Genomic DNA, 238,428 nt, shown 5'->3' with positions numbered 1-238,428 from the left:
AGAACTGGCAGTAAATAAAAGTCAAGATGAGAATCAATAGCTTGTAAAAGAGAAAAGGAACATCAAAGGAAATGCAAGAATACAGAGTGGGAGAAGGTAAAAAACCTCCACTTTCTTCTTACAGAAACTAAATTTGTAGAGGTTTGGGCTTAATCCAAGGCTGAAAGAAAACTGTAACACAGCTATCACCGATTTCACCACCCTTTGGATCAGGTCCTCTTTTTTTTTATTTTTATTTTTTATTTTAATTCAAACTTCCTGTGCATACTTGTGAAATAATACATGTGATACCTTTGGAAAGGACCAACAGTAAATCCCCACTTTCCTCCCAAGTTATCAGCATAGCAAAACCAGGCTGAACGGGCTCAACTATACCACGGAGACAGCTCCTAAAACAGCAGTTCACACATCTCAGCTCTGGGTTCTCTTCTGATACTGAGGACCTGTAGCACAAAGCGGGGTCCCTTCTTTGCAGTTCAGTGGTAATTGCAATTAAATGGAAGGTTGGCAATGAAAGCAAACACGGTAATGGAGTTAATTTTAGCAAACCACTAATGAGCAATACACCAGCCTCCTTTTTTACCCTTATGGCCAACCTCCTAATGTGTCTTCTCTTGCTTTATTGAAATCATTAACAACTAACCCGCTGTCCTCCTTTTGGAAAACACATTTCTTCCAGATTCTGCTCCACAGGGATCTGAAAGAGCTTTTCCAATCAACAATTCATTGAATGAAGTCTCCAGAAATCTCCTGTTGTCCTTTCCATCCTGAGCTGACCTTGAGCTATTTAAACCTAGATGGATTTCAACTCCATAGTCCCACCAGCCTACAGATCCTCCTCCCCGCCCTCCACCTGGGATAAGAGAGGCTTTTCAGAACACGTTAGAGGAGGTCTGCTAAATGATGCATTGAAAAGAGCTGGAGGGAAAAACAACTTTATCATCTTGTGGCTTGAGCAGAAGGGGATGGGGTTCCTCAGTGCTTTAAAAGATAATGAAAAAAAGAAAAATCCAGGCAGAGAGCAATGCAAAAGGGAGAATTAATACTTTTTGACGGATGAATAAAAATGGGTTCAACAGAGAACAAGGACCCAAGAGAGTCCTAGGCACTGCGTGTTCAGATTAATGCAAATTTGATTCTAGTACAACTTTTCCTTGGAAGACAAAAGGGTAAAGGGGTTCAGGAGAAAAGCTCGGTCCAGCTGCTGAGGAGATATACTGTGAAGGAGCCCCAGAGTGAGACACTGGAGAAGTTCCTGTTCAGAACTTAGATCCAGCAAGCTAAACAGTAGAAGTTCTTCTGGTGGTTGAGGCTGTGGTTCATTCAGTGGTCCCTTAATTGAATTAAAGTTTAGCGTTTTTGATATGCACTCTGGTACAGATGTTTGTAGTAGATGCAAGATGGGAACAAATGCAATAGCTCATGAATGTGGTATATCCTTGCAGCTGCTCACAGTCTCCAAGCAGCGGCAGGAATTTCAGTGGTGGGTCTGCGTATGCTGCCAGAGCTCCAAGGGAAGGGGCTATATGTTTTCATCATTTGGTGTGAATACCAGTGAGCAACTTTCACTAATGCCATTGCATTCCTCCAAAACTACTGTCTCTGCCAAAACAAGAAGAGCAATTTATCCACAAACGATCAACATCTGAAAAGTTGCCAAATGCTCCACACAAGGTCACAATGCCAGCCGGACTCTATTACTGTGAGACAAGAGATCACAGAGAGCAGAAGCTGTTCCATGTGCTTGCATTAAGGATCACGATTTGCGTAACCCTGTGTGATGGATCACAGGAGGAGACACTATTGAAAGGACAGGAGATCAAAAGGGGCAAAACAGGACAAACCTTCCCAGCAGCATCCTCCCGTGCTGAGCAGTTACTCCCTCCGTCCTTGGAAACATGCAGTTACATTACTTAAAAAGAGTCAGGTCAGCATTTCTCAGTGGGGCAAGCCTCCTTAGTTCAGACATTTCTCAAGCGCTCATTTATTCAGATCTTTGCCCTGCTGGAATAACAACTAGCAGAAGAACAGATTCTGCTCCTGTACGACTCTGTGTCTGGAGCTATTCAGTTGCTTTAGAAATCTCAGGAATTAAATGCAAATATTCAAGGAAATCTCAAGATAGTGTGGCACCCTACCTCCAGCCCTCCTCCAGGAGATGCTGATTTCCATTGTTCTGGGTCAGTGTGCTTTTGTATATGATGAATATTTATATAATAACATATATTAAAAGCCAAAGGTAATAACTGTGCAAGAAATGATGAAAGTACAGTGCCGGGTACAGTAAGCCAAGGCAGCAATGCCATTATACACCCGCTTCCTTATTCCCCTGCTAAAAACATAAGTATTTTAAATCTTAGTGGGTGTGAAAATTAAGGAACTAACAAATTTGCAGAGCTCGCAAAGGCACGAGCAGTGTAAACTCCTGTCGTACAATTCAACACAATTATAGTTCAGCAGTCTGAAAGGTTATAAATCCCTGTACAGCTGTGCCAGTGCCTCTGAATCATATCCTGCCACAGCACGGTTATTCCACAAAGCTCTGCCCACATACTACAATTTTTGCCTGCAAGTAGCCTGCTGGCTGTGAAGTCCTTTCAGAGCTCTGCCCGCTCAGCCCACACCTTCGCAAGAGCATCATATTTGGTTCGCATTCGTCGCTACATCCCCTCACACCTTGTTAATGGAGTCACTCTCTACACCTCTTTCCCAGCTCCCTCATGTTTCTGGGGGTGCCAACCCTCATCCAGCACAAGACATCAAAATATCCAGTGAATCCCAAGCAGTGTTTTCCAGGTTTTCACAATGTTTTCCTGTACTGTGCATTTATCTAAGCTCATGAGGCTCTCCTTCTATCATACAGTCTTTAAAAACCGTATACCAACCACTGCCTAACAGGACAACCCTCGCACAAGTTCACCTTGCACAGGAGCTGTTTTCTGGTCACTCATGCAGACAATCCTCCTCTATCTACGCATTTCACATGGCATCAGGCAATTTATTCACAAAACCAATGACTTGAAGACTGGGACTTTGCCCAGTAGGAGTGAGAAACAACAAACCTCGCTCAGTCACATTGCTGCAAACACCCCTGAAGCAGAAGCAGTAAATTTTTGCCTCAAGCCCTTCTGGTCACAAGTTTGTATATATTAAACAGCATCACTGGACAGTGCCCAGCAACTTAATAGGCAGTTATATTTCCTGAAATTGACTGTCATGTCTCCTCTAGCACCACAGCTACCAAAGGCCGCAGGTCTTTGATCATAGGAGACAGATCATATGATCACAAGATCACATGATCAATAGATCATTGGAGGCCACAGGTCAGGTGCGTGCCCACCTCAGGCCTCCACGTCCCACCTCAGAGCCCAGCGCTCTTACCCGGATCCCGAGCAGCTCCTCCCGCCAACTCTGCGCCGTCACCCTGCAGGGAAAAAAACCTCCCTTGCTCCTCTCCTCAGGGTCGATGGCTTCTGACAGAAGAGGAAGGCTGAGGGGAGCCACTCTGCACCACAACGCCACGCGGCAGAAACACCCCCAAAACTGAAGGTGATTTTTCGGTTTAGTTTGGGTTTTTTTTTCCGAAGGCTTCACCTTGCCCTTTCCAACATGGTGCGGAACTGCTGCCCTGAGGGTGCCAGGAGAGGGGGCGGCCCGTGGGGAGAGCCATTTTCGGCCCATCAGCGCACGGGGCCACGCAGCCCCGCCGGGCCCTACACATTCCGTCGCCACCGCTGGCGGCACGCGCTGCCCGCCGGCCCCGCGTGCCCCCTCGCCCCGCCCACTTGCCGCACGGCGCAGGCGCACGCCCCGCCTCCGTCACGCGCAGCAGCGTGTCCGCCATGTTTAGAGCGGAAGATGGCGGCCTGTGAGGAAAGGGGGTGCGGGATCAGGCCGGGAGCTGAAAAAGCGGTCACTGGTGGTGGTAGGAGCACATGTGCCCTCGTGGGACGGTGCAGGTAGGCTGTCAGGCGCAGGTATTCTGGCAGACGTTGGTTTTTTTACCTCAGCTAGGCGCTCTCCTTCCCTTTTGGCACCCTGGCCTAGCTCACACCTTTGTCCCTGAAATGGCTTCTCCTGGCTTGGGGGGGCCTCTCCCCTTCTAGACTGCATCCCCCGGGGTGTCCGGGAAGCACTGGGGAAGTCAGGGTGCTGTGAGGATGCCCCACGGAGGGGGCACGCCAGAAGATGGGGTGGATGGAGTTACCAATTGTGGTGCTATTTGTAATCAGCTGCACCCTGTCTGGTGAACAAATGGCATCTCATTTGCAAAGCTTTTGCTGTGTTCTCTCATTAGCATAAGTATTGTTTTCCATTATCTGTGGTAATTCACATTAAACTAATGCAAATTCATCTGTCATCTGAATGTATCTGAGTAAAGGGCAACTGTGAATTCAATTAGTGCCTATTTGCCCCTCTTCTGCTTAGCAACTGGAGGTGCATGGTTTCCTGTGGAAGTTGCCTGTTGGTGTGGCTTGAATCCTGCCAAACCTGGCTGTTGTGGAAGCAGACTTGTATCTGTTTGCTACATCAAATTTGAAGTTTGGATGTCAATACTGATAGCATTAGTAATTCTGACTTCCAAGGTGACTTGGCTTTTACTGTGACTCCTTGGCCTATGATAAGTGGTGTTTTTTATCCTTACCCTGACTTGATCGTTTTAAGAAGCCACGGTATGTCTAGTAGTTTGAAACTGATTGCTATTTAAGGTTAGTTTGGATGGTTAGAAGGGAAAATAGTAGTCCTAGTTCTCTCTGTAGACTACATTGAATATAAGAAATTGAGCTCTCTTGTCCACATGTTGTATGGACATCCAGTTTCATGTAACGTTTTTGTAACTGCGGGAATCTAGTCCTGGAAAACAACCTTTTTTTTTTTTTTTTTTCCCCTCAAAAGAATTCCCTCAGTTTTACACTATAGTTCTTTGTGCTTTACCCAGGACAGTTAAATTTGCTGGTAAGTTGTTACCATGGTTCTCTCAGTACTGTTGGCCTGCCAGTGTTGTGGAGGAGACCCCTTGTTCTTCCAGAAAGGGGAATTTAAATGCTGCATTTTGTTGAGTGCTAGAGGATGTGCCTAGACAATAATTGCTGCTGAAATGCATTATCAGGTCATACTGTGCTGTAGGGAGAAGGTGATGGCAGTGGAGTTGCCCGATACTTCCCCTTCTGGATGCTCTGAATTGGATGGGGTGGGAGCTGTAAGGGTAAACAAAGAGTCCACAAAGTACTTTCTTTCACCACAACCACCCGGGCTATAATTCTCCAGGGTGCGTACTCTATAAATTCCCTTTCACTGCTGGCATGTTAATGGCACTTGGGGAGATGTCACTTCAAAACTAAAATGAGCGATGACACACCGAGCAGCAGAAGGTAAATGGCTTTTAACTGGATAACGTGTCAGTTAAAGGCTAAATTATTTCCCTGCTGTCACTTCCCTTTACTTTGCCGGCTTATGTTATTGGCCGTTACTGACAATGGCTGAGAGAAGTGATGCCCTTGGCCCTGGGACATGCTGATTACCTTTGTAGCTATCTGTTTATGGTGGAATAACAGGCAGATGGAGCTGAAATCAACTTCCATTCTTTTCTCTAGGATACACAGAAGTGACTTGTACAGCGAGATGCTCACTACTTATGCAGCAATATCTTTCACTAGCAATCAGGTGTTTGCGGTGTCTCCTAGACAGATTTGCCAGGAAATGGACCTTTCCAGAGCGTGGTGAGTGTTTCTGGTCCAGGGTCATTGTTTGGGCCTTCTAGCCCAAGAAGAAATATATAGGTCTAAATATAGGTCTGCATAGTTCTACTACTCTTGTGGGAGTAGTACTTTAGAGGCAAGATGTACGCCCAGATATTCCTGTGGGACATGAGAATGGGAAAGGGACCCCTGACTTCTTGAGACTGGATGTTGGGGCTTATAGATGGTGATAATTGGAATCTGTTGTGCTAGGTGCTAAGATGTCTAAGGCAAAGGTAAATATTGCTGCTTTACAATTTTACTGGGAGGTTGAGGGGAAATTTATGTGTGCAAGTCTCAGTGAATTATATGGGTGAGTCATTACATGAAGGTAAGTGGTAAAAGCAGCATTAGATGCTATAAAACTGGCTGAAACCAGAAAGTTAAAGAAATTCTGGAAATTAATATATTACTTATACACTGGTCTTAGTATTGAAAAAGCTATAGTTTCTCAGCAGGCTAATTGTTATTAAGTAGCATCAGAGTGGAAGAATTGATCTTTGGGTTACAAACCAGCAAAACCAGAACTTTGGCCTTTTATTGTGTGGGTCTGATTTGAAAGTTGCCCCTGCAGAAATAGCCCTGTGGTTCTGCTTACAGCATTGATACCAGGTGGACACAGTTTGTAGGAGATTATTTTCTCACTTCCAGATGTTTTGAGATCTGCAAATCAAACCAACCCTTTTCTAGATCATCATCCTTGGTAGTAAAGGTTCTGCAGGGCAAATTAGAGTTTTATCTATACTTCAAAGTTTTGTTGAGATTTAGGAGACTTCTTATTGCTCTCCTATATTTGAGCAAATTCTGAAGTGGCCATAAGTTAAAGGTACTAAACTCAGTTAGCGTTTTTGTCAAGCTTTAGTGGATCTTATTTGGAGTTAGACTAGGTAATGATGACTCTGCTCTTACCCAGTTTAGGACCGGAGTCTTCCATCCTTTCTTTTAAATGCCTTTATGGGAGGTAGATGAGAAAAAGCCCAGTGAAGGAGTATTGTCGTGTAGCAAAGAAACTTAAAATGCTTTGAGTGTGTTTCATGTGCCCATTGAGAACCAAAGATCCCTGAGCATCAGAGTCCAGCTTAGGAACCTGGATCAAACAGGAGGTATTCAGAGCTACTTCAAATGCTTGGAATGTGGCAGAAGTCTTTTAAGTTCATTAGCCAACACTTGGAAAACCAGATGGTTTCTTTGTAACAGAACCCTGAACATAACAGGAAAATGGAATGTGTTTCTCTTTTAGCTGGAGTAAAGAATCTTAAAAATGCTTTGCATGTGTGCTAAATAAATAAATTTAAAAATGAACCTTCTGGCCAATCATGGTTTAGCTACCCTGCAATTAAACAAATCCACAAACTGGCAACGCATTTACATCTCATTAAGGGGAGGCAAATGCAGCAACTGCATGAAAATTTAGAAATTAGACACAATTACTATGTTGGCTGGAGGCAGGAGGGGGGAACATTATTGAGGGAGGTTTTTAAGAGAAGTTTGATGGTTTCTTAATTGGCTGCTGCCTCCCCAGTCCCACCCAGCTCTGCTGTTTAAATGAATTTTTCAAAAAAGAATCATTGATGCTCTGCCTATCTCTGCAATACAGCATCCCTGAGGAGTTAATGAAGCAAGACCTGCAGAGGTCTGCCAGGGAGCCGCAAACCTCTAGGGCTCTCCCGTGGCATGGAACTGGGCAGGCCTCCCAGGCACCAGGGGACAAGCCTCTGCTGGCACTTTTCATGGGGTTTGCAGAGATGTGGCTCAGACACACTGACCCTTTTGGCTCTTGCTGTGCTCTGCAGCTGCATCCATTCACATGATCAGTTGTTTTGAAGGGCTGATATTCTTAGAATTGTAGTGCAGCACTCATCAAAGGTAGGGGGTGCCTTTCCATTCACTTTAATGGCTGCAGTATTTGGCTGATACCAGTGGTGATGTCTGCTAGTACAGAGGTATTTATTGTCTTTGTACAGCATCCTTCCTCTTTCCTTGTCTCCAGCAGTTGCCTAGTTCTGCTGTGTATTTCTTAAGAGGTGCCAAGTTCCTTCCTCCTGAGGTGGCTGTATTTCTTGGGAACTGATATAGTGTGTGTGCGTGCATGGTTTCTTGAATAGGTGCATGCATTAATAACACAAATAACAAATGCTAAGTTGTAATTATGCACAATAACTGGGAATAAGGACCATCTCGGGCATCACTTCTGGGAGCAGGATCTAGGCTTTCCTGGGGAGTGTCTAGACCACTGGATTCAGGGCCCTTTCCACAATAATACTAATTAGCCATAAGACTGGTGGTAGGATGCCCACTGGAAGGTAGAAAGTTTTGGAAAATAAAACCACAAGGATTTTCAAAAGGAACAGTGAGGCAGAAGGGATGTTCTTTTGGTTTTGGGTTTTGTTGGTTGTTTTTTTTAACCTTCTTGCACTGAGGCAGGGATGGGTCTGTCCATGGGTGGTACTCTACCCTGTGGCTGTATTTCTGCAAAGCTTGAAAAGCACCAGTGATGCTGTTCCAGATCAGTGCAAATGAAAGGTTGCTGTAAATAAGTTCAGCCCACTCAAGGGAATTGCAAAGGGGTGAGGAATGAAAAAGTCTGTTACTGCCAATCACCAAGTCCACCTTGTCCGCTTGTTTAATAGCCCTATTAAATATAGCAAGTGTAAATCTTACAAATTGCCTTGAAAAGGATTCAGCTACTTCCAAAATGAAAGCATATATTTTAGATATATGACTTGTGCTTCAGATCCATAAATAAGAAGCTAGTATGTCTTGAAGTTACAGGTAAATGCTACTTAGGTATTTCTTTGTAGTTTTGGAAGATGTGAGGTCTGTGCCTTTCCTTTCTGAAACATATAGTCCCTTAGCACAGTTTTCTATGTGGCTTCAGCAGCAAAATCCAAGTTGGCACAACTGAAACAAGTTAATCGGGGAATGAATAGAAAGTCCTACAGGCTGGCTCATACCCCGCATACCAATTGATACAGTTTGTCTGGTGCAGGGGAAGACAAAGAAAGAAAGGTTTTTCCACATGTCCTCAGTTGATCCCTTGAAAAAATGGAAGCAGTGCAAATGTAAAAATAAGAATTAAAAAAAACTTTGTAACTTTGTTTAAATTGGAAGCTTTTAAAAAATATCACCAGTGAGGTTCAATGGACGGTAAGCAGCTTAAAGTTTGTGTTATCAACATTAATATGCAACCTGCACTATGCTTGTGTTTTTTTCCCCTCAGTATTTCTTCGAGTATCTTGTTGGTTGGGTTTTTTCCCTTGAAAGTACTTTGAAATGTGCAAGCTCTGTGATAGCTGAGGTATCTCTGATCCATTAGATCTGTCATTTTGCTGGGCACTGTGACACTGAGGAGAAGCTTTATCATTAACATAAGAATCGATGAATGGTGTTGAACTGGTGAATTGATAAGGAATTAATGACATTGTGTCGAGGGACTACTGATGAAGGGTGTAGGGGTCTATAGGGAATTTATATGTTCTGCAGTAGTAATGCAGGGGCCTGTATGTGCAGCCGTGAACAAGTTCAGAGTTGAAGACAGTTCCCGTGGCATAAATCATCAAACTGTCATTGAGTTCAGTAGTATTTTACTTCTGAAGTATGCATAGCCTTGATATGAATAACTGATGTAGGTGAGGTGTGTGGTTAAACTATGCTTTGGCTGAAATGTAGGTGTCATTTAGAGGGCTATAAAAGCTCTCTGAAGTCCGCCTTTTACGATCCCTGCCGTATTGCTCTGTAGCTCTTTTCCATGCAGCACACAGCAGAGGAAAGGCATACAACTGACCAGAAAAGCACCCTGGTCTGACACCACTGTAGTCTGTATCCCAGCCAACTACCCTAGTGCCTTTCTGCCTTCTTAAAGATGATCTGTAAGGTCCCTTCCAACTCCAAGCATTCTATGTAAAAATGGGACATTGCTTGTTCGTAAGGTTACTAGGAAGGGTTAATACAGATAATGCTTCAGAATGTGGCTTCTGCTTTTGGCGGCTGATGGGGTTTTATTTTAATTTTTATTATGAAGATGTCTTGCTTAGGCAATGAGAAGTGTGCTCCAGCTGTTCCCATCTTGCCAATTCATACTGCTCTTTCCTGAACATGGATCACAAGGATCTTGGGAATAATTCATACAAATGTCTCTTAGCTTACCCAAGAGAGAAGCAATTTTAGCTGGGACAGAGTACAATCCATTTTACCCTGGTGTTGAATACAGGGAAGGCTAGCTGCCATTACTCTGATTTTCTTTTTTTTTTGCAAATACTCAAATACTACAGTGATGTGTGGAAAGATGACATTGAAAGATAGATGTAAGGATATAAGTCAAAACCTCAGGTGTAGTGGCATGCGGACTCCGTGGAAACTGCTTGAAGCTGTCATTCCCTAATGGGGCAAACCAAGAGTTTCACATAAGCAAATCTGAGCAACTCTAAGAATGAGATCAGGTTTTAGTCTTTCTGTTTCAGATGTCACAGTACAACTGGATTATAAACCCTGAGCTCATGCTTTTGGCAGCAATTGATATTGCTGAAAGTGTCATATATCTAAACAAGTTGGAATGGGAGCGTTTTCTTGGTCTTTTCTGAGCACTCCGGTGCCTTGCTCTTAGGAAGAAAGCAGCAGTTGTCTCCTTGCCACCTTATTTTTTTGTGTAGTGAAACAAATGTTATGAAATGGATACAAGTAGGTGTAATTCTCTTGTGGATTCCATCTTTTACTTACTTGCAATAATTGCCTGACTGTGCCAGCATTAGATCTGGAAATCCTGCTGTGCCGGGTGCAGTTTATGAAGAGTGGGGGAGGAATTGCGAGAACAAATTAAAACTAATCTCATCTCCTAAAATATTTGATTACACAAACCCAATTTATTATGCAGAGCTGCCCTTTTAAACACGTGCAAGCTGGTAAGGCAAGCAGGGTTGTACAAAAAGAAAAGAATAAGCACAACAAAACAACAACCCAAGATTTGTTCTACAGGAAAACAACTATCTTCTGTTAATCTACTGTAGTAGTAGCTCAGAAGTCTGCCCTAACCTTGCTGTCAGTTAGTATGCTTAGTATACTCAGGGGAAAGGATTCTCTTCTAAACTGGAGTCCTTGCAGTGTGCTCTGTGGTATCTTGTGACTGAGGAATCTCTGACGTTACCACTTTCCCATACCTCAGATGGAGTGGCAAGTTGCCAAAGTGTTTGGACTGGAGTTTAGATAGCTTTCCACAGCGAGTAACCAAGAGCCTGTAGTTCTGGAGTGGGTGAGTTTCTCCCTAAGATGTAAAGAACACAGATAAATTGTCCACACGGTGTTTGTCTGCTGGTTGTTCACCCAAGCCTCTAATTTGTGTGTCTCAGGATGAAAGAGCTATTTTGAAGCGTTTCTGTTGTAAAACTAGTCATTGCCGTATGCCTTGTTTTAACTGAGCTTGGAGCTTTGATGCCTTGGGTAACCCAGAAGCAAAGATTCACTGAAGGCTGTGATCTGTGATTCTGTATGTTTCCCTCCCAAATACTGCTTTATTCTGTAAGGAAACGAGGTTTCTCCAAAGATGGTTTCAAATGAGTAGAGGTTATTTATGCTTCCTTTTGTCTCCCTCTCGGTTTGAGCAGAGGTGAGAGGTTCTGTTTGGTAAGTGGTCCAGTAGCTGCTGTGGAACAATGGGGAAGTAAATTCCATGCTGGAATTCAGCAGCCCCTCCAATCAATGTGCTTTCCAATTAATTTCTCTGTGTAAGCAGGACTTCTGAAAACAGTGTGCTGCTGTTAGCTCTGGCTTTAATTTATTTTGAAAAATGCGTAATTATCAAGCTGTGAGCAAATTGCCATTCCTTTCACCTGGCTCCTTTCAGAACTCATTCGCATTCAGAGGAGCCATTGATTAATGAACAGAGCAACAGAGGACAAGGATGATCCAATGCAGCCACAGGCTATGAGCTGCATACAGCAGAAGTAGTGCTTCAGGAGAACGTATATTAGGGCCTGTGTTGCAAATCACAAGATGAGGCAATACAACCCCTCATTGTGGTAAAATACAAGAATCAGGTCTTAGGAGATGCACTTCTTTTCCATTCCCACGCTTAGGCAGTGCACAAGCAAAAGTGAGGCCTGCTCCTTAGACCCTACACGTGCTGTGATTATGTGTTAAGTGGTCCTAGCACATGACCAAATGCAGATGACAAGCCCATGTTAAATTTTAATTTTCTTAAGGGAGGAAAACATTAAAACCCAACAGTTCTTATGTGGCAAGGACGTTCTGTGCTACAGTGCAGCAATGAATGGGATAGTTGTAGCTTCTACATTCAAAAAAACCAAAGACTTCTTCCTCAGGCATGCTTCTGTAGAGCCCTTTTTAGTGTCCCCTTTTTTCTTGGCTGTGCCTCTTCCGCACTTGTGGAACAAAGAGGAGCTGTCTGGTAGTCTTCTGTGTTGCTATGTATAATGATGTTCTGTGTCAGTCTAAGTGACATAGGTGTACCTGTGAGGCTCATTCTGTATTCCTGCTTCTAGAGGTTTATATGTGGCTGTTGTGCAACTTCCTTTGGTCTCATAAAGTTAGGTTCAGAGGCAGCTGTGTAAGGGACACTGAGCTGGTGGATTTTGTTCCTCTTCAATATGAAAACTACACATCTTTCACTTCCATTAAGTTTTCAGTGACTCTCTCAATCTTTTCTTCCAGCTTCCATCCCTGACCTTATTAGAATGACAGTCAGAATGCCATTGGGTGTCATCTGCACATCAGCTAGCAGATGTGAATTTGCAAGAGTGGAGATGGACAAAAGTGTGTTTCTTCTGGAGTGCAGGTTAGTATCACTTAAACATTGATACAAGCTACTGATTGAGTACAAGTCAGCAGCCATGTTATATCCCTTCTGCCTTGTCCTCTTCACCCTTGATCATCTCGGGTGTCACTCACTGTAGGTTTGCACAGATCCTTTTCTAGCAAAGAGAAGTTTAGACCTGTGTGTTTATGTGGTGCCGTGTGCCGTCCCTAAAGGAGCGGTAGTTGCAATGGTGATTTGATGTGATGTGAAAATACCTAACTGCTGGAAGACAGGCAGTCCTCCAGATCTTTCTTTTAGAGCTCACTGAACAGCTATCTGTTACTGGTAAGTTCAGAGCACTATTAAGCCAGGCTGGACTGAAGTTGTTTAATATGGAGGGGAAAAAAAATCATATGTGCATCTTTACCTAGTCCCCTATGCCTATATTTTTCCTTTGCTTTGGCATTGTTCATTTGTTCGGGGCAGAGCAAATGTGTTTTCGTTATGGGTTGTGGTTCTTTTTAACTTCCCTGGGCTAAACTGTAGAAGCACTGAGAACGCAAAGCTTTTAGTAAGCCTTCGCCAGAATTCGGGGCTTTGCAGGATTGGACTATGATCCTTCTTACTTGTTGGAGACTTTATGGCTTCCTGTTTCTGCAAGAGTTAAGAACTGTGTGTTAATATAAACAGGTTCTGACTTAATAGCCCTCTAGGCTGAGCAAGCTGTAAGCTGATACCATGAGAAGTAGGATATCAGCTTCAAAAAGGGGAGGGATACTTTATTGAGTTTGCAGTGAAAAAGAAAAAAGAAAAGCCTAGCGTCTGAGACTGGCAGTTTCTTAGAACCCTGCTACAATCCATTTAACAAATTGTTTCTTCTGTATCTTCACCCTAGTTGTTATTATTATGCCTGTTATCTGATGGTTATTTAATCTATATTTTGTAATTACTTCCATTCTGTCTTTCACTCCAACATACATTCATTTTCTTGTTGCACTAATGCAGTGACCTACATTATCCAAGCTGTAGAAGTCAATTATGCTGCCTGTGATTTTTCAAGTGGCGTTTAGCAAATAGGTTTGTGCATTATCCGCCCGTTACCTGGTTTCTGTCAGGAGCCAGTTTTTCTCAGGCACCTCTTAAAAGCATCTCTGGATATACAACTGCTCTTCTAGATTTGGGTGCAAATTGCACTGTTGCAGTGCTGAGGAGGAATAGAGAATGTCCTGCTGTCTCATATTGGCAATAACGAACATACATTGTACTTTGGAAGCGAAGCATTGCATCAGTTGTCTGTTTCTCACTGTGAATTGGGAATATATTGTTCCAACCTACTGTATTGTGTTCTGTGCAGGTTTCACACTGTACTTGAGTGTGTGGATTTTGCATCTCTGACGTTTAATATCAGGCTTTAATTTAAAAACATGTTTGTGATTTTTGATAGGTAAGGAGGTATCACCGTTACCAAACGGATTGTAAAATCATCTGTACCTAACAGACGAAGAGTTCCCAAGGGGCGAGTGGGTGGGGAGGGTTGTTTGTTTCTTAATCAAGCTTCACTCATCAATGCCTGAAGCTTCTCTGCATATAGATCTTCACCCTCCATGCATTTCTCTGGCTTCCTGTTACAATATTGAGATGTGAGCACATTACAGATGAAGTTTAGAGCCCATGTTAATAAGCTCTCCAGGCCTGTGCTAATTTTGTAGTAGAAGAAAAGGAGGTATCAGAGGGAATTTGTTAGATAGAGGTGCAATCGTTCTAAAACTCTTGGCTCTTCCCTAGTACGAAGGCTGATTGCTTTATTACTTCAAATCACAAGATGGCTTACAGCAGTAGCCCTGTAGCATCACTTGTCAAAGGACCCATAAGCTGTTTGACATATTCATGCGCACACGCGTCCTGATTTAGATATGCAGGTATTGTGTATGTCAGTCACATACACACTCAGACGTGCATATGTATGCACGCATTCTCCTAGGGACATGTTTTCACAGGGGCAAGACATGCAAAGATGAAGTTTTAAACTTGTGCACAAATACTTACTCAAATGGGTGTGCTGTACTTCAAAACAAATAGGCATCAGGCAGACATTGATGTATATGTTCGTTGACTGACATACTCAAGAGATGTACGTTGGTCTTCAAGCATTTGCTGACAGTAGGTATAGACATGTATAGTCATGTGGTGTCCACTAAACACTGACATACACGCATTTGTGCTTTTGGGCAGACATGAACGCAGGCGAAAGGCTAACATACTGTCACCTTGCCTGGAGGTACCAGAACAAAACTGGCATTTAACAATTGGCTTTGAGGTTGATTGCAGGAAGGTGTTTTTATCACTACCATGTGATATTAGTGTTTCGTAACAGTTTGTGACGGTTGGATTACTGTGGGATAAGCCTCATCTGGGACACAGGACTGGCTGTGCCTGCATTCTCTTTTCATTAGATTCCATTGTGGCATTCTTAACTCCTCCACTATGGTTGCTGTGTTTGTTACGGCACCTTTACCATGAGCTGTATACGTGTGCAGTTTATTCTGCCTCTCAATAATAAGCTTCAGGCTGCAAATACTATCGTTCTTGGGATGGTGCTTATGATGGATTGCTTTTTTATAGTTAAATGTGGAAAATTTCTTGGGAGAATTTGTCCTTTCCCCATTGTTGTTTTTTTTTTTTTTCCCCTTACCTCCTTATACATTGTCTGTGCAGAAAGTTTAAAGTTGAAGAAGTGGTTTCCTGAAAGCAGTGCAGCTCATCAAGGACTTGTAGTGAGGTTTTTGTTTTAAATGAGGGAAATGTGTGGCTTTTTTTTCCTCAGGCATTTAGGTATGGAGCTAGTTGTCAGCATGCTGCTGGAATTTCCAATACTGAGAGCCCAGCCTAAGTACCAACTGATTTAGCTTCCCTTTTTCCCCCCCTTACAATGCCTTCTGTTAAAAGCAGCTGTTATTCCTTCATTAAAGATAGAGAATTAAGGCAGAGAAAAATTAAATTACTTGCCCAAGGTCACTAGCAGAAGTAGGAACAGAATGGAGGTCTTGCAATTCTAAGCTCAGTGCTTTAATTGCAAGCTCAGATCTAAAGGTTAACATTTGTGTGTTATTTTTTTTTTTTTTGGCGGGGTGGTGGTGTCTGAGGTTCTTGGTGGAGCATTCTGGGTGGATTGTGAGCTAGTTTGCATCTGGCTCCATTTTGATACCTGTTTTTTTCATTATAGCAGTTTCTAGAGTGGTTTGGAAACACGATTATTTTAGGAAGTTACAAATTAATATAAGAATAACCAGAAGGACCCCATGAAATCATGAATATAGCTGGGGAGTAAAAATAAATAAGTACATTTTAGCATCATTTTTGAGCTTGTGTTCTCTCTTGTAACTCTTGTCAGGGCTTGAATGTGTGCCTGGGGCTGGCTAGCTGCAGACAACAAGGGGGAAGGTTTAATAGCTCGTCTGTAAATGTGAGAGTGTCTTGTCACTGGGTTTCCACAGATTGGTTTGGATGACTGTAAATGTCTGAATTCTAATATGTGCTCACTGGGAGGTGTTTAGCAATCAGTATCCTTAGTGCTGTAAGCCCAGCTGGGAAGACAAACCTGCATAGGAGCTAATGCTACAGAAAAAAGATCTCTATTTCAAGAACCATAACAGCAAATTTGATTTCCACTAGCCTAGTGTTTATAGATTGGTATTCTCTCCTCAACAGGAAGCCAATCTGAGCTTTCACAGGGCTCCTGCTGGAAGAAATCAAATAGCAAATTCATGCAAGGTTTGCAGTAGCAAAAGGGCAGGTAAGGATGTAACTGGTTGTGCTAGTGGGAGGTGAGAGAAATAAGAGATATGGGAGAATGGCTCAGCAGGGGAGGAGGAACAAGTTGCTGTCAGCCTCACTGCACTTTTACGAACTCATGGAAAATGCTGCGGTCTACTCTGAGTCACCTTACCTGAACCAGGTGGTCTTTGTTTGATGGAGAGTGGGCTTTTTGCCTGCTGTCTAGGGAAGATAAGGGAAAGACAAAGCCGGAGTGCTTGAAGAAGTTACGTTCGTGAAATCATTGTTTCGGCATTCCCCAGTACAGAGACGAGCTAATTCTACCCAAAGTGAAAGTTTTTACCAAAATAGCTCCCTGCATATTTTTATTGACTTGAGAATGGGGAACAGTTGACTTTGATGTTGACTTTTCTTGCTACTCATTCACTGGAGCTGGCTGCCAAAGGAAACTAGGATACACAGAAGGATGATAGGCAGCCAAGTCTTATCTCAGCAATGGCAGCCAGGTTGCTTTCGTAGAGTGTTCTGGAAAAGCAGGACATATGTCCATTACCCCGCTGTGGACAAAGCAGATATTCCCACCCATGTGTAGATTCCCAGTAAGGCAAGCCATTGTTATCGAGAACTAAATCCTTTGACGCCCTTTAACAGATGCAGGGACTTTTCTTATAATAGGACTTGAACGTGGCCAGAGGCACGTATGCAATTATGAAACTCTTAGCAAATGCTGCAAGCTGATTTTGAGTACTAGTTAAATGAACATTTTCAAACCAAACCTGAGGGAAGCATACTTATCACAAGATATTTGGTACTTCATACTAAGACTCTTTCTTTTTACTTAAGATCAATTTTTCCGGGGCGCAGGGGGGAAATGCTCACTGGCCCAACAGAATAATTACATATTTCCTCCAAATCCTCCTGTATAAAAGGAAGGGAAAAATAGGTATGATGTACTAGGAAAAAGATGCATGCTTATAACAGATGAGAACTGTACTTCACAGAAAATGGCCCTTTGACAATGTATCTTTGTGAAAATGACGTCTTTGACTGCAAATCTTTTGTGCTTTTTGTTCTGAAACTGCAACCTTGAAAAAATGTAATCAAAACTTGCTTATTGGGTAAAAGGCATTCAGTGAAGGGGGGGTGGGTGGTGGAAATCAAGGAAAAAATTAAGTACTTTAGTGCTGGGGGAGGGCAGAAGGGTGAATGGATTGCTGCTCCTGTAGGAGTTACTGAATAAATAAATCATTAAGAGTACTAAGACTGTTTCCTCAGAACTACCATGACCTTTACTAGTGTATCTTGATCAGGTTGCTGTAAGTGACACCATAGGGAGCAGTTTGGCTTGCTGCAAAGCTGTTTGCCTACGGGGTGACTAAGCACTGGGCATTTTCAGTCTGGTCTTGCTGGATAGGTGTGCATTTATACTTTTATGTGTATTGTTAAACTAGTATTATATATATATATAATAGTACTTAGTGTTGTAATAAGTGCTATACAGAAAGTGTAGCAGATGTGGGACTGAGGCCCAGGAAGACTTAAACACAATGCCTCTTTTTGTGCTGTTACTTGAAAAATCCAACATTTTACCTATCTGTCCTGAGACTGGGGCAGATGCTTAACTACAAGACTGCATTCTTTATGTAGTGTTATATCAATACTATGTTATTGTTGCATTATTCATCTGTCTCTTTGGTGAGCTGTAAATTGCACTGGCCACCTTCCCTCCTCTCAGAGGCTGGTGTTCCCTGTTTTCTCATGTATTAATCTTATCTACATGAAAAGAAGCGTCTTCAGCTGTCACTTGTGGAACTGAAAGCTGGAAAGAAACTCCATGGTATTCTGCAGTATTCTGGGTATTCTGATGATACCTGTCACTTAATTGCTCAAAAATTTGACTAGAATTCCTTGTCTGGTTAACATAGCATTGGTACACTTTTAGCTTGTTTGAAAGCTGGTGAGGTGACTTGGCAGAGCAGAGGAGGAGTTGCTTTCAGCAAGGTCATCTTTGGAAGGAGTACTGAGCAAATAAGATCTAGGAATAATGAGACATCGAATCATCTTCCTAATTGCTTCCTCCATCTACGCAAAAACAGAGCTAACAAAGAACTTCCAAAATAAGTATTAATGCTACTCTTAGGTTTTCTGGAGGTAAAGATTAACATTGTCTTTCTTTTATAAGCAGTCACTCTTCTACAGACTCTCAGAAGTCTGGATGGTAAGTAAAGTTGATGGAAGACGTGATAGATTTGGCTCTCAATTCATGTGATGCTCGGAAGTACCCTGTGGACCTTTGTACTGGATGGGGACAGAATTTCAGGGGATTTGCTCTCGTGTAGCCAGTAATAAAGCAACAGCCTCGCTTCTGATTATTGAGATTCCGTTTGGCAAGAGTGAGTATATTTATACAAAAGGTGCCATCAAAACATTGTTACCATTTGAAATCAATACGGTTTGGAGCTTGTTTTTTAGTAATAATAAAAGAATAATTACGTGGACCTTTATTTTGGAAGAAAAAAAAGCCACAAAAAACCTTCCATTACAAAAGCTAAATGAGATAAATAACCGCTGACAGAGCAAGAAGGCGATCTCACTAAATTGAATCCAGTCAATTTTAACATTCACCAGCGCTAGAGGCAATTTTAGATAGAGTGTAAACGTAATGGAAAAAACATATTCCTGAAGCTGACTTACAGAACTCTGTATTTGGACCTTTAATGATGATAAATCAGTGATCTAGAAAATAAAATCCCTTTCCTATTAACCAGATGGGCACACAAATTCTTCTCAGGCTTTGAGATGTAGGCACCCAAAACTTTCAATTAAGGTTTCACATCCCACTACCTTATAATTATAAGTAATTAAATTGGAACATAGTGCAGACACACATATATAAACTATCTTTCTCTTGCTTTTTCTCTCTATAAAATAATGTCTGTCTGCTGATTGATACAATTCTTTAACTCAGCTGAGAGATTCTCTGGTAACATCATAAGAGATGCACTGAAGCAGAACTCTGAAATTGAATTACAACCTTTGTATTGAGTCAAAGAGTAAAGTTATGATTATGAGGTCCTGCCTCTGCTGTTTCTTCCTTCTGAGCTCAACTTTCACAGGCTTTTTTTGTGCCCTGATGAGGCTTCTTATCTCTAGTACCATCCGGTGCAAGTGTCCTGCTAGCTGCCTGGCAGGGAGGGAGGAAGGACTTGGGGGAGCTTGGGATGAGTGGAAATTCTCCTGAGTGACTTCACTGCTGTAGCATTCAATGAGGTTACAGTAATCCAAACTTCATGCCAGCTTTGGGAAAAAATAGCTTCCATTTAGTTGTGTATTGCTAGGCTGGGTACAGGGTAATGGCTGAGAGGTGGCAGTAGGATCCTGATTTTGCTTTAGAAGTATCAGCATCTTGGAAAAACAAGTGGCAACTGAACAGCTTAATGATGTGTAGCTAGACTTGCCCACCGGCCCATTAGGAGAATTAGTGGATTTAAATGTTTTTGGTTTCTCAAACATACTAATTTGAAAAATGCCAACATTTTCCAAAGGCGTAAATGCTGTGTGTACTACACATATGTAACATTGAGTGTTTTAATCTGACAATTGCAAAGGATTCTCCATGTATCTAGAATGGAACCAGCTGACCCACCTAAAGGATTTTGGCGATGCTGAAGTAAAAGACATAAGTCAATTTCTGTGAAAACATGAGAAAGTTTTGCAAGGTGCACTGGTTTTACATGGCATCTCATGATGGTTTACCTAAAATGCAGTGATTATTCCCTGGGCATTTCAGTACTGCTGTGCTTAATGCAGTGGGCAAGATATTTGCTCCTGGAAAATGTTTATTCTGGATGACCTGTGTGTACATAACCAGACAACGGAGAACACGCAAAGAAGGCACAGCTACAGAAATTGTGATTCCAGTAGGCCGGAGTTGTTGAGGTCTTGGCTTAAACATTAAGAGAAAAATAGCAGGGGAAATGGGAACTTGAGGTGATCGAAGAATGTCGAAACTCTCTGGAAATAAGAGGGACAACACTGTCTTTTAGACATTCCTTTCTTTTCTGCTTTGTAGTACACTTAAGCTTCCGCATGTTTGATGATATGAATGATTAAAGTAGGGTACAAACTCATGTTTCATAATAGTGACTGTCATAACTCTTCCTGTGTGTAATGACAGTGGGATTACGTTCTAGTTTTGTTTTCAAATATGTAAATAATGCTTATCCTTATGACTAGAAGGTTAACTTCATGACAACATAACAGCCTTGGATATTATTCTTAATGAAGTGCTATTAAACTCTAGATATTTAACTACATCATATTTATGTTGTAATTATTCCTACTTTGCTCGATGCATTTCCTGTTACATAAATTAGTGGCAATTTCAAAAAAGCTAAAACAAATGCATTGTATACTGTAATTGTTGGGTAATTACAGTGTAATTATATGGTTATGAAATATGGTCCAGTATAACTTTTTTCTTGTTTTGGCTTTTTTTTTTTTCTCTCCACTGCCCACAAGGTTCCTGAACAGACTTCAAGACCATGCCATACTCTTTTAAGGCAGAGGGCCTTTGAATACCAGAAGTGTTGAATCATGGCTTCCTCTGGATTAATCATCATGGTTAATTGACTTCAGCACTCAAGAGATCATAGATCTGATGAAAGCTTTTCAGGGCCTGGGGCTTTGGTGGCTTTTGCTTTCTAATGAAATGCTGTCATCTTCCTTCTGTCACAAGACTTGCTGCACATTTTCACTGATATTTACCTGTTTATAAGAATTCTATGGGGATTTTATTATCTGTGTCTCGTGACCCTCTGTCACGTTTGACCAAGTTGTCTGAAATCTATTTGGAGACTCAAAGATGTGGATTAAGACATAAAACCACAGTAAAAGCTTAATTGTTGTTTTCACGGGAAACAAGGCTAAAAATGTGTGTTCTTTAAATAAAGCCGTAGGCACAAGAGTCTATTTATACTGATTTTTATTACCTGTTCTAAAACTTTATTTTAGTGCAACTTCAGGGGGAAAAAAAAAAGTTCTAATCTGACCCTGTACCAATTAGGCTAATGGAATTACTAATGAAGTAAAAATATTTGCTTTAGTCCGTGTGCTCAGAGGCATGTTTACAGGTATACACTTGTTCTCTTTCTTTAAATTGGGTTCTGTAGGTGCTTGACAGAATTTCAATATGAAATACTTTGTCTCCCCCAGATATTTCTTTACCATAAAACACTGTCCTGTGAAACCTTCACAGTGCCTCTTTAAACAGCTTTTTTCTTTCTTCTCTTCATCATTGGACAGAATGTTCCTTTTTATGTGCCCCGCAGTGTTCAGAACCTGCTGGAGAACTATTTCTGTGCATCTTGCAGACTGTAACTGCTGTGAATATGGAAGGAGCTCCCTGTGTGCCTCCCAGATGCCTTAACTAAAGGGACAGGCCTCCCTTTATTCTGGAAGCCTGGCTTTGGTAGGCATGGGGGTTATGTCTGTGCTGGTGTTCAAGTCCAGAAGATCAGACAGGGCATACACATTGGAAGGGCTAAGCCTCTAAGATGGTCCAATAAATGTTACTGCACTGTAACCATGAAGATAAGCTTGCAGCGTCTTTAGGCTTTAGTTGATGCATTATCTGGTTAATCATGAAAACTGGCTAGTGGAATTAGGTTTTTTCCAAGTCTAGACAGGAATACCCATAGTCAAATTTTTATAGGGCTGTCAGTCCAAGCTTTGATGTTCTAATTCTACACATACAGAATCCTGGGGAAAAAAAACCCTATTTTGGAAGCAGTCAGGCATGAAAAGCAAAAGGTTGTTGTATCTGAGCTAATAGGAGAGACCTAATACAGAAAGCTGATAGTTCAGGCTGTTAACTTCTGATGCTGTATACAGAAACACATCCTGAATTTCTGTTCCCCAATATGTTTTCACATACGGTTGTAATTTACATGACACTTTTGTAAACGCCTTCTACACCGCTTCTTCAGGTTTCTTTAGCTATTTGTTTTACTGTCTTTTGACAGGCAAGCATTGAGACGTTTCTTCTGTTCACCAAGCTGTCTTTCCCACGATGGAGCAGGACACTGGGCCTCTCGTGTCATAGGAGCTCTGGCTGCTGTATTGCAGTAGAAGAGCCTGTGGGCTGCTCTGGGTTACAAACTACTTCGCTTCCTACAGCTGTAAAGCTCTCAAGCCAGGAGCTTTACTTGTTTTAATGGCAGCTCAAAATTTTCTCATGCCAGAATCTGTACCTCTTCTTTTTAAACTGTGTGAACGACACAAAGTGCTTGACTACTACAAAACACTTTGAGAAATCTTGGCTTTTCTAGATCTGAACAGGGGAGGTTAGAGTCACATTTCTTTTTATTTTTCTTTTAATTTCTCTCATACTTTTTTTTAATGGATAAAATTGTTTGGGGCCTTATTCTCTTGGTTTCTAAACATCAGGTGTACTTGGGAATGGGCTGGATAACAAAATAATCCTATTCTGTATTGATTGAGCCATAGTTACTTTATCTATGTCTCTCATGGGAGTGAATCTAGCAGAAATATTTCCCTCAAAGCCTTATGTTAGCGGACACAAATAAACTAATAAATCACATTGTTCTGATGACCAGCTGACTGTAACATTTCAGTAATGATTAAGTGGAGATGCACTTAATATCCAGATCTCTTTACCTATAATTTCGTTGTGATTACCATATCAGTCAGTTATTTCTCAGAGTCGTTACATCTTGGCTTTGATGCTGTCTGATCTGGCTTTTGGAGAACACGGCCGACTTCAGAGAGATTGTTTTGCTTGAGCGATGATTTGAGCAACAAGAAAGTCATGCTACAGTGACTCACGGACACTCATGCTTGACCTGGTCTGTACTGGGCATTGAATTAGGCTCAGTAAAGGTTTTCCCTGGTACAAACTGACAGGACAGTAGTGGATCAGTGGGGGAAGGTCTAGCCTTCCTAAAAAGCACTGGCAAGGGACTATTTCTTACACCGCTATGTTGAATGATTGCCTGTGTGTGCCATAGCGTGATGCATCTTCGTGCTGCTGTACTTGGACAAGTGGGTGGAGCTATATAAAGCATACTTGGACTTTAATCCAGAAATCAAGGAAAATAGCGAGAGGCCTTTGAGCACACAAGATAATGGGGGCCCAGCTAGGAAACAAGCCCAAGTACGCTGATTCTCAAGCTAGAGCATTGCCGTCAGACATCTACCCCTTTCCTGGTTTTATGTACAAGCCGCATGCCCACCCTGCTGATTTCTTTAACAAAAAAAACAACACCCAAACCACAATGCAGTGTAGATTCTTATTCATGTTAGGAGCTTTTTGTGTATTAAGAAAGGAAATGTCTGTAGTCAGTGCAATACAAAGGATTAGCAGTGCTTTAGCCCTGTGCAATCTCTAAGCAGCTGTGAATGATGAAGTACAAAATGAAAAGCACGAGTACCTTCCCAGGACAGTTCCTGCAGCAACGAGGTGGCCTCTTCCAGTGAACAGCTGAAGCATCTGTGGTGCAAATGAAAAAAGTCTTTCTACTGACATGATTTGATCCTGCATGTCTGTTCCTGTAGCTTTTATTAAAAAAGAGAAAAACATAAGCTTGGAAGCTAACTTCAGCAAAGGCAAGAAAATTTCCACTCTGTCTGTAATTCCAAACCTGCCTGCTGAACAGCAATTAGAGATATTTTTACAATAAAATTTCCCCGTCATGTGGATGTCCAGATGGGCAGGCTTTTCTTCCCCTGATGCTTAATGTAAATTAGAGTAGGGAACTGGTAGGCAAAGCTCATGGGTTCCATTTCCAACTTTACCACGTATTCCCTGTGTGACCTATGAGTAACAGTTATTTGAGCTTATGCTTTGTTTGTAAAATTGAGATAATTATATTTTTCCTCAGGGGGGAGCTGTGCTGAGGAATAAATCAGACAGTTGAAAGCAGGGTAGGAGAAACTTCACAAAATTCTGAATGCTACGCTGATTCCCTCAGCCATTTCTAATGCTTTTAAGTTATGAACATGGTGTTGCACAAACCCGATAACCCATGCGAGTTTATAATTTAAAGGTTTAATAATGCAAAGACTTAGGGATTTAATGGGAAAACGCATAGTTAATGTTAAGCTTGCTCCTAAGCCTTTGCAGGGTGGAGTGCAAAAAGACACAGAGGGTAAGAATGGTCTGTAAAATGATTAAGTAGTTGGTGGGGTAATAATGGACTTTGGCTAGTTTCACTTGCAAAGGTGTTTGTTTCTATTTCCAATATGGTTTGAGAAGATACAACTGAAAATGCTACTGTCTAAATTTATCCCATATTGTAATAAACTGGAACATGTAGATTCAGAATCTGGTGCCTTGAGCTTTCTCTGAACTTAGTGGAAAAAGAGAGAGAGATGTGCAGAGCAAAACTCGTCCCATCTGAAGTCTCTGGTTATGTATGGAAGGAGCCTGGAGTAATTAAGATGCTAATGTGGTCACCTCAGGGAACTGCTGCAACTAAGGAGTGATAAATGCAAGGCGATATCTATAAAATAACAGGCTCTTTTCTCTTTTAATCACTTTGGTAAAGGCAAGTGACTGTTAGAAGCCAACGCAAAACACCTAGGAAGAGAATATATGCATGAGGTAGGAAGCAGGCACAACGCTATTAATGGAAGGGTCACATCATATTCAGAGACACAGGCTGCCATTCCCCTACTTGTCAAAAAGAGAAAATATTGGAGGAAGGTCATCAATGGCACAAGGGCGATTACATGCAATTTGTATTGCAAGCCTGTGAAAGCTGAGTGTTAGCTAGCCTATCCTTGGGTTTTTGAAAGCCCCCTTTAGTCCTTGAATTAGAAACAACAACAAAAAACCCTTACAGATGCGTGCACGCATGCACAAACACACACACTCACTCCTTTCACCAGCATTGAAGGAAATCTTTTACGTCTTTTAATGAGTCTCTTAAAATGTGCCTGCGCTTCTTTATTTCTTTGGCCTCATAAGGGTAGAAGCCAAGAGAGATATTTCATCATTCATGTGCCATGAATAAAACAGCCGTGGAAGTGGAATTCTTTTTCCAGAAAAGCACTTGTTTAATCATATTCTGCTAAACTGGACAAACTGTGTAAGACGGGGAAGTTCTGAGTGTAGCAGGAACACAGGATTGCTGCAGAGGTGTGTGATACAGCCCCCAGCTGCTTTTCACCCCTATCTGATGGATTTTCTCTTCAAAGAAAGTAAAGCTTTGAAAATCCCTTCCTACAGAACTCACCTGCTGTGCTCTAGCTTTTAATGAGCTGCACGACAGATCGGAAGGAGGTCCCTCGTGAGCATTTTCCCACTGCTCACTCGCACACAGTGAGCGGGATTCTACCTCTTAAGGAAACAGGTATTTTCCTACAGGCTATAGCAGGGCTGCCTTCCCTGAACCTCCCTCTCTCTCTCATGTTTTAAATTTGATAAATTCAGCCACAGTGTGTATATTTATACAGTCAGTGTATAAATATACCTTGACTTCCATACAACCTCTCTTTATCTCCAGAGATCTAGGCCCCTTAAACAAAATATTATTCTTTGCCAGTGGCACATAAGCATCAATGTACAGAATTTTTCATAAATAGAGCCTTCCCAAGGGCTGCATTATTGATTTACTTTTGACCTACCACAGCACTAGCGTCATGATCAGAAAAGGCTACTCTCAAATTGGGGAGTTCTGGTTTTCCTTTAACTTCATTATAAAAACATTCACTCTTTCTGAGGTCTGTAATAAAGCAGCCTACCTCTGCCAGAGATAAATTTTGTTTATGATCTGTGTCTCTGATAATTGAGACCCGAATGCCAGAAAGTCATAAAAAGTTCCCTCTGGTCATGAAGTTCCCTCTAGTTTGTTTTTCTTGCACTAATAATCTTCTCTTTCCCACATTTTTCTCCCTGTTAACTACAGCACATTGTATTATCCAGTCCCTGCAAGAAGCTCTAACTGTCCTTCTGTATCTCATGAGTTGTTAGGACTGCATTTCATTAACCGTAATAAACCAACATGCAGTGTTTACCGGAATAACAACACATTGTACAGGCGGAGATAAGCTCCTGTCAGGAAGTGTCGATAAAGCACAAGCAATTCCACTGCTTGTTCTTTATGTTTCTGACATTGTTGGTGGAATTTCAATTTTGTATCCTGCAAATGCAAGCAGTGCCTGTGATAGTTATGTGCTACTGAGATAGCACCCGGAGACTTCCGAGTAGAGAAGCATCCTTCTTTGTATTTCCTTGTCTGTAAAGGCAGCAGTCAGGGAGAACAGCCTTGCAGTGCTGTACGAAAGAAACCAATGCCACACAGAACTCAGAATTTAAAAGAGCTACAGCGAGGTATTGAGAGTGCAATAACAAAAAAATGGGAATAACTTGGAGAAGGGGCTCTAAGAGCTAAACTGATAGCAGTGAATGGTGAACAAATCATACTCTGTAGTGAGAGTAACTCGTCTTTTTCAGTAGAGATTCATCCATAACAAGCACAAAATTGCTTTTGAGGTTTGGAAATAGGCAAAACGTTCGGCAGCACCTATATTCAGGGTGCAACATTCTCAGTACATGAGTATTGAAAGTAAGTTAATCAAACTGAACAGAGGCTTGCACAAGTTTCGCTGTGTTTCTGTTTCAGTTCACACTGCGTGAAGGGGAGCATAATCCTGCTAGATTATGGTCCGGAATAAATTTCACTTCAGCTGGAGATTCTCATTACTTTTGCTCATGATTTTATTACTTGTAGTATATAAAGAAGTTTTAGCACTGAGGAAAGACTGGCTGCGCCAGCGGCTGTGAGAACACAGTTGTTGCCTCAAAGCATTTTTATGTGAGTTCTCCCATAGTCCTCTCTCAAGCCATAGATACTTAAATCAAGTCGTGGAACCATTTTATCACTTAACACAACTTTTTCAAATCTCAGAAATAGCTGTTTTCATATTAACATATTGCTACTGCTCGTGTAACTCAGAATATGTTAGTCTCTCTCTTATCTTGGAGATTAGCATATGTTGGGTAGGGAGGATATTAATTCATTCCTTTATTTGCCTCAGAAACAATGGAGTGAGTCTTATGTTTTCCTTGGAGCCTGGAAAATTTTATGAGGTTTAGGGGTTCTTCAGCAGATGGTAGAGGCAGATAATGCCTTTTTATGCACTGTTGTGGATCTGAAGTTTTCTAGGTCCTTGTCCTCTCCTGCTGGCCTGTCTCATATGTCATATGAATCTTTGGAGTGCTGGAGAATTACTGGTGGAAAGCGCATGTCAGATTAGGACTAGTTTACACTTTGTGCAAGACTCTTCTATCAAGGGGATGAAAATATAAAATTCCTCTGAGATTTGCTATTACCCTCTCCTGACTCTCTAGGCCTTCTGCCTGTCCCTGCGCAGCAGTGATTGTTCTGAGCATTAATGGTACGTTGAGGACAAAACTCATACCATCCTTTTTTTTTTTCATATTCTAACCATGTAATCAGCTGGAGTTCTGCTTCAAAGGAGAAAACTGTGGAAATATCAGCTGGTTTCTTTGCTGTCAGCCCCTCTCTATCAGGATATTTTATGCTGTTTGTCAGCATGGTTTCTAAACACCTGTGGCCTTAAGCTTTGAAGGAGTCCAGCCTCTCCTAAAATTGCTCATGCTTCATGTGGTATAGTTTGCATTATTTACGCAGTGGACTTTTCCTTAAGATTGAGAGTCATAGGTGATGCAAAGGTAAGGGGACTTCCAGTTTTAATCTCCTCTTCATCAGCATGCTGTTTATAGAGGCAAAGTGTATCTCCATCAATCTTCCTTACAAGTCCCCTTTGCTTTGCTCTTTGGACCATACCCTAGGGCATAAAATAGTGTGGAGCATTATGTATTTTGTGCACTAATAAGCAAAAGAAAAATAGAAAAAAGTAGCAACAACCTGTGCAATAATTTGTTCCAGCATGTGCTGTAACATTATTAGCTGATTCCTTTGGAAAATTACCACCAGTACAGCTTTTCTGACTTGCACATGTATAATGTATAAATGGAGCCATCAAAGTTTAATGCACCCTTAGCAATGTACTTCCTTACACTGCTTGTGACATGCGTTTCATTTTTTTGTCTCAACAGTTTATCATACTCTGTGTGACACCAGTGCAATATAATGAAGTGCAACTCAGCTATGCCATCCGCAGAGGTAATTTTTTTTCCTCTTGTTCACTTTTCTGCCATGACATGCAATACTCGTTGATGGGGATTTTTGCAGTCTTATGTAGTCAGGTGGCCTCTCTGGATTTATCCTTAGTACTACAGTAGTGCCTACAGGCCCTAAGCAAGGTCCAGTTTTCTTCTCTCCTAAGCCTTCATAATCACAAACACACACAGAGCGCAGTCTTTGCCCTAAGGAGGCTGTGATTTACACAGACTGAACTAAGGAATGCAAAGGTGAAGTTACAATACACAACAACAATAGATGAACAAAAATGAGCCTGGATATTTTATTATCGGGATCTTCTGCGACCACTAGATCAAACTTTGTCTGAATTTTTCTTAGTATAAAAATAAGAGAGAATGAATCTGAATTGATGATAAGCAGAGAGAAGTAGGAGAGATTAACAGCACAATACGAAGGCACCTAGGTGAGAGAAACACAAGGGTGGACTTCGGCTTAGATTTAGATTTCTGACAGAGGCATTTGCAGAAAGCTGAATACCATGAATTAGCGACATGTTTGCCTTACGATTAGAAGCCAGTGTGGCAGATTAATTCTCAAAGCTGCAGTCTTTACATTTCAGGAATACATTCATCCATCTCCGGAGAGTGCACAGTTGCTTCTGTATATGTAGCAAGGACATGCAGAGAAAAAGGAAGAGATGCAGAAGGTTCCGTTTTGAGAGTCCACAGCTGGGTAGTGGAAAATTATGACTCAGCCACAGCCTCAGGAAAACCTGCATTTCCAGCATAACTATGAGAAATCTGTGGTTTTTCACACCTTTTGCCTGGAAGTCAGTAGTTATATGGTTTTACCTGTGAAATGAAACTCTAGGAAGAGGAAATCTAAGGAAGAGAAAAAAATAAGTGGGTATGTGAAAAGACATGCCTCTGCTTTGCAGCATCCAGAAGCTTGGACTGCTGAGCTATGTTGAATAACCGGGCCGTTTACAGAGGGAGATGGTCATTATCTGTGGGTTCTGTTGGTTTCAAAATTACCACTTTCAGTATAAATGTCAGGGATCACCAACGGATGACTGCATGACTTTAGATGTTTATCCTGTTAAATTAAACACATTACATTTAGCATCTTCCTGAAACATAACGTGTGTGTTAACTTATATTGTTGGGTCAATATTTTCTTTTTAGGCTAACATCTCCAACAGGAACTCTAGGCACTGTGATAATTATATTGAGATTTTGAGCCATGTGTTTTTGGATTAAACTAGTCATTGTCTTCATAGATTTCCGTACTTTCTTCTCTCTTGCAAAGAATTATGTTCTGCTGCAGCTCAAGAGCTCTTTCTGTAATGTCAAGTTCCTTTATATATTCAACCCCTGCGAGAGTTCACAGCACTACTAATTTTTTCTACAAGGCAGCAGGTTTTGATTTAATAATTCCAATGTGGATTTATTCCAGGATAATCCAATGGCTTTTCAAAATGGAACCGCACTATGTCCATACAGCGTGGCTTCCTGCCTTTCTTTGCTGCCCTCCTGTTGGCTGGAATCCTGCTGCTTTGTGCCGCAGACCTCGTATCGTTTGCCAGCTCAGAGTCAGATTTTGGAAGCAAGAAGAACTGAGTTCTCCTCCCACTGCTGTCGTGACGTTATGAGCACAAGCAGTAGGTAACCTTCATTGCTGATGGGTACATTTCATGCTGCTCTTCTTAAATTTGTGTGAACTGTTAGATTTTCGGTTGCTTTTTTGGCTATTCTTTTAGCTTACCCTCATTCTGTTTACTTCATTCCTTTAGGCCCACTGGTAAAGTGGTAACAGGAGGAATATTTGCACAGATTAATAAGTGGTGAAACTGCTGTGGATCCATGGGTGCTAGTTTATACAGGGGACTTAATAACTAAGCTGCTCACAAGAAATAGCAAGCCTTGGAGGCAGTAGCAACCAAAAATAGTTGATGAAGAGGAGTTAAGAGAGGGAAAGAGGAGGACAAAATGATTCCCTTTGTAAGCAGATCCATCAGTAGGCCTGAATCTGGTTTGGAGGCTGCCACCCAAGGGCAAACGGCTCTGTAGGCTGCAAAAGTGCTAGCTGTGCCAGGAAACAGCAATACCTCCATGATGTGTGAGATGAGAGAATGGAAAGTAGGAAAAACCTTTCTTCCTCCTCTTCCCCGCTGCCCATTATTCATTTTAAACATTAACCTTTTAGGGAAGTAGAAAACAATCACGTATACTGGAATGAAAAATTGGTTTGGTCTTTTCTGTAATGGCTTTCTCAGCTCCAAGAAAACATGAAAGTTAATTTTTAAAACAAAGCCAGAACAAAGAAAGGCTGGGAATAAGAGGAGTGTGAGATGGGTTTTTTCCTTTCCTTCAGCACTTACTGGGCAACAGAAGGATCAGAAAGATCAGATCAAACTCAGAACCACAAAGCACTTGATTAACGTGGGGAGAAGAGTAGACTTTTCCCCGTAGGGAGAAGAGTAAACTAAACCAAGAAAACAGTTATTTCATTTTCAGGTTCCTTTTTATTGAGGTAAGTAATGGTTATACTCTTTCCTCTTAGTGTTGTCAGAGCACCTCTCCAGTCATCTCTTGCATATTTAGCAGCAGAAAGGAGAAGGAGAAAGGGGTGAAATTTATAGAACATGCCATTAATTACTGCTTACCCTTCTGTTTTGATGCCAGCAAGTGATGTATTTCTAATAGGCATGCACCACAGGCACGGTAAACAGGCAACAAGCCTGAAACAGGCTCAGTGCTGGAACAAAAATTTTCAGCTAAAAAACAACCCCAACAAAACTGTCAGAAGTTGTTTCATCAGAAGTCAAATAAATTCAGTTTATGACCTTTGTTTATGTCTTTGTTCACTTTCACTGATATGGTCACAGATTTTAGTTTAGTCGGGGGAAGCTGTGGTGTTTAGGTCTTGGGAGATGCACAGCACAAGGTGTAGCTGACTAATGCCTGGAAGAGTTAAATGCCATTAGAGAAGTGATCACAGATGGAAAGAAAAATAGAGGCAGTACAAATCTGGGCCATGTGCCTTTCAAGAGATAGAAGCTTAAATTTGAAATGGGTGGCATGGTTTGAAAAGAAATGCTGAGCGCATAACAATGCTCCTTGAGGTTATGGAGGAGAAATCAGGGCATTTATTTAGAATTTAACTATAGTGATTTAGGCTTGTTTTTTGCAAATCTTGGATTTGAGGTATTACCAGTTGCAGGGAGGAGAGGTTCACGTCCTGTCAGAGGAGATCCAGTGTAAGGGGACAGAGCCAGGTCAGTGCAAAGTAAACATTGAATAAGTGCATTTTCCTGAAAAAGCTCTTAAATTACTCAGGTACCTAACACTACCGTTTTGAAGCAATTTAAGCACTTGAGAGTTAGTCACATGTTTTTGGAATGTTATTTGAGTGACTTACACAGCAAACCAGTAAACCTAAAAGAAGCTCCATATTTGCATTTTGTGTTTTACTTACCTACTCTGTTTCCTGTGTTACAAATTTGGGCTGACAGCATCCAGGTGCTCCTGCAGAGAAAAAGCAGGCCTGTTTCTTCAAGGATTTTCTCTGTCCTGGAAATCCATGAAGAGCTATCCTGCTGTAATACACTCAAGCCTTTGGAAGGCTATTAAATTGAATGGGTGGGTATGGGAGGTGAGTTCTATTTCACTCATCAAAACTGATTCATTTATAGTGTTGCCTCTGGGAAGTACCTCCGTTCCATCATGGATCTTCTTGCTATGAGTCTCTGTAGAGTGTAAGTATTAGTATTTTATTATCTTGGGTGTGAGATATAGGAGATCAGGGCACCGAGATTTCCTTCTTTGTTTTGCTGTCAGGATATGCTTTGCGTAAACGTTTGCCCTGTACCTTTGAAAGCAATGCATTTTCCCTCCCTGAAGGAAACTGTAAGGTTTAAGTAAATAGGCACTTAAAGCAAGGTTTATGATTTATGGTTGGACTTGATGATCTTAAAGATCTTTTCTAGCCTAAATGGTTCTGTGATTGGACTGAACTCAGAAAGCTTGGGACCACAGACCTGCTCTTTGGTAGGCTTTCTGGGTGAGCAGTTCATGCAGAATACCTCTACGTCAGAAGCAGCTTTAGGTTCCTAAGTAGGAGATAGGGCTGAACCATCCTAGCACATGTGGCCCTCAGTCTTGTCTCTATTCCCTTATCATCTGCTCCCTGTGCAGTTCATTGAGAAATTTTCCAGAAGCATCTGTCCTATAAACTTGGTGCTTCTGGCTCCCTCTGTGGATTTCTGAAGTTTCTTCCCACCTTTCCCTAAGGACACAGCCTAAGTATGCATATGCAACACACTCTGGCCCTTATCTCAGCTGGGGCTGGTATGTTTTGCTCAAGGACTTAAAGATCCTTAAGGAGGACAACATGCCAAGTCAAAAAATAAATTGTTAAATTGTACATAATAGGTGACTGTTGGACTGCCATAATCTGACTAAAGGACTGTGCAGTAGAGAAAGGAACTTTGATCCCTGCTGGCTTATTATCAGATTATAGAAGCTCACCACTATGCTATTTGGAGTCTGTTCTTGCTTTCTTTCGTCGAGCCTGCTGCAAAATGGAGGTCCTTAACCCTACCCAGGGGAAAAGAGACACCACCATACCCTGGTTTGCATGTACGTTAATGACAGGCCTCTTTTTTCACACATGTCCTTAAAGAAATGCATAGGCCAGTAGGATAACAAGTAGGCTGCAGACTGAAGTATGTACACTATTGTTTCCGTTCCCCTACAGAGAGATGCTTATTCTGGGCAGAGATATTTCATCTACCATTTCATACATAGTTCCTTTTGACACCTCATGGCATGTTTCACAGGTGCTTAGATGTCACAGAGTGGATAGGAACGTTCTAATGGTAAAGCTGAAAGAGTGCAGAAAGTCAAGGTTTGTACCTCTGCGTTTTTGAAACTTTTCACCAGACGTTTTCTGTTCCAATGAGATAAGTAGAGAGCCTTCCATTTAGAGTGATGAGCAGCTTTGTTCTTTTGAAGCTAACTCAGGTTCCAGAATTAGTCTGTGGGACGGGAAGAAAAGAGTTATAAGTCACACGTTCAGCCAACAGTATAATTAAGCTAGGAAGACTGAAATCATATGTTGATGGGTATGAGTAAGTGTCAAAAGATTTTTTGTATCCATGTGCTAGACATCATTTGCTTCAGCTTTTCAATGTCTTATCCACTGTAAAAGGTATAACTTATAATTCTCTGTCTTGGAAACTCTACATACACAGAAGGTTTCTTCATCATCTGTTTTTTTTGAAGAAGCAATCCTGATTCATTGTCTGTTCTCACAAGTCAAGGAGGATTGTACAAACTAGGGTTGCTTATGCCAAAAGCGACGACAGCAGCAGTGGCTCGACAGCCTGTGAAATACACCCAAGAGGGGTATTCTCTTCTCTTAGCCAGTTGGCTGAGACTCGGCCGTGGGATCTGGGTTAAGCTACAGGTATTACTGCCACAGCAGCAGGTACTCGGCAGACCAGCTCCCCACAGATTCAGTAAGTGCTGGAAATAAATACCTTCTTCAGCAAATGTAACTGACTTAAGATCATCCTATCTATTGTGACAATACAGTTGGTGCCACTTCTCCAAGGCAGCTAACAGCTATTACAAGCAAATAATACCAGTGCATCTCCTTTGCAGAGCCTGGTTTCACTGGGATCTTTGGCAGAAGAAGATAAGGCTGTCGGTGTGTTACTGTTCTGTTAACTGTGTGCAACTTGTAATTGGCAGCTCCCTCATTGTCTAGATGAGCATTTCTGCTACCGCTTGTTTGTGTTTTATGAATGTTGCTAAGTATTTAGTAGAGACACCGCATCCCTTTACACATATTCTGTAATTATATTTTGACTTCAGTTACGCAGCAGGAGGTGGTGCAGTGTCATATAGGCTGGAGTCACAGAAATTTAGAGCAAGGCTTCTTTTAGATGAGACACTTGATTAGTTCCTGTCCTCATTCTTTTCTCCTGAATTCCACAAGGACCTGCACCTACAAGCACAAGAAGCTGTTTTACCAGTACCGTCGCAGCAGAGCAAATCTTTGCTTAGTAAGTTTGCCTGTTCTGTTTGCAGTCATGAGTTGCAAGTGCTGCAGTGAGAACTCGATGGTTATTTCATTGATTAAGAAGCACAACACAAACCAAGGCTTGCCAAAAGCGTAGTCAGGAGCACAGTGACCCCTCTTAGCCTATATGTGTAATATTAAGCGCCTCATATAGATGCAGATAGTTCGTAATTTAGCTGTGAGTATTCAGTGTCTAGGCCATCGCCCCAGGCACGCACTTTCCTGACCACAGATGTGGTGGCCAGTTACTAAGCGTCCTTTAGAGTGACTTGTTAATATTAAACCAAAACAGCACTGCACAGTACTTTACCAGCCGTACATAGCCTGAAAGCAGAGTTTCTCATAAAGGCAAGGGGAATCAGTTAAAATATATGTTTCAGGAGTCTTAAGAAGTTGCTTATTGATGGGTGTGAATGCCAGAGAGTTTATTCACTGAGCTTGTAGCATGGAGCACCTCAGTTCCAGTTTCTGTACTTCATTCTTAGCTTATTCTCACGTTGTATAAAATCTAGTATTACTCTTGCACTCTCATAGGCGTATTTATAAAGCCTGTGTTCTGCCTGGCTGTCTGTGCCAAAGGTCTCTGATGGACCAGGACCTTGAGCAGAGCCAGGAAAAGACTCTAAGTGTGAGAAGCTAGGTAAAATAAATGGCCTTTTGTGTTTCCCTGCAGGTTTTCTCCTTGCCAATTTGTAGACCTATAAAGCAAGTTACTGTATATAGTTGGCTGATATAACTATGAAAATTTGTTAGAGAATGGCAACATGTGTTTTGCTTAGTGCTTTAAAAACTCCACATTAGCTGTGCTCTGGGATAAGCTTCACTGCTTTTTGGTGGTATAAAAACTATCTTTTGCCTAGCAGTTAGCTTTTAGGAGACTTATTATGTTCATTTGCCCTGAAATTCTGGATTTGAACAGTGTCCCGTGCCAGATCTTTCTGGCAGTCGGTATCTGTGCTCAGGCAGACCAAAATTGCCTGGGCTTTTCCCTCTTTCTTCTTGTCCCATCGTTTCTCGCATTCTTGGTTCTGTGCCCTCTGCAGTTGGCTCCCTATTTTGTTCAGTACAGTCTTTCTGCTCAGTGGTGGCTGGTTCAGCCTCCTGCCCTTTAGGTTTCTCAACAGCATCGATTCCTTTCTTGCTAAGATTTCCACCCTATTTTTGGTTCTTTCAGAAGGGGATGAAGAAAACCAGGAAAAGCCCAGTGCTTATTCCTTCCAGTGCTAGAATATGCTGGCTAATTGAAAGGGAAAAAAAACCAAGTACTTTGCAGTTGCTCTACAGCAGAGCCCAGTTAAACAGATATATGGTGTTCATAACTATTAGCTTTTTGCAGTCACTATCATGCTGATTTACTGCATTTCTAAAACAGTTTCTGGTTTAAGCAGGCAGCATCAGTAATTGGATTTTTTCAAGAGGTCTTTTTTCTGAGATTCTGTTCACAAAGCAACAAGATGTCTATCTTGTGCTGCAGGATCACGCAGAAGAAAGGAATCATGCTGGGTCTTCTTTCTATCAGAATATTTTCATACAGTTAGGCAGATGAATTTCAAAAAGTTTAATATCTTGCTTCAGCAGTTAGGCAGGACAAATGCATGCAAGCTAATAAGATTACTCGTGCACTGTAAATGCAGTTTCTGTATTACTAATAATTTTAAGGGGTGGTGCCTGTTCACAGGAATGGAGTCCTATGGAACATCTCTTCAGTCTCCAACAGCTTGTGATTAATGTGCATGATATTTTCTACAGCTACATAGTGGCTTTGCTTTTCTTTTAGTATGCTAATGCTGAAAATAAAATAAATGCTGATGTTTTTTTAAATCAGATAACTTTGGGTGTATTTTGATCCAAATAGTAGCAAAGAGTGTTCTTTAACACAACTGGTTTTTTTATTGTCCACATGAAGATATGGGTGAATGCAAGAGGTTCAAACACATCTAAGAGAGTACTCACATTGTTAGCTTCTAGTCATTTGAATAGTCAACAAACAGAAAACAAATCTACGCTGGATTATTTTCCCTACACTAAGAGGCTAAAACATTTGCCTCAGACCTACCTCCAGTGCACCTGATCCAGGTTAGCCCTTGGATTTGCTGGTTAATTGATCAAAGCTCATTTGCTGTGATTTGCCCAGCAAAGAATAACATTATCTTTCTATCAGCTGAAACATGTAGCAGATAACGGATTTTAAATCAGTTTACCAAAGCCTCAACTCTTGGGTTTTCACTGAAGTTCTAGAATCAAAGCTTTTCCCTATTGCTGTGGAGCTCTGGCTGTGATATTCCATCACCAGCATTGCTTCTTTTTACAGAGAGCATATTAAAAAAAACCCAATTACCAGCAAATATAAAACATAGTGCCCCTATTTATAAACCTGCTTTTCCAGATGGATCTCTACAGGAAGCACTAAGCACAGCAGCAAATACCTGTCTTTCAATGCATTCCCTTAAAAATAAACAATCAAACCTATATTTGAAGAACTGACGAAGAAACAAGTAACTACAGGAAAAGCCCTTCTCAGTAAAGGAAGAAGAGAAGGCAGAAGAAAAAGCAAAAACATTTTCTTAACAGCAAACAGGGAAAGCTGTTCAGCACTCCTCAATTCAGCGTAAAAGCCTTTGCAACTTCAGGCTGTCCTCGAATAGAGCTCGGTAGCCACCTTTAGCATCTTTGCCACCTCCTCACAGTGAGTTCCACCTAATGATTTTTTCACTATACACTGTTGAGACATATCCAGAGCTACAGCACTGAACTGTTGTGTTGAATTGTGCAATGAGATTGATTGTGAAGAATTTCAGTTAAAAGAAAGGTTTTCAAAACTTCCCCAGTGTGGGGGAATGTTAACAGCCTAATGAATCAGGGCGATAATTCTGACACAGGGTGGTCCACTGTGTGTCTAATTTTATGTAGGAGATTCTTGCACACTACTACCTGCTGAATTCAGAGCTCGGTTACACCAAGCATACTCCTCTAGTGTGAGCAAGTTACAGTGTAGATGGGCACATTATTCAAAAGTTGGGAAGGAAACACAAGAAGAGTTTACACACAGTGCAGATCAGGGGCAGGAGAACAAACAGGATCATGTCCTCCAGATATCCAGTTCACACAGTCACTGGCTGTTGCTACCAAATTGTGATAGTGAAATAATGCATGGCACTTCAGGAAGGTAAAAATCTCTCAAGGTTTTGTCTTAAAGCGAAAGCCTAGGATAGCATTCTGATAATCTATTCTATTCTGGTAAATCTTTTGAGAGATTTAAACAAAGTTTCTCACTTGATAACTGGGGAAATCACAGGCTGCTTGTTGTGTGATCTCCTTTGCTCAGGTATATGTTGAATATTGAAGCACATTTGCAAATAAAAAATAGGGTTCCTCCTGAATTTTTAATGAACTGTAATGGATGGTCACAGAAAGTGTTCTCAGTTGTGCTCTAGAGGCAATGGCAAAAGTTAAGTGGGATGAAAGGAGTCAGCTGAGATGCTCTGCAAGCACAGTCCTCACAATCCTCTGCTTGGCAGCAGAAAGACCATCTCAGAAATAGAGCTCAACGCTTCAAATCTTCTCTTTCCACAGTCATTTTAGACAATAAGACAGATTCAGAGCTGGTTTATTTCCATGACTTTTCCTTATGATTCAGTGCTCCCTTGTTCAGGGCCCCCACTCAATCAAGATAGGAAACCTGCCTCAAAAAAAAAAAAAGACACCTCTGCATTAAAAATCCCAACCAAAACACAAAAACAAAGCAAGAAAAAGTGAATAAGTATATGGAACCTGCCTTAAAACAAACAAACAAAAAAACCCAAAGCACCTCTCTGCCTTAACAAAAAAAAAAAAAAGACACCTCCCTGCCTTAGGGATGGGGAAAAGAGACCTAATCAACAAAACATTGAAACCAGCCTGTAAAGAAAAACAAGACACAACTTCATGCCTTAAAAAAAAAAGAGACCTAGTCAATAATATATGGCACCTGCCTTTAATAAAGACACCTCCCTCCCTTTAAAAAAAAAAAAAAAAAAAAGAAACCTTATGAATACATGTAGCCTGCTTTTACAAAACAAAAAAGACACCTGATCAGTACGTGGAAACTACCTTCAGGGAAAAAAAAACCCCAACATATTTCTCTGCTTTACAAAAAAGAAACCCTTCTCTGTCTTTAAAAAAAAAAAAGCCTAATCACTATATGGAACCTGCCTTGAGAAAAAACAAAAGGGGGTGGGGGGAAGGACACCTCCCTGGCTTAACAAAAAACAAAACCAAAAAGAGACCGAATCACTAACGTGGGGCACCTGCCTTTAAAAAAACACACCTCACTGCCTTTCAAAAAAAAAAAAAAGACACCAATTCTACAATATGTGGAAACTGCCTTAAGAAAAAAAAAAAAAAAGACATCCAATAAATATATGGAACATGCTCTAAAAAAAAGACATCTCTGTGCTTTGTAAAGAAAAAAAAAGGAAAAGAAGACTCCCTGTTGTTTGTTTTCTTTTTAAAAGATCAACAATATGTGGAACCTGCCTTAAAAAAGAATAAATATATTAAAATATATAATCAATGTATGTAACCTGCCTTACTGCCTTTAAAAAAAAAGATACCTCCCTGCCCTAAAAAAAAAAAGCCTAATAAATACTTCTTCCCTTAAAAAAAAACAACACAGCTGATCAGTGTATGGAAACTGGTTTCAAAAAACCAAAAAAGATAACCTGTGTGCCTTAAAAAAGAGACACCCCTCTGCCTTGGGAAAAAAAAAAAAAGAAAAAGTGCGTCCTAGTCAACAATACATGGAACCTGCATTAAAAAAAAGAAAAGCCTAGTCACTATATAGAACCTGCTGTGGGGAAAAAAAAAAAAAAAGGAGGAAAAAGCTCACCCCCCCGCCCTAAAAAAAAAAAAAAAAAAAAAGCCTCATCACTCTGTACACTCCACTCTGTACACTCTATAGAACCTCCTGTCTGAAGAAAAAAAAAAAAAGAAAAAAAAAGGAAAAAAGTTCACCTCTGCCTTGGGGGGGGGAAAAAAAGCCTAATCACTGTGTAGAGCTTGCTTTGGGGGGGGGAAAAAAAAAAGCTCACCTCCCTACCCTAAAAAAAAAAAAAAAAAAAAGCCTCATCACTCTATAGAACCTGCTTTGGGGGAAAAAAAAAGAGAAAAAAGCTCACCTCCCTGCCCTAAAAAAAAAAAAAAAAAAAGCCTAATCACTATATAGAACTTGCTTTGGGGGGGGAAAAAAAAAAAGAAAAAAGCCTCATTACTCCATAGAACCTGCTGTGGGGAAAAAAAAAAAAGAAAAAAGCCTCATCACTCTATAGAACCTGCTGTGGCGAAAAAAAAAAAAGAAAAAGCTCACCTCCCTGCCCTAAAAAAAAAAAAAAAGCCTAATCACTATATAGAACTTGCTTTGGGGGAAAAAAAAAAAAAGAAAAAAGCTCACCTCCCTGCCTTAAAAAAAAAAAAAAGCCTCACACTATATAGAACCTGCTTTGGGGTGAAAAAGAAAAAAGCCTCATCACTCTATAGAACCTGCTGTGGGGAAAAAAAAAAAAGAAAAAAAGCTCACCTCCCTGCCTTAAAAAAAAAAAAAAAGGCTAATTACTATATGGAACCTGCCTTGGGAAAAAAAAAAACCAAAGAGGAAAAAAAAGGCGTCTGATTGGTATATGGAAACTGCCTTAAAAAAAAAACCCAACAATAAATGTATGGACCCCCCCCAAAGACACATATTCAACAATATGTGGAATCTTCCTTAGTAAAAAAAAATAAAAAATCCACTAAATATATGGAACCTGCCTAGAAAAAAAAAAAAAGCCAAAGCAATAGATGGAACCTGCCAAAGTGTGTGTGGGGTGTGATTTTGGGGTCCCCCTGATGAGTAGCAGTGGTTTTGGACTTGTGTGTTTGGGTGAGCATCCTTTCCTGCACGGGCTGCGTCACGCAGACGGTAAAGCTGCTGGCAGCGCCCGGCCCCAGTACCCGAGGTGGCCGGGGGCTTGTGTTAGCCCTGTGTGGCCTGGCAGACAGTGTCCATTAGTGGCACCGTCCCAGGGCGCTCACAAAGTGCACGTGGACATAAATCTGTCCATAAAAGATCCCACCTTCCAAAGTGCTTGTTGCAGTTGGGACACTAGTGGATAGCTTTGACACCTATAATAATAAATGTGCTAGTCCTTCTGGGGGGCTCTTTGCTTTAAAAACTTCCTGTAACATTTTTTGGGGGGATCTGAAGATTACACGAAGCAAATGTTATCCTTATTATAGGTCATTAGCAACCAAGGAATTCTTTTTGCGTGAGAAGAGGCAGTGCACCAGATGGTGCTTCTGGGCACGTGGTGAAAAACAGCTGCTTTCCTACTTATTTATTTCTCTGCTTGCACAGCTAACTGCTTTTGATTAAGGTAGAGGTATGGAAAGAGATATGCTGTAACTATTTTTTCAGTTTGAATCTTGTGGCAAGAGAAGCACCCTGAGCTTGTTAAACATGATGTTAGCAAGAACATCGATACAGTGATTGACAAAACCAAAGTGCGTTGGTGCCCCTGCTCACCTTACCTAAGCTGGGGATGCACCTCGCAAGATAAGAAACACTGAGGCAAAATGCTAAACTTTGGCTTCTAGAAGGGAAAGAGCTGAAGGAGAAAGAGAAAAATGGGGAGTTTCCTCCTTCCATTCATTATGGTCCAGCTGGGAGTAGGGTGAAGCTTCTCATTAAGGCCTAAAAGCTGTAGGTTTTTTCATCAGCAGCAAGGGAAGGGTTGCAGTTAGGAGCAGCACAGCTACCTTAGGCAGTTTGGAGGAGGCTGATAGTTTCACGAGCTCAGGCTGTTGGCTCATTAGCTTTCCTGGCAGACGTGCTCACCCTCCCTGCTTCTCCAGGGCAGGCTGGGATGCTTCTAGCACGGCCTCTGCAGCCCACTCCTCCCCTTTGCCTACAAGTCAGCTCGCCCTTTATTTCAGCCCCCAGGAGAATTTTGGTTATCTTTAGCAGAACAAGGTTTAGCATTCTGGGGTGCCTTTCCTCTTTGTTAGTGCAAATGTGCTTAGGTGAGTTCTAAGACATGTATAGGAGCCACGTAGCTGGCACACAGCTAAATCACTCAAACTAAAGACCATTCTGCAGTCTTGGTTACTTTTTCTTAGACCGTGCTTTGCTCTCTCTTCAGCAGGCAGCCACATTGTAGCCAGAGCGGAGTTTTCTTGCTGCTCCTGACCTGCAGGGAGCCCTCCCAGTTCTCCGTAGCATTCCCTGCAGCTGTGGGTGGGTAGAGGCAGCCCGTTTTCCCCCCCTCCCTTATCCCCCTTTCAGCTGTAGTCAACGCTTCATTTGAGGCAGTGAAACTAGCTTTTATTGACTTACAAGTACAAAAATATACACAAAGCAATTGCTTCAAATAACAAAACAAGAGCCCCTTGTTTACCAACCTTCCCCCACACCACCCACTATTACCGTTATTCATTTATAAACATCTGGTGGTTTTATAGTGTATTTATTTAGTTTGATAATACTAATGCACTTATCTCGCTCCATCAGGCAGAGCAAGTTATTAAAAGCAGGGGAAAGGAAGTCAAGTAATGGTAGGAAGATACAAATTTGTACATTGCACCTTTGCCGAGTTTCACAAAGGAAGCTATTCCAGACAAACCCCCAGTGAGCAGCAGAGAAAGACAAGCCAAACAGAAATCTCACAAGTTGTTTGCTAAGGGAACAGAGACATTTAATCTCCCCTTTCTTCAACTTCCAGAGGGAATGCCCTCTGTACTCCCCCCAGGCTTGTAAGACAGCCAGAACTATACAGCATACTATACAGCAGGCATACAGTTTAAAGATGACAAAAAAATATTTTCTTCTTATTCTATACAAGTCACACTTTCCTTATCAGTCTTTTTTTGAGGGTACCGTACTGGGCACTTGATAATCCTTTTGCAGTCCATAGGAAGTCTCACTCTTGGCTAGTAGTTTCATCGGGCTTAACTTTAGCTTTTTCTGCTGGGGACTTGAGTCTCTTCAGCCACCTGCAGAGAGGGCTTGGCCTGCACAGCTTGGCCCTCGGTCTCCTGCGTACCACAGAGTTGCCTTCCACCATTGCCTGGTCAGTCACCGCATCTTCTGTGCCTCTGGCTCCTGTCTCTACACTGCTCTGCAGAGGCAAGTCAGTTGTTGCCACTCCTGTGTCTCCTCTGGCTTGCTGAGCTACCGCAGGTCTGTCCTGAGTTGGAGCACAAGTTTGTCTGTCTGGACTCAGAGTTGCAGCGGGCTTGTTTTCAGGCTCCTCTGACTGTTCTGTGGAAGGCTGGGCCTCACCAAGGTCTTGCAGCTCTGTACTTCTCACCATTATCTGTGCCACAGGCAGAGAACATGAGGCTTCTTCACTTTCCTTAACTACATCTTTGTTCTGCATTCCTGCAGCAGCATCTTCTGATTTCTCCTTTGGAGGATGATTCACACAGCTCCACAACACAGCCCCCAGGGCTGCTGGGGCAGTAGGGAGATCAGCTGCTGTGTTGTCTTGCACAGTTCCCAGCCTTTCAGACTTCCTGGACTTTCTACAGCAATATCTCTTGTGACTGATTTCATTCCCCATGATGAAGATGTGCAGCAATAATCCTGCTGGCAGCCTTCTCCAGGGAACCTTGAGGCTTTGGGATACTGAATGAGCCTGTAACGAACGAAGCCTTTACTTAAAAGCAGTCACAGAGCCAAGTTTCATCCTTGTTACTGAGCTGATAGACCACTCCTGGGCCAACCATCACACCTGTGAGATAGTAAGAAATTCATTAGGCTCCACACCCAAGCCCTGTGTAAGAACACATTTGCTGCTCTGGCCCACTTTTCTGAGGAGCATATAGATAAGAAAGTGTTTAAAACTTGATGTGAAAATTTCTTTCCATTCCCCCAGACTGTCACAAAGCTTCAAAACATGGATTCGTTGTTATCTATATCTGGAGCAAGAACAGGAATGGGACTTTGGGTCCTCCCGTGGCTAAGCACTGTTACCATCTCATTTTTATTTTGACCAGGAAAGCGCCCCCCTGAAATGGAAATCAGATACGCATTTCATTTCAGAGCGGGTCGGACACAAGGTGCAGGATTTATTGGTTTTAAGTCAGTCTCAGTTCAAGGGACAGTCTTTTTCAGTCTTTTGATATCACTAAGAGCATTTAGGAAGTCAGTTACTCACCATGACTCTCGGCCAATACTGCACTTTACAGTTATTAGTTTATATTACCAAAGTAAATACCATTTAGGTCTCCTCTTATTTCCAAGACCATTTATTAATTGTAGCAAGAAGTTCACATTTAGCCAGGGCAGCCATTCATAGGTAGGATATGGAAGGAGGGAGAAAGGAAATGCAAAACGTCTCCTTATTGAGAGATGAGAAACAGGTGGATTTCAGGCCCTTTGGCCATTATTTTATCAGTCATTTACTCAGTTTTACTCGGCAATGACATCACTTCAAACTCAAATAATAATAAGGGACAATCTCTTTTGAATGCAGTTATGTTTATATCTCAAGTTATGTTTATAGAGTGCCATTTTAAAACTACAGCTAGTAGTAGTGTGTTAGAAAACAGATTAACTACTTCGCAGAGAAAGAGCAGAAGAAAATGGTGTCAAAAAGTGAAAGAGGGACCCACATACAATATTAATTTCTTTTGAAATCTATGTCATGCAGATTAACTGTCATTGCTAGAAAGAGCCAAATGCAATTTAAACTCATAATATAATTAAATATAATTAAGTAGCAATAGAAGTGCCCTGTTTCTGGCAAATACTACAAAGTAAACATTACTTAAACCATTACCAGCATCACAACTTCTCAGCCTTTGTTTCTTATTCAGGGTGGTAAGGTCTTGCTCTTAAATACTGCAGCTGGTGACACCAAAACCCGTTTCCCCACAAGTCACAGATCATTAGTTCCCTTGAAGTTCTGTTTCACTACAAATCCTGTGCCACTTTTTATAGTTAAATATTTAAAGTAAAATAGAGCTGCCACACGACATGATATGACTACAGATGATTCTGCGGAAAGCTTAACCATCACAATGTAGAATAAGAGGAGCTACAGAAAAACAGATCTATAATTTAGGGATTACAGTTTTTACAGTGAAGCTAATGGATCCAGAGCAGTTTTGCTGCACTGTTTGAGCTGCTTTTATGGGTAGAATCTGTAAAAATGTGTGATTCCATGCCGATTAGGCACTCACAAGACTGCGTGAACTTAATCACTTAAAACTACATACTTGTAAGAACAGAAAAGCAGGAAAGAATAACCCAGCCACCTCTACTGTGGGACAAAAACCAGCATATGAAAAGACAGAGAGATGCTGTTTGATACCAAAGCTAGAAAGAGAACAGCTTACAAATAAATTAATGTTTTGTCAGGTTGACTTTTCAGAGTAAGCAATTGCTGTATCAACAGCAATGATTTTGTGTCAATGAGTAGAGCAGGGAAACGTTTCATGTGGTTTTGGTAGAGAAGAATAATGCTAGGAGAGAAGAGGAAAATAATAGTTTATTCTCTGGTATATTTACATGTGTTAGATGTTGTCATCACTACAGCAGTGGTTCAAAATACGACAATTGACATTCTATTGCCGTTGTCTCAAGAGAAGTTTTATTTATAGAGATAAAGATGGAAATATTCATTACCCTAAGTACAGACACACCAGTTATTTTTTATATGTAGTAAAATTGTTTCCCTTTCCTCATCTGGACATTTCATACTGTAATGTTTCTGTGCGTTGCTGTTAGCCCCACACTCTTGCTGCAAGCAGAATTTTGTTCAAAACCAGCTCAGAGAGAAGAAAGCCTAACTACAGTTTTGCCAAAACCCAAAGATAGAGCTCTATTCTTCTAGAGAAGTCAAACAAGACCCCCTAAAAATAAGGAGCAAATATCCCTCCTTCCCAAAAGGAAAATACCAAACACCCCAACTTGTGTCATGCAGTGCCCTCACTCACTTCCAAAGGCAATGTCCCCAAGCTGCTCCCAGCACAGAGCTTGTTATAGAGCAGAGGGACCTTAAATAGGGCAGGACAGTAACACTGAATTGCTTCCCACCGAAACCTAATGGTTAATTAATGTTCTCTTACACCATCTCCGCTGCCTACAAATAAAAGATGCGGAAATGTTCATGCTCCATGTTTACGAGACATCATTTCATGATTCACATCGTAGGTTTCTGTGCATTTAGATATTACCTTCTTTTTTTCCCCGAGGTGTTTATACAGAACTGAAGGGAAATGTGGTAGAGTGTACCTTTCTGCAAAGTGAGAATAACAACCAGTGTCGTAGACTGAGCAACAGCCACACAATAGGCTTTAGGAAAAATACTGTGTAGTTTAGGTATGTTACACTGAGGATTGTGGGCACGGTACGTCTTCCTCATGTGCAGAAATAGCAGATCTCGGGTGCTTTTCATCTGTTGTGAGGTGTTGCTGGCTGCACGCATTCTGCAGCAAAGGAGGCAGAGCTGGCTGAGGCTTTGTGATCCTGTTTTCTCCGGTTGAAGAGTGCTTTCTGTCGGGAAGGGTGTTTTGGCTGGCTTTTGCTTCAGAACTCTTCTAACTTTCACATGGTGGTTGGTTTTGGTTGTCAGATTTTGTGGCTTTAAATCTGAGCCTCTTACATGTTCTGGAGAGAGAAGTGTGTAAGGAAGCAAGGAAAATATTTTGTTTCTGAAAGCCAGGAAGGAATACAGTATCTAAGGTGAAACAAAAATGTTTTGTGTTGACCAAAAATATTGACTAACAGTTGCAGCCTTGGGTAAGGGAAATGTTTATTTTTTCACCAGCTCTTTTCAGAGCTTTTTACTAAGTTGTGTAAGCAGTTTAAACAGTCCGGGAGAAACAGGCTTACTGTGATTAAGACGGTGATGACTTTTTACAAAGGTGCTTCAAAAGGAAGAGAAACATACACTGGAGTTCCTTGCAGCACAAGCAGAGAGCAGATGTTAGGCTCCTAAAAATCCCTGGGTTTTTCTTGCTGTGTAGGTTTCTGTGGCCAGGTGGTATTTTCAAGGTTGCCTGCTGAGTGACAAAAAGACTTACTTATAACAGTTAAACACAAAGATTCTTAGCATTTTCAGAAAGCCAAAAATTACATTACAATCCACACCATCCACAAGACAGTTATGTGAATTGGCAATGTTACTTTATGCTTGTTTGCAGTGATTCATAGTCGATATACTAGTCAAAGAGTTTGCTGCTTATCATCTTAAGAGGGCAGCCTGGAGCCTGGGAACAGAGCTGAGTTATATTCACACCGCTGCATTGTTAATAAATTCTCAAATTAGAACTTGCCTGAAAAAGTGAGACAAACCAGCAGTAAAAGGTGTAACTTGCCTTCCCTCATCAGTGACAAGGAGAGTTTAGTGCTCGTGAAGCGGAGTCACGGATGGCTTGTAGACGTGCTGTGCTAGACGGTACAATTGTTCTGCTGTTATAGAATGATCTTTCCCTGTTCTAAGGGTAGGAATAGCAGTTTAAAAGCATTAAAGTGCTTTCATAACTTAAATCCTATTCTCACAGGAGTCGCATTTGAAAGTTTAGCCTTGTATCTTTATTTTCAGCAGAGTCAGAATACAGTGAGCCCAGTTAGTATTAATAGATTTGCAAAGAAATCATCAGGAGACAAGTAGCTTTCATTCTGAGGCCAGCAATATCAATATTCAGCATTTTACCCAAGTACTTTACAAGATGAAAAGGGCAAAAACTTCAGTTTTGACATTAGAGTCCATGCAAATATCAGAAATGAGGTACAGTCTCCTCTGATGTAGACAATTAAAGTCATTAGAATTGCCAAAGCAAAATCTTCCCCAACTGTAATTTTGGGTAGGTTAAATCAGGACAATGCAAACCGGGACATCTTGAGAGTAAAGCCTGGCTTTACAGTGCTTGGTGCACATCTGAAAAACCCCAAAAATTATGATCAAGCAAAGCATCAGAACTGGAACAGATAGGTTGTAAGTGGAATTGCAGCTATTGTTCTTATTGACCAAGGAACATTTTACATTGCAAACATTCAGCTAGTTGTAAATGAAGACAGGGCATTGCAAAAACTTCTTTCCCCAAATTCTCGCAGTATTACATCTGATGGAAGGTTATTCCCTTCTGCCAGGATTTTTCAGAGAAAGGAAGGCAGGATTACTCCTTTTTCAGAGCATGAGCAGAATGTCTGGGATTCAGATTGTAGGTTCGTTTCCCAGATTTAGTAATTTGATTTAAAGGCTAAAATTCAAGTGGGGCTGAAGCCACATCCGTTCATGCAAATTGGTGATCACCTAACATCACGTGATGTCGAGCGACAGGTTAACAGCTGTACAGCAGTCAGTCTGAAGTAGGCTTGTATTTAGGGATAATATTTGGGAAACTACAGCCTGCAGTATTATTCTGCACAGTACCATTTGGGGTGAAAATTGATCCCTGTCACCCATTTGTTTCAGTGTGTCAGCAACAGTGACATGTAATTATACATTTTATTGCAACTCTAGATTAGACCGATACCTTCAGCCTCAGCTACCTATTACCACCAGTCACAGGGGGAATAAGAGTTGCTGAGTCGCTCGTAACAGGGTTTCCTGATGAGCAGTGAGATGCAAGCATTTACTAAATCACAAGCATAAAATGCAAAGACAAGCTTATTTTAAAAATAAATGATTCTTTAATGTGAGAATGCAAAAATATACTTCTGCCAGAGACAGATCTTTGCTGCAAGTTTTCTGAAATGCCTGACCAAACCAGGTGACTGAATGTCACCCGAGAATCTTTTGATGTGATTGTCATCACTTCCATGATCCTTTGCTGTGAATATACACAAACAAACCTCTATCTACTTTTTGCCTTAATCTGTCCCTGATAATTTCTTCCTTTCTGGCATTTAGCACTTTCCCAGCATAAGAAGAATATATGTCCCTTCCTTTCCAGTTAAACTGTGGTTCTTTTATTGAATATTTCACTGCTTTCTACACACTTTCTGCCACCTTGTCAAACATCCATTGGTTTTCCCAGCAACTGCAAAACAGGGAGCAGGTGACAATACCAACCTTTTGAAAATACTTAGCAGTTAATTACACTTGCTGATCTGAATATCTAAGATAGAGGCAGAATGATGCCCAGAAGCTTTAGTTGCTCTTTGCTAGCATTGTTTCTTTTTCCATGATTTCCTCAGGCCTCCTCGCTCTCCTGGCATTGCTAAAGGAGGAGCCTGCCCACCCACTAATTGTTAAATCTAAATTCTGTGTAAGGAGGGCATAGATACTCTTCCAGACTAACAGCAGCAGCAGCAGCTTTGTTACAGGCAACCAAACCCGGGGCAGCTTGTCAACTTAATCAACTGATGTCGGTGCCTTTGGGATGTTGAGTAACAGCCAAGAGGAAGGAACATGCTCGGTGTTATTTGAGTGACAGGGAAAGAGAAATTTCTATGAACAGGGTCTCCATTCAGATTTGGTTGTAAGGGAAAATATATTAAGGCAGTCTGGTTTAAGACGATAGGGTTGCAGCGTGGCAGCCCGGTCCTTTGATTCAAAGGAGATCTTTTTAAGGGTACGCTATCTTCCTGATGTGATTAAGCACATAAAGATAGTAAAACCAATCATCCTTTAAATAGCTGCATGGCTATCAAAATCCTCATATCCTGACTTGCCTTTAACTATTTTTTTTTTTTTTTTTCATCCTATGAACACTGTTACTATAGGAAGCACGCAAGAACACACGAGCTGGAAATGGTTTCCTTAGGGGGGATCTTACTTTCCTTCTCATTGTAGTTTTCCAGCTGTCTAGTACAAATCATTATTTCACTTTTAAATCCCCACGAGCTCTAGCAGAACAATTTGGTGTAAAACCCTTCTTTTGTTGAAGCAGGGAAAAGAATTAGGCTATATTATTCTTCTGGTTCTCCTCAGCACCACATCAATTGTAAATTCAGTGACAGTTCTCAACTATCCAGGATTGACAGGAAGACTCCCCTCTATTTAGGAGCTGTGTGATTAGAGACCAGCATTGTATGTATAGTGGCCTGAAATTTATTTATTACTTGCAGCAAAACAAGCACCAGAACTTTCTCTTGTTGGTTGCAGTCTGGAGACAACTCCTATCTGAGCTAGTTCACTGCCATTCAACAAGCACAAGCCAAAAGCAGGTGGCCATTAATAAAACAACATCTCATAGTAACAAGTGTTAAAATGCTCGCATTTATTGATTCCAATTGCACCCCAGACTCCACTGTCCACAGAGCATTACAACACAGTCAGTTTCAAATCATAGTGACAGTCAGAGTGGGGTGTACAGACAAGTGTAATTAATGTATCTGGCTTATTTGTCAGAGAAGACTTAACCCTGTGCAGTCACAGAGGGAGATCATTGTGAAGTGCATAGCCCTAGCCAGGGTATGGTGCATGCGGAAGAAAAAAAAAGGACGAGTCATCTACATAAATATACTTTTTGTACCGAGGTACACTTAGCTCATGCCCATACCCCCTCCCCCAGGAGAGAAGGAATGGAATTGGTGCCACTTGCAGAAGACAATATACCAGCTTTAACTTTAGTATCGCTTTTCAAAGCGGGCTTTACCAACACCCTGCTTTCTGGGTCCGTCAGAGGACAGGCACCCACTAGCATCTTAGTCCCTTGCAGGATCAAGGCAGCAGGTTCATCACTTGGCTGCAGACAAACCCTCAGTCCGCTCAGTGGTTGCTGCGCCAGATTCCATGTGCTCTTTCAGCGCTCCTCTGGTTTTCCCCCATTGCTAGCTTTGATCTCCTTATCCTGCAGAGCAGCCTGGGTTTCTGACAGACAGCATGGGCGCTCTTTTGATGTCTGCCCATCATCACAGACCTCAGCCATTTCTTCAGCTTGCTCTGGTTTAAAGGCATTTTCTTCCATATCTTCAGTAACAGGAACCTCTGAATGTTGTTCCAGCTGGAGATCAGGTGGAGCTTTAGCAGCACAGTCTACTTCCTCTTCTACTGCCTGCTCTTCCGCAGATCTCTGCGCATCTGTAACGCCCTCTCTTGTCTCTGTAGCTTTCAAAGGCAGCTCCGACTCTGACTCCTCCATGGCACACACAGCAGCTGGGGAGTCAGCTGCCTTCTGCACAGGCTCTTCCTGGGGAGTCTTTCCAACACAAGTTTCCTCTGAAGCACACACAACTCCAGCCTCTTGCTCTGCACCACTCAGCAGCTCGGACTCCGCTGTAGCAGACTGAACCTTGCCAGGTCCACCTTGGACATCTGCAGACATGTGGACTTCAGCCTTTACTGTACTCTGTGTAAGAGATGTCACTTCATGATCCTCACAGCTGAGTTGCTTGTTGGATATACAGCTGCCAGCAGGATGCAGAACAGCTTCAGTCTTTCTGCTCTCTTGGGGGCTTCTGACGGCAGCCTGGGCTGCTTCTTTTGTCCGTTCAGCAAGTTGCTGGTGCTGCATCACCTCTGTACTAGGCTTGGCTTCAGGGTCCTGTGACACCTCAACATCTTGCACATCTCTAGCGGTCACAGAGCCCGGGGCCTCAGTATGTTGTGCTCTTAGAGATGCAGCCTGTTCTCCTGTCTCCCATTGAGCCTGGGCAGCAGATTCACTTTCAGGAGTGTCCCACACCAGTTTTGCAGCAGGAGGTTCAGGGCCTTTTGGAGTCCTACCTATACGTGCTGAATGAAAATGATTCTCCCCAGTCCACGTTGATGCATCACAGAACATACGTACGGTCTCTAATGGCTTTTTTCCTTTGGCTTTATAAAAAACAACTCTCTTAGGAAATACACGGATCCTCTTGTTCTTCCCAAAAATACCTCCCATTGCCAGAGATGAAACGAGCAACTCAACTAACTGCCTTCTTCTGGAGAGGCTGCACCCCGCTACGAATTGGGCACTGCCTGAAGATGAGTAGGGAGCTCTGTCTCTTAACAAAGAGGTGGCTTCACACCTGCAAGACACGTAAATTTATTAGCCCATATGCATTTGGGGGAGTTAGCTGTCCAGTTCTCACATAGTAGTAGCTGTAGAGCATTGTCAGAGATCACAGAAATGAACTAAACACAAGTGGAATTGCACATGGCTGGGGGGGGGGGGCACAGAAATAACAGTCTGAGGAAGAAGGAAACAGAGACCACCTGTAAATCACTTTCAGCAGGACGCCAGTAGGTTTCTGTTATACTACAGACTTGTGCCAGATTTGTTAGACTCCAGTCAAGGAAGCGTTAGACTGTCAGTGAGATATGGGAGCAGGAGGGGAGAGAAGCAAGGCAGGCAGAAAATAAAATCAAAAAATTAAAAAAACCCCTTACAATTCATGAGCTAGATACACACTGGGTTACTCCTTAATAAGGCCATCAAGAGAAGACTGCAAGATGCACAAGGCAAATGAAGAAGTGAAAGAACATTTCCCAGCACAAAACTCACTCTTGAGAGCTGAGTAGCAACGCCTGCCTTAAACACTTACACAAGTTAACAACAGCAAAATTACACATACTCCGAGAGACCCGGGCTCTGAAGGTGTGCATAAATTAAAAGAAAGAACCCATACCATAAAAATCAAAGAGCAAGCCAGCTGATAGACTCACAGACTGCACAAAACCATACCATTATCACCCCTCACCCAAAGAGGCACAGCCCCTCTTACCAGCACAACTCCACAGTCCCCACCAAACACCCAACACCTGCAAGACAAAGCCCCCAGCCTAGTGTTAAATAGGAGGAGGGGGTCACACGCAATCTCTTCCCCCTTTGACTCCCAACATTAGTTCCAGCAGGTTGTGAAGTTCCGTTACACTCTTATTTTCTATTTTTCCCAGCCATTTTATAGCCTTTGGAAACAGCATACGGCTTGTACTTCCTAAGTGAGGTTGATACGTGATGAGCTTCATTGTGACCATTTGATAATTGGCATTGACTACTTAAAATAAAGCTAAAGATTAATACGGTGCAGTCATGGACAAGGAAAACTGACCATTATTTATAACTGGCGATGCTGAGTAGCAGAATAAGAGCCGTCTTGCAGGCTATGTGTGAATAGTCCTTTAATTTACAGATGATGTTACTGAAATTGTAGTCTCACGTATTATTTTATATTGAGCAGTTAGGGGTGAAAAATTATCCCCCTTTCCACTTTTGTGCTGTCTTCAACTGGTTGAGTCGTGCAATTAGCTATTTTACAGTGGCTGCAGATTATTTTAATGTTTCCAGCCACAGCTGATCACCCTCAGTTGGCGTTAACATGACTGTGTCGCCCTGGTTATGTTTACTGACTGGAAGTGAGTTGTAACGTTAAATAGGTCACACGGGCAAAACACAAAAGCAAATGTCCATTAAAAACAAACTAATCCCAGAGACATGAGCGTAAAGGCAGATCCTAAATATCCACTGCCAACAGCAATGGATCTGAACAAAACCCCAAAAGATCAAAATAGCCGGATTCCTGGCTGATTTTTTTTTACATAAAACCCTCTCGAACCGACATTTTTTGATGCCAAATCTGGTTCAGCGTCCTACACGTTGCCTAGCTGCTGTGATTCCCTTAATGCAGAAGACACAGAAGGAGCTTTTGGCGAGGAAGTTCCGTGTGTGCAGCCAGTTCTGGGACCGTAACATGAGAACATCCACGTCTTGCCTTTTAATGCGGTCCAACATCTGTTCTGCACGATAATAAACATCCCGGTGGCTGCACCGACCACATATTTACACCGGCTGTAAGGGTTTCACAACAGCTTTTCAAAAGCCCTTTTTTGTGTATTTCCTATTGGGCTCGAGTGTGACTGAAATACACGGGCAGGGCGCGATTTCTTTGACTGTTGGAAACTTCTCTGGAATTAATCCCTGATTTTGACGCGTGAGATACACAGATGACAATATGTAGAGACTGTCACAGATCAGTGGCTGAGAAACTCTGGTGCCTCGAGGGACACCGGTGCTTTGCAAAACAGTGTAACTGGAAGGAAACGATGCGCCTGCAGCTCACCACTTGCTTCTGCATGGCTGAATGTTACTCATTGCATCCCACAAGGTTTTGCAAGTGTATTTCCAAATGCGCAGAAGCCGATGTGCTATCTGCCAAGAGACACAGCTAAATCATAAAGGGCACAGAACGAAAGAAACCAGTAAATCGGTTAAAAATTGAGGAGAGATTTTTGAGATCCTACCCTATGTTAAAAGTGCACACCTTTGTTTTGAAAACATTAAAAGAACTTTTGAGTTCGGTTGTTGATTGTGAGAGGTAAATTACTACTGCAAATGTTGTAGATACTTATTTCAGCATTCTGTACAACGGGAAGATGCTTAGTCACCAGCTCATCACTAGGGGGTGGGACTATTTCTGAGATTCAACGTTTAGAATTTCTTACGCTCGTATCATTGTGAAAAATTGAGACATTTAATAACAGAGTCCTTCTTACACCCATTTCAAACCATATGGAAATTCTCTTGCATGTGAGACACTACAGAAGATGGCAATGTAACGCACGGAAGGGGAGGAAGGAAAAATCTTACTGTCAGAGCAATCGCATCTTCTCTCTTGATTATGTTTAGTATTTGTTCCAAAAGCCTTTTCTAATCTCTGCTACTTTGATATGTTTAAAAGGGCTGTTGCAAAAAAACACACTTCATTTTTTGACAAATAAAAAAGAAAAAAAATCCAAGCCCTTACCAAGAGCTTGGCTGAGATGTCAGCTCGGAATTGTGTTGCATGATGGAATGCTGTACAACAGGACCCTTACAAAGCCTTTTAGACGGCATCATTGCTTATAAGGCGCACGCTGCAGTCAGTTCGGGACATCAGTCTTTGTGGTTTGGGTTTTTTTATCGCGCAGAGTTCAAGCTGCTCCCTCTTACTAGAACTGTCTCTTCCTCCCAACGCACAGGGCAGGGCCGCTCAGTACATTTAGTGTGGCATCCAGCTACGTTGGACGATCTGCCCAGGGGCTTCTCTCATCCATCACACAAGTGACGTTACGAGAGAATGACAGGCTGCGTTTGAAAAATTTCCTCTTCAAAGAATGAGAAGAGCTTCCCAACACCAAGCTCTGCGGCGCGACTGGGATGCCAGCACTTAGCTTTTCCAGATGGTGCACAACAGGAACTTTACTGGAGAGTTTCCGCCTTCCCCTTCCACATGCCCGAGGCTTCAAACGAGTAAGAAACATTTCCTGTCGCACAGCTACTTCTTATAAACCCGCTTAACAGAATCAACTTATTAGCCCATAAATGTGATAATCTGATTTCTCTTAGGGTTGCTTACTCAAGCCTCTCGCCTGCCTGAAGTGAGGTTTTGTTACTGGGGGGGGAGGGCCAGCAGAAAGAATTGCCATTAACTTGCCCAGCTCCCTGCGAGGCAGCCCTTAGACACAAGCGTTAACAGCGAGGGCTGGGGGACTCCAGGCAGAACGAATCAAGTAAGACACACAAGTTTAAAAAGATGAGTCTTCAGTAAGCTTGGCAGAAGTGTTTATTTAAGTTTCCCTCCTTCTTTTAGGCCCGAGAATCACCATAAAGACGGCCCACCTGAGGAACAAAAATGGTTTACTGGCTCAGAGAAGCCTTTTAAAGGAACAGAAGGTATTACAGACACCTCTTTCTTTGTAGCTTACGGACTCATAAATGAAGGACGATTTGTTTGGCAAGTCTAACTTACGGGACCCTTGGTCAGCCTAAGTGCAGTTGGAAGGCTGGCAGACAAAGTGTTTAAAAAAATACAGGCTATCCCTTTACCAAAACGATTTCCTCAAAGCATTAAGTTTCACCCCCAGCATCACTTGACACACTTAAGCCTCACCTTTCAGCTCTCTGCAAGCAAAACAGATGAAGAGGCACCAGCATATACTTTGTCTGGTAGTTTTCCCCCCCCGCCAGCATCCTTTCAAGTCCTGTTCCTCGAGCACGAGATAATGTGTAAGAGAGCTCCCGTCTGCCATCATCCCCCCATCCCACACACACCTGGGCACTTTGTACAGTCCCAGAGTTTGATAGAAGGGTTTTTCCAAAGGACTCGGTCACTATTTCTCCTTTGAAGCGTACAGAAAAGAGTGCAAAGTAGTTTCAGTCATGTTCTCTGCTCTCATTAACACTCAACAATTAAAACATATTCAGTATGGGGTTTTGCCATGATCTTAAAATATTTTATTGGTAGTATAAAGTTAGGAACAGTAAAAGTCAGTAGATTTAAGCTGCAATACACCGACTTAATGTATTCTGATCAAGACTACATTTTTTAACCTCTGCATTAGTAGTACAGACTACGTGAACAATTCCATTATTACAAAAGATACAAAGAACAAACCAGAATTAGCATTTCATCACCTTCCTGTGAAAGTATTTGTTCAATATTGACAGTAAACCAGGGACTATCAATTGTACAAGAGACATACGCAGGGAGGTAGTTCAAATATTTGGTTATTTCGAGGTAGCAAGAGCAGTGGCTGTTAGCCTCACAGAAAACATCTGACTGTGCTCGATTAGAGGAGCATTTGTCTACTCCGCTCCCAGACTCTTAAGACTAAGAGATGAAACCTCACATCACCATACCACACTGGGGGAATGCAGTGCCCAACATTACTTCAATGAAATCACAGTTTAAGTGAATCAGTTCTCTCCCAGTAAGGCACGATCTCCTGAAAAAAAAAAAAACAAAAACACAAAACACCAAACAAAAACCAAACAGATACTGAAAATAGTAAGAAACATAACTATGACTAAGTGCCAATTCAGGAGAATATCCGGAAAGGTCTACAGCGTACTTCACATATCTGTTTAGCAAGACTGTTCTCTAAAGTCTGGGACATATTTTGCAAAATCCTGAGTTAGTTACTTCTCATAGCTGAAATTCCTAAAGGCAGGTGCATCATCCTTGCCACTGAACCACATACTGGGCACCAAGCTATTCGATCCTGCAGTCTCTGAAGCTTCAACATTTTCAGTCTCTGTTTCTCCACTACTCCCAGGCACTTTGGGTAGCAAGAGTGCCACATTTGGGAAGTCAGCTTCTTGCTTTACAGGTATCTGAACACAAGTCAGCGGTTCTCCTGGAAGCTCTATTGTTTGTTGCATGATCCTGTGCTGTGGCTTTGCCTCACTTGCTGCAGTTCCTGCATCACATTCCGTGCTCTCTTCATTTTCCAGGTCACCAAGGTCTCCATCGCTTGACTGGCATGAAACCTCACTCAGTTCCGCAGGCTCCACATAGCATAGGCTCTCCATCTCCGGTGCAACTGGCACACCGGCCTGGGTCTCTTGCGGTAAGTAGTCAAGCAGCTGGTCTGCTAGGACTAGAGATTCCCCTTCTGGATACAGGGACTCACAAGGCGTAGACGAATTAGGGTACCTCTCAGCCATACCACTCGCTACAGTTTCCAGAGGACCCACTGCCTCCCTGTACATACCCTGCACAGTCAGTAGAGACGCTGTATCTGCCAGACACGTAAGCTCAGCCCTCTCAGTGGATTGAGGACTTATCTCAGCAAGCGTAGCCATGGCTGTCTCCTCCATGTGCTCAGCAGAAAGGTAGGTCTCCGTCTCCTCTGCCGTCTGTGCAGCACATAGCAGCAGGTTCCTTCCTATGAGACCCTCGCCAGTCTCTGCAGGAGGCTTGATCTCACAGCCTTGGCAAGCTGCAGTTTCACCTGTGATTTCTAGGAAGTTGAGAATATTTCTTTCTTGAAAAGTTGTTCCAGTACATGGGTTACCATCGCTGCCGGCCTCCACCTCTTCATCAGGCTGCCCTTTGCCTGCAACAAGGTTGGCATCCTGAGCTGTCTGTGCAAGAGGTTGGGCCTCAGAAGCACAAAGAACAGGTTTTATTTTCTCCTCTGTGTTACCTTCTGTCTCTCTTTCTTGCTTGTTGTCTAATTGGGTTGGGACTTCAGCTTCTCCTTCGGTCTGCCCATCTGCAGGAGCCACCGAGAAGTCCGTGGAGTCCCAGGCTGCCTCCCACTCCTTAGTCATTCCCATGGGATCTACCGCAGAGAAGGTCTCCCCGTTCTCCTCTGCAGCATCAGCTGATGGCTGTTGGTCCTGGCTCAGAGACTGCACCTCTTCAGAGTGTTGTTTAGAGACTTCCAGGGCTGGTGGGGACGGCTGTGTATCAACACATACCAATGTTTGCCCTGAGGTCTTCAAAATAGGCTTGGTCTCGCTGGTGTCTTCATTTGCTTCGTCCACCTTCCGTTTTCTACATGTCCCACAAGTCACACAGCAGAGGCGCGTGCTAAAACTGCTCCCCATGTTGTCACTCAGCAGAACCTGCAAGAAGGAACAACGGTATCTTGTAACTGTTTCTCAGCAGTGTTTCCTTGTATAGCAAAGGCTTAGCTCCTCCAGAGGTCTGCACGCTTGCAGACAGACTGCAGGGTCCTGCACAAAAGGACGGGCCACCCTTTACATCAGACACCAAACCAAGTTTCATACACCAGAGAACATCTTCCTACCACACCTTGGGCGAGTGCCACTAAGGTAGAAGTGACAGAAGCCCCACTGTACAGTCAGCCAGGTCAACGGTAAGAGATTTGCAGTGCTAAGGCAGTTCAGAACGCCACACTTAATCGAGGATTCACAGTGGTCAGACATGTTGATTAATTGGCAAGGCAGCAACGAACACCAAGGAATAGCTGGTGTTAATTCTGTCAAGTAACATAGTTCAGGTGCAGCGTGTTCACAGGGGCAACTCCTTCAACTTGAAGGGGAAACAGAGTTTACACTTTCAGCTGTAATTCCTACAAAATAACAACAAAACCAACCCAGCAAACAGTCTTTGTTAATTAGGATAAAATAATTCAACTTGGATAACGTTTCCAGCACTTGAAAAAAACCCCACATGCTACCATTTTAGGACCCAGTGTGAGCTAAAACCCACCCAGGATGATACCAACCTCTTCAAATTTCCACATTTCCCCAGTACATTTGATCTAACAGCAGATGCCATCATTGACATACTAAAACTAGAGATCTGGATAAAAGACCTTGGATTAAAATTGTTACTTACCAGCCTGCAACAAAAAAACCCAACAGAACACACCAAAAACCTCCCAAGTACCCTTTGGGCCTCAAGCTCAAGTTAAATAGTGCTGAGGGGTCACACAAAACCACTTCCCCCAGCTCTTTGAGTGTCAGTTCCCCGAATCTTCAGTTCCCCCCCCATTCCCAGTCCCTTCTGGGAACAGCTGTTACGGTTACAGCCTTTATTTTACAGCTGAAGGTGTTTTATTGGCCATTTGGTGTTGCTTTTTATCAGAGGATAAAGTAAAAATAAAACACAGCTTCTGTTTATTGCAAACCAGTGATCACTAGCAATATCCTGTAACAACAGGCCGTCGTAAGAGTGGTTTTTGAGGAGCGGGATGTGGTGGGCATTTGGGATTCTCCTCGGCTCCATCTGCTGTAGGCAGAGGGAGCGACTGCCGAAGCGCTGCTGGCTTCGCTACGGTGGGAATGGGGTTGGATGTCCTTGAAACTGGTCTGTGGCACCCGTCCCCTTGCATCGTTAGTAGGCTCCGAAATATTAGTCCAAGGCTGAGGCCTGGATGAAATGGAAGGGCCGACTTTGAGTAACGATACAGACGGGAGTAGCGGCAGCCCTCCTTGTACTCAAGATCCAACAGCCGATGCAAGAAGAATAAATAAAGTTTTCCTTCTGGATGTTTCTATTTCCTAAATAGGTCCCTGTGTTTTGCGATGCCCCGAGGTGTGACTGCAGACACTCAGAAACCGTTTGAGGGCTTTTCTTCACCTCAGTGCTCAGGAAGTTTGAAATCGGGGTTATGGCTGCATTTTCAGCCCGTGTGGAATTTTTTCTTTGCTGTGACATCTATTGCCTGCCAAGAAAAAAAGGCCAAATCTGTGTCTGCAAGTGTTAGTCGTGTCCTTGGAGATCTTACCTGAATTCCACGCCCTCGCTAAGTGAGGAGAGAGCGCCCCCAAGGCTTTTATAGGGCTCTTCCTCACATACTTCTCTGCATTTTGATAGTTCTTTTGCTTAGCGAGGAACACAAAGACCCCGAGAGTGAACCTGACCGGGCTCTGCAAAGTGCTGGGTTGACGCTTCCTTTCCCCCCTTGTCCCTCAGGGCAGCCCCTTGTCTTTTAATAGTTAAACTGCCAGGGGTTTCTTGGGGGGGGGCACAGATTCCACCTCGTCTTGTACTTCTCTCTACCTCCACAAGGTGTCAGAGACGGTTCTGGAGGGACAGGCCTTACCCGGGCCAAAGCCAGCACGTGTTGATACATTCACACTAAATAGTTGCTAAAATAATTAACACAAAAGGTAGCTTTTTATTTATGGTTCGCCCTCGGTCTTGAGTAGTAGGGGAGGGACACGATGGGTAAGCGACCTTTTCCAGTGGCAGATAAGTAGGAGACGAGGAGACAGAAATATTTGTCTTTGGAAGGGGTTTTTTTGTCAGCTTCTAGCTCTTTCAGCAGTTCGCGCAGCCTGTCAGGGGGTCCGTCGCCTACGTTCAATAATTCTCTTCACCTTTACCACCGGTAAGCCAGGCTGGGGCCAAATTCGGGGAAATGTAGCTGCGGCCCCGGCCCCGCCCCGCCCCGCCCCGCCCCGCCCGCACAAACACCGCCCCCGGGCCTAAACACCGCCCCTGACGCCCGAACCCCGCCCAATCCCCGCCCTAACGTCCAGTCCCCGCCCCTGACGTCCGAACCCCGCCCAATCCCCGCCCCTGACGTCCGAACCCCGACCAATCCCCGCCCCTGACGCCCAATCCCCGCCCCGACGCCCGAACCCCCTCCAATCCCCGCCCCGACGCCCGGTCCCCCGCCCCTGACGCCTAGTTGACACCCGAACCCCGCCCCTGACGCCCGAACCCCCTCCAATCCCCGCCCCTGACGTCGAGCCCCCGCCCCTGACGCCCAGTTCCCGCCCAATCCCCGCCCCTAACGTCCAGTCCCCGCCCCTGACGCCCGGTCCCCCGCCCCTGACGCCTAGTTCCCGCCCAATCCCCACCCCGACACCCAGTCCCCCGCCCCTGACGCCTAGTTGTCACCCGAACCCCGCCCCTGACGCCCAGTTCCCGCCCAATCCCCACCCCTGACACCCGAACCCAGCCCGGTCCCCGCCCCTGACACCCGAACCCCGCCCCCGACACCACTGACACCCCCGCCCACACAGCACCCTTTGCCCCTTCCCAGCATTCTAAACGAGGCCAAGCTGAGGGCCCATGATTTCAGTTTGTGACATGGAGCAGGCACAGGACAGGTACCCTGTACGAGAGAACCCCCCCACACCTATTTATATGCCCAGCATTGTCACACAGATCATCATGTCCTACATACATTATACGTGTCCTGCAGATGCACCGCTGTCCTATGGCAGCCCTCAGTATAGGTATAGTTTTATTACAACCATTTTGTTGCACTGTTGACACAGGACACTGTCTAGTGCAGTGACCAAAACAGCAGTTAAACAAACATTTCGTTTCCCAGAAAACAGCAAAATTCTTCATTATACTCTATTTGTTCCCCACCCTTTCAGTTTTATAGCAGCAACACACAGAGCTCTTCAATCAACTGTACCAATATCCAAATACAGGAGACAGGTCTCAGCTCAAGCAAAGCAGCTTCTGGTGAGTAGATCAAGAATTATTTCTTAGCCACAGATGAACAGAACCTCATCCACATATTTGAGCCACTTCTCAGAGTCCGGTTCCTTTGGGAAAGGTCAAAGGGCAGAACAGCTGGTCAATCAGTCACTTCTATTATGACACTCAAGACACTGGTCTGGAGAGCCATGGCAGGAGAAGAGCATCAAGCTTGAACCTCCTCAGCAGGCTGTTTCATGGACATGTGAAGGAAATAATGCACAGATTCTCCATGGGTTGTATCTGGGGAACAATAAGGGAAACCCTGATTTTTGTGCCCAGAGACTTACAACCACAGTACCAAGACCCACAACTTGGTTTGTATAAAGGTTAACATTTGTTACACAAGACTGACAGTGCAAATATTTTGTAAGAGAACACGGGCTTTCCCTTTGGAGGGTAAGTAACAGTACCAGAACTCACCTACTCCAACACATCAAAACTGCTTTAACAACATGCTTTGACAACATATTTTGGCAGGTATTTAATTACAGCAGTGTTTCACCAGGCATTGCATTTCCCATTCATTGTTTCACTAGCAGGTGGCACAGGAACCTACACCACACCAAGCAAATAGAACAACTCCACACCACATCATCTGCTGGCAGCGAAACACCAAGCCCAAGCAGTCCCTGCTTTCAGCATAAACCCAGACAAGCCACAAACCCCGTGCCCAAAGCTCAGCCCACCACCTCCCCACGTGTCCTGGAACAGCATTTCCATTTTCTCCTCACAACATTCCTTCTTAGAGCATGCCAGAGAACATTTAACACCAATTAAAAATATTTTATATCTATGTGCTTGTGACTTGTATTTAAATACTGTAACTTTGGTTTAAGAGTCTTGAGATGTTAGAACAGTAAAATACACAAAAAAGGTCTCATTTTACATGTTTTCTTCGTCTCTATGCATACTCTTGGATATACAGCATCGGAGAAAGAGACACACCCTGTTTGGTAGAGACTAATGTATTCATCTTGGAAAAGCTTAATTATTTGACTCACCAGATGAGCTATGAGGGGATGCATTGCCAGGTCAGAGCACTCGCACAGGCCCACAGTGCTCAGACATCGGTGCCAAAAGTCACCCGCAGCTGGCCACCAGGTACTGGCTGAACAGCACTGTCCCACTTCACAAAATTTGAGTGCCCTGTCACCTGAGAGCAGACCTGCTCTAACAGCACATTAAGAGATAACAACAGACTCAATATCCCCAAGCAGGGCCCAGTCACCTGCCAGTGACCTGCAGCTGAACTCCAGTCCACCAGGCTGCTACAGGCACTGCGAGGTGGGTGTATCAGCAGAGAACCAGCTCCCAGCACTTCCCACACTTCTCACTCAACCTCTTCCTTCAAGTATGTCCATGTGTACTGAATTTAGTGACCACCATCAGTATTCCAGAGCTTTCAACACAGAGAGAAAAAGAGACCAAGAGCTTGATTTAACTGCAAATCAAACCCCATTCCTAGCCTTTGCTGTAACATGTCTGCCCAGCAGACACTTAGCACTTGAGCTCTGTTCACATTTTAATAGATGAGAACAAGATTCTGCATTTGGTATCTAATTAGCTCACATCAGACCCTGTTTCTCATTCCTTTCTAATAACTCTATTCAAGTCTCCATGGTTTTGCATACAGGGAAGCTAAGGTAGCTCACTTAAAACTGTTCCAAGAACGAACAGAGCTTGGAAGCTGAGACTGACTGGAGGAGCAAGCAGTAGTTAAAGCAGATATTGCTATCTCTTTAGATCAATGACAGTTATGGGTGAAAAAGTTGGTTTTCTCCAGAAAACTTGAAGCGCATCCCCCACCTAAGAATGGACAAAGCATAAAGAGGGTTAGCAAACAGAAGAAACAGCTATCAAGACAGTTTAGCAGCACAGTAAGTGAAAAGTATTTTTTTAAAAAAGAATCAGAGTGCAGCAGGAATGAAACTTCAGAGAGCACATGGTTCAAAAAGCTTTCAAGAATCCATGTTACAAACATCTTTTCCTTTTCAAGTTAGTGTGTCCAAGTGTCAGTTTGACAATCTCAATTAGAGAACAAGATGCCTTTTCACCTTATTACAGTTATTATCAAGGACACTGTTGTTCAGTCACTGCAAACAGACCACTGTAATTGCAGGAGAGCTGCATTAGCTCAGCTTTTAGACTGCTCTTTCCCCCCCTCATCCATTACCCAATTGGAACCCTTAAGTCTAGTTACAGCATCACAGAAAAAAAAATTACTGTCTTGTAACTGGATGACTGAGACAGGTTGAAACCCCTCAAACCAGAGTGCCAGCTACAGGGCTCAGGTTTCCTCAGGTCCTGCACTGGTTTTCATGACACTGAATCTAATAACAGCCTTCATACAGCTGCATTTACATTAAAGCTCCAAGAACTGTAGAATATTCAAGTGTCTATAACCAAATCTCTGTAATATAGGGCTTGATGCATTAAGGAACTTCGCTGATGGTCTGGAAATATTGCACATAAACTATTTATTAACTCAGTCATATCTTCAGATTTCAACAGACACTTTTAGTATTTACAGTTTCCCAGAAGGCAGTTACTCATGTAATAATACAGACAGAACAGAATCAGTCCAGTTACAATATACATCTGCTAGGAGGAAGTTGCTCGAGTCACTAGAGAGATCACCCACTACAGGCAAGTGACATTGATAAGGCCATTTAAGAGCAAAAACAGGCATACCTGCCATCATCCAGGAAGTACCTCCACATGCAGCACACAGAAGGACAACATATTGCTAAGGGAAAAACCCAGCCTGCAGTTAGACACAAAAGATTAGACAGTTTCTATGAAATTGCCCTTCTCTTCCAAAAATCAGAAAGTTTAAGTAGGCATGGCAAGTCAGGTGCTGAGACACTGTTAGGTGACACCCATCATCTTTGGAACACATCAACCTGAAGCAGAATAAGCTCAGTCTTTCCTACTGCATGGCCTGCAATAGAAACAGAAATACAGCCTACACATCTCAGACCAGCAGAGTACATAGTTTCATAGAAAGTTCCATCTGCCCATTTTACCCCCAAACTTTTCTACGAAAACTTATCAGCACAGTGACCCCTCTTTTCTCAAAGGCTGCAGCTTGCTGTTCAGACATCAGCAGCACTTGTAAGAAGTATCACTGTCAGAAGATGTCTTTTGCTCACCAGTCGAAATCCACAAAGAGCAGGTCTCAATCTGGTAAAGAAGCTATTACCTTCCAACTGTGTGTTGGATAGAAGACATCATGGGAAAACATATACAACAGCATGAACATTTAAATACTATGGGGCATAATAAGCCACATAAAAATCTGATGTCTGAGATGGGATAACATGCTAATAATTATATTGAACATAACTGACTCATTTACTACAACTGGGATAGTCTCATAATTGTTAGGGAAACTGTCTCTGGAGAACAATTGCAGACACCTATCAAGATCCTCCTCACACAGGATGTTGGCAGCAATACAAGTCACCACCTACCAATGCAGTTTCTAAATCTGTTTGGGAACTACACATCCTACTGCTGACAATAAAGGAACTGCTAAATAATAAAAAAGCCTAACTGCATTTATTTATTTCTCACTAATTACCCTTGTTTCTATCCAACACTGATGGCAGTCCATCAGCATTTGTTCATTCAGTACAGCATTCCACGAAGTCCAGACTTGACAATAGACTCCTCCCTATGCATTATGGCGCTCAGTTTAAATATAATTTATTGCATAGAGCATGAATGGTTATATGGATGAATTTATCTTACAGCTCTCCAGCTCACTCTTGATTTCCCAACCCACTAAAACTGCACCTGTAATCATTGCAACAGGCCATTAGTTTAGAAAATAATCTGTTTACATAATTCAGCATCCCAAGCCAGCTTCCACATGCATGCAGGACAAGGACACGTTCTGACCAAAACTCCTACTGAGCTCCTTTACATCCATAGCTCAAGCTCTCAGCAAGACAGAACCTCACAGAATCAGAAACACATTAAAATCATTTTGGGGGTTGAGAAGAGCTTGAACTACCTGTACAGTTATAGCCACAACTAGAGCAGCTCAACTACCAGTGTGGTCACAGTGTTACAACCTAAATCCAATTAAGAGGTACTTCCATGAAGACAATGAGGTAATGCACTGCTAAAAGGTACAGAGTGGGAACTGGACAGCCCCCACCCCCGGCCCAAGGCACCACCCCCCGCCCCCTCATCTTTATAATAATCATTTTAAATGCCTTTTTACGCTCCTTTTTTCCATAACTTCAGTTCACTCTGACCTTCCACGCCCGAAAGCCATTTTGTAATTCACACACCACCAGTGTCTTCATTCTTATTCCTGGCAAGACCATGTCCCTCACTATCATGTAAATGAGCCTCCCTGGAGCTGTTAACCATTATTATACATCATGGTAGTTGCATTACTCTCTCAGCACTACAAATGCAGTCCAGGACTCAATTGCTATTCACAGATGAGCGAAGTATATAGTGCATTTATTTAAACTATGGCTGCTTAAGGTATAGAGCCTCCATCATTTGTGCATACACTTATGAAGTACCTTGAAAGAAAAAGTGTAGGTCTACACCAGTAATGATGTCCTTCAAAAGCCAATTTAAGTTTGTCAATAAATGCCACTTTTATTCAACATTCATCTCAATTAAGTAGTTTTTCATAGCAGCTCTTCTGCAATATGAACACACTGTTCTTTACCATTGCTAAAGGACTTCAAGTACCTAAATTCTGACTCCTAAGACATCTGAAAGGTCAAGAAAAAAAATTAAGGTCTCCCTCTGAAGTCTTCTGTTTGGAGCCTTCTGTAGTCACCCTCTCTGCTGGCTTCCCTTCCCAGCAAGGATTCTCCAGTTCTAAGTGCACTGAGTGTCAAATGCTTTCAGTGTGACAGCTGTACACCTATGATCTAACATCTGCATCCTACTCTTTAAAAACTTTATTTAGCCTACACCTGAATGTATTCTCATAGTAACATCCTTACACTGATAAAAACATCAGGAAACCACTCTGATTCAAAACAGTAAAAAGGGAGAAGTGGCAAGCCAAAGGTTTCCCTATCCCTCCAAATCTTCTATCTGGATGAGAACAAAATTCAACTTGAACTTGATGGTCCTGTATTGTCACAGCCAGTATTTCTCATGTTGTACTTGATGCCTACAGCCATCTGAGTCTAAACCTTGGGATTGTTGTCCATCTTCCATGATAGTACGATAGTCATCATTAAAGCTACTAACATGCAGGAAAAAAATTGTTATGAACTACAAAGAGTTCAACATTCCTAGCACTTAGGCTTGCAGCCCATCACAAGCTTTCTCAGCACACCGAGAGGTTCTTGTCTGGGCAAGCATAAAGAAGGAGGAGTCCATATTAAGACAAGGTTGCAACTGCTCTCCAGCATACGCTTTGCCCAGTAATTGCCCTATTAAATGATCACAAGATAAACATCAAATCATTTGTACAACACCTCACCAGGTCACCAAATATTTAGTACTAGACACAATTTTGTGGTCAGTCACCTACTAATCATGCTTTTAAAAACCCTGAACTAGCAGCAAGTTTTAGCATTCAGTCACCATTCTACAGCCTGTTCTACCCCAAGAGCAAGGGGTAACAGTTATATCCCAGAAAAGGCCCCAACTCTCCAGCCACCAATCCAGCAAGCACCTAAACCATCTGTGACAAAAATCTAAATTCCCTCACTATAGCAAGGCAGTCCAAAAGAAAAGGCCGTTCTATCAGCCATTTCAGACTGTTCTCTGCATCTCTGTAAAAACCTTTACATATTTGTTGCAGTTTCAGTCACACAGGGAGCAGAAAGTTACATGCAGAAAGCCTCTCAACTCCTCTACAGGACCAAGACTTCATTAAAAAGCTCCATTAAAAGCTCTGCAAAAATCACTAATCTGTATTCAAACTGTGAACTGAGACACAAGGGCATAAGCTTATCATGCACAGGAATACATTGTTAGGCCAAGCATTTGGGAATTTCCCAATTTATAACTTCTAAAAACTATGCATATAGTCTGGTGAGTGAGATTCAAGAGCCTCACTATTTTTGACTGGATTTACATGGAACACTCAGCATCTACAATAACAAAACCAGAATTAAGAAGGAAAAGCAACTCCACCAAACTCAGACTCCCAAGTTTTAAGAAAAGGAGCTCTGTCACATTGCCCACACACTGGAGCAGACCGAGGCCACAGCAGCTGTCTGAAAGCAGAGCTGCATAGATGGCAAGCTGGTTTTGAGTAAATAGAAAAGGGCAACTATGTAAACAAAAAATCTGCAATGTGCAAAACCTTTCATTTGTGGATTGTCAGAAGTCATGTTACATTCTTAGTCACCACCACAACATAATCCCTTTCTGACAGAAAGCCAGGTAATTTCATTTTATTTCTGGGGATCAGAACAGTCAGTACACATGTTTACATCTAGTTTCATTTTCCCCTCAACAGCACAGCCTCTAAGCAATAGCTGTCCCACCTGTGACCCCTAGTGCAACTTGATCCGTGTGTTCCTTGACTAGATACAGTTAGACTATTAACTGCAACAGTATCTGAGCTCGTCAACTACCACCTCCTTGAAGAGCTAATACCCTTCCTTATATCTCTGTGCAAAGAGTCATTGATTAGGCAAGAACACTTCTCACTGAGCTCCAGCTGCCAGTGCTATTAGGAGTAAATAATTTCAGTTGATGTGTTCCATCAGCAACAGGACTTGCCTTTGTGCTTCCTTCATCTCCAACTCTCTACATGCAAGCAACAAGATAAAACTTCTGAGGAGACTGAAAGGTTTCTTGTATATATTTACATACCTTACAGCACATCCTTTGCATTCAGCTGGTTAATATGAATTCACTGCTCATGAAAGCAAAACAACCTGCAATAGAGCACCTCATGACCCATTTTTCACCCGTGCAGACACCCATCCCTGGCATTTATCATACCTCATTCAATAGCAAGTCTCAAACGAAGTGACAGAAGCCGTCTCTTTCACAGCCCCTCCTCTCACAGCTCCAAAAGCAGCATCTCAGGGTAAATGAAAAGCTGATCAAGAGGCTGTAAGATGTAATTTTTGACAGTCAAAGAAACCTCACTCCCTGCAGCAACAGCTGCAAAAAAAGAGGGCACAAATCAGCATAGAACTCATTTATTTGGTAGAAAGTGATCCCTGCATTACACAAGAGCTTTATCTATTCAAGCCTATTATTCTAGTGCACTTTTCCCTTCCTTACAGCTGGAAGTGCACCTTCCAATTCAAGGACTTCCTGTCCAATAAAAGTATGTAGTATTGTGCAAATGTATATAGTCTAATTATGCACAACATGCAACTCTTCTTTAATATAAAACTTGATTTTCCTTGCTGGATAAAACTGGTACTAGCTTTTTATCCTACAGGGTGTATTGATTTTGCAGCTTGATGTATGGCTTGACTAGCATATATTAATCAAATGCAAGGTCCGTTTTTAGGATGTCAGTTGCCTCTTCTCCAACACAGTAATTGCTTGCACCACATAATGCTGTCAGTCTGAACACAGGCTAGTTGCTTAGCACGAATGCCCAAGGCTTATGAAGTATTACATTTCTACATAGGTATACATTATTAGTTTTAATGCACATTTAGAACAGAAGAGACTTTCAACTTTTACCAAAAAAGCCTCAATTACAGCCTACATAGAGAACAGGTAGAGTTACTGTCATGACAAAACCTTTGATCTCAGTTCCAGGCCTATCAGTCTAATTACATTTGAAGATGACACAGGAAAAATCCACTTCATAAGCTATTTCACAAAGGGACTCCATCATCTTGTAGCTTGAAGAACCAAAATAAGTTTTCTTGCAAACTTCACTCCTCAACACAAGTAGAGCTTAAGCAAGACCTTAACAGGTGTGTTAAATTCACAGAATTAGAAGAATAAAGCCTTGAATAGCTGCTGTCCCTATTAATACTTGGAACACACTTTTTCATTACCAAACTGGTATTTGCCAATTTCAGTATCCTACCTTATGTCTCAGATAAGGTTTGTAACACTCAGATCTTTGAACAGTCCTCTCACACCTGCACTCAAACCAATTATCTTCTAACAAGGTAGTAAATCACTTAACTTCCTTAAGCTAAGAAGATTTCATTTTACTGAACTTTCACTTTTCTCACCCCTCTTTCCTGGGTTTTGATATTAAATTCAATCTCTAACAGCTCTAAAAATGAAGGAATACAAAAGTTTTCCATTATTCTGCTTCTAGGTTATGCTCTTTCTGCATTTATGTGAAGTTAAGATTTCCTTCCCTCAGTTGCACTGAAATAGAGAAAAATCACCTACAAGAAGCATATGCTGACTTTTAACTAACACAACTAAAATACCAATGGATTACTTGCTTTCTTTCCTGGACCATAAGACCCTTATGTCTTTCACTCTTCTGCCTAACTCAGCATTATTAATTCTCAATCTCATCAACCTGCCTTAGCAGATAATTGTTAGTAAAATTTGCATTTTTCCTTTCTCATGTTAGGTTCAGCTCATCTTGAGGCATATCTATTTTTCCCTCCATCAGAACTGCTCCACCTACTAAATCTACTGCCATATAAGAGGGCTATCTCCCACTGAACAAGAGTCCTCCATTACCTTTATACAGTAACAAAGTAAGCATGCACTACCAGTTTCATGCACCCACACATAAGCTATTTGCTTATCCACCCCCTCGTTCAGCTGATTAACCTGGAATCCTGAGTAGTCTTCAAATAACCAAGACTTCCCCTTTTCACAAAGGGGAAGGAACTTATTATCTCAGACCTGAAAAAATATACCAGACACATTAAATAGGTCAGCAAGGCAAAATAACAAAGACACAAATATTCATACCATACAGATAACAGTTAGCACTTAACTGAAAAAAAAAATTTTCTTAATTTGCTAAGCGTTTTTAAGACGCTCCCCCTTTACTGTCCTTTACAGAAAAAGCCAGCCCAGGTGGACCGATTTGAAGCACAGCCCACACCACCAGCCTAGGTGCTCCAAATTACCTCTGCATAACCTTTTACCTCCTCACTTGCACTACCCACACCCCCCCAACCAAAAAGAGCAATTGTTAAGTATGAAAATAGCAGTCAAGAAAAAAACATACAATAAAAAAAAAAGCTTTAAAACTGAAAAAGGAAAATTTCGTAACTACTATTTCCATAAAGCGCCCCCTTCTAAGCTCTCGCCTCACCGGGACTAACGTACCCACCATCCCCGCCCCCTCACCAAACCGAGGCTCCGCACTGAAGGGAACACCTGCACCCGCGGCCCTTTTAAAGCGCCCCGCGCGCATGCGCAGTGGCGCCGGACCGCCCACCTTCCAGAAGGTTCCGGGGAGCCGGAAGTGACCCCTCCCTCCTCGGCCCCGCGCGGGTATAAATACCGCAGTTGAGGGCGCGCTGCATAAGATGGCGGATGTAGTAGCGGTCGAGGGGTGAGTGGCGGTGACTGGGGTTGTTTTCGTGCTTAGTAAAACTGTGTTCTCCTGTTTCTGGGTTGTTTTCGACGACCGCGAGAAATACTGGTCAGCAACATAACTTGTATTATCTTAGTAAAGTGACGTGCTATTTTCTGACAAAGCTTAATGCTATTGTAGCTGTGTTTCTGGACTGGGTCTATGTTATATACAAATAGCACTCTTTAGTTCCTTATGCTTATAGCTTTTTTTGAGGCTGTGTGAGTTGAGTTGAGTCCTTAGTTGACTTTTGCTTAGTAGTTTTAATTATGTATTGGGCTTGTGCATTTGTTCTATATATTTTTAGAGGTCTGAAAATGTATACTTTCTTAGTGCCTTTAGCTAAATGAAGCCTCTGCTTGGAGATACCAGGTTTTCTTTAACAATTAAATACAAAATAGATTAAGTGTGAGCTAAAGGATACACCTGTGTGCAATTTAAAGGATAGTTGCAGGTGAGGAGTATTGGGATTAGGAGTCAAAATACATGCCTGATGCTATTAAAAATGTCTGTGAATCTCTAGTTTCTTCAATGCAAAGGTCTGGGATCTTTTCAGATAAATACGCTTAAAAAAACAAAACCTGAAGAGCAGAATTTCTCCAATAATTTTAAAGACACATTTGTGTGTGCCTTTAGTAAACAGTCTATATAGCTTTGCCTGTAACTTGTAGCAGGAGAATTCAATTATGTATTTAGAGGTGTTTCAGTCAAGTCACTGCAGTATTTTAGCAGTGCTCTGTAACAAACTGGATGCTTTTTGCTGTGTGTAATCAGTTGTAAACCATGTAGGGACTGATTTTGTCTCTTTAGCTAAGCCCTTCATGAACCAAGCCTGGAGGCTGAAGAGATGTCATGTTGAAGGCTTGAAGACAGCAGCTAAGTGGAAAAGAAATCTGTCTATACTTCTATCAACAAAAATACAGCCTTCTTCCACATTTCTGATGTTTAAAAGAAAGCAACTTAACTGTTGGGTTTGCCTCTGTTTTTAAAAGCATAGCTGATGGTTTCATTGCACTAAACCAAAATGTTAGTGGTGAAATTCTGGCAAACTTACTTTTGATTTAAAAGTGGTAACTTAACTTATGTTGTTAACTTGAAGTTTTTTGTTTCTGTGGAACTATAGCCAAACCTAGCAACAACTTTGATATCTTCTATGTTTTCACCTGTACTACAGTGCTTTATTTCTGTTCAGTGAATCAAGAATTTTAAGAAGGTGGAATGAACTGCCCTCGTCATCCTCTGACAGCACTGACAAGAACTGCCACTTACTCAGCCTACTTCCTAAAGCTGTTGCTTCCAGGTATGTTGAATTCAAAGCTCTGTGTATCTTATGGCACATATTCACCACATTTGGGCTTTTTGGAGGTCCTTGGGCTCCCAAGTTTTTGATGTTCATTAAGTGAAGCAATGCTCCCAGATGTGCACTGAGTTGCTCTGAGTGTCTGGTCCATCACATTCATAAAGTATACCAGGACTCACTAGAAAAGATGCTACTGGAAAGCGAAGGTATTACTGTTGTCATAAAGTTGATGTTAGTACATTGTGTGTCCTAGCAGAATGCCCTGTGTTAGTGTAAAGTGACTTTGTGATTTTTACCACCCTTAAAAGACTTCAGTTTTACAGCTGCTCTGTCCTCGCTTATAAAGTATATTGATCCAGTAACATCACATCTTGACTCTTTAGCTGGCAACTGGAAGTTGCTGTAGCAATCCAGTAGATTAGCGTGAGTACAGGCAGAAGTAGGAATTGCTGTTTGGCCTGGCAAGTGGCTGATGGAAGTGTTTATGTGGGTGTGTCATGATGACAGAATACCATTTACTTCAGTCAGGGCTGCTTGCCTGTATACGTTTAAACTTGTGTTTGCTAAGCATGTTTTACCTGGAAGAATTCCTGATTTTTTTGTTATGAGTATGCATCTGCTACTGAAGAGTGGCGATTTTTGGAAAGGAGAAGAGTTATTACTTAAAACATCTTGAAAATGAAAGAATGTTAGGAAAGGGAGACTTGATTTGAGAAATTTTAACTGAGAAATACTAGGAAGATATTTGAAGTCTTAACAGAATATTGTTGAGCTTTGTTTCATGCTGTACTTCCACAATGAGGGCTTGCTTCATTGGGTGCAGACTTGTAATACCACTTGCCATATAATTCCTGGCTTTCTTCTGCCCCTCAAGACAGTTCCAGTTTCTATTTGATGGGATAGTATGTGCAGTAGTGAGAAGTTAACAGTTGTTTCCAGCAGAATCATTTTGATACCTGTTGTATCTGTTGTCCATCTTGCTATAGAAGTCTTTTTGTGGTTGGAAAACACAGATTGCAAATCTGAGCCTCTTCTAAAGCATTGACTGAGACTTTTAAGATGTTTTCAGTGTATCTGCACATCACTTGTCAGGCATTAGTGGTGTCTTGATTCAGTGTGTGGTGAAACCTTCAAACTTGTAGTTCATCTGTGTCCTTTAGTTGCCAGTAAAACATGGCCCAGAGCATGAAGCATGTCACACAGTGGCAAGTTTTGAGAAGTGCTGTTAATCTCAAGGTGTCTTCTAACCTCCCTGAGAAGAGCAGGGTGGGACCTGATTTGAGGTCTGCTTCTCTGTCCAAGTATTCATTTCAAAGGTAAAGATAATTGTCTGAATATCACCAGGTTCAGCAGTTTAGCTGCTTTCCCATGAGACCATTATTGGAAGGGAGGACACAACTGGGCCCTTAACAGTGTTCATTTGAGGGCACCTTCCTTGTATTTTTAGAAAGCAGTTGAGGGTGGTGGTGGGGAAAAGACATCTTTGTCATCCTGGATATTTCTGCTGCCTGGTGTAAGCTATACCCCAGGATAGCTGTGTTCTGCTCCTGCTGGCTACTAGCAGAAGTGTAGCAGGCCATAACTAGACCATCCCTTCATGCCTAATAGCTGAATGCTGATGGGGCCCTACCTGAGCTGGTGCTGGAAGAAGAAACAATAAAGGTGTTTTGCAGCACCTCTAGGCTTATTTGAGAGATTCATGTTTTCATGTGCTTTAATATTGCTAAAAGGACGTGAAACTCTAGCTGAGTCTTGGTCTTAGTTTTGTGTCTGAGAGCACTGGGTTGAATTAGGTACTTCTGCCTTTAAAAAAAAAAAGGAGTTGTCCTAGCTAGAGCTGTCAACAGTGCTGAAGTCAAGACAGGTCAAAAGCTAACAGGATTGCACAGTGTACTTCTGCAAGAATAGCATTAGTGGCTGCTTGCCAGCTGTGACACCCTGCCAGACAACTTGCATTACTGGTCCTGGTACATGCTATGACACATGCTAATGCCTGTAATGTTGCCTGCAAAGGGCAGCAAACTGTAGTCTCCTTGGGAAAAGGAGATGGGAATGTGGAAGGTCTGCCAGACAGAAGGCACTGCTGACAACTCTGAATTGACTGTGGAGATATATAAAACAAGCCAGGTAATGTTGGGCAGAAATCACTGGTCTTTGTTTTAATTTGTGTTGCTATGTACATAGAGGGACCATGTAGGTTAAAATGGTCTTGTCTCTACATCAGCTTTGTATTGCTGTGAACTTAGAGGCAAATTTTAAGATGGAGCAGAAATGGTGATACTAGATGCCTTATAGATGAAAAAGCTCAACTATTGGATCTCAGAACCTCTTCAGCAGGGAGGCTGCCAGCCTCCTCTGCCTTTCTTCTGAGGAGTTATGGTGTATTGTTAAGTTGGCTGGGAGACCTAGTGCTGCTGTGGCTGCCAATCCCTGAAATAAATTTGTGGTGTCAGGCTGGTATGGTCCTTCTGCCTGTGTTAGTTGGGGGGCTTAAAAAGAAATAACTCTTTCAGTTGATGAGTGCCTGAATAAGCCAACTGCTTTACAAGTGAACAGCAGTCATCAACATTGCCTTTGTACTGTATTTCATTAATTGGATTGTATAAAAATCCTATAATTTGCAAGGTCTCTTCCTACTAGGGTTCTTTGTTTTTCAGCTTTTTTGTGTTCTTTTCTGAAACTGTAATATGCTGTGGTAATTTAGATCCCTTCTTTTGACCTGACCTCATGATAGCTAAATTCTTACAAGGATTTACATGAGATGAAGTGGATGGAAAGTATATTCTGATACATTAATGTGGCCTTTTCTTAATTCTTACTCCTTTTGAATTTGAAAGAACTAATTGATGAAGTACTTAGTCGGCAGTGGTCTTTCAGAAAATAGCTAGCATTGCCTACTACATGCTGAAATGCATTGTCTCAATGTTGCAAGAACAAAAATGCCAGTCTCCTTGTTAGCTAGGTCAAGTGATCACAAGTAGTTTCTAGACATAAATGGAGAACTGCAGATGTGACACCTTCATTATTATTCACACAAACCTGTCTTTCCTTCTGCTCAACATTTAATGGTCCAGTAGGCAGGACAGTAGCATCCTTGAAAGAAGGCAGTGTCATCCCAGCCCTCCATTCTTCATGCTCTGTTGAAGTGTTTCTGTTAATAGACAGGACAAGGGCTCCTGTCCCAGTCTCTTGCTCTCATTAGCATGCTTTTAGTTTTTTCAACAGAGCTGGCTGATGTGCTCATCAGACCTTGAAGGAGTTGTTCTGTGTCAGATGCAAGATGTGAGTATAAACATGAGATATGCCTTAAACTAATAAAAGAATTCTCACAGGGATGATGGTGAAAAACAGCTGAAGATATGTTGGTGTCCCTGCCTTGTATACTGGAGAGATGACCCTTCTCATGATGTTTTTGCTAGGATGAAGGACTTATTGGTGCTTCTCAGACAGAGTGAATGATCCCCTCTTCAGTTGTTCATTTTAGTGGCAATGGAGAGGCCTGCTGTTTGAGATCAGAACAGCAGAAATGACAAAGCACTGTTGTGGAGGTAGAAAGACTTAAAGATCATCTGTAGCAATTCCTGTTGTTTATCTTTTTATGTGGAGAGAGGGGAAATGTTCAATATTGGCAGTGGTGCAGAAGCATGAAAAGGAATTGCTGTGAACACTTTATTGTGGTGATCTTAATCCAAGGATCATAGAACATTATCCAAAGGTGAATTAGTGATATGTCTGTTTATAGCTAGCTGAGGAGCCAAATATGATGCTATGACCCTGTGTCTGTACGGAAAAGGACTGGTAATATTGCTAGTTTTGAAGCGAGTGTAAGGACTAGCCTGCTATTTAAGAATAATTTGGTGACATAGTGCTTTCTCTGTGTCTGCTATTGGTCAAAGCACTTAAGTTTTAAAAACAAAATCAAGTTGTAGATGAGGGCAGGCAGGAGGTCTCTTCATTATAAGGCTTTGTTTAGGAGCTGCAAGTCTGGTGAAATTGTAGATCCCTTGTTTTCACTCAAATGATGGGCATGTACTCTCACACTGATCTATGTACCAATTAATGCATTTGTTTGCAGTGAATGGCTAAAACAGATGGGTGGCTGAGATGAAAACAGTAACTGCATCAGAGTGAGCTTTTATTTAGACTATATGAAAAAAAAATATGGGGCAAACTAGTCATTTGCTATGTGGACAAGCCTTTTAGTTCTGCTGGTACATGAAAGTATGTTTCTGCTCCATAGCTGCCAAATGTGGGATGTGTGCCTAACTTGCTAGGGGTATATAATATGGATATATCTAGGCTTTGAATTATACTTGATTCTACAAGTAGCCTCCTTGAAACCCTTGTGATAAGCCACAAGATGAAAGCTCTGCTCTCTGGGAATTTTGCTTCCTTGAGAAGATTTTGTGATGAGGGAAGTGTGTGAGTCCTAGGATGAGAAGACAAAATATACTAAGCTGGTCTATTTTTAACATGGCCTTATATGTCTTATAATACCTTTTAGAAAGATAGAGCCAGTTGAAATCTTTCTATTGGGCAAAAAGAATCTCATAGTTTCATAAACTTATTTGCTGATCTAGTTGGAAATGATCAGAACATCCAATACAGTGGAAAAATGACCCCATGAGTTTCAAAAGAGCTCAAAGATCGTGCTGAAAAGGACCTTTCCCCTTTTACTGGTTCTTGGACAATTTCCTCCCTTTGGTTAAGATGTGTGTCTCTCCTTAATCATTGCATGTTGCCAGCATGAATATGGGCTAAAAGCTAGCACTAGCTTAGTGTTTAAGAATGGCAGGAATTAAGGAATACTGCAGGAGTGGATGGTGAACAAAGTGCTTCATACACTCTTAAAACTTGTGTTTTGAACTATCCAAATGATCATTATAATGCATTATTCAGTTGGAAAGAAGTGCTTTGCAAAAAAAGCACATTAAATAGATTTTCTCTGTAAGTGCATCTGTTGTTCCTTGCAAATGATTAGCTGTGACAGTCATAAATATTTTTTTGTGGGGTTAAGATTTGCTATAATTAAGAACTGTAGGAGATAAAAAGACTAGCTGTACTTGATGGAGGGTTAGGGCTTTCAGTTGTGCTGTGTTTACTAGGTCAAAAATGTGGTTGACAACATGAAGTAGTGCTGTTTTCTAGCAGTGGAGCCTGCAAACCTGTGTGTGCGTGCTAGGGAGCCCCATCACTACATGGGCAGGACTGACAGTGGCACCACCAGGGGAGAATTTAGAACCTGATTAAAATGAGAGGGGGAGACAGTATTTTTAGCACTGGCTTGATATTTCTTGTTGCCCTTTTGGAAAGGAAAGATTGGCAAGAACATAAAGAATTGTTTTAGTGCTGAATTAAAACATCTGTGGAAACCTCAGAGAAATGAATTTTCTTTACTTCCCTGTCCCTGAAAAGCAAAAAGGAATGTATCTATCCCCAGATATACAGGGGAGAGATCACTTGTGGGGTTAAAAGAAATTGGAAAGGCTTTCAGTTGGATTTTGTTTTGAAAGCTGATTAGTTTCTTTTGAAGTACATAAAACTTTGGATTGCAGTAACTACTGTTTACCTTGAGGGGGAGCATATTAGGACTGTAGGCTTATAGAAAGAAATGTTGCTTTGTGACTGGGTTTTGAGACTTGGGTCACTTTTGATCTGTGTACTACTGCACGGAGGTATGGATGAAACTGCACTTGAAGCCAGACAGCAATACCACTTTTCTGCCTCCATGTCTTTTGGGCTCTTCACATTTCCTGTTACAATGTAGAAAATATGGACTAGGAAGAAATTTTCCAGAATCATGATGTGAGGTGTAAAGGTTCTCTGTTCCTGCTTAGTGAACTGTTGCCTGAATTTTTGGGCAGCTTGCTCCTTTTTAATCTTGTCTTTGTTAGATTTAGCTAGAAAGTATTGCTGTGAGGAAAGTATGTTTTTATGGTAAGCTATTTTCAGAACTACAGAGGTAGAACCTGCCAGCCCAAATGACTATTAGACTATGTGCCTGGTGAGTTTCTGTAGAGAAAAAGGGGAGAAAAGGAGCTTTGAAGGCTGCAAAAATAAAGCCCTGTTTTTAACATGCTAGTTGTAGGAAAATAAATGTAGGCGGTGATGGTAATAGCATGAAGAAGTAAGTGTTACAGGGATGTGGGGAAAGAGGAGTAGCTGGCAAGAACTGCAGAGAGGCTAGGTGAATGGAGTGGAATTGGTAGTACAAGGAAGACTGCTGTGAAGGTTTAGGGTTTTCAGGAGTGGAAGCTGTTCAAGGCTTTATGTAGGGGAAAATCCAGACTGCATGAGGTAGCCTGAAGGGGCCAGGACTTCTGCCTTCTTGGGTCCTAACTGACCTTTGAGCAAAAGGTTTCTGAGCATGTGTGACAGACCTGAAGTGATACCTCTGTTCTACATGCTGGGTTTCCTTTGCAGACCATGTGGTTATTAACAAGTTCATCTATTGGCATCAAGCTGGCTGGGGAACTTATTTGAAGTGGAAAATGCTAAGCAGTGGAACTTGGAAGCTGTGTATGCTTAAAGTGAGATAGGCATGTATGTGCTTGGTAGGTTCTGTGCTAAGTAATTCTTCTGATTGGTAACTCAATATAAAAAGCTTCATTCTGTATGGCCGTGGCACTACGTTGTATAGCTATGTAGTGCAGATGACATGTGACTCTTCTGCGCTCAAACTGTCTCCTTAAGACTTCCTGGGTTAGGAAGCAACTCAAAACTTGCAGCTTTTAGCCTGAAAAGGATTCACTCTTGAGTGTCCCAGATAGGCTAACAAGTGGTTTATATAGACTTATGTACAAAATTCTGTAAAATGGAGGTGCTGTAAGGACTTGGAGCTCTCTGTAGGACTGTTTCTTCTTGAGCTGGTAAACTAATAATGGCTTTAAAGGGATTAGCTGTCAACAAGCAAGCAGGTAGTAGCAAAAGAGGTTGCTATAGGAGAGGGACTCTGCTGACCCTTAAGCTGAAGCTCTGGTATGTCTTTCACTCTTCTGGTCTCATGGCTCATTGTCTAGCTCTTGCACTTAAGAAGTGAAGAAGACAACTCATTTTATTGCTGGGCCTTTTTGTTTGCACTTGGATGTGAAACAGCTGGGAGGAAGCTCACTCTAAGCTTTTCCACAGTGTTTCTATGGAAACTGTCAGCTCTCCAGCTGGTTCTCCAAAGGGCACAAGCTGTGGGTGCCTCTGAGTGATTGTTCTGTTCACATGCTTCTGAACCTTATCCCTGGACACCAGCAGATCTCTGAAATGGTTTCCTAGGTGACTGCATTTTCCATGCTGTGGATGGTAATTGGCATGTTAGCAATGCTAAGCAGTGCTTCCTGTACCTCTTGCTGCTGTTGATGAAGTATCTGCTAAAATCTTGGGGCCATAGGTCCCTGTCTGGAGTATTTTCTTCCTAATGGAAGTTTTTAATGTCTGTGGAACTTGTTGGAGGCTTGATGTGTTGAAAAAGTTCTCCTTATGAATGAGGACTTAAATTAAGGAATTACTTCAACATGTCCTGAAAAACAAGACACTTCGTTAGGGAATCAGTTGTAAGTTTTCCTCACTGTGAGGGTGGTAAGGCACTGGAGCAGGTTGCCCAGAGAAGCTGTGGCTGTCCCATCACTGGAAGTGTTCAAGGCCAGGTTGGTAAAAAGAAAGTGCAAAGACATCTCTTTACACTATATAGCAACAGTTTAGAGAGGTAGAGTATATTGCTCAAATTATTGAGCTGACTGATACCTTCATTTTAATGACTATGGCTAGTCAAGTGCTTATTGACTCTTTATTAAGCTTTTTCAGCATGTTTGAAAGTGACACCACCTCCTCCTAGAACAGCCACTAATTTAATGCTGTGCTGTTGTTTGGGTACTGGCTGGGAAAGGAAAAGTGGGAGGGTGCAAAGCATGTCAGCTGCTGAATTGGAAAACACAGGTGGTCTTCAGAGATTTGCCAACAACACATACAGGTGAAGCTGAATGTTTTATTTGTAGGTCTCCCCACATGACAGTGTTCCCATGACTTCCCTAAGAGCTTACTGAGCATTTGAGATATGAGATGAACAGAAGCTGCAATGAGAAAGAATGAAGGCAGCATATCTGGTTACTTCATGAAAGACTATGGCATTTGTCCAGGCAACCCCAAGAGGTCTATTGTAATTCATGTAAGCCTATGTCTTATCTGGTTGAAGTGCCTGAGGGCAGTTTGATCAGGATGTTTCCTTCCTTCTGCAGTGCACTAGAGAGTTCAGTCTGTCATTTGTCTGCAAGGGTGCTGCATGTCCATGGTCTGGTGCTGAACAGGAGCAGAGCTTCTTGGTGTGAGATGAATCTGACAAAAAAAGGAATGGCTGTAATACATGTTGCAGGACTGCCAAATGTCTGTAACCAGTCTGCATGAACACTATCCTGGAATACTTTTCCCACTAATGCTAGGGTGAAATGTGGAAACCACATTGCTGTATGGGATGTGGTGTACCAGCTCATAACTATTTTGAATTTTTAAAACAAATGAACAAACTGGGCTAGATGATTTTGGTGGAGTGATCTTGAGTTAGACTACTGAGGTGATAGGGCTTTGCAGTGGGAGTTGTAAGAGATTGGAATACTCTTAAAAAGGTAGTTATGGAAAAGCTGTATACATTTTAACAAACTGAGTTCTGTTGTTAAAAATGGGGAAATGACTTAAAGAATTAGGTAGAAATGCAAGTTCCCTAAATTCAGTGGATGAGCTTTAAAATGGATCACAGTTTGTATTAAAGGATATTGCTTTATAGCAATCAGTGTGCAGTCCTATTGAATTCTCTATTGACTTTCTGTGGGGTGCTGTCTATAAAAGGCTTAAGATGACAAAGTGAAGTGTTCCTTGTAGCTCCTGTATGGAATTGCAGTATAGAGGGTCTTTGGACAAGTGCTTAAGTGCTGGGAACTGAGGTTATTCATTAGCTAGTAGAAAATGCTGAGTGCTTGGCCCAGCCCCATACTAGCTATAAATCTATATTTGAGTCACATACTTGGTATTACCAGTGATAATGAATAAGGGTGCAGGGTTCTCAATTGAGAACTGAAGTAGTCTTACAGCTACTGTGCATTGGACTGGAGAATGGGTTTGTAACTCCTGTGAATTTACAGAGGCCACCTCAGTGCCATCCAATGTTTTCTACTCTATATGAAGAAAGAATCAGTTACCTGTGGGAACTGAGGGGCAGCTTCTGTATCTTGGACACTGGCAGACTGTAGGAATTGCTCCATCAAATTCTTCCCTATGATGAAATCTCCTTCCTGTTTCCCCCTGCTGAAGGCAGGCAGGGGAATATGTTGATGTACTGGCTGTGAATACCAAGTTCACAAACAAGTGGAGCCTCTTGCTCAAGATGTACTTCTGCAGGGGAAGAAGCCTAACCTTTTTAAAAAAGTGATCATTTTTCTAAGGTTTAAGATTATTTTTGAATGTTCTTCTGTTACTCATGCAATTCCAGGCTTAACTGCTAAAACAATATATTATGAAGAACACTTTTGAGGGTGCTGTGTTTGGAATGGACCTTTCTTCAAAACCATTGGGGGCCACCTCTGGAAAGTGTGGTTTTATGGTAACTGGCTTCCTGATGCTCAGTAAGAGCCCTAGGAGAAATTGAAGGGCTACCATTCTGCATTGCAGGATTTTGACAGCAGGGTGAGATGAGGTGTCTAATCTTTTGTCACACTTGCTTCAAAGCCTTGATAAGAGGTGCTTGTGCAATGGTTACGAACTAGATAACTTCTCGCTTGGATGCAGTTAATAATGATTACCCTTAGTGACAGATGGGAAAAGTCAGACACTGACACTTGAGTTTATTCCTGTAGAGTTCCACAAAACTTGTGCTAATCCAATCAGGCTTGCCCCTTGCATGCCTCGACTTCACTGTGCAGTAGATGTTCATGCTTCACATGGGTATAAATGAATATGTGAGTGTGCAGGGAGTTAGCTGTTAAACCTGGGGCAGGGAAGGGTATGTTTGTTGGTTTTGTGTAAGTGGGACTCTTGCATGGAGGGAGGACTGTCCTTCTGCCTTTTACTGGCTCTGAGAAAGTTTAGTACTGGCAGGGCCCATTAATTTTTAATTTAGTCCTCTCTATGCTGCACTGCTATTGTGGTTTATGAGGACATCATGCTGAAATGAAGGCCTGTAAAACAGAATTTTAAAGTTTGAAAAAGGCACAGTCATACATAATATGCATGCTGAAGTAGAAATGAGTGGGTATTTATAGTACAACTAATGTTAATTGTTTTTATTATGATGTCATCCTTATAGGTCAACTGAAAAGTAAGATACAATGGAAGCCAGAAATCCCCAGACAATAAATAAACATTAATACAAAATGTTAAAACATGCTGAATTTCTACTGCTGGTTTTGTGTTTAAAATGGTTTCTTGCACATTGTTGATACGACTTGATATTATTGTGAGGAAGGGTATCACTCAGTACCACTACTATGGAAGCCTATGTACTTTATCAAAGTCAGAGCTAGGAGGTCCAGCTCTCTTAAAGAACCTTCTGGAAAACAACATCTTTTGCTTAGTAGCGTGGCGGTTAATCTGTGAAGTTCTTCTAGGTTTGTACAGGTATATACTAAAAAGTGCTAAAAGGTGGTACCCTAGCCTCTTTGCCATAAGGTGGCAGGGATTTTGGGTAAGGCAAGGGAGATGAGCAGCCGGCTTCTGTGGTTTGGGGACAGGAGTAATTCTGGGCTGTAAGTATTGCATTAGAGTAAGTTGGTAGCTCAGACTTTCAGGCCTGTGGCTTAAAGCATACTGGACTACAGAGAGAAGTGGAATGGATTTTGGTCTAAAGCATGGCTGGGCTACAGGAAGCATAGTAGCAAATGTCTTGCAATCTTGCTAGAGATAATATAATGCCTTCTAGCTATTCTTACCTCTAAGGGACTGAATTGCAAAAGCTTTTTTGAAGGATCTGTGAGCTGAGTGGAAGGAATCTGTGGTGTAGGGGAGAAGAATATTTTACCATCCTTATTTGATGTGGTTTAGGTCCTTGATGCTGTCTGTTTGAGAGGGCAGCAGATAGTGTTGCAAATGCAGCTGGGCTCTAAATAGCTGTTGCTGAAGTAGCTTTGACACTGAGGTATTTACTTTTTGACCACTTCTGAATGTTGCTTGCTCTCTGCAGTTCATCTGTTGTTCATCTTGGACTCAGGTTCTTCTGTAAATGTGGTGTTTTAACTTTGTTGGATTTGGATTGTAGTAGGGTAATTTGGGTTGGAAGGGACTGCAGGAGGTTTGTAGTCCAAATGCCTGCTCAAAACTTTGTAGAGACTTCAGGATTAACCTTAATTGTCTGAGGAGAAACCTTGAACAGGAATTGGCTGTGAGAAACTGCTTTGCAATGAGACTTCACTGTTGCTTATACTTTGTCGAGGTTATTGGCAATATCAAGATCTTTCTGCTGTCTGCTAACCTTTATGTAGCACAAATTTCTTAAAGGGGTATTTGTGATTTGAGGGGAAACTGACAGCAAAATAATTGCTTGCATTCTATTGAGCTTTGGGGAAGAAAGCGTTGTAAGATCGGGAGGAAAATCTCTACAGTCCTTGGAGCCATTGTGTGCCTGCTTGCTGTAGGATGCATGAGAGAGGGATTAATGAATTCCTTAGAAGCAATGTCTAAGACATTGCTTCCCCTGAAATCTCCTCCTGAGCTTATAGCTTCCTAAAAGCTAAAATTCTGACATTACCCTACAATGGACCCATCGGATGCCTCTGCTGTCTGCATTTAAGCAGCACAGGCAGGGAGTGCTTGCCTGTTACAGGCAATTACCTGTTGTGGCTTTCCTTGCTCTGCTCTGGGTATTTCATCTAGAGCTATGTTTGAGCTGTTTGCATGGAGATGGAGGCTCAACTGTTTCTTAAATAATCAGGTAATGATTATGCTTTGATTGGCTGAAGAGAAGAGCTAATGGGTTAAGATTTTTAAAATATTTGTACTTTGTGTACCTAGAAACTCACAAGGTGAAACTGATTGATTTGGACCTGGTGACTTTTTTTAGGACTTCATCTTCTTGTGCAGAATGTGTAAGCTGGGAAACAGATTGTATTGAAACTTAACTATTGAGCTTATCAGTTTTTTTCATCTGAAGATCTTCAGTTTATATTAGATCTAGAACAAGGTTGGGGTTTGTTTTTTCTGCCTCAACTTGACAAAATAGTTGAGTGGGGAATTCTGAGGTGTTGGAAACAATGCTTTAGAACTGGCTTACGTGTTTGTAGGCAGACTGAAGAAGTAACATACCTTGTGGCAAGACCTGGTCTGTCCTGTGCATTACCTGAAGAGCTAAGTGTAAGGACCAGCTCCAGCTAACTTGTTCTTGAAAAGGTTGCTGCCAGAGAGGGTGGCTGATTTGGAAGGCAACTGCAGCATCTTAAATCCCTGAAGCTTCCCTCCCTCAAAAAAAAACAACACAGAAAGATAATGAAAAGTTGATGAAGCACAGGAGGAAGTTTCTAGTCAGCAGACTGCAGTGGTGGTGAATCGGATTTTCACAGCTCACTGACCTCTTAAGTGTTTAATAAATCCAAGAGATCTGTTCCAAGGATAAGATGGCCCTGGTATCTAACCAGAGAGACTCTACCTGCTGTCATCTTTCTTAAAACTGACCCTGCACAGCAGGACCAATTACTCAGCTAACAAAGTAGAGACGAGTGTCTCCTTTTGTGCTGTCCTGTCAGCTGAGATGAAGGTTTTGTGGTTGCCATGGCAATATTGCTTCAGATACTGATAGCAAGAGTGGTTGTGATTAAGTGACTGAGGATTGGGTATGTAGGTTTTTCTCCTCCTTTTTTAATAGATTTTCTTGGTTAATCATGTGACCTTGCATTGACAGATTGAGGAATAGGCTTCTCAGCAGGCTTGGATGCTGTGATTACTTGCTGTGGTAAATTGGCAAGTTGAAAATGTAGTAGATCCCAAAGACACATTTGGTAAATGAGTTGCTGTGCTGCATGAGATAGCTGTGCATAAATATTGGAAGCAAAAAAAACCCCTGTCTTCCAGGCTGCAGTGCAGGGGATGAACATCTTGGGCTTTCCTATAAACCTGTGTTTTAAGCTGTTGTACCTCCTCTGTGCAGGTGACACTACTGTTTTGTTTTTCAGCCTAAGGATTCATTTGCCTTGCTCCTTAAGCACTTGCTACTTGCTACAGAGTTGTAGATCTAGGCAAATGAAGTTACAAAGCTGAGACTCCTGCCAGGAATGGGTAACTGGGGAGCTGATATAATCAGACAATTGATGTCCTAATCAGCTAGCTGGTGGCAGGAGGCCCAGTTGGCACCTCAGAAGTGATCTTGAGATGGAGCTGCTCACTTCTCCAGCTAGGAGACTCCTGATGGAGTGTGTCTGTGTGCTTTATATTTTGGAGAAGTTGGCTGCTTGGCCCTCTGGCTGATGACCAGTATTTGAAGTTGAGTCCTGCTTCAGCTTGGTAATTGAAATAGACTGGACTAAAAGACAAGTCTAAAGTTCTTGCTTTCACAGCCTGGCTGTCTGTGTACAACTATGAAAAGTCTGTAAATTTATCTTCTGTCTAGTTAATTGCATATATGAACAATTCGGTAAAATTTGAGACAAGTGGGGACAACTTAAAGTGAGGCCTTGATGCAGGAGGTTCAAGACTGGCAGCCAACCTCATTTGTTGATACTAACTTGTTCAGGGATCTTGAGAAAATTGTATTCCAGCTTCTTGCCTTGGTTTGCTTATTCAGTATTAAAAATACTGACTGACCTTGGATGGCTTAAGTATTTTTAGTATGTTACAAACTAGGGAAGATTAAAAAGATGATGTTTTTTCTGATTGTCCTGAAGTTACATATAACTAGATTGTCCTAAACTAGGATTATTTTCTTTCCACAGAATGGGCATATTTTCTGTAATTTTGTTCTTTCTGTTTGCCCTGTCAGGCCAGTGATTGATGACCATCTCTTGTTTGAGCCTTTGTTTTCCTGTGGCTCAGTAGTTATGGATCAGAACAAAGCTACCTGAACTCCTGTGTTCTGGCTAAGCTCCAGCTGAATTCTGAGAACAGGCTCCAGTTCTGTAGGACTGGATCCAAAGAGACTTATTAACTTCTGCAGGAAATGGCATTTGTGCCCTTCAGTGATGTGAAATGTAGCTTAGTATAGCTGTGTGAGGGCGTGCACCTTGAATGACAGCAGGCAAGATACTGATTTGCATACAGAAGGCAAAAGCCTTTTCACAGTGAGGATAATGCATTGTAAAACAGTTACAATAACATTCACTGCAGCCATGAAAACAATTTTACAGCAGATTAAACACACTTAGGAAAAAGGGAAAAGATGAGTGAGAAAGCAATACCAACACTAAATTAGGGTTTAGTCAGCAGCAGAAAGAACATAAGAGAAAATGAGAAAATGTTCCAACTGTCCTACTGCTTAGGTTTTTTTCCAGGCCAACTCTATTCTGTGTTGTTGGGGTACTGTTTGAATTGAGAAGCTTTACTGCTTTCTAAGACTATGCTTGTTAGTGAAAAACACTAGAACTGAAATGGGCATTAACTTAAACAGTGCTTAGAGGGCAAGTCAGTTGTGTTGTTCTTAGACAAATAGTTGTTCAGTGGATTTGGTCTTTGTTCTGTCATGTAAAATAACCTGGGAGTGCTTGAGCGTATTGGAATCTGTTGAGCAAAATGCCCTCTTTAGACATACTTCAGTGGATTGCTTGAACTGTCACCAGTATTGTGATGTATCTGAGGTGCATTAGTTAAGTGTGTGTTGTTCAGAGGCGTGGTTTGGAATAGCTGTCAGGCTGAATGCTGTTTGTGTCAGTGTGCCACAGAAGTTCAGGCATATGCGAGTTCTGATCCGGACATGGTAGTCAGTGGTTACAGACTGCAGGAACAAGTGTGTCTGGTGCTCAAAGCCACTGTAACCTCAGACTCTGGTTTCCTGGATGATGCTTCAAGCACTGTTTTCCACTCTAGTGGCTGAACCACATAAGAAGCAGGGCCCTATAGTGCTAGTGGAACAACTGCTCGGGTGATGGAGGCTGATGCTTTGCTGAAGGCTTTGAGCAAGTCCCTGCAGTAGGTTAAATTTGGGAGGTCAAACACATTAGCTTCAGCTGCTTGACTGTGTCCATAAAATTTCCATTAATGAGCAGTTGCTTCTTGACTTTACATGTGTGTGATGGTTGATTGTGCAGGATTATCTCTGCAGCACATAGATACCTGCTAAAGAGAGTAATCTTGTTAGAAGTGAAATCTCATCTGATCGTTAAACATGGTGTGCTTACACCCCACTTGTCAGCTCTGCTTAATTCAGCATGCAGGTCTCTGTCAGAACTTCTATTGATTCATTGGGATTGCTTGCCATCTTTGTAGATATTAATCTTGTATGTCTGACAAGCTACTGTGCTATTTCAGAAGAAGCTGAGTCGGTCATAAATGCCACAGGCTATGGTGTCTAGCTGACTTTGTGTAGATGTCCTGACTCTTCTCCTGTGAGCCTTCTCAGGTGTGTATTGGTACCACTGCAGTGTTCCACAACAGCTCACATATGACTGCTTGCTCATGAATAGGTTTAGGACAGCTCTGTTGTTTCACACTTAGTGCTGGTGACAGTGAATGGGGATTTCTCTTTGGTTTGTATCCTGCAAGTAGGTAACTTTGTGGAACAAGGGTCTGGATTTTGTGTTACAGTGAAGGTCTGGCCATGATGTGTTAAAGCAAACAGGCAACTTGTGTGTCTGCAGGCTGGTGTAACGACTGTCTCAACTGATGTGTTTTGTGTGCCTTGGAAAGATGGTTAATATCTTGGTGGTTGGAGGAAGGTGTTTCATAGGTGAAAACAGCCAGTATGAGGTAAATGAGATGGAGTCTGTAAGGTAGCTCACTGTAAAGTGTCAGTTGGGTTGGTGTAGAGTGAGCGTGTCCTGTGGGGATTCAGCTCACTTGAAGCATGTGATTGGTGTGATCTGTCTTGCCAAATGGAGTTAATGAGCTCCTGTTAGTCAAGCTGGTATCTCTCAACAGTTGCTTTAAAGGGAACTTTGCTAGTGATGCCTGTATCAGTTTTTCTAGTTCAATTAACTGATTAAGGTGTGTGCTCTGGCTGTGCAAAGCAGAGGTGTAGCCCTTTTTTAAAAAAAAACCACTGTTTCTGTAGCTCTTGAACCTTTCATACCTGTTCAGAGAACAGGCTCCTGTCCCTGTATGGTGCTGCTTTTCAGAAGGACTGCTTAGAACAGTTTGGATATACATCAGTGCTGTCAAATTCCTAAGTGAAGCTAGGGTATGGGAGAGTACCTGTGCAAGACCTTATTTTGGAAACTTGCTTGTGTGTTTGTGAATGGAGTGAATGTTGAAGGACAAAAGGTAAAAGGTTCTCTGAGATGCAAGAAGGTGCATCCCTTTCAAGTGTAGAGGAGATGTGCTCCTTGCTGTAAACACATTGGTTTGCAACTGCATAGGGTACAACATGTCAGCGTTAATCAGCAGATGTGCTCTTCTGTGACAGGGCTGTTTCTGTCTCTATATTTGCATGCATTTATTTGAGGATGTCTGTGATGGAATATTACAAAAATCTAACTCTTGAAGGATGAGAGGAGGTTAAATGAAAGTCAAGAAGTTGATTCTATCTAGATCTTGTGGGGTTTTCCAATCTGGCAGATTCATTACTTTCAGAAATGATAACTGATTGAAGAGGTGAGGGGAAGAGCGATTTAGATCGTGTCCATTACTTGTCAGCAAATAATGCTGCATACAGCTGTGACGAGTTAAATGAGTGCATCTGACACTATCAGTAGCTCTCCTATTTGACTTTTCAATGAGAGCTACCACTTGTACTTTCTTTACATGTATGTTTCAGGAAAATTTCAATTATAACCTGTCTCTTGGTAGAAAGAGGTACTGGTGGAATGTGTACAGTGAGTGCTTATGGATAAGGAAGGCTAGTGGTACAACTTATGTGGTAAATCTTACTGCAGACACCTATCCCTGCAGTCATTTAAGAAACTGGCATGGTGCAATATTCTGATACATTAATCACACTTCTATATGGCAAAGAGTTTTATGAAGTATGGTTTGAACTGTATCTCAAAGCAAATGCATATGTAATTCCCAGTGGAATGTGTTTATCAGGTTGCCTGTCAATCAGTGTGCAAGTATGCTGTTAGGTCTGGGTAGGCTCAGTTGTAGACAGTGGCAGCAGGAAATTTAGTGCCTCCAACTAGTTCCTCAACTGGTGAGTGTCCATGATGTTGTATGACTTTATTCTAACAGAGGCCACTTAACTTCTTTGCAGTTCACTTTGCTTTTCTAGTGTACTCTTCTTGTCCCTGTCTAGCCTTGCTGGGTGTGTTTTACCTGCCAGGTCTTACAAATTTAATTTATTGTGTGGGACTAGACTCTTAATCTTCACATACTAGTGCAGGTATGCTGAGCTTCATGTAAGGTGTGGTAAAAGCCCTTTCCTGCCTGCCTTTGGCCTGTTGAGTGTAGTTAGGAGCTTAGATGCAATCCTGAAAACCGCACTGTAGTCATGAAGGGCTGATGGGACTTGCATTGGAGCTGGTACCTTTGATCTTGTCTGAATGTTCCAGCTTCTTTATATGGAACTTGTCTCCCTACTCTTCTAAAAAGTCGTATTTCTGTGGTGGTGCTGTGAGACTGACTAATAGGTAGGGCTTGAAGTATTTTTCAAGACTCTCTATGGGAATAGCTCTCAGCAATCAACAGATAAAGAGATCGTATTTTGGTTGATTTCCTTATGAAATAAAATGCGTAGTATCTTGTGCTCAGTATTTTGAGGGTGTAAAACTTGTTTGCAATGCATGGAGCTTCTTATGTTACATGTGCAGTTGTACTTTAGCAATGTTTATGGACTGAATATTAATGGAGAAGTAGCTTTGGATAGTAGATGGCATAGAGTACAAAACACTGTCAGGCTTTGGAGGTGTATGCGTGGGACAGTTTTTTTTCAGAGGCCAAAACAAGAAATCGTAGAGTTCTGGATTCTGTCAACCTATTAAATTGTCCAGAATTTGGGGTAGATGCTACATCAGTGCAGTTCTGTGGAAAATTTTGTCATTAGTCTTAGTAGCCTCACATGAAATGAGCCCCCTAGCAAACTATACCTTCTACTGGATTTTGAGATACATCTGTTCATTGAAGTGTGATTGCTGGGAACATGGCACTTGCATAGTAAATTGGAGGTCTGTGTTAAGGGTTGCAGATTCAAATCTGCATTGTAGAGCTCCTACAAAGTAGAAATGCTGACAGACAGGGCAGCAACAGGTGAGAAAAAGTTTGGCTGTTAAGGTCTGTATGTGCCTTTTTGTTCATCTCTGACAGGCTGCATGTCTCTTGGGAGGAGGGGACAAGGAACTAAAAAGCAATGGTTCCTCTCCCTTCCTGAGTCTCCGGAGCAGCTTCACATGGGAGAAGAGTTGGCTGTTGCTGCTTGCATTGTGCTTTATTTATGACAATGCTGTTACTGTGGCAGGTGTGCAGATGGACTCTGCCTTGGGGCATCTGAATAGGAATAGTTACCTGAGGAAGAAGGGCCTCCATCTTTTCAGGAGTGCTCTGCTGAGCAATGCTATCCTTACTACAGGGGAGGCTCTCTACTCTTATCTGAATGGAATACCAAAGTGCTTTGCTACTGCATAATTCATTAACTGAGATGAAGAGAAAGGGACAGGGAGGTGCATTTTGTAAGTTGGGGATGGAAAGGGGATATCTTGCTCTGCATGGCAGTACTAAGGCCCTTGAGAGGGAACACTGACTTAATGGCAAATGTGCCTTTAGCTTTTTTAAATTGAGATGCTGAAACTTCAGTTCCTGGAAAAAAAACCTACCTGGTGAATATTTCATGGTCTGGCTTGCCTTATGTTGAAGCCTGGATCCCCTATGATGAGGAGAGTGCTGCCTGGACTGCATTCTGCTGGAGCCTGCTCCTCAGGATAGTTCCTTAGCTTGTCTTTGAGGTGCATTGCCCAGATTTCCCCAGCTTTGTCTGAAGCAAGGTGGCATACTGAAGGTGATTTAATATTTAATACCTCTTCCCTGCTGCCTTTGGATGCTGTTAGCACAATGTGGATTAAGGAGAGGGTGGCGGAATACCAGGAATATATAAGAAGCAGTTCTCTTGCACTTGGGAGTCTTTCCCAACCATAACAGTTGGATTTTAGCAGAAAAGAAGCATTTATGCTTACATTTAAGTAGAGTTGCAACCTTAAGACCAGAAAGCAGTGAAGATGGAACTAATGTCAGGAAATACTCTCCTGAGGCACTGCTGAAATGCAGACACAAGTCTGCTCTATTGCCAAATAACTTTCTGCAGTAATAGGATATTTTTAAGTCTCTCACTCAAGTTACTGATCCAGTTTAAGTCTGTTTAGCTCAAGAGATCTTGTACAGTCCCAGTGCATGATAAGGCAGCTGGCAGCTTTGATGTTCAATGTTGGTACAGCTTTCTTTTAAAATACACTTGCAGTAGAGAGTATTTTGAAGAGAGGGCTGTTAGTATTACACTAATTAGTATTTGCCATTGCTCACACAAGAGGAGGGAAACAGGCAGGGTGGGTACATGCATCTGCCCTTTTGAATAAGGAAAGGCTCAGAAGTGAACAATTGGGCAGGAGGAATGTGAAACGTCTTGCTAGTTGCGAGTTAAATGTGTGAAAGAACATAAAACTATCATGTGTAGTAGCACTTTTAAGGCTTGCTTTCATTACCAGAAGCTGGCTGTAGACTTACTGTAATGTGGGTGATTGGAGGACAGGGTGCAGTAAAGTGGCTGTGTAACTTTGCATGACATAAGCCATAAGGCACAGAGCTGTTACAGTTATGTGATTGGTTGTAGCAATAGGATGTGGAAATGATGACATGAAATGCAAGAAATATATTCATCTAGCCCTAAAAGGTGGTCTAAGCTGCTTTTAGTTGATAGCATCTTTGAGCATTGGATGTGGCTTGATATCTTCTGGAATTTTGTCACTCTTCAGACCTCTTTGGAAACCATTCTGCCTTTCACAGCATTATTTGGTAAAATTTGCAGTTATGTGTAATAGGTAAGAGTGACTGTGTGTAGTAATGCTGTGTAGTGTCAGGGGCACTTATTTTTCTTATCTTTTAGTCTGCTGCCCGATATCTTAATGAGCTATGTCCTAGTTTGCTTACTGTGGAATTAAATTCCCCCATTTACCTTGCACGTACAATCTGTGATCTTGACAGGTGCCTGTTAGATCCCTGTTAATGAATTGTTCTCCTATTTTTCCTAGAGAAGTTTAGATTCTGTCTTGTTTAGCATGGACTCTTTCAATGAAATGACCAGAAATGAGAACATTTGAAGGGAAATATGGTTAATGGTATTATTCAAATGTAAACAAACAACAAAAGCACACATCTCTCTAGCCTTTCTGCGTATTTGAATTATGTGCAAAGGTACCAAGACACCAAATACCAGAAAAATGAGGATGGAATTTTGGGGATGGGAGCAGAGATCAAGAGGGTCTGTGCTGGTGGCTTGTTCCAGCATGGCGAAGAAAACTGTACTTTGGCCACACATGACTAGAAAGTAGCTTTCTCTTTAAAACAACATAGCTTTGTTGTAGTTGGTGAGCCTGGGATGTTTGGCAGAGCTGAGGGGGATTTATTTACATGCAGTTTTATTTTCAGACTTTACTATTTTGACACCTCTTGGCAACTTTCCTAAGTGCTTAAACTGCACATTACTGTGAAGGATGTTTTAAAGCAGCTACATGTTTAAATTGGGTAAGGCTTATTTACTGTTTGACTTCTGGCTCTGACAGCATTTATTTCTCTAAACGATTTCTGCTAAATGAGTTATTTTTCAGTTAGATTGAGCAGGTTCCTGCACTTGCGTCGTCTTTTCCATTTGCATTTTCTTTCCTTTTTCTGTCAGTCTCAATCATGCAGCTCCCTGGGTAAAGGATGATTTTAGAAGTCAAATGTTGCTTGACACAGTGTGTGTGTGATAGGAGGGCAGAAAACCAAAGAAGGCTGAGGAGAATGTTGCAGCATTTAGCTATTGACTGACACAGGCAGCTGAATGAGAAGAACAATTGTATTTCATCTTACCCTTTGTTTTCTAAAGAGTGAGAATGTATTGATGAAGCAGAGGAGCCAGGTGTGGGTCCAAATAATGGTGTCTCTAGAAAGAGGCTTTAGGGTGCCATGATTAATAGCTCCAATGCAGTGGGATTTTACATACCTGAAATCCTTACTGCACATAAACGGTACCCCTGAAAACAATTGGGTCAACAGAGGTTCTTAGACTTCACTTGGGGAGCTGATGGCATGTGCATTTTGAGCTTCTGACTCCTTGTGCTTTCTGGTGTGCAGTGCCTTTCTGCTGTTGTAAAGTAGTTTCCTTTGCACTTCATGAACTGAATTCCTCTATACTTGATTCACCAAGACTTGTGTTGCTTAGCCCAAGGAGAAATGTACACCTAGTAAGTCATATTAGTTAAACAGATGAAATAAACCAGACTTTAGTTCTCTGTACTGTATGTGAGACCTGGCTAAGTAAATTGCTCACTTGTACCTACATACCAGATATTTTCAAATGCTAAGTGAAAAATACTGCATATCTAACAAGAGAGTCTCTTAGCTCAGGGTAAGAAAGAGGCTTGGAGTTGGTGAGTGGCAATTGTGAGAATTCCCTTCTTAGACCTCCCAGTTGAAAGGGAATTCTGGTCTAGACTTACGTTGACCAGCTTGTGAGGCCAAGTCAGGGCAGCACCAGCTACTCCTTTACTCCTCTTGAGTTTCTGTAGTGTAAGGAGCTCTTTCCATTAATGAGCTGCCTGGTGTCAGGACAGGCAGTAGACAACCCAAAGAGTTAAAACTTGCCTGGTTCTGGGTGCAGACAGTGCCTGGGCATTTGCAGCTGCTGAAGGAAGACCTCATAGGTAGAACTCTCTCCTGTACTTCCATTTTTTTGCTTGTTCTTGTGACATTTAGTCTTGTACAGTTCTTAAAAATGCTGCTTTTGCTGTTGCCCACAAAGCTGTAATACTACCTACCTGTGTAGGGCTCCTTGCTTATTTGCTTGGGGCTGTGTTGGTTCTAGTGACAGAGTTCTGTGAGACCTCAGTCAAGTTAGCTGTCCATGAGGACTCTGGCAACCTTCTTGGCATTCATGCCTTCTGAGATGTGCTGTTCTTGTGGTTAGTCTGTGTTGGTCTTGGCCTGGCCTCTCAGCTGACCTCTTGGTTTATTTTTTTTAGCCTCATTTCTTCTAACTGATTCTTTGCAGTATTCCTGATCCCTAATCTTTGGGGCATCTTACTGGTTCTGAACAGTTGCCCACTTTTCCTGACCTGCAACCTTGCTGGTTCTTCCAATATGTGTATGATTCTGTTGGGACCTGTTTCACTGGGCTGTGCTGTTCAGGCTGTGAATTTTGGTCTGCTAAAGAGCCAGATGAACTTGGACTCCTTGCTTTTTTGGTTACTTTGCAGTCATGTAAGTTGAAAGCAAATGTCTTTTAAAAAAAAGTCTGGGCAGGAAGTGAAGGATATCCTTGCTTTTCTTCCTCTGAGAAGAGGGGGACTGGCAGGGGAGTTGAGCATATTCAGCTGAATGTTCTGAGCTAAATGCTCCTTTACAAAATATTTGAGTAGGAGGGGAGGGGGACTTTAAAAATATGAAAGATAATCCGGGGTGGCTTTCTCTGTCTGATGTCTCCTGCTTTTGTCCCATGTGGAGTCAAGGAGTATACTAGTGTTAAAATTAAGACTCTTCAATTCCTAGGCAGTATTTCTAGGTTTCTTGGCTTCAGTGGCTGTTGGACAAAAGAAATCACTTCACCTCCTCAGTTTTTGTATCTGTCTCTTAAAGAGTTATAAGATATTGGTGGTGAGCTTACGTATTTCTACTACAGAAGAGCAGTGAAGAGGCATATAATCCCAGATCCTCTTGCTATGTTAGTGATGCTAAAACTGTAGGCTTTGGTTGTCTTTGCTGAAAACAGTCTGTCTTGGTTTATATCTGTCCTAAGGATGGGCGGTTTATGGGCTGTTTTAACCATTTAGGCTATAACTTTGGCTTGCCTCTGTAAGACTTCTTAGCAGAAGAATACTTAAACTCAAGTTTTGAGCTAGAAAACTGTGCTCCTTCAGTAATTGTAAGTTTGCTTCCAAACAATCAATAACAAATGTCATAAAGTACCAATCTATTCAGAGAATTAATTGGAGATACTTAAGATAAATTAATAATGAATGTTCAAGTGATAGTTCCTTTTTAACTTCGCAAGAATATTAAAACAAAGTAAGCATCAGAGGAATTATGGTAAAGCAGGCAAACTGTGAGCAAAATTAGGTATGCAAACTAGAGAACTGCATAAATCTGCATGTTATTAATTGGAGGAGAGTTCCTGAAATAATCACATGAGCTGAATATTAAGTATAATAAACACAAAAATGAAATTAAGAGGTGCTGTGTGGGGGGGAAAGATGGTGCAGTGTATGGGAGGGAACTATTGCAGGCATTCCTTCAAAGGACTGCAGATTTTCATGGTGGCTGATAATGTAAGTGTGTAATATTTCAAATGTATACTGTTTCCTGTATATGCAGGAAGAACTATTCAAAGGCTATAATAACCAGAGCAAGTAACTTGATTAGAAACCTTTGTAATTATCCAGCTATTGTATTTTACCTCCTACAACCCAACGTTTGTCCTGAGGAATTTCAGTTTAGAAGCAAGCAAGTAAATTATATTCTAGCTTGCTTTTGTGCATACTGAGAACAGTTTCAGGACATGCTGCAAATGTTATTCCTGCTGACTTTTTGGAAGTAGTATTCAGGTGCTTAAAGCACTCCTAAGGGTTTGGTGAAGAAGGGCCTTAGTAAATTTTCTGAATAAGAAAAAAAAATTTATTAAGTCTACCTATTTGAGACAGTGTGGATAGTACATTTTACAGAGGATTTCCTCTTGAAGTTCATGATGATCAGAGGACTACAGTGTGTTAAGTAATTTTGATAAACCAGTTATTAGGCCTGGATGTATAATATTTGCAGTTTCATCTCAGGGCTTTGGTAGAATTGTCAGAGGTAGGATAGCTGATGTACAGCCTACATTCTGCAGCCTTCATATATGTGATTTATTTTACATGATGACATCAGGTATCCTGGAAATACTTGAGAACATAGTTGATAGTTGGCAAAACTATAAGATACACAGTTTGGCAAATCTTAAATAGTGGCTCCTAAATGAGTTGTGAAAGTGATTTGTCAGTTTTTACTGCAGTGAAGTTGTTTGAGATCTCTGCTTTTCATCAGACTGGCTGAGGAGTTGTTCCTGCATCTTCTCTTCATATCTTTCCTTTCTTCCTCCTTAAGGCACAAGGGTGTTCGCTGAGATGCTCAAGGACTTGGATTTATTTCCAACACATCAATTTGTGGTAAACCTGCATTATTTATAAGGTAGCATCTTCCAATTTATCATTAGCAAATAGTGTAGCAGAGGCACATTATGAGGTATCCAATAGTGAAACTATTGTGCTTAGAATTACTTCCAGCTTGCTATTGTTAGTAAGAGTCTGAAGTTGGTCCTGCTTTAATTCTTGTGCAATGAAGTTAGGTGAGGGTTTACCCTGGCCCTCTGGAAATTCAGCAGAAGTGTTCTGTATTACTGCTACAATCAGAATGAGTGAGGAGATGAGAAGAGAGCTTCAGGATTAGTGACTGTGCTGAACTTGGTCTGCAGTATTTACACTGCAACAAGCAGCTGTTTTCAGCTTGAATCTCGCTGTGTCCTATGCATATGAATGTAGGATCTGGACTCCTGTAGAATGGGGGCTGTCAAGTAGTAGGTGTTAGGCTCATGCATAGCAATCAGGGAATTTATAAAGGGTAGGAAATACTTCGCTCTTAAACACTTATGGAAGCTTGCAGTGGAGCCTTGCCCTGTGCCTTAATGATGAGGCAGGATCTTCAGCTGTGGGGATAAAAGGCTGTTGTATACTGAGGAGGTATCTAGTTACTGTAATTACTCTTCCTGTTTTACAGGGAGATAGTAGTTCTCGTGCTTAGGGGTCTGTCTTCCTCTGAAATGCTGGGAAGGCTGGGAGATGGCCATCTAAGATAATGATTTGTACCAAGGTCTTCCATGCATCTGAGGCCAAAATTCTCTCCAGAGTGCCAGGAAAGTCTGGAGGGAGTTGTCCCATGTGTGCTTTCAGTGTTAGGATGCTAAGCCCTGTTGGTTCTGTCTGGCTTGTAGAAAAGCATCCTGTGAGCATCTGAACTGTCTTAGTATCTGTATTGTCAGCTGCAGGGGAGGAGGCTGAGTGTCACACCTTCAGATAAAATTCTGATATCCTAAAAGTATAAAAATAGTCTGTAGCTGTTGTGTTGTTCCTTTTTTGCAGAAAAGCATTGGATGAAGCAGTAAGGACACAGGACTAAATCAGAGGTTTCTTGATTAATAGCATTATCTCCTTTTCTTGATGTTAATGTATTAGGTTGCACAGCTTGCCTGTCTCAATGTTCAGACTGTAATTGTCACAATGAATATAAAAGCTATTTAAGGGAGTATAGTGCAGCAAAGTACACAGCAAATGCCTGACTTCTGTGGTCATTCATAACAGGTATTAAATCTCAGCATAGTATGTTTTTTCCAATTAGGTTTGAAGTATCACTTTCATTCTTCAAGCATGTATCTGAAAACTAAATGTGTTAAATAAATGGCTTGACTGAACTGTTTGGGGAAATCTTTTTGGCTTTATGCATTTCCCTGGAAAAATTGCTTTTGTGAGAAATATTATAATTGATTAAACAGGAAATTAATGTGTGGGTATGTTATAGTAAGTGTGAAGAGATGAAGTTTCTGCTGTCTCACATTTCATTATCAGCTTGAAATATGGAAGTGTTAAGATATTAAAGTGACATCAGGATTGGTGAACAGGCTTCAGGGAGGGTGGGGAATACAGATGGGAAAGAATCCAAAAAGGACCCTTCTGATTAGCATCATTCAGTCTTGTACTTGCTCTCCCCTTTTCTTTTAGCATTGTCTGGCTGCTTATATCCATATTCACTGATGTGAAACTTACAGTGCTTCCCTTGGATGCAGACCCTCACTTTCTCCAATTGCAATGAGCAAAAAAGCAAATGACTTGGTAGTTTATTGGCTAAATTTCACTACTTGTTTTGCATTTGCAAATTGACTGTTACAACACTGTCAGATTTATTGCTGCCTTGATATTAATAGTTCAGAGTGGTTAATCCTGCCTGCCTATTGCTCCATCTACTCAAAGTCAAACAGCTTTGGAGTAGCATGTTAAAAGCAGCAGCTTTGAAAGTTCAGGTTAAAAAGGGCTGGTTATTTATGCAGGGAGAAGACTGTAATTGGACATCTTGTTGAACAGTGACTCCTCCTCTTTAATGAAACTCCTGGAGACTACAAATGGAAAGAATTTGGAATACCTTTTGAAAAAAATCTCATTTGAAAAAATCTCTGCTAGTAATAGAATTGTTCTTCCTGGGAAAGCTTTATATTCATCCAATAGGAATGGCAGCACTAGCTGAGGTAAGTCATGTTTCTGCAGGCTCATGAGAGCTACCTGACATCTTTGAGTCAAGTTTTCACCAACCTTACTAGACCCAACCCTATTTTGCTTTTACTTCGAGCACACCACGGCATGGGTTGTGTTAATACCATTTTCTGAGGTTTGCAAGTTGCTTCTGTGTCACTCAGTAAAATGTAAAAAGCATGCAAAAATGAGGATGGGCATGTCCAGATGTAGGGAGAGAAGACAGTGCTAAGTGTGCAAAAGGGCTGAAGGAGTACCAGAACAAAAACAGATGACCTGGTAACCAGCTGATAGTGCTGTCAAGTCATGTGCATATCAGCCATATCTAGTTGCTGGTTGTTCGTGACAGTCTTGGATAAATGTCCCTCTCCAAGGGGCTGTGCATCACTGGTGGCACCTAGCAGCTGGTGTTGTATAACCAAGACAGAAATAATGAAAAGCTTTACCCCGTAAGTTCAGAATGATCGATAAAATCCAGCTGCAAAGATGACTGCCTGTCATCTTCAGTGATTCATTTTGCTCTCTGATTTCCAGGCATTCAAAATAATGCAAAGGTGCTACAGCAGAAGTTGAGCTATCATCATGCTGGCAACACAGCTTTGAGAAGACACCTCCTATTCTTCCTTTAAAGGCCATGCACCTGCAACCTTACTGTACAGTTTCCTGACTGAATGAAGGCATACTGCTGCAGCAGAAAAACTTCTGGAGGAGTTGAAATGTAAGAGGTAAAATATGCTATGCAACAGCATGGATTTGTGAATTGAATGTTAGAAGCTCAGGTGTGCTCTCCATGTGCCCTAATTCTTGACCAGTGGCAGAAAGCAGTTGAGTGGGGTTTTTTTTCCAAGTGTGATGCTTTTATACAGTCTTAAGAACTAGGTAGTTAAGAATGTCAAGACTGTACCTGAACCTATGATACTTTCCTGCTGCACAATCAGAATTGTACAGCTGGAAGTCTTAAGAGTTGCTTTGGTTTTCCCAAGAAAAAGTCTGTTTGTGTTCTGGGGAATTGCATTTCCTTACATTTTTAAAAAAGGTGAGGTGCCATGCTACCCATTTGTGAGATAATTGGCTTCTCTTGTGGCTCCACTTTGACACTGGGTTGTTATGGCAAGGCTTAACCTTTCAGCTCCAAAAGTGTCTCTTAAAAATTGTTTACTTTGGTACTGACTTTATGAAAACTTACACTTAAATATAGGGTAAAGAATTTGTGTAGTATTTTAATGTGCATTGTCTTTTACCTTCTAATAGTTGTTTCTTGCATGGTTTAACTGGCTAATGTTTTTTTTATTCTTGAACTAGTAAAGATTTTGAATGTCAGTTGATCCCTTCAAACTCCAGTTAGCTTGAGATCTGGCCTCTAGTTTCTTTATGCTGGGGCTGAATGTGGTTCTCAATGTAGTGTTAGAGCTGAATGAGTTTGGTGTTTTCCACTGTCAAATTAAACATTTTGGTTTTTTAGTAAAATGTACCAGGAAGCACAAAAATGCCTCAGGGAAATACAGCTTTCTGAAAGAAGGAAGACTTTAAATTAGTTGCATTTTCGTTAGTCTTTCTATTTTTTTAGAAAGCTGTTTTCTGTTAATGAACCCTAATGCTTTCTGATTTTAAAGAAAAGGAATGCTTTTACAAAGCCCCTGAGCAGGTATTTACTGTAGCCTGGTGTGGGCTTTATATCATTGGGGCATCACATTACAGATAAATCTGCTGAAGAGAAGTTGCCTTAAGTTGCGTCTTTACAGTTTAGAGATGACAGCTTCAGATGGATACGTGGGCTGAGATAAAGGTAAGGGTAGTACACCTAAGCATCATCTTTGGAAGTGACCAAAATCCACCGATGTAAGGCTGAAGCAGCTGCATTGGGAGTAAGACTCAGATCTCCAAAAATGTGTGTGCTGACTCCCTGCATGTTGAGGTTTGCTAATATGCTTGACTTGAGAGTCTGCTTGATCCAGGCTTTTCCTAGAAAAACACTGTAGACCTCACTGATTTGTGTGAAAGTGCTCCTAGCTTGACTATGCCAGAGACCTGTTTGCTCTGCGCTGGAGAGATGCAATATAAAGGAGATCATGCTTGTGCACTTCCTTCCTGGTGCAGTGCATTATTTACAGTGTTGGATTGCTGCTCTGGAATGTAGGTGACCTAGCAGCAGCAGTTGTGAAAGTCACCTTCAGAGCCTCTTGCCCAGTTTTGTTACCCAGATCCCTCTGCTGAAATGCTGTGTAATCCATCAGTGGGCTGTCTTGCTAGAGGAGGAATGTGGAAACAAAAAGCTTTTCAAAACTGTTCAGCATGCTGCCTCTGTTCCCCTGTGACCCTACTGTAGCACCTAATGTGTTTGTAAAGAGAGAGCAGACCTGGGGCTTGTTAATTAGCGTCCCTGCTTGATCCAAGTGGCTGGCCTTCTGCTTGTCAGGTCGGATAGGCTGTAAAATCAGGCAGAAAGTGCTGTCTTTCTAATGAACTGTTTAAAATAAGTACCAATTAAAGCATTAAACAAGCTCTACTCCTGAACCAGCCAGACATTTTTTGTTGGTGGTTATTAAATTACAGATTGCAACAAAAGAGCCATCAGCAGGGACCATTTGTAGCACAGTGGTGTTGCTCTTGGTTTGTGTTAGCTGAAATGGACAGGAGCTGAAATAATGGCTTGTAGAACCATGTAGAAATGGCATGAATTCACATTTCATTGTAAGGCTTATTGTTAAGTGGACTTGAGGTTATAGTGACTTAAAAGAAAGCAAGCTCAGTCACAGGTAGTTTTGCCTTGGTTTGAGTTAGGTGCGGAAAACATACTTCAAAGTAAAAATGCGTCGGTGTTTGCCTCAAGGAAACTCTGAATTGAAGCAGATATTTGTCTTCAGCTAAACTTACCTAGGATAATGACAAAAATGCTGTCCATTGATTTTTCAGATCAGCTCAGCAGGCAAAGTTTAGTGATACTTACTCTCCAGTGATGAAAATTCCCTAGTTTTGAGTTTTTTGCTGCTTTATTGAACTTTTAGGTAGCTAGCATTGTACTGTGTTCCCTGGGAGCAATAATGACAGCTAATTGCCCTTCATCCTCAGCTAATGCCAACTTTTTGTAGGAGCCATTTTTCCGGCAAGGTTGTATCCAGTTAATGTTATCCTTGCAGCAAGCTGTTAACAAATGTAGCAGGCTGTACTAATAAAACAGAGATGTGTTTCTCTGAGGCCACTTGGTTTAGATCCTGGGCTACTTTGATTCTTTATTTTCAGTTGGGTTATCAGAGGGGGTGTTTGACAGTGAGGAATGGAAAAGAAGCTGCTTGATGGTTTTTTTTTCAGTTTGGTTGGACTCTGAATTCTGTGCTATATAAAAGAACAGGTCATGTAAAACATATTCCCAGCTTTTCTATGCACTGTGTGTAAAACCTGGTGCATGGTATGTGTGGTTTCTTACTATGCATTTGTTACATAGGTGTAAAATGAATACATAACACCCCTAAATACTACTGTGTTCCTGTGTCTGAAACAGTACAAAGTGATGTTTCCTGGAATACCTTGTGCTACCTTGCAAAATTAGGCAGTTGAGACAATGCACACTTATCACAAAATGCTATGGAAAATTTGCTTGTAGGGAAATCAAATTCAGTAGTGTGAGTGTGAAGCTCTAATGTGTGGTGATTGAGCAGGAATTCCTAATTGCAGAGAAACTCTTTATTTGTCAATGCTTGGGAAGGTTTAGCAGGGGCAGGAGTAGCTGTAATAAAGGTAAACAGGCTGGTTTGCTTCCTGTTCAACTTGATCACATGGGAATACACTGCTTGTGTGAAATGGATTATTTTTTTTTATTCTGTAGCTGCCTTTACCCCAGTGTTTATTTGAGGAAAAAACTCAACTTACAAATATGCACCTAGACAGAGGAAGTAACTGTAGATGAATAACAGAACTGAGGTTTCCTTTCCTTTGACATGCTATCTCTGAAATAATGGACTGAGTAAATGCCAGCTACCAAAGCAAATGCTTAGCTCAGGCCTTTAGTACTAAAAGAATCGGTTATTGTAATGTATTGTTCTCAGGATTGCTCAGTAATTGGCTAATGCCTGCTCCAAACACAGCAGCATATCTGACTGCAACAAGAAAATATGATCACATTCTACTTCCTTTAGTCCCTCTTCACTGGTTACTGGTCATTTGCAGTTGATTTTGGCAGTTCTTTAAATTTTACTCTAGGTGCTTGTATTTTCTCATTTATCAGTTGCTGTATTGTTATACAAAACCATACATTTCTCAGCAAAAGACATTGCTGTTCTGTCCTAGCAGTGGTGAGAAGCAAGAGCCTCCTTCAGGACGGGTACTTTACTGCTGTTTCCCTTGGCTTCTGTGAGCTGTCTGTGGAAGTTCATGGTTGGAGCCTTTCCTAGAGTCAGCCAGACTTGCTTAAACTACCCATTCTGAGCAAGGATTTATGCCCTGTTTTGGGTGTGAGTCTGGAGAATGAGACATGCTGAAGCCCACTAGGTGGGTTTAGGCTACTGGGTTGCAACATGGCGAAGCTTAAGGCCTGGGAATGAAATGTCGGTTGTATTCTTGCCTCTACTGTTTGGCAAGAAGAAAGCTTCCACCTTCTCAGCTAGACTGGCTTGATGTCGCACCCTCTCCCTGTTCTGCAAATCACGGTTTATTGAACTCATGGATGAGTTTCTCTGTTCTCTATCTGTATGAGGAAATACAGTTTTAAGGATATTCTTTCTTCCTCAGACTCCTGAACTTTTTTGCTGGTGTGAGTGCAGTACTTAATTGAAACTGTACAGGTGTTCAGGTGCTAGGGGCGTACCACTTTCTGAAGCTGACTTGCTGGGATCTTTCCTGTACTGAACCCTTCATACACAGGGTGTGCAAGGATGCATCAATAGCCTTATTTTCCCATGAAGAAATGCAAAGGTTAGATTTCCCTAGATTTCACTACCATGTATAATTTATGTATTTTACTCTAGTAAGGGTAATTTATTCTGGATTAGCTAGAATGTAGAGCACTCTCCAAAAGGAGAGACTTTTTAATTCTCTTTAGGCCCCCTTGCTGTTGTTCTTTCCCCATCCACTGTGTTCTTTTGAGTAATTGTTCTTGTTGCCTTACGAAAAATGAGTTTCTATACCTGCTGTGACATTCAGAAAATATAGCGTGCTTCTGAACTTGTATTGCTCCTGTTTTGGTGGGAGTTTGAGCTGTAATTTTCCTGTTCTAATGTATTTGATATTGAAATGGCTTTTGGGCTGGTGGCACACATCTTGGTGTTCAAAAGTAGAGATTGAAAAAGAAAATAAAACCCCCTGCTTTGAAACTGATTCTCTTGTACTTCTCATTGAATACAGTTAATTTTCTAAGGATTCCTTACTTGCTAAGATATCATGGACTCAGTTCTCAAACCTATGTTTTTCTGCTTTAGTCTTAATGTGAAACTTTCTGAACCATCGATTAGGCTGCAGTTCAATTTCACCAAGGGTCTTGATTCTTGACCTTCCAATGATTGCAATGTCAAAAGAAAGTCAGCATATGGAAACAAGCGATGGAAAACTTGAATCACCATGGCAGCCTAGCCATTGAGCATTAAGGCTTTGATGCAAACTGACACTAGAAGAAACACTTCCCACTTGCTTAAGCATTAGTCCTCTAATGTATCATCTCATTAAGATTGTACAGCAATCTATGGTGTGGGTAATGGCCCAGCTAATACAGCTTTTGAGAAAGGAGCAAGTATTAACAAGTACCTGTGAAGTATCTGCAAAAATCAGGTTATTTTTCTGTTCAGTATTGTATGCTGCCTTGATTTTTTTTTGGCATCTTTGTCCTCAAATACCAACTACTGGGCAGCTTTTCCAAGTTACTGCCTTTAAAGGAAGGGGATGATTTTGTGTGACCATAGCCTGGAAGCCCAAAAATAAATTTCCTTGATGCATTGTGGACAAACTGTATGACTTTTGGACAAGCCATTTAACTCCTTGTATCAGTCCCCAGCATGGAAAAGGAGGATAATAGTGGCTTCCTAATCTGGGATATGATAAATTAGATACTCTCATGCTGTGTGACATAAGTACAAGGTATGTAAAACTTTTGTATCATGCTAGCTGTAAAATTGCTTTCTTAGTGTTTTGAGTTCTTAATATCTTCAGAGAGAGGATTTCACAATATATTCATTCTTGATTTTCTTAAAATAAGCAGTAGTTTATTGCTCACAGACTAAAAGAAATGTGTTCTAGACCGTCAGCAACCACTTGGAATTTGAGCCCTTGCTCTGTTTTCTCCCAAATGACAGTTTTCCTCTGTTAGCAGGCATTCCTTTAAGAGCACAAACTCTCTAGGTGGCAGTTAGCTTAGTTGGAGCTGTAAGAGTAATGCCTTCTGTGCAATTCTTGGTGTAGTGATGCATAGATACACATACAAAGCTGCCTGCCTGCTGTAACCTGTAAGCCTTAGGGAGGAAGGTGGAATGCAGGTTATTTGCGCTGGGACAACTGGCAGAAAACCTGATCCAGTGACTTAATGCACTGATTGCTGCCTATTGTGGGGGAGGCAGTGGAGACTTACTGTATAGTTGTACCCGATTGCATCCACTGAACACCTATCAGATGGTAAAGCTTTTAGTCACTAGTGCTGTGGGCTACTTGCATGCTAGTGACCATATGCTTAGCAGCAGTATGTCTTGGTGCCACTCCCCCAAGCTTGTGGAGCCATATGCCAAAGAGAATGCATGCATGTCACTCTTCCTGCCTAGTCACTGTAATGTCAGTGCTGGTAGAGATGGCCAAGTGTGACACTTCAAGTGTGGAGACTTGAGAATAAAAGGGGTAGATATTCTGTGCTTTTCCTGGCTTGGAAACTGTTGGAGGCAGTGCCAGTTTGGAGTTTTGATAGTGCTGTGAAATGCCAGCTGTAGTCTGCTGTGCCTCTAAATGGATCACAAAAGGGAAACTAGGTTCAAAGCCAAACTGCTTTTCACAACAAAAGCCACAGCAGTTGGTGGTATTACAAAGCATTTTAGCTGTGGTCTGGCTTCATAAATCTTTTCAACATCTATGCTAAATTACTTGTGAAGGTTTTATCAATTGAAAGATTTTAAGATAGAAATGGTATGTACCTTATTTATCGGTATCACTTGATCTAATGTCATTAATTGTGTGCATGTATTGCTGTCTTGTTAAATGAGAATGGAGCCTGAAGCTGTGAGGTGGCAGATCTCTCCTGGCCTTGCAGAGCAGTGTACTGCAAAGGTCTTCCAAGTGCTGCTAAATAAGTTAGCTCTGATTGCGTTATATAGCCTGGCTGGATCAGAGTGCTCTATGCCACAGGAGCATCGCCTGTCTGCTCCTGAGACTTGGCTTGTCTATACAATGTTATGCTTCCTTGCTAACTTACTCTGGGAATATCTGAACTCTCCACTGTGCAGGATAGACATGTCAGCTTTATCCTGGGTGGCAGCAAGATCAGTCCCAGACCAGGATTTCAGGTCTTGCTTGCCTTGAGCTCTAGGTGGGAACTCCTATGGAATAAGCTGAGGAGAGAACCTGTGAGCCCTCTCTCTCAGCCAGCTGCTCAGCTGGCAAGCTGCAGATGTCCCCGAAGAGGGATGCTCTTGGAAACTTCATGTGCAAACAGTAATTAAAGCAATAAATGTTCTGAATACAGATTCTGTTCAGAGCTGGCTTTGAAATTATTTTTTTTGTGCTGAAAGGGGAATGGGGAAAGGAGAACAATGAAAGTGAAAGCCATCTTTTCACTGAAAATGCTGTGTGAATAACTTTGGCTTTTAAAGGAAACTGAGCACAGAAAACCTAAATACAAAGTGCTTTGTTTTTTAAGTGAAATTGACACTCATTTTACAAAAGTAAACAAAATGGTAAATATCTAGAAAAACCAAGGATGTTTGTTTCAGTCCTTTTTCTCCCTACTGAATGTTTTTCACTTGGTGAAATTGCACTAAGCTCTTACCTGAAGTTCCAGTAAGAATCTAGCAAGTGATTGGTGTTCTTGGAAATGAGTCAAGCAGTCTTTCTAGGTAAGCTGGGTGACTTGTAAAGAGTCCAGCTATTAGGCAGACTGACATCTCTTCCTGTAAGAGATTGGCTATTGTGATGTTGTCAGCAGAATTGTATCACTTGCAAGTCTTCCAGGGCTAATATTTCCAAGTAGGTTAGGGTCAAGGGATACGTGGTGAGGGAGAAGTGACACTTACACATTTTGAAGTTATTTGGGTTAAAAGTATCCTAATGAAGAGGGCTTTTTAATAAGGGCTCAAATTCTGCTGCTGATGAAGAATGGCTAGAAGAAGCAAGAGTCGATTACTGGCCCAGAGTCAAGTTTCTAAGTGTTAACATCCAGATCCATTGCCATGGCTAAAGAAGAGTTCAAAGAGATCTTCAAGTGTAGGAAAGAAATTCATTGCTACCATTGTTCAGCAGAAGTCGTTGATCAACAAATTGGAAGTGAGCTGCATGATTTTCTAGAAGGGGGAGGGTGTGATTCTTGTAAAGTTTATGCTAAGGTAGGGTTCTTTATCCCTTAGTCAGACAAAATGTCCTTGGATTTTTCCAGTTGTGCCAGCTTAGTAGGAAAACAAGAAAAAACTTTTGTTTGATGGCTGGAAGGAGCAAGGATCACATCCAGAACAGTCTCATCAGGAAATTAGTAAATAATAGGAAGGGCCTAAACGAAGAGAAATGAGGAGTTGAAACAAAAAGAAAACAAAAGTGTGAGGGGAAACTTAAGAATTTGTATCAGACTACAATATGAGGCAACTAATCTACCCTGAGGGTTAGACGCTGTCATAACACTGAAAGGTACTAAACTAAACATGACTCCTCCATGCTATTCAAAAAGGCACATTTAGTTCACTTTGTAAGCAAGGCGAATTGTTCTGAAAGTAAGGTGTGTTAGTTCTGTTGTTCCGAGGACAATGCAGCGCAAAAGGGAAAGAATGCAGACTAGGGAGAAGCAGGCACTTAGTTTGCATTTTACAGTAAACATGAAATTATAAAGAAAGAAATCAAAAAGCCTTTGCAATGAAATGTTTTCTTTCTAAAAGGTTTTCCTTCTAATAGTCAGCAAGCTGACAAATTGTTCCTTCATGTTATGTGCCAGTCTGTTCACTTAATTTCAGAGAAGCTAACCTACTACCTCAAAAATACATAGGAACTAGCTGGATACAATGTGACAGGAGATGCTAAAGGACTTGCTTGACACAGCTGTTACGACACTGCTGATAACAGGGGAGCTATGGGTTAGCATAGTCTTCTCAAATATAGCAAATTACCCAAAAGGGGGAAAAGTTGCAGCAGAATTAATCGCTACCTGGAAAACAATTTCATGCTAGGCTAACCAGGGATTAAAAAAAAAAAATAATCCATGGTCTGGTTCACAACCCAAGCCTTGGTTTTAGAAAGGAAAGGGCGGGGGGGGGAAGAAATAAAGGAAAGACGGTTACCCCAAGGTGTGATTACAAATCTCTTCTATAAATAAAACATAGTTTGGGGTGGTCTGAACTAATAAAGCTCTGTGGAACAGTTGGCTACTGATTATAAATTTAAGTACTTAGCTTTCTGCAGTAGTTTCCTGGGAACGTATGCAACTTGATACTCTTCCAGCATCCCTCCTTTCCCATACTCAAGAGGGAGTGCATGGGAGGATATATTAGTACCTTGCAGGTAAGGATGTAACACAAGTATGTATATCAAATGTATATCAAACATTGAAGACAAAACTAACTTATCTACTTGTTCTGTGGAGGGCTGCGCAGAATGTTTTAGCCTGTGACTGAGTGTTTCCTTGCAATATGCACTCTGGCATCTAAAGGAGCACACAGAGAAAAGACTCCTGTGCTTCTGTGGATTAAACATTTGCTGATAGTGTCCGCTTTGGGGCTATTGTGATACTTCCAAAGCTACTTCCATCCAGCAAGTAGCTCCTTTAAAAAAAAAAGGGGGTTAATATGTGCTTGAATCTCATGTATTAAATAGATAGCGGAGGGAACTGTTAACTTGCAGAAATGTTTTGTTTGTGTTGAGCAGGAGACAGTCCTGAAGTTAGGAAGATCTGAGGCTCAGGGGAGTTCAGTTCCTGCTGTGTGTTCTTTGTAATCTTGGGCAAGGCACTAAACCGAAGATCTATAGAAGCTTTTAGTGTTGCATTCCACAGCACTGCCACTCTTCAAAGGTTGTGGTCATCTAGTGGAGAGAAGCCACTCAACTCCACCTGGCTTTTGTTTGCAACTTAAGGCAAATCCCTTAAATCTGTCTGGTGGAAAACTTGTCAAACTACAATAGTATGTTATAAATGTCAAAAGGGTAAGGTGTGTAGCTTGGTTGGCACATGATAGCATCCAAAAATTTCTTTTGCTGTTTAAATCAAGTGTGCCTCAGTATCCCAGATATAAAATAGAGTTGCTGCCCTGACTCACAGGGGCTTTTGTGGGGAGAATACACTGTGTAACATGAGAGAGTTTGTAAACAAATGTAACAGCTCTGTGAATGGATTAGAAACATTGTTCCCTGCCATGTGCTATTGATCTTTGCTTCTATTAAAAAAAGCAAGGATTGTTCAAGAAGTACTAGGGTATACAAATAGAGAATTCAATGTCTCATTTTGCAGAATTTTCCAGACCCAGCCCCTCCATTAAAAATGCTACTAGTTAGAGATGTGTTCCTTGAAGTGTCTTTCTTTTTAAGCCTGTAAAGTGGATCTTTCGGGGAAAAACTTAAATGCACTTTTTAGTGCTGCTTTCTGAATGACAGTGACTCAATAGAACAGAAAGTAACACTATTATGTGCAGCATAGCCTTTGTTCAAAGGAAGAGGCTATTTTAACAGTAACTTTAGAGCTGTCTCTAAGGCAAGTGAAGAAGCATCACTTCTTCAGTTCCCTGTAACTAGACTGGATGTAGCCTTGGAGACTATGCTATATTTCCCCTGGAAATAGGGTTGAAATTCAGAAAGTCAGTGGCAAAAGCTGGCAGAAGCTATTGCAATGGGAAAGAGGTCTGAATTCAGACACTTGAAAGAATGGAGTCTGCATGACTGGACCAACCTTAAGGTCTTCAAGTACATTTTTTCATAATTGCTAAAGCTTTCTCTTACTCTTACAGAAAGTAAAAGTAGATATCCAGGTGTTTAAGCTTGGAAATGAGAAACAATGGTTTTGAGCACATTATTGTGGAGGATAACACAGTACTGTATATCTAACATTGCTCCTGCTCTTAAAAAAAAAAAAAATTATAGTTGATGCAAGGAACCTCTTTAATTCCAACTGTACTGTTACAATGCAGGCCGTGTAAAACTTCCAGGGCTAAATAAGCATGCAAGTGTCTTTGTCCAGAGTTGCAAAATGAGTCCAAGCCACAGACTGAAAAGACCTGGAAACCAGGATCCTGTGGTGGTACCTATTAGCTTAAGAAGGCTAAAGGCAGTATTTCCTGACAGGGACTTAATTTTAATAAATGTCCTTTTGTCCCACTCCTGTGGAAGTGGTATGATAGGACATGAATGCAGAAAGAAACTAAGGGGGTAGCATCGGTTGCCTGAGCTTACCTTTCCTTGGTAGGTGCTTTCACACTGCTCTGCTGTAAGAACCTGTTATGAGGCAGCTGAATAGCTGATGTGGAACAGCTGAGTCGCATGGAGCTCTGTGTTGAACTGTGTGCTAACCTGTTAATCTACCTGTGTCCTAGAAGGCCAAGCTCTGCTCTTGACTCTGTGGAGAGTGTATAAATTACACAGCACTTAGAATTGTTGCAAGTTATGCATGGTAAGGAAGACTTCTCAGGCATACCTGGGAGGTGAATGATGGTAGTACTGTGACCATCTTTGACAAATTCTGTGCTGTCTGAAGGGTTGTAGCGTGTACTATATCTCTGCGTTCAGCTGGTTAGACAGTGTGTGTGTATTTAATATTTTTGTCTTTCAATTAAATTCCTGATGGAACATGACTGGTGTGAAGCTTCTCCTGCATGGACATATTTGTTTCATCTATCCTGTCCTGTCAAAGCCATTCACTGCTTTAATCTGAATCTGAGTATTCCATTAGAAGCATCTAACTTTTCAGTACTTTAGGATGAAGAGATTGAGAAATCATTATGAGTGCTTATGATGGATTATGTGAGGTCCCTTAATGTAACACTAGCAGCTTTTGATAAATTACCAGCCTGATGTTTTGAAAGGCTTTTTTTTCTTTTGTCAGGATTTCTTTTCAGTCAAGCCATATTCTGTTGCAGGCACTCACTTCAGTCTTCTTTTCTTTTTAGGCTTTGGCACTTGAGCTGCTAGTTTGGACTTGGAGACTTCTGACATGGTCCAAATTCCCTAGCTAAGACCTTTTGCAAGGTCTTGGCAGGGTTTAAAAAGAGAGTTAACTTCTGCTGCTTCTGGGTGACAGAAATGATCCTGATGTCAAGAGGATGTACTAAGCTTTAAACTTTTCTGTCCTCTGGAAGAAGAGACTTTTTCAAAGGGACAGGTGCCATTATCTTTTACATATTTAGATCTGTGATGATTATGCTGTTGCCTTTGTTCTCATACCTACTGCAGGATCAAGTATGCTTGTATTAATTAAGAATATAGGCAAACCAATGCCTAATGGGAGTGGTGGGGAGCACTTTCAAATAAAACTGCAAGTTTACTCAAGTCAGCAGCTAGTGCTGCTTTTCTGCTGTAGTATCAATCTTGTTTTCTAATAAAATGTGTGCTAAGGTGACTCAGAAGAAGATGTGGTGCTGTTAGGAGCCTTTGAAGTTGTGATCCTTTATGGACTGTATGCCACTATGCATATGCTGAAGTGGAATTATTTGGTTATCTGCACTCCTGTTCTTGTCTGGTTTGCTTTGTGCTATTAAGTCAAAGCTACATTTTTCTTGTAGTATTTACAGGTCTTTGGACAATCCATTGTGAACCTTCTTCTACTCCCATACACGTAGAGAGAAGAGGGAGAGAAACACCCTCAGCTGGCATGCTCAACTGACAGTGTTTCTGTTCCATCTTTACTCCACTGATGTCTTGGATACTCATATTAAGTGACCACCTTTTCCCTATATTATGTTCTCCTATACCATGTTTCTAGTCGTGTTCCATGAAAAGATGCATGTACATGCATAACACATATCTACTGTCAAGGATGGTGTTTCCAGATGCAATTGAAGTGCAGCACTCTGTAACCAAGCCACACCGTTACAGAACAGTCTATGCTGAGGTAACATTTGTACCCAGCAACTGAAATATTTTTTTTAATGCCTAGAAGCATATGTTTTTACAGATATCTGATATACTTCTATACAACAGATCTGTGTTTGCTTACAGCCTAGGTATTACCCTGCCCATGTTGATTTTGCCCCTTGTGCCATTTCCATGTCTTGAATTCACATGTGGACTGCCCTATTCAAGTATCTCCTGGGATGGAAGTAAAATGAAGGTGATTGTGGGGCTAATCTTGCTCATTCTGCTGTGAGAAGAACTTCTTGAGGGGTAGTTTTGGAGATGCTTCACTTACTCATCTGCTACAGTTTCCCGTATGACCTTTCCATGGAGGTTGTTGGGGCTACCACTGTTTAAAAATAAAAGCTGAGCCAAAATGATTCCCCCATTTCATGCTATGGTTCTGCAACAGATTTTATGGGGCTTTTGTTGTTCGTGGGGTTGGGAAATGTTGATTTACTCAAAATTTGTGAGCATTTACTGGGAAAAGGCTACAGGTGTTGGGGCTTCTCAGTTAGTTTTACTACTACCAGCAGTAAATTAAGATCCATTGTTTTGCTTATAAACACAAAATGAGAAAGTTCTCCCATGATCAACAAGCAGGCAACATTTCAGTAGCTTCATGTGTTTTATTATCCCAGCCCCATAATAATGGAGATGGAATTAAACCCTGTGCCTGGCATTCACACCTGATACTTGCCACTCTGTAGTCAGTTCAGCCCTTTCCTGATCCTGATCTGCCCCAGTTTTTAGCATGGTCATAAGCACTGCTCAATTTGTTTTGCTCTCTGTAACTCCATGATCCTGCATCAACCTCTGGGCACTACTATCTGTCAAAACCACAGTGCTGGTTAGCAGGGAACGCCTAGGCTTGCCTGCCCTAGCTTGGACAAGAGACAGCAAGAGAATGGGGGTCCTTGAAGCTGGCTCGGGGAGAAGCCAGACAGCTATACTTGATCACAAAATCTGAACAGAGTAATTTAGGTGGTTTATAGTGAAACTGTAGCATCCCTGTGCTGCTTTTCCAAAATGTTTTCCGTGTTGCTGGTCTCATTCCAGCTTGGGATTGCCCTGGCATACAACAGAGCTGTAGCCAGCTGTGTGTATTATTCTCTCTGCTCACAAATGCTTCCCTTGGTGTCTTTGGCAAACCCTCTCTACATTTGTCCTGCTTCCTCCAGCTAATTTCAGCATTAGCTTGGTTTGGTAGCTAAGCACTGGCCCCATTTCTCTGGGTCCATTTTCTGAAGAGTTTACAATCCAATCATTCTGCTGAAGCAAGAGGCAGTAGTGCTAACTCAACATCAGTGATCACATTTTAGTCTATTTATTTAATTTTCAGTAATGCACAAAACACATTCATTAAGCCACCTCTCCCTATGCCTTCCAGCAATGTTGCGGCAATGGAAACTTCAGAAGGCAGCATTAGCTGTTGGGTGTGAGTTCACGTGTCCTTTTTGGCAACAAATCTCTGTGCGATATTTATCGGGAACTGGAAGACAGCAAGAGTTACCGGTGCTGCTGGGCACAAGCAAAAGTGAACAGTTACGGGCAGTGGAGGTCAAAAGGGACTTAGCCTTCTGTCCCCTTCTCACTAAAGACAATACAAAGAAATAAGAGGTTTTCAGCAGTGTCTCACCAGTGTATAATTTTCATCAATTGCAGTATAATTATGTAATCACTTTAACAAATGCTGCCTCAATCCTCTCAGGGTGCAGCTATCTAAGAAGGCACCGACAGAAGTATATCCTGTGACGAAATGGGCTTTATGAAATTTTGGAAGCATCGTGTACTCTGTGACAGTATCCAGGGACAGCCCTGGGCTGTGTTTCATAAGTATATGTTTACCAGAGAAAATCAGAAGCTGTGGGAGAGTACACTGAGGCAAGGCTCAGTCTGTTCCTGCCCAATTGCTTTCGCTCATCTCATGGTATAAGCATTTTCTGTTCACCCTTGTCACAGATAGGATAGTGGGATAAATGCTCTGACCTGGCGTACAACAGTTAGCAAAGTGTTTCAAGTCTGATTTGGGGTGGGGCAGGAGGCAGAATTATCTACTTCATGAATATAGGTGTAGAGCAGACCAAGCATGTCTTACTTATTTGAGAGAAATTAATGACTATGTTTTATTAATGTTTTCCACTTAAGCTATAAGCACCTGTGGTTATGACGGCTTTTCCCAGCCGAGCCAGGATGGGCCTTTGTCTGTCTTTGCTGCTTCTGACACGGTGTTTGTGCTTGAATGGTGTAATGTTTTGTTGATACAGTGACTTTTTGTTAGTTGTTCCACCAGTCTCTTTCAAAGTTGAGTTTAACGTAAGCAGTTTTACATAATGTCTTAACCCTGTAGAAATTCAGGAGTGTTTTGCTGTTGATTTCTCTGGATCTAGAATTTCCCCTTTGTTTTCTCCCTCCTCGCCTATCTGTACTGTGGCTTTGCACTCCCCTAATCCATTGGCCATCTATGCTGTATCTGCTGGAGGTGACTGGGAAAGCTGTGCTTGCATCTTAATCTAAATTCATCTGAAGATCTTTCATTTTTTCTGGGTCATACCATTTAACTGCTTTCTCTGTAGTTTTATTACCTTTGTAAACTCGGCATTTACTTTTGTAAGCTTAGTAGGGACAAAGTTTAGCATGTGAAACAGCGTGCAAAGTAAAGCTATGGTGTAATTTTACACTGCTGTTTTACTGCTTCTGTTTCTCGCAGAAGGGCAAAAACTTTCAGTTACCTGGGAAGGATGGCTCAATGTTGTGTGTGTGTTGGCACCCTGGCCATGATGGTGCTTGCATGTATTTAACACGTCACTGACCTTGGTTGTCCCATGTCAAACCTCATATTTTTTTTGTCATTAGTGCTCAACTTGCTCTAGGACTGGTACAGGAGGAAAATAGCCGCTATCGTTGCAGCTTCTCTGTGTATCTGTAGGTTTTGCATTGGCAAGTGTTGTTACTTTGTGATATTCAGCCAGGTCTTTGTTTCTCTCTGAGTTGTTAATAGTTCATTGGGATGCCCATATAGGGGGGCACTAGAGCAGCCTATAAGCCGGCGCTGAATTATGTGGTTTACAGGTGTTGGTAGAAGGGACTTGCATAGTTGTTTTTTATGTGGTATGTGTGCATTATATATATAGAATCATAGAACATTCATGGTTGGAAAGGACCTTTGAGATCATCGAGTCCAACCATACACACGCCAAAAAAAAACCAACAAACCAAAACACCACAAAAAACCCTCCCACAAACAAACAACCTAATCTCTGCCACTAGAATACGTATGCACATGCCTGCAAGAAAGATGCAGCCCCGACTTTGCAGCTCTAAAATTTTAAAGTATTAATCCACAGGCTTCCAAGTAGCACTATCTGCATAATAATAACGAAAAAAGGAAGAAAAGAGAGAGGGAAAGCAGATGGGAGGAGGTTCCACCCTTAGCATCATTCCTGCTGTTTTAGGAGGCAAAGTGGCTTTAAGTTGAAATGCGCTTGCTGTTTCTGTAGAGGAACTAAAAGGTTTTTTTGTTCAAAGTCACAGATCTCCTCCTGTTGCATCAAAGAGAAATCTCTATAAGCTGTTGGTACTATTAGAACTTACATATATGCAAATAAGTGACAAAACTATTCCTAATGTGAATTGCAACTCTCGCCTCTCTCCCCCGGTTTTGAGCTTTCTCTGCCTCTTTTCCCCCTTCCCTAGCTGTAGGTGAAATGAGATGTGCAATTTTGGTCATTTGCATATTTTTCATTTAGAAAATGGACGCTTTATCAGGTTTGATGGCCGAGGAAAATTGCCTGCATGGAAATGGTAACTAATTTCTAGGTGACTGATGGTGCCTTTCTGCAAGGTTCCCTTCTGGTGCATTCGCCACAAGACGGCAATCTTCCTGCCCCAAGGTAGGTAGTGCTGCTGCTGACATACCCGGGGGTTTATTACTATTGGCAGTGAGCTGAGCTGAGCAGAACGGTTTTTTGGTGTTCAAATCAAGAAAAATGGTGCCTTCTTGTTTTGTGAAGGACTACTAATATTACAGGGATGACTGGTTTCTTTAGGCCTGACCAAACAGTTCAAGAAAAATAGGAGCCTTTTCAAATACAGTCAGGTCTGCTGAAGCAATAGTCAAGTCATTGGTGGAGAGAAGATGAGTGTGTCAGTTCTGGAAGCTGAGCTATTTTGTATCCCAGAGGAATGAATATGCGGATAGTTGGTAGGCCTCCAATGCCTGTAACCGAGAAAAGGACCTGCCTATTTATTTTCCTTGCTGGAGTCGTCTTCGCGTTTCTGTGCATTGCGTCCAACAGCCTAGATTTATAATTCAATCTGCGTCTATTTGTTTCTCGACAGAAGACGATGAAATAATAGCAAGGCTCTGTTTTCTTTATAGCTGGGAATAGATAGCTATGGCTTACCATCACTGTAAACTGTACAGGGTTTTGTGATGTTTCAGATGAATGATGCTACCGCTGTATGAAAGTAAATGGCAGTGTCCTGGAGTGAGTCCCAGGTTATTCTGCTGTTCTCTCAGCAGTTCATTTCTGTAGCAGCGCACTTGCAGAGAAGTATGTCAGGCCAGATTCTTCATTTTGCTAACACCAGCAGTCAGCGTGGCAGAGACAGTGGAAGTGCGCTTATCCAAAATCGGTGCAGATCCAGTGGATGTCAGAACCTTTTTTGAGAGGTTTAGAGTTCGGAATTGGGAAGCCTTAACGGCTTCATGCTATACTAGCGGGGTGCGTGACATACAGCAAGTCACCGACCCGCTCAGAGCTCCAGTTTGGCTGATCAGAGCACAAGGTCAGTATTTCATCCCTCAAATGAGACTGCAGTTAAATAGCACATCACATGCCACAGGGGTGAATTTGACCTGTGAGTTATCTTTGCATATAAATCTGATAATTCCATAGTTAATTAGGAAACTGGAAATGAGACAAAGGGAATCTAACCATTTTTCTTATCTTTTCTGACTTCTATTACATCTTCTATCTTTTCCGAACTTTTTGAAGTACAAGGGACAAGCAGGTCGAAAATGGGAAGAAAATTAGCAGCACTTGGCCTGGTGCCTGCCTTTACACTGTGTTGATTAGGTTTTAATTGGCAATTCTTGTCTGTAATATAAGATAATTGCAGAGATTTCAAGGAATTGTTTGTAGAATAGGAAGAATCAGACACATCTGAGTTCTACTGGAGAAATTTAATTAAAGACTTTATAAAGTGCAACAGATGTTGCTTTGCTAGTTAGGAAGACAGGCATGAGGCCTCTTTGTAGACATTCAGCGACGATGGCTACAGCTTTGCTCCTTGCTGACTAGAGGTGCTCTGACACAATCTTCCATTAGGGCACTTGAACAATTCAAGGGTGACAAGCAGTTTGTATTTTGGTCCAGACTGTGAGGAATCATTTTTCAGAAAGTGAAGTTAGGCAGCCGTAGAGTGAAATTCCTTGTGTCTGTGGCAGGACTACCCTTCCCAACAGGAGCTTTGCTTTCACTGACCTTTGCAGTTGTCCTCAACTGCCTCCTGAAGGGCTTGCAGAAGTGAGAACACGTGTCAGTAGCTGTGCAGGTTTCTTTATAGATACTCCAGTGGCATGGAGGAAGGAGGATCTATTTGTTTTTCAGACAGCAGTGCTCCCCAATAATTTCATGTGAGCCAACAGCCTGCCTCGGACTGGCTCCTGGGCTGGAATTGTGTTAGTACAAAACTTGGAAGACAGAAGAGCTCCTCGCCTTCCCTACCCAGTGCCAGTAACCAAACTTATTTCCAAAGTCTCTGGCTTCTGGGAAGTTATAGGAAAAGTGGAACAAAGAGAGGATATTGTAACTTACAGAGAAAAAAAGATCTTATCTTTGCAGTCTTCATTGGAGCAGGTACTGAACCTCGCGTTTCTCATGTTATTTGTAAAAGCATGAGACTATGTTGAAAAAGAAGTTCCATGTTCATGAAATGGCTTCGGGATACAATCTGCTTGTTTAGTATTGCAGTAGAATTATGATTTCTGTTTGCTCCACAGCACTGCCCTAGCTTTGATGAAATTTAGCCTTGTATATTGTCAAAGAATTATCTTGGACAAGGAGGAATTAGGTAGTGGGTAGTGGACACTGCAAGGGACAATCCTGTTTTAGGAAGAGTTCATCTGGGCTTGCAAATTTCAGGAAGAACAAATAGCCAGCAAACGGGGAATATTTCACCTCGATGTTGAAGAAAAAGAAGGAATTTGTGACCCTGAGGGGTTCCGTTTCATGGGGTCACCTCACTGGGCAGCCAGACAGATGTGCAAGATGATGACAAGTATACTTTCAAGGTTCCTGCCTAGTGGAAGCTTAGAATGTATACATCATGTCATGTTTAAATGAGTTTTCTCACTTTTTAGTATCAGTAATGCTGCAGGGGAGCTTCCATGAGATTAACTCTTTGGCCATCTTTTCTTTCTGCAGCTCGGTGTTCATTTCACTTCAGGCTGTGTTGAAAAGTGATTACCTGGGAGGGATTTAGTTACACTGGACTTCAACAAAGGCAACACTAGATGCTCAAGAAACATTTTAAATGTAAGCTCTAAGCTAGTGGGTTTTTTATGAACTGTTTAGTAGCCCCCATGGCTAATGCTTTGAGTTGGCTGATTTTGTTCTGTAGCCTTAGGATCATCCTGACAGGTGAGTAGGTAACTTTCTTATATGGGCAGACTTCTTTTTTGTTTTGGTTTGTTTTTCTTTTTGTAATCGGTGCTGATACTGTTACCTTCTGAAAGCTATGAGGCATTAAAGGTGCTAGTTGTTTAGCTCGTAACTGATCGTGAACTGATGAGTGTGGCTGCTATTCTTTCAAAAGCACAATCTTTTTTAGGAATTCATCTGAGGGAGAAGACAGAGGAGGTGGGGGGATGCATTCACCAGGGCGTTATAATTTTCTAGAGAAAGGGGGAAAAAAATGAACACATCAGTGTTTTGGGGTAACTAGTAGTAATACCAAGGGGCTCGTTCGAGTATGGAACAGATGAAAAAAAAGCCTGGAACTCTCGTCCCCACCCTGCACTCTCATATTTTGTTGCTCAGGCACAGGCACCCAGAGAAGCCCTTTGTGAGGAACTCCATGTGAAATCCTTGTGGTTACCATAGTGAAGCTCACTTTTCAAAATAAAGGAATTCATTGGGATGCTAGCATACTAGAATCTAAATCTGATAGGCTTGCAAAATGAAAGTAAGAAGTACAAAAAGGGAAATAGTGCTCATTGCATCCTTTAAGTTCAGGTTTTAGGTATCTTGCTCTTTGTTGAGTATTTATCACCTTTCTCTTATAGAACGTCATGTCAAGAGACTTCCTAAAGAGGGATGGGTAAAATTGCCTTTACTGTGTAGACTGGATAACTGAAGTAGAGAAAGATGAAGTATCTTGGTTGAGATTACACAGCAGTACAGTACCTCCTTCATCCCTTGGCTCTTTCCATCAGACTGGGCTGTTTGTGCTGAAAACAGGTTTTCAACTTCCTGGCAAACAAAATGTGACCTTTTCAAAAGATAATGAAGACATGGAAAAGGCTCTCTGCTACCTACAGGGGGTAATTGGTTTAGTTTGATAAAACATCTGAAATTGGGATTTCCTCCAGAATTTTGTGTTCAGAATATTTATCTAGAAATCTTAAGGGAACAGGTTTTAATTCTGGAAGAGAAACCTTTCCTTAATTTTAGCTACCAAAACTTCAGAATGAATGTGATAATGGACAGGGAAATAGTGTTGATGAATGGAAAACCCAAGAACTTAGGTTTATTTCCAGCTTTGGTACACTCTATGTGGCTTTGAGAAGTCAGCTAATTCAGCTAAGTGTAACAGTAATAATGATAACAAGGAGCTTATTTGACTGAGGAGCATGAGATTTTCTGATTTGACTTCCATCTTAACAAGACAGGCTTAGAATATTTCCTGGTTTTTTTTTAGTCACTACACTGGTGAGATGCTGTGTCCCATTCATAAACACCACTTCACCATGAAAGCAAAGCATTGTTCTTAAGAGGAAATTATTGTATTAGTAGTACTAGTGCTATTAACACAGTTGACAAAATCGTGCTGATGCTACATTATGGTGTAGTAATAACTGGTCATTTAGCTTGGAGTCTTGAATGTTTGTTCATTGTACGTTAAGTTTATTTCTTTTGCTTTCTTTTAGGGACCTCTTCTCTCTCACCAGATTGCAGCATAGACTGCCAGACCCACTGTCTCATAGACTGTAGACAGGGACATTACTATGCAGCTGGAAACTGCTTGGAATGTCCGACAGGTTTCTAGTAAGTCTTCTTCCTTCCCTCCCGCTTGGCACTTACACTCCTGCAATAAGAAAGTTAAATGCTTGGGACATCGTTTTTATGTTGAGAATATTCTGAGAGCTATCTTGTAATGCAGATCAGGGGGAGCCCACAAAGTGTAGTTGGAACCCTCTGAGGTTCTGAGGGGTCTGATTTGAGTCCATGCTTCTGTGGCTAAAAGAGTGCTTGTTTGTGCAGTTGGCAAGGGGAATGTTTCTGTATCTACACAACACCCATATTGGTGTTCTGTAGATACAGGAACATAGCGGGATGGAAGTCTGAAGAAGAACTCATTTTTATAACGTCAGTATTTTTGATCCAGTTGCCCTGGGGGTCAGGCAGCTCCAAGGAAATGCCCGCTGGGAACAGCCAATGAACTTACTGCCCAAGCAGACATCACAGCCTGCCAGGTAAGCTAAAGGACAGGTGAAGTAGTACTTTTTGCCTCTACTCCCATGTATTTTGAATCATCGTGCTTCTTTGAAGTCTGCTTTGAAATTTTTCAGGAAATTCCTGCACTGGGTTTGGCTCTGATTTGGCTGAGAGAACGCAGGTTGATCTTATGGGTAGACAGCAAGCAGCCCTCCCTGCATTCATTGTTTAACCACTGACAATAAAAAGCACATGTTGGGAGCACTCAAGAGGATGTCGGCCAGATTTTGAAAACGATCCAAGATCCTTGCTTTCTGGCACGTCTGGCTGAGGATGTCTGAAACTGCTGTTTTACATTATTCATGCAAAGAATATGTTTCTGTGGATCTGATGGTCTTTGTGATCTCGCTGCAGGTTTGTCCTAATGGCTATCTCAGCCTAGAGAGTGGAGCTGGGTGCCGTGCGTGTCCAGATGGTTATTCATGTGATCCACATAGTGGTGTGCAGAGGAGCTGCAAACCTGGTCAGTATTCGCCAGAGGGAGAGTTGGAGTGTCGGGAGTGTCCAGAGAGATACATCTGCCCAGATGGACGGAGCAGACAGGTACAGAATGAGCACGTTATTCTGCAAGGGCAAGTTATAATTCTTCTGGATAGGCAGAGCCTGACCATGAATGTATTGTCAAGAGAAGACAGGGTTCCCTGGTTTAATAGTAGGATATGGACCTTCTTTATCAAAGAAAAGTATTCAAAACACTTCAGTGGTATGGTAGATCTAAGACCTTCCACAAGTAGCCTGTATTAAGAGAAATAAATATTTCTCACCTAAATTCTGAGAGTTAGTGTTCCAGTCACCTGCCGCCACTCAACCCCTCAGCTGAGGACCTAAAGAAGCTTGAAGTACCATTTTTACTTCTAAAAATTGTCCCTGGAGAATAGAGCTGAAGCAGTGCTGGGAAAGGAGGAGAGGGCAGAGAAAGAGGAAGCGTGAGATAAAATGCAGTGCTGGGCTTTTTCCTGATTCAAGCCTCCCCGGGACACAGCTTTGGGCAGCAATGGCCATTGGACCTTCTGGTGTCATGAATTTGTATTTCTTTTCCTTAGCATTGTTTGGCCGGTCAGCAGCCGAATCCAAGCCGTACTCATTGTGTAACCTGCACTCCTGGTTCTTTCTCAGCTGAAGACACTCTGCTGTGCCAGCCCTGTCCAGCAGGTAAGTGTATCTCACAAGCGTCTTCTTTAGTCATTAAAACATAGAACTTAAGGAGACTAAAATGACACTTTGCTCTGGTAAAACTTAGCTGGCAGTATTGGAGCAGAGATAGGCTCCTTGTGTCACTGTACAACTGGAGGTTAAAGTACAGTTCCTGAGATAAAGCAGATGCTGTTAAGAAGAGTTCATGAAAAGCAGAGAATAAAAATGAGAGAACACCAAGAATCACGGCTAGCTTTGGTAGTCGTCGCACTTACTGGGTTTATGGGGAAGGTCCAGCTGATGTAGCCTTGGTCATAAACTGGTATGTCTGAATGCGCAAGTGTTGCTGAGCAAAGAGGGAAGCTTTTGCTTTCTCTTTCCACACAGAAAGCAGCGCTCTCACTCTGTGATTTTAACTGATCATCTGTAAAATTGATTCACACGCGGTTATAGCTTCCTTCACTTCAGAGCCTTGATTCACTGTCCATCACAAATACCCATATACAGCAGGTGCTATATTCCCAGGTGGCGACTGTAGGCATTAGGAATCAAATATGGGCACACTGTGGTTTTCTTACCTATTTTCTCTTTCTGTTTGATGCTCTCAAAGAAATCCAAATAAGCCCATGTTTAGGAAATTGTAGCATGTTGTTGTTGGGATGTCACAAATTCCTCACTGAGATGCTGATGCAGAATTAGGTAGCAGAGGAATAGACTAGGAGGGACTATGTTTTTGTTGTGAAATGATTATCTTTTGAAATTACGGCAGGCATAGAATGTCATTTCACATGATTAATTAGCCCAAAACATCCATCAAAGAAATGATGGAGTAACTTGGGAAGCCACCTTAAATTATGTTCTGTGAGTGTTTGCTATTTGGGAATAATCCTGATACAAAACCCCAAAGCTTTGTATTTGCCCGGGCTGGTAGCCTGCCACTCTTCAGTGAGAGTGCAGGTTAAGCCCTTCTAGTACTGAGTGACCACTTGGCATAGTTTCCCCATAAAGAAAGAGTTTTCTGCAGTATTAAAATCCTGGCATGTCTCCTACGTATGCCAGAGAATGAGTATAAGCCTAGCGAGGATTTGGTAGTCCAAGGTTAGCTTTCTGTTGTGCTTGTTTCTGTGATAAAGTGTGTTGCTTTGGTATCCCTCCAAGGCCCTCCATGTAAATTCTGTTCCAGTCTTCAATAGTAATAGGAAAAGTTCAGTGTTGCAGGTAGCAGCAGTATCGCTGATAATTCCCTCCGCGTACCCTCAGACTTTAATTTATATTTCTTAGCCCACCTGAACCCTAGTAAAAAGGCCTTATAGGGAGAGCATGGCGTTGCTGTGAATTTTTAAAAGGATGTATAATGTTCCTTACAGGGAGGCAGTTTGTGATCTGCAGCCCTACCAGACTTTTCTCTGCTGTAAGCCCTGTACTGCATGTAAAGACGAACTATTTAATGAACAATCCCAAGTGCCTTCTGCAGAGTCACTGAACTCAGTAACTTGATTCTTATGTCTGTAATTAGAATCCCTGTTATTAAATAATGAAGAGTTCCTATGCGCTTGGTACCTCACATGTTGTCCAGTAGAAGGAGAAATGGAGTAGCTAAAGAGATTGTGCTAGACCAAGATCTCAGTAGTTTAGATGCAGTTACAATACATAGGTGAGAGAATAGAACAGAGGATTTCTCTTATTTCTAGTGTCTGTGGTTAGGTACGAATAGCAAATAGCACATTTCTGGTGGGGTCAGTCATACACAGTAAGTTTTGATGGTTTTGTTGATGTGTATCGTATTACACTTAGTATTTACTGTGCTCTGTAGAAGGCCAGGGAACTAATTGTGGCTCCATTAAAAAAAATAATCAGGAGACATTGGCTTCTTTGGACTTAAGGAAGTATTTATAAATTGTACTTACCAAACATTTGAACAAGCAAACAGACATGGGCATGTTAGAGCATGGATTTTAGAGTGACAGATTTGCTACTGTATTATTATTGTTTATAGCGCAAGATCAGCCAAAACCTGCCATCAGGTTTTACCCCCAGTGTATCAACCACAAAACCTGGAGAGAGAAGGTGAAAATCTTTGAGTAGATGATCAACAGGTTAAATACGTGCAGAATATCCCATGCTGAAATGCAGTGCTTCGGTGTTAAAATTAGTCCCTCTTGTGTTCTTAAATATGAATAAGTCATCCAGACCAATTGCAAAGCCCTTAGACAGTAAGGGTTTGAATACCATCACAAGCCGGGGGGGGGGGGGGGGTGTGTGTGTGAGGATTCCCAGCCTTCTTTTCCACAGTTTGCCTGACTTTAATTATATATAAACTTTGTACTTAGTATTGCGTGTGCGTGAATGAAGTGTCATTGCTGTGCTGATACATAGCAATATACTTCAGCATAGCAGTGGCACTTTCATGCCAGTTAGATCCTTTTTTCTTTTTTTTTTCTTTTTTTTTCACTCTTCAAATATCCATCTGGCGTTTAGTAAAGAATTTGATAATCGAGTTCTACAAAATCTTACTTGGAAAGAGTAATTAACTCTATCTGGATATGAGCATTTCCTTGCTAAATAGTGCAACTGACAGAAGGATTTTAAGTGAAAGATGCTGTATTGATCTGGGGACAGGAATGTGGTCCTTAAAGCAGTATCAGGAACACTTCAGCTGATCTTTAATCCACATGATCTTGGAGAGAGCAGAAGAAATGGAGTATAAAGAGAGAACAATTAACTCTAATGATGCTAACTAATAAAACTAACGTGGATATTTAGCTTGAAATTTCATTGTATGTTTTGAATTTAAAAATGTCATGATGTATTAAACGCTTGTATTATCTTTGCCAGCTCAGCTTTACAATAGGAAGAAACGTTTTTAGACAGGATATTAATGAGCATTTATTTTTCAAATCTTGTCAAAATTTCCAAAACACAAAAAAATTGCACTATCTGTAATGTGCCGCCTTTAAATAAGTGACCTGCTGTTTTCTTCCCTTTTATTATGTCCATGCAGCTCTGCTTATATTGCAGAACCCAGCAACTTATTGTAGGCTTCACAGCAGCTTTGTTTGTATTCCTGAAATGAACATGTTCTTGGATATAAAAACAGTCAATCATTTAAATGGCACCCTTCAACAAATAAGAGCTGACTGAAATGCTATTGAAATTCTAGATCTCAAGGAAAATGTTCAAAATCACGCAAACCAAGAAAAAAATGTAAAATTCCATAACCCCCCTCGTTTTTATTGACTTGCCATAAATGCTTAAAATGATTTGTAAACTTGAATATTCGCAGTTTGAAAATGTTACTGAGTTGCGAAACTTTCTTTTAATTTTTTGTTGGTTAGCTTTAGTAGAAAGCGATGCTCCTAGATTTCTCCCCTGTCCTTCTTGAGCTTTGTCTTTTCTCAGTGTAAATACAGGAAAATATTTTGTCTATCTAATGCAGTGACCTTTTGAAAGTTCAAGTGCTTTAAACATCTTAAAATGTCTTTTCTGGAGCAGTTTCCTTTGCTTCCTCCAGATAGCCCTTACCCCAGTGCAGGACAATTTAGCTGCTGACATATATTGATGTAGTGAGTAAAGGGGTTGGAATTGGAGGGACAGACAGGCATGAATGGGCGAGGTTTGTCCATCTTTGACTTCACCTGTTACTCAGTTTTGCTCACTGCTGTGAAGGACTTTTTTGAAATGCAGCCTACTGGAATGACCTCCTTTTCCATTCCTTTAAATGAATCTGGCATCTCATTGCCGTTAGGCATAAAACCCTTTTAATGTGTAAGTAAAGAAAGTGCACTTACCAGCCAGCAATCCCGTGCAGGTTCTCGGCTGTTCTCATCAGGGACCATCCTGGACTTTGCTGCTTTTGAGCTCACAAAGCTTAAATAGGCTCTGGGAAACGGTGTAGTGCTGTATTTCTTAAGACCTGTTTTATTTTAGGACACTACTACCACCTTCGCTTTGCCTTCAGCTTGTGCTAATAAAACCTTTTTATTTGGACAGTGTATTAGCTCAGACTGAGTACTGTGCTGACACAGTTAGTTCTTCTGTTTTTATTTTGGAGGTGGTTTGTATCCTGCCAGATCAGAGCACATTCATGTCTGCCTTCAGAGTGCAACATTCATACACCATGATATGATTTAGCCACCAAATACTTGTGCTTCCCATTTGTCCCATGCAACATACACACATATGTCAGCGTGCAAGAGACCCATCACCACTCTGCTCTGAGTCTGAGTTGATGTCGTTTCTGAACCATGTGTTGTTTTCTTCTTCTCTGTAGGTCACTTCTGTTCTGATGGCCTTGCAGTCCCTCCATGCCCAGCAGGGAGTTTCAAGCCCAAAGAAGGACTTCACACACCCAGCAGCAGCTCCTCATGCTTGCCAGGTCTGTATCATAAAAGGCATTTTGGACAGCGTGGGTAGTAATTCTCCCTGTAAATCACACTGTTAAGTACATTCTTACGAAGAAGGGTCTGGCAGTTACAGTACTTATTTACTAGGCTCTAGCTCAGGCAGTCCTAGAGCTCTGGATGCAAGGAGTACCTATGGAATCTCCTGTGAGTCACCAGATTTGTGGTGAGGCATTCCGGAATTGCAAAGCTGTTAAATCTAGAAGTGCTCACTGTCCACTTATTTCATTGGAACTGCCTTTATGAAGACGGACCCTGCTATTTAGATATCTGCCCTATGCAGGGATTTCAAAAAAGTTGCAATGGAGGGAAAAGGTTATTGTACTTTCAGTAGAAGGGAAAGAAAATCAAGGAGCAATCTGAAATAATGCGCTGAAGTCATCCAAGAGGTCAGTTGTGAAGCCAAAGTCAGCAACTGGCTTGCTGTTAAAGCTTATTCAACTGTGTCAGCTTTGTGGGTGAGACACTGTTTGTAGCACTCTTAGTCCACTTTGAGGAGATGTGTTGTGCTGTAATGCAGACTCATTTTCAAGCTCTTTTATGAGTGGAACAGAGGAGTAACATAATTGAAGTTGACCATACACTTTCCCGTTGGGAAAGGGGTTCTTTCTTTGTATGTGTTTGAATCAATCACAATAGTCCTTGGCCCGTTCTTGCAGCAAGGGGAAGTTAGGTTACAGATTAGGCAAAACTTTTTTTATTGTAACAGTAAAGCATTGGAATTTATGCCTTCAGAAGCTGTAGAATCCTTGCCCTTAAGAGTTTTTAAAGTGCCAAGTAGATGAAGCAGTGTCCAGTGTTCTGAAATGCATGCAAGGAGGTAGGCACGAGGCTTCCGTGGATTTCCAGCTCTATTTCTGTGAAGTTTCCTTCTAAATATTTCTGTTTTGATTTGGTTTTCTAAATCAGTAGAACTTTTGTTTCACATACAGTACGACTAAAGATTGGGAAAGCTGTTGAAAGTGACTAGATTTTGCAATTTAGTAACAGATAAATTAATTTAAGAGGACAGAATAATAGAACTTTGCTAAAGTCTTCTCTGCTCCTAAATCTTTGCTTAGACGTGGGAAGGGAGACCTGGCTTTCTGCTATAGTAATCACATGTTGCTGAGGTGAGCTCTGCTTGTTTTTGAATGTTTCAGATTACCTCAGGGTCTCTCACAATGGTATTAAAAATGCCTCTCCCTAGCACTGCTGTACAAATGGGAAAATAGAGTCAGAGGGAGATTCAGGGATTGAGCTCGATTCACTAAAGTAAACTTTGGCCCAAGTCCAGAATGTTTTTTCCAGGGTCACCAATCACCAGGTGCGCTGCTAGGTACAGAAACCACTCTAGGTTGCTCAGTTGCTCAGTCTCCCTTTACATCTATGGGGCACTTTCCCTCAGGCACGTGTATGTGCTAAGAAAATAATTATCTCCTTCAAATCAAGCCATATATTTTTCTGTTTGATCATTTATTTTCTAGCAAATGACTCAGCTACTAAAGTGTCTAGACTGTTGAATGATTTTTTTACTCAGCAACTAAGTCTAGGCAATTGCTGCTTTCCGCCCACTTCTGAAATTAAAACCAGAAGTGCATTTACATGGTGCAGCAAGGAACAAACCTCACATCTCAACAAGACAGCAAAATTCAAAAGACAGGGCCAGTGGCACCTGAACAAACACTGTAGAAGCTGCAAAGTAAATTAGATTTTAAAAACTCTTTTGGTTTAATAATGTGAGCTGTTATGCTATGCCTGTACTACTTTATATAATGATGTTGTCAACTCTCCTAAGGAACACTTGGCAAAGGTAGGACAATGCTGCAAAGTAGGCAGGGGATACATGAATAAACTCTGACAAACCATATAATATTTCAAGTATACTACCATGATGGCTCAGATGGTATTAGCCTGTGTCCACCATTTACACTGCAGCGTGTTAAGAGTGACATACTTAGCCCTCAGTGATAACCAGGTTTTGTCTGCATCACATTTATTGCACAGCGAGTACATGGTGGTCCTGCAGAATAGATAATATCTGTAAATCCGTGCCGTGATTGATCTCATAGAAAGTGTGCAGGCAGCCATGCTGTTAAGTCTGTTCTGAACTCCAAAGGGGAGGCATCATCTCCAGAAAGTCAGGCAAGAAATGGAAATTTTATGCCCTTATAGCCAATTGGCATGGATTCTGGTTATATAAAATGACTGTCCCGCGGGGTTTGCTAGAGGTGCAGATCCACATCATGAAGCTTTTGTCAGATTAAGGCAATTTTTAAAGGGTCCCAGAGCGCCATGAGGTTGCAGCCCCCCTCAGGTGTGTTGATTCAGTTGCTGTGCTCAGAGGTGTGGAATTTTATAGTTTTGAGAAATGCAGATCTGGTCGTACTGAGGTTTTTGAAGCTTGTGTTCATCCGTGCCATGTGGAGTAAATGTAAGGGCGGAAATAATGAGATTTTTCTAAGTGGTGGGAATGAGCAAGTGGGTGGAAGGCAGAGGGAGAGATAACCCTTGAACTTCCTTCGCACGCTGAGGAATCCTAATCTGGACCTACGCCTTCAATCTGTGGAGGGGGCAGCCTGGATTTTGATAAATCCTGATCGTTTTGGGGGTGCTGTAAGTCTCTATTCTAGCCTGCAGAGGCACGTACGTACTAGTGTATGCTTGAGCCTTGCCTTGACAAGCATTTGGAAGGCAGCAGGGGTTCAACCTGGAAGTACTCCAGGGAGCTATCATCATCAGCCAGTGTTTTCCCTTCCCCCTGAATTGCTCTGTTTGCTTTGTACTGTTGAAAGGCGTGACTCGGGAGGACAGCAACTACTCCTGTGCTAAATTTGTGTTTCCTTCTTGCGAAATTAAACATTTGGGGACGTTTTGTAATGAAATGCACTTTCTGAACATGGTAGTACCAGTAAGGGATTCTTGTTTTCTTATGTATTAATCTTGCTAGTGTTCCTTTAAGTTACAGTGCAAGCATCTTTTGTTTAACACATGGGATTTTAGAGATCATCACAGCTCAAATTGATTGTCATTCAAGCAGGTATCCATGTGTTTGTACTGAATATATCTCCAGTCTGTGAAATCCATTTCTCCCTCTCTGCATTCAGAATGCAAACATGGAAAGAGCTCAGCTTTCGTGGAAACCTCAGGCTCTCTTACAACTAAGGCCTAAGCATTGTCCTTACTAAATATGCCTGCATCAGAGTGTTTTCAGGCTGATGTTTTAGTTTATTTTTAAATGTATCTCATTTCTCCTTCTCAGAACACAGTCCAGGTGGTTTTACTGCTTCCATTAGCCACTCAACCGCAGTAACATTCAGCTAATCCAATACCACCACCTTCTGGCTTTGCAGTAACTTTATTGTTGTTATGAATGAACCTCCATCATACTTTCTTTGTGTAGGTGAAAGCAAAGGAATCATATTTTGTGGGACCCTCTTTTGTCGGTAGGTCATGCTCCCTTTGGGACCTTAAATGTCGTCTTTCTCTGTAGGAATCGGGTTGTGTTTGAAGTGCCCTGCTGGGTACTTCTGTCCTGCTGGAGCAAGTTATCCAGTCGCATGCCAGCCCGGTACATTCAATCCTCTCCAAGGACAGGATGAAGCCGCTGATTGCAGAGCCTGCCCAGCAGGGAGAGCTTGTACTCAGGCTGGCTTACCCCAGCCTGATGCGGAGTGCTTACCAGGGTAAGCCTCGCTTGTTTTCTGTGCTTCTATTTGTGTCTGTGCATGTATTTCACCTCCATTGGTTTTGCATTGTGCGTAGGGAGGTGCAGGTGGCATCCTCTGCCATATCAAGGTTTTATTGTAGTTTCTGGTAAATCAGAGCAATGTAGACTGTTCTTGTGGAAGGCACTGCTGCCTGCTATTGCCACAGAATAGGTGGTAAAAATAGACAAGAGTGAAGCTGGGCCACACATCCCATGGTGACGAACAACGCGACCTGGTGAATAACCCACTTTTCTTTTGGTCAAAAAAGCATGACACAACCAGTCCATTTACAATGTTTCATTTTCAGTATTTCTGCATTATTCGTTGTCAGTTACATTGCTGTCAGTCACAGCATCAAGTGCTTCAGCTCTTTCCCATTGCAGCATTCATCCTAGTATTCTGGTAGGACAGAGTTTGACTCCCTCTTACATGAAAACATTTGTCCCAACTAGCCTGCTGTGTTTTGTTAGGTACGTGTGCCCAGCGGGGTCATCCAGCCCTCATTTTCCCACCAATGCCTGTCCTCCAGGAACAGTTGGCAATGACTTCAACCTCTTTGATAAGTCGCAGTGTGAAACGTGCCCCGCTGGATTTGTCTGTGTGAGAGGTAGGTGGCTTTATGACAAAGTGGTACCCACTATCACAGAGCCTACCAGTAAGTACTAGAGCAGGTCAGTGAGGTATCGCAATGACGGTAAATGGGAAAGAGTTGCCCTTCAGTGTTACTGCAGAGGCTGCCGTGCCCTCTGGACAAGTTGATTTTAATTTTACTCTGAAGTTTTCTCTTTGTGCCACCCATTGTTACTGTTTTAACTTCGTGACCTGGAAATAGCCAGTTTTTACAGTCTTCAACATTTTTAGCTTATTGGTGGCCTTTTCACTTTAATGCCTATGCCAGCTTTGGACAGGGGTACTATGCAGGATACTTGAGTTGAAGAATAATTGCTTTAGTAACCAGTTCTGTGATGGAGCCTCTCGTCAACGGTGAAGTAATTATTGTTATGCCATTTTAAATAGAAGAAAGGCTCAAAATGAGGAGAAGACTTAACTCAGGGTCATCCAGCAGAGCTGAAAAGAAAATGATGGAACTGGATTGTGTGAAGCCAGTATGTGGCCCATTAGGCTACTTAAATTTGTGTTTACAGGAACAGGAGGGAAGCAGAAGCCTCCCACTCCATGCCCAGTTGGTCACTACTGCCCACCAGGCACAAAGCACCCGATGCAGCACAAGTGTGCCCCAGGCACCTGGAGCAATAGGACAAGCCTGACCTCGGAAGCGGAGTGCTTACCGTGCCCTGCAGGCTGGTTTTGTGTAGGAGGAGCCCATATTCCTACTGGGATGTGCAGCTCAGGGCACTACTGCCCTCAAGGTAGGCAGCTTTTTGCAGGAATGAAGGAGATTCAGTTTATTTCTGTATTCAGAAATTTTGTGGACTCTGGTGAAGTCACACGCTGACTTTATCAGCATATTTTTTTGCATAAAATTATTTCAGTGTGGAGTTGGATAGCAAACTGTCTGTTCTGTATAATCAATACTTTAAGTCTATGGTGTTTGAACTGAGTGTGTTGGTGTCATTATTTTCTTTCCCTTAATTGGCAAAGAATTAAAATGCACAGTCAAGTGTCTGCTACAAGCACAATTCTAAATTTGAAACTTCCTACAAAGATTCTGCAATATTTGCTAAACGGTGATTATTTTTTTTTTGTGGTGGTTGTTCGCGGAGCTGTGAGTGGTGATTTTTTTATACATAAAAATATGTCTTTACATGCAACTCATATAAATACTCAATAGCAATGAAGAACAGGGGGACTTACTGCCTTCTGTCTTCAAGGCTGTATTAAGAACTAGGACGGTTCTCTGCTTTTTTGGAAAGGTACGTGGAGGGGCACGCAGTACCCCTGCCCTGCAGGAACTTACAGTACCAGGCTGGGAAATGGCAGAGTGGAAGATTGCAGTGTTTGCCCTGCAGGAGCTTTCTGCACCAGTGGGACCTCCAAGCCAGTTCTATGCCCAGTGTAAGTACACTACACGTGCTGCGGTAGTTGTGGGTCTCTGACACACGCAGGTACAGAAGAAAGTATTTCCACATGGCATTTCAGAACACTTCTGATTTTAAGTAATATCTTTGTGCACAGGAAGTGTTTGCAAGTTCCTTTCACGTTGAATGTTACTGAGTGGTCCAGGCAAGTTTTTTCTGAATTAGGCAGTTTCATGGCTCCAGAAATGGTAGATTTCCTCTATATAAAAGACTAAGAATGCAGACTAGAGCTGCACCGTTCTTTTCTTGGTCACTTCGCTGCCATTTGTGACTCTACCTTCTGTTGTATTTCCTCCTGCAGAGGAACCTATAGCATGGAACATGGTGCAAAAGTGGCAACAGACTGCATCCTATGTCCTGGAGGGTATTACTGCCCTGAGCTTGGCACTGTTACTCCTCGCACATGTGGTGCCGGCAACTTCTCGGTAAGTAGTAATAATTTTATCCTGGCATTTGTTCAGCATAAGGGCTGAATTTTGGCAGAAGGGGCAGCTTCAAGGGGAGGTTGAGGCTTTGAGTGCCTCAGAGGAGGCACCAAAATGAGCCCATCTCCCTTCATGGCGAGTCTCAGTATTTGGGTGATTGTGTACAGTGCTTTAAACAATATTGGCCACCTGTGCTTGACCCTTGTGAAAGTGCCAGTCTGGACGCTGGGAATGTTCCTGTGCAGTCAGGTTTGGAGCTGCTCCAGACATTATGCTAAAAGTATGTATCGTGTGCAATACTGCTTTTGCTGTTATTCCCGCTCCAGAGGCTTGCACTAGCAGTCTAAGTACATCTGTCGTGTGTCTGGCAGTGTGTAGTTGTGGTAGATGCTTTGGGGTTTTGTGATGTATTTTAACCCTTTTCATTTTAAGTATGGCCGGGGAGTGGCAGAGAGCAGACACTTGTATTTAGGTCCTGCTCAAAAGTAAGTATTTGATTGCAGTGGAGTTAAACTTGACTTTGGAAGGTAAAACAATAAGATGGAGCCAGTGATGGCACAACACTTTTTGCAAGCAGGTGCTAAGGCCTTTTTCTTATTTATCTGCTGCAAAACTGTCATGAGTAGTTCTAGTGATAATTGCTGTATTTCCGTGTTGATGGGAAAAGGGCTTGTCACTCCTGTCAAATGGCCCCAGTATCTCTCCCCAGGACAGTTTTCTATCACTGCACAAATTTGGTAGTTATGACTGGAACCCTTTATTAAGATTGAAGAGGAGAGAAATGATGAATGGAGATTTATGTGTGGCAAATAGACCTAGATTATTTCTTGTTTGCACTTCGGAGTTCAGTGTAACAAAGAAAGATGAGAATGTGTCTGCACTTTTTTTTGCTCCTGCTGGCAAAGGGTGTTGGATTGATGGTTCTGAGGATCAGAACCTTTTACATGGGTAATCCGCAAGCGGTGATGGGAATTACTACTCACTTGGGAAGCGCTGGCTTTCTTGCCTGCAGGGTGAATACGCTGAATTGCATGCTGTTTGTTGTTCATAGGTTAGGTGAAGTGGAATTTTTAAAGGGAAGTCTTAGTGTTTCCAGTAGTATTACTGAGCATAACAGGGAATGTTTTATAAGTGTAGGGTCCTGTCATGAGTTCCCAAGGGCGATGTGGCTCAGTGGCCGTGTTTTAGTGGACTGTTTTCTTTACTGATAGGGTCTGCTGTAGAGTTGGTTGCATTCGTTTCCTTTGTTTGGTGCCTCAACACAACTTGCCGAATGTGCAGGGGTTCTTTTGCTCTCTAGAAGTGGAACCACGTGCATTTCATGTTGCAGGACCAAGGTTCAGTCTCCTGCTTGCCATGTCTTGTTGGACATTACTGTGCTAGTGAGCACACCAGCCGGGAGGTGATGCTCCTTGCTATGATTTGCCCAGCGGGTCTCCTGTGCCCAGAAGGACAAGCAGTTGTTCCAGATGCCAGTGCAAATGCCTGCCCAAGAGGATACTACTGTCCCCGGGGAGATACTGTAAGTGAATCTGCTTTGGTCCTTGGGATTCACTGTTTGCTCATCAAGTCAGCTGTACAGTTACAGTCTGCACTGGGATTAGTCTTGCTATGGGAGCCTTTCCTAATCATTTTTTAAATTATTTGTGTACTCCCTTGGTGTTCATAGATCTTAGCAGTATTTGCCCTGCATGAAACTGTTCATAATATTGGGGTAACATTTTCTGAGATGCTGTATACAATACAGAGGATTGGATCCCCATTCTATTATACCATCTTTTCAGCATCGATACCAGATTCCTTGTGTCGCTTTTCCGTGTTTGTTCCCAGTTACTGTGAAGAATTATTTTCACATCTTCGGTTGCTGTATGTTTGCCTTGTGGGATGCAGTGGTCATATTATTATGTTAAAGACCCATTTTTCTATTTCATTTCAAGGGCTTGCATGCTATGTCTTGCCCCAATGGGACCTATGGTGAGCAGAGGGGTCTAAGCAGCGCTGATGAATGCTTGCCCTGCCCTGCAGGGAAGTACTGCTACAGAGATGGGATTGAGCCTCCAGGAATTTTCCACCCTGTAAGTACAGCCCAGGTTCTCCAGATGTTTTTTTTCCAAAGGCTGCGGCTGTTAGTGGAGCCAGCCTAATGCATGTTTTCTGTCCTTACTTTGCCTTCTGCCTGTCAGTGCAGGTTTTGAAAGAGAGTTCAAAGGTCAGGAACTGGCGCTGCTCTGTCTCTAATGAGTTTCAGGATCTTTCATTGTGATTGTCTTGTATCTGGAAAGAGTGAGCTCTTCAAATATTAATAGCAGTTAAAAAAAGAAGCCTCTATTAAGAGTAAAAAAAGAAGTTGGATTCTCTTTCACATGGGTGAATCCATGCTTTTAGTTAAGAGAGAGAGGTGATAACTCTTATCCCAGTTACAGCTCTTTTCCAAGTGCAGAAGAAGAGCATCTTCCCCACAATTGTATAGGCAACATGTAGGGCCTGTCTCAACGACAGGATTTTACCTTAAAACAATCTCGCCTAAAATAATTATCCTACATGGTCAGAATTTTAGTGATAAGATTGTGAAATCCTTTCCTTTCCTTCTCTTCTGCCCATTTTCTTGCAGTAAAAAAAAAAAAACAACAAAAAGAACAGGTTTTTCAAATTGTAGATGAAGCCTGGATCTTTGTATGTTGAATCTTAACAGATTCCTCTTCCCTGCTCAGAAAAAGATAACAAGACTGTGCCTGACTCTGTGTTTTGCTTTCCAGACAGGGGATTGCCCACCTGGCTATAACTGCCCTCCGGGGACTGGATTCCCTTTCTCCTTCCCCTGTATGCCAGGCTTCTTCTGGGATAATTCCAGCATAGAGGGTGAAGACACTTGCAAACCATGTCTACCTGGGTACTACTGTGACTCTCCTGCCATGTCAGAGCCCAAAACTTGCCCACCAGTGAGTTGTTCTTTCATGGTTACCTAATGTGGGGGTCTATTGAAAAGAAGAGCCTTAAATGCTGTATTAAACTGGCTTTGTGTTGCAGGGCTTTTACTGTGTCGAAGGCAGCTCTAAACCTGAACCCTGCCCCGAGGGTACATACAGTAACAAGAAGGGGCTGTCCGGACCCTCGGAGTGCAGCCCTTGTGGCCATGGTTTCTATTGTGCTGCTCCAGGACAGACTGGGCCCAGTGGTCCCTGTAAGGCTGGATTCTACTGCCAGGGCAGGGCCCTCACTCCAGTAAGTCACAGGGGAAGTTTTTCTCCTCCTTACCTAATTGTGCTCCACTGAGGTGGTTTTTTCCACTGCAGTACTTTTCACTAATCCAGTGACTTCAAGAGTCACAATTTTGTACTGCTCACATTCAAGTTTATGGCATGAGTACCACTCATGCTGCCCTCAAAGGCAACGTAAGCATGTCATATTTTTGCCTCTTAACACTAACACCCCCTTAATTAAAAATGTAGCCCAGTGAAAAGGCTACAGGTGAAAAGTTCAGTGGGTGTGAATCACAGTGGGATTGCTAGTCTAAAAAGGTCATCCATATTTATTCTTTTTCTGCTACATTTCCCTTCAGCAGCTGTTGTCTGTTCTCTGTACAACAGAGTATGTCTCTGTTTTAATTTTCTTTATTGCCTTGGGCCCAAATCAGTATGATACCTTAAATGTTTTAACCCCATTTACTCCTTTTTTTGAATGTCATCTTTTCCAATTTCAGTCGCCTACAGATGGTGTGACAGGAGACGTGTGTTCTGCTGGGGCATACTGTCCACCTGGCTCTCCCTTACCTATCCCCTGTCCTCCGGGAACTTACAGCAACGTGAGTGGGTTGAGAAGCCTCCAGGAGTGCTTAGACTGCCCGCCTGGGTGAGAGTCAAAGAATGTGTCTCAGTTCTGTCCCATTGCAAAGGGATTGTTCGTCCCTCAAGTTTGTTGCCACAGCGACCCATCCTTACCTTCAGCCCTCTTGCAGAAGAGTCCTTCTGATCCCAGGATTCTAGTGCAAATGCGCTACCTGCATTCTCCATGGCTACATCTGCCTATCAGTAGATTTACAATAAGGAATTTGAATTGTCTATGAGTTGTCTCACAGCTTTTGCTGTTCGCTGGCTTCTGTTGAGACACATTATGTCTATAGTGCAGGATGGTTTGACCTAGCAGCTGTTGCGTAAACTTTCTTGTTAATACTAATTGGGTAGTCCTTTTTATATTACCAGATAGTATAATTCGCTAATTGTCCAGTGACAAAAGGAATTATTGCTACCCAAGGTTTTTGTTTTTCCCCTCATAGCCTGTATTGTGATGGGACAAATAACCAAGCTCCCTCGGGACCGTGTGAACCTGGCTACTTTTGTACAGGAGGTGCCAAAAGTGCTCTTCAGCAGGTGGTGATGGAGGGACATTATTCCTTAACAGGAGCTTTCAAGCCAGAGCCATGTCCTCTTGGCAGCTTCCAGCCCGTAAGTATGCTAGTATACACCGTGGGGTCATCAGAGCCCTCGGAAACTGTGAAGTGTGTGAATAGAAATTCATGAGGCATTCATGAGGCAAGTGGTCAGCTTAAAAAAAGGGGGACTTAAGTTTTCTCCTAAGCTGGGTAATCACCGCCTCCTTTGCTTTTACCCTGCAGCAGCAGAACTCTGTGCAGAACTAAAAAGGTTTGGGTCAGGACATCAGATCCATCAGTCCAGCACTGGTGTCTGTAGCTCATTTGGCAGTTTTTCTTAAGTTTTCTTACATGGTACAAGTTGAGAAGCGGGCTGGCGAGGCTTTAGCCAAGCATGGGTGAATTAACATGTGCCTTACTGCTGTATTACATCAGGGCTGTGCCTGACACTGCTTTAGTGGTGCAAGGTGTTATTCAGATACCACAAGTGTGCATTTGGACTGCAATTCGTTTGCTTCAGGGTGTTTATTTTCTAGTAGGGAGTCTCTGCGTGTGGGTAGAATGTGCAAAGTTTATTCATTCATGTGGTAGGCAGTAATACCTCACAGCTACCAAGTTGTTTATCTGTTCCTTCTTCAGGGCCGTGGTCAGTCTCTTTGTAGGGACTGTCCAGAGGGTACATTCTGCAATGAGACAGGCCTGGCTGCACCCCAGGATTGTCCCACAGGGCATTTTTGCTTGGCTGGAAGTTCCTTGCCTCTCCCATGTCCAGCGGTAAGAATCAAATATGGGCTTGTTTTTAAAGTAGAACATTTCAGCAGGCTTCCAGACCCTTGGCAAGGGGCATTCACTGGTTCTCTTTCTTTTGTGCAGGGAACTTACACAGATGTAGTCAGGGCAGGTTCATGCAAGCCCTGCCCAGCAGGCATGTACTGCAGCGTGGCTGGTCTGACTGAGCCAGAAGGACATTGCCAGCCAGGATATTACTGCATTCAAGGTTCCAGCAGCTCCTCACCTGTGAGTACTGAATATCTTGCATTGCTTCAGACGTTTTGGCACTACAAAAGCTTTTATAAACCTTATTAATTTTATTTTCGTTACTTCAGGTGGGTCTTCCGTTTGGAGATCTGTGCCCACAAGGACATTATTGCCCTGCTGGCACGACACGCCCAAAAGAGATGCCATGCCCTGCTGGCACCTGGAATGGACAGAGAGGAGCCCAGGATGCCACTTGGTGTCTGCCTTGTGCCCCTGGATTTTTCTGCAATATGTCTGGCCAAGATGCTCCTGTAGGACTTTGTGCACAAGGTGAGACAAAGTTCTTCAGCTACTTAGAAATTCAGTTGGTTTTGAATGTGAGACAGGATTCAAATGCTTTCTGCTTTAAGGGTATTACTGCACAGGAAGGACGAAGACTGCAAAGCCAGAGGATGGTATCTCTGGAGATCTCTGTCCTAGAGGACATTTCTGCCCTGCAGGCTCGGCAGCACCTTCTCCCTGCCCCACTGGAGAATACAGTAATGCAGCAGGTAAGGAACTGGATCTTTGCAACTTTAGTGTGACTTGGGGGAGATAGAAACACAAATCATACTCTACATCTATATCCAAGAATGTCTTCATAGCTTCTGGCCATTATGAGCATTCAGTATTTGCAGGGGTAGCAGAGAAAGGGGTTTGGGGTTTTTTTTGTTGGTTGTTGTTGGGTTTTTTGGTCCTGGTGTCATGTGGGGAATGTATTTCACCCCTGCAGCAGCTCATGTATTAGGATTGTAGCAGTGACACTCAGTGCACAGAAAGCTAGTGAGTGGTTAACTAGATAGCCTTCCTGTTCTGTCTGCCGCCTAACGGTGAGATGTGGAGGTTACTGGCACTCTGGGGCTGGTAAAGTGGAATTGAGAAGCTTGCTGAATTAAACGCTCCTGGGAGAAGGTTGGTGTTTGAAGTCCAGTTATTGCAGGAGGGCTTACAGAGGGACTGTATTTCGATTTCTGCTTCTTTAAGTGCACAAGCAGGCAGAGGGAAGTTGTGCACGTGGTATTTTTTTCCACTTTGTTACATGGTTCCTTTTAATTCCTGTGTTTCCTTCACAGGTCAAGACAAATGCTCTCCTTGTCCTGCTGGGTTTCACTGTTCAAAAGGACTAAGACGTCGCTGTCCTCCTGGCTTCTATTGCCCTCAGGAAACTGGAATCAGTTTTTATCCTTGTCCCCCTGGGACTTACAACCCCTCCTATGGCCTCAGCCAGGCCGAGAGGTGTCAGGAGTGCCCTGCAGGTGAGGAAATGACCGAATACTCTGATGGTCCATGTAGGGCAGTGTCTAAGGGGGTGACCTCTGCATATCTCTTTTCCTAATCCACCAATATGTGTTTCACCTCTAGGAAATGCAAACATACAAATACACAGTCAAAGGAGGTTCCTTGTCCCACTGGTAGTGTCCCCCAGTGAACTACAGGTGTTTTTTGGGGCTCCGCAGACGAGTTTTGTTTACACTCAGGGTTTCCCAGAGGAGCGTGATCTGAGCTGGAGTGCAGTGTTGTCCCAGTTGTGCTGATGCTAAGGGAATGGCGCTCTCATAGTCTTCCTCTTTACCTTCCAATCAGTGCATGCAGCACAGCAGCTCTCCTGTTTTTTTCTCCCAGTTTACTGATACTCTTTTCCCTCTGTCGTCTTCCAGGAATGTTCTGTGGAGAATGGGGATTATCCTCTCCAAGTGGTCCTTGCTGGCCGGGATTCTTCTGCATGGGAGGTATGCACTTTAGTGTTCACAGTGCAAAAAAGGAAGTGAAAAAGTAGGAAGCTGTGTCCCTTTAAGAACTGGGGTTTGTACATTCTCTGTACAGTCCTCCCTGGCTTTTATTGCAGAGAGCGCCAGGATAGCCTGAGGAATGCAGCTACGTGATAAGGCTATACTCACTCACATCAGAAGTTTCTCTAGCCAAATACCTGCTTTCTGAGGCTAGTAGAAGGACTTAGGCAAAACTGCAAGAAGTAGACTCAAACAAGTTGTTACCGTAGGAATTTCACTGTTGTGAGCAAGTTTCCTGGCAGCTTTCAGATGGTGTTCGTATAAAATAAGAGTTCGTATTTGTAGGGACAAAGCACTACAGACAGCTAGGAAGGTAGTGGCAACTTCATCCAGTCCTTCCGCACAGTATTCAGTAACATTGAATTTTCTGTGCTGCATGCTGTAACCATGCTGCTGAGGATTAGTGTTTGATACGTTTCATAGAACCACAGGACCTGAGTTTAGGTGACTTAATAAGGATCTTGGCATTTACTTTACTTTTAAGTAAGTTACTGTGTCCTTGCAATTATTAAGGAACGGGTGAAGTGAGAGCTAACTGCAGAAGCCGAAAACCTCACAAATACATATTTTATAAGCCTAACTCTCTGTTTTTGACTGTTTGGATCTGGCAGTTCATCCCTTCCTCAAAATTTCTTTCAGGTCTTTACCAATTTCTGTGCTCTCTGCAGGGCAGTTGTCATGAATGTTTTACGAAGATCAAGTCCAAACTTAAGAGACCTTTGGATGCAGTCCAATTTAAAGGAAACGCTTGCAGCTAACTTTGTGCAGTGTTTGGCACACCAGTGAAAAGGGACCATTCATTAGAAACTGAAAGTCTTTTTAGTTCCTAACTTTCTATTTGCCAACTAGCATGTAAGCCCGGAGACTGCTCTGAAACAGCCGTCAACTCTAGTGCAATCAGCATTCGGATCCATGTTTTGCAGTGTGGATGACAGGCCTTTGAACTTGAATAGATGCTTCCAATATTCTCATATAAATACAATAGCTTCTGTACATACTGGCCCCTTCCACAAGCGGATGATTCCGAGTTTAGCATGGGAGATGGGCATTGGGGATCACTAACTTTAGTCCTGGTTGCAGCAGTGGGGACTCATGTAAGCTGTTCTCTTCTGGGTATCAGTTTTGCTGGCTGTACATTAGAGATGATGATGCATGCCAGAGAAGGGTTTTGTGAGCTATAGTTAAAGCTCACATTATTGTAGAGGCTTTAGAGATAACTGTATAACATGTGGTCATCGTATCCTTCCTCGCTGACATCCCAGCTTTTAGAGCAGTAGGTCTACAGTGAAATAAAGTAACAAGGAAAACCATCCAAATGGTTCTGTTCCCCTATGGTACTTCCTGTTAATTATTCCATTCCACTATAGATTTTTTGCTTTGTTGTCATAAGTAACAATCAGCTGTTTTCTTATTGCGTCTATGGAAATGTTTCTTTAGGCACGGGGGACCGACTTGCCTATGAATAGCAGCCCGTATCATTCAGGATACCTTTGTTCTGTCTTCCTCGTGTAGGAGCAAGTGTCCCAAACCCTGATGGAGCCATGAACACGAGCACTGGTGGCCCATGCCCACCTGGACACTTCTGCCCAGCTGGCACAAGCATCCCACAGCAGTGCCCTGTGGGCACTTACTCAGACAGGTAAGCTTCTTGGTTCTGTTGATGCTAATTTTTATAATTTTTATTTTCCTATTCTTTTTTAATTTCTCCCTTAGTCCTTTAAGCAACAGAGTACAGCTCGGTACGACCCATTAGACACATCTTTGCATTGATAATAAAAGCTTCGTCGTTGTTTTCACTTGGCCAGACGTGTAGGCATCGATGGTCTACCTGCTGAACTTGCACACTTGCCAACAGAAAGCCTGCTTATGTCCCTCACCAGGCTCTACAACTGGCAGGACTCCAGCTGCACAGCGTGTCCATCTGGATATTACTGCAGCTCTGCTGGCCTCATGGCACCCTCGGGACCCTGCTCAGCTGGGTACTACTGCCTGTCTGGAGCTTCCTCACCATCGCCTTCTGGTGAGCTGCACTGGGCAAACGTCAGTGTCTTCACCTGCCTATGTCCAATAATTAGGGGTTTTGGCAACAGGTGGCTTTAAAAAATGCCACCTTTTTGCCCAGTATTCCTGCCTCTGCCTTCTCTTAATCATCCAGGCAGCCCATATTAATTTTGTTTGAGGTATTTGTACCGCTGCATCCATGCCAAGGATGAAGCAGCAGATGGTCCACCAGTCTGTGTTATTGAATGAGATACTTGCATTGAACACTGGGAAAGTTATGGGTTCCTGCCTGTAATGGATGTAGCCTGATTCCTCCTTGACATTTTATTGTGTCTCAGAAATAGTAATTTCCAGGGAAGGGTTCCAAGTTCCTAGTGGACAATTCCATATTCTTCAGAATTCCTGGTATATGTGGAGTGTTCAGAAAGCTGATCTGTTAAATATACTTTGTTGTGACTTTGCCTGTGAAGCAGGGAGGGGAGAGACGTGGTGACACAGCATCAAATGATGCCAAAGCTGGGATATGGTGGTCATTCTGGTTACTTCGTTGTGCATCCTCTTGATCTTCTGGGATCCCAGAGAAGACATGATCCTCATTGGGTGGGATGTTAGCTCCCTCTGTTGGCATTGTCTCTCCCTCGGCAGCTCTCTTTATTGTCCATGTCTCTTCTACTTTCTGTGTCCTAGGTATGTGGGAGAAAGGAGGCCCTTGTCCTGTCAGCCACTTTTGCCCAGAAGGAACCAGCTTTCCCTTACCCTGCCTTGCAGGGACTTACAATAACCTCACCAGACAAGCTGCATGCTTCCCTTGTGCTGCAGGCTACTACTGCCCAGAAAATACCACCAGCTACAATGTGAATCCTTGCCCAGCTGGCTTTTACTGCCCCAAAGGTGAGATGGGCCCACGGGACAAGGCGATCCATTGGCCAGGCTGAAACACCCTTCTTAAAGGCAAGAAGTCATCTCCGTGAACAAAACGTTTCAGTTTCACTGGTTCTTCACAGAAAAAAAGGCCCAATCTTTTAAACTATAGATAAGGCTGTTGCTTAACACCCTCGCAGGCAAACTAAGCAGTGCTCAGAGACTGTCTTTGCTATGAGGGGCAAGCTGTGCACCATAGGGATCAGCAATGAGATAAACTGGCAAAGATGGCATAAAGGGATATGGCAGGATTAGTAGCCAAGACAGTATTTATCATGCATGAAAGATTCTTGCTCTCTTTATTCCGAAGGAACCAGGTTTGCTACTGAGTTTCCCTGTCCGCGGGGGTACTATAATCCTGATCCCATGACACAGAGCTTGGATAGCTGCTTGCCATGTCCACCTGGGCACTTCTGTGGGAAGGAGAACTTGACAGCTGCCTCAGGCAAGTGTGATGCAGGTGAGTCTGGATCTGTTTGGCTGTCGTATTACACAGCACTTGGGGGCAGTGTGTTTGGGAGGCTGATGCATATATCCTGCAGCTATTACCACAGCCTGGCCAGTCTGAATTGAGCACTGTGCCCATAAAGCAAAAATACTGAACTTAAGGTTGTAAGATCTCTTAGCATCTTTACTGATGTGGTGTTATATATAGAGGCATCATTGCATGTACCATTGCATGGAAAATTATGCCATGGTGGTGTTAAACTTTGGCGATACTAGTGTGTTCCGTGTTCTGCATGCTTGTGGTTGTGCTCTGCAGACATTACATGCAAGGTCATCCCAGCTGCTTTATTCGTGGTAATTTGTGGGGCTCTGTCATTGCTAGAACTTCTCAGTCGTGTTTTCTCTTCTCAGGCTGGTTTTGCATCTCAGCTGCTTGGACCTCACGGCCTTTTGATCTGGATAACTATACCAATGCCAACTGCCTCTGTCCAGCCACTGCCACTGGAGGGAAGTGCATCGCTGGTTTCTATTGCCCCAAAGGAAGCCCAGAGCCTCTCCCTTGCCCTCCAGGGTTTTACTGCAATGCCTCAGGTTAGTGTCTTTGGAGAACAGGAGTGATCTGTTTTGAGGGGAGTTGAAATAAAGGCGTTGTGTGGACAAGGAAATGTTTGCTCTTTTAAGAATTCGTTAGAGGACCCTGAAGTTAAGTTCTGCTTCTGAGTGATAAACCTGACTTTGACCAGAATTTGCTGTGTGACCTTGAGTGAGTCACTTTGCCTCTGTGGCCGTGTTTCCATCTTCAGAGGACCACTACAAACACACATACAAACATGGAGGATCAGGGTTTCCTGTCAGAATCCCCTGTTTTCTCTGCATCTGCAGAGCCTGCAGGTGCTGGGATACCGACTGCTGCTTCATTTTCTCACACTCCTTTTCTGTCCTTTCAGTATTCTTTCAGTATGTTAAATTGGAGCTGTTTTTATCCTGATACTTCCTTCCATAGAGCTGTGATGGTAGAGTAAGATGCCTTTGGTGTCTCATGGAGGGAGACTGTGAGTGGTTGTTTTTCCTGCTTTTCTCCCTTTGTTTTAGTATTTTGAGCACCATTATCCTCTCTGTCTTCCAGGTCTGTCTGTCCCCAGTGGGGAATGTACTGCTGGGTTTTACTGTAAAGGTGAAGCAGCTCTCCCTAAACCAACAGATGGTGTGACTGGGAATATCTGCCCTGTGGGGACTTACTGCAGTAAGTATCCAGCAACAATCAGGACTAAAAATTTCGTGTCACATAATAGCTGAAATACTGAAAATTTCATGTGATATAATACCTGAAAAACTGATGGATGATTTTGACATCGTGGTGGCCAACTTGCCAGGGTCTGACCAGAGTACCCAAAGTCCCTGGATTCTTCCCCTAGTTCTTGCCCTGGTCTGTTCTGTGAAAGTGGTGAGTGACTCAATGCCTAAACTTGTCTGTCTTTAGAATGTAATTAGCTTCAGCTCTGTTTCCCTTGGTAAAATGAAGCTAATAATGTCTGTCCTCTCCCATGCAGAATTGTTTGATCTATGAGTGAAAAATAAGACTTTACAGATAGTGTTTCCATGCTGCTGTGTGCTCATGTTATCCCTGAATGCAGCGATCTCATTCGTTCTTTTATTGTTCATTTCTCTCTGTCTTGCTTCTGTTCTCACAGCTGCAGCATCAGCAGTACCCAGGCTCTGCCCAGCTGGCACATTTTCCAGCCTTCCAGGAAGGAGAACGCTTTCTGAGTGCCAGCCTTGCCCCTCTGGCTTCTATTGTGAAGTACCTGGCCTCAGTGCCCCAACTGGAGAGTGCTCGGAAGGTAAATTGTAAATAAAGTGCACTGCAGATTGACGAAGTCTCTGGGGACATGCTCAAAGCAGCACGTATTTGTTTGTATTGGACAGGATCAAAATAAATGTCTTTCTGTGAGTCAGTGGTTTAGGGTGGAAAAGCCAAAGATGGAAACGCCATTCCCCTGCTGGGAGATCAGACAGGAGTCAGAGAGGTGCTGTAGACTGTACAGGCATCCAGAAAATAGGAGTTACGTTTTTCACAATATCACAGTGTTACTCTGTGCATCCTCATACTAGAGATGGCTGCTTATTATTGACTCTTGAGCCTTCCCAGGGATGGAAGTTCAGAGACTTGCTGCCTACCTTGGTCGTTTCCTTCTCTTGACTGCAGAAGAACAATTTCTGGCTCTGTGTGAAAAGGCCATTAGAGGTTAAAGTAATCCAGATGTGAAAGCAGAAATGTTACCTTCTGTGTATTCTGAAAAATTAAAATATTAGCAAGGGAAAACTCTGATGTTCAGTGTGAAAACTTTATCTGAGGGGTTTCAGTAACTGAAAGGAAACAGAAAGACCAATGCTGTGTCCCTAAGTGTTTTCCTGTGCCACCTGTAAGTTTTTCCTGTGTTCTGGGGATCACTGGGTGGTAAGTTTCCTTCTAAAGAGTGCAGCAAGTGGAAGGATTTGATGGTATATTTGTCCCAGCAGGAGTGTGATTCAGATCGATAGTAATTTAAGGTCAGCAGTAGATTTATTTTTTGAGTGGCCAGTAAGGTGCTTTGTGTGCCTGGGAGAACCTGTTAGGAGTCTTCTCTTTTAATGAGCAGCACCTCAATAGCTAGTATCTCTCAGTGACTAATTTAGCTCACTTTCCTCTGTCTTCACTGCAGGCTATTACTGTGACAGCCAGCAAGGGCCAGTTATTGATTTTACCCTTTACCCATGCCCGCAAGGTTTTTATTGCCCACCAGGGACGAACAGGAGCACTCAGTACAGGTGCCCTGCAGGAACCTTTGGACCAAGGCAAAAACTGAAAACTATCAAGGAATGTCAGAGATGCCCACCAGGAAAATACTGTGAATTCTCTGGACTTGCTGCCCCAACAGGTATATTGCTGTTCTGAGCATATTCGCTACTGCTAGAGAGTCATGTCAATGGCTGGTGGCTAGCACCAGGGATCGGAGTTAGGACTCCAGGATTCTGATCTCAGCTAAGGTAAACTGTCCCATTTCACTTCTTAAGAACCGTCCAAGAAAGAAAAAGATTACTTTTTTCTGAAAAAGAAGTGAGAGAGGGACTGCAGAAACACGAATTCCTTGTATGTTACCTCATCAAAAAATCCACTGGGGAATTTTTCAGTGTCAAACCTGTCTGGCATTCTTTTTAGAATTAGTTTCTTTTTTCAGCCTAGTTCTTGAAGAACTAATCCTTTCACATAATAGATGCACATGCGATTAGGCTTAGCAGAGAAAGAGAGGGCACAATACCCAGCAATGACATCTCTCCATTTTTTTTCTAAGGTTTTTTTTTTTGCACAGCTCTGATGATTTTTCGTCGCTCCTTGTCCTGTATAGATAAAGGCCCTAATTCAGTAAAGCGCTTCAATAACATTCTCAATGTTTTAGGCTTTGTTTAAGGATGTGCTGAATATATGCCTAAAGAGAAATGCTTGAGTACTTGTCCAAATATGGAGGCAGCACTCAGCCTGAGCTCGATAAAGTGCTTCCCTCTCTAGGAACTGTCAGTGTGGCGTCTGCTACCCATTCTGCGCTCCTTACACTTAAAAGCAACTCCTCTGTTTGATCACTAATTAGTAGACTGGCAGGTGGCTCTGCACAGTGGCACAGCAAATGACTGTATTTCAGTCTGTATTCTGAAATTTGCATTTATATGTCTATTATTTTAATATATTTATGTATTTTGTATATGTTATTCTGTCTTCTAGGAGACTGTGCTGAGGGATTCTGGTGCAAAAGCGGTGCTCGAGTAAGAAACCCCCAAGATGGAGAATCAGGACTTCCTTGTCCTCCTGGTCATTATTGTCCTGAAGGTTGGGTGCCTTGCTAAAGTATAATTTTTCATAATTCATAGAAAGCATGAGGTGGCGTTTCCTCACTCTGGTGCAATTGATTTTGCCAGGCGTACCACTTCCGTTACAGTGCCCTCCTGGCACATGGTCTGGCAGTGAAGGCAGTAGGAGTTTGCAGGAATGCCAGCCTTGCCCTGGGGGATATTACTGCAATAGCTCTGGGCAGAGGGCCCCCTCGGGACACTGCAGCCCAGGGTAAGTAGAAGAGCAAATGCAGTTACGTACTCTGTAAGGAGAGGTGTTCTACAAGGGGTTGTCTTTACCCTTTTGAAATAACAGCGTATGTTCCTGTATTCGCGGCTGCAGGTACTACTGCATCACTAGGGCCCAGACCCCAACACCCACTGATGGCCTCTCAGGAGCTCCATGTCCAGTCAGTCACTTTTGTGCTCTTGGATCCAGGAGTCCAGCACCGTGCCCCCCTGGCTCCTACATGCCTCACACCCATGGAGAACAGTGCTATGCTTGCCCAGTGGGTGAATACTGTGTCTCTGGTGACAGGCCACAGCCATGTCCCCAGGGTGAGTTAAGGTCCCACTTAAATGTCTGGTTCATCTTTGATTTTTCCAGAGAGTGCTGATTCTGATCTTTTCTTTCTTTTCCAGGGTATTTCTGTCCCAAGGGCACAGCTCTTCCAATTGCTTGTCCAGCAGGGTCCTATAACCCTTCACAAAGGCAAGCCAGTTGCCTCCCCTGTCCTAAAGGGTAAGAGTGAGACAGTGGTCTTAGCGTTGTATGTATAATATACTAATATTACAATGTAAGTATTGGAAATATACTAATATTTTAATATACATATTGGAAATTGTTTATGCAGTCGTCGTGAAGGAATGTGTGGTGGGAAAATTAGTTATTTTTACTACTGAAAGGCACTTGTCTCTGAGCAGAGCAGCTGTTGGGCACTGTTAAGCGACACTGTATAATTGATTATGGGATCAGGCAAAGTCCTAAACCCGGGTACAACTACACTGCAAGGGAATTTAGATCAGAAGGCTATTCAGAACAAGGAAACCATTGACACCATAGACTTTTTTCACGTCTGATGGTTCTCTTGGCAACAGGCTGGCAGAAGCCTGTTGAAGGGTAAGAGGATCTTGTGTAGCACCTGATGCCGAGTCTGGTTTTTCCTTGGGGAATTCATCTCCAATTACTGACTGGATTTGACCTTGTTTGACTTGTACAAGTTGATGAATCATAGCCTGGATGTGTTATGACTCAAGTTAAGAAAATTATGTCTCTGTGGCTTTTGCAATTATGCCATCAATTTGTCGTATGAGGAAACAACTAAGAATGTAGTAATATGCATAAGTAGGTCTCTTTTGTGGTCAATACAGCACAATGCAGCAGCCACATTAGACTATCCAGTCTCACCATTAAGTCATTATTCAGGTACTTGTGGATAGAATAATGCTAGAAGATGTCTTTTTTTTTCCCCTCCTTTTTTTAAATCTCTCTTTGGACCAGATTCTTCTGCCCCAAAAATTCCTCTTCCTTTTTGGAGAATGAATGTTCAACTGGCCACTACTGCCCTACCGGTACTGCTTCTGCAACTCAGTTCCCATGTCCTAAGGGGACTTACAACCCACAGTCTGGAAGCAGCCTGATGTCTCACTGCACCCCCTGTGACCCAGGTAAACAGCAAATAAGCATATCTCAGGATGGTCATGGGAGAATGTATGAAAATGTATGTTGAATGTTCTTGAGCTTCAGTGGTTCAGTGGATGAATTGTGTAAGTACGTAGCTTGTTCTCTGAAATATTTTCCTGTTTTTTTTCTGGCAGTACTAATGGCATTGCATTGCTTTTTCAGGGCACTACTGTGTGCTTGCAGGGCAGTCGCATGTTACAGGACCCTGTTTGGCTGGGTTCTACTGCAGCGGAGGTGTCTCTAGTCCAACACCTACAGATGGTCTTCTGGGGAACACGTGCCCAAAGGGAACTTACTGTCCTCTGGGCTCTGCCTTTCCGCAGCCATGTCCTCCTGGTTATTATAGCAACTCAACTGGGAATACTGGGATTGAGGACTGTCTCCTATGTGATGCAGGTACAATATTGAAAGAAAGGATTAACAAGATTCTAGCCAGATACCAGCATTTCTAGGGCTCCTGAGGAACTTTGTGGTTCTAGAGCAGGCCATCATGAACAGCTGCTTTCTTGGAGAGAGAAGTTAAATACAGCACAGAGAGACTGAATCTGCCACTTTTCCACATAAGAGGATACTTACAGTGAGGCACAAGCTTCTGTGCTCTTAGGTTCCCTTACCACCCTTTCTCTAGATGCTTTTGTACTTAGAGACGATACAAGGAGTGCTGTTTGTTCACGTATGTAAGCTTTGTACTTCCAGCTATTCCAAGGAAAGCATCTCCAGAAGAATAGATGTGGGTGACATCAAACATGAGGCTTCAGTGATTATTTCCTCATTACGTACTTGCTGTTGTGTGTGTGACCAATATCATTATGGTCCTTTTGTGGTCCTTCTTAATTTCAGGGTATTTCTGCAATGGAACTGGACTTGTGTCTCCAACTGGACTTTGTGAGGCTGGATTCTACTGTAGTGGAGGAACCATTTCTCCTAAACCTCCTAGGGTAAGCTGTGCTTGTGATGTAAGTAGTGTAAAATGTCATACCTGTGGAACTGAAGACCATAAGGTCACCTTAGTTCTTTTGCCCTAGATTAAACTGTCCCTTACTACATTATCTTCTTTATCAGGTCCATCTGGTTTATTGGTAGTCAAAGGGGCTAGAGGTGGCAAAATACACCTGGTCTCCTTTCAGCTTTTACATCTAAAAGCTGACCAAAAATAGTTCTGTCTTTGCATATTGATGCCGCAAAGCAGAGTGGAATGCCTTATCAGATTAAAATTACGGAGGTTAGGAGTGCATGAGTTTGATTAGAATACTGCATCTGTCCGCCCTCCTCCTAGGAAAATACGCTAAGAATTTTTTAAAGATGATAACTTGGTAAGACACTGGGTTTATGCACCAGCTCTCTGCAGGCTATGAATGAAGAAAGGGTGGTGCCATCTTCCAAATGGCCAGCCCAGCGAGATTTGTTATGGGCAGAATTCTGATCCCTTATTTTGGAAAAGGGTAGGCGTGTAGCCTTAAGGACTGAAGGATGAGCACAGGATTTGATACCGCATGTCTAATTCTCTTCACCGTTAGAATCTGACACAGATCTTTTTGCAAGGCTGTCCTCTGAGCTTGTAGACTGTAACTGCGGTGTTTTTCTTCAAAGACAACAGTCAGTGGAGGACCATGTCCACCTGGACATTACTGTGTTGTGGGGAGCAGCAGAGCCCAGCCATGCCCTGCAGGGAGTTACAGTCCGTCTTGGGGCATGGCACAGTGTTTGGAGTGTCCAGAAGGCTTTTACTGCACAACTGCTTCCACAAACTACACAGATTGCCCTGCAGGTAGGTCTGATGGCACCTGCCCACTCATTATGGGAAATTTTGTTTAAGGCATTAAGCAGATGCCCCTGCAGCTTTTTGGAGTAGGTTTGCCGTTGGACTTGTTGCATGAGGCATGAATCTCTTCCACTGGACAGATCAATCATCTTGATGAAAGCACATAAGTTCTTTGGGATTCACTTCCTGTCTCAATGTGGGAAGTGGTAAATGGAGCAAACAGTTTTGACAGTAAACCTTTGAGATCTTCTCACTTTGACACTTTGAGATCTTCTCATTAAAAGACTACATGCTATTAAAACTATCGCTAATCCTCAGCCCTGATCAGCTTAATTTTATGCAGCCAATGTGCCGTAGCTATTGCAGAGTAGTGATAAATTGCAAGACGGGCCCACCATCATAGCTTGGGATCAGTCCTTCTCAGAAAGAGATGAAGAGAATGCTGTGTGTGCAGGTTGAATATTCTTTCCACACTATTAACAGTGGGTGTTAACCTTTATGAAACCTGTCTTTTCTTTCCTAGGTCACTATTGCCCCAGGCATACAGAATTTGCCACACAGTATCCTTGTCCCCCTGGAACCTACAGTGAAGCTTTAAATATCTGGGATGCTTCTAAGTGCCAGCTGTGTCCCCCTGGAAGGGTCTGTTCCAAGCCGGGCCTAGCAAGACCAGATGGACTGTGCATGCCTGGATGGTTTTGTCCGCCTGGATCCATATCAAGCAAACCAGTCTTTCCTGGCAATCACTCTGGTATGAAGGGGAGCGATAAAGCATGGTGATGATTATTATTGAGGAGGGTGGTATTACAGAGTCATCACCTAAAGGACCCAGCCAGGTTCAGGGTGGCTTACTTTCCCTTTTTACTTTCTTTAATTCAGTGCCCTAGTTTTGTTTTTCCTGAGCTCTTCAGATAAGATAGGGTGCTTGTAATTTTTATGTTTCAACTCAGTCTGTGTCTTTTCCATTAGCAGGCGTGGCAGCTCCAGCTTCTGGGTCTGTTGGGTTGTGCCAAGCAGGAACCTTTTGTCCTGCAGGTTCATTTCTTCCTCTGCCCTGCACTCCAGGTAGGAGAAGACTCTTTCTTCCTGCACAAGTTTTTTGGTTTGGGTAGGGTTTTTAATACATTTGTACTCTTCTCCCTTTTGCAAAGATCAGTACGCAATCACAGTCTTGCGCTGTGAGTGTTTGGTTCTGGCGCCTCTTAAAGGATGTCCTTGCTTCTGCCTGCTGCATCAGGTTTGTACTGTGCAAGTGCAGAGCTCTCAGCTCCATCAGGTCCTTGTGAGGCTGGCTTCTACTGCACGGGGGGCTCCACACTGCCAAACCCCATGGATGGAGCAGTGGGGAACATTTGTCCTCGAGGCCACTTTTGTCCTGCAGGGAGTTCTTCTCCATCTCCATGTCCCCCAGGTAGGTTTGATGGCAGCTGCTGCATGCTATCATTTCTCTTCCCAGTGCCCAGTGAGCTGCTGAGCTTGTCTGAGTCCATGCCATTGTTCTGTAGCCCTTTGTTACTTTGTGCTGAAGCATGCCCATATGTTTCCCCAAGGGACAGCTGCTATCGACAGGAAAGCTTAGCCTCTGATCCAGTGCTGTTGTATTGTAAACGTCAGTCCTAAATGTGCATTCAAACAGTAATTGCAAAACTGCCTCTGGAGCTTCTCTCTGTGGCCTAGGTGCTGCTGTGCAACGGTCAGGGGGAAGCTCTTTGCAGAGCCCTCCTGAAGGAGAGGTCATTAAGCCAAGCACAGATAAGAGCCTCTGCCACCCTCCTTGCACAGTGAGAGCTGTCTTTTAACATCACCATTAATGAGACAAAGGATTAAGTTGAATAAGAAAGATTGTGAAATGTTTGTTTCTTTCCTGGGTTAAATCTATAGTTACGTTAAGCAAGTGATTGCACTGCTCAGTCCAGACCAGAAATACACGGGAATTCACTTCAGCCAGCACCCAGGACCAATGTCTCTCACACCCTTCTTATAGGAGGACTGTCATCTACTCTCCTAAGGAAGTCTGGGGACTGTTCTCCCTTTGAATTCCTCCCTAGCCAGCATCCTTTTGTCATCTTCTGCAAAAGCTGGGGCTAGTGTAGCTAGAAAGTTATTGCGTGAGCAGCTTGTGCTTCTCTCCATAGCCACTTCCAGCAGGATCTAGCATGATGCAAGAATGTGCTTTTGGTGGCTTTTTATTTTCAGGCTCCTTTTTGGCTCATCGTGGTGGCCAGTCAGCACAGGATTGCCAGGCCTGCTTCCCAGGGTGGTTCTGTTCTCAGAGTGGTCAGAGCTCCCCGGAGGGCTTGTGTAAAGAAGGATGGTTTTGCCCAGAGGGCTCCGTGTCAGGCCAGCATTCAGGTAGGAATTGAGGGTTCTTTCTTTACCTAAAGGAGTTGCAGTGGCAAGATGATGTTGAAGTCCGCCTTTACTTACTGTTTTAACTTACGTTTAGAAATGGCTTGCTGTTTAGATTAAAAAACGTTTTCCAAAAATTTCTCCAAGTAACACAGGTAAAGTAGTGGGTAATCATTTGTAAATATAGTAGGAAAAATAGGGGATCTTACCGAGGCAAAAAACAAGCTGAAAAAAAACAAACTCAAGAGGAGTTTATTCCTTGTGATATTTTCACCTTTGAGAGAGCTAGTGAGAGAGAGGTTATATGTAATTGTCTATTCTCCCTTTCGTAAGGGTGATGTAAGGATAAGTGTAACTCAAATCCTGATGTTCTAGAAACACGCAGGTGGCTCTCAGTAAGGGAAAATAGTGAACCATGTGACAGTGCAGAGAGGCTGCAGCCCCTTCAGCTTTCTGAAAGGTGTTAAGGGCAACACATCTGCATGGCCGTTCGTTTAAAAGCCTAGTTCAGTGGTATGTGAACTTGGTGTTCAGAGTGCAGTACATGGGCCTCCACTGCTCAAATCTGTGTTTAGCAATGCTTTTAACAAAACCAGGGTATTTTTTTGTTCTTTATATCTTACTACATCTTCTAGTTCTAGGTTTGTGGTGATGCTTCCTCTAATGGCAGCTGTTCAGGACGTAAGCAGAGCAGTGATGGTAGAACTGTATTTCTTTTTTCGCTCATAGACTATTTGTGTCCTGTGGGTCACTATTGCCCCACTGGCAGCCCAGAGCCCATACCATGTCCCTCTGGAAAGTATCAGGACCAGGCTGGTAAAAGCCAATGTGAAACATGCCCAGCAGGAATGTAAGTGGCTTCCTCTTGATGCTTTTCTTAGGAATTAGCGTGTGCATTTCCCTCTGCCTTAGGCTGCTCTGTCTGTTGTATCCTTGGCTATACAAGGCTGGTTTTCTTGTTTCTGTTTTCGTATCACCATTCCCTTTATTGTGTCATTTTCTGTATTGCAACCCGTGTATCGTAGAAAATCCATCCTGGTATGTCTGTCTGCTGGGATGGACAAAAAGGCCCTGACAGGTTGCATCTCAGCTCTCCATTTGTTTTCTTTCAAATAATTAACTTTCTTTTTATTGTGTGGTCTTAGACTGTCACTGTCATGCAGAAAGTGTTTCTTAGTCTCTGTTGGAGCAGAGGGAGAGCATGGGCTGAAGCAAGATTTTGTGGTTTTTTTGATAGGTTCTGTACTCTGGAAGACCACACAGGTGATCTCCAACAGAACTTCTCACAAGGTGTGGTCAAACCAACAGAATGTCCAGCAGGATATTACTGCTTGTCAGGAACAAAAGCTGCCAATCAGTACCCGTGCCCTGAGGGCACCTACAGTAACCAAACTGGACTGGGAGATCCCAGGGAGTGCAAGCCTTGTCCTGGAGGCACATTTTGTGGCAGTGCAGGTAGGAATCACGTGTGGATTAAATACAGTACTAGGCTGTTTTCTATCTAGGAGGGTCAAAAAGTTCCACCAATGCCTGAAGTGTTCTTCTGTATGCAGTTTGTATGACTTTTAAAGTGGTCTCAGGGACTCCTTGAGTAGAGATTCTTTGTGATTATTTTAAAGATTTTTACAAACTATCTTCTGTAACTTTAATTAAAGAGGCAAATTAAGGCATTTTTGTTCTAGCAAAGATTATGAAACCAAAAGCCAAGCAGCTTGGATTCTAGGACTCATTTGTTCTTGGTTGTCTCGTAGTGGAAAGAGAGGTACTGATCAGCCCCTTCTGTAAAGGTGATCTAGAAAGCTGTTTAGGCTTCTAGCTATCTGATAGTCAGTTGTGTAAGTAAAGATGGAGACTGTAGATTGAGCTTTTAAGAGAGCTAGTCACAGGCCAGTAGACTCTGAAATCATTGTGATGACAAGGCTTGTCTGGTTTGTTTAGTGTCGAAGCTGTGATTTCTGTAATGCCACTGACTTATCTGACTTTATGTTCCTTTTCTTTAGGACTCTCGTCCCTAAGCGGTCCTTGTTTGCCTGGGTATTACTGCACTTCAAAGGCACGTATACCCAATCCTGTTAACGATGAGACAGGCAACCTTTGCCCAGCAGGTCATTACTGCCCACCAGGTAGCAGCAAGCCAGAGCTATGTCCCACTGGCACGTTTTTACCTCAGTCTGGGATGGTTTACCGTAATGCCTGTCTGCCCTGCCCTGGGGGGAAGTTCTGCCAAGGAGAAGGCCTGGCCAGTGTTTCTGGTGTGTATTACATGCATCTAACGTCTTTTTTTGTCTCCTAGTTTGGCCTTTTTTATGTTCTCTGGTTGCTTAAACCTAATGCTGAAGCTTTTCTTACTTGCAGGAACATGTTATGCTGGGTATTTCTGTGATCTTGGATCCACACAGCCAGATCATAAGCGTTGCCCCCCTGGCTTCTACTGTCCTGAAGGCTCTGAATCCCCAGTCCCATGCAGCCCTGGAAGCTTCAGCTCTGACAGTGGAAAATGGCGGTCAACAGACTGTCAGCTCTGCCCAGCTGGATACTTCTGCAGGGGTGAGTCTCTGCTGGTGTATTTGGGAACTGCGGAGGTTACACGATGCAAGTCAAGATAGACACCCACTACAGCTTTATTTCTTACAAGCTTCTCCCTAGCAGATACAGGAAGAACAAACTCAGTAAGTGCCGCACATCATCTTTGGTTAGCGACAGTTTTTGCAGGATGTAAGGCACTAAGTATAAATGCCCTGAATCATTTGTCTTCCAGAACTCCTTTTGGGTTATTGGTAGCAGTCTCAGGTCACCCATAACAATTCTTGCTATTATTCCTTCTTTCTTCCTTGACTCAACCACCTTTTCTACATGTCTCATGTCTTTGGCCTCTCAGGGAAACAAAATATCCTGGCAAACGCACTTGGTACTGGCGAGCATCCAGGGTCTCTGCTCTGAGACAGCTGCTCCTTCTCAGAGGTTCTCACCATCTGTCTGTACAAGATGTTTATTTGCTCCCCCCAACACTGATATATCTGCAGTCACACTGACAGTAACAGATTGACCCATCACCTTCCGTGAAACAAAGAGGCTTTTCCTTTCTCAGGTGAGGGACTGAAGCAACAGGGAGGAAATGACTTGACTGAGCTAACATGAGTTTATAGCAGAGCTGGAACCACAACTGAGAGCCTCAGAATCACACTTGAGCATTTTAGTTGGAAGCCTGTGTTTCCCCCAGGCCTATAATTCAGAACTGACTTTCCTGTGTGATAAGATATTCTTTGTCTGAGGTTGAACTTCAGAGAATAGGTACATTCTGACATATGTTACAGGTGTGTGATGGAGGAGGTCACGATTTCAGGGGATAAGGGTTTCCATTGTCTTTGATCTGGCAAGGGAAAAGGAAAGGCTTTGCTTTCGTTGTTGCGGGGCTGGGCAAATCCAATTCCGAAGCACTATGTTCTGTAGACTACTGCTGCCCACCTGGCCAGACTTCAGTTACTTCTATTCCCCATTGCTGTCCACAAGCTTTTACTGCCCCAAGGGATCTGCTTTTCCTATACCCTGTGAGAATGGGACATAACAGTCACAGGAGAGGAAGGACTTTTTTGACCTCTGGCCAGCAGGACTCTTCTGTGAACAGCCTAATAAAAGTGAGCAGTCTGGAGGGGGCTGTGTATTGTGATAAAAAGGGATTCCATATCGCTAAGGGCTGAGTCTTCCTGTTAGACTCAGTGGAACAAAAAAGGGTTTTTTGAATGCCATAGCTTAAGGTTCTACTAAGTCAATATTATATGGATTGGACTGGACAGATAGGCGCATCAGTTTCTGCTAAGAATGGAAGTCAAAACAGGTTTCAAAGAATATGAGGTTGTAGGTGAACAAGTAGGCTGAAGCCAAATCTTTCTCTTGTCTGGGGAAAGAAACTCCATGCCCAGGAAAATGCAAGTAGAGAAGATACTTATGTGTAGCAGCTCATGCATGCAACAGAAACGCCCAAGAAATATGGCTGCACAGGTGGGATTGAACTCCCTAGATGGGATTACTCTAATTAAACTGTAGGCATCTCCTTTGTAGACATCTGTATCTGAGCTAGCTTTCTGTACTCCCTCTGTAGTCAATAGAGAGAAAGAGGCACTTCAAAGGTGCAGTTTATCTTTCTCATTTTAGATGTCTGCTTTCGGATGAGATGAATTGCATCTGAAGTGCATTTCCTCTGGAAATGCTGTTTCTCTCCAATTACTGCAATGGGAATGTGAACAACTAAACAGAAGTACACATGATGAATCCTGTGTCCTGGGTCTGACTGTACTAATAGGGGAGGAAGGCTGACTGTGGTGATAGAGAACGACATTGCCTGTCACCTCTTGTAATGTCTCCCAAGCAAGATGTGGTTCTTTGTATCCTAGGTTCTGGAGCACATACTCCTGAGCTGTGTCCTGCTGGGTACTTCTGTCTGCCAGGTACCAACTTCAGTACAGAGCATCCATGTCCGAAGGGTACCTTTGGCCCCAGCACTGGTGCCACTAGTGAGTCTGACTGTGAGCCCTGCCCAGCAGGTACGTAGGGACTTGGCACAAGAAACCCAGGGGGGCATACATGGGAAGACTGGGGAAAATATGACTTCTGCCTTCATGTTATTGACTCCACTGATCTTCTGTGCAGGCCCTCACACTGAAACTGCTTTTCTGTTCGTTTTAGGCATGTATTGCTCAGCAGCAGGTCTGTCACAGCCTTCTGGATTTTGCTATTCAGGTTATCATTGTGCCAAGGGAGCCACGAGCCCAGCCCCCTTTAAACACAGGGTGAGTGAGTGCCAGGCAGCAGCACAGTATATGCAGTGACTGGGGCACAAGGGCTGGACTGGCACAATCTTGCAGCTTCTGATGTAACATTTTCCAGGCATGACTGCTCTGTATGGGGTTGCTCGTGCCTTTTACTGCTGCCCTTGAGGGCTTCTCAGATGTAGTGACATGCTGCTCTTAATGTCTGATGGAGTATATTGCTGCCTACTAATAAATTCTGGCCAGACCTCCGTTTCTGTAGATTGCACTGGAGTGTGCTGTCTAATATCGCCTCCAAAAGGTGGCATCAGGGATAGGATAGCCACGTCTCAGCAGCCAGTACCTTTTTTTGTGCCAGCCATGGTCTTTGTTTAGTTTCACTGGCAGCAAACTTGTAGGACTCAGCTCCTATGTGCCCTTTCCAGACCCTGCCTCTGTAGTACGTTGTGATAAATCTTCTTTTGATAACACTTTCTCTCTGTATTTTTCTGATACAGGTGGAATCTTCCAGCCTTGGTCTGCCTGGTAATGACATCTGTCCTGCCGGGCATTTCTGCCCCAGTGGTACAGGGTATCCTGTGCCCTGTCCTCCTGGATCCTTTTCTACCACAGTGGGCCTGGAGGCAAAAGAACAGTGCCAGCCCTGCCCAGCCGGACGGTATTGCAGTGGGGCAGGGTTGTCTGATCTGGCCCAGGCACCGCTGTGTAATGCAGGGTATGGTGAGACAGTCTCTTGTTAATGGAAAAATACAGCTGGCAGGATTGCTATAGGTTATAGTAGAGGGACATCCAAACGGAAAGATACTGGGCCTGAATATGTGTTGTCGAACGCTTTGTGTGCAAATATTTGTACTCAAGAGTAATAAAACCTCAAAGACTTTGTTCTTAGACCTTTGGGTCAGCTACGTAGCATCTAGTGATCTCAGTAGAAGTTTCAGAGCCATTCCTTTTCCCTTTATGTTTGCTTATCATTCTGTTTCAGCCTTATACATGTTTTTTCACTGTTTTCGCCGTAGGCTTAGTGGATTACAGATCCCTTATTTAGCCTCATAACCGCACTTGCTGAGAATTCGACCTGTGCATCTTTTTCCTTCTGTGTTTTATCTCTCTGCCACAAGGTGGTGCAATAACCAGGGAGAAGGTAGCAGTTCCAGCCTGAATAACGCAAGCAGAAAAGTGCCATTAGCAATACTTGTGCATTTCATGAGTATACCTCATAGCAAGAGACTACAGAAGCTCGGTTTATTTTATCTGTGAAAGAGAATCTTAGGACTGGTTTCACTGTAGCGTAATGAGATTTTGTGAGGAAAGATTTCTGATAGCAGATGGCTCTTGAATCTAATGGAAAAAATCATAACGAAATTTGTCTAGAAGTCAAAGCTGAGCTCAGAATATAAGTGAGGGCTACATTTGGAATGACTAAAAATAATTAGCCATGGAAACAGGCTTCTTGGGAATAAGAGGGATTTGCCACGTCGCAGACTAATTTCAGGCCTTCCCAAAAATTCCTTTATCCCTAGAAAGATGTTACAGCTTGGCTGTAAGGTTTTCTAGGCTGAGTGGTAATGAATATTACGTGATTATAAATGACCCTCGACTTCCAAAATCTGTGAAGTTCTTGCCTTCCAACAGGGTACAATTTGTGCTTTACCCAGGTTGCTTTTCAACACCTTTACCATGTAGCATTGTCGCTTCTCATAGCCTGCTGTTCAGTCTAACTAGATCTTGCTTCCAGGCAAAAACCCCACAGCTTTGCTGTTCTTTTGTTCAGTGCTGTTCCTTTTGCACTTAGTCATTTGCCTTAAGGACTAGGAATTGTTTCTTCTTCAGAAACTATGTCCTTTGAATCCTTGTCTATAGCATACGCTCGGATCATGGCTCTCATTTCCTTGTTGCTTAGCTCTTATGACCCCTAATAGTTTTCATATTTCCTCATCTTTATTTGTTGTGAGGGTGTGGGAGGGAAGCAGTAAAGGGAAGAGTCAATGATGGTGTTAAAGCAGAGGCCTACAGGAAGACTGGGGATAAAGTGAGACTTAAGCAAAGACAGCAGGAACTGAATGCTTGGGCCCTGTGCTTTGAAGTAAAAAATCTTTAATTTTCAAAGGCTTTTCTTTCCAGAATGAGAACACTTTCTAGTCAGCTTAGTGAAAAAAAGCCTTTTACCAGGATTTTCAGGCGGGCACTAAATTACAGATGCAGGGGGGAAGTTGTTAGTACAACTGACATAAACCACATTTTCAAGGGATGTTTCTTAATGTGCTGACCCTTGGTTCTTGATTAGTGCCTCCCCTACCTATTGCCTCTGAACAGGGCTGTGAGTTCATTGTTTTGGGTCTGAATCCTCTCTCTACAGGTATGTTTGCCTGGAAGGAAACTCTGCTCCCTGCCCTTCTGATGGGATTCGTGGATACAGATGTCCCAGTGGCTTTTACTGTCCTGCGGGCACTGGGCTGGAACTGCCCTGTGAGCCTGGCACATTCAGCCCTGTGCCTGGGGCAAGCGTCTGCCTGCCTTGCCCAGCTGGCATGGCCTGCAGCAATGCTGCCACTGTCGAGCCACTCAGCTGCCCCAGAGGTGAGCAATACAAGTATGCAGCAAAACCCCTAACACAGGAATGGGAAGAGGTGTGATGGGTGCCTGCACAACTCTGTGACTCAGCCATAGCAGTGGTTCTTTCTAGGGAATGGGGAATTTGCCGTTAGTTAGAGCAAGCTCAGCACTCCCACCTCTTTCTCCGTTGTTTCTTGAGCAGTGTCTCATTTGGCTCTCTCAATGTACAGGTTACTATTGTCCAGTTCGGACTGCTGTCCCACTGCCGTGCCCCGAGGGGACGCTGAACACCTTGGAGGGGGCATTGGCCCCCACTGCCTGCAAGCTGTGCCCTGTGGGGAGGTACTGCAGAGGAGATGCTAACTGGGAACCTGATGGTGAGTTTGGTTAATAACAGAGATTCAGGGCTGAAGGATGCCGGGTAGTAGAAAACATATCTCAGTGAGCAGAGTAAAGGTTATTGGAGGGTACCTTTCTACCCTATGTCTGTGCCTGTCAGTCATTTCTTTTCTCTGTTTCATTCTTTTAACGGAGCATTTGTTTTGGATGTTACTTTTATGTTACTGCATTACTTTCCTTGTCTCCCTTAGCTTTTTCCACTTTCTCTTTTTTTGCATTTAACCCTTTTATTGCTCTTCTTTCTGTCCTCATAAATCCTTCCCCTCCCATTTAAGCACAGAGTAATTTTCACTGGGCCAAAATGCACAGATTGGACACATGAAAAGAAGAGAGGCAGAACTCTTTCCACAGAAAACAAAATATGGGGAACCAGTTAGAGAAGTGAGAAGGTGAGCAAATGCCAAATGAGGTCAGTGCAAGTAAAAAAAGGAAGTGATAGAGGCCAAAGATTGATGGGAAGGAGGGAAGGCAAAGCAAAGGTGATCCCTCTCCTCTCCTACTTTTGAGGATTTGAGGAGGTGCCTTTTTCTGACCACGGTGCTGTGGGCTGGCAATTGCCACCCTCTCTGTTCTTGCATGACAGGTCTGTGTTCAGCTGGGTACTACTGTGAAGGAGGAGCCACTGATGCCATTCCACATGAGACACCTGCGTTCCCGCTCAATGGGCCCTGCCCACTTGGGCACTATTGTCCAGAGGGTACTCATTTCCCAGTTGCCTGCCCAGTTGGGACCCTGAACAATGCCACAGGTGAGTAGCACTTCACCCACAGGTTTCTCCTGTGGCCCACAGTGATCAGGGATTTCACTGCTGGCAGCCGTGGTGGGGGGGTGGCCTGATGGTGGCAATGTGCTATCAATTGAAATACGTGCTGATGGTGCTGTAACTGTACTGGGTATGCTTTCATCTCCCCCTGTCATTGGCCTTGACTTTTGGTTTCCTCCTCAGGTGGTACCTCCCCAGAGAGCTGTGTGCCTTGCTTTCCTGGGTATTTCTGTGCTAGCGTTGGTTTGAGTTCTCCAACAGGACCTTGTACTGAGGGGTTTTACTGCCCAGCAAACTTCAGCTCTGTCAGCCCCACAGCATTCCTCTGCCCTAAGGTATTGCTTAGTGACAGCTGGGCAGTGAAGGAGGTGGGTCTCAGCTCTGGGCAGGAGGTGTTTGTGGCAAAGGGTCACACATGCGCAATTGAAATGTTGATGACATCCACACGGAATGTTGCCCTAGGCTTTGGTAGTTCTGGGATTCACCCTTTACACAGACGTTAAGTTTGCCACCATCTCCATGTAATCCCCTTCCTTCTCTGTCATTGGCAGGGTCACTTCTGCCAGTCAGGGGCAGCCCACCCGACGCCGTGCCCTGCTGGGGAATACCAGCCGACTGGAGGCTCTGCTTCCTGCGTTCCGTGCCAGAGAGGATTCTACTGCCAGGAGCTGGTGGCAGGAGACCCCAAGCGCTGCCCGCCACATTCTTACTGTCCTGCAGGTACACTGAAACTTTCAGACCAGCTATGCCAGGGATTCAGATGTCGTGTTGCCTCACTGTGATCCCAGAGTTGTACAAACCTAATGTGCGTCTTCCTGCATGCCAGGTGATGAGGAAGCGGCAATGAGCAAATGTGGCATAGTTGCCGCCTTTCTTTCTGGGAGTCATTTGTTATGCTCTGATATGGTTCTAGAGTCTTTTCAGATCACAGCAGTCTCCTAGGGTTTTTTATCGTCTCTGCCGTCTCCCTTTCAGGCACACGGGTTCCTCTCACGTGTCCTGAAGGCACCTTCACTCCTGCAAATATGACTGGTCTCTGGAATGAGAAGGAATGCTTGCCTTGCTTACCTGGTCACTACTGCAGGTTATGATTCATTTCCATCTAGCATTTTTTCACTTTGTCTTAAGCACTTTGGCATCCTTGTTTTGTACTGAGAAGTCACTGCTAAGTTCCCCCCATCTTCTCTTCCACATCTCCCTCATTCATAGAAGAGAAATACAAGCTTAGATACAGCTTTGAGGTACAGAGGTGATGGATCTGTGAATTTTGGGAGGCATCTTAAAGCAGTCCGACATCATTGTCATGATACAAAAAGCATCTGAAAGAGATAATGGGTAGCATTTGTGAAAACGTGAAAGTAATCCAGAAAGTCCAGCCTAGTGGAAAGTCTTCCACAATTTCATCTAAAGCTATTTGCCCGTGTTCATGGAATTTAAACCCAAAAGTGCCTGGCTCACTCTAGTAATTTGCATGTTTTTTGAAGTGGAGAAAATGGGTCTATTTTCTCTCTCATATCAGCATAAGTTGTTATTTTTTTGCTGCAGACTTCACAGAGTTCATTGAATCGATACTTGCTCTGCTTCTGCACCAAATCTTTAACAGCAGGTAGTATGTAAACTCTTACTGTCCTCTCTGCTCCAGGTATGGACGGCTGGAGGGAAAGTGTGCTGCTGGATATTTCTGCCTTGCTGGGAGCTCTCAATCTACTCCACAGGGCCACAGCTTTTCCTGGCGCTTCCTGGCTGGGTGCCGCTGGGGTCAGGTGTGTGCAGGGCTGTGTCCTGCAGGTAAGTGAGAATTCCATTAAAGTATAGAGTATTGACTTACTTCTAACTAACTGGAGAGCATCTGTTATCTTGCATAATACGTTGTGAGCCCTTCTTTGAAGTTGCCATTGCTTACTGGTTTCCTCTGTTTTTACATCTTTTGAACAAAGAGGTGTGTCTGACCAAAAAGGCTGCCTTGAATTTATGGTGCTAGGCTGCTGGTCCAGAAAAATTTGAATGCTGTTGATTTGGCTCTCTATATGCACATCAGCATCCCAACAGCTGCATAGATGTTTGTTCAACAGCAACAGGAGGCTCTAGCTGAGTCATTTTTTCCATTAGAGGGTTTTCATATTTTACTTTCATCTCTTTCCCATCCATTTCTGTAGGTTTCTACTGCCCAGAGGGATCTGAGGTACCTGTACCATGTCCTGACAATACTATTAGAGATGTTCCAGGGGCTGTGAAGAGAGAGGACTGCCTGCCCTGTCCACCGGGCCACTGGTGCAAAGCAGGTTGGAGTTCAGGGGTGAACAGCGAGGGGAGGGAATGTGAGTTTCTTTTCAAGAGGGTTGTATGTATCCCTGAGTCTGGTAAGGCTAGCTTTGATAGCAGACGCTGCATTGTGGAACAGTCCTTGTAGTAGGACACGCTGTTTCTGGTGATGAGTTCTAGTCTCTGCAGAGAAAAGAGGCGTTTCACACCGTTAATATAATGTGCTGTTCCAGCAAGCATTGGAAATGGAAAGCCTGAGATCACAATCAGTCTCCAAATATCCCCGTATGCCATCTGTCAGAAGAGGGGCTTGGATTGTGGAGGTGGATTGTACACATAGGTGCAGTAGTTCAGGAAGGACACAGGGAGGACACAGAAGAAAGGTGTTCCAATTACAATGAAAAGATGACTCCTTAAAGCCTTACTTTCTGCTTGTTAGGGGATTCAGAGGCCTATCCCTGTCCATCAGGACACTATTGCTTTGGAGGCAATGGCAGTGACCACAGTAGTCTCCTGGCACCTCAGAAATGCCCTCCGCAAACTTACCGCAAGCACCCAGGAGCTCAGAGCCTGACAGATTGCCAGCCATGTCCTCCGGGCTATCGCTGCCCCTTATCAGGTAAGTGCCAGGTTAAAGCCAGCCCTTTCCCACCTCTAGAGCTGATTACAAAACTCCTAAGATGAGATGGGGAAAAGGAGAAGTAATTCATGTTCACAGCAAGCTAAAAGCCCTTCTCTAAAGCCCCTCCTGGCCATTCAGCCTCCCTTTCTTCATTCCTTTCTCTTCCTAACAGGTTTGACCAGGTTTGAGGATTATCCGTGCCCCCCTGGATACTGGTGCCCTGGTAAAGGGGATGCTTTCCTTTGTCCGGCTGGCACTTCCAGGATCCAGCCTGGTGCAAAATCATTGGAAGAGTGTGATCCCTGCTCACCTGGATACTATTGCCCGGATCCAGCACAGACAGGGCTGCCTAACACCCAAGGACTACCTTGTAAACCTGGCTATGAATGCCCAGCAGGTGATATGACCGTGCTCCTTTGTTTTCTTTATTTGCAGCCATTTCTGCATCTAGATGGCTGAACGGTGCGCAGCAGGCACAGCCATAGCATTTAGCAGCGACTGTAGTCCCATTTGTGCAGCAGGCCTCCTAGGACATGGTCACTGATGGAGTGGCTTTAGAAGTGGCGTTATTACCCTGAATCCTTTTCCTGGGTTTTGGCCTTTGAATTCCCATCTCCTGTTTCTCAGCCCTCTCTCCCTGTTCTTATTTAGCTGAGGTTCCCAAAGGAACTGGTCTGGGCCTAGAAAAGGAGCACATACCTTTCACCATCCAGGGCTAGGCATTAAGGTGTTAGCATTTCATGCTTAACAGCAAACTGGTTCCCAACAGATCTGTGCCCTTTTGCGAGCAACAGGAAAAGTGCAGTGTTTATGGACAGTCATAATTAATAAAAGGCCCCTTGCTCACTGTCTCCCCAACTCATACTCTCCTGTTCTGGGAATGTCACATAATCACTCACTGTTTCCCCTTTTTTCATCAGGTTCAGTAAATCCAAAGCCTTGCAGGCCTGGCCTATACTGTGGTGCTCACACAGCCGTGCCTTCTGTGTGCCCTGCTGGGTATTACTGTCCTGAAGGATCGTCGACATACAATAGCCCTGAGCAGCTGTGAGTACCTACCATGTTTGGTGCAGCCAGCTTTAAGTTTCTAAGAACTCTGATTATTGTGAAACGTGCCTGTGATAAAACCTGAGTTAAGGCTTCAACCACCATCTTTGTGCATTGTGCAAAAGCAAAGGTATCTTTGCAATTACAGTTATGGATTTGGTGACTGCTAAGACTTAAGAGGGTGATTTATGATTTCTATTAGTTAGCTTGAGCCTGGAACCAGATGAGAACCATTTTTAATTTTGCCCTCGTTTTGCACTGGTCATTGAATCCAGGAATCATAACATTTTCAGAGACTTTCTTCCCTCTTCCTGCCTTGTTTTGCCTTCCAGGTGTGCGTTTCCCTACTACTGTCCCCTAGGCAGTGCACATCCACTGCCTTGCGAAGGAGGGTATATGGCCCTCAACTTGCCTGGTCCAAGGGATTCATTTGAGAAATTCTGCAGAATCTGCGAGGCAGGCACCTATCGTAGTGACTCTCTCATCACGGCCCCCTGTCAGCCCTGCCCAGCAGGCTTCATCTGCCCACAAGGTGAGTGGAGCTACCATGGAGGAGTGGGGCAAGAAATAGCAGCTTAAATTGTAACCAGAAAGTTTTATGTGGGAAAAGCTCTCAGTCCTCTACGGTTACAAATCCCTGGTGTGGGCTGTCACATTATTTTGTTGAGCATTTGTTGTGGTAGGTTTTTATGAGAGTTTAAAGAAATGGGTCGAAAACGGTTTGGATATTGGTGTCCTGTCTCTTAGGGATGACCTCTCAGGCCCTTGTGAGCCCTCTTTTCTCTAATTTTATGACTTGGCTGAGGGAGCCTGTAGTTATTCTACGAGAAGGGTAGAAGGGTTTGAAGTTTGCTGTGTGACAGCCACTGATGCTGCTTGCAGCCTGGTGGGTTAGGATGCAGGAGAAATAGCTTTACAAGCATTCGAAAGCCTCTGTTGGCTGGGATCCTCTGTTAAGTTCACTGACATGTTAGTTCCTGCTGTATAGCATGGAGGAGATCGCGCTTACCCCGTCTTCCCCCGGGATTTGTCCAGTGAAATAGCTGTGACAAAAAAATCAAGATTTGTATTTAAATATAAAGAAATCAAATTGAAAAATGCTGAGTGTTGATTAACTTTATATATAGATACATGTATATTTATATATATTTGTTTGTTTGTCTGTACACGTATATAGATGTGTGTGTATATGCATAACTGGAATAAATAAGTAGTCTCTGCCTATCTTTTAGCACTTGCTTGGGTCCTTAAGCAGTGTCTGTGTCTGAGGTAGCCCACCACTTTCCCTAGGCAGTGAGAGTTACCACAAGAAGCCTTGCCCCAGTGGCTATTACTGCCCTCCTCTGGCATCTGCCCCTCTGCCCTGTCCCCCGGGGACCCATGGGAGCAGCACCTTTGCAAAGCATATAGAGGATTGCCAGGCCTGTCCTGCTGGCACCTTCAATCACCTTCCTGCTCAGGCTGCCTGTTTCCCCTGTGGCAGCTCTTCTTCTTCCCAGCCTGGTGAGTTGCTGTTTGTGAGTGAAACTTTCACCTCAGTTAAGAGAAAAACTGAAAAGGGAATCACCTAGAAATGTGATTCCCCGACATGGTTTCACGATGGACCGCAAGCCCTGGGGTCCTCATGATGACGTGTGCGCTAACAATGCTCAGCTGCTCTTCCTCTGTCCCACACAGAAGGAGGATTCCATTTTCAAAGCTGTCTTTTGTTCTCTTACGCTCTGTTAGCTGCAGGGATTTGATCTCATCTTCTTCAAAGGAAGGAAGAGATGAGCAGCCCTACTAATTCTTGTTCTATCATTGCTTTGAAAGCAGGGAAGTTACACCAAGAGTACTTTTGCCCTGAATTAGGTATCTTGCATTAAGTGTAGGTGTGTTTTTGAGCCAAAATTGGGCACTGTAACTGTGTCCAGCCTGGGCCAAAATGAAGTGGGAAAAGGCTAGAAAAGTGGAAGGTATAGGCAGCTAAGCACAGCAGAGAGTGCATGTGCTTTACTCAGTGTACTGTGCAGTACTGTACCAGCATTTTAAATCAAGTGGATTTGAGAGTGTTGAGGCACAAGAGAGGGGCTTGGCCACCTTGATTGACAGGGTCCTTACCCTGTCCAGTGCCTTAATGTACAAATTAATGGAGTGCTTGTCAAAATGCTGCCGCAGCAAATGACCAGCTGGGCCTTTCTGCATCTCTTGTTAAATGGACACTTCAGGAAACGGTCTAATGATTGTGTTGGTGGTGCAAAAGGCAGGCTGGCTCCAGCTGGCTTTCCTGTTGGCTCAGCTCTGCTGTGCCTAGTGGTGCAGCAGACTCCAGGAGTGTCACTAAAATGAGCAGTGTGATTTGATCAAAGATTATTCAGCACAGGAACTGCTCCTTTGTGGTGAGCACAGTTTTTGTGAACTGTGTTCCCTACCCTGATTACGACTCTAAATCCAACCTCTTCTCTAAGGTGCCACCAGCTGTACCTGCCGTGGCCTGAACCGGGCTTTCCAGCAGTCGGATGCTTCCTGTATCTGCCAGGCAGGTTACGTTTACTATGATGAGAGAGGCAAGAAAGACCCTGATGGCAACAGCGATCAGGACTGCCGACCTCAGGTAAAGTCTGGCTTCAAAACAAAGTTGTTGCGTGACCCACAGGAGAAGGAAAGTACTTGAGTGCTCTAGGCCCTCTCTCAGGGTGTGTACGTGTGTGCAATCTGAGCTCAGTTCTCTGGGCTTCTGCAGACACAAGCAAGTCCTTTAGTTGTTTTGTTTGAGACCCTTGACCCTTCCTTGGAGGATAATGGCATGGTTTTCCTTACTAGAGCCTTGTGAAGTGAAATTCGTAAGGGCTGGAGGCAAAAGGTGCTTCCATGCTACAGCAGTGGGGAGCAGCCGAGTGTCTCAGATGACAGATGCAGGAATTTAAGCCTCCGTATTGTTACTATGGAGTTCTTTATTAGACCTGCTTTGAGGAATTTGGATGGGAAGTGAAATCGTTGTGATCTTTCTTCCATGCTTTCCAAGTTGTCTTTTAACAGCCCTTGTTGGATTTCCTTTACGTTGAATGTCAGCAGTGTGGGTGAGGGAGGAAGAGAATTTGAGGGGTGCTGTATCTCTATTGAAATGCTAGAGCTTGTCTGGTTTCATATTTTTGGATGAGTGTTGTTCTTCCAGGTGGATGAGCTCTGTGCTCCTGGAGAGGTCCGTCTAGCATCTACACGCCAGTGCGTTTTTCCTGAGCGATATGACTGCTCTCCGTCTTGTGGGCCTGCAGGTGGAGAGATTAATGCAGAGCTGGGCATGTAAGTCTCAGCCCAGCCTCTCCTTAAGAAACACTTCACAATTAGTTCTGACTGGCTGAGTTACTGATCGCATTGAGGTCATTCTAGCATAGAGCTGTGGGAGGTGGTTTTGAGAAACTTTCCATTGCTGGAGTTCCTTTCTGTGAAGATACTGGCCTTCAGTCCTCATTCATTGGCCTTGTTACTCTACCTGGAGAGTATGCCTGTGTTTTTAACCTTACCTAGGGAGTTTGTGTACTTGGCTGGAGACACCAGAATGAACAGTGAGTGACAAAGTGAGGGTGGACAGAGCTGACATTTTCCGAGGTAGACCTTTTCCACGTACCTCAGGTCAACTCCCCTAAAGTGGATCATCACTCTATTACATTTAGACCAGAACTGAGGGAATTGGTCCTCATTCCCCACCCCCCATTTAATGCTGACTAAAACACTGAAGATAGTTCTTGTCATATGATGCTACTTTTTGTCAATGAACTTCTGTATTGCAAAATCTCCTCCTGACGTGGATTGCAGAGTAAGCTAAGTGTGTTAAAATTATACTTTGTTGCTTTCAACCATTTTCTTAAAGCAGAACTTTAGGGAGGGATGTATAATGCCCTGTTACAAGACTGAAGTTGATCTCTATTAGAGACCAACAGAGGCTTGTTAGAGAGTGGGGTATGACATTTTGGCCTTTCATGTGCATTGAACAGCAGACACATTACTGGATGAGATGGACTGTTGAGTTTGCTCTATCCTGTTTTCCATGGATACACAGTAGACCCACTTATTGTGTAGATTGTAAGATATTGGGGCTAGCCTGACCATCAGTATGTTGTAGCTGTTTGCTCAGGATCATAAGTGGTCAAGACTTTTTGCCTGCTTTATAGATGTCACTGCAAGCAGTATGTCTCTGCTGAGGAGCTCTGTGACCAGCTGTGTTTGCTGAGAGCCCCACAGATCTCCTTGGGATTTGGCATCAATAGAGAGCTGCTTCTGAGGATGAATGATGGAGAAGTGAGGGTAAGTATGGGGTGGGGGAAAGCTTTCTCAGCGTGCAAGTCTGGAGAGAGCCCTTGTAGGTTACATTTAGGGACTCCTGGAGGCGGAGGTTGCAGAAGGGTGTGAAGCTGTGAGCAGAGAGAAGGAGGTGATGCTCAATATGTCTCATTACCCAGGGTACTGATCAGGCGTCAGGTTGGTGCATTACTGAGAAATGATGGTTCCCGAATGGTGGGGAAAAAATCTCGCTCTAGCGTAGTCTTGTACAGCTGAAGGTAAGGTTGATCACAAAGCAGGATCTGAGTCCAGGGTTGATTGTATCAGTGATCAGTGTTCCCCTCTGCTTTTAATAGGAAGTGGCAAACGTTCTGGGCCCAGATGAACACGTGCAGAAAAGCCAGCGGGTGCATTTGATTCTGTTTAGTCCTGGTGGAGTGCTGGGTTTCATTGTCTCCAGCACAGAGGCTCTGGATGCATTCCTGACAGGTAGGGCTTGAGAGCCCCTGAGAGTGAACCTAAGTTCCAGCCAGCCAAAGCCATTCATTTCCTTTCCGGTTGGCACAGCAAGTGGACAGCAAGTTGGCACAGGGGGAATTTATTGTCAGACATTCCAAACTATTTAGAAAGTAGGGAGACATCTTGTCCTATCTGGGAGTAAACAGTGGGGACCTGCACTGGCTGCACAGTTAGCTCCCTGGGAACGGGTCAAATAAAGATCGTAGGATGATTTTTGACCTTCCAAGGAACTAACAGGAAACTCCATTTGGAGGCAAATCTATTGACAAGTGTGTGCTGGCTCCTGATTTCCAGTTGCTCCTCATCTATGGCAGTGTGACTGAGAGCAGAATTTGTCCTTGTAAGCTGTAATTGCCCACAGATACAAAAGATTTTGTTCTTTATTGCCAAAGTTTAGGTGTTTTCACATGCTGCTCATTTTGCAGAATTCATTCTGATTTTTTCTGTTTCTGGTGGCAGGAGATTTTTCATCAGATCAGTTGCTAGAGAAAGGTCATCGAGTCCAGAGGACTTCTTCCAAAGATATCCATGCCTTGCCCCTCATTCCTAACCCAGTAGTATGTTTGGAAGCAGGAGACACAATCCTTTTTCAGCTTAGCATCAATTCCCACAGTAAGTGTTGCTGGGTCTGGGTGCTCTTTGCAGATATACGTGTCCAGACCTGTTCAGAGCAATGACTCTACGTTTGGTAGTGCGGCATGTGTGAGTGCATTGCTTCACTTCCCTGTCTGTTTTGCCCTCAAGGGATTCCAGAACTTTAGTCTAGGCTCTGCCGGTGACTTACCTGGTGTTTTTTTACTTTTTGACTGGACTTCTGTAGAATAGAGATAACATTTTTCCCCTGTTAGAAACCGTAAGTCTCTGTTGGGCAGCAATGCATACCTCAGTTAAGCGAGTTGACACTGCACGACCCTGTAAAAGAAATGCAGTCACATAGTTTTTTGCCAGACCAGTGTCAGCTGCCCTAACTGAAGTGGGTCTGAGTTTCTGACACTGTGCTGAACTGTTCCCAGATCGTGCATCCAGCCATTACCCTGTTTATCAGAAGCAGCATCTCTATAACAGCAACCCAAGCTGGGATTTTGGACCCTTCCGAAGGCTAGACCACCTCATCCAGGAGACTCACCTCAACGTCTCCTGGTAATATCTGGTGTGATTAATAGTGCATGTGTTATGGGCGGGACTTGAGAGTGAGCTTTTCACAGAATCGGTACGTCCTTGGTAGTGAAGCAGTATGTGAAAACATCAAAGTTTGGGGTGTTCAAGTCCATGTATTTAACCATCAAGCTGTGCTTTCCTTACTTCTCTGCTTTAGGTTTGCCCATGTTTTCCTGGAGTCTGGGACGTACGTTTTCAGGGATAGGACCGTTCAGGAACACTTTCTGATTGTCACTGTGAATGAAGCAAATGTGGGCTGTGACCCCAGAGATGTGTCCTTCCAGCCCTCTTCTCTGTTCCAGCTGACCAGACATGGGGTTTTGAAGCAACAGGATCTGAACTTAGCTCCTAATTGGGCTGCTATCACAGGTACAGCCAAAAAAATTGATACCTATCTTGAACCTTGATGCTTAGCCATGATCTCTCTTGTACGTCTTTGTGTATGTTTAAACAAAAAATGTTATTTATTTTTTTAAAATACCATCAAACCACTGGCATTGTTAGCTTTAATCCCTTTCTCCTGTGGAACTCCCCTTCCCGAAGTTCACTGCTGTCTAGCCAAGAACCTGCCTGCATAGGAGCTTGAAGGGGAGAGAGAGGGAATGAGCAGTTGTGTTTCTCCCCACACCCTGCTTGAGGAATTCAGGTAGTAGAGGGCTTTGTTTTCCTTGGCTTGAAAGCAGAAAGTGCCAGTGCGTTTCCGTGATAAACTAAACTGAAATTAAATGCATCATTTAAAAGTTCACTAAAGGCTAAACACAAGGGCATTTAAGGTCTTCCCTCAAAGCCATACCTCTGTGTAAGTGCTGTGCACATACCAGTCCCTTGTCCATCAGCAAGAGGACAGTAAAGCAATAGAAATGAAAGTGTGGCTTGCAAGCATGATCCTCAGTTCTGTCACCTTCAGCTACCAGTGCTGAAAACATTTTGCCTCCTTGCCTGCATGCACCAGATCAGCAAAGGGAGAAGCAGGAGCTCGTGTAATGAATATGAAAGTTGCTAAATGTTGGTTTTGTGCAGGAGGGAGTGTTTAGTGAGGTGTAAAAGGGAGACTGTGCTATTGATGCACATTGCTTCCTGCGTGTCTCACTTCTTGCCATCTCTCTTGGCTTCCCCAGCGGTTCTCTTTGTTCTGGGCTTCCTAATTGTGGTGCTGACAACCCTGGCTATAGTGCTTCAGCCTGCTGTGCCTATCATTAGCCCCCTGAAGAGCTGGAAGCCACGATGGAGGAGCCTGGGCGAGCCACACATCCCACCAGAGTACATCCTCCTTAAAGACAGGTAAACCGCCTCTGCATGGAGCAGAGGAGCTCAAACCTTGATAGTACAGAAGCATGTCCTGTTGCACTTAGTGACTGTCTCAGTCTACGATGCTGGACTTCTTGTCAGCTTTATAGTACACTGAGTTTCTAGCTGCACAGGGAGTTTCTTGGTATTACCCAGGAGTTCCCCAGTAGTATTCCAGCTCTCTTCCAGTGTAGTGTATAACAGCTCTGTGATCTGCACAGAGTATTATTGCTGGATTACCTGTCCCAGGCTTCCCCTGTGTGTTTTGACTTAAATCTAGGCAAGAAACATATCCTGCTTGAACTAGGCTAGGGATACTGCAGTATCTGATTTTACTGAGAAGAGTGAGATGCTCTTCACCCTCTTCTGTCGTTCCCTCTAGCCTTCAGTTCTATCAGATGGTTGGTCCTCATGGTTCTGGAGAAGATGCTGGCTTTGAAGAGAAAGGAGCTGTGCCTAATGCAGGTGAAGTGCTGTGCCAACCCCAGCTGTTCTGACGTTGACTTCTTCCCACTTGCTCTCCATTCTGTTGTCTACTCTTAACTCTCTAGTATGGTATTTTGATACCTACTTGCCCAGAAATTTGTGCACACACACGAGGTCACACAGGCATTTTGGCTGCTCTGCACTCAACGTGTTTGCACACAGTTAGACACACAGACACACACCACTCACGCTTCCATTCTAGGTTCATTTGCTTTCTTCAGCTGTGGGGTGTAACCTCTGTCATTGGAGGGTTAGTGTTTTCTTCCTTATGAGTTAGGAGGGTAAGTGGCCAACCCTGAAAAGTCCTTTAAAACAACAGTGGGTTCAAATGACAAGTGAAGAAAATAAACATATTTAAAAATATTTCCTTGGGTTCTTCTGTTGGTCATTCTATTCTCTGAAGGCACGTGACTCATGGGCCTTCTGGGGATGACCTCAGCTTGGGAATTTCAGGATGTTTGCAGGGTACAGCAAGTCTAGAGTCCAGCAGATGGCACCATCTAGTGATGAGGATAACAGCTTACAGAAAAGTAGCGCCCTGACGGTTTACTGAACAAGTTAAGAGTTGATAGTAATGCTCTGTCATCCTCCCCTCACTAACATCCTCCCCTCTCTTACATCTCTTGCCTCATCCATTTTCCTCCTTCACAGCACACAAAACGGACACAGTGCGCTCCTGTTGATAGGCACTGCCCCTTCTGGGAAATAAACTAGAATAGACTTGTGGCCAGTGGTGGAGTGTGAGACTTACGTTGTGTTTCAGGAGAGCGTTTTGCACTGAGAGTTCTGGAGGATTTCAGTGTTCGCACGCTGTACGATAAGCTGGAAGATCAGAATTTGCACCTTACATCTCAGCTGGCAAAGCACAGGATGGATGTGTTGGTGTTTTACAACGGCATCAGCCAGCAGATTCAAAGTCTAATGGTTAGTGTGAAGAAACAATTGAGGGAAGTCTTGGAACTGGGAAATTTGTAAGAGAAGTGGTTGCCCTGAAGTGGCAATTTACTGAGGGATAGGTCTTAGTCCTTTCGGTACCTTATTCTGGCATAAAATAGTTTATGCTAATCTGTGTTTTGATATGAGAGGCAGAATGTGGAATGAGTGGATTGTGAGGCTCGCAAAGTATAATAGTGCTTATTTCTGTAAACAGGACGTGGTGCAAGCACTGGACTCTGAAAGCCTGAAAATCTTCGCCAGGCAAAGGACTGGTGGGCATCAACCTGCAGACAGCAGCTGGGCAGCAGTGGGCGTTGAACAATATGGTGAACGCTGTAGCAACAACTTCCAAGCAGGTGAGAGAATCAGAGTGCAGAGCAAGAGAGAAGCACAGTGTAAGGGGTAGCATCTTAAAAATTAAAAGTTAAAAAAAAGGCATGGCTCATACGCATGAGAAGAGTTCCCACAAGATCGTGTCTTTCCGTGTTGTGGTTCTGTAAGAACTGACAGCCTGTCTTCGTGCCAGTTCAATGAGAAGACAGGTCTGTCAGCTTAGGAATGGGTAAGCAACAGAGTTACTTGGGAATGTTACAGCGTGAGGCATCTTGGAGCCATCTTGTGGCATTTCCAAAGAAAGGTTCTTACTCTTGCTTTTGCTCTGGAGATAATTACAGTTCTTCATGTGGTTCTGTGGAAGTCCGCTTTAATTGCTTGTCGGGTTCATTAGGTGCTCCGTGGCAAGAGGCAGCAGAGTTAATGAAAGCTTTGGAAATGCTACTTGGGAATGCTCTATACAAGAACATAGCTGTGAAACAAGAGATGGAGCAGAAAGTCCAAGGACAGGATGTGGTGGCAGTTGTCCCCTCACTGGGCAGCCTGGCCAGTGAAAGTAAATCAGAAGTAGTGGAAGGGCAGGTGAGTTGCAGTTGTCTGTTATTGTGACATCGCTCACCTTTCTGCTAGATTTTCCACATAACCATTTCTTTAACTATTGGGCCTTATCCCACAGGATCGTGAGCTGCCTCAGCAATGTGAGCTCTTTAGTAGGACAGATGCTTTTTTCAGCTTCCCTGGACACGAAGATCATGGTAAGGGCAGTGACTTAGTTGTGGGTGCCATGGGTGGTTTTCAGAGATCACAGTAGAAGGCTGATTAAGTGAAGTCTAGGTTAAGAGAGGGTATGTACGTTTGCTAACAGAGCAAATATATAATTACTTTTTCTTATTTATGCTATTTCTTACTTATGTACATTTTTTTTGCTGAGATGGAGAACTGAAATTTCTCCAGTTCAGGAAAGCCACTTCTGCTTCCTCTGTAAGAGGGAAGTCAAGAAGCTTTTGTCCCCACAGACCCTTTACACTGATTTATTAAACGACCACCTATAGGGAAGAGAAGGGTGTCGTTATACTAATTACATGCTAATATGGGGAGCTCAGAAAAATTCTGTACCATCAGTTCTGTGATCCTCACAGCCTCTGGGTAGGCATTCTGTCTGCTCAATACATGTATGTTGCAGTCATCCAGCCATGAAGAGCCTCCTCTTCCTTTAGGCTTAAAAGTGATCCCTCGTTTTCTTCAGGTTTAGATCTCCATTTGGCTTATCTGACTGAGTTGGAGGTGGAGGGCCTGATAGCAGCTTCCCCCCTTGCCAAGACTCTGTGTGAGATCAAACAAGCTTTGGTAAATCTGCAGCAACCTTCAGACCGCGTTAATCCAGGTAACAAACCTTCGTCTGTGTTGCAGTTTCTGTTTTCCTATAGTGAGTAGGATGTAAGATTACAAAATGGGAGAAGTTGTCTCTCATCCTTGGTGCCGTGGTAAAACTCACACGCAAACGCCTGCTGTTGAGCTGCAGGTCATTGAAAAGAAGTCACCACAAGGTCAGTAAGCAGACCAAAGTGCTTGGCTAATTCACATATGTAGACTTGTGTCTTCCTTTCTGTCACCAGGTACTTAGAGAAACAGGGGATTTTTGTTTCTTATGAATTCATTTGTTAGAGCTTTTTTGTTCCTCACAAAAGGTTTCTGGGAAAAACGTCGTAATGCAGCCAAGATCCGTTATCTCAGGGATTAATTTACCAGCAAGAGAATAAGGCAGCTGGTTCTCTTCACGTGTACTGGCTTATAGCAGTAAATAAACAAAGAGTTAAAATAAGCAGGATGCCTTCTGAACTGAATGTTTTCCTCAAGCTGTTGCTGAATTTTCAGATTGTGATGCTTAGAGTTTGAAATTATTACTGGTGCGGTGTTGTTGTAATTAGGGATGCATCGTTTGCATTATTTTGAAATTCAGATCCAGTGAGCTTTGCAAAGGCCTGAACGTACTGTCAATGTGCAGCTTGCCACATACTCTAGAGTCACTGAGTAAGTGTACAGTGCTGGCAGTATTCCTGTCCTGGTTTTTTGCCCATTAGACTGGGCTGTCTTAGTGGGGGCATAGCAGTCCCTTGATGCTGTCCACTGAACTTGCACTCTGCTTATGTTTTGAATTTCTGTAACAGAGCGCAAACATGAAACAAGTGTGGGGAGCTCAGCCCTCTTCTGAGCTGCTGGATTCTTCGGCCACAAAGAGGGATGAAGCTCTGCTGCTGGAAATAAAGAGGAGCTGCATTGCTGAGAGGATTGAAGAGACGCAAGCAGAAGTATTTCATCTTCTGTAAAGTAAAACAGCCACCAGCTCGTTTTCTTGAGGAATTTAGCGTATCCTTGGCAATGGCTAAAGGTGGATTATGGGAAACTGTGTATGTCTGCAGACAGAGCTGCGGTACCTGAAGTGTCAGAATAGATATGTATTTAGTTAGAGATGTGCTTGGTCAAACATGTAATGAATAATCCATATTCTGTTTTCTTAACCTTGTTGAAATACTTTCACACTTACCTTGGATTATCAAGAATTTGTAGGCTTGAGAAGGAAGCTGAGGTTCTTGCATTGTTTACTAATTTTATAGTTTTCATTGTTAAGTCAGTAAAGCAGAAAACGTGAGGCCATGGGTGGCGTAAGAGACCCTGCTTATCAATGCATTCTGTATAACCTTTATGATCTCTGATACGGAAGATATTTGTGAGGGTTTTTCAAGTATAATTTAGATCCATACTTGCATGCTGTGCCCAGCATTTCTACATTGTCTGTGCCTGTTTTCAGTATACTCCTGTTGGTCTCAGTAAGATCTGCTGGCACACCTTGAAGGTCTCTAGAGATGTGATTTTTGAGCAGAGTACACTTAAGCTATTCCTTCTAATGATGACTGCAGGGATCACTGTAGCTGCTGGTGTCCAGTGCTTTGGGACCCTGATCTTTAAACTGAAAATATCCTTCCTGCCATTCTTACTCTTTTGGCCTGTCTGTATGATGCTTTGAGAGCATCTCATGTGAAGTGGGCTTTGCTTCTGTGGAACAGGAGCGGAATCAGAACACCTGCTCCATCTCTTTCTGTGCAATATTCCTTAGGTCTAGGTGAAGTGCAGCAACATAAAACTTCTTGACTGTGAGCCAGCACAGTACCTTGGCAACCCCCACAGGTAGGCTTCAGCCTACTGTTTCCAACAGCGAAGCCTATTGTCCTCTCATTGCAATATTTACTGAATTGCTAATGTGTGAAGAGGCTTGCGAACCCACTCCTTCCTGGTTCCTAGACACAAATCTGTGTTTACTTCTGCCTTTGCATAACCATTGTGAGACATCAGTGCCCAGGAGCCAAGTGGAAGCTCTCAGTTTTGCTTCCACTAACTGGTGTCTCTGGTGGATCCAGGGGGACTGCAAGGTCTTTTGCCCTCGTCCACTCATTGCGGTGGTTCCACATTTTCTGAGCTTGCTCCCAAGCCCAAAAGGTTTGTTTTGGTTCCTTCGCAACTTCACCTTGGAAGAATTTAGGTACTTTGTGACACTTTGAAGGGACTTTTTAGAAAATGGGAGGATTTTAGGAAGCAAACCATACCTACAGGCAAACACTACAGAACACTTGTAGGTCACTTTCTGTGATTGCCTGTTCTAGAACACAGTAGTGAAAAAACTGTCATTGTTTTCCTCATTGCTTTCTTTTTTAGGTTATCAGCAGGTATGTTTATAACAGTACTACATGGAGGTAAGCATCTTCAGTGATTGCTGTCCCTGTAATATCCACAGGGAAACAAGGTACCCAGACAGCTGATAAAGTTATCTCTGTGACTTGTGGTTCCAGGTTATGTTTGTAAAAGGCTGGGTGGAAGGCTATAGTAAATAAAATTTGTTACGTTTTTCATTGTAATGGTTTTTGCAAGGAAAATGGGGTTTTATTTTAGATCAAAACAAGGATATGTGTATGGAATTTTGATCCAAGTTTCCTTTTTTCCCCAATTGTGGTTTTCTTAACAAGTACACTTCAGTTATAAGTAAACATTTTTGAGTTTCAAAATGTTTTGGGTGTTTTTTTTCCCCACAAAACCAAAGAATATCAATGAAAAGACCAGAGTTTCACACAGCATTTCTTTTCATGCTCTGTTAATAGTGCCTTGGAAAGAACAAATAGGAGGAGGAGTGGTGCAACCGTTGTTTTTGTTCTACTTTTGAAGTATTTACTGTTGATAGCTCTTTTTCTAGTGGTCTGTGGAATCTTCTGGAAGTCCAGTGCTATCTGGAGTAGCTGTGAAGTCCCCTCACGTTCCCTGAGACTGCTGATAGGAGTGGTCAAGTGCAGGGTCACTTAATTTCGAATTTGGAGAAGGGTCATAGGACTCTTGTTTTTTCTTCGGTTGCTTTGACTTATGCCTCTTTTCACAGAAAATGAAAAGGCCCTTTTCAACATTCAGTGTAAAGTTCAGCTTCTCTTGGAGAGCATCAAACGCTGCTGTGGCTGTGAGAAGGAAGGTATGGTTGAGTTCCCTGAAGAGGAACCTGTTTGGTTTATGTTTGTGTGGCTCCGAGTTCTGAAATGAGCTGTGTGGTTTCTGCTGATTCTGTCTCCCAGTGTGAAACTGTCGTCAAGCTTCCCAGTTTGTTAGCAAAGCCAGATTAACGTTCCTGACGGTGTTGGTTGCAGTTACTGACGCTGCCCTTGGCTGTGCTCATTATCTGGTTGATCCTTGCCTCTTATACATACACAGATAGGTACAATGCTTTTAAATGCTGGTAGAAGACAAGATCCAATGAAAATGTCCATCTGAAGAAAATATCCAAGGAGGATATTGACTACAGTCTTCGAATACAGTCATGTTAACTAAGCCTATCAAGTTGCCGCTGATGAATATAAACATAATGGCCATCCATTGAATTCTCCTAGATCATACCAAGTGCAGTGTATTACAAGCGAGCTTATTCCACAGCAAAAGAGGTTTTTGCTGAGTTCTATGACCTAGTTTTTGCCTTGACAAAAAACATATGCAGCGGTGTAACTTGGCTGACTGGCCGCTAGGATGAGAGGCAGATAATTGAGATGGTCCTGAATCATAGTACTCAACTAAAATGCACCCAGACTTTGGGCTTTTTATCAGATGTGGATTACCTTTGTATAGCTGAGACATGTCTTGAGTTTAATTGCCATAGTTCTTAATAGCTTCCTGCCCTTGAACCCTGACCTAGACTTCTGTGTGTTGCAGGTGAAATTGAATTGGCAGATGAGAATGGCCAGGTGAAGAATTTGCTCCAGAACCAGGATCACTACGCATCGCAGCTCCTGAGTGAGAGAGAGTTTTATGTGGTACTCAAAGTCACACGTATGTGAGTTTGTAAATCTCTGTATTAGAGATGCTTTTATTTTCCTTTGTAGCTGAAGAAATACCCCCACACAGGTGAAGGCTGAAAGTTAGAGGATTTTCATTCTGTATTCTCAGCTTGAGCCTCTGTGCATCCTTAGCTTCACTCAGAGACAATAGGACCTAATGATGTTGAAATTAAGGCTGCTTTTGAAAACGGTGTAGTGGAAGTCAGGATTGTGTGTGACAGAGATTTCCTGATAGTCCCAGTTCTACCTGCAGCAAACGTCCTTTCGCAAATTTCTGGTTTTAACACTGTGCTTTTATTCCTCACAGGACATGAAGGTTCCCAAGAAGCTGTTTTTACACCACTGCTGAAAGATCACAGCATTGTCACTCCAAAGTTCCTGGGTAAGTAACCTGAAGTAGATGTTTCTGTAACCTTGTTCTCAAACGTGAGAGGAGAGAATACCATCAGTTGTGCTCCTAGGGTAGGAATAAAAGCCTGAAGTAAAGGAGGAGGTTTTTAATTTATAGTCAAAATGGGAAGTCTTTCTTTCCATAACTAAAAAACTAAAACTAACTTATTTCTTGTAAGAAGAAAATGCTTGTTAATATCTTTGCATTTTGCATGAAGTACTGGATTCATAGATGACACGGTGCATACCATGGAACTACAAGAATTACATTTGCTCTTCTCTTATCAGCTCCTTTTTCTCTTCTCTCTGCAGCTAAATTGGGGAAGAGGGAAGATCTGAAAGTGTCACCTACCAGAGTGAAATCCAGAAAATACAGCAAACAAGCAATCTTGCCTTTGGAAGTTCTATCCACAGAAGGTGAGCCCCTGACCTGAATGAAACGAATACTTAAACTTTCTTTAGGCCCCCAACACCTATCCATGAGTGTGTTGTGTTTCTATCGCAGGTAAAAAGAGTCATTCACCACAGGGCACCAAGAATAAAACTGTGGCTTCTCCTTCCAAAGAAACTGGGAAACTAATCATGGCAAATGAGAGTTGCTTGGGTACTAAGTTTTGGAGGCAATCGTTATGCTTGTTGGTTTATTCCTTGATGAAACACACGATTTGTTGGTTTTTTTTCCCAGAAGCCTGAAATAGTAAATACCTCATTTCTATGAGAAAATAATAGTGTCACTGAGCTAGTTCATGAGTGAATCAGTCTGAAGCCAGGTATGTGTTAAATAACTTTGCTAAATGAAGCCTTGATCCTTGCAGACACTGAGCTTGTATGGTGAATCACAGAAATTGTCAGGACAAGCTGCAGCCCCAGGTTGGTTCATCTTTCACAGAATCATAGAATCTTCAGAGTTGGAAGGGACCTCTAGAGATCATCTAGTCCAACTCCTCTGCTAAAGCAGGATTGCCTAGAGCACGTCCCTCAGGACTGCATCCAGGCGGGTCTTGAAAATCTCCAGAGAAGGGGACTCCACAACCTCCCTGGGCAGCCTCTTCCAGTGCTCTGTCACCCTCACTGTAAAGAAGTTTTTCCGTGTATTTGAACAGAACTTCCTGTGTTCTACCTTGTGCCTGTTGCCCCTCGTCCTGTCACGGGGAACCAATGAAAAAAGTCTGGCACCATCCTCCTTCAGCCCACCCTTTAGATACTTGTATGCCATAATAAGGTCTCCCCTCAGCCTTCTCTTCTCCAGGCTAAAGAGTCCCAGCTCTCTCAGCTGTTCCTCATAAGGGAGATGCTCCAGTCCCTCAATCATCCTAGTTGCCCTACGCTGGACTCGCTCCAGTAGTTCCCTGTCCCTCTTGAACTGGGGAGCCCAAAACTGGATGCAGTATTCCAGTTGTGGCCTCACCAGTGCAGAGTAGAGGGGGAGAATGACCTCCTTCGACCTACTGGCCACACTCTTCCCTATGCAGCCCAGGATTCCATTGGCCTTTTTGGCAACAAGGGCACATTGTTGGCTCATGGATAATTTACTGTCTACTAGGAACCCCAGATCCTTCTCCTCAGAACTACTTCCCATCAGGTCCACCCCTAACCTATACTGGTGCTTAGCATTCTTCCTCCCCAGGTGGAGGACCTTGCACTTGCTTTTGTTGAACCTCATTAGGTTCTTCTCTGCCCGGCTCTCCAGCCTGTCCAGGTCACGCTGGATGGCAGCACAGCCCTCTGGAGTGTCAGCCACCCCTCCCAGTTTGATATCATCAGCGAACTTGCTGAGGATACACTCTGTCCCATCATCCAAGTCATTGAAATCTTTAACCCAGTAGTTTTATTTTTGGAATTGCTGAAGTATTCAACTAACACGTCCTTAGTACTTTCATCTCAACTTTTACCTGGCCAACTTCTGTAAATAACTTCATAACTCCTTAGGCGGGTCATATCTCCGTGGGATGGACTCTGTCCCATCTTTCACATACCTATTGAATCAGCAGTCCTGCTGGTTTTGTGTGCTAAGTACTTGTACATATGCAGCACAATGAGAAACATATTAAAACTGCATATAAAGTTTTAGATAATCTTGTAAAAGATACAGATGAACCTTTCTTCTTCAAGGTTCCTCTTAAACAACAAAAAAGGCTGTAAAACATAATCAGTGAGAACATGACTTTTCTCTATACAACACCCAGTGGTATATTGATCTCAGAGAACTCACGAACAATTTTGAAGTTGGAACACTTGGTTTTATGCAACTCTTTTGTTGCTGAAAATATTTTGAATTAAACAAAAAGATCTCCAAAATGTGTTTTCTAACAGTGGCCCGCAAATAAGACAGAGGGCTGTTGGGACTTTCCAGTAAGATATACCCTATATGCTAGTGATGTAGGGACAGTGTACAGTGAAATCCACCTGTGTCTGTTTATGTGAGAACTGCATGATAGTCTTGGATGTATTTAGCTGTTCATGTCGTGAGAAAGTAGTATTCATATTTTCTACAAGGAACCGATGCTCAGGAGATCTCAGTCACCCAGCAATTCAAATTCCAACTCCGGGCTTTGGAAGTAAAAGCAGCAACTAATTTCTGTTAAATTAAAGGAGGAAATCTGTGGTTATGGAGACACTGTATTCCTCTGCTTCAAATGCATTCAGTATAACACCTGTTCTGTGTGTGTCATTTGTTCTGACATATTTTAATGCATACTTGGAATCCAGCAGGTAGCATCTCTTCTCTGTGAGATTTGCAGAAGTACTAAGACACATAATACTTTGATGGTACAGGAACAGTCACCATAGATCATGTTAGTGACTTGCTGCGTTGTTGACTGCAGCTGCAAAAGGCATGAAGCAATGGAGCTGCAAAATGAGATTGTGCTGATACTAGGGAAGTACAGAAGTAGTGTCTGCTTTGGATTTGTGGGGATGTAAAATTTGTTGGGACGTGGCAATCTCCCCCTCACCCATCTGTCAGCCGGTGTAAGTTCTGCCAAATCAAAGCCCAAAATAGCAGAAAATACGCAGTTCTCTGTGAGAAGTCTGCTGCAGTCCATCGCTCCTACACCTTTGAGCAATAAAGCAAAGAATTCCATATATTTTGTAGTTCCAAAACCATGCAAAGTGTACACCTGTGGTATTCTTATTGGGAGAAAAATTGCTAATAAGCCTATTTCTTGGAGTGTATTTGCTAAGCCAAACATAGATAAAGTGAAGAATGTGGCATTAAAAAAGCTGGTGGTTTCCAGGTGCCCAGCTCTTATTAAACTCTACTGGAGAGCCGTTGTGCGTAGGTCTGAAAGGTTGGCCTTTGTAAACAGTGCCAGGGGAGGTACTAGCTGATAACTGGGTTGTGGTCAACAAGGAAGTCAACATGGTGTGTAGGTTGAGGGCCTCTTGTAACACTGGATGTTGAGGCCAGTTGCTCTTTGGCAGCCATAAGAAACAGTGTTTTCAAAAGCAGCTTGCCTGAAGCACCAAGCTCTTTAGGATCCACAAACTGAGCTATACTGCAATGTTAGAAGGCAGGAAGGGAGAATTACCACAGTCCTACATGTAGATCCTGGGCTAACAGCTTTTTGGAAAAGGGCCAGATAATGAATATGCTCACAAATGATACCAGGGGAGAGATCAGAGAAAAAAGTGGATATTCGTGGTTTGGTTTTACATTATAACACTACTGCAGAAGTTAGAAATTGGAACTATAAAAAGACGTGGTCCTCTCTTACTACGTGCTGCTGTGAAGTTGGATTTACTCCACTTAGATGAAATTTCAATATATTTTGCTATAGATGACGTCAGGACGTGTGGGGTTTTTTTTGGTCTTGTCAGAGAAGCAAGAGTTAATTTTTTCTTTTCTATCGAAAGAAGTGTTGTATACTAGCTAAACAGTCCTTGAACTCTCTCCTGGAGAAATAATTTTAAATTTTAAGATATGAACGTTCTTGCATCCGTAGTAAGTCCATCAGCGAATGTCCCCCATCAATGATTTACCACCCTAAGGAGTTTTGCTGTAGTGCGTTTACCTGGACTTTGTAGGTCAGCAGTAACTAAGAACGAGGAAGACTTCGTAGTGTTATAAATCCTTTGCTTACCTTGGCTTCTCCACCCTCTCTTAGCAAACTGCAGTTCCAAAACTCATAGCTAAGCTCAGAAAGGAAGTATTTGTGCAGCAGAATTACTTCCCTCAGGTTTTATTATTTTGTGGGTTTTTTTCTTCCCACCACATTCACCTTCTGGACTGGGAGGAAATTTGAGACCAGGTTGTGTAGATCCTGGACTCAAGGAGAAACTCACCTTGTGGAAGAGTTCAATCTCGTCAAGAAGCAAGCTGGATCCAGCTGCAATCTGAACAGGAGGCTGTGCAGCCAAGCGGCTACTTCCCCTTCGAGTTACTGTTCATACTTCGTTGGGTGGTGCTGAGGGGCAGCGGGGGGCAGTTCTCGTGCACCCCAGTTGACCTGCCCTGGTGTGTGTAAATGCTTGTAAAGCAAGCTCAGTTAACTGGGAACTGGGAGGAGATTTGTCTTGGGAACATTCCGTCTGTTCAGGATGTAATGAACTTTCCTCTAAAGTGCTCATACCTGGCTATTCCAGACAGAAATGTAGAGTAATTCAAGCCTAATCTAGCAGAGCTGACTTGAACGCTCTGGGAATTTAAAGGAAAATTCATTTCAGCCACAATGAAGAAACTCGTTCTAGCCAGGGCTCTGCTGCTCCCAGGCTGGCAAAGGAGTGGAGAGAGTTAAGACAGAGAAAGCCCTACGCATTTCCCAGAGTGACTGACCCAGACACCTGAAATGAAATAGCAATGCAACAGCATTGTGCTTCTGACCTCACATGCAGACTTGTGATCTTTGTGATTTGTTGCTGTGTACTTCTTGGCCTAGTTTGCCATTGCTTTGGCTCTTGCCTGTGTTCATGTCTGCATAGTCTTGTCCTTGTCTTTCTTGTCTTGGTAAGACGCTACTTACAATCTGAAATTCTCCTCTCATGAACCAGCCTTTTCTTTTTTCTTTGAGAAAGGAGAAGGCTACAGGGAACTGGTGCTGGAGGCATCTTTAAAATCAAAAATAGCTGTATGTGTATTTTTCTTCCTCTTTCTGTCACATAACCGTAATGCTTCTGCATGGCTGCTTCTTCCTCCCAGCCCTCCCTGCAGGCAGGTAGCAGAACCAAGCTCAAAATCAGATGCAAAGCGTTGCTGTGAGTGGTATCTGAACTTTAACTCTCCCCCTTCCCCGACTCTCTGGCAGCACTTTTGCCCCCAGGAGAGATAAAGGTAGCTTCTTCAGGCTATTGGGCTTTCTGCTTTGGGGAAATTCCCTACTCTTTGTCTTGTGGATCTTATCTACTCTGTTACTCAATGTACTCTGGGTTTTTTTTGTGCAGAACTTGTGATACACAGCTGGGCTGTTTCACATAGCGCATCCATTCAGCACACCTTTGCATTCCTCTCTCTGTCCATCTTTCTCCTGGTCTTTATTGCTACCATGTCTCTGCTCTGTGCGTTTCTACACTCTGTTTAGGATTCACAGATCAGGACTGTTCCAGTTTAAATGGACACTCTTTGATTTGCAGACCACTCGGACTGCCATTGAGATTTTGACTTAATGCCTGGGAAACAGACCTAGAGATCAGGTGAGACATGCCAGGAATTCTACCAGAAGTACATTTACTCACATGATAAATGATACTGCTTGTGGGATTTTCATCAGCAGTGAACCATTCAGAGAAGTTACAGAAGGATAACTCAGTTCTCTACTTACTTTCTTTAATTTTCTTCCATCTCCCCGTAGTTCATGTTACTTACCATGTGTTTGTGTCTCTCTCCTTTGTCCTATATTTTCCTAATTCTGTTCTGCTTTTCAGCTTCTTATCGCAGTTATCTTAGCTTCTAAGTGATGGCTTTCTGGTGTTTAATATTTGTGAATCATTAGCATTAGTTCCGTGTGATAAAACTGATGTTCCATATTCTCTCCCTAAGCCTCTGATTGTAATACAGGAGGCAGATAGTTAAGTGTCACAGACTTACCTGAGCCATTTTGCTTCATTTACTTCCCTGCTTAGTGCACAGAGTCTTCACGTGTGCCAGCTGCAGCCGTGAAGGATTCTTCCATGCTGCTGGAACTTCACCTCTGCTGACTCAGCCAGCATGACAGGGAGGGACCAGAGAGATGTCGGGGCCTGGGGCAGCAGTGGTACATGGAGGTGAGAGGATGTGCTGGTACCAGCAGAGAAGAGAGAGTGCAATCTGTCTGCGCCTGAGGTCTCTCCTCCTTTCCTGCTGGTACCAGCGCATTCTCCGTACTCCGGTTCAGGCTGGTGCCAGCGTTTTCCTTTTTTTTTTTTTTTTTCCACAAAAAATAATTTGGTTTTGTACATAGTTAAAACACCAGCTCTTACAGCTGAGGGACACCTGTTAGTGGGAGTCTTTTCAAAGGCATGGCTTTGAGCTGTGTCCCCATTCTGTCCCCATCACAGAGAGGCCAGAAGGGACAGTTACAGGGGAGTCTTTGAGTATGCTGTTGACCAGTGTGTCATTGAGACCAGCCTGCCTCACATAATGCAGACTTAACAGAAGGCCAATGTATCTAGGGAAAAGAGGAGCTAAGTAAGAGATTCTTGAGGAAAAGAGAGAAGTTTCTTATCTAGAAAATTAATTATCGTTTGGAAAGTTATTTTCCTTTCAGCAAGGGACTATTGTAGGTGTTCAGATGTTTTCACAAAGATGGATAATGGTGTGTTTTCTTCCTATTCAGTCACTTGTGTAGCAGCCTGATCCTGTAAATCCTTTTTTTCAAGACAGACAAGTAGGTATTGTACTCAAGCAAGATTTTCGAAACTCTGCTGTGCCATTTTTTTGCCACCAAACTGCTTATCCGTGGCAGATCTTCACAGTTTTCAGGTACCTTCTTGAATTCACAAAATAGAGTACAGTAATGCTTCATGCGAGGCCAAGCAGAGGTCCTAGAGTGATGTGGCCATTAAAGCTTTAGTGCTACCTGTGAAAGAAAATAGGAATACTTCCTGAGTATGTAAAGCAAACTGATGCACTGGTCTAAAGGCCAGCAGCAGAGGTTGTTGCAGCACTGTAGGAAGCAAAGTGTGTGGGTATCAGCTGCTCCATTGGAAAGCCCGCTGTGGGATGGTGAAGCAGTCTTTCAGGGCTTCAGACCTGGCAAAGTGTGATGGCAGAGGAATTTCTGCTTAAGAGGCTGGGCTTATACAAAACAATGTGGTTTTTCTTGTAGTTTCTCAGTTGCATAGCCCCAAAAGTCGTCTCTTTTCCAGTTTTACGAGAGTGGTGGCTGAAGAAGTATGGAGACTATGTAGGGCTCGAACACTGGGACAGAACAGAAGCGCTGAATGACCTGAAGAATTCATAGGCTGGAAAAATAAATAATGCAATGCAATCATTTCCAATATTTTTATGATCAGGATACTTTCAGGTTAGGATATTTCTTGCCTGCTGACAGTAGGTGACTCGTAGATTACCTTTTGCTTTTCCCATTGAAATTACAATGAGATTGGGCCAAATGGTTATTAATCTAACAGTGGGGTTCCACTACAGTGTCCAAAAGGGCCAGTCACAGACTCTTGGAGGGAAATTTGGAGGAACAGAGACTTAGCAATATTTGAGTTGTGTGCAAAGCTTCAAGGCCATGCTATTTGTATTGTAGTTGTTATAAAAATTACTATTCATGTTTAAAAAAGGATCGGTTAAGTTGAGCAGACCTCAGGTACCATGACAGCATATGGGTTTTTAAACTAGCAGGGGAGTGATTTTATGGTTGTCAAACCCACTTAATTCAGTAGAGAAATCTGTTACTGTTTTTACTGGTTTTTATCTTTTCTGCCTATTTTACACCTAACTACGTGTTTCTTGTCCTGAAGAATATTTATCACGTTTGTCTTAGAAGCTCTTGGGAACAGAGAAAAGCTTCTACGTAATGGCTGTAAGCCGTGCAGGTGCGCGTACTCTGGTTTTGTGCTTGCAGCGCATGGAGTTCGACACATCCCCCGCAGAATTAGGGGCTGCATTTGTTTATTGCTCATCTCTGCAGCATGTGCCACACCTTGCTGCCTCCTCCCGCTGATTGGGAACGGGCTTCGGCGTCCCGTTCCCTTCTTCTAGGAAGTTCTTTGTTTACACTGGATATAAAAATCTTTCTTCAGTTAACCTGGGAAATTTAGGAGTACAAATATGGAAATGTATCCGTTCCAAAGCATATTTATTTAGCAAAAGACGTTACAGAGAAAGGTGCCGGCCGGGGTGGCCATGGGGGGCGCAGGGCAGCCCACCCTCAGGAGCAGCCCCGCTCCCCCTCGTTTGCGGGCATTGGGCACAGCTGTGTGGGGCTGTTGTCCAGGCACCTGCCGTGCCCCTGGACAGACTCACTCGTGCTGTAACTCTGAGCAGGCAAGGAATATTTGTCCGCGCTGCTGAAATTGTGCTTTTTGGGTCGTGGTTGTGGTAAGTCCTGAGGCAGAAACTGGGGGGCTTGGGGGGGGGACGGGTGGCAGAGCCTCCTGTGGTGAGGGGAGGCTGCGCTTCACCTCAGTGGGAGACCGGGGAGGCCTGCAGTTCCTCCCAGCTTGGGGCCCATATTTTTCTGCCTACACATGAATTCAGGGAAAAATGGCGGGCAAGTTGTCTTTACCCGTGACTAATGCCAGCCATGGGCAGCCACGAGCCACCTGGGGTCGGGATATTTTTCTTGGAAAAGCTGTGGCTTTGCCAGGCTCCGCCATGGCTCGCTGAGGCGCAGACACCCTCAGGCTCAGCTCCTGGAGGTGAGGTACCTTGCTGTTCTTAAACTTTTAATAGTTACGATTTTAAGCTCGCTTTCACAGAAATCTTGCTGCAGGTCTTGTTATCAGTCTGTTTTTCAAGGAAAAGAGCAATGCTTTTTCTCATTTGTTTTGGATTTTTGCTTGAAATATTTATGAAACACAGGACAGACAGAATTAGTCTTCCAGTCTTTTCAGAAAGAATCATTGCCTGTTGCAATTCGTTTTCAGATTAAAGTGGCATTTATTGAAAAACAGTGGTGTTTCCGAGTAGGTTGTTAAATAAAAGACATAGTTCTAGACTTGTTTGGGGGTTTTGTTGCTTTGCTATGTGGTCTACTAGAAAATTCATGTTCATCCTTAAATCCAGCCTACTGTGTTGCTCTGACTGGGCTACTGGGCATTCTTTCTGCTTGAAAATCCTAGCAAAACACTACAGGGGTTTAGCAGCAGCAAACCAGCTAAAGTTGATGCCATTTGAGCTTTGTTTCCTAAATAACATGCTTAGTAATGTGAGCATTTAAATGATGCCAAATGAGCTTTGAAGATAGCATCTCGCAGGTAACAAATGGTAACTCCTGTTGCTGCGGTGGTTACGATTAGTCTGGAAAATCTGCTAGGTAGATGCGCGCTGCGGATGAATCCCTTTGCATCTAGCATTTCTGTGTTTATTTGGTTTTCATTTACGGCCTCAAGTTTTGTGCCTTGAAATTCAAACTCTTCTTTCAGCTTAAAAAATAAACCTCACTTCACAATGTGGAGTTGAAAGAAACTCAGTTATGGTCTGAGCATGAAATTGCGTGTCATTATGAATGTAAACTAGTTCGTGCTTTCTGGTGCTGTTACTTGGAATTAGATGGTTTGAGTGATTATAGGGTGTGCAGTGCTGCCAGAAAATATCTGCTCCCAGGGGTTCTTTCACACTGGTGGGTCTGGACTAGTTTTTCAGTCATTGCAAAATAATGTTTTGGAAAAAGTTCACGAACTAACCTGGTTAAAGCGGGTGTAATCAGGCATTACTTAGGAGGCGGTGGTTTTCCTCTGTGAAAATCTCTAGTATCAGAAGAAATTAATGCAGCCAGCTTAACAAAGTCTAGAGTTTTTGTCAGAGGATGGGGCTGGAACAAATCATTGGGGTCTGTAAATCAGGATGCCCTAGATTGTGTAATGCTAAAGAAATCTCTGAGACTGTGTCAGGGCCAAAGAGTTGGCACCATAATCATACTCTGTAAGCTCAATATTGTCTCTCTCCTTATAGCTTATGTATGTGTTTATGTTAAATTACTTTGCTGCGTCACAGACTTGCAGTAAGGCTGTTGAGAATTTGTTACTCTTACGAGTAGCCACCCTAGAGTTCTTTGTATGGGGGTGCACCAGCAGTGATCTTCTGAATTACAAGAATAAATGGACTGTGAGTTGGGTGTGTTTTTCTAGCATTGTTGTGATCGTTTCTGTTTTCAGTAAGTGTTGACACTGTAGTGAGAACAGCAGTTGCCTGCAAATGTTTGCAGGAGAAGATTAATTTCTGTGTTTTCCTTCCTTTTCTAGTGGAGATAAAGGTGGGCCAGCAGTGTCATGGTGTCTGCTGAAGAGGTTCCTTGCAGTAGAGGCGGTGCTGCTGGAAAAGGTAATGAGAACAATTTTCACTGTATAATTTGGCTACAGTTTTTGTTTCAAAACGTGAACCCTGCCTATAAGTTAATGACAGTGAAGACGCTCTCCAGCTCACAGGAATACAAGTCTTCACTGTATCCTTCCGGTCTTCACTGAAATCTTAACATCCCAAGCTCTCTCAAACAGTTATTTAGCTCTTGCATCATACTATGTGGTTGAAAATGTAATACTGAGAATTCCTAGTTGTTAATCATTTGAGAGGGGTTGAGTATCCTACTTGAGGTATACAAGTATCCTACTTGAGGAAAAGGACCTGGGGGTGTTGGTCAACAGCCAGCTGAATATGAGCCGGCAGTGTGCCCGGGTGGCCAAGAAGGCCAACAGCATCCTGGCTTATATCAGAAATAGGTTGGCCAGCAGGACTGGGGCAGCAACAGTCCCTCTGTACTCAGCACTGGTGAGGACCCACCTCGAAGCTGGTGAGTGGGTCTGGAGTGCAAGTCTTATGAGGAGCGGCTGAGGGAACTGGGGTTGTTCCGCCTGGAGAAGGCTGAGGGGTAGACTTTCTCACTCTCTACAACTACCTGAAAGGAGGTTGTAGCAAGGTGGGGGTTGGTCTTGTCTCCCAGGTAACAAGTGATAGGATGAGAGGAGATGCCCTCAAGTGCCACCAGGGGAGGTTTAGATTGGATAATAGGAAACAATTCTTCACTGAAAGGGTTTTCAAGCATTGGAACAGGCTGTCCACGGAAATGGTGGAGTCACCATCCCCAGAGGTATTTAAAAGACATGTAGATGCAGCACTTAGGCAGGTGGTTTAGTGGTGGTTTTGGCAGTGCTAGTTTAACAGTTGGACTTGATAATCTTAAAGGTCTTTTTCAACCTAGATGATTCTATGAGGTCTACAAACATGATTTACAGGGAAGGGAATGTGCCCTACATATAGTCGTCACTGAAAAGTCTACATGCTGTACTTAGGTATTACATGTGTCTCTTCCAAAATCAGTTCTGTATTTGAGCATAAGGGAAAATTTAGACTTGCCACACATAAGAACTTTATCTCTTACACAGTTATGGTAGAAGGTAGGTATTATTATTTGTTACCATCTTGAAGCTTGACTAACCCCAAGATAAATTGCTCATAACTCTCAGTTGTTCAAAATCTGTGCGTTAGGAAGTCTAATATAAAATCACACTGTCTAACTGTAGTATGAAGTCTTGTTATCAATAAATTTTTGAGCAATATGCTAACATGGCCAAGGGACAGACCTCATGATGGAGAAACTCGTACAGTTTGCCTGCCTACATAGCTTTTTGCTTACTGGATTGCACAGCACGTTTTGCCATCCTTAAATTCTCCCTTTCTCCTTTGCTGCAGAGTAGCACTTTGCCTTAAGCCAGCTCTCCCTTCTCATCTTGTTTGCCTCTTGACCAGAATGCAGGAATTTTCTAGCAACATAGCAGGTGAAAGGGGAAAAGTGTTCAGGTTTTTTGAAGGTGGGAGGGGGAGATAGTGAGAGCTAGTTTAAACTAGACAAAACTCTGCGAAGACGCTGTTGTTAAAAGAAGGAAAAGGAGGTAAAGGAAAGCTGTGAAGTTCAGCGTAATCAGTAGGGACATCTGACCTGTCTAGTCTGGCTGAGGCTGGAGCAAGAAAGCATGGTTTTGTGTTAAGGAAAGATTTCTCAGTTTACGAGCTAGTAAATTAACTCTTGACGTGCTTGCAACATAGTTGTAGGCAGAAAAGAAAGTCTGCTTGAAGGTATGTTAACTTACAGTTCAAAATGTGCTTCTCTTCTTTGCATATCTTTGAGTTATTGCTACTCACTTGACTGAGGGAGAGCAATGTTTATTCCTGTTGAGGCTGCAGAACTGACTAAGGGAATTTACAAGTAAGAACTGAGTGTAAGAATTGCATTTTTTTTTTTTAGTATTTAGCACAGGAGTATTTCTCTTGGTCCATGGCTGTGGTTCCTACATGTTTCCTTCCCCCTCAAATGATTATAATAATAATAATAATGATGGTACGCATGTAGTATTAAGATACCTATGCAAGGTTGAAGGCTCCTTGTAATAAAGACCATGCAAGACTAAATGAAAAAGCAGTACATAGACATGACCAGGAAAGTAAATTATCTTCCTTCCCAGCTATAATACAAAGAGCCTGCCAGTTCACTTTTTCAGATTCTGGATTACAGTGTGTAATTTAACTGAATTTTGTAACATTTTTTTATTCGAGAGCCACTAGAACATGAAGATGACACGGTGGATAGCTTTAACCTGCTCACAAATGGGATACAAACCACAATGAATGAAATAAATGATGCAGCAGCAAATCTAAGAATTGATCTGTGATACTGCCACTTAAAATCCTATAATGGGATTGGAGGGAGGATGCCTGTGTGTGTATTTGAGTTGCTTCAGTTCTGCAACTGGACTGTATCAGCATCCTTGCCCTTTTCCATGTGAATGTTCTTAATGTTGATGGGTACAGCAATGTTCTCTCAATTTATTGGGTTAAATGAGGCCTGTGTTTGAGGACAGTTCCACATTCACTTGCATCAGATACCGTAACCTCATGCCTTAGTTTAGATGTCAGCAGAGGGTGGTTGTACTGTACCCGGGAGGTCCTACCTGCTGTTGCCCACACGTGCTGTTATGCAATGACCTATTGTGTCCTATGCAGTAATTCCCAGACTAACTAGTTCTAACAAACATTATGCATGCCAGTGAGTGAATGCGGGATTCATTCTTTCCATGCCTATGGCCTGTTTGTCCATTTCACCTTAATGTTTTTGAGATCTTTTGTAATACTGGAAAGTCTCTTAGATTTAGAAGCGGTGGTTCTGTCTTTAGACGTTGAAACGATGTTATTCTTCTGATTTCTTAACTTGTCTTTTCACCTGCTTTACAAACGTCTGATTTGGACTTTCTGCTCAGGCATTGATACTGTAAAACAGATTGCAAAGTACATCTTGTCCTCTCAAAGAAAATGTTGGTGTGGTGGAGTCACAGGCAGACGAACTATAGAGCTGTTAGGTTGTGTACTACTCTTAGCCTCTGAAGAGGGCTTTGAACTAAAGCAACATTTGAAATGCAAAGGAGCGTTTGTTGTCAACACCTGTTAAAAGCAAACGTGACCGTGCAGGGTGCAGGTACGAGAGCAGACTATTTCAGAATCATTTGCTGGTTTTGAGATTTTTGCTCCAGACTACTGGCTGTTACTGATCTTGAAGGTGTTTTCCCCCCACCCCCTAAAATTATTATAGGTGTGGGAAATGTAATGCTGCAATTCCTCCCCACTCACTTTTGCACAGAGGGATCATGGAGACATACACTTGCTAGTTTTCCAGATATTACTATGACAGAATTATTTTGCTCTTCTCTCAGGAGCATATGTTGATGCTAAAATTCATGCATCACATCCATCTTCTAAGATTTCTTCTCGAAACTTCTTTTTTATTTCCTCTGCTGTTGAGTTTTTTCCAGATTGCATTACTTTGTTTCCTCCTGATTTCTTTGTTTGACTCTTCTTCAAGCCAAGGACACCCATGTGTCAAAGTTCTGATACTGGGAAGGATGCATTTGTCAGACAAAGACTGAATGGTTTGTGATATGGCAAAGGAAGAATGTTCCTAGAAAAATAATGAAGAAGCAGGAGTAGATTCCAGCGTTACAGTTGTAACGCTGTCACTCAACCTTGAAATCCTGGAAGGTTCCTCTTCTGTGGCTCTTGTCTTCTGTGGTTTTGTCAGTTTCTATTGCTTTGTTGTGAGATTTTGGGATTCCGTGTATACATTTTTATGAGTGTGTTTTTGTTTGGCATTAGCAGCAAAATGATACATTGACTGAGAATGTAGTCAGAGGTGCTGAGGTACTACAAGTAAAAAGGGAGGCCAGAAACAGCTGCAGGCCAGCTGTCAGTGTTTAGAGAGAGTACTCTCCTGGTCTTCCGAAGTGACACATTTATGAACTGATAACTATCAGGAGTTCAAGCACAAGAGAAGTTTCTTTTTGTAAAAGAAGTTCGTTGTAGATCGGGTCTTCAACCAGCAGGAGAAAACAGACTGTTCGCTCTGCAGATGATTTTGCAGCAACTGCATTTTTCAGTGCTTTTAGGGTCTTGTATGTTCTAGGAGTGGACAACCTGTCCAGTTATCTTTCCCACGGATGTTTTCAAGAAAATGTATTTCCTTTTTGAAGTAAAACAAACGTAGCTATATTCTTTCTTGGTACTGTGCAGTAACTGCCCCCACATTGTGCAAAAACTTGCCCTCCCTTTTTCTCTCCCCTTCTGTCTATATTTGAACATGCCCTTTTGGCTAAGTACTGCAAATCTGTAGGTGGTGGAAAGCGGGTTATGTTGCTGGCCCATAGAGCCTCTCCTCATATTTTTCTTGTCTTTTAAGCAGACAAAATAAATCAGTCCTGACTACTGACAAATGACAAGGTGTTGAAATGAGTCAGCTTGGCACCTCACATACTTGTTGTTGGCATGTTACAGGGTTACATTACCAAGTGATAAGCAGCACATATATCTGGAATTTGGACTCACCCATTGTTTACATGCTTATTTTTTGTCGCTCTTCCTTCTTCCTTTGTAATTTCTCTTCTTCATGTCTATATGTGAAAAACACTGATATGCAGTATAATTGATACTCAGTGTAATACCCAGCCAGGTATTAAGGAGAGGAGTTTTGAGGAGGGAGGCTCACAAAATGCAGAGTAACTTCTAGCACATAAGGGTGTGGACTTTTGGGAACAGGCAGGCTGTAGGCTGGAAAACACTCTTCTTTTTTCCCTCCCTCAGTTCTTCCCTTTGTTTCTTTCTCATTGGTAATCCCTCTTGCTGTTTACTGCAATAGGAGTTCTCTTTCTGCCCCTGTTTCTTCTCTAAAGCTCATCTAGACTTGTATTTAAATGTGAAATATCAATATACGTTATTTGTCATTTGCAAAGCAAAGCCTTTGTCTAAACAAGATGTGGTACCTACTGGTTCTTACTAAAATGACCATATTAAAGACCTGGTTTCAAATAGAACTTTATCTGTCTAGTGCATACCAAGGTCTGTTTTGCCATAGAGATTGTGGCCTTTGGAAAGCGAGTATTGAATTTGGTATCTCAAAGTGTTCAAATCAACTGGTTGTGCCTTGGTTTTCAGGATGCGTTTGTGAAAACTGAACAGGTATTTGAAGTATCTTAGTCTGTTAATGGGGGCCAAAAAAAGCAGGTGTGCCCTTCTTTCTGCTTTGACCTGGCAGATGTTAGGTCCTTTCCTGTTCCACTCAGTTTCTCTTAGCCTTTATAACAAAACCAGATGGAGAACTGTTTTCTGGAAAAAGTTTTATTATCAAATTATTCATATACAGCATTTTTACCCTTGGTAAGGTAATGCAGATCTATGTATGCACTGGCTTGGAATTCAGTTCCACCAAAAAAAGAAAATCGGCAAACAACAACTTTAGTGCAAATTAATGCCGTAGATCGTATGGGTCTTCTGCCTTTTTTTTTTTTCCCTTTATGCATGTTTTCCTCTCAGAGTGCTCTCCAAGCTCATCTTTGAATGAGGGAACATTGTGCTTGTTACAAAAATAGGTAACATTTTAATTTCTAGACAAGTGTCAGTTTTACAGTACGGTGGGAGGTAATTTATCAACCTCTCAAGTCCTTATGTCTTCATGAAATTAATGAAATTTCTTCACCCCTTCATGGGGCAAACCCATACGTGATATTGCACAGACAGGACATTAAAGCAGCAGAGGCTGTGTCAGGTGGGGAAGAAGCTCTCCACAAGGAGGAGGAAGACCACTGATAAGGACTGTTTCAATAATACATATTCTTGTCCCACCAGCCTGCAGTAGGAGAAGGGAGGGGGGAAAAAAACAGGTTAATTTTTCCTCAGAAAGGAAAAGCGATCATTGGGAAGAAATGGTCTGTTTTTAAGCAGTCCACCTGTCAGTGGCTGCTAAGGTAGGTGTATGAGTAAAAGGGTAGGAATTTTTGTATTTTTTGTATTAAAATACTAAACTAGAAAAATCTACTTACTTCCTGGGTATCTCCTGATGAACAGCTTGCGGACTTCATCGTAGACCCATATCAAGATGGCAAATGGTACAGCCACAAACCAATACTGAAACCTGGGAGCGGGAGAAGAGATTCTCATTCAGAAGCATCTAACCACCCAGCTGAATATCTGGGGTCTCTGTCTATGCTATTTGATGTCACTAAAAGAGAATCTGGCCTTTTTGGCTTTTTTTTTTTTCCCCTAATTTAAGAACTCGAGTGGTTTGAAATAAGATGATGTGATTGTAAGCCTCCCAGTACTAAGTAGTTACTGAATTAATTTATTCCAGGTACTATTCAGAAGGAAATGTTGCCTGGTGGTATTGTAATCTCTGAAGGTGGCAGAAAAATGGAACATTTCTGACAGTGATATATTTAAAATAAAAGTTGCTTGCATAAAATTAAGTAAAATGCTATCTAATCTCAGCAAAATATTGTGGAACCTGGAAAAAAGACTAAAATTTTTATTCTACACAAATAGGTTTCTGGGTAGTAAATCTAGTAGAAAGAGTAGTGGGATTTTTGTGGAAACTATGAAAATAATGCCCTTTTTGGTCAAGAAATTCTCCACCCTGTTCTTCATAATGAATATTCTTAAATGTTTATCCTTGAATTGTGCTGCATGGGCATCCTGCTTCCATTCGTCTGTTTCCGGCAGAATGTAAGTCCATGGTGGTTTATACGTAGGGTGAAAAGGAAATATGCTAGCATCAAAACTCACCTCAGTGGTGTAAAGTTCAGGGCTGTAACATGTCCAAGACCGTAGGTAAGAATCAGAGCAATTCCTATCTGGGAAAATATACCCACCCAGATGACTTTGTTTCTACGAGAGAACCAAAGAAGAAGGGTTAGGTGCTGCCATCCATGAATAAAAACCTGATGCTATAGCATAACACAAAGGCTGTGCCACTTTCAGAGTTGTGGTTGTGCTCTGGTAGCTAGCTTTGGTGATCTGCATCAGGTGATGAGCACCCCAGACACAGAAGCATGAGACAAGTGGTAGACTGTGGCACTGTCTTACATCTCATACACCTGTGTCTTTAGTGGTATCATTCCTGACCTACCTAGATGAAAGCAAACTTTAGGTAGACATGCAGTGTGTGTTAGTCATGTCTTGTAGTTGCACTGGGAATGTGCACATTGTGACTCAAATGTAAATGTAAGACGGAAATATACGTAGGTGTAGGCTCTGTACCTGCAGATAAAGAAAGGAAAACAATTTGCTTTCCTATCAGAAATACTCTGACTAAATGCCAGCTTTTATGTGTGGCCTCGGATGCAATAGGTATTTTAACTCCCTGGCTTCCATGGGATTGAGGGGTGCAGAGTGTTCTGCGGAGGGCAGCCAGCACTATCTTAGGGAGCTTGACCAGCTGGTATCTCCTCAGACGCTAAAGTTATCTCAGAGAAGTATAAATGTGCTATCTATCGATAACTACGTAAAGAACTTAAGAAAATAATCTGCAGAGGAAACTCCCTTTTTTTGGAGTAAACATTTTAATGAATGGTGAGTTAGTTTTAAGCTGAGGCATTTTCAGAGTAAGCAGTACGGTGTCTTTCTGTGAAGAAAACCCCTATCATGAAGTAAGAAAGGAGGTGGCAAGAGGTGTAATAAAATGTTTGGAAGCTAGATTTAGTCTTTGTTCAATGACTGAATGTGCGTGGTTAAATCACTGAGCTAGCCTTTTTCTAAAATTAGCAGTAGGCTAACATATCCCCTCCCATGTATCAGGTAATGAATCTGCAAAACTTACCTGAAAAGACCCTGCTGGAAAATGGAATTTCTCCGCGTTTTCCTGATGATCAAATCAGCAACTTGCTGAATTGTAATGCTGACAAAAAAGGCAGTGTAGCCAGTCCACTGTAGGTACGTTCTCTGGTATTTAGTCTGCAAACCAAAGGACAAATCAAATAGTGTTGTATCAGACGCTCATATCTTGTACAAGTAACTGCAAACCTCGATAGTAAGATTTCAGTTACTAAGGTGTAAATGCTGAGTTATTCCAGATTTAGATACATAATGATCAGATTTTGGTCAGTTGTTCTAGTCTTCTGGTTGCTGTGGATGAGTCTTTAGGCTGAAGCACGAGCTTGGTGTAAGAAAGTATTTATATCGATTTATTCATGGCTTTTGCGTCTTGTGATCTCTGCAGAATGAGTGAGGGGGAGTGAAGAGTGAAAGGGGGAGGGAGAGTCTGCAAAGTACTTCACGGTAGTGCAATGCAGAAGCAGGGCTGAGAGATTGTGATGGGTCTAAACATAAAGTCCAGAGAAGGTGCATCTCCAGAGGCTTTGAATCAGAAGGTGGCAAATCGTAGAAGAATGAATGACAGAATGGAGTCTGAATGAAAGAGCTCGGAGGCAGGAAGCTCTGAAGAGTCTATCCTGAGGGACCGTTAGATGAAAATTAATTATTTTTGCATTTAAATCTCTCTCTCTTTCCCTAATCCTTTATTTTGGAGCACAGTATAGGATTCTTAAGAAACTGTTGGGTGAGAGACAGTACAAGGATGTTTCAGTGCGTCTTTACCCATTCCTGTCCGTATGAATCCTCAAAGTCATTAATGGCATTGTTTTCCCAGTCGACTCGCACACCGAGCAGCGTGGAAGGGAGGAAACCTTGTTCAGCGTACACGGTAAAATAGGTTACAAAGGCTCCCACTGACTGCATGATACCTGCAAAATCAGAGGTAGAAATGAGGAAGAAGCAAAATTTAGGAGCACTGGGGAATGTGCTGGCTGTCAGCGTTCATCTGTCTCCTATGGCATGAAACCTGGCAATAGTTTCAGAGCTTTTAGAGCTCTAAGGTTCTTGACACCTGTAAATAAAAACCTGCTGTTTTGTTGGGTGACGAGCAACTGAAGGGAGTCAGTACATCTGCCTGGGAAGGCAGAGGAAGGAGTTGAGTTTCAGCCTCCCCTTTTCTAAGAAATTAATCAAATTGACTCTGTCCTGATTTGCTGATACAAGATAGTGTTTCAGAGAACAGGCAACTTACCGATCTGTAGATAGGAGTATACAGCGAGCTGCTCATTCACCAGCCTGTCTTTCTTTTTGTTACGAGGTCTCCTGTTCATAATGTCGCTTTCAGCTTTTTCGTAGGCTAATGCAACAGAGGGGATCTGCAACAGAAACAAACCGTCAGTCTTGGTGGCTACATTTTTCTGCTTCTCAGATGCTTATTAGAAAAGTTTCAGTTCTCAAGTGGCTCTGTTGACATACCCTGCCTTTTCGGCATACACAGAGCAAATGAAAGAACGATCCGTGTAGCATTCTCTTGACATGTATAAAGGATTTGGGGGAAGTCTGAAACTGTCTCACAGGTCCGATGATCGTATGACAGTACAAAGGGCTAGAGGATACTGAAAACATTAAAGGATCTTCCCCTTGGACTAGGCTCTGATGAAATGTCTAGTATTCATCCCCTGTAGTAACTGCAGCAGTCTGTATGATCTCTTGGTTGAAACACACTGTTATTTTGCACACTGCTGAGTTTTGCTTGTCAGCATAACTTGTCAGAAGTCTTTTCTTTCTGCAGGTTATTTTTTCTACTCTTCTTTCTCTATACCTGGCTGCTTTTAATCTAGCCCTCTACTCTTTCACTAGCTTGTTACTCAGCTGCAGGGTAAGGCAACTAAATCTTTCAGTGTTCTGCATGTCCCTTTGCACCCAGCCCCTCATTTGTCATGATATTTCAGCAGAAAATAACTTAAAAGACTGCAACTTACAATGTCTGTGCCTAGGTCAATGAATAGGATGGTGATAGTTCCAATGGGCATTGGAATGCTGGCAATAATGTAGATGAGAAAGGGGCAGAGCTCGGCAATATTCTTAGTCAGGGTGTAGGCAATTGTTTTCTTTAGGTTGTCAAAGATCAGGCGGCCTGGAGGAAAAGAAAAAATTTCTGTAAGAACTAGTTGTCAAGAGTGTTTTCCAGAAAAAAGTTCAATTTTTAACTAAATTTACTGCTTAGGTCTACTTTCCTCGTATGTTTCCTCATGCATCTGGGGTTTATTTTCTTTAAATACTAACCTACCTTCCCCAGAGCCTCTGAAAATTCAAGTGAAAATAAAAAATGTTGAAAGACTGAGGGAAAAGTCCTTTTCCACAACACGCTGTAGTTTTAACAGAAACCACAAGCTCTTTACGGTGAAAGAAGAGTGGAATGTGTGTTACTGTCATAGGTGGAGCACAGTGAAGGTGACACGTGAGCAAGTAATAGAGTGAAAATGTAGAGAAAACAAGAAGGGAAGTGCTTTTGTCTGGAGCTTGAACAAGCAGCGATAGCAGACCGATGCTATATCTGAGAGGGGGATGATTTCCTTATTGTCTGTTTGTCACGTGTCCATAAATGGAATTAATTCCGTTTTTCCAAATATCAAAATCGCATTTACAAATCCAGAAAGAAAAAAGGGAGGGTGAGTGCAGAAGGGAAGGATCAGATGGACCTGCCAGTGCTGTGTGGCTGTCAGAAGCTTTCAGCTAAGAAAGTGGATAGCAGCATTGTTTTTACCTTCCTCCACTCCTGTGACAATAGAAGCAAAGTTATCATCCAGCAGTACCATATCAGCTGCGTTTTTAGCTGCGTCAGAGCCAGCAATACCCATAGCAATTCCAATATCTGCTTTTTTAAGAGCAGGGGAGTCATTGACTCCATCTCCAGTCACGGCAACAACTGCTCCCTGGAACACACAAAAGGATCCAGATGTGGTTTTTTTGAGGAGATGGTACTATCTTTCCCTAAGGACTGTCTGCTCTCGGCACGCTCCCTGTCTTTAAATCTCTGGAAGAAAGATGCTGATAGGAAGTTCTGAATCCTCTTTGTACCCACATAAAACGTAGCCAGCGATCAGAAAGACTCTAGGTAGGATTAATACAGCAGTCTCAGACTTTTGTGTAGTAGTTGTCTATATCCAAGTTTGTCGTCAAGACTCCCTTCATAGTAGAGAGAAATGGGAAATTCAGGGATATGATTTACTACATGTAAATTAGGTGCATTTAAAATGCAATTAATCTGATTATTTATTTCTGTGGAATATAAGGGGGCTTAAAATTTTGGACATCTGCCTGCAATGTATATGGACTATCCCTGTCTGAGCAGACCCAGGCTCATCTCTGGCATCTGTGGGAGATTCAGTTGACACAGCATGTTCTATCTTTGTCCTTTTTTTCTGAAGTGCTTATAGCATCAGTCAGTTTTTATCTTAATTGTAAATTATATAACTGTTCAGTTAAGACCATTCTCATCGTATCCCAACGACTTCTGGTCATTGCCAGTCTATGCTAGAATTGTGTTAGTAATTGAAAGGGTGGAAAACTCTGATTATTCAACTCAGCATCTTTCATCCAATGAAATCATCTACTGCAGCTAAAATTCTGGTTGATGCAAAAGTTCATGGTTTTGATAGCAATACAGAGTGTTCCAAGTGGGGAAAAAGCCTGACAAACTGATTAATACAAATACTGAATGTCCTGTCCCTGTGGGGATTTAGCACAATGTCACTACCTATAAATAATGCCACGTACAGAAGGGCTTATAAGCTCTGAGTACTAAACATAGCATGTAGACTGGCTGGCTTGAGTTGAGGAGGGGAGGGTGTTCCTTTTCATCCTTTGAAGAGACAAATCTATCAGGAGTGTGGGTGTCTAAGCAGTGCAGAACACATTTACCCCCTGTCTGCCAAAAGCCATTCAAAAAGAAGAAATTGAAAGATTTTTTTTTTTTTTTTTTTTTTTTTTTTAATTTATTACCCTCCTGAAAGCAGTTCAGGCTTAAACCCAAAGAGCTGATAATGCTGATTAGAAAGCTTAGCTGTGGCATAATTACAAAAATAAAATAATGTCTTCTCTGCAAAGTTCGGGCATGGCAGTAGTGTGGCTTTCAATTTGCAATATCTACTTGGAAGATGTTGTATCTGAGGGGAGAATCTTTTGATGACAATTTGCATCTTTTTCAGAGCTCTATATGTGTCATTTCTTTCCCTTCTGCCTCTGTGCTGGCTGCACTCCATGTTCCTTTACATGATGTTATTGCCAGTGGATGGGACAAACTCTCTTTAAATCCTGCTTTCTGTGGGTTGTTTTACAGTCTTTGAAAGTAACATAGGTAAGGCTTGGTCCTACATAAATCATGCTACGACATTTTGCAGGATTCATACCTTGTTTTGCTTCTAAACATTCCTGTGGGCGGGAAGTACGTAGGTCTAAGTGGCCACAAGAGATGAGAGGATGTGATAACATGTTGTTTTTATCTGGAGTTAAAGAATTCCTGAGGGACAGCTCCTTCCCAGACAGTGTACAGTCTCTGCCCAGGAGGCTTTATGTGCAGCACAGCAGCAGCTTCTCAGAATTACATGCAAAAGACAGACCCTTGGTACAGCTCCAAGCCAGTGAAACTTAGGAAAAGCTCATTTTGTCACTAGGAGTTCAGAGTCTGCAACAGGAATTTGAGTGGCTTGGATTCTGTCCAGACAGTGTTTGTGGCACTCTAGTAGATAATGTTCTTGCACAGTGAAAAGAGTGTAAACAGAGCTTAACGAGCACTGGAAATTGGCTGCCACCCTCTCACCTCAGGGACAATTTCTGCGGAAAGCTACTGCCTTGTGAATGCCCGATAGCCATATCTATGGATAACCTTTTACACCTCTTACTCACCTGCCTTTGGCAGCCTTCAACTATAATGAGTTTCTGTTGGGGTGATGTCCGAGCAAAGACTATCTCCGAGTGGTTACACAAGATTTCATCCAGCTGCTGCAAGCTCATATCCTTCAGCTCCATCCCATTAACTACTGCTGCTGTAGCTTCTCTGTAAGAGCCATGGGAAAGCTGGGTAAATTTTCAAATCAAAAGGCTTAGATAAAAATAGTGCACTCAGAATGTATGAGGCTTGATAGTAAGGAAAGCAGCAAATTGAGTTAATTTCAGAAGCATTAGTTGTTAATCAGCAGGTGTTGAATGAAAGCCACTGTAGAAATCCAGAGTGAATTACAGTTACCTAGATACAGAGGGGAGTAATTGAAGCTTCCTCCTGAGCAGACATAACAGCAGAAAATGCATTTTAAAGAGGGTTCTGAGTGGGAGGGTGGGACAGTGGAGGAGGAAGACATCTTTTCTGTAAGAGCTTTTATCTTTCTCTTATGATGTTATTTTTTTCCCATTTAATGGGTGAAGGAGGAATTTGGACTGATGGTCCTTAAGTGGTGTGATTCTTAATTTTGCTTTTCATACATGTGTGTGTTGTCAAATGGCCAGTGACAGCAAAGTCCCAGATGATCTACAAAGTACAATTTACTTGTGTTTTTTCAAGGGCCAGTGGGGATGAGAGCCACTGACCTAGACACATAGTCATTGAGGTAGAGATGGCATGTTGGACAGACTTAATGGCTGGGTATGTATCAAGAAACAGAAAAGCAAAAAGCAGCTGTGATGCAAAAATAGGCTATAAAAGTATTGTGGAGGGAGAAGGCATGGCTTTCAGCAAATGAACCCATAGGTATCCCCTATACTTCGTATTTTCTTACCGTCTATTGACTTGCTCAACAGGAATGTTGAGGCGCTTAGCAATATCTTCCACAGTCTCGCTGGTGGCTGAGATGATGCCTACACTCTTGGCAATGGCCTTGGCAGTAATTGGATGATCGCCAGTGACCATGATAACCTGAGGAAGGGACAAGCACTCACCGTGAGTGACAAATGTATATGCAATGGCTGGAGTGAGATAAGGTGAAATATCTATTGTTGTAGACCAGGAAGCAGTTTAGAATCTGGACTTGGAACGCTGTGCTATGTACATAACAATGACAGGTTATGACTATTACTTAATTAGCTCTGTATTGACATGCGGTATTAGCACTATTTTATCAGGGCTGTAAAGGAAGAACTTGTCACAGGCAGCAAGGTTAGAATAATGCAGAATAAAGAAGCCTTTATATAAGAATTTATATTGGGTATACTCAAAGGTGGGAGTTCGTTAGAATATTGCATCTTAAAATGGGTCCTTGTGACTAAAGCGTCCTCACAGATAAGACACAATTTTTCTTGTTTTTCTTGAAGAAAAGTTGCCAGTTGCCAGGTCTGTCTTCAGAGTACAGAAAATTTAATCAGGATTGGGACTTGGGATTCATCTCATCTGAGATCAGTAATACCAAACATTCATTTTCCTTTCTTTAGCTAGATTGCCTCTTTGCCTAGAGCTGAAGGTTTACGTGTGGGTCCCCTGGGAGTGAAATTAGGAGAATTACTGCTTCAGATTCAATTTGAACAGTTTTGAGATTAGCGATTCCTGTGCATAAAAGTTCATAGCAAGCGTAGCCCTGTGTCCTAATGCTTTCTCAAGAATTGTTTCTCTTAAGTTATGCTGTTTACAAGCAAGTAATTCTAGCTGGCCTGGTTTCTATATTCTAGAAATGGATCTGATGACACGGTATCTGAGCTTTTCCGCATTTGGATTTCCAGTTTGGGGGTTCTGTGCCTTTTCTGTAGTCTGATTCCCATGTAAATTAAACTGTTTTGCCTTTCAGAGCCTTCAGGTAGTTTCTTTAAGTTACAATTGTAGAATGGTTTCAACGTACGTTTAGATTTTTGGTGGTTGTTAGAAAGATACATAGCGACGATATGGTGGAAGATCTTAAAAGTTGTGTTATTATTAGTCTTTCTGTGGAATCACTGTATTTTTCATTGTAAAATTCCTACCTTGATCCCAGCACTGCGGCATTTTGAGACAGCATCTGGCACTGTGGAACGAGGTGGGTCGATCATAGATAAGAGCCCAACAAAGCACAGGTTGGAGGTTGGGAAGTTCATGGAATCTGTGTCAAATGGGTAGGTGTCTGGAAACTCATTTTCAGGCAGGTACAAATGACAGAAACCTGAAAAGAAACTTAGGTTGAAGTCATGTACAGGAAATAGTAGGAGAAAGAGGAGAGCTTGCTATATAGTGCCAGACTTTGCTCTTGTCCATAGAACTCCAGTGTGTTCAAGCATTATCTTTTTGTGGAGGATTTTTAAGCTGCCATTGTAACTTTCACATCAAAGCTCATATCGAGTCAGTGTTTTACATAGCAAAGCTAGTGAAACTGCCATCAAGGGGGAGTGTTTTCCTTTGTGGATTACTTCTGGATTTTTTTGGCTGTGCAGTGTGACAGATCAACATCAGCATCGAGCAGTAAGGGCATCCCTGCCACAGAGATCGTCCAGCATGTCAGTGTGGTTTTAACACTCTGCTTAGGATGCTTTCCGTTTTTCCCTCTACTGCAAAGAGGAATGAAGCCCAGACACACTGGATTGTACCTAGATTTAAAATCCCATTTTACACCAGAGTTCTCTGGTAGGCCCTTTAGTTGAACTCACCCAGCACTCTCTCTCCCATGCCCCCCAGCTCCATGTATGCTGTTTGGAAAGCTTCTGCCTTTTCACTGTCCAGTGGTTCTTCTTTGCCGTTGATCATGATGGTGCTACATCTCTCTAAAATCCTCTCTGGGGCACCTTTCATCACCAGCAGAAAGCGTTTGTCGTTGGGATCGTCAGTCTCGTGAATTGAAAGCTGCATGCCACAAACACAAAATGATTTGAAAGAGCATACATGATCCTGATTTGTTTCTAGTTTTGGTCACTTTGCATGGAAGTTATGTTTCTTGTTTTCCATGAGGACATCATACATTCCATCAAATGGACTACATTTATTATAGCTTAGCTTTCCTCTGTCACTGAATTACCCCATTAAGACTTCCAGGTCACAAGTAGTTGCATTAGAGCCGGTGATAGAAACAGGTTTTTTGAAACAGTCTGCCATAATTTCCATAAATGAAACACACCTGGAATTTGTTGGTAGAGTTGAAAGGAATTTCAGCCACTTTCTTGTTCTGCGCTCTAATATTCATGACATCACCCAAGATGACTTCTGCAAATTTCAGCAGAGCTGTTTCAGAGGCATCACCTACCACGACTCTCTGTATGCACAAAAGAAGGAACAGTTTATAGCTCATATACTTCTGAACTTCCATCAAGAGAGCTTGCGTGCTTCTATAACATGTTGTATGCTTGAGCAGCGGTGAATCTATGTTGCTATATTCAGGTTGTCCTGGAAAATTATTTCAGTAAAAATTTGTGACATCTGTTTTGCACTTGATGCTAGAACTAAGCTACAGCAAAGAGATGAAATTAGCACTTGTTTCTGGGAAATTGAAAGATTTGTGATCACTTCCAGGTTTGTGCGGAGGCTTTGTAATGCAATTCTAGGGTAGCAGCAGGCGTGTACGGGTGAGCTAGCTGATGCATAAAATCAAATGACTTTGAGGAAGGCATTGACGGAGTAAACAGGAGAAATCATGGGTTTGTTCTGGTGTTCTCGTCACCGGAATTTGTTATCTTCAGCAGTCATGTGTAAAGACAATTAAGGCACATTTACCTTTTCTGTCCTGCCATATTATGTTAACAGTGCAATAATTACTAGCGTAGAAATTCTTGCTACCTGAATTGTCTTTTTCGTTATAGGGACAGTTGCTCTTGGTTTTGTGGGGGTTTTTTCCGTCCTTTTGCAATCGTATACCAGTAATACTATTATAAATAGTAACTTACAAGATTGGCACAGTAAAATGGAGGAGATTACTAAAGCTAAACAGGACAACTCATGTATATTGCTCTTGAGAGGAAGAGAAATAAACTGATGTGAAGTAGGCAGTACCTTCATTATTGGGAGATTCTCCTGTCCTGGTCTGAATTCTGCCCGGTTGCAGAGAGTTACAATTTTTGATAATGCTGTCCATGATGGAGAACTTTGATCAAAAGGCTGGGCTGCGAGGAAGCAAAATAAATTTTGCATCCGTTAGCATATTGCATGATGGAAGTAGAAGCTTAAGTTTGAAACAACAGGATTGAATTATTTGCAGAAGAAAATTGCTGTTTTGAGAGGTTCTGTTACAGGAAAACAATTTGACGCAAACCATTACATCCATCAGTTAGCAGTTCTGGCAAAATTGCTTAGATGATATTTCTCTGTTTATTTCCCTACTAAGTGTACTGTCAGCAAAAGGATCTGGATTAGAACCTCCTCCAGACGTACTTTCTGTGAGTGGAGTTCAAATATTAGTTCTTTTTTTTGCATCTGTACATGGCTAAGAAGGGACTCTCCTGTTGCACACTACACTTCTATGTGGAAGGAAGACTCGTCTGCTCTAACTGTCAAAAGACATTCCCATTGACAGCAGTTTGACAGCCAGTAGGTATGAAACAAAAGGAGTTGCCCCTTCCCAGATCCCCCATTGCTGTATTTACTTGTTTGATCTTCGCTGGTGTCAGCAGAGTAGATCTGATTATCAAACCAGAGGTGGGCAACAGTCATCCTGTTTTGTGTGAGGGTCCCTGTCTTGTCGGAACAGATGATGGAAGTAGAACCAAGTGTTTCTACAGCTTCCAGGTTCTTCACCAAACAGTTCTTCTTCGCCATCCGCTTGGCTGTCAGAGACAGACTGACCTGGCAGAAGTAAAGAAGTTCAGCTCACTGTTAGTGAGGTACAGTTACAGAATGATGCAATGAGGTTATATACTTCTACTAGGGCTTTTATGTTTGTTTTTTTTAGGAAGAGAATATTTTTTAAAATTTATCTTTTGGATGACTGCAGTGCATTATTTTTTTTCTTTTTAATAGCATTATTAAGGTCAGAGGCTTGGCTGTAACTAGCAAAAGTACATTTGCTGCTGAGAGGAACTTGCTTGCCTGCTGATAGAAATAAGAATGTCATATCAGTTAAGAGGCTATTTTAGATGGAAAAGCCTAAAATGTGGGGGGAGCTCCTAATCACCAACTTAATGAATCCTGAAATGATTCTCTTCATTATTGCAGCTGGTTGTTCGCTGTTGGTGTACTTTAGGGCTAACAATGCTTAGCAGATGTACTGCTTCTCAGCCAGGGATTTTAGTGATGCTTTATATGTGTAAGTAAGTGGAATTTTCATGCAACTTTTAGGGTACAATATCCTCATTTCCAAATAGGAACAGGTTGTGGAGAAATGAGTCGCATTGTTCTACTGGTTAGTAATTAAGGGAGAACGGTACTTGAAGAACCTTATTTCAAACTGGGTTGTTGTGCTGAAGCTTTTAAAATTAATGGCTTAGTTATGCCAGAATTCCCAAATGAAATGTTTGTCCGTTCAGTTTCATGGAATAAAACACCCCTATTTCCAACTCCACTCAGCCAAGTCACTTAATGGATAATCTGTTCTTCAGTGGTTAATGTTGCACTGCGATGAACTTCACAAGTGATGAATTGTGGTAATGACTGAAGGACTACAGTGGCAACCTGTGAATTCAAACATAGACTTACTGTTACTGTGGCTAGCAGTCCCTCTGGCACATTTGCCACAATGATGCCAATGAGAAAGATGATGGAGTCTAGAATCTTGTATCGCATAGAAACAGATATAATGAAGAAGAGAACACCAACGGAAATGGCCACTCCTGCCACGAGGTAGACGAAATGTTCTATCTCAATAGCAATGGGTGTTTTCTCATTCCCTACTCCTGATGCAAGAGAAGCAATCCGCCCGATGATAGTGCGATCCCCAGTGTTGATTACAATGCCAGTGGCAGTGCCTGCAAAGAAATTAAAGACTGTCAGCTGCAGGAGAGACTAATTCTGTCTTCTGTACCCAGTACTGATTGATAAAGACCCTTCTTAGCCTTAATGGGACTGAGACTTCAACCCAGGATTACGTTCTTCCCCTTAGAAATCTTCTGTCTGTCGGTGAAGAGAAAGACAGACGTAAACTGTTTGCATTAATTGGAGTCTTTTGGGATTGCATTGCAGTAGGAATGTAGTGTTATCCTGAGCACTGTTCAGTCTCATAGCAGGTATTTTGTTACGTATGACACACATACCTTTTGGCTTTATTTTGGTGTGCTTGGGACAATAGTTTCTTGTGAGCAACTAAACCTTTCTGGGATTCCTTGAAGCGAAATTGTTTAAAATGAGTTAGCAGTATTATGCAGCACCTGTACAGGTGCCATTTCGGGAGGCCCTTCTCTGTCTCTGTACACACCTTCCACACAAGTGGTGGAGTAGAACGCAATGTTCCTAGTCTCCAGGGGGTTGTCGTGGGTGAAGTCACAGGAACGAGACTGTGGTTCTGATTCCCCAGTGAGTGAAGAATTGTCCACCTTTAATGAAACAGAGACATGCCCATATTAAAGTTAGTAATACGCAGTTATGTCTAGCACAGAAGGCAGGGCAGCAGCACATTTAATCATTGGTGACAGGGACATAATCTCTCAGTGCCTTTTCTGTGAGAGACTTGCTGTTGTCACTGAGAAAATCTGTTTCTGGGGGAATTCACTACAGTCAATGTTGTGTGTTTGTGAGTGGGATTTTCAGTAGCAGCCTGAAAGAAAACAAGGTTTGAAGATCTGCCTCCAGGTCTGTGGAATCTCTTAATACTGTATTGGTATTTCTGCTTCTGTCCTGGCAAAGAGCATTGTTAGAATGTGGTATGAACCTAATGGCGTCTTCTGTTGTTCAGGGAGTGGCAGTGTTAGATGAGCTGAGCATCACAGTATAGCTTCTGCACTCTATGATTTAATTAGATTTATGTCTAATTAAAGCTTCTAAGTAACTCCTACTGGGTGCACAGAAATTCTTTATATATAATAAAAGTCTCTAAACCATGTTTTTCCTCTTTCCCTGTGCTCTACAAAGTACTGTTTACCTTACAACCCTGAGTAGAGATCAGACGAATGTCCGCTGGGATCCTGTCTCCACCCTTTATTTCCACGATGTCTCCAACCACCAGCTGGTCTGCTGGCAGTTCTTTCTTTTCTGCATCTCTGATGACAAGAGCTTGCTGAAAGACAGAAGTGTGACAAAAATGAGCATTGTGCCATCTTCTAAACCTCCTACCGAGAGGTAAATTCAAGTTGGGTTTATTGCACTTTTGTCATTTTTAGGTGCACTATTAGAATTAACTTTTATCTCAAATGAAATGCTTTGGTTATTCTCACCTGTGGAATCATTTTACTGAAGCTGGCCATGATGTTTGTGCTTTTAGCTTCTTGATAGTAAGCAAAGATACCAGTGAGGATGACAACCAGTGCCAGGACAACGCCAAGGTAGAGCTAATCAATAAAAGGCATAATCCGGTTAATTTAAGACAGGTGTTCATCAGTTCCTCTGCTAGAATAAATCATAGTTCTGTATTGTTTCAGGAGACTCTTGAAATGAGGTATTGGTCAGGTTAAAAGACAGTTTAAGATAAGAACTTTCAAGTTTTGCCCAGCTAATGATCAAGTAAAGCTTTTTGAGTATGAAAAGGGCTTTTAGTAGCAAGTTTCACATCTCTCTAAAAGCCTTCTGTAAACCAAACCTGACACAAACCCGAACAAATTATATTCCTAGCAGAGTAACTCATAAGGGAATCGGAGTCAAAGACTCCAGACTCCTTTGCGGACTTCACTATTGCTCTTATGAGTACTCAAGGATTGTGCTTATGGGTAGGGGTTATAAAACCTTTGGATAGGCATTCTTAGACCAAAGTGGTATGTCAGGTATTTGAGCGTTTATCAGAAATGTTCAGTAGTAGAGGGAGAGTTCTGAAAGAATAAAAGGCCTCCTTGTAGTTACTGAATAACTATGAAGTAATATTTAAATGACTTAGATTGCCAAAAGGGTCAAATACTCGCTTTGTGGTTATTCAAATACTTACATTGTCAAAGGCTGATTCAGCTCCCTGAGCAAGCTGAATGCCAAATGAAATCCAGGAGAAGAGGGCTCCTATCCATAAGAGGATGGAAAACCCTCCCACCAGCTGCTTGAGGAACTTAACAATTTCAGGAGTGGCTTTGGGAGGAGTGAGTGAGTTGGGACCATCCCGAGCCAAAATCTCTGCTGCTCTTGCACTAGAGAGACCCTGCAAAAGTAAATGACATGTTTAAAAGGAAGTCACAGAAAACAGATCAGAACAAAATTTGCATGCTGTTTTTTCCTTAAACATTGGTTGTGTCACAGATCAATTGCAGTAACCTGTATCTTTGATTTCGCGGCTTTGTGATTTAAGGGTGGCTACTATTAGTTATCTGCTATGAAGAAACAGATAGTTCTTTACTGGAGCATTGAATTTGGGGCTGTGTCTATTAGGAGGTTTCACTCTGTCAGTTATCCGTCAAGTATACCTGTACAAAGTGTTTGGAAAGCTAAGCAAAACCAGACATCAGTTCTTTTGCTGCTCTTTCTGCATTTCCACCAAGACATTGGTCATTTATGGGTTCCTTGAAATTCTTGTCTGTACTCTGGCCATGTTCAATGCTTTGATATTCGAATGTCAGGTTTCAAATGGACTTAGGTGTATAGTTTCTCAAATCTAGTTTTTCCTTCAAGATAAATTCATTTACAGTGCACTTTCTTGCTATAGATTGTTACAGGCACTGCCAGTGAAAAATGAATTGTAGTGAAATTGAAGTACCGGATAAAAACTTTAGAAAAGCTGCGGTCCTGGTACAAACTTTGAGGTCACATTTTCTGCAGGGATTTTTATTTCAAAACAGTAGGTCAGACTTGAGAAAAACTCCAGTTTAAATCCAGCTCAGTGCTGCATGTTGACTTGCTGGTTTGGGCTTTATGAGGAGTTAGCGCATCGTACTCATGCATGCATGCATCCACACATACAGCTATGTTTGAATGTTTTCCTACTGCTTCCAGGAAGCTTTGTGTAAGCCAGAGGCAAAGTAAGGCGACTGATTCGAGCAGTTTCTTAATGATGCCCTATGGACTTACTTTGTTGATGCTTGTACCATACTTTTCCTCCAGTTCTGAAGTGCTGAGTTTGTGGTCATCCTGAATTCCAAAAGAAAGAGAAAATGATAGTGAGCAGAATATCAGACTGTTGAAAATTTTGTTTCAGGATCTGGAGAATGTTCACGCTGCCTGGATCTGGGACAGTGGATCCAGTTGCCAGTATGAAATTCCACTTTCATGAATAGACAATATGTAATTTCCATACTGATAAGCAAAGTATCTTCCACTGGAAGATAGTATTTTCTTTTGACTTTTAGGGTACTTCTGTAAATAGTCCAGCAAATCTGTCACAAGAACAGAATGGCATTTTCATGTTAATATTGCTTGCCAAAAATACCTGTGCTTCTTTTAGATAAATAGTTCCTTTTTACATACTACAGGACTCAAGCATTTGCTACCATAGCCAGTATGTTGATAGAAGAAAGGGTGTGGTGTCAGAATATGTGTGACAACAATCTGCACTTGGTTGACGAGGGTAGGGTATGTTAAATTATTCGCCACAGTCTTGTAAAAGAAGCAGCAGGTTCTAACCACAGTTAAAAAGGGTGTGGGAGAGGGAAATCTCAAATCTCTTCTCCTTTCCCTGCAGTGACACCTCTGTGGTATCATTGACCTAATTATATCTTGTGCTGAACTGAGATTTAGAAGCCAAGAATTTGAGAGATCTCACAATTGTTTTCACAGAATGATTCATTGGTACTTGGATGAGTCAATTAACTTGTCTGTGCTTTGGTTTCTCTTTAGAAACATGAGAGTGATGTTACATCCCCTGGTGGCAAAGATAAGATACATCGAGAATTATTTAGCTAGCACTAGGTAGATCTTGAAAACATGGTGGCTAAACTGATGGCTCGTTTTGGGGTTTCCTTACCTTTGAAATACTGTCTAGCCCATAAATAGCCTCCTCTTTGAGTTGCTCTCAAAGCAATTCAGAAAAGAGGGCTGTATAATTACCTTCATTTTTCAGGTTGGGAAACTGAGATGTATAGAGAGGAAGCAACCTTTCCAACATCAGCCAGCAGGTCAGTAGCAAGCCAGAAGTAAAACACAGGTATCTTGAGCTTTGTGCGCTGTCCTTGAAGTACAGTGCAGTTAATTTGGGGAAGAAAAATATCTTAAAGCTGAGGCATGCCTTCAGATCTACTAGAAATCTCTGGAGCAAAATGCTGTCCTGCTACTTTTCCCTCTGTTTCCTGACTGACTGTGCAAGTGACAATTCACAGGAAACACTGATTACAGTATCTGGGGAATAACTCCTCTTCGGGCAGATAAGGTTCTGTACCATTGGTGACTTAATTAAGCCAGAATCATTCTTTCATTATAGGTATTAATCCTGCACAACTTTTTTCTGGCATACTTTAGGAGCGTGAGGAAGCAAATCCATCCCTGTGTTAGGATTTTCAGTGCAGCAGGTCTTTCAAAATGACAGTGCGATGGCATTTTCCTCCCCATCACCAGACTTCATTCAGAAAGTGGGTAGAGACTGTCCTGCCAGGTGTAATGGGAGCTTAGCAACACTCACCAGCTCCAGTTCTTTCTTAAGGTCTTCTGTCTTCTTTTTTTTCTTGTTGCCTTTCAAGTCTTTGTACTTCTCCTCTTCATCTCCCATCTCTGTCTTTTCTAGATCTTTTGTCCCATAGATCTCAACTGAGTAAACATCGGACTTTTTCTGTAAAAGAAATAAGGTTTTGGTATTGTTGTGAACATGTGCTGGGACTTGAATGAAGCCGTAGAAATTACCACAAACAAGTCGAACTCTGACAAATGTACTTTTTTTTAGACAAATTGCTACTGTCTCTTTCTCCTGAAAACTTGGAGTGCTAGTTCCCATTTATCTTGAGATCTCTCCAGCTTGTGTTACAGCAGGTCATGGTCAGAGCTTCAGCAGATGTAAATTGCAGTGATTCCTTTAGAGATGTGCAAAAATTTGAGTATTCTGTATTCTAACACAAAGTGTAGGAAGACTGCCCCAGGATCTAAGCATTGCTAGTGAAAACCATTAAGTCATTTCTCAGCTCCAAGGAAGAGATTGGTGTAAAAGCAAAAGATTTTTAAAAGGAAAGGGGAGAGGAAAAAATATTAATTGAGAACTTGCCTGTTCCTGGAGCTTTTTTAGATACATGACTTCAAGATTTACTTTTCTTTTTTTATTGAAATTAATACTTGCATTTTTATATTTACACATTTACACTCTATCGTGTAGCAAGAAATGGAGGCCAAGCACCATACTGGTAGCCAAGGAGAAACAAGTCTGTTTCTTTTCACCTAGAGCTCAGAACTGACAGGGAGTTACAAACTCTTCACTCGTTTTTGCCAGTCTACTACCAGGTACAGGAAACTGTTAAACTAGGGAAGCTGCCAAACCTCTGGCAATGTGGGTCTTATTGATAACTTGGGGGGGTAGGGCTGTTCCCTAACTTTTAAGTTAATACTGTAGTCTGAAGGGCAAACTTCCTGTGTTGCTAATTTACCAGTTTCTGTAATCATAACGTTCCAGATCCTAATTATCTTGTAAACTACATGCTGTGCCTTGGAAGAACTATTGGTTGACCTCATTTCAGAGGCTTCCTTACAGATTAACCATCAGAGCTTCATCAGAGTCATACTGGATCTTATCTGATGGTGTGCTTTGCTAGTGGGACAGATGAGCTCGTAGGCTGCTGCTGCTGCCATCTGTCTAATGAGTACATGCATACTCTGCAGGGCATTTGTCAGTGTTTGGGCTCCTGCAGAGCTAATATTTCAGGTGAGTTGAGAGTAGGTATCTTAATTACGTACAGACTAAACCAGAGAGCTCAAGCAATGGAAACAACAAGAAAAAAAATGGGATTGGGACATCTTATTACTTAATCCTATTCTGAACTCAGAAGTGGCATCTTATCCTCAGATGCCCTTTAATTAGAGGAATGTTGAAGTATTGACATTGTGTCTTGAGGAAGGGAAAAGCTGTGAGCTGGTGAGTAGTTTGGGGAGTTAAAAGTCTGAAATCCTTTTCCTAAAGCACTTGAATTTGCTTGGTGATACATATCCCAGATAAAGGACATGTCTGGTACAAGGAGTTACATTTTTTCTGCCTTGCCAAAGATCCACGATCTGCTTTATCTATTGGGATTTTTCCTTCACCTTCCTCCTTCTGCTCCTCCTCTCTTTAACTATCCTACCCAAAAATCTGTTCAGCTTTTCACATGCCCGTACAGTAGAGAGACCAGGAAAGAAAGAAAATAGCTATCTAGTGTGAGAACTTAACAGATGGAGGAAAATAGTAAAGAAAATTAATGAAGTCAATAAAATCTATTAATCACTTCTATGCATGATCTGTGTTTAACCTTTGACCTGCAAATTTTCATAAAATCTCAGATTTTGACATTTGTAAAAGGAATAGTGTTCATGAAACTTGATTATGAAACTAGCCAGTCCTAGAATTCTTCCCTATCCGATCTGATCTCTATTTTTTAGGATTAGAGGTGCATACCCGTCTACAGTGAAAATTTCAGTCATTACACTGGATGCCCAACAGTGTACTATTTTTTACTTAACTCATATTTATAATACAGATATGTATATTAAACTTAAATTAATGCTTCTTCTTAAGAAGAAACACATATGTAGTAGCAGCAAGTCCATGAACAGTGTACTCACCTTTACCATCGTGATGAGTTTATTCCTTTCCTGATGGAATGAAACAGCCAAGCCAAAGTCTCTGGATAAAAAGCAAAAGCCCAACTGGAGAATGAAGTGGCTCAGAGCAGTTTTGGCTACTGGGAGTGCAAAAGCTCACAGAGGTTGTAGTTCCCTCTTGGCTGACAAGCAGTCGTTAGCTGGAATCCTGCTTGCACTTTGGCATCCTTCAGGCTGGACGAGTTCGTTGTCCAAAGCCTGTGGAGAAAGAGCACTGTTTGCTAGTGCTTTATAAATCAGCATCTTGTGCTGCCACTCCACCCCTCTCCTTCCAGGTCCAGCCCATCTTCTGTTTCACCTGTAGTAGGTGGAAAAATACCACAGTAATGGGCATGTGGGTTTCAGGTCAGATAGTTTCTAATTATTCCTTTGTAGTGTTTGCTCACAACTAGCGAACAGATGTATTATTCATCTTGCTAGAAGCAAAGAGTTTCCTTCAGAGACTTACCAGCACCGGACTCCCCCTCTGATTTCTAGCTGTTGTGGCAGCGTACGGTGGGATAAAGGAAGTCTGTGCACATTTTGTCTTGCCTGTTTACATGGTGTTCTGTTTGCCAGCCTAGGCTCCCTAAAAGTCAGATCCCTGCCCTGTTTAGGTACTGGTAGGTATTTAGTGGAGTGGTGCTCCTTCAAGCCTATCAACTTGGACTTCAGTTTTAATTCTTGCAGTGCATTTATTGTGTTTTTAACCTTCATTCTTAGCTGAAAAAAAGCACTTCCCAGTGCATTTTCAGCAAGAGCACTTTCCTGAACAGCTTATTTAAATTGTTTGTCTTGCACCAATTACCAGCTTCCATACAGGAGTGATAATGAGATTTATGACACTTTTGATACCTGGTGTATCTCATTACTTAGAAGTAAAGTCATCTTTTTCTTCACCTCTGAAATTCAACTGACAAAAAAACTAAGTCGGATATGGTGATTTTCTGTGACATTATTTGGGGGTAGACTGTCTTTCATCTGTCGGACAGAACTGGTCTTACTGAACAGCATAGCATTTCAGCAGTTGGTCTTATACATTATATAATTCATGAGCTTCAAATTGCATCACTGGGGATGCTGTGAGGTACCACAGTCACTAGCAGATGACTCAAATTGTGGTGAGAGGTACAGCGTGTTAATGGAGATAGCTAATGTTGACCGTTTCAAGCTATACGTACAAGCTGTTAGTGTAGGGAGAACTACCAAGAAGCTTAACTACTTCAACAGAAGCATGAATAAATTCGTGTTCAAATCACAGCCAGGTTTTCAGTGATTTGAGTATCATGCCTCCTGAAATGACACTTATATTAAAAAGCAAAACTGTTTCCACTTCTCAGTTTATGTGTATCTTTTTCAATAGCATTCTTTAATCTTAGAATGTTACGCAAGATACAAAAGTGTATCTGGAAAGGTTTCATGGTCAGTTTCTGCTGTTCGGTGTATTGAGAACTCGATTGTGTCCTAGAGCTTGAATATAAACCTTTTCATATCTTTGTAAGTATTGGAGGTTTCACAATATGTGCCGTATGCAAGAGCAGTAATATATATTGACTGTATTCATTGAATGTGCCTGTGTCATGTGTTGCCCTTTACTGAGATTGTCCTCTCTATTGCTGGAAAAGATACCAGGGGAAGATGATCAAGAAGTACAGTGAGCGTATTTGACAGCAAACTAGACTGCTGAGGCTGGAAGCGGGGGATATGTGAAAGGGAACATGGATTTGGAAATAGGGAAATGCCTTACAGGAGTGCAGTTGCATTGTCCATCAGATCTGTTGGTAAGGACAGTGGGCTGGAAAATGTGAAAACAGGGCTAGCATACTTTATCCTGTCCATTTACAATTTTTAACTGGGAACTGAGATTTCTAATCCAGTGTCAAGGAACAGCTGGTCCATGGAAAACAAGAATGTGTATCATTATATACTGCTGTTCACAGATTTGTAAAAACAACTACGCTGTACTTTTTAGTAATGGTTTGTGATTGAGAATGTTATCTGGATCATTTGGGCATTTTTTGCATTTGTCTTCTATAAATCATACCTGCTTTTGCCTGGGGACAGCAAACGTTAGAAATGCAAATTAGAAGAGTGTTTGCCAACAAAATACCCCACATACCCTGGTCTACATGCAATATGTATGCAGACACATCTGCCTTCTTCAGGGTTTTTTTTGGTAGCAAATTAGTTGAACAGGGAAAGCCCTATAGGCAGTACCACAGCTTAATATTTACTAAGTATTGAGCCAGGTTTGCTGATGACAGATTATCTGTGTTGAGCTGCCACGTTCAAAGTGTGAAATTGATGATTAAAAAGTTCTGTGGCAGAAATTTCGTCAGTTTTGTCCAGTGAAGGGATTGTTTTCCTGTGAGTTATGAAGTAAAGATGAGAAGCACTGTAAAAAGACAAATCTCTTGTTCCCTGTGAACCAACACACATTTAATCCCACTTCTGGGAGGAATTGTCCTTGTTAACAGTAGTCACTTGCCACTGATCATCTTGGGTTTTGACATTTGGCCCCAGAAATAGAACCCACATAAGAACCCGGGCTGCAGTTCTGGACAAATGCTTGTACACAGCTGAATCCTGCCAGTGAAGCACTTGCGCCTTGGTTTGGCAAGACATGGCATGTGTAGAGAGGAGTATTCTTGGGTCTGTGCCGGAGAGCTGTAATCATCACGTGTGTTCCTAGTGTGTCTCAACATTTACAGCTGAGCCCTGTTTAGAAGGTACAATGCATGAGTATTTTTCTGATTTCTAAATATGGGTCCAGAAAAAGAATGTGTCCCTTCTGAACTATGATGTCTCTCGCACTCCTTCACCAGAACTAAGACATACTTTGATCCTATTCTGAGTGCCCACTATGTCTGTATGCAAATCCTGTAAAAAGACAGCCAGGAGAATGCTTTGCTGTTGTTTAACACAAAGTTAAACTTGTAATGCCTGAAGACTGCAGGTTGCTGATAGCTGTACGCAGATTCTCAGATTTGTTCAGGTTGTGAATCAAAGGTGTAAATGTTTGTAAGGGCTTTTGGAGTAAGGAGAATGTAATGCCTTTACCTGCAATTTGCTTGTTGAACTTTGCTGTGTTATTTATATGCCTCCTATCTTGTATGAAGATTTTGCATTAGCAAAAATGGCAGCATGCGTCTTTCGAAATACCTGAAAGACACAGGAGTGGGTGGTAGATCTATACTTAAATTTGCTTTTACAAGGTGTGGTGCAGACTTGCTGCCTTTCCTTGCAGAGAACCAGCAGAGGGAGCACAGCAGCCTGTCTGCTTAGTGCTTTCCTTGTTCATTCATTGCTTTGACAGCAGCAAAAGTAAGATTTCAGAGAACAGAGTGTGTGTCTGTCTTGGCACCCTAGCACAGACCTATCTCCAGTGGTAGAGAAGTGTTTTGTTTTGTTTTTCTTTGAGGACAAGTGTAAAACAAAACCTGAAGTTCAAGCGATAGGTTTGTGGTGCTGAAATTATCTTTCAAAGATGGGCTAGAACTGCAGATGAGCTAAGCACGTACTGTACATGAGCTGTATGATTTCCTTGTCCTTTAAGTAGCCTTTGAAAGAAAGCTTTGCAGGCAGCTATCTCCAGTACCAGGCAACTTGTTAGTGAAGGCGAGTAGAAGGGGCTGAGAATGTATTCTGTGTCCATCCATTAGCAAAAGCGGCAAGTTTTGAGAATTCTTTGCTTCCTTTCTCGGGGGAGAGGAGAAGCTTCCCTCTCAGCAGAGAAAAAAGCTAGTGCTAAATCCTACATTTTTTCCCTTCTTAATTTAACTCAAAGGTGTTAAACTGTAATTCACAGGCCACAAGTGATGAACCAAGCACTTGTATAGAGCTCTCAGGAGCCAGATTAAAACAAAAGCTTAGGTGGTATTTTGACACTGGTAATTTAGGCATTGGTTGTAAACCACTCCTTGTCTGAGTGCCTACAGCATTCGCCTTCCTGTGATTGGGGAATTACACATTCTGTTTTATGTAGGACTGCACAAAGTTCATGGAAAGCTATATTTCTGTGCTTTTTTCTGATTCTGCTTTCTTGTTAACCAAAGGTGAGGAGGACTAGGCTTAATTTGTAGCTTTTAAATTCGTAGCTTTTAAGATGTCATTTTAAATATGACCTATAGTGTGCCTCACTGTAAGTACCATGCTGACTTGATATCCCTAGGGACTTGGCACAGTCACCACAACTGTAGTCTGTTTCAGGGAAAGTTTTATTTCGATTTTGCAAAAGGATTTGGCCTACCCTCACGCTTTTGAAGCTAATATACTTTGTATATCCACAAAGAGAGAACACAGATAAAATGTATCATTTCATGTATAAATTTCAATATTCATTTCTTCACATCACTTGAAGAAGAGCTAGCTAGGCATGGGGGAAGCAACTGGTCGTTTCATCTCTAGTCCTTGTTTACAGAGTTTCTACTTAGATTTCTACGACAGTAGAGTCTTTTGTATTCTGTCACTTTCTGATGTGGAGAACTGCTGATTCAGAACATTTTCACACGGGTCATCAAGAAGCCGTGGCACACTCTAATATATCTAAACTAATCCTGGGTTACTTGGAATAGTGAGCTACAGAGGTGTGTCTGTCAGGGCGTACTATCAACTGCTGTGCTGCCTGCTTCCTGCCTAAAGAAAGTTCAACAAGATGAGAAGTAAAACCTGCACATTTATTTGAGATGGGTGTGTGGGGATGTTACTCAGAAGCAGTATCTTGTTGACATTTTCTGTCTCTGAGGAAGAAAACAGAAGCCACAAGTGAGACACAATACCTAGGACTTTTTTATTCTTTTTGGTATTTTATCTTCCTGCTTCCTAGTGCTATTAATATGATGGAATTCATATTGACTGTGGTATAACAACAGTAAGGAAAATTGATCATCATCATCTCTGCAATTTCCTGGGGCTGTGCAAAGGTACAGTCTGGGGGCTGGAAGTTGGTGTGGAAACACAGTATAACTTTCTTCTTTAAATGTGGTGGTATTTCCAGTGTTTCATTTGCAATCATAAATGATTTATAGGAATTTATAAATTCTAGTCTTTCTTTCAAACAGCTGCTGTCTTGATGCTTTCATCATTCTCAGACAGAACAATACATTTTTCCTTTTAAAATGTCATCTGATGTGCTGGTTAATGTGCCAAACCAGTACATCTAGAACTTGCGAAGCCAACCTGTAGCTTGCAGTCTGAATCTGCTCCTCTAGAGCAACATACCCAACCTCATTCCTGACAGACATCGCAGCCTGTCAAGTGTCAGAGGCAAGCTAACTCTTCAGGATGAAGACAGGATGAAAAAGGGATAGTTGGAAGAGGGATGTGAGTATGGGCCTAGGTGTAGCTAAAGCTGGACACATGGGAAGAGAAAACGGGCAGTGATGCAGAGGTATGATTACCCCAAAGCAAATGTAGGCGAGGGAGCTTTGGGGTAGACTCGCTTGTAAAATACATGGTATGCCTGCTATATGTTTTAAGTAACGCTGTCTAGAAATGGCAATATGTGGTCAGCAAAGCATTCTGTATGCAGCCTCTGGAAGGATGTTATCCATTATTTGTCAAAAGTGGCTTTGAATGGGCAAGAATTATTTCCTAATTTCACGTGGAAACACAGTAAGAGTTATTTGGCAAAGATGCTCTTTTGCTTAGAAAATTTTGGTCCTGTGGCTTTTGGTTTTTTTAATGATGAAAAGCAGGTCATTGCACTAATGTGACTGCACAAGTAATTGACAACTGATACAGCAGGACTAGATAATTGTCATTGGAAGATGGCTGAGGTGGCACAGCCAGATGTTTACTGTCTGGATGACCTCTATTGGAAAGTGATTAAAAATGAGTCAGTCGGTTGAATGTGGGTCGTTCAAACGGATGATCCTTTTTTTACCCTGTGATGTCCTTGCATGGCTGCCATGTCACCCAAGAGTTCTGCTAACTGAAAATGACAGTTTGTGAGCACAGAAGTGGTGAGTCTTTCGGCTGAGAATGCCAAGATGCTGGCTCACAGCTTGCAACAGCTGCTAGCAGAGCAAGTCAGGATCTTTAGTCACAGCTTGCAAAGCCGAAGGCTGAGACTGACGAAGTGATGGCTCATGGTTTACAAGAGCTGACAGCCAGCAACCATTTCTCTGATACAGATTGACCTCTCTGTTTGGTATTCCCGTCTGTAACAATGCTAGCAGATTTGCAGGCAGGAAGCAAAGTTTAAATGGCCAATAGTTGAAAAGGATATTGAAAACTGTGGATTTCGGTGCCTTAGCAGAAGAAAAGAGTAAGCAATATTTAAAAACGACTGTGTTTAAACTATTTTTTTCATTTTGCCTTTGCATTTTTGCATTCCCAGAAAAGTGGGTGGATTGTATAGAGCTGCTACCAGAGCAGGCAAGGTGGTAGGCATCTGTTGAAGCGTTTGATAGAGAATGCGGTGTCCCTCCCTTCTTTCTTTTTTGTTTTTGGGTTTGTTTTTTTTCATTTACATGCAATGTCATTGCAGTGGAATTCTGTTGGCTGCTTTAAAAGGGAGGGAGGGAGGGCATTCTCTACTCCATTCATCATACCTTTTGAGGTGTTTCAGAGAATCTGTATGTATTCCATTTTTCATTTGTATTTCCTTCTGAAACTCTGTCCTCTAGAATTAATGGTCACATTTGTGTCCTTGAGTAAAACTCAGAGAAGGCTTTTGGGGTGAGAGAAAATGGTCTTGAAATAGTTCAAGTTGTTACACAACTGGGATGTTTGATCTGTGATATGAAGTTGCAAACAGCATTTTACCTGTGGAATTTGAAAATCACATGGGTTCGTACGCAGCCCAGAGCAGTGTGAAACCTTACCTGCACAGACCTTGCACTCAACCTTGAGCAGAAAATACTTAGGCAAGAAAAACTTGTTTCATATTTGTCAAACCCATGTGAAGGGGCTTGGCCAAGTCTCCATGCCTTTGCCGCCAGGGCCTCTGCTTTGGTCCCACACCATCCTTTGTACTTGTAAGCCAGTGTGTCACTTCAGAGTCACACAGGCAGTCTGAGATGTTGCAGGTGGGAGATGAGCAATAAGAAAGGTAAAATGCAGAACTAGAGAAAGTGCCGGTGCCATGACGTAGGGCCTTTGCATGATGAGCATAAGAAAGTCCTGCTGCCGATTCTCTCGAGTTTCTAAAAGGCTAGCTATTTTGATTGTGCACTGCTAAGCTGAATTACTTGTGCTTCTGCCATGGTGGAGAAAATCTCAATGAAAAAACTCCCCTGATACTTGGCTCCGTCCAGAAAAAGAGCGTTTGACTTGCTGTAGGCCCATACACGTGGAGTGGTGGCCTTGAAGGGAGCAATGCCCATAAAGAGAAGAAGGTGCCTTTGTGCTCTCCTCAGAGCCTTCCACAGAGCTGGTATAAGTGAGGCGCTCTGCCTCTGCCTTTCCCGTCACCTCCCCGTACACCAACACTGAGCGTGTCCCTGTACGTGGGCAGAGTTTCACCTTGCACCTTCGGTCTGGGGGCAGTTAATGCTGTAGGAAGATCCAACCTCACCTTTCACCTACTTCCCTCTTGGGAAAATACCCTTGACTTTGATTTACACTGGATATTTGTTTGACTGCTGCTGAGAACCAGTCCAGCTGCTCGTTCAATGCAAATTAGAATAAAGTCAGGTAAGTAAGAAATATAGAAAGTTAGAGGATTAGGGCTGGCTAGCAATGAATTCACTAGTTATCGCACTCTGCTTGACTCTTGAAATGGCTCAGGATAGCATGGTTAATGTTTTGAAAAGCTATTCTATCTACGAAGAATGCAAAGTTTTGTTAGATGCGAGATGTACTTAAGTGTTTCATAGTCTTGTTTTAGTGAAGCATTTGTATTTAACAGCTCCAAAATGTTATCTTAAACAGAAAATGTTGGCTGAGTTTGGATTTTTCCCTGTAGCTCTTCTCCTTCTGTAAGTCCTGGCGTGGTACCTGTTTTTACTGTGCTCAGCTTGAGAAAGGTCGCAGAAATGGGCCTTTTTAGTATCATACTTAAAGGCATTTGTAAAATGCCCCTAGTTAGTGAGTAGTAACACCCATGTGTTAGGGTTGGGTTTTTTTCATCAGTAGATGTAATAATAATTGGCATAGGAGGTCAGGAGCATCATCTCCACTTTACAGATGGAGAAACTGAGTCACGGAGAGGCAGTGACTTGTGCAAGATCAGCCAGTAAATCTGGGGGCCTAGCTGAGTATCGTGTCAACTTGATACGGTGTCACAGCCCCCTGTTAAGTGTTTTTGCCCATTCTGTGTTCTGACTGCCGCCTCAAGCACTGATGGAACAGGGTGGACTCGCGGCTTTATTGTGTGAGTGGGTGCAAAGAGGACCACTGTTTGCTGAGGACAGCAGGGCTTTGTAGCTGATGGGCCCCACAATCTGAGTGCTTCCATAGTAAAATCAATAGCAGCAGTAAGGTCCCAGCGAAAGGATGAGACCCTAGTTTTCTGCCTGCTTGATTTTTTCTGTTTCCCTTCCCATATAATTTGCTTGATAGCTGCAAAACATAGTAAGATCGCCTAGTACAAAATTGCCTAGGATGGGATACAGCTCATCTAATTTAACTCTGAGGCTACACTAGTCACTCAGCCCGTCTTTATAGCCAAAAGGAAGGAAGGAGCACCTCCAGACAGCAATTCGTTACATTTGTGTTAGGCGTATACGAGATAATAATTACCCTGTAGAGGCACACTGTTCTCCTCCTGGATAAAGGAGCAGCTGGAAGAATACTTCAGATGAAATACCTAGCTTTTAGGGGAGATGAATCCTGTCCTTAGGAATAAATGCATATAGATGAGTCCAGGTGACATGGTTTAAGTATTAAAACAAGCACTTCCCAAACTTGGGAGTGTTTGGATTTGGCTTTTGTGTACAGACAAGTCTGAACTGGTCACAGATGTGGGCATGCATAATCCTTGGGCTTCCTTTTAACGCATTTTACTAGGAGTTGAGCTTCAGTCAGTCACACTGATTTGCCATGGAGAAATATTTGCTCTTAATGCTGATCTTTACCAAAGAGGATCTGGCAAATCCCATCAGGTTTTGCTTCAAGAGTCAATTATTTGGAATGTGTCTGGGGTGAGAGGGTGTGTGAAAAAGCTAACTATGAATGAAAGGCTCCCTGCGTCTCCAAATCCATGTTCAGTATGCAGAGTTTTATGATGAATAAGGAGGTGGTGGCTGAGGTCTGTCGTGAGTTAACATGCAGGCAAGCACAATATTAGTATAAGCAAGCAAATGGGGTGAAATAGCCTGTGCTTTTGAGAAGAGGGAAAACAAATTGAGTTCTTTTGGTAGTGGGTCTGACCCAAGAGGTTCCCAGGACGCAGGAGGTTGTTCCTCTCCTGGGACAAATGCCATGTGCTCCATGTCTTTCTCTGGAAGTGGAAGAGAGGAATCAAAAGTGAACACAATTATAGGAGATGCTCTGAATTTAATAAGGCAAAGGACTGTGAAGTGCTTATGCTCTTGATAACCCTGTGAAAAGATGGACGAAGCAGGGGATAACGGGGACATCCTGTCAGATGAGCTTTACTACTTCCTTGCTGCTGCGTAGCGTGTCTGCAGAGCTCTCCTTGCAGTGCTATTACCAGGGGCACGCGAAGTGTCGAACCTGGAAGTCAATTTTGATGTACTGTGATACTGTTATTCCTGGCACTTCCCAGGCTGATGTGAGGGAGGTGGGGGTGTTATAGCATAACTACACCCTGCAAAAGGAGGCAGGCAGGGCAGAGACCCCTGGACTGCTGGCAAATGAGCTGGCTTCAGCGCTGGAAGCAGCATAATCACATCAGCACTGTGCTTGTGTTAATAAGCTCTGCTGCATCATGGCAGTAATTGGTATTTGCATATCACTTTGCAAATATGAAAGCATTGCTTAAATGCAAATGATAAATAGGTTGGCTTCCAGCCTGCCTGTATGGCTTGCCCTCTCAGCTAAATAGGCAGTTAGGCACTTGATATGAATGTAAAATAAGGACTTTTGATAAAATTCAATAAGATTTTTGATAAAAATCAAATATCTCTTTTACACTTTGGTTCTGACTAGTTGGGCTTATTGGTCTTCAAATGTGTAGATGGGCTGTGAAACCATTTGAGCTTAGCAAACTGTTAGTAGAGGAATGTGCAGCATTTGGGGATCTTGATTCCACAGAGTGCCCTAAAAGCCATGGAAACAGCCGTGCTTCTGGTTTACTTATTGTGAGCCATTGTGTGATGAGATTTACAGTGCTTAGAGCTCTAATGCTAACTTCACTTGAGAAGTTTTCATCTGTCTTCGTGCTGATGTGAATTTAAATTTGTGAATATGTGTAGCTTAGTTACTGGCTTGGGGTTTTATTGGACACTAGCCATGTGCTTTTTAGCAAGAGTAAACCTCTGTCTTTGTCTTCTCATGTAATTGTTTTAAATTGTAGTGCAATTTGGTCAGACAGCACAGTATAAACAGATAATGCATTCAGGATGACTAGAAAAGTTCCAAAATGTGTTTTATTCCTTTCTCCTATGGAAACTGTAATCATGGCAAATTAAAATGCATGAGTTAGTATTTTCTCCCTTGGAAGTGAAGTTCGATGCTTTGATATTTCACATGCATATAATAATACTTCTTTGAAAAAAGAGCTATTTCAGAACCCTGCAAACTTACACTACTTGGCAAAATGAGGCTTTGTATTCATAGCTTGTAGGAGTTTAGGCTACTGCATTTAGAAAGAGATTACTCTCTAACATAATGTATTTTAAAATTAATAATTTCGGAAGCTTCTGAGCATCCATTCAAGAGAGCAGCTCCTTGGAACAATGTCTGGTTTTACCAGGTTATTGCACAAAATAAGCTTTGTGTTCAAATCTTACTGTCTTGCATTATCATCCTAAAATATATTATTCAGCTGCTGAAGTGACACTACAAAATGAGTATCATTTTATCACAAAGTGAATGCATGTGGAACCAAACGTCAGAAAGGAAGAATTATATGCTATGCTAGTAGGAAACAAAGACTAAAATACAGTAACGAAACAGTTCTGCAAAAGCCACCAAAGTTCAGAAAGGGAAAATAGGATCATAAAGAAAATCAGTCTTAATAAATTACCAGTCCTGTGGGAATTGTCTTGTACTCTGAAAAGCAGTTCTGTGTTTTGCTTCTCACCAGAATGATTAATGGACTGATTCTGGCAAAGGTAGCATGTTTAAGCAAAAGGTAAGCACTAAAAATGAACGCTTGGTATTTTTGCAGCTGCCCATCGTGTAATTGGGTTCTCTGAGGAAGAAGCAAAAATTAGAATATTTGCAAAGGAAGTTGGATCAATGAAATAAAGCAGTTTAATTTTGGTCCATCAGAGAAAACTGGAAGCATATCAGAAAGACATATTATCCACAGATAAGTTCCTTGCTTATGCCCTCTCCCCCAAAATCATCTCAGCTACCTTAGTTGCTTGACTGTGGAATTAAAATTTGTAGCCTAGCCGCTGCATGCTTTCCCTCTAAGCAGAGATCTGCCCTACTGCATTCAGTCTCCTGCTCTGAAATGTTCCTTAAGGTTTTGTCTTTCTCCATGGGCTCTATGAAACTTAGTATAGCAACAGGAAGAACAAGTTGTAAATCAGTACTTGAGAAGTCTGAGGTGAATTAATCCCTTTTCTGGTGAAGCAGGTGGCACATAAAGGTTTATCACGTACACTGTTCATGATCAACATATCATTTATATATGCTTGTTTTCCTCATAAAGATGAGTCAGACGTTAAAGAGTTTCCAGTCCATTGAGGAACTATCTATTTTAAGTTGCTATACATTCTTGATTTATCCTGGGAGGGAGATAGAAGGGACTGAACATCGTAGCTGATATCACTGATATCTCAAGCTAAGATCCTTTAGCAGGCATGGTAAGCATGAATATGGATTTTGTTACCTTACGTGCATTTTTCCTGGATTTTTCCTTTAGCAAAAAAAGTGGCTGTAATACTACTATATTGGGCAGGAGAGGGAGCTTTCACTTTTGGATGTCACATCATCAGTTGTGATTAATTCCTTTGATTTCGTGAGAGTGTGGGGTGTCGTTGCATTAGAAAGCATGTTTATGCAGATAATCCACTTATCAGGCCAAGAACACATTCTCTCTCTACTAGACAACAAATTAGTGCTTTCCTTACCACGAGAGATAATAAGGGATATCCTAACCCAGAGGAACGGGAGAGGGCATGGCATGAAGCTGACAAGATCAGAAACAAAAGCAGAAGCAGGAGATGAAAAATACACTTATTGAAGAATGGCTGCAAAATATGAGGGATCTACTGCAGCAGCTCATTCAACAAGGGAATTTCGCCTTGCCTCACTCTAATCTAAATTGAATCTAATTTAGATTCCAAGCAAGGGATGGGAATCTTTTCCTGAACCAAAACAAGCCTTGCCACCTCCTACCTTTTCATTACTCATTCCTTAATTTGTTTGGGTTTGTTATTTAGGACACTCAGGAAGGATAGCTTAAAGCTGTGTGTGCTATGCTAAATCTGATGTTCTAATCACTGCTTTGCTGTACAATGGGTTGATTTTTGATGCAGTTACAGCACCCCAGAGATGCCTGGGGCCCCCAAGAACTTAGGTGTGAACATCTTTCTCTTCTTCCCTGAGCACTGAATGATTTGGGCTGCTGTTTGACATAGTCTGGGGGAGTCCACTACAGCCTTGGGCTCAAGCAGTTTCTGTTTTTTTATTCTAAAAAACAGGTCTGCTCATGCCTACATACATCAATCAAAACCGCCCCGGAAGAGGGACTGGAAGATAGTTTTATTCGTTTTTGAAATACCATGCTTGCTGACCTATTCTCTGTTCTTGCATTGTAAGTTGAGAAACAGCAAAAGTCAGCCTCTTAGTCTGTGCATGTCTGGAAGACTAAATGGCATAATTCCATCCCTGAGGCTTGCCAGGCCTCCCAGCACCTGAACTAAGGTTCAGATTGTGCTCAGGGCCGTGGCAGCAAACAGTCTTTATTCAGTACTCTATTGCTGATTCCCTCTTAAAATGTGCGCCATGTTTGTTCTGAGACTATTTCCTGAGAAGTGGGAGGAGGTGAGATTTGGGCATTGATTCCAGCAGAGATTTCTGTAACATGGGGCATGTCAGGACGCTGCCTTGGAGCATGTCCCAAACCATCGTGCTACCTCATAATTTTCAAACTCCCTGCCTGATTCTTTGACATGTGCTCCTCAGTGTCTCTCCTCCCTCACTCCTGGAAACCCATCCCAGTTCTGAAGTGTCTGCTTCTCTAGGAATACTCTGCTGCCTTACAGGAATCTCCTGTGGTCCTGTGGGTATGTGCTCTGGTCACTGTCTCAGTGCCATAAATCTTGTTTTGCCTACGTGTATTAATTTCTATACAACTAATTTGTCTCCTGTTGATTCTGAACAACATGCTTAGATCTGAACAAAATGGTGGGTTGAGCAGGTTGTCACACCCCAAGGGTAAAGAGGTTAGTTGCAAGTTCAGGACATGTACAAAACCTGCCTGCAAGCAGGGAGAGAGAGCGCTGCTTTGGAGAATGGGAAAATTGAGTGACTAAACAGGGATGGTAAGAGTGGCTTGGAAGAACTTTGGAGGAAAAGAGAATCAAATGCTGGAGTTGGGGGGGGTATCAAGATGCCTGGAAAAAAAAGCAAATTATTAATTTCCCTGAAGAACTGAAGGTATGAAAAGGGTTAAACATTTACACTGAACCAGAGCATATGTAGTTTATATATCTGAAGTCCTAATTGACAGCGAGTTTTCTGCCATCTCTGTTATCACGACTGCACGCCCTGTTTTAGTATTGTTTGCCAGTTTGTACTTGCCGACCTCCTCATGGAAAGTACTCTAAGCCACATGAGATAGGTGGGTGATAAAAAGCTTAGTAGCAACCAGCAGGTAATGGGAGTAAGGATTGTGGGAATGCTGCTTCCTTCCCACTTCCGAGAACTGCACGAAAAAACAAGAACCTCTGTCACACGTGAACTGCACTCTAGACCGCTTCAGGCAAGGGCTGGGAAGCTTTGTTCTGGTTGCAGTAGGAAATTCCAGTCGAAACCAAGACTGGGTTGGCCTCATTAGAGCAGGACACAGGCGGCAAAACATCTCCTTTACCAAGATTCCTTCCTTGTTGCTGAGGTGAGTGTTGGGATCTGCTATTTAATGCATCCAGCCGCTTTTCATGACCCAGTAATTGTGCTGTCTTCTTCTACAATGTGCTTTAGTTATACCTTGTACTCTCTCCTGGTTTTTCTCTCTGAAGTTTTCTCTTAGTTGCTGCTCAGCACTTTGATGCAGTTTAACACATACATATCTGATGATACTACCACTTTATTACATTTTGAGCTGAAAAGAATTGGTGTTTTGGTGTACGGAGAGATTTTTCAGGAATGTAGAGACACCCCATGAAATAGTAGTTGGTGGAATCAAAACTGACTGATATTTTTCAAATTGGGGGGATCAGCATAAATTTTTATTATTTTTTTAACAAAGTGATTTTAAAAATAATTTTAAAACAGATGAAATAAGAAATTAGCAGCTGGCAGTCTTAACAAGCAGTTGATGAGCTTTTCTGCCTGCTGGGATAAATGGCAGGTGGTACTTTCCATTGCTAAGCCTGAGTTCTGCTTGAGTACACCGGGCCAGAGAGGGTTGCTGTCTGAGAGCTCTTTGTGTGGGCTCTTCAAAGCATAATCTCTTTTATTTTCTGTGATAGTGTTCCCACGTGACTAGAAAATGCTGCCACTGTTGGCATAAGTAGATCCCTTTGGTGACAATGCCAATACTCAGACCAAAACTAGAAAAAGTCAAGGAGATAGCTCCTTCTCACAGCGGCACGTTTGTCTGTGTTGTATTTTCCAAATGCTAAATGTAATTGGAAGACTTGAACCTTCCAAGCCAGCATTTTGGCTTTGAGACTAAAATAACATACAGCAAATCTATAGGCTGCTGGAAATGTTCCTGGCTGCATTAGATCTTCCTTATCAATCTAAGCCTGCGTTTGGAATTGTGCTGTGGATTCCCAGGTTTGTGTTCAGTGTTGCTCCATTTCATGAGGTACAGACTGTCTGTCGAGCTGGCTGATTACTGTTTTCACGGGAAAACAGTAAATTAACAGAACATTGAGTCAGTTTAGAGAGAGCTGTAGCTAATTGCAAATGTAATAATTTGCAAATCATTACATGTAAATGACTTAATGCCTGAAAAAGGTGTGGGAAGAGGAGGAAATAAACATGAAACGTTTCATTCTGAGATATCACCAAGAGGAAAGGTGATTTTTGTTACTGGATTTCAATCAGCCAAGGACTCTCAGAAGTTAAAGCGGAAAAAAATTGGTTTTGTCTAGATTTACCAGCCTAGTGTTCGTTTTGTTCCCCCATCCTTCTGCAGTCATTTGTTGTCTCTTGCAAACGAGCATATTGATGTCGATAACCTCTTCTGTCAAAAGAGTAGGCTCTTGTACACTGACTTCATCTGTACCTGCCTTTCTTGGGTTTAAGAAGATGCTACTATCACCAGCAGAGAAAGGCAAACTAAAGTGCTTCCCGTTTGCTTGTTGGCACCCATATGTTCCAAGAGTGATACAAGATGGGGAAAAGAAGAGACTGCGTAGCTTTGCCTAGAAAGGGAAATGAGGCGAGGAGGTTTTGCTGAGCAAGGTGCATAAAAAGGAAGGAGAAAGACTTGATGTGTTGCTAAACAAGCCCATGTGTGATCATGGGACAACAATGAAGGTATGGGGGTCAGCAATGGGGCGGAGGCTCTGAAACATTAAAACAGGAAACAGGAAGGTAAGAGCCCTCACCTCACCCCCAGATTTAATCCGCGGCCGTGAGCAAATCACTTCACCTCAGTCTACCTCTGTTTCCACTCTTCCTCGTGGGAGGGGGAGGATTTGACACCTTGTGGGTTCAGATGTTAAAATATTGGTTTGTGGATGTACAGTATGGGTATGCAGTACCCACTGAAATCAGAAGTAGATACAGAATGGACCCTACTTGTCTGTATCATCTTTTAAATTCTACATTTACGGACCCCACAGTAGTTGGGGTAAGAAAATCATACTTAATACTCTGTTACAGTTTAGGAGCACTCCAGCACTTTAGAGAAGGCACATTTCTTTCTAAATTGAAATAAGCTTCCAGGTTTTGTTGAGGATGTGTGAAATTTTATTTCTGCCTCAGAAATGGCTTCATACTTGTGCCATCAGTACATGTGTTATAACGATGTGTTATATTTCTTTCTTTCTTAGAGAAACAACCAGTGTTGATACTTGTGTGTTGTTGCTCTTAGATGCTGGGAAAGGGTGATCATGTCTGTGGTATGTGAGAAAAAGACTATTTATAGAACAAACAGCTCCTTTGTTTAGGAAGTGTCATTCCTTGTGTGTTTTACATCAGGATGGGTGTAGGAGGAGGAAAGACTATCGTCAAAGCTTGCACCATGGCTGTCCGGGAGCGTGGAGTAGCTGCACGGGGAGAGCAGTTACATGCAGGAGATGAGAACATAATCCTTGCTAGGGAAATGGAGTATGTTTAAATGCAGCTGACTGAGAACATCTGTCGGGGCTGTATTTTATAGTGCACAGTTTGGTTTTTAATGTAATGAAAATTCTGGCATAAAGCTTATGTATTGTGTAGAAAAAGTTAATTTTGTCTCTCACCCAAAGGCTTTGTTTGTCAAAGGCACTTTTGACAAAAAGTAGATGCCCCATCACCATGCATGAGGGTTCAGGGTGACCTCTGCTTCTCACAGCCTCCCAGCTATCGTTCTGCTGATCCTGTACAGAAAAGCCCATAGACAGTCTTGGCAATACACCTTTGTCTTGGGGTTTTGGAATGAAAACTGTACTTCCAGAAATGTTCTTAATCAAAGATTGTTTACATTGCATGACAAAACTATTAACTAGCTGCTTTAGATGTACTGTGAGCATCCTGGGTGCATGAATGATCAGAATTTAGTAACTCATGTGCTGTTAGGGGCTGGTAGCCATGTGTAGTGCCATTGGAATGGAAATGACCATGCCACTGCTTAGTGGGTCACATAAGGAGCCTTTCACCTCGTTCTTACTGGGCATTTGTGACCATGTGGATGGCTTCCAATGTAACCACTTTTATATAGGGGGGTATAGATGTGTTTCTTTAAGTGGGATATATGTGCATAGCGTTCTTACGTATAGCATGTGACACAATCAGCATGACTTCTTATCAAAAATCAGTTGTTACCACTGGATAATTGTACCTGGACAAGGATCCTATGATGCTGAATCTATACAAATATGAAAGAAAAAGAGATTACAGTCCATGTGATTTCCTGTTTTTATTATTCAAGTGTATGCATAAGAATAACAATAAGGAAAATATTATGTAAGTTGCAGATAAAACTTAATTCTCTTCAGGACAGCAAGTTTCTCGGTCAAATATGAGTAATAAACAAATATCCTTTTTTTTTTTTTTTTTTCTAAAATAGGAAATGGTACTCATAGTAACGGCCTTCTGGAAGCATTGTGCTGACATTCTGTGGGGGAGTGTACATTAACAGTGTCCCTTGCTCCTGAGTTGGACAGCCCCATCTCCAGCACTGGAAGGAAACTGTTTCAAAAGTAAGTACCATCCAAAAAGTTGGGTTTGGTTTGGTTTAGCATCAAAGGTGGGCAGGTAGTAATGACACCTGACCATTAGGAGCAAGAACACTCTTGAACTTGATTCATCCTCCGGACCTTGCCGGCAGACCAATTTTTAGTCCTTGCCAAAACGCAGACTTGAGTTGATGACCTAGTTTCATCTGACCTTGAAATAAGCAACCTCTGTGACCTTCAAGCAATTGCATGACTCAGGTAGCTGGTTGTCCTGTTGGCTGGCTGCGGAACTAAGGGTACTTCTGTTAACTCTCTGTTCAAGGGCTGCTGGTGGACCTGAATTACTCCCTGTGCCTTCCAGCTTGTCCGATCTCACGACATTTTTTGATTTCTTATTATTTTATTTATCTTAAAGAACTGGCTGATATCTGGCAGAAACACACTGAGATCTGTACCTGATATCAACAGTTATGACTTCATTCTTCTCGGAGCACTGGGGTTTTTAATTATAAACAAAGCCAGTGTTTTGTATAGTTTGTAGTTTCTTGTAAAAAGTACTGACTCACTGTAATAGGTTACTGCATGCAATACAGTCAGTTTTGTGTAGTGTCCTCTTTGTTCAGTGTAAACCACCGGATCTTTAGAGGCACCATGGAACAAAGAGTAAGTGCCCAGCAGCAAGAGGGGACAAGGGCAGGTAAGGCTTGCAGATAAGGGTACATGAGTTGGCAAGGCACAGGCAAAGCAGAGTGACAGAGAAAGTAAGTGTTCCTGTGCGAGGGGTGGGAGTCGGGCAGGGCAAAGAGGTGAAGGAGGAACAGTGAGGGAGAGGGGGAAGGCAAGGCAAGCACGTGGAGTGGAGCAGAGCTGGTGCTGTATTCCAGGGTTCAGTCTGGAGAGAAATTTCTGCATCCCTCTTGCTTTTATCATGTCACAGAAATCTGATTCTGAAGTCTTTATCAAGATTGTGCATCACTTAAGTCCTTTATGGCCAAATGCTTTTAGAATTTGACAGGCACCGACAGAAGAGCTATTCTGTTGCAGGGATTTTATGGTTCTGCTAAATCAAGAACTTGAGATCTTTGGGGTGAAAGTGGAGTGTTTGCACTTGCATGCAGTGTTAAGTATTGTAGCTGATTCAGTTAACATGTGTGACTTTATAATGTAGGTTTGCACCCCCTTTTTTTCCTAAGAGAATTGAGGTACTTCTGTAGAGTTTCACAGAAACTGGGGAAAAGGTGTAAGTGATGCTATTTGTAGATAAATTAAAGAGAGGTTTTGTGGAGAAATTACTTTAATCAGTCACAAGCTGAGACACTGAAGAATTCATGGTCTTTAAATCATGAGACGGAAAGGCTACACTGAGTTCGTAGTCCAGCGTTTGTAAAGCATCTTGATGGGTACTCTGTGAGGTGAGTAATTAACAGTGATAACATCAGATGACAAGTGGATGCAGCTAGGAAGACAGGGGAACACAGAAACAGTTTCTCTAGCTCCAAGATCTGTACGGCCTGAAACATGTCTCCGAATAGAGGCGTTGGGCTTCACCTTGGGCGATGCAGAGGGGACAGCGCTATCTGCCGGATCTGCAGGGGCAGCGCCGTTGGTTTCCAGCATCGCACAGCACCAGGCCTGTTTTACCTCCTGCCCACAGCACGCGCACGTGTGCGCATACATGTTCTTTCTCTCCCCTTCCTGCCCTTGGGATTTCTCCATGTAATGTCTCCTTTCCTGTACAGTATTTGGCCTCTGAGTGGAAACTTAATGATTACTGTAAATTTGGGTTTTTTTCTGGTTGTTTCTGTGTTCAAAGTTAGTAAAACAACTACTAAAATAAGCAAACTGTAGGAGAATACCTAGCCAGGAGAAGACACCTGCTTTAGAGAGTGAAGTGCTAGCAAGGAATTCCCCTTGAAAAATGCTGGTTTTGAAGGAGAAAGTGACATTTTACAGATTCAAAGCTCTGTGTAGCTTCTGCTGTTTTACACAGCACCTTTGAATTTGACCAGGGAGATGTTCCTCACGGTCAGAAGACAAAAGGCCTTTCAATTCGGTCATATTGAAGCTGGAAAACCGTTTCTCCTTTCTCTTATGTGATGTCTAATGTATTACATACGTGCTTGTCGTTTCAGATGAAAGATTCTGAGAATTGTGCTACTAGGAGGAGAAAGTTGGACACCCACAGATGGAAGGTGTAGAACGTAGCCAAAGACAAAAAACATTGCACTTTCACAATGGGAGACCTGATTCCGCAAGAACGTTTATTGACATCTGGGAGGAGATTCAGCTTTGTTTGCCGTTGAAGGATAAAAGCAGCAGCTAGCACTTTAGTCCAGCCAAGGTAAGACAGTAACACTTGCTGAACAAGCTTTTCTTCAGAAAAATGCAATCATTGCATAGTGCTAAAATAATGGAGGCATTGGTGGTTTTAACTAGCAGTAAGAATTCAGAAATTAAATGAGGAAATGTGAATGAATATGTGTGGCAATCTGACACGCTAATGGATTTTCATCCACTGCTAAAGTGAATGAGCTGAGGAGAGGCCTAAAAGCATATCTGTGAAAGTAACACCTGATTAGACTCCAGATTGGTAAAATAGCACTTCAGTTATGGCACACAAAGGCTTGCCTATGTGCATATGCACTACTTGATTTTATTGGCATTGACTCTCAGAAAACAGTACCCTAGAAGTACCTGGACCCACACCAGAGCTTAGAATTTCCAGGATGTATACAAGAACACACCTTTAAATATGGCCTGTATTAAAGGTCTGGAAAAATATGTTTATTTAGTTGCTGACCACAAAGTGTTAGCAACGTGCAAGTATGTAGCTCAGTGCCTTTCTCGGACACAGAGGGGAGAATTTTGAACCCAGCCTTCAGAGCGCACCTGCTGGTCAAAGGGATCCAAGTCCCCGGACCCTGCCACTCCCCTGTGCATGCGCGGGCTTTGGCTTACGCAAGACTGTTCTGCATTTGAGGAAGTATTTCTCTGACAGGGAGCACCGCTATGAAAGGCATTAAAGGCTCAGAAATGGCTCAGGCAGCCTGCTCGCCAGAGCAGTTAGTTGTTGTTCACAGAGAGGAGGACTCTCCAATACCCAGTCCTTCTCATTAGTCCCAAAAGGGAAGCAATTCCCAGGACCAAGGATAGATAGAGGTATGTTGAACAGCCTGTGTTTTCTCTGGGAGATGAAGACGGCAAAGGGACTGTGCCTTGTGGGTCTTCAGCAAAAGCAGAAAGGGAGACTGGCCCTCATTGAAGGGTCAGCATATTGCCCATCCAGAACAGAGGCCTTGGAAATCAGTTGCCCTCTTCCACAGGCATGAAGGAAGCTAAGCCAAGGGTTTACTACTAGCAGTAGTAAATCAAGAACATGCACAATCGGTATACAGAGGTCCTGCAGCGCATGTATGTGACAGAAAACAGCAATTGCTCAGTACGGAGTATAGCTTTCAGCAATCACAGGGGTATGTGCATGGGGAACCCAACTCCGTTACATTGCATGGGGAAATAGATCTGGCAATAAAAAGGATGCAATGCAAATGCAGGCAGGTATTTGTGTAGAGAAAGCATGGAAGATCGCACAGTCACTCGGGGTGCCTGCGTCTTAAGAGCATTAATAGGGACCTACCTTCTTGAATATTGTGGGGTAAGAAGGGCACGCAACGGGGGCTGGGTGCAGCTAAAAACTGCAGACCTCGTCCCCAGCACTGGGAACTGTGCATCAGCTGGAAATGCAGGTCTACAGATGGAAGGATGTGTGAAGAGTAAAGCTGGAGTTGTCTGTAGTGTAGAGTACACAGTGGGGATCCAGATGTTGGCAGGTACATGGAGAATGCGTTTTAAAATTTGAGTGTGAAAAAGAGAAAACTGAATGAGCTTTTGTAACCCTCCAGGCACCCTGTAAAGGCAACTAGAGAAATCTTCCCTTGCTACAGATTTCTGTAGGATGGTTTTTAAAGTGTGTGGGCAGGATGCCTACATCTATTAAATTCAACGTTTAAATTGGTATACATCATTCTGTATGACTGCAAACGGTTACTGGGTTCATACTGGCTGGAGGCTGCTCTGTAGGAGCAGCAGTGAGCAAGTGTAAAGGGCGCTCTCTTCCTTTTCGTGCTTTTTCTTCCAGCATTTGTGCATTGGGGATTGCGCCGTGGTTATCTGGTTCTTGTGCAGCTCTGGTGGCCTTGAGGTTGGGATGGTTGTTCATCCCAGTGGTGGGGGTGTGTTGGCTGCTGACAGTCAGGAGGGGCAGTGCGAGGAACAAGTGTTCCTGATATTTAGCTGCACAATAAAGAGGACATTTGCACTGAAGCGAGCTGATGTGATTGCGGATGGCAGAGGAAGCTGCCGAGATGGCTGTGACAGGGAGGCCAGGCGCACAGGTTCTGTGTTCCCCCTCCCATAGCCTGGCTCGAGGACCAGAGGAGTGAGGGATTAATGGGGGCAGGGTGCTGACATCATTTTTAGTTCCTCGTCTTGTTGTGCCTGTGCAAAAGTGCCAGCCTTTTTTCTTTTTTTTCTCTCTTTTTTTTTTTTCCTCCCCCTGTGAAGCATTAACTGGGTGGGTTGCCATAGCAACCCCCGCATGGTAAGTTGGGCTGCTTCTTGCAGCAGTCAAGATTTCTCTCTCAACATTCAGTCCCCTTCACCATTTCCCCTGGAGCACCAAAATGGCCGAGAGCTTCGTGGTGCCGAGAATCCTGCGCCCTAAGGGTGCCGCCTGTCCTCCAGCCTGTTCACCGGCGGCATCAGAGCTGTATTAGGGCACGGCGGAGCAGCTGTGCATCCTACCATTGGGTCGGGTTTGAAGAATATGTCCTCTCCATCTCTTTCGCAGCACACCAGGGCTGAAAATTGAAACAGGCTTCCAATGCAGCATCCCATTTATTTGCAAGTTTTCCTGAGGAGGTCTGGGCAGTGTTTGTTGCCTGTTCAGAACAGGCACGTGGAGATGTTGGAGTGGTTCCCAGCTCAGCCCAGATCATAGCAAGAATGGGAGTATCTTATCCTTTCATTCTAAAAACATGCAGTATCCCTGAGTAAGTCCAGAGAGGTTTTTCTGTGTGTTTGTTTTAAAAAAAACAACACAGGTTCTGGCAGTTTAATAACCTGGACTGACTACAAGTATTTGTTTCAAATCACCTTTGGTCTTGTCTGTAGTACGTGAAGCATGCTCTAGGTGAAGAATAAGCTTCTCCAGAGCTGGGGAGGAGAGGGTGTGATCTCCATTTGCTTCCCTGGCCTATGGCTTTTTTGTATTATGATCCACCCAAATCCAAGCCCAGTTTCACCAGAGATTTTCTTCACCTCTGGGCCCGATTTCCCTTCTTTAAACAGCAGCTGGAACACTGGTCTAGCAGTGAAGTGCTTGAGGGTCTGTACATGAACGATTCTGAGGGACAGCTCATTACTTTAGGATGTTTATTTGTCACCGTAATATAAATTGGTTGGCAGGTGAGTTCTGGAGAGCCTCAGGTTAGAGGAGAAAAAGGCTTCTGTTTCTACCCTGGGGGAGCAGCGAGGCACCTGAGGGCAGGGCTGTGCTAAGGCAGGAGTAGAAAGGGTTGAAGGGTTGGTCAGTGACTGCTGACCGAAT

At 42.6% G+C, this 238,428-nt stretch overlaps 2 protein-coding genes and 3 long non-coding RNA genes across 8 annotated transcripts; 3 read left to right on the top strand and 2 right to left on the bottom strand.

Annotated features, from left to right (window-relative positions):
• Positions 1-12,167: 12,167 nt before the first annotated feature.
• Positions 12,168-34,873, top strand: LOC128918701 (uncharacterized). 2 transcript variants are annotated; one of them, XR_008469664.1, is made up of 4 exons: positions 12,168-12,525; positions 28,367-28,433; positions 29,868-30,076; positions 32,107-34,873. It is a non-coding gene; the product is annotated as an uncharacterized LOC128918701 (long non-coding RNA). The 2 variants fall into 2 exon arrangements; XR_008469663.1 differs by lacking the exon at positions 32,107-34,873 and having other exon boundaries at positions 29,868-30,453.
• Positions 34,874-60,866: 25,993 nt separating this feature from the next.
• On the bottom strand, positions 60,867-70,082 carry LOC128918712 (uncharacterized). Of its 3 annotated transcripts, XR_008469672.1 has the most exons (5): positions 69,784-70,082; positions 68,014-68,178; positions 63,760-63,832; positions 62,070-62,874; positions 60,867-61,308 (listed from the first exon to the last, which is right to left on the bottom strand). It is a non-coding gene; the product is annotated as an uncharacterized LOC128918712 (long non-coding RNA). The 3 variants fall into 3 exon arrangements; XR_008469670.1 differs by having other exon boundaries at positions 68,014-70,082; XR_008469671.1 differs by having other exon boundaries at positions 63,760-63,814; positions 68,014-70,082.
• Positions 70,083-71,403: 1,321 nt separating this feature from the next.
• Positions 71,404-179,762, top strand: LOC128918522 (zonadhesin-like). Its single transcript, XM_054222812.1, has 82 exons — positions 71,404-71,566; positions 71,715-71,840; positions 119,748-119,865; positions 120,206-120,293; positions 120,670-120,858; positions 121,359-121,467; positions 125,720-125,824; positions 129,322-129,514; positions 130,009-130,145; positions 130,684-130,908; positions 131,413-131,554; positions 131,879-132,002; positions 133,333-133,524; positions 133,940-134,077; positions 134,759-134,941; positions 135,030-135,224; positions 135,703-135,851; positions 136,276-136,444; positions 137,011-137,145; positions 137,245-137,388; positions 137,478-137,679; positions 137,760-137,900; positions 138,462-138,644; positions 139,047-139,118; positions 140,691-140,817; positions 141,059-141,198; positions 141,867-142,070; positions 142,411-142,560; positions 142,959-143,138; positions 143,674-143,790; positions 144,239-144,388; positions 145,250-145,465; positions 146,305-146,409; positions 146,499-146,643; positions 146,755-146,969; positions 147,054-147,153; positions 147,913-148,079; positions 148,258-148,491; positions 148,936-149,033; positions 149,686-149,863; positions 150,381-150,608; positions 150,827-150,922; positions 151,095-151,268; positions 152,054-152,209; positions 152,936-153,056; positions 153,444-153,661; positions 154,207-154,458; positions 154,562-154,753; positions 156,598-156,747; positions 156,890-156,993; positions 157,470-157,687; positions 159,329-159,549; positions 159,756-159,902; positions 160,508-160,672; positions 160,871-161,022; positions 161,239-161,407; positions 161,663-161,771; positions 162,330-162,475; positions 162,844-162,969; positions 163,389-163,568; positions 163,744-163,968; positions 164,492-164,618; positions 164,951-165,150; positions 165,909-166,121; positions 167,066-167,211; positions 167,773-167,900; positions 168,770-168,902; positions 169,235-169,367; positions 169,857-170,009; positions 170,411-170,537; positions 170,713-170,924; positions 171,674-171,836; positions 172,225-172,307; positions 173,092-173,252; positions 173,479-173,620; positions 173,992-174,179; positions 174,274-174,352; positions 174,844-174,981; positions 178,021-178,107; positions 178,836-178,936; positions 179,268-179,342; positions 179,663-179,762. The coding sequence occupies exons 2-81, from the start codon at positions 71,759-71,761 to the stop codon at positions 179,307-179,309; spliced, it is 12,246 nt and encodes a 4,081-aa protein (XP_054078787.1). The 5' UTR covers positions 71,404-71,566; positions 71,715-71,758; the 3' UTR covers positions 179,310-179,342; positions 179,663-179,762.
• LOC128918528 (uncharacterized) lies at positions 73,846-111,950 on the top strand. The gene is made up of 3 exons (XR_008469598.1): positions 73,846-73,967; positions 98,930-99,120; positions 110,650-111,950. It is a non-coding gene; the product is annotated as an uncharacterized LOC128918528 (long non-coding RNA).
• Positions 179,763-195,100: 15,338 nt separating the features above from the next.
• ATP12A (ATPase H+/K+ transporting non-gastric alpha2 subunit) lies at positions 195,101-215,455 on the bottom strand. The gene is made up of 23 exons (XM_054222813.1): positions 215,227-215,455; positions 213,110-213,256; positions 211,567-211,626; positions 210,500-210,703; positions 209,799-209,912; positions 209,507-209,641; positions 208,844-208,961; positions 208,129-208,397; positions 207,081-207,279; positions 206,491-206,600; positions 205,622-205,756; positions 205,158-205,350; positions 204,501-204,676; positions 203,330-203,466; positions 202,464-202,614; positions 200,323-200,491; positions 199,538-199,692; positions 198,808-198,931; positions 198,339-198,484; positions 197,563-197,696; positions 196,530-196,631; positions 195,791-195,882; positions 195,101-195,597 (listed from the first exon to the last, which is right to left on the bottom strand). The coding sequence occupies exons 1-23, from the start codon at positions 215,233-215,235 to the stop codon at positions 195,569-195,571; spliced, it is 3,108 nt and encodes a 1,035-aa protein (XP_054078788.1). The 5' UTR covers positions 215,236-215,455; the 3' UTR covers positions 195,101-195,568.
• Positions 215,456-238,428: the final 22,973 nt, after the last annotated feature.

Source organism: Rissa tridactyla, chromosome 17 (assembly GCF_028500815.1).
Source record: "Rissa tridactyla isolate bRisTri1 chromosome 17, bRisTri1.patW.cur.20221130, whole genome shotgun sequence".
NCBI lineage: Eukaryota > Metazoa > Chordata > Aves > Charadriiformes > Laridae > Rissa > Rissa tridactyla.
The sequence above is the reverse complement of the archived record's forward strand: the minus strand, read 5'-3'. Positions and strand labels throughout refer to the sequence as shown.

Coding starts and splice junctions, on each gene's coding strand:
- LOC128918522 (XM_054222812.1), top strand. CDS start 71,759: ATGAACTGCCCTCGTCATCCTCTGACAGCACTGACAAGAACTGCCACT. Junction 130,909..131,412: donor AGGGCACTACTGCCCTCAAG/GTAGGCAGCTTT, acceptor TTTTTTGGAAAG/GTACGTGGAGGGGCACGCAG. Junction 154,459..154,561: donor AGGCCTGGCCAGTGTTTCTG/GTGTGTATTACA, acceptor TCTTACTTGCAG/GAACATGTTATGCTGGGTAT.
- ATP12A (XM_054222813.1), bottom strand. Junction 209,642..209,798: donor TCAGTAAAATGATTCCACAG/GTGAGAATAACC, acceptor TCTGTCTTTCAG/CAAGCTCTTGTCATCAGAGA. Junction 208,398..208,843: donor CTCCACCACTTGTGTGGAAG/GTGTGTACAGAG, acceptor ATTTCTTTGCAG/GCACTGCCACTGGCATTGTA.